Below are 288,358 nucleotides of genomic sequence, written 5' to 3' on the forward strand. Positions count from 1 at the left end.
ACGCTTTGTGGCGTACGTCGCAACCCATCGAGCTGTGAAAGATGCTTGGACCACCGTGTTCCGGGAGCAGCAGTCACAATGCGCTCTGGCCAGTCAGCACCCGGAGGGTTGCGAGCCAACACAAAGTCTCGGTTTATGGTGGCTGTAAAGCAATAATTTGGGAAGTCGAGGTGACGACAGTTTCGCGCTACCGATCTGTACCAGATAGATGGCCGGCGATAGATAGAACCCTGGTGATGTCAGCGCACAATGCGAACAAACGTCCCCGCAGTGGCGCAGGTACCCCGGCAAATTGCCGGCGCAGAAACGGGTGCACTTGGCGCGACACAGATTACCTTCTCAAAGGATGCTCTGCAGCCTCCGGACGATCAACTGCCTAATCGCCGCAACATAGATCCCAGAAAGACCTGTATCGCACGATCTCCTGGAATCTTGTTTGTTCAGGGTCGGCGGAACCGCCTCGATAATCTGACCGGTTGACGAGGGCCTTATCTGCTTCGAACTGCTGCGAGCAGCGGTGCCTTTTACCAAAAAGTTGGCTAAAATTCAATTTTCGAAGTGTGTACAGTCGGCGACAGAAATATACGTGCACTGAATATAGCACGCGCGACATCTTCATTAAAACGGTGTAATTTTCTTAAAACTGCACTAGATGACTTGCATTTTTTTTTAGGCAGAGAGACTAGTCCATTAGACAATTGGTAAAATGATGTTTTGACTTTGCTCGTTTTTTTAATTTTTATCGGAGCTTGTGACGAAAATTTTAGGAACGCATTTTGTCATACCAAGAAATAGCAAAATTATAAAAAAGTATTATAGTCATTGTGTGATAGGTTAGCTATCTGTCATCTAAACAAATTTCATGGCATTTAGGCCAGTTTTAAAAGAGTTATACCTTTTTAATATAACCATATAAAAGTGTTTATATATTTTTAAAACGTATTTTGTCTCCAACTGTACCAACTATTATAATGCAATTTCAGTGCATCAAACGACGTTTGAGATTTTCAAATATCGTTCCTAGATCGAGGTTGACAAATTTTTTCATATGTCGAAATAACTTAAAAATAGTAACATCATTAACGTTTTGACTGCCATGTCACACAAAATTTTAATCAAAATTACAGTATTTTATTTAACCTAATTAAAATTGAAAAGTTAGGTTGCATGACGTCAATTACTTTTTTAAATCAGGAAAATATGATAGATTAGCGTAAAACTTAATTTCAAATTTGAATAAATGTTTCCGTTACTCGGATATTCTGTGATAGGGTAGTTAAAGTGTTAATGTATCACACTAATGGTTATTCTTAAAAAGGACCATTCGCAGAACATTTTACTATTATAATATAAATTACAGAGATGAACTTTGCACGCAAATGATACAAAATATTTTTAGGTTATGTCAAAGTTATATATATTATATAACCCTGACATCATTATTATAATATATTATCTTCCCTCCTCAATATGTATGTCCTAAATCGTTGTTATACATATTATAATAATGTGTCAGTCATAGAAAGATCTGCCCTAATAATATTCATGACTTAAAGTAAGATATCAACTATGATATCCAATCGAAAATATTTGTCTGTTTTTGCCCATTTTTAAGGTATTCGAATTTAGATTGCTAAACAGTGTCCGCCATAATATTAACCCTTTGCACTCAGATATTCCTTCCCATTGGACATAATAAAACCGCTGATAATTATGGTACTTTCAAAATCAAGAATTTTTGATTAATAGAATCTGTATCAATACGATCTTTTATTATATATTAATTAAAGAGTCCACTTATTTCCAACGTTCCATCATCTTGTTGTCTTTAAAATGTTACTTGCTACTTAAATAATAAATAAATATGGTCGTGTTTTTACTTCTAACAACATTTATTTATTCGTTTTAAATCGATTTTGTTATATTTTGTTACATTTTATCATATACCGATTTTGTTTTAAATTGGGAAAATGAACATTGTTACCCCAATTTATTACAGAAATAGTTTGAGATTAAGATAGGATTTTATATTCTAATCATACAATTGCAGCCAGACATCAGAAAATCGTCGATATCACAAAAATGAAGTTAAAAGCGATGCGTATGTCAGTGATTTTCCACTAAAAATAATTTCTTATAACATACTCAAATTCAGCAATCCCAAGAACATAAGACCACCGAATTTCCATAGAAATCGTCCGAAGATATGAACTCCAACGAACGTTTTTCAGAAAAGGTTGTTCCACCGTGCTCCTTCACAGCCCTCCGATATCATACAAAACGCGATCTTCGAATCCACGACAATCGCACGAATTTTAAGGCAACCGAATCTCGATGCGTTGCAACATCTCGAACGCTCGGTTAAACGCTCCGGCGACGCGTCGTTCGCATACCGGACGCAGATAATCGAGTTCCGGAAAACATCATCCCGCGTCACGTGCGCGCATTGCAGATGCAAACCGTGAAGGAGAGAAGCGGAAAGGGAGGCGGGCAACGAGAGAAGGAGACGCTGCTCGGACCATCGATCTTCGGAAATATTTTCCGACGACCACAAGCGAACTCTCAGGGGGCTTGTCGTTGTTTGTCGAATTCATCGAAAGCACGGTGCCAGCCAGGAGAAGGAAAAGCATGGAAATTGGGCAGCGCTGGGTGACACATGTCCGAGCGAGTGTCTGCAGCGTTGCAGCAGCGATTCGTCGTTAATCTTGCGACGATGTCTCTCGCGGCGGAAGGGTGAAAGGTGAGAGCCCGCCCAGAGCAACCCTTCGCATTCCTCCCCTCGCCACTCGCTTTTCCTCTCCTCGAGCCAGCCATTGTCCCCTAATAAGCCGCTTAACGTCTCGGCCAGGGGTAAATTGCTCCGCTGGTAAACAGTACTCCCACGTGGCCGATCGATTCCCCCGAGAACGAGACATTTTTCCGGAAAACCGGCTACCGCTCCCGCTACAAAATGAAGCTGTGACTTACGAGACACCCGGGTTACTGGTGAGATACTCGGCAAAGCGATGAGCCCTCGGTTATCCGTGAACGTTTCGAGCGACGCACAGCACGACCGTCGATGGACAAAATTGTAAAAAAGAGTCTAAAAATCTATTCAAAACTATGTGTACTTTGTGTTAAAATGTCTGAATAAACGTACTTAGCTACAGAATGTTCCATAAAATGAGCAGCAGATTCATTTGTTTACACTGTCTTATGAACGAAAAATTGATTCGACTGTCACCTTACGAGGATTAAGAGAACTAATCGCGACGTCACGAAATTATGACAAATTTTAACTTTCCAGCTTCAGTTTAATTAATTTTACTTTGATTTTGTGGGAATTTTGTGGGTTGATTTTCGGCAGTCAACGTGTTGAAAGAATCAACTGCAGAAAATGTTCCCCTTTTGCGGAAGATTTGTTTCATGGATTTCTGATATATTCGGATCCTTATTTATCAATTCCGAGATTTTTATGGCCAAAAAATTGAAACAATATCCGAACGATGCCCTCCAATTTTTTAAAGAACCAAATGGTCGACGATGTAATAATTAATTGTATTTACATTTACTATCTCCATTATTATAATCAAATTAAATTAAATTAAATTAAATTGTATAACAAGCAAAGAGAATCTAATCTATTAAATCTATCTAAATTAATTAAATCAAATTAATTGGTTCAATTAAAAAATAATTTGTAGATATATCTTTAATTATTAAATAATAATGTTCGCATGTGAGATTGTTTTACTGTAAATATAGTTTGAATTTTAATGAGATGTGAAAGATATCTAATATATAATATAATAAATAATATATAAATATGTGAAAGAAATAAACAACAATAAAATTAACAGCGATGGCGACAAGATTGACATATTTCCAACCAAATTTACTAGATTTGAAACAAGGTTTTATAAACTGTTTATCTGACTCACCGATCCTCCGCCATTCGACATGAATTACGCTCTTGTTTTCGTCATCGTAAAAATCGCTGTTCACCCGAAGTATATCAATAAATTAAATAAATTAAGCAACTCCGATCGTCGTGAGAATCCCAGAGAACGAGAAGTCGATTCTTCCGTGGAAAAACCGATAGACCTGCGCCTCTGTCCGGTGTGTGTCCAATCGGTAAGCGGGGGTGTAAAGCGCGCTTTGTGCATCGGGGCCGATCGGTGCACGCTGCGAAAGCCGTGCACTTTTCAGGAGACATTCAGGAGCGGCGGACCGATGCAAATCGGACAGACGACGCAGGTAAGGCCCCTCTGTCCGCAAATAAGAAATTGGTCCCCGATCTGCTTGCGTTTCATCTCGATCTGCTTGCGAACGACGCCCTCGCCAAATTGAAATCCTGTTAGCGAGATTGAACGAAACTAATCGAAATGAAACGAAACGAAATGGAATGAAACAAAGCTAAACGAAACGTCGATGCGTTTTCGAGTCGGCGATCGCGAGGAGATCGGCGCGCGAGTCTCGAGCGACCGGCCAGCGGCGGTTATTTTATAGAAAGTGGCCGCGGGATGTCCCGTAACATATTTCTTTCGGGCTATAACAGTCTTTCGGCGCTCTTTTGTGGAGGGCCGTGGGTCCGTGCGCGCATAAACATGAGCTATCGCCCACGAGAACTAATATTCTCGAACAGGGAACGCTTTTCTAGAGTTTATCGTAACTCACCGGGTTTTATAGGTTGCTGGAAATCGATGCTCGCGGGTCGCCTTAAAATCGTCACGCTACCTCGACCATCTTGACGAACGGGGGAACCAGCCGCGTCCAGAACCGTCGTTTATTAACATTCGTAACGTCGAGGCTTACAAAACCGTCCGTTCACCGTTTCCTCCATTTTGTACGGTTCTCGGGCGAAGCGTCCGCACGCTGGACAGCGATGACTCGATGTCAGAAAATATCGCGCGCGGGGTGTAATGGCGGACCGTGCACCGAATGGGCCCGTTGTATTAACATTTAAATGACCGCGTATTATTTTAATTTAAATTGAAATTATTGTGGGAACGCCGAACAGTGTCCAGCAAGCTCGAGATGTATGCACGTACTAAATCCTGTAACGTGTGAATATATTCACACATATATTCGTTCGAATATTTTGTAGTGCTTAGTAAGTACTGTTTGAATAAATAATTTTCAAAGGTACGAGATAAGAATGAGAAGTCTCGTTGCCGATCTTTTACGTCTCAGCATTGAAACGCGAGAAATCTCGTCGTTAAGTGTTAAGGTTTCGAATCGGAACTCTTGTTGTCTTTATTTTTTATTTTGTTCTTTGTTGGACCACGCGAAGTGGAAGTATAATCGCGACGTATTTTGTCGCTAATTTGGGACTAATTATGTATACGTTGCAACTGCTGTTGCGTCAATAAGTCTACTTATATCTAGTAAAATATATCACATTATTAATCCTTCGTAGCCGAAGTCACATTAACTGTAAATACAAAATAGTTTTTCCGATGATTTGTACAATGTTTCGATTTTAAATGATTCAGTGCATTTTATGCATTTTTCATCAAACTGAATCTTGGGCATCGTACAGCAGGTGCAGATTTCACAGATTTTTAAATAGAAATAAATCTGGCAATGTTAACATGATTTTGGAACGTGATGTAACAATTTTTAGCGGTGTCTCAGAGTCGTTACTCGAGTGCAAAGGGTTAATGTAAAACTCTGTCGATCCATGGAACACATAATATTTTCTTTTATGTGCAAACAATTTTATTTGATTGAAAGAAAATCTCAAATGTCATTCAAATTCATATCCATAGCCTAAAACAATACATATAGGTCTATCAGTATCAGAGTTGGGTATTATGCGGACTGTTTCAAATAAGTATTTATCTAACAATAAGATAATTATCCGAATGAATTCCTTTTAGTGTTGAATATTTTATTTCAATAATTCATCATTCGTCATACATTATTCTATCTATTTAGTTGAATGATTTTTTATTCGAATAATTCGAAATATTCTTTACTCGAATAATTCGAAAACTTCTTTATTCGAATAACTCGAAAAAGTAAAATGGAAGAAATAAATCGATAAACTATGAAAAAAACGCTTCACATTCTATCAGATTAATTCATAGAATGATTTTTAATTTATTCAAATCAATTACTTTCGCTAATCAATTCCTGTACGAATAAATTATTATTTGAATTCAATCTTATTCCAATGAATTCTTATTCGAATAAAATTTGATTCGGTCACATTTTTATCTGGATCAATCTTGATTCGATCGAACATTTATTCGATGTTCTCGAATAAAATTTAATTCCTCGGCCTTTATCTTGTATCGGTCATCCGAATAAAAAGTTGCCCAGCTCTGCTCGGTGCAAGGTCCTCCGCAACACCTAACACGCGGTGTCTTCCAACAATCCTGACTCGAAGATATTTCCCTGATGACGGTCCTGGACGTCATTAAGGGTCGGGGGATCCTTTCTTGCCTGGCATACGGGTGAATTTAATACGCGATTTATCTGGTCGAGGGCGCATCATTCGGATCGGCAGGTCGCTAGACTTGACAGGTTTCTAACTTATGCTCGGATCTGGAAGAAAACGCAAGAGTGGAGACGTCGAAGAAAGGACGAAGGGAAGAGAGAAAAAAAGGCCGAGATCGTACGAAGGAGGCTGGGCGAGAAGGAGAGAGAAGAAGAAGAAGAGGAGGGGTGGGAGGGAGAGAAGCAGAGGGCCACGTTCCCCGACAATGGATCCGACAATGGGTCTAGTCTTCGGAGCTAATGGAGCGAGACTTTGCAGTTTTCACACGATGATCGGCGTAACGTGGCCGTTCCCGACTCCTCTGGAAAGAAAGAAGAGCCCGCTCGGGCCCGATCGAATCTACCGGCATGTACACCCCGCCACGGTACAAGATTAGTCGGATATATCTGTTCACTTAACTCCTCCGTAGCCACGGCTAATCGGGTTAGGATTACGCGAGAAACCCACACCGTTTGCACAAAGTTCGTTGACCATAAACAGAGACTGGTGTTAATGTTGGCGAGAGAGAACAATAATCTCTATACCTGTTCGACTAAATATTCGGAAGCTGTATTTGGAAGGTCGAAGCTACTGTTTGCATTGTACGTATAAGAGGTTACAATCTACCTATAATCTACCGTAATTTCTATTTTCCGACTAATTGCCATTTTCACGAACGGTTAATCCTCTATGGGCTCCGGTAACTACATGCAAATAAAACTCCTGGCAAAGAGTATCCTACCTAAGGTTATATACTAAGAGTACACAAAGAGTTCACAAAATTTACAAAGACTATTCCCCGTTCAGGGTTACAAAATGTTCTTTTATGCAGGCAAGATGAATGGAGAACGTAGTTATTTACGGAATAAAGTAAATAAACACAGAATAATGCAATTTTGCATTTATTGTCAAAATGAAAGCACGGAAAAAACAAAATGTTATATGGAAAAATGTTTTCGATCAGTACAAATGTTGGAGAAATGTTTCCGATCATGGTTCAAATATAACTAGCTCTATGAATGTTTCAAGCTGTCACCGCAGGAGATTAGTAGAAGACTATTTAGAGCAAAATTATATTAAAACATTGAAGTGTCCTGCGAACAGTTCGTAGAAAATTTATATTCTATAATAATATATATTATAAAATTAATATTTTAGAAGATTTTTTAATTCCAAGCATAGAGGAATGGTTCGTAGATTTTTAAGATATCATTTTTCAAGATGACTATCGCTAGCTGTCACCGCAGAAAATTAGTAAAAGACTATTTAGAGCAAAATTATATTAAAACATTGAAGTGTCCTGTGAACAGTTCTAATTTGAATACAATCGGGAACATGTGGGCAAAATTATAAAAATTTATTCACGAGAAAAAATCAAAAGCTAAAGAGAATCTTCGACATGCGATCAAATTGTCGTGGAAAGAAATTTCGCCTAGGGATTGCGAAAACTTAGCAAGATCAATGCCCCAACGCATTAAAAGTGTCGTATGAGCACGTGGTAATGTAACAAAATATTAATAACTCAAATATTAATCAACAGAAAGTTCTTTCTAACATTTGTACTGATCGGAAACATTTTTCCACACAACATTTTGTTCTCTCTGTGATTTCTCTTTGATAATAAATAAAAGATCGTGTTACATTGTGCTTATTTACTTTATTTAGATCCCACCTACGTTCTCCATTCGTCTTACCAGCATATAAGAACATTCTATAACTCCAAAATGCGAATATTATTTGTAAATTTTATATTAATGTATATGTACGGAAACTTTTTACCAGGGATTGTATATCGATATTTCACCATATAATTTTAGTCCTTTCACAAGATGGCGTATACGTTTTAATTATATAATGTCTCTGAGATCACCTATAACAATATTGATGACGGTTGGCAGCACCATCAACCTGAAATATCAAAAGTAAATACCTTGCAAATTGTTTGCAAATAACAACCAACGGTATCATCGTGTGCAATTAACATTATTCGTACTCCTGTCGGTGTTCACTAAACAAAACAAAAAGTATAAACAATAGCTCCGGTTTAGTATATCAATGACAACTTATTTGTTTGCGTTTCAATAATCATTTTGTCACTATTTATACTTGATATTCCTAACTTTCCTGACTTTCATGTCATAGTGGTCTATTATGGTAGATTTCAGTATACGGTATATTTAGGGTAATGCTTGTGCTTCTTTCTATTTTCAGATTGATATATCATATACTCAAAATATGAACACAAAATCACATAAAAATAGAGGAGGAATTAGAACCAGACGCGTTAGCGACAATAAATCCGAAGATTCTTTATCAGATTCCGAGTCCGATGATCATCCAGTACTATTTACCCGACGACGCATAAATATATATTATCGACGGCGACGATAAATTTCCTACAGAATCATCACCGAATGAGGAAAATTCAGAATCACCAAAGATGAAGTACCATATTGTTCAATTATTTCGGACAACGAAGAACACCGCGAGAACACGGCGCGTTATTTCCCAATAATTTTCCAATAACTTACAAATATAAAATATTCCAAATACGACGTACATCTATGTTTAACGCCGTGTGCAAACTGTTCTATGGAATTTCACGCTTAACCTTTTAGGTACGGCTGAATTCTGCGCGAGGCTATTTCTCTGGACAGCAGAGTCTGATATGTACTGTACAGAGTGTCTGTATATTCTGCCTGAATATTGTTAAGATACAGCTATATTGTTAACAGTTATATTGTTAAGATATGTCTGTATATTGTAAATCGATGTGAAGACAAAAGAAGTGTGAAACAATGCATATGAAGACGATTCTGTCTGTATATTCTGTCTGAATATTGTTAAGATACAGTTATATTGTTAACAGTTATATTGTTAAGATAAGTCTGTATATTGTAAATCGATGTGAAGACAAAAGAAGTGTGAAACAATGCATATGAAGACGATTATTTGATTCAAACGATGACCGAGTGAGCTACTGGAGTAAGCCACTATAGTGACGCGTCGTTCAGAGAGATGACATCCGCGAAAACCACTATAGTAGTGCGTCGTTCAGAGAGATGACATCCGCAAAAGCCACTATAGTGGCGCGTCGTGCCTAAAAGGTTAAAATTAATTCTGTTACGATTATTTACGTTGCCTGTAAATATTCAACAATTTTGAAAAAAAAAGGACGAAGCAAAGCTGATTCACCTTGTTTTTCTTCCAGCTTATCTTAACTGGTGACGCAGCATAATAAGACAGACGTCGATCGCGTTCGTTTATTGCCGAACCTCGACCCTTGCACTTATTTTCGCTCCCGTCTCGTGCAACGAAGCTTAGCTTCGCCGTACACTTCCTCATCACGTTTTCCCATAATTCGATACTAAAAGAACTTAACTTAAGCTTTTATGCGCAGAAGTGCAAAAAATGTAAGCCGTTGTTACTTCAAAGTTACAGAGCGAATTAATTATAACAGGATCATTTAAACTGATAAATTTCTTTTTAGTCTGCATACATAGATTCATAATTGTCTCGATTTTCCGTTGCATAAGTTCTTCTATATTTAAGAAAAAAATTCGGCCCGCAGAGGGTTAATGCCGGTAACAGCTTCCATTCGTAACCCGTGGCCCCCATATCGGTTCGTTCTTATTATACATATGTATAGCTCCAACGTCCCGATTAGCACAAGCGGGTTCCAGACCTGTTCGAGTTTAAACAAATGGACACGCCGCGGACCGCGCTTCGCCATTAATCATTCGTCGGCTCATCGGAAGAGAAAACGGTCTCTCTCTCTCTCTCTCTCACTCTCTCTCTTGTTCTTTCTCTCCCGGCTCTCTTTCTCCGTCTCTCTTCTTCACCCGTGGACGCGTACGATATTCATTTGTTAGACACCGTTCAGAAAAAACCGCCGCGCCGTTGATAATCGATAACGTCCGGTTACAATGATCTCTGTTGATTTAACGTTACCGGGCGTCTTGCGGCGGACGAATTAACGATCCCTAAGGTGCGAGAACAAGGGATCGGCAGCACAGTACCTGCTCCGGGACGTCCGACCCAAAATCCATAAATTTGTGCTCGGTCGTTCGGACGCGAAGTTCGGGGCCGAAGGGGTCCCGCCATTGCCGCCAATTCCATTCGGACAGAATGACACCCTCGTCACAATACGACCTGTTGCGTCCGAGTCCAAGAAAGAGGGGAGAAAAAGGAATGGAGGAAAGAATGAAACGAACGGCAGAGGGTACATCGTGAGAATATCTGTCGTTCAAAGGAAGCCGTCCGCAATGTGTTCGAGCAGTCGTCGCTGTTGCGTCGAAGCGACGCGACGTCGGAACGATTGCTAATAATGCCGGGTCCATATGCTGGAGAGAGCAGTTCGTGGACAGTTCGCTAGCTGATCGCCACCGGAAACATCAACGTGTTCACGTTGGAGCACGCGAATTGCTTGCAAACTGCTCGCGAACAGTTACAAGCTGGTTCGTTTTTTTGAGCTAATGGCAGTTATGAATGTGTTGAATTGGTAGGTATGTTGGCTACGTAAAATTGGGTTAAGGTATGTTAAATTGTTATTAAATTGCAAGGCATATTCTGAACTACTATGGCGACGCGACGCGAAGCCTTTGTCTGATCGTAGCACAGTGGTCGATTTGACCCGAAAAGGCGGGCGCGCTTAATCTTTGAACTCCCATAACTTTGTTAATATTCATCCTAATGAACGAATAATATTCGTCCCAATAATATGAAAGTTTGTACTTTCTACTTTTTAATCATTTATAACCATCTTTATCGCGATCGGTGTCTAAAGCGTAAAACCGGGGTATGAGGAAGTATGTTAATATGAAAGAATTTCTTGATATTAATTCACTACCACAAGCTATAAATATTTGTTTACGTATAAATAAGTTATATAGACTAAACTTCATTGATCATGTCAACTGACATTAATATAATGAATATTTGTTTAGTAATTAAAAAGATGTCTTTAATTTCGAACAATTGAATGGACTAACAAATACAAATAAATCAGTACACAAATAAAGAAACAAATAAATACATAAATGGATAGATAGATACACAAATAATAGACAATAAACCATAAACTTCAGTCTCAGTAAAATAAATAACATTGAAAACTGTAGTCTTCGAAATGTCGCGCGAAATCAGGCGACATTTCAACTTCAATTGGCTGTAACACTATTATCCGGACAAATCCGGGAAAAATTTTGATACCGTTGTAATCGCGAATCTTTCCCGAATACAAAGATATCAATAAAAGTGCTCGGACGAACTCCAAAGTACAACGAAATCGTTAATGAAGTTTGGAATTGCACGGGATATGAGTAAATTATTCTCTGCTCTCGAAATTTAATAATTACGCAAATATATATGTTAAAGAACCGACACCTGTACGAGATTGTAGTTTAGACCTATCTTAAAAGCTCCCCTAAGCAACAATCTGTAAAATGTTCTTAAAACGTTGAGAAATCGATAGTAAACGAAAGGTGCTTTCATGAGTGTCTCGAAACGAAAGCAGAGTCAGAAAATGTTTAAACTTTCAAGGCATGTCACTGCTGTCAGAGTTGTTCAATAAAGAAGATTGGTACATCGTTCCCATACATTTTACTTTCTAGGGATTTTTTAAATGCGAATTTTGCCGCCTTTTCGGGCCAACTTTCTCTAAGCGGCGCTGAGCCGCCTTGCGTATTTAATTTTCATACCTGCCCAGCACCGCCCCATTTCCCGGAAGTACCATTATTTTGAGACACCCTGTACATTCGCATCGTGAATACTATTCCGTTACGTGCTACATTCCCGTTAGATGCCGCCCAGGGTAACATTTTGACATTGTGTATTACCTTATATTACCCAGCGTGAACAGACACATTACTCAAGCCTCTTAAACTCTTAATTATTTATCTAATAATTACTGTCAGATTTAAATAAATTATTATAAATTCTCGTGACGTTTATATAACCAAAGGCTTAAGTCATTATCGCCGTAACAATGACGAGCAGAATACGAGCAACGCCGTAGCAATGACGCCCACTAACAGAATATTTCTTCGAAAATAGTAAAAGAAAATAATTATAATGAAAAAATTGGTAAAGGAAACTTAGTTGTCGTTATTGGCGAAATAATATGTCATTGATAAAGTATTTTCTCTAATATAGTGTAAAGTAAATACAAAAATCACGACAATATTTATGATCCCAGAGAATCAAACGGGATTTATATAAATCCCGTTTGGGAAAGAGGGACGATAGCGAATATGTGTTTGTGTTGAACTATTTGTTGAATGCTTTGTGGATGTTGAAAGCGACTTTTGACATTGTGGACGGAAACAAATTATGAATAGCGATGAAGGAAAGAGGGGCGGGTAAAGGATTAATGGTAAGAGTCGAGGAGGTATACACGACAACAGCAAAAGTGAGAATAGGAGAGGAGACAGGAGATAAATTTTGGCTGGGAAAAGGAGTAAGACAGGGGTGTACTTTAAGTGCACATCTGTTTATACTAACCCTTTGCAGTCGAAGCTATTTGAATTCGAAATCCAAAACATAATTTTTGATCTACAGTATTTGTATTTTATATAATTTATTGTAATTTATGCATATGAATTCGAGCCTGTTGGCAAGTACAATGCAATTTTAATAGCTTTTTTAAAAATATAAACGAGTCTAATATTCTCAGAATGATTTTGAAAAATAGTATACAAATTTTCAATGGCGCCACAGAGTCGTCATTCGAGTGCAAAGGGTTAATAACTGATATAAAAAAGACAATGAGTGAAAGAAGAATTCTGAGAAATTCTGCCAGGAATTCTGAAAATAAGTAGAAAGGAAGGGACTGAAAGTGAACAGGGAAAAGACTAAAGTTATTAGGTTGTCAAGGATGAAATTTGTAGTGTTGCCAACTTTAATAGCTCGTCATTTGATATTGGTTTCATATTTTACCGTTCTGTTCTTTTCTGTTGGAAAGCTACGCATCTCGCCTGTTTAAAGAGATCATGGTAAGCTCTGAAAAATATTAAAAACTTTTTTGAAGAATTAATTTCGTTGAAAATGAAACGGTCGGAAATTCGCACTATTAATGAAGTATATGAGCCGTTTATTTTGAAAGTGGCATGCATAAGTCACTTTGTTTTTAAATCGATATATTTAAGGGTTTGCGTTTTAACACGTTTAAAAATATGGATGCTAACTTTCGAGAAGATTTACTTGTATTTGTTATCTCAGGATACTGATATTTTTCTCAGTATAAATAATTTCGTATAAACATTAAAAAATCACCACTTTTCATTACGGTAAAGTGACTTATGCCACTTTCAAAATAAACGGCTCATATGTTCTTACGTGAGAGATATTTCAAAAACGATGTGAAGAGAAGGGTATGGTTATGCGATATGGGGGGCAGAAGTGTGGGGATGGGCAGAGAGAAAGAAAATAGAATCGATGCAGGAAAGGTATTTAAGATGGGTGATGGGGGTGGATTGGGTGACACCGGGGTATATGATAAGGGAAAAATTGGAAAGAGAGAAAATAAGGGAAAAAAGTGCAAGGTGAACTAACCTCAATATTTTAGGAAATTTTAAGAGAAGGGAAAGAGAGCGAAATAGCAAGAGAATGTTTGAAAGAGATTGAAGCAAGAGCGACAAAAGGAATGAGAATATCGAAATGGGAAGAAGAAATGAAGAAGTATATAGAAAGTAGAGGAAGCAGGATGATGTCAGAGGATAACAGAAAGGAAACGAGAGAAGAGGAGTGAGAAAGGATTGAGAAGGGGGCGGAAATGCGGGAGAATGAGAATGAGAATAGGGGTAAAACGATAGAAGCCAAATACAATAAATAGATTTTATCTATTTATTTTATTTATAAATAGATTTTATTAATTTGTAGAAATAAGAAGAGGAGAAATACCGAAGTAGGGTAATTTCTCCCCAATTGAGATTGCACACAAAAATGGACAATTTGGGAACAGAAAATACGAATAATTATTCGAGCCTTGCGACTCGTTTTTATAGCTGTTGACAATCGATAACTATAAAAACGAATAATCGTATTTCTTCTTCCCAAATTCTCCTTTCTTGTGCACAATCTGAGCGCGAATTAGGGAGAATTTACTGTACCTGAGGAAAGAATGGAAGGAAGAAAGAAGGAAAAGAATTGCAAGGTTCAAATTAGGAAACGAAACGAAGGGAGGAAGATAAAATAACATAATAAATAGCACAATAAACAGAAGAAAATGTCTTTACGTCTTTTCATGGAAATCTTTATCAAATGGTTAAGAAAATTCTAGCAGGAGATGGAAGCGTGGAGGGGTGGATTAAAAGTTCAGAGGAGAAAAGAAATAGTTGAAAGGAATGAGGGGCTGCAGAAGGGTGGAGAGGAAGGGAGGAGGAAGGAAGTGAATTATAAGCGAATGTGGAAAAGAAAACAGTAAGAAAAATAGTGAGATAATAATAAAAGAAAATATATAATATATAACAAAAATAATAAAAGAATCAAAGAGCAAACGGATTAGGAGGTCGGGAATGAATGAAAGAGTGTGAATGAGTGAAGAGGTGGTAAGGCAATAGAGAAAACGGCGCAATGGAGAGTGAATGGAAGTTAAGGAGACGAAGCAGGGTCGTAGAGAAGCAAGGGAAGGGGGATAAGAAGCAAAGATAGAGCGAGAGAAAGAGTGAACAGGTGTATTTAGCCGTTAGTTGTAAGAAGTAGGTAAGTGGTAATTTTAATTTTAATTTTAATTTTAAGCATTAATTGTAAGGATCATTAATAAATATAATACATAACAATATTTATTAATAAATTCACAAACTCTATTTTTAGATAACTATCTAATTAAGAAAGTGTCCATATATTTATGGACGGGGGTGTACATACAGGGTGCCCCAAAATTATGTTGCTTCCGGGAAATGAGGGGTTGCCACAATATTTGAAATAATTCGGTGAATGTGAACACATTAAACAAAAGAAAGTTAATGTAAAATCAAATATTGTGACAATCGATTCATGGCAATATGGAGTTAAAATCACCCAGTTCCATTTAAAACTATAACGGTGAGCTTGTTCTTTCATCGAAAATCAATTTGTTTTCAAATTTAAACAATTGCAATTTCTCGTCGGTTAAATACTAATCAACTTTGACAGGAAACTTGTTTTCGTCAAACCGTCGGAAGAGGCTAAAGAATCGTGGGAACTAATTTGTGACTCACTCTGTACATATGTATGTACATAACTATAAAAATTAGCACTAAAAATTGTAATTATTATGAATTATTCTAAAAAAGTATTTTCCGGCATGCTTGTGAAACGATTTTACCATTTCGATCGTCGAATGTGTTTTACGTATTCCATAAAATATATGAAATATAAATATAAAAAAAATATATTTAGAAAATAAAAGATAGTTTGCATAATCACGTTTAAACAATTTAACTTTTAAATCAGAAATAGCAATGAAAATTTATTGAAATTCGTTGTTCAACGAACGCAAGAAATATTTAATCATCGGTAGCTGAGAATCGTTATTCTTTTATTACGTTTAGTGAAAATTTCATCACAATATCCCTAATGGTTCGAAAATCGGTGAAGTTGTTCGGCTTCCCATTAGCCCGAAACGAAGGCCGAAACGGAGGAACGTGGCAGGTATACTTGCAAATGTCGAAACTAATCAAACTGGGATTAAGGGTCAACGGTACATAGTGTTATTCGTGAGTCAAGGCCAAATATTATGACCCTGCACATATTGGGTTGGCAACTAAGTAATTGCCTATTTGTTCAATGAAATAAAAAATTTTTTTTACTTGGAATGAAGCTTATAATCTGTAATGTATTTTCCATTTTGTTCGATGACCTTTTGCCATCTCTCTGACAACTTGAAAATTCCACGCTCGTAGAGAGTCTGATCCTTTTCGGCCAAAAACTGAGTTAAGTGAGATTTTACAGCGTCATCGTCATTAAAAATTTTACCACGAAGGGAGTTGTCCAGGGATCGAAATAAGTGGTAATCCGATGGCGCGAGATTAGGGCTATATGGTGGGTTGAACATCAATTCCCAACCAATATTGAAAATGACACCTTTACGATTGACCAATTCTGGTCGCTCTTCCTTGACCGCTGCATAATAAGAATAATTTTATAATATAACATTTACGGATACCATAAAAATGGGAGTGAGAGACATCTATAACTGACATCGGCAATTACTTGGTTTCCAACCTAATAGTTATACGACATGCAGCCGACCGGATGAATGGGAACGATCGATTGTGTTTTTAGCTCAAGAAACTAATAAAGTACTAAACCGAGCGGCAATGTACTTAACAACAATGTCTCGGCTCCTGCAAACCGACCGGCATAAATTTCGAAAGGCAACCGTCCCCGAAGAAAAGCGATTGAAACTCGAGGAAATGGAAAAAAAAATAGAAACTGGTTCGCCAGCGTTCCCGGCGGCCTTCGCCGGCCCATCTTTCACCGATAGATTTTAATTAGCCGGCAGCAGCCGAAGTCCTGGCTTCTCTCTATTGTCTCAATCGGTGCCGGCCGCTATTGCTGCGAGGGTGCGGGCTCGGCGACGGCGGCGCGGGGCCCCGGAATCATCTTGGCTAAAAAGGAGGAGCAAAAATTCTGGACCACGGCCGGCCGAATATATGATTTGTGTGGCAACCGGCCGAGAACGAATCAGAAGGAACCCAAACAACCGCGGACGGCCGGGACTGATCAAACAGTCCTGCGCATCCGTGTATATCCCATGTCAAGTCAACGAGGAATTAAAATGGATAATTGCTTCCTTCCAGAACTTCTCGTCCCGCTCTGCCTCTTCCAGGTACGCTCGTAAAAGGGTTTTTGATAGAAAATTAACGACTTCGCGAATATCCCCGCTAGGCGGTTTCCTCCCTCGATTCTTGCAAACGACGCACAAAATCATCCGCCGGTATTACCACCCGCTTTTTTCTTGCTCGTAATTCGACCGCGTCGCTGATGGAGCCACGACTTATGAGACGTCCGAGGTACCTGGATTAACCGGGAGATGAGCGCGCACGGGTAAACGAAAATTATTCGAGCAGACTCGGTTATTTATTAAAAGAATTACAACTGCAGAAAACGTTCTCGTTCGCATTACCTAGATGTCGTATTTCGAGGTGTTCGTATCTCGTTTCTGCTTTTCGAGATCTTTACAGACGAAATATGACGTTCTACAATTTTTTAATATTTTATTATTATAATTGAATGACATTTCATTGAACTGAATCTATTGTGTACGAATTGATTATATTTATTGATGGAACTATATTTTTTTATTATTATTAAATGAAATTAAATTAAACTGAATAACAAGAAAAACGAATTTAATCTATTAGGTACTATTATTTTTATTATTATAACAATTATTATTATTATAACAATATTATAATAGGTGCTATTATTTTTATTGTTATAACTCTATATCTTATTATTATAATTAAATGAAATTAAATTGATTTAAATAACAAGTAAAAAGAATCGAATCTATTGTACACAAATTGATTGTTTTTATTGTTATAACTATATTTTATTACTATAATTAAATGCAATTAAATTGAACTGAATAACAAGAAAAACGAATCTAATCTATTGTGCACAAATTGATTATTTTTATTGTGGTAACTATATTTTATTATTACAATTAAGTGAAATTAAATTGAACTGAATAACAGGTAAAAAGAATTTAATCTATCAAAAATTATGAGAAAAAATAATGTTTATATGGCTTGTGTTTGAGATTGTTATTTTGTGAAGATGGTTTGAATGCCAATCAGTGAACATGAAAAAATACATAGGAAGATTATGACATGAGACACGAAAAATTCAGGCGAATGAAAAGACATTGATGAAAAAAATAGACGAATGTGAATTATTGGTTTCTCATATTTCTGTTTGTCTCGAACGAGAGATGTGGCAATTAGTCTCGTTTGTTGTCGTTGAAGAACGTATTTCATTCGATCTCTTCTATCATAAATCCAACAGCTTGTGGCTACCTCGTCAATTAATATTATAATTTCCATAACAAAAATATTTTGGAAGCTTCGTGTTTTATACAGAAACACGAAGGTCCATGATCGCAAATAAAATGAAATGAATTGTAATAGTTCTTTCAGCCAATTGTAAGACCTTATTTCTAAGATACTCGGCCACTCATCTATCTCACGAGACACCCAGGTACTATTTCTGGTCCACCTGGGTGACTTATGGCACCTCGCACACCCGGCTGAGGGCACCAGCTCCAATCGTCGAGCCAGTTTCAAGAGAAAAATTAAACGATCCGCAGCGAGTTCGCTGGGACCCCATAATCGACACGATTATCCTCCCTTCTAGGGGACAAGCCGGCACGTTTTGTCGCCGGAAAAGTCAATGCCGCCCACGAGGCCGCGTCCACAGTTTTTCTCGGAAGGGAAATATTGTCGGATACAGTGCCCCGCGGTGCATTGTGTGGTTTTATCTTTCAACAGACTCGTTTGTTCAACCGGTATCCAGCAGCGCGGCCGATCCAGTGTCAAAGAACGCCGATATTCCGGCGGACAAGTGTCCCCGTCGAATTTCCGTTGTTTCAATTTACCCATCGGCGCCGCGATAGTTTTCATCCCGCGGAAAACGCTGCAACATCGAAAACAACGAGCTACGGCTCGCTCTATTCCGAAAAAGCCGGACCGATTACGCGCGCGAAACTGTAACGCGCTCGGCGGCTGTCCGTCCATTCGGACGCGAGATTGACATCGGCGCGGTCGAAGACCACCCCCCGCCGGGAGGACTAAAAATGTCGGCGGCTCGCAGGCACAAAGACCCCTGGAAACCTCAAAGTCATCCCGACCGGCACACCCGGCTGCTCCATTGCCGGAAACCACTGTCAACCTGGCGCGCTAACTCCGCATTGTTCATCGGATGCGTCGACATTCTTCCCTCGTGATCGAATCACGCGCGAGTCTACGTAACATCGCGAACGGCAAAAGTTGCACAACGGTTTGCGATCGATGACTAATTGATGTAAAGTAGCGGCGACAGGTCGATCCTGAGGATCCCGAGGAACCGCAGAGCGAACGTGGAATCGGATAAATTGGATTTTCTTGTAAATTACGGATAAGCTGCGGCTTACACAGCGCAACACTTTCTAGCGTCTCCGGTGACTCGCATGGCCATAAATTATTGTCGGTCTTCGTGCTTAGAGAGGCTCTGTACTCGTTCAATAGGGATTATATCGTCAAGAAGCCAAACCTCGTCCCGGTGTACCTGAACATTGAATATTCGGCCGGAAAATAGGAGGTCTCTTTGGAAAAGTCAAGGTCGTGCTGTTACGGAACAATACCGGTAGCTCCACCTTTATACTGACAATAATTCGCCCCCAAACGAAGATTACCGGTACATAATTGTTTTACTGCATTATTCCCAGGTAGAGGGGTTCGTTGTCGGTAACAGCTCAGCGGATTTCGCAGAACGAATGTTGATCGATTGTCAATGGGTTACAGATGAACCGAAAATATTTATTGAACTGCTGCTGTCCACGCGGTTTCCCTAGCGGTTTTCTGTCGAAATCGCTTTTATGACCAAGCAGCCTCCATTGAACCCTGTTGCGGTTTGTAAATCAACGTCGTCGACGCGTACCGTACTGCAAGAGGCAAACAGTTTTATGGTGGATCCAACTGCGCGCGATTTAAGAATATTCGTTCTGCGGATTAAAAAATTTTCCGTACCTTGGACAATTTCATCCTCTCGCTGTGCGACGAGATTAACGGTAAATTGTGGAACATTCGAGCCTGCAAGTCCGGACATTTGTGGGCGAAATCTTTTTTCTGTTTAGAAGCGTCTTTTTCTCTCTTCGGCGGAGACTCCGTTTCTTTTCTCGGCTTTCGATTTCCTTAGTGGTTTAATATTTGTGTTTTCACGTTAAAATATTCGCTGTGATATTGTGAAAATAGACCTTGTTTTGGTTAAGAGGTAAAATAGACTAGGAGGCCTATGGTCCACTTTATTTATTATTATTTTATTATTATATTATATTATATTATATTATATTATATTATATTATATTATATTATATTATATTATATTATATTATATTATATTATATTATATTATATTATATTATATTATATTATATTATATTATATTATATTATATTATATTATATTATATTATATTATATTATATTATATTATATTATATTGTATTGTATTGTATTATATTATATTATATTATTATATTATATTCCACTTATATTATTAGTTAACACGTTAAATATCTCAAAATATATGACAGATATTACTATACGGTTCAGATATACGCTGTGTTCCCGGGTTAAATCGCCAAACTTTATACATAAACTTAGGACTCTAAAACAAACAAATATACTCGCAAATGTTTCCTTCTAGAGACAGTTACTTCTAATGTTATCGAGAATTAGGGAAACGAATAACTGAAATAAATATCCGAGTTACCATGATCGAAATTAGAACATTGCTATAATTTAATATCGTAATCAAACTTTTAGATTGTCTCGCACGAATATTAGAGAAACTAATAAAAGAACCATAGATATAAAAGCATTCGAAGATAGCTACGAACTTTATAGTGCAAGTATATTTAATGAAAAATAGGTTCAATGTTGTGGCTGTAATGACTGAGCACCCAAAGATCGGGGACGGTTGTACCATTTTACTCCCTTTCCATATTTTATTAATTTATGAATAATCTCAGATAAGTAGGTAAGAGGTTGGTACAGTAATTGTTGTTGTAAATGCAATAGTTTATGTGTAATCGTGTTTTAAAATATGTAGATATAAAATGAATGAATGAATGAATAAATAAATAAATAAATATATATATATTATAAATAAATAAATACATATATATATATATATATCAATTATTTAATAAATAAATAAATATATAAGTATTTATTTATTTATAATTATATAATTATAAATAATAATTATATATTGAGAGAGAGAGATTAATTATATCATTTATACATTAATTGTAACATACTTTCATTAAAAAAAAGTAGATTTTTTATAGGCATCGAAACCGACCCGCCGTCTATCAGTGAACGTCGAACTAAAATTCATATATGCGGAAAATGCATAGGTTCGAGAATATGAAACACGATTTATTTACAGTGAAAAAAAATATTCTTAGGACACGTGAATATCCAATAGAATCACCTGCATCAACGTGATACAAAGAATTCTGACGAAAATTGCGTACTAATTAAATATATAAGAAAACATCGAGCAGGCTAAAGCGCCACTATGTTGAAAATACATGGGTTTAGAAAAACATAAACTACAGCATACATAGGGCAGAAAAGTATGTTCTAAGGGTGCAGGGATATCAAGTAGAGTCTTCTGCATCGAGTGGAAGCAAATAATTCCGATGAAAATCGCGCTGTAATTAAATAAATAAGAAAATAGCGAACATGACGTGTAAAAGTGAATGGTGGCGCCATCTAGCGGCGGAACCGAGAAGCTCGGAATTAGAAAAATTCAAGTATCTCGAAAACCAGTCGATCAAACCTGAATTTCTTGAGCTCAAAATACTCGCGGTGTTTCAGTGCATCAATTGTATATCTCGGATTTCTATAATTTTTCTTAATTGGAGATTCTCCAGAAATAGGCATCTAACACAGACAGTGGCGCAGTAGCCAACGTAGCGGCGGGCGCTGAACTATTGTAAAATCCCTATACAATGACTATGAATAATATTCCGACACCTTTTAAAATACAGTAATTTTTTTAAAACTTGATCGAGTTACTTGAATTTTTTGAAACGTTAGAGTACTAGGCAATGAGTAAACAAAAATATTTGCAAAAATAACAACATACAAAATAATAAAGGGATGTTTTTCCAACTATTTTATTTGACCCGATAACAAAAATTTAACATACTGTGTGTGTTTAAAAAATTTAACAAACTGATTTCGGTAACTTGAAAATTTTAACGAAATTGTTTGGCGTTGTTGTGAGCTATAAGTAAATAAAGATTGCAGAAATCACACACACAGTATAACTTTCGGGCAATACGTGTAAAAAAAAGTTTATAGTTTATAGTAAGTTACCGAGATCTATAAAGCGCATTATTTAAATTTTCTTCAGAGGCTCGCATAAAAAAGTTAAAAGCGCATAATTTTACAATTTTTTTTTCTTACACTAACTTACACTAATTGTTTAACATCTCAAAAGCAATTCAAGTAATTTCGTGCAATTTTTAAATAGTTGCGTTTTAAAAAGTATCCGAATATTATTGTTACTCAATCAAAATAGAGAATACACATAGGTTTGCAAGAAATGTCACTGATAAGTCTGGTTTCGACGAATTTTGGTGTTTCTGTCTTATTAATGAGATGCACTATCTGCAATATTCGTAAATATATTATATAAATATTATGCAAATTAAAATATCCGCGAACCTTGGGTGAAACTTTTCAATGCTGATATAGTCCACTTTATGTGATACATGGCTCTTTAGTAAACATTTTATGATTTATTTTATACAATTATTATTGTAACTCGACATCAGAGGTATCATTGTAGCGTCATTTATTAACGAAAACCAATTTTGTTTATTATTAATGTCATGACAATGGTATCATCACCGATCGATTGTAAATGGTTTCTCGATGAAAACAAGTCTAAACATGCCATAAATCAGATAATAACATAGCATAAATAACCGTAGAAAATTGACTCTGGAATCGATGAATCTAGAAAGTTTCGAGTTTAACGAATGGTGGTACGAATTTGCATTTGTATTTTACGAATTCTAACTTCTTAAGTCGATGACTCATAATAGTAGTATAGTATATATATAATATATAATAGTATATAGTGTATAATAGTATAATAATATATGACTAATAAAAACTCAAAATAACATAACTCGTCTCTGAATTCTAGTATGGTATCCTAATTATTTTCAAATTGAAAACGTCTTATATTAAAGATTAATAACAGATATTGGTAAATCATAAGGAGAAAGTATAGAAAAATAATGTTTTTGAAACCCGTTTGTGTAAGCATCAGTTCTGTTGCACAATTAATTGCTAAGATTATATTTCTAATATGCTATCGCAATTACTTTCAAATTACAATTAGAATACATTAATTTCTGTTTATCAAGTATACTTGTGTAGGGTGGAGTTAGAATAACTCTTTGATGAATAGTGCTGCAATCTGTGACAGAATGCTGAAACTTGTCATATGGCTACAAAGATGGATTACTTTACCATGGATGGATTATTTTAACTTGACTTTATATATCCATTCTTGGTAACACAGATTTATACACATTATATGCAATGCTTTTCTTTGCAATGTATAGCTTATAAAAAATTAACATTGTAAATACCCACCTACAAGAAAAAATGTGTAAAGTTATAGCTATGTGTGCACTATCACTAATTATGTAATTAATAGAAATATAAAAATAATTACATTTCGTATTGTATCTCTGTAGTACATATTTCATAATTATTACAAACCCTGGCAAAAAAGTTTCCACTAAATACACTAAATACACCAAATACACTAATATATTGTAAAATTTACAACTAATATTCACATATTGGAGTTATAAAATGTTCTTATATGCAGGTAAGAAGAATGTGGAACGTAGGTAATATCTAAATAAAGCAAATAAACAAAATGTAACACAATCTTCCATTTATTATCAAAAAGAAACCCCAGAGAAAACAAAATGTTGTGTGGAAAAAAGTGTCAGATCAGTACAAATGTTGGAAAGAAGTTTCCAATTATTCAGTTATTAATATTTTGTTACATTACCACGTGCTCGTATAACACTTTTAATGCGTTGAGGCATTGACCTTGGTAAGTTTTCATAATCCCTAAGTGAAATTTCTTCCCACGACAATTTGATTACATGTCAATGTTCTTCTTTAGTTTTTGATTTCTTGCCATGAATATATTTATTTAATTTTGCCCATATGTTCTTGATCTCATATTCCCAACAATTGCACGCAATTTTCTATCGTTCTTTCCTTTTCTATATAACATTTTGTTTTTTCTGTGGTTTCTTTTTGATAATAACTGAACAATTTATTCTTTTTTATTTTGTATTTATTTATTTTATTTAGATTCCACCTACGTTCTCCATTCGTCTTACCTGTATAAAAGAACATTTCATAACTCTGAAACACGAATACTCTTTGTCAATTTTGTACAAGGGTATATGATCGGTAACTTTCGCCAGGGATTGTACTAGAAATGAAATATACAGGATATTCGCTTCTTGCTAACTTGCCTACTTTTCGTGACCTATCGGTAACGCTGAGTGCGACACCCTAGAGCCTATAAGAATCTGTATGGATTCTAACTTTGTATTCCTAGTAAGAATCGAGTATTCTGTATACCTCATTTCTATTACTGCATGTTTTATTAAATTCGGAAATGTGTCAAAGATTATTCTCTGCACCTCGAATTCTATTAGTTATTTTTATTTAAATGTTAGATTGTGAAACAGGCGACAGAGTTCCAGATAGCATTGTTTATTAAACAGGTAGAAACAGTGAATTTGTCAATTGAATATTTCGGGGTAACGATTGATCTACATATTATTTACAATTAATAACAAATTAGATGGTAAAATAGTTTAGGGAGTGCTTAATAACATCGCTTGCAAAATAAATTATTATAAACATTAGGTACTAAAAAATGAATAAGTTATCAATGAAATCTATTCAACGTAACAATTTATTCAAGAGCATTCAGGTTTCAAAAGTTACTCGGTATTTTGAGTAATTATTTTTAATAATAATAATAATAATTAATAATAATAATAATAATTAATAATTATAATAATAATTTAATAATAATAAGTCGAGCAGCGAAATAGCCAAACCGCTTAAAATTATCGCCCCCGTGGGTGAGTACGGGTGATAGCGTCCCCAAGGCATATACAGGGTGTCCCATAATTGTGTTAACACCCGGAAGGGGTTGAAGTTAGTTTCTACTTAGCGAAAATGTAATCCACGGCTTTGTTTAAGAGTTATTAACAAAAAACACTGACTAATGAGAGGCAAGGAAAATGACCCACTTCAAATGACCTCAGGAATCACCTCTTCATGAACCAAAGACTTAAAGGTAAATTCATATTGAAATTAATGGTAAAATTTTGTTAAATAAGGGGAAAGTAAAATACATTTAGAATTAAATTAGGAAGAAAGCTAAAAGGAAACTAAAAGAAAACTAAAGTTCTCTTTCACGTTGGTAGTATGATTTACCTAGTTTTGTTATATATTAATTATTTTGAAAGGTTTCATATTCAAATAAAAAGAAAACACCAACTGTAGTATTAATAATATTATTTATATATATTTTTTTTAATATTACATCTTAAGTCTGTATATACAAGTCAGTTCTACTTTCCTGCATTGATCAGGAATTTCTTTTTTTACTTTCTATATAACTATTATTGCGTTAGCTATTTTTCATTCGAATAGTTTTAGTAATACAATTAATAATTTACAAGATTGTACACACTTACACAAGGGGCGGAACCCCGTTTCAGGTTACGGATCTCTATCATACGTTACATATACATCGTATAATGCAGAAATTTAATAAATAATTTGAGATTCCGTTTGTTGAAATTACTTTGCTTGTGATCAAAAGAAAGAAAAGTACAAATCGTCTGCCGATGTCGGCGACAAGTGAGATCTGTCGATAATAAACCCGCAAACGTGTCAAAATATATTTCGGTCGATCGGACCTGTTAATGTATTAAAAGATACGCCTAATCGATTACAATTTCGAATATTTCATTAGCACGTTTTACGATTTATCTTTGTATAATTCTCTTACATAAAAGCGGCTTATTTTTGTGCATTTTCCTTTCATTTTGCTATACTTCAGCTTTTCTCACCTTTATTGCTTTCTACTATCAATGGGCTATCATAAATAAATATTATTATTAAGTCAGAATTATACAGAGTGTCTTAAAACTTATATGTAGAAAAAGAGTTCGCATAAAGTTACTTTCTATTCGACATTGCTCTCTTACAGCTATTCCGAGTTTTAATAATTTCTAGCAATAACAACGTATATAAAACAGTAAGTGGTAACAACGTATAATGGTTAATAACTCTTCGGATGTTAAACATAGAAAAATATAAAAAGCTTGTACTTCGATGGAAAGCAGCCGTTTTACAAACTAAAATACAAAATATCCTGACACGAGAGAAACAAGGTCAAATAGAGCCTACGTCTATACGAACTTTTTTAAAATTATTTTCATGTTCCTCGTTTGATCTACACGTTATGGCACACCCTGTACATTTACGATATCGATAAAACTTTGAACTACTCTGCGATTATTCAGTGAAAATTGCACCTCCTCTCCGTGTCGCTTTCGAAACTTTCCAGACTTAATGATCATTTCTACAAGCTCTGCAGAGCTTCCATAAATCTTCAATCAACGAACTTTTCGTTACCAATAAAAGAAGACGATCTTCTTATCTACTCATGGCGAATACAAAAGACATGCTGGCAAACGTTCACTTTCTACCCTCGAGAGACGTTTATTAAACTGTGCGTGTTGGGTTCGTCGAGTTTGCTCGCTTTTATCGACGAATGGAAGGCTTAAGTAAATACATAGTGGCTTGCGAGTCACGAACTGGTTTGAAATTGTTGTAATTTTCTTAATTTGTTCTACTGGGTATCCGAAAAATCTCTTGAGACATAAAGTATGAAAGATTCATTCAACATCAAATCAAACATACCATTCTATTCTGAAAATTACAGTTCAATTGTTCTAACTCATCATTGTTAACTTTTTGACATCAGGGGTCATTCTTCAATGTAAATGATTTCCAGTTTGGTATTCAATCATTTCAAACACTGCAAAGCTAAAGGTGTGGAACATTAGAAGTGGCCAATACTTTATACTAAAATGCAAAAATAACTGGGCTGTGTTTAATCTGATTTTGTGCAATTTTGATAATAATACTTCTGACAAATTCTATTCCATCAAAGTCGCGAGTATTATTCTTGAAAGAATCATTTGAGCAAATATAAGTAATAATATTTTATAGAAAGTAAACACAAATATAATAGAAAAGTTAACGATACTTCGGGAAACGTTCTTTTACTAAATAGAAAACAATGGACTCATTATAGTTATCTTAGAATTATAAAACCCAAGAATATTACAAATTTGTCTCATTCTTTGCTTTCTAGAAAAATGAACATTAACTTTAAGACTTTCTTTATATATTTCTTGTTGATTACTTTTTGTCGATGATGTACACGTTCAAAAAAATTCATTGCACCTAAATGCATCTTTCAAATTTCAGTAATTGTAAATTAAACAACTACATTTTCCTAGTATTAAGACCAATACTTTTCATGGCCAATGTTCACACTCAATGCTTTGTAATGTAAAAAAAACAAAAATTGGAATATTCAATGAATGGAAGAGTTATGGCAATTTCAAAGGAGTAAGTGACTCGTGGGCCAGTATCAAAGATTTAAAAAACGAGAAAAAATAAAATAAAAATGAAAATGTCTCCTGACTAGAAACTTGCATGGTCGAACAGCAGGAGCTGGAAGGAGTATTCAGTGGCAGTAAAATATTCGCAGAATCGCTCCAGAACCTTTCTAATTCACTCTACCAGTTTCTGTAACGTTCTGGAGATAGAGGTAATCGCTATCGTTAGTAAACATTATTTTATACACGTGGCAGTGCTGTATTACAGCTCCGCGTGATCCAGCGAATGCATATTCCTGCTCCGTTGGCGGATTCGCAAGGATCAAGGCACTTCGTTCGATTGATCGATGTCGTTCGACGTTTATCGTGACACGAGAATTCTCACTGGTCTATCCTTGATTTATGCTTCAGTGATCGTCCCCGTGGAAGTGACCATTCCTATTCAGTGGTTGTCTCTCTGGCGCATCTGATGGCCTGTTCCTCTTGAAGAATCCACACTGTCGACAGAAATGAATGTCATTAACGTTTCTGATTTCGTTATGCTTGTCTCCCTGGGATTACAAATTGTCGGACGTTTCAGATTATCAGATCAATTTTCGTTTTTATTCATTTGTAAAAATGATGATGAAGAATTCACTTTATTTATTAAATATAAAATTTGGTATCATAAAGATAGAATGGAAATTTCACCAATGTTTGTTAACACTATGCCGTCCGGTGGCACCACGCTGGTGCCATAAAAACTATCTGTTGTATGCCGGTGGTATATATTATTATGGTATTTATTTTAAAAAACTGAAATAACATTTGAACTATATTTCTTGGCTGTTAAAAGGCAGCAAACTAATTATAGCACTGTGCTTATTTAACTAAGAATTAAGTACGAAAATTCTTGGATGACATATCATAATTTTAGGAATTCATATTTCCGCCATCTTCGACATTTTTTTTAGAATCTAAAATTTCCAAGCTATTATGCCGGCGTCAAACAAAAGAATCATATCTAAGATCTGCGGACGGCATAGTGTTAATATACATATTTCATTGTATTTAAAAGTTATGCAGATAATGTAAATCTATAAAGATCCACAGTCTAAATATTAAGATTGAATTTGATTAAAATTTAATTGCTGTTTCGATGGCTAAACAAATCAGCTTAACAAATGCCCTGCAAAAGTAACTTCCTAAATGCATATCTCGTTGCACGTAACATTTTGTATAAAATTCGCGCGAACAAACCTTGTGCAGCAGATAGATGAGCAACAACAGGATGATCGTTCCAGCGCAAGCAGAGAGAACAACGACCCAGAGAGGAATAGAATCCGGCACGGTTGGCATTGAGCTGGGTTCGACGTTCGTCTTGACTTCGCGGCTCTTTACCACCTGTTCGGCAGGTGTGCCGATAAATGGTTGCTTGGTGACACGCGCCACCAGCTTGGTCGAGACTCTGACCTTCTCCTGGATGGCCACCTTTTTCAAGGTCCTCGCGTCTACCCTGTACCTAGCTCCGATCCAGACCTCCTGATCCTTCTTCAGAGGGCCCACGACGCACCTCAACATGACACATTTTGCGGTGTCGCAAGGACTGACGGGCCCGTGGGTCCTAGGGTCGTTCTCGTAATCGGCCTTCTCGTCGAACTCGCTCTCCTCCGCCACAAGATCCTTCTCCAGGTCCCTGGGAACTCTGTGCAATCTCTCGAATTTCTTGAACTCCTTCACGTCCACCATGTCGCTCTCGCGTTTGAATCTGCTGGCAGCGTCGACGCTTTGGGTATTAGCCTCGTCGAAAGACTCGCGATTCTCTCTACCGTGGGTCCTGCTGGTGACTTTCCTGTCCTCCGTCCTCCTGTCCTCCGTCCTCCTCTCTTCGTGAGTGCTCGAGTATCTCGACTCGTAGTCAACGTCGCCGCCAACGTGGTGGCCGGAGTCCTCGCTCCAGGACCTGCTGTACCCGCTCGAACCTCTACCTTGGTAGCCTCCTCGCGGATCCAAGGTGTAAGAACGTTCCTCCGTGTAAGTGAACGAGCCCTGCAGAGGAAACCTGCGGCTGTCCTTCAGAACGATAAACCCTTTCCCGCGCGAATCGACTAGAAGCTCGCCCTCCACCCACTGAAATCGACTGTCCGGAGGCTCGGAATTTTCGGAGACGTAACTGACGTCGCCGTAGCGATCTTGAAGCGGGAACATGGACCCGTCCTGGAACTCTATGTACTCTCTCTTGTCCCCGGAAGTCCTCATCCTGCCCATGAACTGGACATAATGTCTGCCCTGTCTGTTGGACAGTTTGTACGTAGAAGACTTCGACAAGGAGCCAAACAGAGTCTCGAACTCCTGCGTGGAGCTGACGTTGCGCAGCTGGAAACCGAATTCGCCGGTTCCAACGGTCTCCTCGCGATCGCCGGTGATCAAGCCGCTCTCTGATCCAGCCGATATCCCAGGACGTCTTCCCTGCTGGAGCCTGTACTCCTCTTCGGCCACTCGCCTTCGCTCCTCCTCGAGTCTTCGGATCTCTTCCTGGCGCTCTTCCTGGACCCTGCGCGCGTTCTCCGCCTCCTGTCTTCGCCGCTCTTCTTCCTGTCTACGTCGATCCTCCTCTTCGTGCCTCTCCCGTTCCTCTTCGTCCTGTCTCTTCCGTTCCTCCTCGTCGTATCTCCTCCGTTCCTCTTCGGCTCTCCTCCTTTCCTCTTCCTGTCGTCCTTGGTATTGCAAGCGACGGAGCTCCTCCTGCTGTCTGAGCAGCTCCTGGTACTTCTTCTCGCTCTCGCTTTGCTCAGCGTCGAACGAACCGGAAACCGTGCGGCCTCCGGAGACGCTCGTCTCGCCCCAGCGACTCTCGAGCGTTTTCGTGTGATTTACACGAGTCCCGTAGTGCTCCTCCAGGCTGGGAATCCTCGGGCCCAGACCCGTGTCCTCGCTCGAGCGGAAACCGCCGCCCAAAGCGCCGGAGTCGCTGTGACCGCCGGTCTGCGTGTGAAACACGAGACCCTTGTTTCCGTTCGAGAGATTTCCGGTGTTGATGGAGCTCGTGCCAGAGTTGTTGTGGGTGTAGGTGGTCACGAGGACGTCCGGCTTGTCGCCTGTCGAGGACAACTGTATCCTCCTGGTTTCGCTGGCGACGACGTTAGAGGACGAGGAGGATGAGTGACGGGTCTTTTGGATGCTCGAACTGTCCCCGCTGTGGATCTCTGCCTCCTCTTTCTGGTTGATCTTGGCTTTGTCCGCTTCGAATCCTCTTTGCACGTTGATCGTCTTGCCGGATTGCGACTCGTCCAAGATTACGCCTGATGGCTCCGAGTGATGGTACAATATCTTTCTGCGTTGGTCCAACTAGAAGCAATTGAGAGAGTTAGTGTGGGAATAGGTTGATCGGTCATTGGTACTTTCGATGGGTAATACATCAGTTTTTAACAGTATCTTAATTGGGATTCTGAATTTATTTTTAAGTGTTGTTTCTTTTGTCGCAAAGTGCAAAAGTGTTATTTTCATGTATGGTGGTTAATATTGTATAATACAGTACGTCTATCCATTAATGTAACACTCCTTTATACTCTTTACCTGCGTCTGACCTGAGATATTATTTAAAATATTATTTGAAATAACATGATATTTTATTTTATAATTAGTTCCGTGACTGTGATCACTTAAAAAATAATATTATTTAAAATATTATTAGAAATAACGTGGTATTTGATTTCATAATTAGTTTCATGTCTCTGTGATCACTTTTAAGATAATATTATTTCAAATGAGATTGCATTTTATTTCATAATTAGTTCTATGTCTGTGAACTCTTTTAAAATAACGTTATTTGAAATGTTATGTTAAACAACATGTTATTCTATTTTATAATTAGTTCCATGCCTGTGATCTCATTTAAAATAATATTATTTTAAATATTATTACAAATGTGGTATTTGATTTCATAATTAGTTTCATGTCTGTGATCACTTTTAAAATAATATTATTTCAAATAAGATTGTATTTTATTTCATAATTAGTTCTATGCCTGTGAACTAATTTAAAATAACGTTATTTGAAATGTTATGTTAAACAATATGTTATTCTATTTTATAATTAGTTCCATGCCTGTGATCTCTTTTGAAATAACATTATTTGAAATATTATTTCAAACAACATTATATTTTATTTCATAACTAGTTCCATGCCTGTGATCTCTTTTGAAATAACATTATTTGAAATATTATTTCAAATAACATTCTATTTTATTTCATAATTAGTTCCATGCCTGTGATCTCTTTTGAAATAATATTATTTGAAATATTATTTCAAATAACATTGTATCTTATTTCATAATTCTATGTCTGTGATCTCCTTTAAAACAACGTTGTTTGAAATGTTATTCTGTTCACTACTTTCGTTCCCAAGCTGTTAATTAGAGAGAATTTACTCTATTTAGAAAATAAGAAATTTCGAACGTTGCCATTTGAAAATAAAAACGTTCCAAATAATATCAATTTATAATGCGAAGTTCATGAGGTCATTTGAAGTAATTTTCTCCTTAGCAAAAATGCAAGCTGAGAGACAATTGGGGAGAACTAACCGTATTTCTAGATATTTCTTATTTTCTTTTCAGATAAAATTCACCCAGGTCTTCACTCTCTCACCTTCAAGCTAAGATAATTCGCATTGGCGGTCTCGCAGGCGATAGGCCCGGAAGTCTCAGGCTGCTCCAGCAGATACAGCAGCTCGTTTCCGGCCAGGGTCTGCGCAGGCCAAATGAGAAAAACTTCCGCTTCAATAACATCGGAGGGTCCCAGATTTCGTATGGTGTAATTGTGCGTCATAGCGGGGCCGAACTCCATTTCAGTGGTCGCGTTAGTTTCGCTGGTGTAATTGTCAGGGTCGTAGTAGAGATCCTTCGGTTTGCTCTCGCCGTCCACGCGTAGATCGGTCTCGATCCAAATCGGCAGCTTCAAAGTGTACAAGTTGTCGCCGGCCGTCGACGGATTCTCCGGATTGGTGGTGTTCACGTCCATTTCGAATTCGTAGACAGGCTTCATCCCTTGCGAGGTGACAGGCTGCAGCAGGACCTTGAACTTCACCAAACCGTTCTTCTGCAGAGGATTGCCGATGTCGCAACGAAGGGTATTGTTGTTCGATTGCTTCGGCGCCGAGCATTGCACGGGCATTCCCATGGTCTCGATCTTCTCCACCTTGATGTAGTCGATGCCAGCCGGCAGCCTCAGGTTGTACGTCGACTCGAACGCGTCCTCGCCCATGTTCTGCACCAGCACGTCCAATTCCAACCGTTTCCCGGAGCCCAGAAGGTACCTGAGAACGTTCGACGTCACGTTCATTTGCAGATCCGGTATGCAGACGTTGTCGGGTCCACAGTTCTTTCTGATAGACAGAGAATCCCTTCTGGACGTTGTAGATCCCAGAACAGGTCGCAGTGGAAGTCTCGGATCTCGTGGTCTGTTGTCTTTATAACGCTCTTCGTCGAGACTCATGCGCATCTCGGCGTCCAGCGATGTCAGCTTGTCCCGAATGTTCGGTGCCACGTAAACCTGAAGATAATTCCGGACGAATTAGTGTGGAAGTCAGTTTTATTCGGGTAATTGAGGGGTAATATTGTTTCTGTTATTTAACCCTTCGCACTCGAAGCTATTCTAATTCGAAAAATCTGTAGTATTTTTATTTTACATGATTTATTGGAACTGACATAAATGAGGTTGGACAACGCGTACAATAACTGCATTTCTAACAGACTTTTTAATGTAAACAAATTCGATACTGTTGAAATCATTTTGGAACGTGGTACTGGAATTTTTATTGGTGCCTCGGAGTTGCCACTCGAATACAAAGGGTTAATACTTGAAACTTTTACGTGCCATGGTCTGTTTTTCTAAACTAATCTATGATATATTAACAAGTTCAGTGCCGCGTGAGTCATGGATAGGCGAGACTAATTTTTAACTAGGTTTTTGACATTCATATTTATTGTAATATATTGAACAAATTGAGTATTACTATTATCTGTAGAATACAAAATAGCTGAACCAATGTTTCCTATGGTAAATTTTCACTTTCTAGTTTAGATTTTATTAATTAAGTGACTTTAATATTGCGTGAATATTTTTCGAGTTGACATTCGGCACTTAACGTGTTAAACTTAGTTAGGACTTTCAGCCTTTGCAACATACTTATTTTGAAAGAATTAAAAACTATGTTTAGAGTATTGATTTATTAGATTATTGTATTTTTCAGAGCATTGCTTCGGATTTATATTGCTCGCAACAGTCGACACGTTTCTCAGCGATGTGAAAAAATACATGTCGTCGATATTTGGTCATTGTATACAATAAAGCTGTTTTAACAAATAATAATGTTAACACCAAATATTTTAAAAGTGCAGAATAATTCTTCAAATGATTATTTATGGATTATGCCACATTGATAGTCTGGTGTACATCGACAGCACTAAACTTCGTATATTTTCGCTTATTATTCATTATTATGAATAATAAACATTCTAATTCTTCGAACAATTATTTTTGAATTACACCACATTAATAGTCTGGTGTACATCGATTGCATTATACTTCTTCGTATATTTTCGCTTATTATTCATTATTATGAATAATAAGTAAATTAATTCTTCGTTCATAATAATGAATAATAAGTAGATTAATTCTTCGAACAATTATTTATGGATTATGCCACATTGATAGTCTGGTGTACATCGATTGCATTATTCTTCTTCATATATTTTCGCTTATTCTTCATTATTATGAATAATAAGCGATCTAATTCTTCGAACAATTATTTTTTAATTATGCCACATTGGTACTCTGGTGAACATAATAATGAATAATAAGCAAAAATATACGAAGAAGTTCAGTGCAATCGATGTACACCAGAGTATCAATGTTGCATAAACCAAAAATAATTGTTTCAAAAATTAGACTGCAGATTTTTTGCACTTATGACCAAAAAGGATATCTGTAATTTTAAAAAGAAGGGACAGTTCAATAATTAAAGAGTATGGATACATCGCTTTCGTCCTACTATAATTATTAATGCTAGGAAGAAGTTCCAAAGTGGCTTCAAATTATTGCAACAGATATAGACAATTTTAATTTTTCATAAATAATACAAAATAATTTTTTCCGCAGTCTAATAATTATTAGCAGATTTTACAATCTATACTGCCCAAATTATTACGTGAAAAATGATCTCCCAAGCCGACATAAAAATACAGTCATTTCTCCCTAATTCGCGCTCAGATTGCGCACAGAAATGGACAACTTGTGAAGAGCAGACACGATTATTCGACTCTTGCATCTCTTTTTTATAGTTGTTGACAATCGGTAACTATAAAAACGAGCCGCAAAGCTCGAATAATCGTACCTGCTCTTCCGAAATTGTCCATTTCTGTGCACAACTTGAGCGCGAATTAGAGAGAATTTACCGTAATTCATTACCCGAACAACAATTAACGAAAAACAATGAAAAAGCTGCGTTTACTAAAAGCATCGTTCTCTATGCATCGACCTCGCATCTTCTAGCCAAAACTATCTCCAGACAATGCTCGAACGAACCACCAGCACCGGCACTAACCTGAACAGTCCAACAGAACTGTCGATCCAGATCAACAGTGATCGTGCGGTTCATCGTGTTCTTGCCCTCCAGTTCCAAGAAGAACAGCCTGGGATTCTTCGTCTTCTTCACGTCCAGAACGTACTGAATGTTAAAAGTGTGGCTGGACGAGACGCCCTCGCCGCTGTACTTGAAGCAAGCCTTCAACGGGAAAGCGGTGACCCGGCTGCCATCCGACAGGGTACGATTCTTATCGTCCAGCGAGATCAGTTTCGACTCCTGATCGAACGTCACGTAGGAGTCCATTTTGATGACCGGCCGAGATCTGAAGAACACCGCTGTGCTGGACTCGTAGGCACCGACGACTAGGTCCGGATAGTGGTTCCCGTCAAGGTCGAGGCCACCGGCGACAGAGAATCCGAAGGTCTGCATGTCGACAGGCAGCCTCAGGTCTTCGGGGTAGATCGCCTGGGAGTATTTCTCGAGGACACCGGTGGCGGACCCGTGGTAGATGTAGACAGCGCCGCGGCCGTGGAGCCCGCCGTAAGGAGCACCCACCACGAAGTCCCCGTAACCGTCACGGTCAATATCTCCCAGTGAGCTCAGCGACAAGCCGAATCGCCCGCGGTTGCTCTCCCCGTCCCTGGATAACGATAAGAAATTATCAGGAGAGGTCAACGGTCTTGGTGAACGAAGGCTGCGCTACCCTTAACGCGATCAGCATCGCGCGGATTTGATGGAATTTCGGCATAAATTTGCGGAATGGTATCATAACGACGTTAAGGATTTTTTAACGCGTAGTCAAGATAATATTACCTGGAAGTAACCTTGAATAACGTTATGAAGATTTTAGTTAAGAGATGACAACGACTTCGGTGACCTCGTGTTATCCTTGACACGATTAATATTGAGTCTTTTTTACCGAAAAGTACCATCCTCTAACTCAACGTTTTTTTAACGAATTGTCAAGGTTATTGTCTTTTGAGTAGCACTGTGAAGATATTTCATTCGAATATATTAAATGTTGAATAAACTATGATACAAAATTGGGAAAGCTGCTTGAAGTTATTGGAACGAGTGTAATATTGAACGACGCGAATAATTGTATTAAAATCTGTATAATATCAACATTAAATTGAAGACGATTTATTGGTACTAATTTTGTAATCAAGTAATCGCAGCAGTCAACCAGCATTTTTATAGAAACAACTAGGTCGAAATCAATATCGAATTAAATGGAAAAAATGCCACATCAATATTAAAATAATGAAAGAATTTTGGGAATGAGTTGATCTCATTAAAAAACGTGAAATAAGAGTTTCTTAATATTACAAAAACGAGTCAGTTAAAATCGACTCAATGTTAACCGAATTATACAAGAAGCTTTATTACTTATTTATTTGCATTGCGTTTACTGAATTGAACAATAGGAAGGGTTTTTGGATATTAATATTTTCCTGGTATCTTTGTGAAATGTGCAACAATTGAGAACATAGTGATCCGCAGTGTAGTAAGTAAATAAAGAGGATGATCATTGATTTAACATGTCTCTTAGTAAAAAAAATGGGGTCACTCGAACAAATAGTAACTAAAATACCTGGAATCGACTCTGCGGAATTTTTCAGGTCCGGCGCCTTGATAGATCACGTACACCCTTCCGGTCTCGATGGTCATTTCCGGGTTATCAGGCACGGTGTACATAGGCGCGCCAACTATGAGATCGTCTAAGCCGTCGCCGTCGATATCGCCGGAAGCCACGGCATAACCGAAATAAGCTCCCATTTGTTCACCAGTAATATTCCGATGATTCGTCATATTCGAAGTGAAGAGAATAACCTGCGATCGGATATTTTTGTAAATTAATAATTCTTCGATATCTCGTTACTCAGCATTATTATTTGAAATAATCTCCCGATATCTCGTTATTTAATATTATTATTATTTGAATTAATAATTCTTCGATATCTCGTTATTTAATATTATTATTATTTGAATTAATAATTCTCTAATATCTCATTATTTAATATTGTTATTATTATTTGAATTAATATATAATTCTTCGATATCTCGTTATTTAATATTATTATTATTATTTGAATTAATAATTCTTCGATATCTCGTTATTTAATATTATTATTATTATTTGAATTAATAATTCTTCGAGATATCTTGTTATTTAATATTATTATTATTATTTGAATTAATAATATTCTTCGATATCTCATTATTTAACACATTGCTATTTGAATTAATAATTCTCTAATATCTCATTATTTAACACACTTGAATCAATAATTCTTCGATATTCTTCACATATACAAACTTTAAAGTGTTCCGATTAAATTAATTATTATTTTAATTATCTAACTTGTCCAGTAAGACAGTATTTGACTTGTATTCAACGTTATCCTCAACCTTCACCTACATGCACCTCGTAAAATAATATAGTCACAGGGATAATGTGATTTATTTTTTTATTTTAATTTAAACACGAGTCTTCACACATTAAACACACTGAAATAAATTCATACTAAATACATAATAATAATTAACCCCTAGCATTCGGAAAATTGTCTTAAATCACCTTGAATCTTTTTGACATGACAGATGTTCTATTAATAAAGTTTTCAGCATGTAAATAAATCACCGAGATCAACTAAACACATTCTTTAAATTCTCATTATCGGCTTAGATAAAAGAAACTTGAAAAAACATCGTATCTTAATTTTGTTAACATTTCAACCAATTACCATCTAAAAAAAGCTTTCGCATCCTCATTCTTTAAAAATCTAGACGTTCTAACGAAACAAAAAAAATTCAAGTCATTTGGAAAAAATGATAAAAATTTGGAAAAATTTATTCCGTTTGAAATGGCGTTAACATAGTTTAGGCGACTGTAAGCGAAGTTCATTTTTTTATTGTTAATCGATAGACCAAGAAAACAAAGATATTATTATCGCTATTATTGCTATTGTTACGTTGGAAATAATGCATCTAAATAAATAAAAATCGTTACCGATGAAATTGCCATAAATACCAACAGTTTTGTCCCCTGACGGGGGACATCCGAGTGCAAAGGGTTAGAGTTTCTAGAGGCACAGTGAAAAGTTGTGAAATAGTGACGAGATCTGTTTGCGAACGGTTCGCCCGATGCATCGGCGCGCGTGGTTAAAGGTTGCTATCAAGGGACCGACAGCGCCGAGTCGGTATCCTTTTCCCGGGAAAGCAATAAATTCGCCCGTGACGGGTTACTTTCACCGGCGGAATTAATTTCAATGGTTGTTTCTTTCGCCGTCGATTACGTGTTAATATTTCATGAGCATACTTTGCCGAGTAGTTCGGAGCCACGAGGCATGCCGACAGCCATGCCGCTGTCGCCGTTTCCAGTAAAGTCCCCGGCCGTGACGGAGTAACCCATGTAGCTATCGTCCTCTGTCGCCGGACCTTCCTTGGTGAACATTATTTTCGAGCCGCTGTTCAACGGCTGTGAAAATGCTTGGCCTGCAAACCAACGGACCATTCAGGAAATCGGCCGAGGGAGCGAGCGAGCGATCGCCGGCTTTCAACACATAGTTTTCCAAACACGTTTTCGTTATTGACTACGATCAGACGTATTTCAAAATCACAACTCGCTACTGCAACGCCAAACACAAACGCAATATGCCTGTACAGATTGTGTACAGGCTGTGCACAGGGCGATGCGAAAATCTACGCGATTTTTCAGGTACTTCTCGCAGCTGCAAGGAATAGTTAACCAATTTTCAGTCGACCACAAATTCCGATAATAACATTAGGTCGAGTGATAAATCACTTCCGTTTCATTGTCAGACATTTATTTTGCTTTTTTTTTATTGATTTATTTTATTTATTTTGCACCCTTATCTACTTAGTGAAAGCAAAAACTCGTTTGTCCTGGTGACTCATAATGGGTAGACAGAAACAATAGACTTAATAATTTGAAACAAAATTTTACTTGCACAATGAGGACATCTTCAGTTTTTAAATGACGCTGCGTATTCTTGATGGGCTAACATTGTTGGTGATGTGGAAGTTCGATGATTTAACGTGCTATGAATTGAAGATAACTTTGAACTTAGAAATTGTTAAGGATTTATTACTATAATATCTGATTTAGATTTATTAGTATTTATCTACAAATCTACTTGTGACAACAACATTCTTCATGTCATTCTAGAAGACATTGCAAAAAGTAGAAGCTAACTAGAGAGAGAAAGCCAAAGTAGAAGCCAATAGAGAGAAACATCTTGGTATTATTAATTTCATGTAATCTCTTTACCATTTTCAATTGCACAATTTCGCGACAAATGTATAAAATATGCGATCTAGATATTATTTTCATGAAGGGAACGAAATTGTTTTTAAACCAAATGGAAAGTCGATAAAAATGTCCAACTTCGAATGTACAAAAGTGTGTAACGTATGTAACCTATTATACTAATTATCAACTAGTTGTCAACAACGGTCAAGAATGCATAATGAAATTTACAAAAATTAAGGTGGTTTTGATTTTTCGTAGAAGTAAAATTTGTTTTGATATTCTTATTGTTACAAATTGCAGTGGACTGAAAACTGATGAGAAGTACCTGGAAAATCATGAGGACTAGTTTTTAGACCACCCTGTACATGTTACAGTAAAAATGTTAATTCGGTAATATTATTGTATTTCTCTATTATAAAACAGAGTCTACTAAATGAATTGTAATACATGAAACGTCCTTTTAAAGATTTGTTTCTTCTTTTTTTGTACGAAATTAATTCTTTCACGAAGATTACTGATGAAAATCGTTGATCTATGTTTTTAACGAGCGTTGTTTGTCTCACGATATAAACGTACCCAAATAATTGTTTGTTGAACAACAAATCAAAAGTTCGAAAGCACTAGTCATAAAGATAAGATGATAAATACTAGACAATTTTACGAAACCTCATCTTTATACAAAATAAACATGAAGAAAAATAAAAATCGACTGCAAGAGAGCAAGCACATTCATTTTTTCTCTTAATGACGATCATTTGTCGAAAATAAAATGATAATAATAACTTTAGTGATCGTCGGGATAACCTTTTGTTGCAGTGAGAAAGTAATAATGTTGCAAAAAAAGACTTATAACTAAATATTTTACTACAAAGCTGTAGAAAAAAAATACACGAAATTTAATTTTAAGCTGACAATGATCTTAAATTTTTCTGACACGTTTACTATCTTTCATTTCATCTATATAAATAGTTTATAAATAGTACACGTTACTACAATTTGTTAAAAAATACATTGTCAACCTTCCTAAATTCTTTCGATGTTTATTGCATATATATACCCCTTCTGATTAAAAATGCATAAAACTGCAGGTCGTTAAAAATACGTCAACGTTCTTAAATTCTTCTGTTTATCATTTTTCATTTCATCCGTACAAAAATATCAGTTCTCAGCATCGCCGTAGAATTAACTCCAGCGAAACGATAAAGTAGGACATCCCATGTGTTACAAACCATCGTTCGCAACTCATCGCGTAACGAGAATGGCAATCGCAGTCAGAAAACGCGTGGAAACGTCACGCTGGTAAATGGTAAGCCGTTTAACATTATTATTAATCTAGCATCTAAGCACAGTATTTATGGATGGCGACTGAGGTATTATTCTGTCTCGTTATCGTCAGGCATACTGTCAACTAAATAGCGGCGGTCAAATGAATTCTGGCGTCGATTAGACACGTTATTATTAAGTAGCTGCGCTCCGCGTTACTCTGGCTGCCGCGCGAAGCTGTGGAAAGCGGGCCTGCACCTGTTAAATATCGCCACCCTCGACTCACCTGCCAGTAATTAATAAGTACTAACGCACCACACGGTGCATTAATCTCCAATCGGATATTAATCACTGCGTATGCGTGTGTGGGGGGGAGGGGCAGAGATGTGTACGAGGCCTGAAACTGTCACGCTCGCAGGATTATATCATAGTATGCTGATTGCTATACCGAAACGGCGCGGAGCGTTCGTCTCGTTCCAGCGACATACTCATTTTGGGCGTGACAGTTTGCCGCGTGGGTTCGTACCGAGAATTATTAATCACAGGCATCGTGTTAATCGCGGTGAAACAGGTGGAAGAAGCCGGATGACCGAGTAATTAATGAAAATTAATTGGGGCCACTGCCAAGCATGTGTAAACGCTCGGAGGTTGCAATTACTGTGTTCCTTTGAACTAGTTTCGAACAGCGTCGACGTTCACCGTCCATCGATGTTCTGCGAGGAATTTGTTCGTCGTGGAGAACTGATTTTCTGTCAATACTTCGTATTCTACAGATATTTATTCGGATATTAAGTCAGATATTAATTCAGATATTAAAGAAGATATTGAATAATTTATAAATGATAGAATAATGATACGATGATACAACTTTTATTTTATTGTATTTTATTTAGCTATTTTTGGTATATTGACCAGTTAGCTGTCGCAATACTTTTAGGAAGTGTAAAAATTAGTATAATATGTTTGATTTTCTCTATATTTTGTTTAAAAATACATATAATTTAATGGAGAATATTAACATATGTAGCTTTCTAAATCAGTTAGCTGTTTCTGACGAGTATACTCGTCATGAAAACAACTACTACTGAGGACGTCTACTCCTCATGACAACGTTTGGTGTTACGACGAGTATACTCGTCATGACAACATTTAGTGTTACGACGAGTATACTCGTCATAGGAATATTTTGTATTATGACGAGTATACTCGTCATGACAACATTTTATGTTACGACAAGTATACTCGTCATGGCAACATTTTGTGTTATGACGAGTATACTCATGATAACAACATTTTGTGTTATGACGAGTAGACTCGTCATGGCAATATTTTGTGTTACGACGAGTAGACTCGTCATGGCAATATTTTGTGTTACGACGAGTATACTCATCAGAAACAGCTAACTGATTAAGAAACACTTGACTGACTAAGGTAAAATGTTTACGTTTCTCAATTTTTATGGACACAGTAAAAGAATGATTTCCGATGTTTCGAATAAATATAAATATAAAAATTAATGTTATATAAACATTTGGTAAATATGTAATTTCAAAGGATTTATTTAATCATCCATGATAGTTACAAGAACAATCATAAACCTGCGGATCTCCAGGCAATATAATTTGCATGATTTGTAAGAAATAGAAATCAAACATCAAAATCTTTTTCTTCATTGTTTCGATATTACGAGCCTTGTTTAGAGAATTTTAATAGATCCGAAATCATACATTAACATTCTCAAATTCTTTTAACCTTCTTACTACTTTAAATTTATGTCTACTTATTAATGAACACAATTTACTATCTTATTTATATTATTCCCACATTTATTTAAACTCTGTAGGCACAATCTCCATAAAAATGTGATTTATAAGACACACACACACACACATATATATATATATATATATATATATATATATATATTTATAGTATTATTATCAATTTTAAACAGATACTCTTCTTATTAAAATATTTAGTTCATATTTATATATATATATATATATAAATATTTTAATAAGAAGAGTATCTGTTTAAAATTGATAATAATACTACTACAGCCTTCTTCCTATAATAAAATAGCATAAAAGTTATTATTAAATTATTATTATTATATATTATAATTATTAATAAATTATTATAAAATTATTATATAAAAGTATAATAATAATAGTTCGCCTAAAATCACATTATTAGAAATTTTTGTGAAAATGTGAAATTGATTAAAAATGGTCATTTTTCCATAATCTTGTAATCGGGCATTTCCAATCAATATTAACATTCTCAATTACTTCGATTGAAATTTTCGAAATCAGTCTCCCCGAGAACACGTTCCACGAACGTCGACGAGAATCATGGTATTCCGAGCATCAAGCAAACAAATTTGTTAATGTGGTCCGCCGTTAAGATACTGAAAGTTGATTAGAGGTTTAAGGGGTCTGGTTTTGCACGACGACGTTGATTGGCGTCGTGCCGATTAGGATCGCCTGCAAATTCGCGGTACCTGATGCATCTGCTTCGGGTGTGAACAACATCGTCGCTACGAACTTCAACCTCATAGCGGTGCTGATCGAGTATATCTGACCTGTAATTGTTTAACGAACGTCTCCTCAAAAGTCGCTCTAATTAGATTCCACGGAGCACGGGTAGCCGCGTCGGACCGGAAGTCGTTCCCATAGACCCAGGCGTTATCAAAGCCCGAACTTCCGTGTCTTTATTAGTACCGAAGTGATTTTACGCCGTTTAATTAGCGCGGGGTGCATAGATTCGATGCGATTCGACCGAGACTTCGGAGCAAGCCGATTATTGCGGGCAGAATTTCGAAACCTCTTCTAATTGTAATTTTGATTATTGTGCGGAATTCTAATTAGCGTTATCCCCTGGTGCTTAAAGATCAGCGATAGTACCTCCAGATTTTGCTTGCCAGATTATTTTGTAATTATAAATTTTGTTTGGTCTTCATTCCGATTACCAAGTGAAAAATTTTACTGTCGCATGGTTTGTAAAAGTTTTCACTTTCGATGCTATAATATCGATAATTAATTGTACCGTCGTTTCTATGTACAGTTGAAACGTGTCACTTGAATTAACTGCTCGATTTTCAACGTTAACAAATCGTTCGGGCAGAATTTATTTCGTTCCATTACGTTGTTGCAAGTAGCAAACTGTTTCTTTTCGGTCTAAAAATGAATTTCTTGGAGTAATAAGAAAATTACTGAAAGAATAGTTTATTTTGTAAATTGTTTAAAAACCAGATTTAAGCGAACGAAACACATTCTGATGCGACGTATCATTTCTAGTGCATCTCATTAAATAAAATAAATTCTACCGTAATTATTAAGAAACCAATGAATTATTTCAAGTGAAACATTTAAGTAATGCTTCCATAATGCTTCTCATTTATTTTGATTGCAGTAAATAATCGATTCACATTGTTTAAAATGTGAACATTATTACGACAAAGTTGATTAAATTTTCACATAATTGCCAATCCTTTCGAGAAAAAAAATGAGAATATAATGAGAAGTATTATCCATTTCCTGAAAATTGTAATTGAATGTCTTGTATTATCTTATAATTAAGAGAAATATCTTGTAAAGTGAAACATATCAACGAATACTTCTCTATGCTAGAAATATTTAAAACAATATTTGCTAAAAAGAGTGAATTTATCAGTTAATAAAAGAATCAAGTCAACAAAAATATCGACGAATAACATCGTACTAATTTTAATTGCGAAACCTTGACATAAATGGAACTACGGAATCTGTGAATAGGGAAAGAACCTTACCTTGCCAGTAGCAATTTCCGGGCGCTCCGATGAAGAGCCTCTCACCGTTCTGAAACAAATAGAAAGGTGTGCTATTAAGGAAATTAGTCGATGTCAAATAACTAACGGCGTAAAGCACTTTAGATGGCTCTGTCTTTATCAGGGGAATTTATTTAACTTTCCCTGTGATACTCGGCGCAAGTAACACACCAATTCAGGACGAATGAAATTGTCTGCAATTTGATGAACACAAATAAAACTGTCTGGTATAATTACTTAGAATGTTAGCCAATCGCTTCATGATACAAAGTGAATGTTCCAATTTTAATTCGAAGAAATTATTCGGAGTTACTTCTTGCTTAATTAATTGATGGAAATGAACATTGATTTGTTTTATTAAAAGCATAATGACATAGTAGAGAATTGTTTAATTTTTCAACAGTTATAGTAACATTTAAAAATTCTTAGCTTGTTTTATGTGTGCTTTATTATTAAATAATAAAGCATTTTGTTATTGCACGCTTTTATTATTATGTTAATGTGTGCTGATAATTACAGATTTAAATTTAGGATTGTTGTAGAACCTAACAGCAGATTTAAGAGTAAATAATAGATGACGAAACAAGTAGGGTGATTTTTGAAAATTAAAATTATAATAAACGTTATTAAAATTCTAATAAATCACAGAAATTTATTTAGTTTTTCAGGAAATATTTGAAATCTCTTAAATTGAATTATTAAAAATAGATCAAAAACTGAATAAAATTATTAAATTTTGGAAGATCATTTCTAAATGATTCACAAGAGTCACTATGGTTCACAAATTATACACAACAATAGCTAACCTTACTTTAATTGCCAGTAAATATAAAATATAATATAAATATATACAAAAATTGAAATGTACATAAAAATCTGCAGCCTGCTAATATTACTAAATCATGAGCGCTTATTTAATTTCATGTTTAAATATTAAGATTTCTTGCAAAACTCATTGTGACTTTCAATCAGCACGAATAAAAGTAACTTATTTGACCATTTCCTACGAATGCACCTTCACATTCTCAACAACCATAAAACGAGGTATTCGAAAATAATAATTTCAACCTGTCTGACACATTTACTGTTAATTTACGATTCAACTAGGATCAGAATATAGAAAACAAGGAATCTCTACGCAAATAAACACAAAGTAAGAATTCTATCGATCTCTATTAAAACTTGTTGCTCATCGCGTTCCAACGGTTTGCGCCTGCCATAAACGCAGAAATTCCTCGGGCATCGCATAATTCGTAGTCCAGATTTCAATAACATTTTTCCCATACGTATGCGCCGGGCTTGTCGTAAGTAGTATAGGCTTGCACGCGCCGGACGCGTAAAACCTCGTGAAAGTTTCATGTTCCACGCATGGGAACAACCGATAGGAAGGTTCAACCGCGATAGGTATGTCGATGATTTTCGAGTGGCACTCGAGCAGCTCATGCACCGATTAAAGTACAGCCGAGCACATCGAACACCGTGTGCTCGAGTGCGTTGTTTTATCACCAGCCGCGACGTTACGACAACGTTGCTCGAGCTGATCCGCGGTACACGCTTCACATTTATTGGTTTTTAACTGCTCTCGTTCGCGGTATTCGCCGAACAAAGTTTTAACACTCGAACGACGGAACTTTTTTCAGAAGTATATAACTGGAATTGTACAGGGTGTCTCACATAACTCGGGCATCTAAAATGTCTCGCTTGTTTCTTGTGATAGAAAAAAATGTCAGAGGAGAACATTAGTTGATTCAGAGGGGCAAATATTATGGTAGGCAAAAAAGTTTGTTCGAGATTATATTTTGTTGAGGTTTCAAGGTCATCGAAGTTTTTTTAAATGGAATGATATATTTGTATTATCGCTATATGATAGCTGAGATCAAGACGAAATCAAAGACCTGTAATATTGTGACCTCCGCGTGACCTTGAGTATGAAAAATGCATGAAACTAGGGCACTCGATGTAAATGAGGAAATAACAATGATAGAATAAATATTGAAGGAAAATTTATTTTAGCTCGTGTTCTCGTACTCAAGGTCACGCGAAGGTCATAATATTGCTGGTCGTTGGATTTTTCTTGACCTCGGCTATCATACAGCGACAATAAAATTAGGTCATTCCATTTAAAAAGTCTTCGATGATCTTGAAATCTTAAAAAGAACATAACCTCGAAGAAATTTTTTTGTCTGTCATAATATTTGCTCCTCTGAAACAACTTATGTTCTCCTTTGACATTTTTTTCTATCATAAAAAACAAGCGAGATATTTTAGATCCTCGAGTTAAATGAGACACCCTGTATATAGCTTGGGATTATTTATCAATTTATTTATCAATTTTTGCGAGCATGTTTTTCAAGCTGCTCCTTCTAGAATTTAATTAATAGATTGAGGATTTTTTAAAGAGAGTGAAAATATTAAAAGAATTTCAACACATCTATTTATTATTTTCAAGTCACTGAAATTATTTAAGGATGAAAGAAAATTTGACTCATATTTGTTGCAATTAATGAAGATAGTTCTTATTTTGCATAAATATCCGCAATCTATTAACCAAACAGGTAAAAATTTCAATTTATTTTCAAACACTAGATAGCTAAATAAGATTTATAGTAGGGGTCCAAATAGACCCGAGCCTCGGCGTTCGTTAAATAACGCTTGCGTTTCACTTTTATTGAAGCGACACACTTCAAGAGTTTCTCTCAACTTTCAAACTTTTTCTAGCAACGTGTTCTTTGAATTGTTCGAAAGTTGGTGGAGATAAAGTGATTGACAGTTAAATAAATTTAATAAATAAATAAACGAACAGATATATTCTTTTGTTATTGTTAGCATGCGTTTGAGTTTTAATCATTTTCCATTCATTTAAGGCACTCACTATTTATAATATAATGTTTATATTATTTATATATACGTAGTAATATTTATTTATTATTCATCATACTTTGAAATTTTACTCACTCAATCATATAGTTATACGTTTGATTACGTTATCAATATTGTTATTCATTGATATTATTTATTGTTTATAGTAATTTTATACGAATATTATGTAATAAACTAAAAGAACAGCAAGAGAACTTAATAAACTAATATATTCAACAAAATATTTACACGAACACATACAGTGTAACAATCGAACAATATACATCATGTTTTTAACAACAATTGAACATTATACTTTACGTGATACTTAAAAGACAGAGATTAACATTATCCAACAAGCAAAGTACTTAGTCAAATTATTGTTTATCTATAGAATTCCCTCTCAAATATATTCAGTCTTATTATTATTACTATTATTTTTATTATTATTGTGTTGAATTTTTATTGTTATTGCATTGAATTTTTGTCGAGACAATTAAAAGTGCATCTGGCCCGTTGAAATAAATTAAGTACATCTTTATAATTTTAATAATCATAAATTAAACAATTTCTAACGTGTCAAAATGACGTTTCTCCGTAAACCCAGTTTAAAAAAGAATAATGCTGTTCCTATAATTTCACAATCCGTTAATTCTAGGAATAAACAGAGGTGATTTATTGAATCCGTAAGATGGAGATCTCCTAGATCGTATATGTTAGATTTCGATTGGCGATTTTTTCGCGAACTCCTCGAGATCGCATAGCACGCCTCTATCGCGAAAACGACCGCGAAACAAAGTTTAACACGCGTGGCGCAGTTGTGCACGATGCACTCTCGCACGAGCATAAATGTGCAGCCGACATGCATGCTCACCACTGATTTATCGTATCTCTGGTTTGTGCGCGAACCGTCCCCTTATCTTCGCCATTATCTAGCGAATTATAGAAAAACTTTCGTGGGTGGGTCCGTTTCCTCGCCGAGACGCCCGCGGCCACGAAAAATCCGCGCGCCATATCGAGTTCGCTGCTTTGATACATTGCATTATAAATAGACTGGGATTTTTATGCGTTCGCAGCATATGGTTATCTAAAAGTCAGCATCGTGAAAGATTTGCCACAGCTTAATTCTGCTTCGTTTCATTTTCATTGCCGTACACAGTGATCTATAAAAATCTAAATGCAAATGAGATTGCATAAAAATTCGCAATTTTATTGTAATAGATCTGATCGTAATATCTGATTATAGATCTGATTATAATAGAATTTTAGATTATATATAGATCTATAATCAGATATATAATTTATTTCTTTATAATACAAAATTCTATTATAATCAGATTTATAGTCAGATATATAATCTATTTCTTTATAATCTAAAATTCTATTATAATCAGATCTATAATCAGATATTTAATCTATTTCTTTATAATCTAAAATTCTATTATAATCAGATCTATAATCAGATATTTAATCTATGTCTTTATAATCTAAGATTCTATTATAGTCAGATTTATAATCAGATATATAATCTATTTCTTTATAATATCTAAAATTCTATTATAATCAGATCTATAATCAGATATTTAATCTATTTCTTTATAATCTAAGATTCTATTATAGTCAGATTTATAATCAGATATATAATCTATTTCTTTATAATATCTAAAATTCTATTATAATCAGATCTATAATCAGATATTTAATCTATTTCTTTATATAATCTAAGATTCTATTATAGTCAGATTTATTATCAGATATATAATCTATTTCATTATAATATATCTAAAATTCTATTACAATCAGATTTATAATCAGATATTATGATCACATCTGACATAATCAAATTGCGAACTTTTATGCAATCTGATTTGCATAATTTATTATGCAGAAATGAATTATAACAATCTTTAAGCAAGGGTTGTGACTTGGGGTGTTTATATTAAATTATTGACATGTTTGATATTCGTTTCTTTAATTGTAAATATTTTTAATAGCAAATATTTTTAAAAGTGGAGATATCCATGTCATTATTTAAATGAAAAATAGCTAGAAATCTTTCATTATGTTAACAATTCTTGAAGCTTTTCTCCAAGATCTCGCAGAAAAGGATCAGCGCAATCCATTTAAAAATGATTATTGAATTATGAATTGAATTAATACTCATCCCAATCGTAATACAGCTAACTGTCTTCTCTTTTTATAAAACGTGTCAAAAAAAAAACGAAATTACAAAAATGTAATATAGTAATACTTACAAATATAAATAGTAAATGTATTTTTATTTTCAAAACATATTTATCTATTTCCTATTTTAAAAAGATGCGTCTAAAAAATGTTGAGACACGTTGATATTACGTCGAACTACAGCGAAATCTCATTTCCATTAATTTATAAAAATGTATAAATGTGGAGCAATAAGACAATTAATTTTTGCTAATACACGCGTCATCTACTATTGAAAAATCTTGCGCGTGCCATAAGTGCATAAAAAGATCCATGATCATATTACTGAAACCATCATTAAAATACATTTAATATAATTAAGAAAAACACGTAGAGAAATGTCTATATCGTCGCATCTCGGCATTTAGCATTCTTCAACGCGCCAATCGACAACCTCTGCTCTCGCGTTTTCAGCTCGCAGCTTCGTTAACGTCAACCGATCCATCAAAACGGTAATTATCCTACGTTCCGTCGCGTGCATCATTAAATTGTTACTGTCGTTTATTGAAACTTAATATTCCATCGAGGGACTGGCGACGGAGGCGAGGCTCGTTAGCGGAGTATTTACCGAGGTTGAAAGCTTGTAAAGCCGACCGGCTAGCACGCGATGCGTTCACGTTTTACACGATGTAACGGTAAGACTCCCACAGTCTTATCTAACGGCGGTGCAACAGTAGTAAAGATTATGTCCCGCGTACATATTAATCAATGGTGAATTACGTGAATGATCGTAAGAAGCTGAATCCATTCGGGACAAGCGATGCGACGTATAATATCATGCAATATGAATGAGATCGGGAAACTAGAATCCACGGCGTAGAACGACAAGTTTTTTCGCAATTACAATTTCGAGATTCATTGCTTGATAATGGAACAGAAAACACGCTTTGTGGCGTGTTTTATTAACGACTTTTTGGCCGATGCTTTGTGCATTTACGGGTTCCAGTGTGAGAGTAAAATGCACTGAGACGTGCATTTTTCTCATTATTCTGGGTGATCAAATTATAAGGGTGCAATTAGATCCTTGTATTATAATTTAATTCTGAGATTTCGGATTTAAATTTACTACTCGAATTAATATTACGAGTTTTAAATAATACTATAATTATTTTAAATATACTATAATTGTTTCAAATATATTATAATTGTTTCAAGTATACTATAATTGTTTCAAGTATACTATAATTGTTTTAAATATACTATAATTATTTCAAATATGCTGTGGATATTTAAAATATCCAAATGATAGTAAAAATTATTTTTATTATTTATATATCTTAATACTACTATTACTACATACTTTTGTAATTACTACAGAAAATTATACAATTAATATTGCTTTGAAATGAAAAGTAAAAATTGGTCAAGTTTGAGACGTCATTTTAAGAATAAGAGATACAAATTGCATTAATAGTGACACCTTCTTTATACTGGTACAATATTTCAATTTGTTGTACTACTATTTTCAAAAATCACTTAAAGTCAACACAAACATTTTAATTTAAGAATCTTTTACATCAATGTGGTTTGACAGAGAACTGTCAAAACGTTCATCTTCGCGAGATTTTTGTTCGTGTCCATCTAATATTGTCGCGAAACAAAACAATTGTTTCATTGGCGTGGAAAATAGAAAAAGATTTTTTAGAAAAATATTTCTAATTCTCGGATAATCATCTAACATTGACAAATAACGTCGTTTTAGAAATGATCACAGGCATGGGAACAATTGTAAAACAAAATAATAAATTATTTGAAATATAGATGTTTGATTCGTCGGAATCGATTTGTTCTTAAACGATTTTCGATTTTTGGAATCGATCTTTTGATATCGCCGAACATCTGCAAAAATTGTTACATTTTAATTTTTGCTCGCTAAACAAATGGCTAATAAATGACCATTAAGATATTAATACAATTCTATTGAATTCTATCTTTTTCCACATTTCAGATATAAATTAAAAATATGCAAATTTAACGATTTCAAAGTTTATTCGAATTTACGCTGAAAACTACAAATTCGATTGTTTAAATCGATTCTTCGGTATTCAATGCTCTGATGAATTGATTTATCGAGATTCGATGCTTTGGTGAATCGATTTTTCGAGATTCGATACTTTGATGAATCGATTTTTCGAGATTCGTTGCTTCGATGAATCGATTTTTCAGGTTTCGATGTTTTGGTGAATCGATTTATCGAGATTCGATGCTGTGGTGAATCGATTTTTCAGGATTCGATGCTTTAGTGAATCGATTTTTCAGGATTCGATACTTTAGTGAATCGATTCTTTGGGATTCGATACTTTGGGATTCGATACTTTGGTGAATCGATTTTTCGGGATTCGTTGCTTTCATGAATCGATTTTTCAGGTTTCGATGCTTTGGTGAATCGATTTTTCAGGATTCAATGCTTTGGTGAATCGATTCTTTGGGATTCGATATTTTTGTGAATCGATTTTTCGGGATTCGTTGCTTTCATGAATCGATTTTTCAGGTTTCGATGCTTTGTGAATCGATTTTTCGAGATTCAATGCTTTGGTGAATCGATTCTTCGAGATTCTATGCTTTGTTGAATCGATTTTTCGGGATTCGTTGCTTCGATGAATCGATTTTTCAGGTTTCGATGCTTTGGTGAATCGATTTTTCGAGATTCAATGCTTTGGTGAATCGATTCTTCGAGATTCTATGCTTTGTTGAATCGATTTTTCGGGATTCGTTGCTTCGATGAATCGATTTTTCAGGTTTCGATGCTTTGGTGAATCGATTTTTCGAGATTCAATGCTTTGGTGAATCGATTCTTCGAGATTCTATGCTTTGGTGAATCGATTTTTCGGGATTCGTTGCTTCGATGAATCGATTTTTCAGGTTTCGATGCTTTGGTGAATCGATTCGAATCGATTCGGTTAAAAATTGATTTAAGTATCGACATTATCGCGAGAATCGAACACCCCTGATCCGAAATAATATTTCAAATAGTGTCATTCGAGAAGTGGCTCGCATTGAGCTTAGGTATGCTTCCGACTCGTACAGTGTTTTATGGAGGCACGCAGCGAAGAACAGGTTAGAGGCAAGGACTCCAAGGACTCGCCGGAAAAATCAGAACACGTGGCCAGGACATAGCAGCCCATACGTCTCGAGGATCCTCGCTGAAACACCAGACCCGCGCGCGAATATCTAGTTAGTCCCAGTATCTCCGTATAGAATCGGCCGCCCGCGACCCCTGTTGCTGGCAGCTGCGTTGACCCCTGCCGCAGGGGTCGCCACCACTCAAGGCCCCGCTTAAATATCACCGGGATCAAAGTGTTAATCGCCGGACAATGTCGGCGCGTTCCCTCTCGCGGGTTGCACCTACGCGCCGATGCAGGCCGACGCCCACGCGGCGTATAGAGAATACAACGCGGGGGAATTCCGCGGATCGAACAAGGAACGAGATGCACGGAAAACGCGACGGGCCTGATGGAGAAGAGATGCCGGGCCCGAGATGATTGGTGGTTCGATGTTGCAGGACCTTGTTCGGATGCAGCCATCTACGGAGCCAGGGGTCTGCGAAATTGTTTAATAACGATACTTCTGTTGTGTATACGAGATTACAGTGCTCGGAAAATACATGCCATTCGCGCTGGAATTGATAGTTACTTAGCAATTGATCCTGATCCCCGAGGCTATCTTCAAGTTGTTTGCTTTAGGGACGCGAAATTTCCGTTTCAACACGCTTGGTTTTTTTTTCGAGCGTTTCACTAAGTACGGGGAAGCGCGAAGAAAAGTTGGGAACTTTATTTTGTTCACGAATTTTTAGTTCGGTTTGAACGTATTCGTTATCGGTCAATTTTTTGGCACAGCGAATAATAATCGAATCGACGAACATACTTTGTAAAAGCAGATTGCAATGCTTGAGAAAATAGATGCCTCGATCTTCTTGAACTTGAAGACTGTCTTAGAGTCTTGTTTGGTCGAGAGAAATCAGTATTTTAACATGCTTGCTTGCGCACTTTTTCTACTAACTGCAATGAAGTTCATTTTGAATAAATGGATAAACGTTCATTTTACGGAACAATTTAACTAATAACGACAGTATCATCCAACATACTTCGTCAATGTACATTGGAGTGTTTGAAGAAAAAGAATAACTTGATCTTAATCCTCAAGGCTTTTTAAATTATTTTGTATCATTTTTTATTTATTTCAATTATTTTTCAATCATTTTCAACGAACGAATTGCGGCTTAATAAATAATCGCAATATCAACCAATAAACTTTGTAGAAGTAAATTATAATATTTGAGTAAGTTCGTAAAGTAACTTTAAAGTAGTTTGATTAAGAGAAATTAATATTTTAAAATGCTTGTTTTCGTATTTGTTCTACTAAATACACAATGAAGTCCACTTCGAATGGATCGATTAATGAACAATTTGTTACGCAGCAAACGGTAACAGAATCAACCGGCAGACTTTGTAAAAATAGATTTCAATGTTCCAGGAAAGAAAAGAAGTTCTCCTTGACGCTGAAGGCTTTCTTGAACTTGTTTGTTAACAGTTTCTATTTTAACACGTTTGTTTTCGTAGCTTCTCTACTGAACGATTTGAGATGATTGAATGAGATTAAACTAATTGAACAATGTGTGACTCAGCAAACGATAACAAAATCAACCAACAGACTTTCTAAAATTAAATTACAGAGTTTGCAAAAAGAGGAAAAATTGTCCTCGATCCTGAAGCACCAGTTTTTAAACCTTTATTTTCATAGTTACTTCCAAGAGATCCTTTCCAAGAAAAAATAAATTCTATTCACAATGTATCATAAGCTCTAAACGAAAGGATAACTTTTCCTTCGAACGATCCGACGTTTCGTGTCCCATATAAAAATGGGACATCGTAGGTTTAGCAATAAGAGATGCAAGAGAAGGGACCTTCTTCTCGAACTGGGACACAGAGGCGGGGGAGAGGGTAAGACGCGAAAATGTGACGGCACCGACCGGATTCCCTGGTTCGGTTCCGGCGAAAGGTTCGTGTCTAGTTTCGTTTTACTCTGCTTATCATGAGAAATGGCGGCCGTTTATAAAACAATGCGACCGCTAAGGGAGGAGGACCACCGGCGCGTAGGTGGCCTCCTCGCAACGCTGCCCGACGCTGAACACGGAACACGGTGACAGAACGAAATGTCCGTGCCTTAAATGGCCACCTGAGACTCTCCTGCTGTTGCTGTTCGCCGCTGCCGTGTCGCGAGTGCCCTTTTTCCCTCCCCCGGGACTATCTCTTTCTGCGCCGGGATTACGCGTATATACGCGTTACGAACATGAGTGCGACGTCGACGCGACAAAGGGCATCGCTGCCGCTCGAAACCAGGATTTCGCGAGCTGATAGTCGGACTGCGGTATACTCGATAAGTCGAGGCGGTAGTGGCACGCTATACATAGACTCGGTGATGGACTTACTTGTATTGTCATCTGTGAGAATGGTTCTGCTGAATGGTCACACGTGAGGACGAAGTTGAGTCAATTTTATTTCGTTGCTATTTTTGAGGAATGGTGACTTGCATTCGTTTATGATTTTTCCAATTAGAGTCGTTGTGGACTCAACAACTCTGTCATTAGCAAAAATGGTCCCACTATATGGTCACATACGAAAAAGACGTTCAGACAATTTTATTTTATTGGTCTTTTTGTGAAATTTTGACTCATAGCATCTGATTTCCCAATTAGACTACTAGTGAGTCAATTAATCTTATCATTTATAAAAATGGTCCCAGGGTTTGGTCACACGTGAGGACGAAGTTGAGTCAATTTTATTTCGTTGCTATTTTTGAGGAATGGTGACTTGCATTCGTTTATGATTTTTCCAATTAGAGTCGTTGAGGACTTAACAACTCTGTCATTAGCAAAAATGGTCCCACTATATGGTCACATATGAAGAAGACGTTCAGACAATTTTATTTTATTGGTCTTTTTGTGAAATTTTGACTCATAGCATCTGATTTCCCAATTAGACTACTAGTGAGTCAATTAATCTTATCATTTATAAAAATGGTCCCAGGGTTTGGTCACACGTGAGGACGAAGTTGAGTCAATTTTTTTTCGTTGCTATTTTTGAGGAATGGTGACTTGCATTCGTTTATGATTTTTCCAATTAGAGTCGTTGAGGACTTAACAACTCTGTCATTAGCAAAAATGGTCCCACTATATGGTCACATATGAAGAAGACGTTCAGTCAATTTTATTTTATTGGTCTTTTTGGGAAATTTTGACTCATAGCATCTGATTTCCCAATTAGACTACTAGTGAGTCAATCAATCTTATCATTTATAAAAATGGTCCCAGGGTTTATTCATTCAGGGTCACTCGTGACGATGAAGTTGAGTCAATTTTATTTCGTTGCACATTTTGGAATGTTTTGACATGCATTCGTTTCTCATTTTTTCAATTAGAATCGTTGTGGACTCAACAACTCTGTCATTAGCAAAAATGGTCCCATTACATGGTCACACACGAAGAAGACGTTTAGATAATTTTATTTTATTGCTCTGTTAGTGAAATTTTGACTTATAGTTGTTCCTCATTTCTCAGTTAGACTAGTGATGGGTTAACTAATTTTATCTTTTGTAAAAATGGTCCCATTGTTTAGTCACATATGAAAAAGAAGTAGACAAATTTTATTTTTTGAATAATTTTTAACTAATCTCGTGAAGATGGTCTCACTGAATGGTTACATGCGAGGCAAAAGTTTAATAAATTTTATTTCATTGCCCCTTTTGAAAAAATTTGACAATTATTTGTTCCCATTTTTCTCAATATGATGATCTAACAGCTTGACACTTGTAAAAATGGTTCTACAAAATCGTGATAGATGAGGATGGAGTTGTTATTTTAGTAAAAATTTTGGCACGTATGTTTCCTCGTTTTTTTCAACTAAGTTTAACCCTTGTTATTAAATTAATAAAATTAACACAATGGTAACTGATCGAAGGAGAAACAATTGTAAATATTTTATACCTTCCTTGAAAATGAGAGGATTGAAATGAGTTTACTCGCATTGTTCGCAAATAAGAAATTAATGTACAGTCTGTGCCATGTTCTCAAAAGCAATGAAAGATGCTGAATATAGAAAAGGGATGCTTATTAAATAAATTATCTAAAAAAAAGGAATTGTGACAACAACACGTGGTGTTCCCAGGCGGTCACCCATCCAAGTACTAACCACGCTCAACACTGTTTAACTTCGATGATCGGACGAGAATCGGTTTTTTGCAGTGTGATATGGTCGTTGTCGAAATCATACGAGCTTTATACAGTATTTAAAGAACTAATGCCACGTGTCGAGTTAATTACTACGTGAGTGCTTTTTAGGTCGAACGTCTTAATATCAATTGATGCTACTCTTGATGCTACTATCAATGATACAAGAAATATTTATGTACACGTCAAAATTATTTTGAGTTTTAAGAAAAATTTATTAAAAATTTAGTTTTTAATAAAAAATTAAAGATTTAGGTTTTTTTCCATCAACATCTATTTTTAACAGTATTTATATGTACACGTAGTATGTACGTTCTCACCATTATATTTTAATCTATTCACTGTTATATAAATTAACCAAAATATTTATACGTAAATATTTCAGTAGTAAAAATTATTTAATACAAAGTCATATAAATTAACTTTGGATTACATCGAACCAAACAATTTCGTTTTGAAAATTAACATTGTCTACTAATCCTGCGGGCAATATATAATAAATCCGCAAAATTTGTTATGTAAGTAATAATAATAATACACAAACGTGTTTCTAACTAGACAGGTTTTTTTTATTAATGAAAAATATGGCATTACATTTCATGTTACTTATTATAAATTAGACCAGTAATTATTAAATTTCGGATCTTATGCATTTATGACAAAAATAAGTAATTTAAAATTTTTTAAATTAATTTTAAATTTCTAATTTAAAATTAGGAAAATCTAAAGAATGGAAAAATACCAATGTATTAAAATTATTAAAGAAAGAACAATAGAAATAACTTGTTGGCTTTTGTGTATTGCAATAGACGCAACATACTTTAATTTTGCATAAAGATTCGCAGTCTAGAAACAAAAATATCTAGAAATGTCAAAAACTTGTGTACTTTTCAGTAATTTCCCTCTATAAAGTGAATAAACGTTATTCGCATAGTAACGTAAATAGCAACTGCAATGGAATCGGAGTAATTCATGAGAATAGAAATTTCACTCCTGCGCTTAGGAAATAAGAGCAATCACTAAAATGGCTTCAGCGTGTTTCGAGCATTTGCGTCGAGAATGTAACGTAGGGCCTAGGAAGAATAATAGGAATGCATTTTCACTGCACCGCGATAAGTAATCTTTGCTCCATTAGGACCAGTGCAGACGATACTTGTAAGCGCTGTCGTGTTACAAACGACACGCTTTGCCGTGTAATTCTACCGGATCTCGGACTTTATGCTGTTGAGTCACTGTATTTGCATTGGGTGCTTCCTTCTTGCAGTCTATGACTATTACAACGCAGATGTCTACTATTAGATCCGTTTCTGCACAACAAAGAAACGGAAATTGATATTTAACTGCGATAACAACGTGACTTTTTAATTCGTACAGTGATTCAAATTAATATTCGGACACCTTCTAAAACAATAATTTTTTTAAACATGTACCAAATTACTTTAATTTTTTTGTTTTTAGATGTTAGACTAGTTTTTATATGATAAATTTTTTTTAATGGCAATTGGTTGGAACGAAGAAGGGACTTTTCTTCATCTTAGACTATAATGAAAATTTAACACATGCCTTTCTCGATTAGTGCAGAATCGAACTACTGGCATTGAAAGATATCAAAACTCACAGTTTTTGGTTGAAATTCGTCTCGCTAACTTCAATTATTTGTAACTCTCATAACAACGTTACGCGATTCCGATAAATTTTTTTAAATGGAAAATAAAGAATAAAAAAATTAAACAAAAACTAAAAATTAAACAATTTTAAAAAGTAGAATTAATATTCTTGTTGACACAATACAAACTTTTATCCTATGTTAAGAAACAATACTTTGTGTATTCAATTATGTGTTAAATTATTAAGACACGCGATATTTTGTGTATTAAATGATATGTTAAATTATTAAGACACGATATTTTGTGTATTAAATTGTGTGTTTTATTATTAAGACACGATATTTTGCGTATTAAATTATATGTTACATTATTAAGACACGATATTTTGTGTATTAAATTGTGTGTTTTATTATTAAGACACAATATTTTGTGTATCAAATTATTTTTTAAATTATTAAGACACAATATCTTGTGTATCGAATTATGTGTTAAACTATTAAGACACGATATTTTGCGTATTAAATTGTGTGTTTTATTATTAAGACACGATATTTTGCGTATTAAATTATATGTTACATTATTAAGACACGATATTTTGTGTATTAAATTGTGTGTTTTATTATTAAGACACAATATTTTGTGTATCAAATTATGTGTTAAATTATTAAGACACAATATTTTGTGTATCGAATTATGTGTTAAACTATTAAGACGCAATATTTTGTGTACTAATATTTTATGTAGGTTCACTGCACCAAAGATCATGCATCTGTGTAACATGCTTCTGAACTTTCGTCGGTAAGTGTACATATAAATAGCAATATCAAAAGACTTCAAAAATATTCTAACGTGACATTCATCAAAGTCATAAATTCAACTAGACGATAAAAGTCGCGTTGCCAGCAATTGCTGCGGAAGCTGTTTGCACCGGAACGTTTTCATGAAATCCGTTGCAGCGAGATTTCCCGGAGCGCAGCATTTGCAGGTAAACACGTGCGGCCGTGTGCACGGCATCAAAGCGGAGCATGCATCCCCGTCCCGGTTCGCTATACACGAGGAAATAAAAAGTCCCGGTGAACATCGCGTTCTGCATATGTCAACATTGTTTCGCGGTAAACACGTGTGCAAGTCGCAGCGTGGCCCATTAATTTTCTGGCGGGGCAGACGGTCGAGTATCTATGACAGAAACTTACCGACGCTATCTGGGAAACATCTCGGTTACGTCAGCGCATCGAACGAGACAGAATGCAGTTCCGTGTATGCACCAATGCGGCGCGGCGCGGCGACGCGACGCAGAGCCGAGCGTGGCGCCAGTCCGGTGCATTTTAGGGGCCGCTTTTGTTTATGCCCCCGCAGAAAAGTTATTATTTGTAGGCCGGCCGACTCTGCGCCGATCCACGGGCCGATTCGCACGGCGAGCGAACAATGGATCCTGCTCGTCGGCCAACAATGTCAAACGTGCGACCGAGTCACGTGCACGCCCAATGGCCCGATGCGATGCACGGGTGCAATAACCGTGACTATCGTGTTCCGGCGCCATCCACCGAGGCCCCTCTCGGGCCCTGGAATCATCCTCGATGACTCGTTTTGTCCTGAACCTCGTCAAGCATTGCGGTTCTGCTGCATCGAAACCGGTAGCGATTTTATTGCATTTTTACATTTATTTGCCACTTTGTTTTTCACTCTCTGACGCGGCTGGTGCTTGCAGCGGAGATGCGCTATCGATGATGCAGACAATTACTTACGTACGGTGAGCAACTTTAATATTCGGACATCGGACAATTTTGATTTTGTTCCATTATAATTTTATTTGTAAATTAAGATTTTAAAAGGAAATTTAGAAAAAAAGATTTTATTCGTAAAAGCACTGTGTCTAGTTAGTAATAGTATATATTTTATTTATAGAACTTACAATATTCATTGAATGATATGATTTAAAGGAAATAATGTCTGATTCTGGCGTTACTTTAATATCCACTTCGAAGTGTAAATTAATATAACCTTACCTTTTATAATTAAGAAGTGATTTAATACACATTTTTATTATAATTCTACAATTCAGCAAAGTGTAATAATAATAATACTCATTTGTGTTACCATTCCATATCTACTGACAATCGTTCGAAAATCTAAGCTGCCATTTCTATCTTTCAGCTTAAAAATTAAAAACGATAAAGAGCGAGTTACAATTATTTAATTGCACAGGGGTGGAACTAAGAACGCCGACATTGTTGTGACTTCCGGATACGGCAAAAAGAAAGTAGAGAGAACGGTAAAAAAAGAATTAAAATTATTATTGTTATTATTATTATTATTATTATTATTATTGAAGGTAGAAGATCTTCCATCAATCATTCAAGTCGACGAATTGCTCATTAAACCCAATTATCTCGAAGCGTGTGCACGTATTCTATTATCTTTAAAAACATATAATATAGATATATAAATAATCCAAAATTTGAACACTCGATATAAATTCTATTGTTTAGTTTCGTGAATAACACGTTTGTTAAACTGTTAAAATATATATAGAGAACATTAAATAGAAGAGGCCTCATTTCCAAAGCAACTAAATTTTAAAAACATATAATATAGATATATAAATAATCAAAAATTTGAACACTCGATATAATTTCTATTGTTTAGTTTCGTGAATAACACGTTTGTTAAACTGTTAAAATATATACAGAGAACATTAAATTGAAGAGGCCCCATTTCCAAAGCAACTAAATTTTAAAAACATATAATATAGATATATAAATAATCAAAATTTTGAACACTCGATATAAATTCTATTGTTTAATTTCGTAAATAATACATTCGTTAAACTGTTAAAATATATACAGAGAACATTAAATTGAAGAGGCCCCATTTCCAAAGCAACTAAATTTTAAAAACATATAATATAGATATATAAATAATCAAAAATTTGAACACTCGATATAATTTCTATTGTTTAGTTTCGTGAATAACACGTTTGTTAAACTGTTAAAATATATACAGAGAACATTAAATTGAAGAGGCCCCATTTCCAAAGCAGCTAAATACAAATATACAGGCACAGAATTTTCTCCGCAGCCTGTAAAAGAAGCAACGGAGAGGCGACCGAGTATCCGAGCAATTTTGCAACCCCTCACCAACAGCTTCTACACGGGGGATATTAGCGAATCGGTAGCCAAGCAAATACGTGCATTTGTCGAGCGGACTCGTACAACACGGTCGGACACAGAAGCGGTCCTGGAACGTGCGCAACAGGAGGAACCGACACGATGTACCCCCTACGGGGTAGCGCTGCCTCGATGCTCCTACACGCGAAAAATTTGCAACCGAGACAATGGCGGCCGGGGCACCGGTCCGTCTACACACGAAACACGACCGGCATGAGTTGTATTCCGGCGCCGATCGCGAGGGGGAGGAAACGGCCATACGAGATTGAAATATAACCGGTTGCTCAAATATGTATGGGGGTATGCTGGAATTTATGCCATCGGCCGTTTCTGTATGCGCGTATTGGGGTGGCCAATAAGTTCTCCGATGACTTCAGTGGCTTCTGAAGAAGTCGAACGTGCACAATAAATAGCCGGGGAATGACGGCTATACCCGACGAATTAAAAAGTACGTATGGTAGTCTCGGGGGCTTCGCGGTTCCGTCCGTGGAAAGTATCAGTTTATAACCTGCAGATTCGACGGCATTCGTTCGGTGCTTGACTGTTAGATAGCGATCGTAAATCGTAATTGTAAAATTCTATCGGTAAGGTTAGAATAGATCACGTATAATTCGTCATGTATGATTTGCTTTGTATTATGATCGCGGTAATGCGTTTTGGTATATTCGTTCTTGCATGAACGACGCGCGCTTGTTGGAATTATATTGATCGCCGTACGATAAAGACATTTAAAATTACAGTTTATTGGCTCAGGGTTAAGTGAAAATCGTAAGTGAAAATTATAAGTAAAAGTCATAAGTAAAAATCGTAAGTAAAAGTCAAAAGTAAAAATCGTAAGTAAAAGTCAAAAGTAAAAATCGTAAGTAAAAGTCAAAAGTAAAAGTTATAATTAAAAGTCATAAGTAAAAATCACAAGTGAAAGTCATAAGTAAAAATCATAAGTAAAAGTAATAAGTAAAAATTATAAGTGAAAATAATAAAAGTAAAAATCATAAACAAAAATTATAACTAAAAATTATGAGTAAAAATTATAATTAAAAGTCATAAGTAAAAATTGTAAGTAAAAGTAATAAGTAAAAATCATAAGTAAAAATCATAAATAAAAATTATAAGTAAAAATCAAGAGTAAAAAACCCAGAAAATAAGTAAAAGTGAAATTGATCGCCATACGATGAAGACATATTTAAAGAACTCTGTCTGTGCTTAATTTTTTGTTTAAAATAACATTCATAATATTCGCAATATCTCTTGAAATTGTGTTAAAAGAACGATGAATTCACTATACAATTTGAAAAATGAATATGACAGTCTTATAAGTTATAATTTGAACCATAAGAGCATCAATCTTTGCATCACTATTAACTGCACACTGTACAATAACTCTTTAACATATAGTCATTAAGATCCAGTACCCTAACAATTCCACAATTTTCTTCGCCTAGAAAATCCTAGCAGTACATACGAATTCCCATAGCATTGCTATGTTATAAAATAATAAATACCTCAATTAGACAAAGATATTTTTATTAAAATAAAATATTATATAAATATAATTAATATTAATAAATATAATATAAAATAAATATTATAATATTAATAAAAATATATATATAATAAAATAGACGAATAAAATATAAATGCACTTTGAGGAAGTTTAACAAAAATAATGTTGTACAGAAATGGACCTGTTTCCATAACATAACCGGCATCCACGAGTCTTTGAAATCGTTCCCGATAATTTCACCGTTCCCGTGGCTGCGATTCATCGAAGAAAATCTCAGCCACCTTGCACGTATTCGGAACGATATGGCCCAAGTGAGAGCCCTTGTCGATGAAGTGCATACCGAACGCAGCTCAGCAGAGATTATACACGAATAGCAGACAAGAAACGGTTCCTGTTGACAGACAAGTAGCCAGCTGCTGGCCTCGTAAGAGGAAATCGAAAGTACCGTTCAGGAAGAAGTAGTTTTTCTGAATCGCAAAAGCGGTTGTAGTCCCTTTCAAGCATGATAACGTAAAAGTGGAGTGGTCGCTGCTGCGTTTTGGCTTTTATTGTTGTGTGAGTGCCTGCGGAGTGGCTTTGAGTGCTCGCAGCGTGAGAGAGGGTAGTTTTACCTCTGTTTCATCTAAAATTAACAGAAGCGTTTTAGCGAAGAACCCTAGGAGACAAATCCGGAAATCCTGGAGTTAAGAGACTCGTGTTTCATGATCTACAAAGCTTTTCCGGAGTTGAAATATTTTTAGATATTCATTGAAACGGTTTGTCAAAACGGTTCACTATTTTCTAAGTCAAATTCAAATTTTTTATGTTAATTAAGTGGTCATTCATCACAAAGGATACACAGTGAAAAATATTCACTGTGAGTAACACTGTGTATATTTTTATTATAAGTTTTCCTCATTTTTCTTTTTTGAGTAACATAGAGACTAAACAAAAAGTTTATAATTAAAATTCACTTGTAAAACATAATACATACAATGCAATCTATAATTACAAGAGTAAATTAAAAATGAGTTGAAATAATTGAATTAGAGGAATCTACGTTTTTAGCGATGTTAAAAAGTAGGTTAATGTTTAAACAGTTCAATGAATTAAATCGTCTGCATTTGTTTATTATTTTAGTGTGTTTAAAACATTACCGAGCTCAAATGGAGCAAGAATAAAATAAAAATCTGCTAAATTAATTGAATCAGAAAAAGCTATACTTTCCAGTGACATTACAAAAAAGTTAAATAGTCCATCGGTACATTTAGACAACATTTGTCTCAGGAGAGAAATTATAAACAAATTAAAAACAATAATTTCTGCATTTTTCTGACTTTTCTAATTTTTGTGTATCAATATTCACCGTCATATAAATTATATTAGATAAGATATAATAATAAGATATAATATATTATAATAATAATATATATTAATAGATATAATAGATATAATACATATATAAGATATAATATATTAGATAATAATTATATTAGATATTAGATTCTAAAACACCTAAAAAACAAGATTGTCAACTAAGTCATAAAATGCTAACAAGAAATAATTAACATTAGAAAACGTTCGTCTTACACGTCCGTCAAAGAAGCACCGGAACAATGATTAATCCGAAACACTGAAATTGTCTTCAACCGAAATTGGTTTCAGACCTCCGACATTACAGTAATCACGCGAATCATCAACGGCGATCCACAATTTCCTCGTTCAGAAACGTTGGAGCATCGAGCCCCGATGACAGATAAATCTCTATCGATCTCGATCTAAAACGCCGCGCGCCCTCGCGAAACTGGAATTCTGTTCGAGCATTAAGATTTCACGAGAGGACCTCCCCAGAGTTATTTTCGGCCCGAGAGCCGCACCGCTATACGCTTCCGTCGATCGAGGATCGATGCGCGGTCGAGTTGTATAGATCGGTATCGGTCGGATATCAATCGATCTTGACTAGATCCTTTGTAGATCGAAGGATAACGCGCGGTACCAGGCACAACAGAGGTAGATCCCGAGAGCGGCGGTTTAACGCGAAGATCGATGGTCGATTGCATACTCAATGGCGTCGGGGAGGCTCCTAAATCACTGACCTCGAGATTTAGTGCACGAGGGGAATCCTCTAGTAATTCAATCGGTGAACAGACTGTCTCGATCTGCTCCGCGGGAAAAAGACACGTAAACTGCAAGATATTTCGCGATAAGTAGCTAGAGAAATTTACCTAAGTCCTTTCGAATATCAATAATTGATCGTTTCGCGAGTTTAAACGATTAATATTATAACAGTATGATCTGCGCTCTTGCCAATTCTGTGTCGCACTCTTCGTTCACTTTTTCTTTAACTTTAAAGTTGCCTTCAAACGCTATTTTGACTGTTAAAGATAATTACAAATCTGAGCTCCATCTTTAAATATATTCGCATTCATTATTTTGGCTTACTTTCTCCTCTTTTTCTGCAATATCTTTTTCTTTTTTTTTCGTACTATACTATTTTGCCATCTCGTTGTATTGCCGTACTGCCATCACCAAATGCATCACGTTGTATAATAATATAATATATATATATATATATGGCAAAATAAAATACAAAGTAAATGTAGTATAGTACAAAAAAAAGAAAAAGATATTGCAGAAAAAGAGGAGAAAGTGAGCCAAAATAATATAATATAATATAATATAATATAATATGATATAATATAATATAATATAATATAATATAATATAATATAATATAATATAATATAATATAATATAATATAATATAATATAATATAATATAATATAATATAATATAATATCATATAATATAATATATATATTTATAATAATACTTGTAGTGGAAAATTTCTTTCCGTCAATGAAATAAATTAAAATTGAAATTAAACTATTGCTGCTGTTCATATTAATTTAATCCTTTGAACTAGATTCGCCCCTCTCAGGAAATATAACAAAGCCGCTGATGATTATGGCACTCTCAAAGTTAACAATTTTTGTTTCATGAAATCTGTAGAAACACTAGATTCTTTATCTCGAATTCGCAACAAATAGGATTCATTTTTAACATTTTTAATATATTAAAAATCATGTAACAGCATTGTTTTAATCTCCTGCATTTACTATTTTGTTATTATCCCTATAAATTTTTTTTATAATAAAAGAATAAATTCTTCTACAGTCTAGTCGATAAAATGGTTTGTCGAATTTGATTTAAACAGTCTGATTATTTTTTGTATTTCCTTTGATACGTTTGTTATTATTAAGTCATTATGTATTAAATGCATAGAAATAATATTTAATAGAAATAATATTTTAATAGTAAAATAATATTTCATACTTATTGGCCTAATAGTCCGCGAATAAATAGATTCGAGCTTTTAAAAACTGAAGAAATGTAGAATCGTTAATCTGAAAAAATAATATTCAAAATTATTCTATAACGATTGAAAATCAAGCACTTGATTATAGAGTTTAATGTTGTTTATTAAACTTTCAAAATGTTGATCTCGCAAACAGACTAACCTGATCTAAAAAACAATCTAGATAATAAATCGTTGGTTCGAAACATATAAACGTATAATAGGTTCATTTATGATATCCTCGTTGTATATCTCGCGATACTGTCCAACATATAGATAATTGTTAGTCCTCATATAAACCTATGAAAAGCTGTATTTGAGTCATTAGAGATATACGCCTGATGTTTATGTTGGAACTATTAAAGATATAATAGCATCCATCTGAACCGCGATAAAAGCTGCGATTTCTTTCTTTTGTTTATTTATAATGTAGCTGCGCTAATAGCGTAATTAAGTTATTTAAGGTCTTCATTTGCTTGAGGTAGTTTTGTTTCATAACTGTTCTCTTTTATTTTAAATGTCCCGTTCGATTTTGTTCGGTTCAAATTTGCCATCTAAAAACGAGATGGAGAAAATGTGATAAACAATATAGGTAATATAGGTAAATAATACAGAAAAGAAGTTCATTGACAAAATCGTTGCAAGATTTTGTGATATACCTTTACTATTTAATTACATAATAATTGAAGAATTCTTTTATTGTACCCTCCTGTTCCATGTATCAATTTTCTTTTCAATATCGTCAATTTTTGAAAAGATAAAATATACTGTTTAAAAAATCGAATGTATAATATATGTGTACATATTGTAGAGGCAAGTTAATGATATTACTGGACTGCGGATCTTTATGCATATTCTTATTTTCATGCGTCATTTTACAAAAATCAGAATCAGAGAAAAGTTGCCTTTGTTAATTAAAGGGTTATTCATTGCAAAAATAAAATAAAAATGATATTAAACCTTGTTTCTTGCATTTTGTACATGTCGCATAACAATATAATAAATAATAATAAAATGAAATAAATAATAACACGTCACAAATGCATAAAGATCCGCAAGTCCAGTAAACTATTGGGTTGGCAACTAAGTAATTGCCGATTTGTTCAATGAAATAAAAAATTTTTTTTTACTTGGAATGAAGTTTAATCTGTAATGTATTTTCCATTTTGTTCGATGACCTTTTGCCATCTCTCTGACAACTTGAAAATCCCACGCTCGTAGAAAGTCTGATCCTTTTCGGCCAAAAACTGAGTTAAGTGAGATTTTACAGCGTCATCATCGTTAAAAGTTTTACCACGAAGGAAGTTGTCCAGGGATCGAAATAAGTGGTAATCTGATGGCGCGAGATCAGGGCTATATGGTGGGTGTAACATCAATTCCCAACCAATATCCATCAATTTTTGCCGAGTGGACAAAGACGTGTGCGGCCTAGCATTGTCCTGCTGGAAAATGACACCTTTACGATTGACCAATTCTGGTCGCTTTTCCTTGACCGCTGCATTCAATTTGTCCAGTTGCTAACATTCACGGATAATAAAAAATAACATAATAATAATAATAATAATTTTATAATATAACATTTACGGATATCATAAAAATGGGAGTGAGAGACATCTATAACTGAAATCGCCAATTACTTAGTTGCCAACCCAATAGTTTCATTTTGCAAGCACGTCTAGTATCACTATTTCCCGCATCACGTCAGCCCACATGTTCCAAATCGAACAGTGAACAGTATCGAAAGAAAATTTCGCGCAGTTGACTCTGTCATCGAAACGACACGCAGTTTCGCTCTCCGGGGCCACCTAGCGGACCTCAATTCGCGGCGAGAGCCGCGTTATCGCGCGGCGGGACAGCTTCGATTGCCGGCAAAGAAATAGTGGGACAATTCCGCGGCCACTCAGCCGACTATCTTGCCACGGATGTATAATTCAGAATTGTCCGGCTATATGGCAGATGTTTAATGCATGCTCCGGACCGTGGCCGGTTCTAGCCCCGCGATCGGCATTCAATGTTAATACCCCACCCCCGCAGCCGAAACGGTCAATCGTGACTTCGGCCACGGCCTCACGAGTCCGTGAAACGACCCGGCCGCAATGATTTTAGGCAAATTCGATTCTTGCTCGCGCCCGACTTCGAGGCTTCGACCGTGCTCGTCTTTATCCGGCTTTTTCGGAGTCGCCGCGGCGTCCCGGGACCGGCGGAGCTGCGAATCGCTCGCGAATTTTAATCGCTTGTTTAACCCCCCGCCCCGCGCCCCTCAGGACGTGCGCGATTTTTCGTATGCCACAGCTTTTGCCGGATTGCCACCACCAACAGGGAAAACTGCTGGAGATTGTTCTTTTCTGCGACGGATCTTTCATTCCTGCGTCAAATTAAAAGCTATTACTTGATTGATTAATGTTTCAGTTTCGGATTAAGTTAGAGACTGCCACTTCTTACGAATGCGTCGTTTTCTGGGGGGGTTAAATTGGAGGCTGTTGCTCATTTGGTTCATTTTTGCAACGAATTTTGTATTTCACGTAACATAACATTAAATGAGTTTTGTGAATGTAATTGTTGAAAATTGTAACACATAGCAGGATATTTAGAGAATTTTTCGTTTCACTTTGACGATATTTTTATCATATTTTATAGGGTGCGATAAATACAATGAATATAACATATGCAAACGGACTGGGTCAGCGGTGACCCGACATTCGGAGGGTTAAACATCGTTTATAAACTCTGCATATGAGCAGTTAATGAGAGAAATCGTGTTAAGTAAAAAAGTTAATTTGTGGACAATAAAGGATGGATTGAAAGGTCTGTGAAATGCAATAACGTACAAAATTGTCACAACTCTTTCATGCACGTCGCTTTTAAACTTTAACGTAAAATAATTTTAAAAAATGAAATAATGTATCGTATTGAATATAATTTAAAAATATTAAGTCAATTTAGAAAAAAATTGACTTACACCATTTTTGCTTTAACCCTAAAACTACCAAGATTTAAACGCGACTAATGCATATAGTTTTATAACAATGTCAAGACTTGATTTATGTTTTTAAATATCGTATGATTTATGTTATAATCAGACAGCGGATATCATGCATTCATTACAAAAATAGATAAAAGAAAATATAAATAATAATAAAATAAAAAATAAAAAATATAAATATTGCAAAAATAGGTACAAAAATTTCAGAATATTGTTACACTACTTCCAATTGATTAAACATATTAAAAGAAGAAGTACATTTTTATTTAACTCACGTTCTATGAAATTGCAAAGCAAAATTCTTATTTTGCATAAACATTCTCAGTCTAGTTATAATATATGCTTCAATAAACAAATGTACCCAAAAATTTCTCCTAGAAATATTTTTATAATATCAGAAACTATAAAAGAAAACGTCATTTTGACGTGATACCAGTCATTTTGACTCTTAATCCTATATTCCAAAAATCATATCAAAATCGTTCGGTTCAATTTCAAGAAGCTGTTTTCTTTTAAAATCTGTACGAATACTTTTTACAGCGACTGCACAAGTTCGAACAAAGTGTCGTTTCGAATGCAGGATAACTATGTATTCCGAAGGGAAACAATTTAGCCGGTTCCCAGGAACAGCAAGCTCGCAATCATAAAATTGACTCGTCCCGGCGGCGGAAGAGCCCAGGGTCCAGGTACCCGAAACCCATTCCTCATACGTTCCACGTACACACCAGCCTTTCTTCCTGGCCGATCGTCGCGAGAATAAGAGGCTAACATACCAATTTCGAATTTGTACCTATTGGCCCTGATACTTATCGCGGTGTCTCGTCGCGCCGAGCAGGATCCCAGGCGAAGAAGGTATCAAACGGTAGATCGTGCAGGTGCAACAACCGTCGTACGGCCTTTAGGTGTGCGCAGGTCGAGAGATGCATCTCTGCCGGTGAAAATCGAGTAAAAAAGGGTGGCCGACGCCTACGGTTCTGGGGCCCGGGAGAGGAGCCGAGTGTCCCGGGGACTCGGCGATGCGGCGCGACGCGACGCGACGCGACGGCCAGAAAATCGAGCTTTCGACAAGACAATCGTATACGAGAGGGCCGCCGATTGCCTCTATGCCTCGCATGCACCACGAATACGAATGCCCGGTCGGAGGTGCGTAAGGTAGGAATTCACATTCCTGGCCATATTCGGCACTCGCCGACCCCTCGTATCGCCTCTTAACTCTTTCAGAACCCGGCACCCGCCAGGACACGTGGGGTTACCGTATTTATATCCGCCGGGTGTATAAACACAGTTAGACCGTACCGACGAAAGCTCGTATTTGGCCTCCTCTCGTTGACTTCAATAGTTCAAGACTGAATTTTAATCCCGCTCCCACCATTACGCCCCGCGTTTGTGTTCCACGAGCCGATCGCTCGCAAACGCGTTTCTGCGTACGTATTCCAAGTATTTTGGTCCTTCGGTTCTCGCGATTTAGAAATTTTATTTGCGTTGAACTGCTACGTTGGTCTACGGTAAGTGTGGGTATTACTGCGAAGGCGCCCAAATACTGCGGTATTTTATAAAAGAATTAAAATCTAAAGTTTTATAGTGTCTAATCTTCTAAAAATATAGATTATATATATATTTTTAGAAGATTATATATAATATTATAATATTTATTATAATATTTTAAATATAGATTATATAAATTTTCAGAAGATTACACACTATAAAACGTTAGATTTTTATTCTTTCTTCTTTCTTTTTATATACAATATATATATATACATATATACTACAAAACTACGATTGCTATTACTTCTATGTCATAAATTATTAATACTAAACATGTAAAAAATATAGATTATATTAATATAGAGATTATATTAAGATTATATTATAAAAGATTATGTCAAGGTATATATATATATATAATCTTTTATATCTCTATATTAATATAATCTATATTTTTTACATGTTTAGTATTAATAATTTATGACATAGAAGTAATAGCAATCGTAGTTTTAATTAATTTATGGATTTTTGATATTTGGAAACTTATGGTAACGTTGAGTCTTATGAAATACTCGCAATAGCAGCTGTGAACGCTGATTCGAAGGGCAACTATACTTTGATAATTAATAATAAACTATTCATTTCTCCGATATTTTTAGATAAAGTAATCATTACTTACAATAATTTCTCCCTAATTCGCGCTCAGATTGCGCACAAAAATGGACAATTTGGGAAGAGGAGATACGATTATTCGAGCCTTGCGTCTCGTTTTTATGGTTGTTGACAACCGGTAACTGTAAAGACTATAAAAATAATCGTATCTCCTTTTCCCAAATTGTCCATTTTTGCGTGCAATCTGAGCGCGAATAAGGGAGAAAAGTACTGTATTTAGAAGCGCGAGTGCATTCGGTTTTGAAACTTACCTTGGATATGGCGGCGCCCAATCCAGCTTGACAGGATCCCTGCCTGTGGTATCCCCAGTATTCTGAAACGGAAACACGCAATTATACCGTGTTGTCCTTCGCTGTTCGAAACAGAGACGTCATATCTCGGTCGTTACGTTTCAATGGACTCTTGACCACATACCGGGTGCCCGCGATAATTGAGTGGCTTCCGTGGCTCTTAATCTCGGTAGTTTTTCGGCTTATAATTTAATTATAAGGTAAATGGAGAATGATTGACACGAGATGAGATAAAGAGACAAGGAGATCAAGATTAATCATCGCGTTGCATCTTTAAATCTAAAAGTGCCGCGATCCGTATCGAATGTTTGCGTACGCGTATATCGATGTTAACAAATGTACGATTAGTTTCATTTCTTTCTGTAAATATCAAGTGAGCTTACAATTATCGAAAGAAATATATTATCGAAAGTAATATACGCGCGTAATCGTATTGAATATTAAAGCGATTATTATTATGATTCGTATTAAATTATTTCAGTCGGTCTATTTATTAAGTGCGATGTTACGGATATGCGATGACAACTGTTTAATTAGAATTGAATTAGCATGGATGCGAGGCGATGATTTAAGAGGAGAAATTACGCTGTCGTTAACAAACTCTCGTTCCCATGGTGAAACATTTCGCACGTTCGTATTTGTAAGACGTGTTCAACTTTACAATTAGCGATGGCTTTTCGTGGCATTCGAATACGTATGAACAAATGAAATATCTTGTACAAACTAAACTTATGTTTAGGACACGCACAAGTGGTAAAAGATAATTTGTTGGAAGTTTACTGCATGATAGAAATAATATATTTTTAGTGTTTAAGTAATTAGCGACATAAGATGTACATAATGTTTGCTGAAATGTTTAAATCACTTAAACCCATTTTTTATTGTCCTTCAATACATTTTAATAAGAAAATATATAACTATACTATTTTCATTTGTAGTTGATTCATTCCAATGACGAAGTTTCTATCGAAAATGAGATATAATAGGTCTAAAATATGTAAAAAGTGTGAATGTAGCGCTAAACTAATGACTATGAAGTATAGATCTAATCATTAAATTAAAATTATTATTCCTTACAATTTAATAAAAAGGAGAACGTGATTGGCAGCGATACAAATAAATCGAACAATGGTTTACTCGCGATGAAAAAATGAAAACGGTGTGATCCAATTTATAAAGTAGTGTCTCTTTTGAATTTTTTACTCGTATTAACGTAGGTAGCGTTGAGTGCTCATAAATATTTAATAAAATAGTTAATTATAGCATTAAAAGACAATTGAGGAATTAATATAAGGACTGAAACTAAAATTCCACTAAAATATAAAAAAATGTTCTGAATTAGGATTTAAACTAATTCCTGTAAAATCTCGAAAAATGATCGATGTCTTTTCGTGAAGAAATCGATCAAAGAACTATTTCTTTCTCAAAACTCGTTTCGCTTATTATTTCACGCTTAATACGTCAGTTAAATATTATTTAAAGTGATTCCATATTAAATATTATTTATAGTTTACTTTAATACTAGAAATATCGGATCCTAAAAGCGACTAATGTACATTGTTTTGCAACAATGACAAGATCTGATTTGCTCGAAATTCGAACGACTTCTACTATAATATATGCTTCAGTAAAGAAGTTTATCAACAAAATTCTCATAGAAACGTTTTTACAAGTTCAGTGATTGTAAAAGAAAAAATCAGAAACGAGCCATTTTGACTGGTTCAGTAATTCTAGTGTTGAAGTATATCATAGGATAACAATTATAATTTTTATTCTATCAAGTATTAAAGTATGTCATAAGATAACAATTTTAATTTTTATCCTATTAAGTATTAAAAAAAGTATATCATAGGAAAACAATTATAATTTTTATCCTATTAAGTATTAAAGTATATCATAGGACAACAATTATAAAATTTATCCTACTAAGTATTAAAGTATATTATCGGACAATAATTATAATTTTTATTCTATTAAGTATTAAAGTATATAGGAAAATCATTAAAAATCGCAATCACTCGAATTCAAACAAACCACTGAAAAAATATCATTACACTAGCCGTGTCAAACAAATGACAATACATGTTTCTTATTTTGGTATCCTAATCCTACGTTCCTTAGAAAATATAAAATTGAACGTCGATGTAAAACTCAATTGCAAAGAACAACCGTTATGTTCTCAATTTTTCCCCCAACGAACTAACACATTTTGAATCCAAATTGATAGCCTAACTGAATTTTCCTTAGAAAACACAAAGTTAAGCGTTTGATCTAAAATCGTTTCCAAAGAACAAGTCTTGTGTTCTCAATTTTTCCCTCAACAAACTAATACATTTTGAATCCAAATTGATAGCCTAACTGAATTTTCCTTAGAAAACACAAAGTTAAACGTTTGATCTAAAATCGTTTGCAAAGAACAAGCCTCGTGTTCTCAATTTTTCCCCCAACGAACTAACACATTTTGAATCCAAATTGATAGCCTAACTGAATTTTCCTTAGAAAACACAAAGTTAAGCGTTTGATCTAAAATCGTTTGCAAAGAATAAGCCTTGTGTTCTCAATTTTTCCCTCAACAAACTAACACATTTTGAATCCAAATTAGCCTAACTGAATTTTCCTGGGAAAACACAAAGTTAAACATTTCATCTAAAATCATTTGCAAAGAATAAGCCTTGTGTTCTCAATTTTTCCCAACAAACTTAAACACTTCGAGTCGCCGATTTGAACGTTCACGAGCGTCTCAAAGACCCTCCACTACTTCTATACGTACAGCGACACGAAGATCGTTTGTCGAGCTATCGACTAGGAAGTCGAGTAGGCATCGCTTTAAAGGCCCATTGCCACGCACTCTCGCACTGGCACAACACCGAGGGATACGTGCATGCATCATTAATCCCGGATCGATCTTCCACCGTGACGCCTTCGCAATACGTTTTCCTCGCGGGATCGAGAGAATCGATCTATCAGTTTCTCTTTCGAGCCTCTCGCGGAACTTTCGCGGAATTTCTTCTCGGCGCGGATCTCGATACAATTGGAATTTAAATTCGATTGCGACCCAATTACGGTTATAGTACTCTAAATTGGATGGAATTAGATGGTCGGAGGAGGTCAATATATATTTAATTATGCCATTCCGGCGATTCGGATGATTTCATCTCGGATTTTTGTTAGGTGTAACGTAGTTTTCATTGCCCTCTGTCGATATTCTTTTTCGTTACCACAGGAGAAAGTGTTAATTGCTTGCCATAAGTTCGAATATAATTCGGTTCTCAGGTTATTAATGTTTAAATACTAAATATTATAATTATAGGCGCACAATAAATATTTTTAAAAATTTTAAGAAATTAAATTAATTAATTATAATATAATTTAATATATTTATTAATATTATATATATATATATATATATATAATATTATTAAAAATATTATTAAAATATTATTAATGTTAATTATTATTATAATTGATTATTATATTAATATTTTATTATATACATTAATAATTATTATATTAACTAAATATTATAATATTATTAATATTATATATATAATATTATTAATATAATATTAATATAATATTATATAATAAAATATTAATATAATAATCAATTATAATAATAATTAACATTAATAATATTTTAAGAAATTATTATAATCGAGAAAGTTCTAATAATTGTAATTGTGAAGATAATGGTACGGCAAAGGGTTAAGAAGATATTGTAAATTTAAATTGCCTTGATAGTTTATCTGTAAAATGTTGCACATCATTTATGGATAGTCTTAACTCTTTGCTCTACCATTTTTTTCACAGCTACGTTAATTACTACTTTTTCGTACTTCGTCATTTCTTTAACGGAATGAGACAATTTTTGTCCGACTCATTTTTATAGTGCAAAGGGTAAATATAATATCAAATTATATCTAATTAGGTAAATCATCACGTTATTTAACACATTTTTCATTCGGGCAATTTGATGTACCAATGATTAATTATTAATCATTGTGTATATAAGAATTAAGCAGACTTATTTTCTTTGTACTGTGCTGCATTTTTTGTAATGTTTCACTTTTTTTCCATTCATTTCTATCAGAAACGCATAAAATCAGCGGACTACTTCATCGCCGGGCGTGAAGTTAACGCACCTAATTCCCAGAAAATAGACCAATAACGCCATAAAAATGAAACAAGAAGTGATCGACGGTCATTAGTTCGTAATTACGCAGTGCGAACACGAGGAACACGGAGAAATCAATTTCCCGTCGTCGATTTTTCCCGTTTTTGTGCGCGCGAAATCACGTTGTTGTTCCCTTCTGAAATTTCATCGGGATCCGGCCGTGGCTAAAAAAACGCGGGCATCTCTGCGATTTGAAAAGCGCATACCGGCAGGCGGATTCGCGAGACGGCAACGGGGAATCGCCAGAAGAACGGCTATAATAACCCCTTCCTTTTTCTCGATGACGGGTAATTGCCGCTTCAGCACGCGAAATAGGATCAGCCGCGGATAAAACGGTCTGTCAAACCTCGGTGCACGCGTGTGTCCAGCGGACTCCGTAGTTTCAACTGGTTTGAAACGGTCGTGAAAAACGGGAAATTATAGGAAACAACGGGCTACGAGGAAGCTATAAAAATCGTAATCGTGGGACACGGTGCCAGATGCGCCGGAGACGCGCCGCAGAAGTGGAAACTCCGGATGTGAAAAAAGTCGCTCGAGTTGAATGAATTATTTATTGAGACAGTTGAATACTACGATACGCTTCCGATCGTTTTCCGACCGTTCGGATCCCGATCAAATGTCGCGCGGGATTGTTTTGTTCCCATAAACCGTGTCTCTCTGGATCGCAGTGCTGTTTTTTGCCGGCGATGTTTCTTGTTGCGCAACTGAATTATCCTTGTAATATCGGACTGTCGAACATCGATTTTTAGAGACTGCGATCTCACGCTGCGTTTCGACTATTGGGGATCTTTATTTCAATTGACGCTGGAAGAGTCGAACTGTGAAGGTTAGTAGCGACAACTGTTGCTGTTGTGAATTTATATTATATAATTATATATATATATATATATATATATATATATATATATTATATTATATATATATTATATTATATTATATATTATATATATTATATTATATATATTATATTATATTATATATAATATATTTAAACGAAGATATTTATTTTATTTTATTGTAACGTTTTATTGTAATGTTTTAATATGTTAGTTTCATTTTAATTTTCTACTTTCTCATTAATTCTTTGTTCTTATCTCTTTGTAAATTTGTTGGTTTCTTCTATTTGTTGTTCTTATTATTCGTCGTATCCATAAATAAAACAATAGTGCAATGACTTATATAAAACAATGACTTATATGCTTCATTATAATATGTAATTTTAATTTAATAAGGCATATATTTGTTAAAACATCTAGTTTTACTAAAATGTTAACGATGTATACAGTTTATTAACGTTTATAGAATAATAGTGAGAAAAAATCAAAGGAAACTGAAAATGTTGATATTATTATTATTATTATTATTATTATTATTATTATTATTATTATTGATTTTATATTATTAATTATTCAAGAGAGCAACAATATTGCACTTGGCCCCTATGTTTTGCAATTGATGCATTTTATTTTATATAAAGATCCATAGTCTAATCATTACATTAAGCCGATTAAAAGCTCGATTAAATAGAAGAAAGTGTATTAAAAATGTTCTTTATATATATAAAAAAATATATATAATTATAGTATATAATATAATATAATATAATATAATATTATATTAATAATTATATTATAATATAATAAAATACATATAATATTATATTATATGTGGTTTATATATATGTATAAATAAGTTTATTATGTTGACAGTTTCACGTCACTGAACAAAATCGAACGCAAATCTAATAATTAAATAGTCCATTAAAAAAGGGCCCGGAGCATGCCGTGTCCCTTCTCGAACCCAACACGCACCGACCGTTCCTCGAAACGTTTCCGAAACGTCAAATACAATCATTAACTACAGGGAGGACCCGAAAGGGGTGCGTCACGCAGGCGTCGTCAGGCAGGAAGTAAAAGACGTCGCCGCGAGAGAAAGAAGCTTTAGTTTCGTTTCACGTGCCAGCCACTTTATCGTGTAGTCCCGAGCCGTGCGGAAGTTCTTTTACGCCCATCGCTGTAGATCAATGCGCACGATGAGAATGCAGAAATGCAGCCACGAGGTACCCGCACGTACCAATTTCTTTTTCTTCCTCGATTTTCTTTCTTCGCGCGTCCTCTTTAAAATCTCGGACATTGTGCCCAACGACGGAGCGGAACGGAAGATATCGGGGCGACTCCTTTTATTTCGCGTGTCGAATTAAATTCGCCACTTTACCCGATCGATTGTTACGTTCGCGTTGATAGAATCGCTAAGCAACGGACGAACTATTATTACGATTCAAGTTATTACCGTCTATGAAAACAACTGTAATTGCGTATTTGTAAAAACAACGAGTGGAAATTTTAATTAATATTATATCAGGCGGACGTTCATGGGATCGTGTAATACTATCGTTTGATGTATCTGTTCTTCTCGCAGAGCAAAATATCGCTTCGTTCCTCGATTCGGAGAAGTTCGCAAGAGAAACCCCATTGCTCGTGTAATTAAACATTTACGTATACCTTTTTCTATTTGTTGGTTTTGAACGTCGTTCGTTTAATAGCGGTTTCTATTTCGATTACAGTTTCCATTCTCGTTTTCCGTAATTTTTGAAATCAAGCAGATTTGGTCGTAGCGCAAAAGTTTAATGCGTTGCAAGCTGTGGGTTCAGTCAATTACAATTTTTAAATAACGATAAAGAATAGGTAGGTTATTATTCGTTTGATCTTTCCCTATTACGCTGAAAAATGCTATTAGAATTATTCGATTCGAATTCTTTCGATTTAATTTGTTCTCATTTGTGTCAAGCTGGAGTCAAACAACTGGTGTGTCAAACATTGCGAAGTTATAATAATTGTGTTTTCAATGTGCTTCGTACCTGTTTCATACCTGTGCATTCAGGTGTGACATTGGTTTTACTAGCATACAGTGTATTCCTCATAAGATCAAACATTCAAATGTCTTCTTTATAGTTTCATTTCTTTCTTTCAAATGTTTTTTAACTCACAAAAATATTTGTTAACATGCACCTACTTCTGTTTATTGTATTATTACAGTGCCTTTTAATGTGCGTGTAAATATCCTCAACTTGTCAGCGTGATCATGAAAAAGTAGTAAAAAAATATATATATTGTCAAACAGATATCGACAACCTGAATAGAATTTGGTAATTTTACGTAACGAAAAGTAATAAAACGATGTGACCTTAAGCTCTTACATAAAAAATACAAATTCCTTGTACATTCAGATATAACATTATCTTTGTTTCAATTAATTTTTACATGTACAAGAAAATAATAATCGAAACAAATAATTGGCTTTTTAAATTCTATCGTTACGAATATTAATCATATTAAATATTAATCAATATAACATATTTATCAATAATAAATCATATTAATATTGTTGCGAATTACTGCATTTCTCTCGCGTCGCGGCATTTTATTTACAATAAAGAATATTAAATATAACACAATTCGATACAAATACAATTCAGATCTTTCAGAAGTGGGATGTTAATCGTTCGACGGTCCGATCTCGACTCTTCGATTGTCCGTTGGTAACACTCCTCTGTGGCAACCCCTATCTTCTATTATTCTTTAAGGAGTTGTTCACAACAGGGCAGTTTCACATTACAGCGACTTGATTTGGACAAGTCGCCGTATAACAATATTAATCAGTATTATTCATCGAGTAATGAACGAATACACGAACAAGAAAGTGATAAAACGATGTATAAAATCGATGCACTTGGAAGACGAACAATTAAATTGCCGAATACTCTAGCAGCACATTAAGTGCTGCTTCTACAGTACACCTTCATCCTTTATCGCGCAGGATTTGAGAAAGGCGCGTCAAATGAACACAGATAACGGCAGGTTTCCCCCGAAAACCTATCTTCGCTGAAACGATAAACATGTATTTGAACAAAGATAGTGATCCCGGCGAATTCCCGTTGCAATATTATTATGCAACCGTCGTTTGCTCCGATTAAATAATGACACGACTGCGAGCAAACATCTCATTCCCGACGGGGGGATAAAAAAAGAAGAAACGTCGCGATCGTGACTCGGACGATTCCGGCGTGACACACATTTATGGGGAATCGAACTGTGCACGGTGATCTAGTATTTAATACACGTCAACTCGAAATTCCCGACGGTTGTACGGGGATCGGCTCGGAAAAAGCGCGAGGAGGAAACGGAATGGTACTTTCACATTCCCGCGGCACTCGCGAGTAAGATTGATCGCGCGAATGCGACCGCCGCCGGAAAGATTAATCTCGGCCTGACACTTGGCATTAGCGTCAATAAGCTGCGCGCACTCGTCAAAGCTGCGCCAACGCAAGCAATCGCGACGAGTCGGTGCCATTAACCGACAATCGGTCGCTATCAATCCTGAGAAGCAACAAAACCCTTCGTGGCCGTTCCAACGGCGGAGAGACCTCTCCTCTCGTGCTGCCTGTCAAGGTTACGTTCGCATCGATATAATTAGTTGTCGTCATTAACCATATATTGTGAATTATTGACCGGGGAGGTCGGATCAGGGCCACTGTGTCGCCTTCCCACCACCGTATCGGTGGTTTCCGAATGGTAACGGTTTGATTAACGAGATTTATGCGAATTCGTCAAGTGCGAAGGAAACCGGCCGGCATCCTCTTTCCGACTGCTAATCGTTGATTAACAATGAAGTTGTACTTCATTGTAATAACAATGAAGTATGTTAAAATATGTTACAGTTTTAATTTTCTATTTTAATTCTATTAAAAATTTATTATAATTTAAATTTTGTATTTAAATTCTACTAAAATTCTCTGGTGCAATTTCAAATTTTTTGTTTCAATTATATTAAAAATCTATTACAATTTCAATTTTCTATTTAAATTCTACTAAAAATATATTAAAATTTCAATTTTCGGTTAAAATTCTATTAAAAACCTATTACAATTTCAATTTTCTATTACAATTAAAATTTATTGTGTATCGATTCAGAGCAGAATTGGGCAAAATTTTATTCGGATGACGAATAAGAAATAAGGATTAACGAATTAAATTTGATTAGACATTTATATTTGAAATTATCGAATAAATATCCAATCGAATAAAAATTTATCGAAATAACAATTTATACGAATAAGATTGTATTCGAATAAAAATTCATTCGAGTAAGAATTTATTTGTTATTCGAATAAGGACCTATTTACACAGTAATGAAACCGAAAACTAATCGATTTCAATACAAATTATAGAATGCAGCGCTTTTCATGCCCTAAAAATTTGCATTATATGCAACAAAACAATTTAGTCAAACTTGTAAATGCAATAATATAGAAATAGACTAAAATACATGCTGAATAAATGAAACAAGAAACGAGGAAAATGAAACTGAATTAATTTCAGAACGTTGATCTTCCTCATCCCGTAACATTTTTATACACAATCGAACGTAATGCTAGTTGTAATATTAGATGCACAGTGTCACAATAAAAATCTAGAATGCAATCTTAACGTAAGAAGTAAATTGTGAATATATCTGCCTGGTCAGAATTATACTTAAATATTTAATGGTAGCATGTGAAATGTTTACATGCAAATTACTTCGCAAGCAGTTAAGAGCTTTACACGTGACTAAGATGACCTAGATCATGCATGCAAACTGCTTATAATCTCAAGACATGTGTTAAAGCGATCAGCCTTTTTTTTACCGCAGAGTAGTTTCCTAGTGGCCGGTTTTAGATGTTTACTTGGCGAACTCGAGGAAGGTGTGCATATAGTGTCGTTAGAATTAAGAAAAGAACTTTAAGTAATTATTATTTCCTGTACCGTTGATTTTATTGCACTTGCTGCACGTGCAAAGTGATAAACCCTTTATTATATTGCGGCTTAGTGGCTAAGATACGCAGTAAACGCATAAAGATCTACAGTCTAATGACAATAATAAAAAGAAACGGTATCCGTTTTATTTGATCTCGCGCTGGGTAAAATATTGTTTGTGATGGCAATAAATATTCTATTTTATCTGAAATCGCGTGCGTAATTTAAATAATAACATTCTATCGAAGGATATTATCAAAACTGGGAAGCCAGATTCTGGTAACAATTTTTTGAAATGCAGTTCGTTCCGTGCGGATAACACAGCACTTTAATTAAAGACAAAGATTTTAATATTGTCAGCCTTTTTTATGTCGTTTTCTTCATTTTACTTTGAATTATTGAACGATTCTCGTAATTCTTAATATTATTATTGAGAATATAGTATTATGTTTATCAATCTTAAAAATTTTTGTTTTACGTTACTAGCAATTAGTTGTTTGGTCAATTATTCTGTTTTGCAATTTAATTGTGTACATATGTGGACGAAAAATTAAATATTATCAGACATTTTAATAATGTCTTTGTCTTCACTTTACTTTAACCGATTAAACGATTTTTATAATTCTTAATATTATTATTAAGAGTTTATCACTGTCATTATTGTCATTAAAAATTATTATTTTATGTTAGAAGGAATCAATTGTATTGTTAAATATACTGTTTCGCAATTGCATTATGTACTTAGGTAGACGAAAAATTAAACATTATCAGACATGTTAATGTCTTTGTCTTCACTTTACTTTAACCGATTAAACGATTTTTATAATTCTTAATATTATTATTAAAAGTTTATGACTGTCATTATTGTCTTTAAAAATTATTGTTTTATGTTAGAACGAGTTAATTGTATTGTTAAATATTCTGTTTCGCAATTTAATTATGTGTACTTATGTAGACAAAAAATTAAACATTATCAGCCACTTCTATAATGTCTTTTTCTTCACTTTACTGTGATTGGACGATTTTCATAATTTCTAATACTATTATTAAGAGTTTATTACCTTCTTTATTGCTCTTAAAAGTTATCATCTTACGTTACTTACGTACAAGAACATGCGTTCGTATATCCGACATAATTACGCGATTATGAGTTCGTACCTATATCCGAGATAAAACATTAATTCGATCGTACAATCAAGGTGCGGATAAACGAGATTCTACTGCACAATGTAACAGCAAGCAATATAATCTGTCCGGAAGCCCTAGAATACTCTAACGCCACAAAAAATCCTGAAATTAAATATAACCAAAACTAGATATTTCTTCCATTACACTTTTCCAGTCTAATCAGCACCGAAATTAATTCTAATAATTCTCGAGCCCTATAATAGTTCGTAAGATATTTTTCTCGAAATTTTACGGGGCATTGCGTCTCGTAGACGCCACGCAACGCGCAGCGGCGTGCACGCAGTAAGAAAACGGAGCGTGTATGGGAGAATATCCGGTGGGATCCCCGCGCCATGGCTTCTCCTACATGGTCACGTATGCACATACGTTATAAACGGCGACGAAGGGGTCCTGACGGCCGATCGGTCGCTTTGGACGAGCTGCCAGTCACGCAATTACATCAATCGGTCGTCGACGACGACGACGACGATCCAGCCGTGCAGGGCACCGAAGAAAGGAGACGTAAAACGCATCTTTGATAGGCGCCGTGGCGAATGCGAATGTTGATCCACGATGCTGAAGGTGGACTTTGATTGAGCCTCGATGTTCCCCGTTGTATGCAGAATACATTCGATGAACTGTTCGCTGACGCGACACCGTGGATACCGATCGTGCTAAAATTGCAACGGTTTACGGATCTCTTCTGCGAAGATTGTGGAAACTGTTGAAATCCGATGCTAATCGCGTCTGCTAACTACCGTAGCGGCGACCGTAGTCGCTAAGATATTTGCCGTGTTTATGAAGGGTGTCCAATTTTTAGTGTCATCTTTAAATTTTTCGTAGTCGATCGCCGTATATTAATCGACATCTGACAAGTAGAAACATCGCGACGAACGCGAACGGATTCGATTCGCACTCGATTCGACGACGTCTGTTCATTATCAAAAATTATTACAAATTTTTGGTGAAAATTATGTAATAAAATATGCAAAAAAATATGTAGTAAAATTTCGTAGAGAATATGGAAGAGAAAACTGTCCGTCGAGCATGCGAATCGAAAGAATGATTCGGAAATTTGAAGAAAGTGGTTCGCTGAAATAATTAAAGTTACTGAACAAAAATTTGGAGTTTCGCAGTTTTTTGTTTAAGATTTTCGAATGTATCGTCAAAATCAGTTTAACCCGAGAAAGATAACCTACGTCGCAGAGGCGCCTGCGAAATAAACAACTGACTGCACCGTTTTCATAGAGGTCTAGTGATTTAAGTTTAAAATTACTTAAAATATAAAAAAATATAATATAAATGCATTTTATTTTTACAATAATGCCAAACCTTTAAAATGACTAGATTAACTTAAATAAATATCCATTGTTAGTATAAAATTGACGTCTTAGAAAAGCATGCGCCTCTGAAGCGTATGGTTATCTTTTACGTACGTTGTCATATGGTTATCTTTCTAGGGTTAAGATGGTAGTTAGGAAATTGATTTGCTTGTACGTAACACGTCCAGGCTACTGGAGCAGCGTGTCTGGATTAGATGCTGAAAGCCTGGATTAGGTTTCCAGCGTCGAAGGGGCAACCGTGTTTGCTATGGCGCTGGTAAGGTAGTCGTAATGTGTGAAGCGACAAAGGGCAGGTTCGATTGGGTGATATCGTCTCCGGTCGATCTATTTATAATCCTTCGTGTCTCGATGCTCTGCGAGGGTGCTATTCTTGTCGGTAAGAGAGTGCTTTGCACTCGAACTTGGACCCAGGACAAGTGCCGGAGAGATGTTTTCACGTATGAAATGCTGCTCGAAGCAGCGAGAGAACGATTACTGTTATCGGCGAGCTCTGGATCTTCGTGCGAAATAAAAATGTCTCGCATCGATTGCTAAATACAGGATACAAATACTAATTTTTGAATAACATTAGTAAATTGTAAGTAATAATATCGATGTCTCTAATAACTGTTAATAAATATGGAAATAATACACGTGCTTAATAACGTTCACAAATAGTAAAAATAATAGTACACTGGATAGTTTTTCTAATTTTTCTGCTGTTTTAAATTAAATTTTATCCACACAATTTTGGTCATATAAATGTGTAAAATCAGTATTCTTCATAAAAATACTTTTTCACAACTTTGTATACAATTCTAAATGTACTAACATACAATATAATTGTGTTCACGATTATTAAAAAACTACTTTGAAATATTTCACACTAGATAAACTTTTTGATATTTAAATATTTTGGCGAATTATTTTCAACAGCTGCTCGAGTCTATTAAAAATACCGATTTTAATATTTCGAAATATTAGCATAAATCAATGTCCCGAGTTTGTGTATGTGAAATCTGAAAAATTGCATCATTATAAGCTGTTATCCTTCCTTTTGATCGTATTAATCGATGGAGAAATAAAGGACGCCTTTAAACAAGGAAGGAGAAGAGTTTAATTTTCATGAAACGCGCGTTTTCGTAGAGGATCAATAGTTTCCCTTGAAAGGATTGACTCGATTTTTGAAGAGAAAATTAGAACGGTGTAGCGCAAGCGTTTGCACGGTACACGCGACCCTTAATGGACTAACAGGGAATGAATGGAGCTACTGTGATACTGATTCCATGTGAATGTGTGCGAGTGACGATGCACAATTAAGTTAGTTCGTATCTAACCGATCAGGTTTCCTGTAAAACCTACGAAAGTCGCAACAAAATTTTCAGTAATCAACGATGTTGCTAACAAACATGAAAACTACGACAAGATATGAAATACATCAGAATGTTCTACGTTGATTTTAAAAAATGCTTTTCTTTCATCAGATACCTGAACAATCGGACATCAGCAATTCGTCAACGTTCATTAAACATTTATTATTTTCGTTTCCAACAATGAACAATTGAACAATTATTCACTCGATTATGATATCGATTCACAGTTTTAGTTATAATTCGAACAATTTTTAAACAATTCAATTTAAATATTAACGATTGCAAGAAGAACATATTTAATCTTCGAACATTATCGAAGTATTTGAAGTGAAATTAAAAATTAGAGTGTAAAGTAAAAATGACATAATTCAAGAAAGAAATGATTAAAAAGATAGAAGCTTGTGTACTGAACAGCGTTACAAATTCTCTATAATATTAAATCATCTTTATAAGGGCCCAAATGATTCACTACCAATATCAGACACGTAACGCGACCACAATTTTATGTTCCATGTAAGGAAAGTCAAATCAATTTTGCGAATGTCGTTTCTTGACCTCTTTGATAAAAATAGTGTTAAATTACAATTTTTAAAGTTGTTCTATAACCTCTATGGTAAAAATGACGTCAGTATAAAATATTTAAAATTTACTTGATCTCTTCGATAAGAACAATGTAGAATTAATATTTGAAAAAGTATTTTTTGACCGCTTTGGTTAAATTACAATTTTTAAAGTTGCTTGTAACTTCTTCGGCAAAATGGTATTAATTTAAAATATTTAAAAGCTGACATTTCACCCCTTTGATAAGAATGATGTGAAATTAAAATTTGAAAGTTGTCTTTCGCTCGCTTTGGCAAAAATAGTGTTAAATTGCAATTTTAAAAGTTGACCTATAATCCCTTTGGAAAAATGGTATTAATTTCAAATATTTAAAAGCTTCGATAAGAATCATGTTGAATTAAAATTTGAAAGTTGTCTCTCTCTTTCGATCGCTCTGGTAAGAATAATGTTAAATTACAATTTTCAAAGTTGTCCTATAACCTCTTTAGTAAAATGATATTAATTTAAAATATTTAAAAGCTGTCTTTTGATCCCTTCGAAAACAATAACATTGAATTAAAATTGAGAAAGCTGTCTTTCGCCTGCTTTGATAAAAATACTGTTAAAATTACAATTTTAAAAGTTGTCCTATAATCACTTTGGCAAAATGGTATTAATTTCAAATATTTAAAAGCTCTCTTTTCGATAACAATAATATTGAATTAAAATTTAGAAAGCGATCTGTCGCCTGCTTTGGTAAAAATACTGTTAAAATTGCAATTTTAAAAGTTGTCCAATAATCACTTTGGCAAAATGGTATTAATTTCAAATATTCAAAAGCTCTCTTTTCGATAACAATAATATTGAATTAAAATTTAGAAAGCGATCTGTCGCCTGCTTTGGTAAAAATACTGTTAAAATTGCAATTTTAAAAGTTGTCTTATAATCACTTTGGCAAAATGGTATTAATTTAAAATATTTAAAAGCTCTCTTTTCGATAACAATAATATTGAATTAAAATTTAGAAAGCGATCTGTCGCCTGCTTTGGTAAAAATACTGTTAAAATTGCAATTTTAAAAGTTGTCTTATAATCACTTTGGCAAAATGGTATTAATTTCAAATATTTAAAAGCTCTCTTTTCGATAACAATAACATTGAATTCAAATTGAGAAAGCTGTCTTTCGCCTGCTTTGGTAAAAATACTGTTAAAATTACAATTTTAAAAGTTGTCCTATAATCACTTTGGCAAAATGCTATTAATTTAAAATATTTAAAAGCTCTCTTTTCGATAATAATAATATTGAATTAAAATTTAGAAAGCGATCTGTCGCCTGCTTTGGTAAAAATAGTGTCAAAAAGGCGATACAGCTTGGAAAGCAAAGTTGGTTTTCCCGGAGCAATTCCCTACAGCCCCTCCATCACAATAAAATCGAATGATTCTTATTGCAGGACGGCAATTCGAGATCTTGTCTCCAGCATTCCAGCCAGCAATACTTCGTCCCGGGACAAACTACTCGTAATTTTCATTGACCGCAGCGAATGATAGTCGTCGGCGGCCCGGCCACGATTCGTTTTAATGAATCCGCGGCAAGAAGAGATACTGCGGCAGCGCGAAGACGGCAGATCGGTAACACGATCGTAATTCAAGCAAGATCAAGTACTAATTGGCCTCGTTGGAACGGTGTTGAAGTCGGTGGCCGGAGGCAATGGCGCCTTCTAATTACGAATTTCGTCCCACCCCCTGCTCTGCCCCCGGCCGCTTTGACTCTGGTGGGCGGCTTTCGTCGAAGAATACCAGTTGCTGCAATTCATTGTCACTTTCACCCGGCGTTATTGTTACGCCGTCTTTCGAGCTGCTACCCGGACGCATTGTTCATTGTTTGACGTACGAGTGTCGACTGGATGTCACAGCGAATGTACAGTGGCGTCTGTGTCGAAAATTGTAGCAACGCAGCCGTGACGTTGCAAAACGTTTGTCACGAAAATTAACGTAATTGCAATGTTGCGGATTTGATGGAACTATGGAAAAAGTGAGCACAAAAATAACGTCGCGAATTTTATTCGTTTGTGACGAATATGTACGTGAACATCGTTGCTGCAGAGGTGCATTTACGATGTAAATGATCACAAATGTACGGCAACTACAAAATTACATCAATTGCTTAATAGTTCGATGTGAATTTTGAAGAGATTTTGAAAAAATGAAATGGAAGTTACTATATTTATACGTTTAATATGTGTTAATTTATCATGCGAAAATATCAAACGAAACTAATCTTTTTCGAAAGAAGTTTATTAATCAAACTTGTGGAAGTTTCTAGTTTTTTGTTCTTATGTAATTAAATAATGACAATCTTTTTAATAATGTCAAGTATCTTTTCGGTTACATTATTAACGAATCATTATATAATTTTAAACGTGAAATAGTGAATATAGAATTGTAAATGTTAAATTGTAAATATAAAATTGTAAATATAAAATTGGTAAACATAAAATATATTAAATATAAATATAAAATTATAAACATAAAATTCTGAATATAAAATTTAAAAAATGTAATTGTAAATATAAAATCGTAAATATAAAATTATAAATATAAAATTATAAATATAAAATTGTAACTAATACGAGCATTTTACTTTTAATTCTATTTAAATGTACGTACGTATAATCGTCGAGGAAAAAGTAAAATTGCAGGTATTTATCTTCTAAAAATAATTTGAGAAAGAAGTTTCCTGGTTGACGTAAAGGGAAACGTTCCCCGTCCGATACCAAATTTGGGCAAATACAAGACTGACAGCCGTTTAAAAGGAAGTACTAGAAACTGCAGGCCGTAATAACTGACTGATTTCTTCGAAATCGCGGTTTCAAGAAGCCTGGATGAGACTCGCTGTGCTTCCGTTCCCGTAATCACTGTCTTGGCCCATCGGAGGTAGTGGGCAGAGTGTGAATCATAAATCGTGTACAGTGTACACATTTCGAGACCTCCGAGGTGACACTAAAACCTCTTTTTAGTAACGACTAACACCGTGCTCCCTTTTTTCCTCTCCTTGCAGAACAGTTAACACTTTGCAGGCCATTAGGCCGGCCGATTTTTCGCAGTCTACATATGTCTATCGACAAGAAACAGTGTACTCTTTATCGACTGTATGTACAAAAAGGGGACACACGACGTATTTTCCACTATGAAGTAAATTTGTAAAACGTGAACACGAGTTGAATCAAATTGTAATAGAAAAATGAGCCGAGTAGATTTCAAAAAAGATTAATAAAAATATTGTTATGTTCAATTATACAAATAACAACTTCGATTCTAATAAGTAGAACCTGCGGATCTTTATGCAAAGTAAAAAGTTTCTGCATGAATTGCAAGAAATGAGTAGTTAAAAAATTCTTGATTATATAATTTCCGTAAGCTGATAATAATACACCAATGTTCTCAAATTCTCTCTCTCTCTCTCTCTCTCTCTCTCTCTCTCTCTCTCTCTCTCTCTCTTTTGATATATCACTTATATTCTTATTAAGGTTTTAATTAGGAAGAGCGAAATTTTACTTTTAATAATGCTTTTACTAACGAGAGCCCAACTACGCGTCAAAATATATACGTCAAATTCTACATATATGTTGAATTATTATATATTATATTAAATTATATTAAATATATTATTTACATTTAGGATTACTTCTTAACGATCCTAACTGTAGCCTTCTCATTTTAGCCATAAATACATAAAATCTGCAGTCTAATAATAAGAAATGGCAGATTAAATCAAATTTTAAAAAGAGATTGTAAACGAACAACTTTCACTACGATAATAATAAATTTCTTGAATTTTATGAATTTTTCATTCATTTGTAGCACATACCAATGTGCAAAATGTAGTTACATAAATACATGTTGCGCAATTATATTTAACAATAATTTGTCAAATAATTAGCGTATTAAAATATACATATTGCAGAACAATACTATGATAATCGTAATCATATTTTAAATAATGATCCAAAATAACTTCCACTTTTGTTTATATAATTATACACGCACACACTTTTATTTATAATTATTCGTGATTTAAAACAAATTAATTATTCATTCGACTATTTTTACCGCCATTATCTCTGGCATCAACATAATGATTTAATTAAGTAGTTCTTGACAATACTTTCTCACAATCATAATCGTCGTAATCATTCAATTTTCACGATCAACGTGCAACAATGCGTATCAACTACTTCCACCGCGATTCAAATACTGGTTTGCAAATCCCTATAATAAATACATTAGCACTTTGTTCGTTCACTTTGAATACATCTTAATTTTCATTAACGCCGACCGTAAATCCTATTAGCGCTGCGATCGCATCAAACTCTGCAGGTTACATCTGAAACGTATAGCGTTTAACGACTCCATAGCAATGGGCATATTTGAACAGGAAGTATGCCGAAGGAAAAAACAGCAATTGCACGTTTATGCTAATTTAGGCGACACTGTGTGCGTTTTTTAAGGAGCGGAGATATAACGTAAGTGTACAGAAATAAAAGTTACGTGGCTGCAGATGTTTCGCGCAGGTGAAACACGGACACCGATACGACACAATGTGGCAAAGAACGTGGCATGTTCTGCGAAATTGTAGCAAATTCTTATGACGTGTATTCCAATTTTAAATTACGATTTCTTTACACCTACTGGGGCTTGTTTATATGGTAAAACGATATAAAAAATAAATAAGACACATTTGATCCAAATATAATAATCAAGAATTTTTATTTGTATTTTATATTGTACTTTATTCTATTTTATCGAATTTTATTGTATTTTAATTCATAATATTGTATTTCATTGTATTTCATTGTATTTCAATTCATAATATTGTATTTTATTGTATTTCATTGTATTTCAATTCATAATATTGTATTAATTGAATTTTATGGTATTTTATGGTATTTTATTGTATTTTATTGTATTTCATTGTATTTTAATTCATAATATTGTATTAATTGTTTTTTATATATAATATTATATATATAATATATAATAATATAATAATAATAATAATATAATAATAATACTATAATATATATAATAATAATATTATATATAATATTATATCTTTAGTTATAATATTCTGTCAATTGTATTTTATTCAGAATTATATACCTTTGACAGTCACGTTATCGCTCTATTAAGAAAACATTTATGACAATATGAAAAGAAAAAAGAAAAATCGCGAATGAATTTTCGAAAATAGTACAAAAAATTCCAAAAGAACTCGATGTGCAGTTTCATCGATTTAGAAATGTTCATGTAAGGAGCGTGGGACAAACGGTATGTGCTCTCATAAATAATTCAAAATCGGCGAAGAGCGAGTCAATTAAAAATCAGACATTCCAGTACTGTGCAATTCGCGATATCGAAGGACATGGAACGGGAATGGAGTGGCTGACGAGTACGCAGCTGTGAAACCGAGCATGCACTCCGTTCCGTGAAGGAAATTATACTTATGACATTGTAAACGCCGACAAATGGATGCCAGTTACTCGAAGACAGATAAGCAGAGAGAAGAACGTGCACGGCAATTCTCTCCAGAAAAGGCAACAATGAGCAAGGCGATACTAAAGAGCAATCAAGCGAGGTTACGGCTATAGTTGGATTCAAATGGCTCGGCGCCATTTCTACTACAGTGGGTGACATCGATATCATGTTCGATGGCCACTGAATTTTGCAACGATCAGGCATGTTATTTAAACGTTCAAGAACATTGACGAATTATTAGAACATTTTTAATAATTATATTTTATGAACGCACGAGGTTTAGTTAAACCTAATTTATTTATTAAATTCTTTCGCATAACCGAGAGAAATTGTCGTCATTTTAAATGAATCCAAATACTTTCGATTTGGGAGACAAAACTGGAAATATTTATAATATTGTTGTTAACATATTTAATATTTAGCTATGCCTGGCGAAAACTATTTTGTCCAACTTCTGACGTATTGTATTTACAGAAATTAAATTCATATACAAGTTTATAGCAAAAATTAAGTTCATATACAAATTTATAATAAAAATTAATTTTGTATGATTAAAAGTAGACTGTGAATATTTATAAAAAAATATTACAAGAAACAGAGGTTAAATGAAGATTTGTTCTTCCTTTCAACAATTTTAGTTAGTCGAATATAATGAAACATTATTATTGGATTCTTTTAATATTTATCCAAACTAATTTAAAATTATTTAATATTATTTGATCTAGTTCGTCAATTTTCCCTGAATAAGGTAAAGTGAAATCTGTAATAAAAAATAAATATATGATTCTGATGCTATTGTATCTGTAATATTAGATAAAATTCTTTAATATTATTTCATTTTATTCGTAAATTTTCCCTGAATAAAACAAAGTGAAATCACTGTACTGCAAACAAGTATGATTTTGGTGTTACTGTTTTCGTATTATTAGACGTAATTCTTTAATGCCATTTCGTTTTCATCATTAATTTTCTTTGATAAAACAAAATGAACTCGCTTGATACAAACAATTTACGACACCTATATTATTATTCCATTATTGTTACATGAAAATAAATCTACTCTTGAAGACACGAAATATGCTTCAAAAGTAAGAACTCTCTTGCTTCTTTTCCAATGGAAATTCAATCAGTTAATTAATACAGAAGAGAACTTTCGCTGATAAATTGTGTAACAGTGACGACGTCACAAACGGAGCTAAAACCTCGTCGCGATTCTTGGGAAAAGCGACAGCAAACGTTCGTTCGTACAAATTGTTTAATTGCTGACTCTCATCGCAGAATTTCTGGACGATGAGCTCACACGTCGGCTGACCGAATCGTTTCCGTGAGGATATCACGATTTTATGACGGATTGTGATCATTGTAGCCTAGTAACTGTTGTGTCAACGCTAACCATCTTGACTGTGTATATAACGGGTGATCAAGTTAATATATATGCCTATGAAAAAATTACATATTTTATGTATTCAATGTTATCAAGATTTCATTGATAACTAGACTACGGATTTTATGCATTTATAACAAAAATTAATGAACACATTAGACGAATTTAAAGGTATTGTTACATTTTTCAAACTTATTATTATTATTCAAACAGGAAAGGCAATTTCAACTGACTTCTATTTCTTACAATTAATTTAGACAGTTTTTATTTTACATAATGATCAGCAGTCTAGTGATATCGAAGAATACACTTTCTTTTGTTCTTTACACGTAAATACACAATTTAACTGTTTTTTGTTTTGGTGAAAAGTATAGTATTATTTTAACTCGGTGTAGTGAAAATTCAAATATTATTTTAACTAGATTGTCGCGAAAATTCTAATGTCATTTTAGCTAGGTAAATATTATTTTAACTATGTTTTAGTGAAACTTCTACTATTATTTTAGTGAAAATTTTAGTATTATTTTTGACTACGTTAATAAACGAACATTGTGCTATATTTTCAGTTTAACATTCCGCGATAGTTATTTTCCTCGTTGTTAACGTCCGGACGGCGGGTCTCGGGTCCATTTCGACCCCGAGTAAAAATACTGTTATTTGACCAAGTTTCAGGCAATTAATTTAAATGTTCACGTGTTTTGTTAAGATTTGTAAAAGAACTAACGTGTCTGAAAGAGTCATTTTAAAAAATATATTGAAAAAAATTCATAAATAGAATTATACGATTTATCTTAAGTAAAGAAGTAAACCGAGTTATTTTGTCGCCGAAAAGGTCCACTGTTCGAATGGTAAAAGAGGAACTAAATTGTTGCGGTGTTTTGCTTATTTATTACTTGGGTTTCGGTTGGTAAATACGCTTTAAATGTCAACTCGGCATTCGCAAAGAAATGTGGAACCAACGCGTCGTCGCAGGAAGTGCATTAGCTTGGAATGCACTGCGCGAGCGGGCACACACAGGATTCGTCTTTTACCAAATGCTGGGAGTCATTCGTTGGGACACACTTTCGTTACAGGAAAAGGATGTTTTTGCGTGGCCTGTGAGTGAGCACCGGATGCAATGAGTGTTACGATTCGTATACCCTGCGATGAAAGATTTTCGAACGTTGCATGGCACACGGTCCTTTCTATGTTGAACAATAAACTATGACGATTCATTCCAAAACCAAGTGGAAAGTGTATGCACAATCGTAAATACTTTGCCATGAATATTTTAATAACAAAATTTCATACATTTACTAGAAAAAAATCTTTATGATTTAAACTTTAGTTGAAATTTGAAATGTTTACTATTCAATAATCTTTATGATCTTTACGATAAAAATGATCTGAATTTACTGCAAAAGACACGAGTTACTTTGAAGTTTCATTATTTCATTAACAATTTTAGTGGATTGCAAGTAATATATCGTCATTATTACATGCTTTTAAATATTATATTGTTACAAATTGCAAATAGTAATTTTTATAATAAATGCATAAAATTTGCAGCCTAGTTATAATATTATTTATATTATTTATTACTGTATTGTATTATATTATATTATATTATAACTAGGCTGCAGATTTTATTATATTATTTAATATTATTTGAGCAACGTTAAAGTATCTTCGATTCTTAAGCAATAAATAATAAGGAAAATATGCTGAATATAAAGGATTGATGAAAGTCAATAAGATCTGTATTAATAACAATCTGTGTTAATAACATATCATTAGTAACAATAGCCAAGTAATATATATTTTCAAATGCACCTAACGTTTTGCAGTTCCTGTATAGACAGGCACATATGTACAATATGAGAAAAATGTTAAATCTCTTTTGCTAAGAATGTTACTGAGTGGAAATAGTTTGATCGTGAGTCAGAAAAAGACGATTGATTTTTGTCGGAAAGCTTGATTGACCGGAAAGAATTCCAAACATACGAACGACGTGGGAGACACAAGATACCGCGTTACACATAAATAACTTCCGAAATCTGCGCTCTGTAAGTCTGTTCTACTGGTGATAAGTAGCAGATAACAGAAAAATGCACTCCGTTCTGAGCCAACTTATCTTCGGACGGCATTATCACGGAGAAGAAAAGGATGTAGTTTTAGTTCCACGTTTAGTCGCTAAGCAAAGGTTATTGTTACTTAGAAAATATTCGTGAGCACGATTTTCAAATAATTAAAAACTTTTTCAAGTAATACTAGACACCGATTATAGCAATTGCGAAATCGATGTTTAATTATTAATTTGATGTTTAATAATATTGAATTGTTGTATTGTGTGTGTGAGCCAATTATTAAAGTAAAATAATGATTAAGTATATTAGATACATTTAGTAACAGTAATATATTATGTTATTAATAATACATTAATACGTAATTAATACATTGTGTGTTATTAATATATTAATGCATAATCAATACAATCTGTTAGTAATAACAAATTAATGAGTAATTAATAGATTATGTTCGTGTAATTTATTTTTTTAAATACATCATTCAATTTAAATACATTATTAAATACATTGCTAGTTGTTTCATAAAATCCTCTCTATTCTAATTTCTTTTTGACAAAAATTAAACATCCTTTGACAGTTATACCACAAAGTGTAAAACATCGCCACATTTGCGTTAGTCACACACGTAGAATAAAGGCAATGGCGTAACCATTTCCGTGGAGAATTTATGAATGGACGTAGTGAGTCACAGTAGTGTGTAGTCATCGATTTTTTCGGCATTCTTTACTGACGTCTTCGCATACAAATATTTGTACGAAAGAACACAGGTGAGCATCAGACTATTATACTTGCACCTTGAGACTCCAAAAATATTTTACAAGATTAAAACATGTTTACGCTTTACATTTCTTTCAAAGCACACAAATTCGCGGAGAGCTTCTAAATATTTAATATGACTAAATTCTTTGTATTTATCTAAGACAAATAATTTATTAAAAAGGCAATCTATGGTATAAATAAAATGATTGTTCGAATAAAGTTTTACTCGACGCTATCGAATAAAAATCGAATAAAAACGTATGTAGATGAAAATATATCCGAGTAAAATTTTCTTCGAATATGAATTCATACGATTTAAATTAAGATAATAGAATATAAAGTGTTTATTTTTACTTCTTCGAATGATACGAATAAAGAATTAGTGGAACAAATAGATGGAATAATTTTTGACGTATAAAGAATTATTCGAATAAAGTACTCGACTGAAAGGAATTCATTCGTATAATTATCTCAGATAAATATATACTCGAAACAATTCGAATAATGCTCAACTCCGCCCAAAAATATCACGATGTTCCTCTCAACAACTCGTGGATTCCCGAGGACCGTAATCCAGGCCCAAACTACCGTAGAAACGAGCAGCATCAGAAAATCAGGAGCACGACTCGAGACCATAATCTCGGACATCGAGATCGCCTCCGTGCTCAAAAACAGAATCGAGATAGCGGAACAGGTGATCCGAGCCGAGCGGCACCCTAAATCATGGTGAAACAAGCACCCGTTCACAGGGCCGCCGAAAATCGACGTGTCTTTTGTCATTAAACGGCCGGACCTACATGGACGCCAGGAAATATCCTGTTACCGGGCGTATTTATGGCCGCCATACTTTGAGGACACGGCCACATGTCGCGGCGCGGCTCGCCGGATCCTCGTCGTCCTCGGAGGAAATTTGCCCTTCGGGATTCCTGAAGGGACGAGCGAGATTTACTTCTCTCTTCCTTTCTTTCTTTCTCTCTCTCTTTCTCTGTCTCTCCCGCTCTCTCTTTCTCTCTCTCTTTCTTTCTCTCTCTCTCTCTCTCTCTCTCTCCCTCGAGGGAACGATACTCGAAGAGAAGAGAGAAACGGCCGAGATCCCCGGTCAACTGTTTACAACTGTTTATAGCACTCGAGCGTAGCATGGTCGTCGTCGTCGTCGTCGTCGTCGGAGCCACAGAAATCTTTTCCCGATTTCTTTCTCCCTTTTTCCCGAAAACCGAGCTAATTTCGGAACGGGGACGGGACCGAGGTGTGTTCTATAAATTCTGGGGACCCGGTTTCGATCCGAGTGCCAAAACAACGGGCTGGGGACGCTTGAGGAGCGAGGATTTTGTTGCCGCCTTTGTGCAATCGTTAGAAATTAGCTGCGGCGATTTTTCAGAGAGCCGCGTTTAGCGAGCGACGAACCTTTGCGGCAGAAATGTAACCGAGCATGCTTATAAGTCATTTATAATTTTACTTAGCAATTCTCTCAACATATTTTTTAAGATGATCGTTCTAGTTAGCTTTTCTATATATCTTAATGATATACGCATTCAATTAAGACGTTTCCTGCGAAAATACAGAGTTCATCTTTAAATTGCCATTTAAAACCATATATCATATTCAGAGGTTCTTATATCGTGTTTAAATATAATGAAGAAAATATGTTATACTTTAATTTTAAGAATGTGAAGTAATTGATAATTAAATTTTACCGTAGACAAAAAATGTTAGTAGATATAAAGATTTTCAATTGAGCTCGCTTAATAAACGTTACTAAAACTTGCAGTTTCAAATTGTGTGTCAATTACTGTGCTACGCTCTGGTTACAGTGCCCTTGTAATAATTTTAATTATATTCGGAAACATTAATATATATATTAATAATAATAATATAAAATAATATATAATAAAAATATATATATTATAATATATTTATTATATATTATATTATTATATATATATATTATTATTATATTATTACTATTATATATAATAATATAAATATATAATATATGATAATAATATATATATTAAATTAAAGACAAAGATATTGAATTTTTTAATTTGATCTGTTATTTTCATTGCCCAATTGACACGCAGTAACTAGATCAATGTACAGAATTTAACACACAGTAACTAAATCAGTATACAGAAATTGACACACACAGTAACTAGATCAGTGCACAGAATTTGACACACAGTAACTAGAAAAAGGCTTAGTAACTAACGCACAGAAATTAACTTATCATCTGTTTAAGGCCACAGTAACTCGCTCGAAATTGTTTCTGTCCATTTTATTAAATATTTCGTGTTCTTTATATATTTCAATTGTGAATAAATTCGTACGTGTATAAAAGACAACAATGTATAATTTAAGAGTTTCAAGAAGTGCGATATGGATAAAAAACAGACTGTTTAATTTATCGATAGATTCGGACGTCACATTAATGAGCACAGTAATTGAAGCACTTGCCCTATTCATTTAAGGAAAAATGCTTCGCCTGAAATCTTTACATTTGCAGCCCGCATGAATAATTTGCAACTAATGCAGTATCGAAGCTAAATAAAAGGACGTTATTCGTCGATGCCAATCGAAATGATTGCAAACAAAATACATTTTACCCTTCCGTTCAACAAAGACAACGCTCTAACGCTACTTTTTATAGAAAAATGGAACTATAGAATCTTACACAGAGAACGAAAAATAATATCAGTCTCACTTTACGATTACACAGATAATTTTAAACTGTTAATAGTCTGGAACGCGCTGCGGCATAAATCATCCCCTTCCGACTGCCCTAATTCCGTCAGTGTTCCCGAGGACACGTGTCCCACGGCGTGACTCGAAAGAAGACAGAAGCAGAAAGCAGCGAGTAAAACTTACTTGTGCGGCAGGGCGAAAATTCCCGCGACTCCTTGAAGTTGTCGCTGACGACCCAACAGGTGCCGACAGGTTCCCGTTTATTTCCGGCGGTGGCTTCCTTGCTCGATTGGGCCACGGAGAACCAGATGTACCTGGGAGCGCAAGCCTGCGGACATATGAAACAGGGGAACCGTTTAAACGTCGCAGCAGATGAATTCGCATCGTTAATGATCGCGCCGTAGCAATTGGACGTAACGACCGCGGTTGCTCGGGCCGACTCGTTAGGAGCTCGTTCGATTCGATTTCCTCTGGGAACCGAACGCTTTAATCGCCGCACAGTGGAGTATATTTGGCCTCAAAAATTTGCCACGAGTCAGGCTAAATTCTTTTCACGGCTTTGTCTACGAATTTTCTCGGGACATATCCTTAGAGATGCATATAATTCGAATTCTAATAAAAATTGAACATACAAGATGCAATGAAGATACATTTATATTATATACATATTTTATATATATATATATAAAAATAATATTATAAGAATATATATATATATATATATAAAATTATATAAATTATATATATATACAGGGTGTCCCAGGTTTTAATGTTCAAACTTTGTCAGTATATTCTATGGCACAGAGTATGACAAAAATGTTATGTAAACATAGGTCATATAGAGCTTTATTAAGAAGTTATAACAAAAATTCAGAATATATACATAATTTATATAATTTTATATGTATATTTATTCTTATAATATTATTTTTTATATTTTGGTGATAAAGGAAAAGAGCAACAAATTGATTGTTGCCGCGTGTGTTCCTCTTTATATATATCAAACAACCATTGTTCGAAACATTTTTTGTGCAACATTTAGTGTAACATTATTTTTAGAGTGTAACATGTTTTATGCAACATAATCTGCTATTTGCTCTTATATATTCTTTTATTATATATATATACATATATATAATAAATATTTAAAGTGTAATATGTTTTATGTTACACTCTGAAAATAATGTTACACTAACTGTTGCACAAAAAAATGTTTTGAACAATGGTTGTTTGATATAAAGAGGAACACACGCGACAACGATTAATTTGTTGCTCTTCTCCTTTATCAACAAAATATAAAAAGGAAGATAAACAATATAACTTAGAAACGCGGTAAATTAATTTTGGAATAAATTTAAGAGATTATAACAATTTCCTATCGATTTTTCAAATTTATTTAATTTCCTGCAAATGCCCTGACACTTTTAGAGGGGGGGATGTAAATTATGCTCGAATATTTCATACCTCGAGTACAAGGAATCACAATTTATGAAGCGCAATGATTATACTTCGCGACGTCGTCGTCGTCGTTGTCGTCGCGAAAGCAGCCGGGTTCACGTTTAACCCTAACGAGATTGGCACGCCATGAGTCACGAATCTCGGCAACGAGACAGGATTAAGCGTCTCCGTGAAATTTCCGCGAATTCTATGATTAATTTAATTTATTGTACACCGAGCTCAGAGCCTATAATGAGATCGCACGTAACGAGTTTCGAGGAAATCCTACGACGAAGCTCCGCCGCTCGATATGAAACGCGAAGTGCGTCTTCTTACGCGCGTATACATATATTTGTGCGAACTATTATTAAGGTCATCAGCTGCTAGAGTGGCTGACTGGTCAAGTACAGTCGGTTGACGTAATATGCTGATCATTGTGTGTACGAGAACTTTGCGCCGGGATTGATTCCGCTTAATCGAAACACCTTTTTCATTTCTAAGGATCGCGGCCTTGCCGATCAATATCGTATAAATCCTTGGAGAGTGTCAAGAGCGCTTAGGCGATCATTAGCTCACTTTCCTGAATTATTTCTGTATACGGAATCGCTCCTCGTCATCCATCTTACTCATCCATACTCGCGCCGTTGCGATTTCACAGGGGCAGGTGTTCCGTTCAGCCAGAAATTACTTTCGGTTTAATTTCACAGATTTCCATTGAGCCTCGGGATCCAATAATTAGCGGTCATTTATCATGCGGTCCGAGTCATTTTTAGTGCAGCGTAAAATTTTGTATGAAATAATATTTGCTCGGCGTTATTTACGAACGTTCGAGTTTCCATTATTTTTATTACGGTTTTACGATACGGCAATTCCTTGGCAGCAACTACACTCGAAATAATGAAGCGATTATAAAAATAATTCGCAACAGAGATTTTACTGAAACTCTTAGAAGTTCAACATATTGTTTCTAACACTGGATGCGCTATCCAAGGAAAATGTTTATAAATCGTTTATGTGTATTAAAGCATGCATACTGCGCACAATTTATTGTTATAACTTAATATTATCGATCCTGTATGATCAATGAAATATGCGTTTTATTTTTAACACTACATCGCTGTGTGCATCGAACCTGATTAATTTGTATTATGTGTGCGTGCATGAAGTTTATTTAAAACATTTCCGCGATTTCATTAATTTTAAACCAAAAGTTACAACAGTTAAAAATAACCAGAACTACTACTAGTCAAAAAATTATAATTCTTTGTTTGACAATTGTTAAAGTTCTGAAGATGCTTCGTGAGAATATGTTCGATAATTTGACATGATCAGGTTCATCTTATACCAGATATTACTTTGTTAACCGAGCAATAAATGTTAACTTAACAATAATTAATTTTTCAAACTGTCAACAAAATTGGATTTAGTCTGAACCAAATTATTATGAATAAAATAATTAAGATATCTAAAATATCATGAATAAAATAATTAAATAATAATATAATATACAATAATTATGAATAAAACAGTTCGCACATAAAATACGAAGTTCAAAATACGAGATAAAATTTAGGAAGTGAGACCTGTAAATCCACATTGTTAAGCCTCTGCTTAGCAACATAAATATCAGAGTCATTTTAATTTCAAGGTTTCTTTTTCAAGGTTATCTTACCAGAAATTATACAAAGTTGAGGCTAATATAATCTTGTTATCGTTTCTCAAAATATTAGCAGACGGACGCTCGATAACACAGCACATGAACGACTAAAAAGTCAGATAAAACGTCAGATAAACAAATTAGAGACGATTCTACTTTTGATACACTCCCTAATAATCACCCCAGCAATCGCATTAACACTTCTGATGGAACACTTTCTGCCAGTTATCCAGCACGAAACCGCAGCTTCCGTTTCTACATCTGCAATTCTGCTTGAAGACTGCTTAATCAACGGCGCCGGTCGCTTTCGCGACTGAATTTTCAGCGAACGATCGCGCAGCATGCGACTCGCGTGGTAAAACGATGTAACGTTGTAACGCGCCTTAATTGGCTCGCAATTAATAATGCAATGTTGCGTGCCCCGGCAGCGGAGCACACGATCCGCGTGCATGCGGAATCAGCGTCCCGCTCGTTAGGGCTCGTTTACACGGAGCCAACCTTGAAAACCGATTAAAATGTTACCGGGCCCGCGTACGCGACGACGCGACGCGTTTTGTTCTATCCAGAATCTGCATATAAGCGCAATCTGCATTAAGCCAGCATCGGTCTGTTCGCGTTTGATTTATCGCGACCGTTCGAATTGGCCGCGGCAGAGCCTGTCCGAGCCGAAAGATTTCATTTGGGTGGCCGTGATCGGTGATCAACGATCATTTTTCTTCGATCAAGACGTTAAAATGAAATTCGGTAAATTACACGTTAAGGCACGATTCGTATGTATGTATGTATATTGTAATTAAAGTTTGCACATATTGCAAGTAACACTTTACACGACCGTGTAATTAATTTTATCGGACTATATGTAATTGCAGTTTTCTTAAATGATTTTTATCGACTGATTTTGTATTTATTCGTATTAATTTTGTTATATTTGTATTTAGTACAATCATTTTTAATTTAACTGGTACATATGTGGACGCAAATATAAATATAATTGCGCGTATCAAATGTTTATCAAATATTCAATATGAAATTAAAAATGCAAATGTATTTGGAATGTCTAATGTAAAATTACAAATGCAAATGTATATGCAATATTCAATATAAAATTAAATGTGAAAATGTATATGCAATATCTAATAAAATGAAAAGTGCAAATGTATTTGCAGTATTCAATATAAAATTAAAAATACAAATGTATATGCAATGTCAAATGTTAAATTAAAAGGGCAAATGCATATATAATATCTAATATAAAATTAAAGATGCAAATGTATATGCAATATCTAATGTAAAATTAAAAATGAAAATATACTTGCAATATCTACTAGAGAAAAGAGACAAATTTTATTGCTAATTTTTTACTATAAAGTTGAAATGGAAATGTTATTGATTCGACTTCATGAAGCCATCTTCTCGTATTTGATAAAAGTAAGATCTTTCGTTAGAGAGAGTATGAAAACTTTCCAGTGCATTCTTTCTAGAGGACGTGAAGAACAATCGACGAGGGATCTGCAAAAAAAGAAGATCGCCCGTCAGACTATGGCGCAATTTATCCATTAGGCTAGTTTAATTCAATGACTTAAGGATCTATAAAAGCCCTTTATTGCGTTCTCGAACGGAAGGGTGTTAGAATTAGTATTGACTCGAACAACGAGTTCGTTTGCTACCCAGAATTGAGTCGCTGTTACAGTCTTCTGTTTTCGAAGAATAAAACGACTTGATTTTTGCAAGGCTACTTTTTATTAGACTAGTTTTAAACATGTCGAGTTACTTAAAAAATTACTTAATAAAAATATATTTGTTTAATATGTACGTAAAATTGTTACATTATTTCTAGTCGAGATATGAGTGAGTACAAAATTGGATACTATAATTGCATACACGTTCACAAAATTTATTTTTAATTGTTGCAAATTATAGAATATACCTCATTCTCTTGTTTATTTTATAACGTTAGAAAACCTTTTAATAAAATCTATCGTGTCTACCGAATTTTCTATAAGAGCTCAATTTGTTTAAATAAAGTAAAAAGTTAAAACAAGTAAAATGAAACCTTGAGAATAAAATTACATAGCTCTGATATTTAACAATGTGGATTTACACGTGTCATTTCCTAAATTTTATCTCGTATTTTCAATTTCGTATTTTATGTGCAGATTATTTTATTTATAATTATGTTACATTATTATTTAATTATTTTATTCATAATAATTTGGTTCAGTATAAATCCAATTTTTTTGACAGTTTGACAAATTAATTATTGTTAAGTTAACATTTATTGCTCAGTTAACAAAGTAATATCTTATTTATAATATTTTTCTATACTCTTATAAGCACTAGTATTTTTGGGAAAACAAACAGATTTAATTACCTCAATTTTTATGATGCGAAACTTACACCGTTTAGCTTCCGAGCTTCTCATAGTGACCTGAATGTTACACGCTCTTGTTATACTTCTTATATAAACAATTCTCTTATCTGAACACTTGTCTCTCTCAATCGTTTTATATAACGGAGGTTCTACTGTATTTAATATGCTCGCTATCAACGTCATATATGTCTGACGACCGTGATTTAATATTTCACGTGCGGAAAATCAAATTACGTTTGTACACGTGCTTATCGAAGAGGATGCCCTACATTTTATAGAATATTCTTGATACGTAGGTTGTGACGGAAACGAACACTGGTATAGAATGTATTAAAAAATCGAATGCCAAGTCAATTTATTAATGGATCAAACACCAATAGAAAATGTACTCAAAAATCGACAGTAAAGTGAATAAAGGAGGTCAAAATGATAGTGTTCTTTACTACTAACATGTCCTTGTTTAGTGACCAAATGTATTGTTGAGGTAATTTAGAGTTAAGTTAATTCACAGTAACTTATTTAGAACTTATTTAGATTATTTCAATAACTGCAAAATAAAAGGACTGAAATTTGGCTGCTGTGTGTGTGTGTATCTTGCAACTGATGCAGGCGACTTTTATTTTGCATAGTTTGACATCCTTTACTAACACGTGTACTGTTTACTCAGCAAATTTATTATTACAATAGAATAATTCGGAGTTAAATTAATTTATTTCACTTCCTTTCTAACATTTTGACACGTACAGATTATATTTCGAGACATAAATCAAAATTTTCGAGGATGTGACTCACACCATCACGATTTCATCTGCCTCAATTATGAATAAAAAACACGCTGGTAATGAACGTATTAAAACATCGAATGCAAAGTTAATTGTGTTTGAAACACAGGATAATAGCAAACGTGTTGAAAAGTCGACTGCGAAGTGGATTACGAACGAAACGAAAGCTGGTATTAAATGCACTAAAAAAAAAATCCGATGCAGTCGATAATGAACATTTCGCATGGGGCGAATCGAAACCCGGAGATTCAGCAACGTATATTCGCGCAGATCGAAAACGAGCGAAATTGAATCGTGCGAAAACAGCTGCTAGAGGAGACGGGAAGAAGGGGATAAAAATATCCCCGAAACGAGACGCATAATAGCGTCGGATAGCGGCAAAGAAATGCAAGAATGAGTTTAGTTATCGGACGTTCCAAATAAAGCAGTCCTTAGTGAACCCTTTGAATGCGTCTCGTTGAGCCGGGCCGTGCTGGAGGGAGACGGCGAACATCGCAGAAGAAGTAAATGAAGAAGGAAGTCGGGATTATCACGGGTTCCAGCTGCTCGCGGATCGATCGTGACCGAGCCGGTTTAAGTAAATCGATCTTGTATCTTGACACGAGGCACCAGATGTATCTCGATCGCGATACGAAAGAATCGACGGATGATCGACGCGATGATGACGATGATTGCGCGCCGTAGAATGATGAAAAGAGCAAAGAGATGAACACCGAGGTTCGACAGATTTATCTCTTTCCCTTGCCGTCGTGGGACATGAACTGTAACGATCGTGATAGCAACAATCCTGATCGTCTTTTTCGATGATTGTTGATGCTCGTTTGAAGTAAAAAGACGTCTTGTCGCTGACGAGTTTGTAGGAGACGCAATTGAAATTTTGAATGTTTCTCAAAAGATGATTCTAAAATGACAATAACATGATTTTATAGATCGTTCAGATCTACGAAATTTATTCATTTTTTATTTTATTCATCATGGAATATCTAATATATAATTAAAAATACAAATATGTATAAAGCATCCAACACAAAATCAAAAATGCAAATGTATATGCAATGTTCAATGTGAAATTAAAAAACCAAATGTATATGCAATGTTCAATGTGAAATTAAAAAACCAAATGTATATGCAATGTTCAATGTGAAATTAAAAAATCAAATGTATATGCAATGTTCAATGTAAAATTAAAAAAGCAAATGTATATGCAATATCTAATGTAAAATTGAAAATGCAAATATATATGCAATAACTAATGTAAAATTAGAAATAAAAATGTATCTGCAATATCTAATAGAGAAAGGAGAAAAATTGTATTACTAATTTTTGACTGTAAACTTGAAATAGAAATGTTTGGTTGTCTTTTTCGATGATTGTTGATGCTCGTTTGAAATAAAAAGATGTTTCATCGTTGACGTGTTGAATTGAAATTTTGAATGATTCATAAGACGAATCTAAAGTGATTGAAAGACATTTCTCTCCGTTCCTCGTTCAGATCTACGAAATTTATTTATTTTTTATTTTGCCAAATTATGGTAAGATACAAACGAACGTGTTTAAAACCGTTTGTATACGATGTTAGAAATTAGTGTTATGTATGAGCGTATTTTGATCATTTGTATAGACTATTAAAAAATAATCACATTTTTTCAATCACATTTATACAATTTTGGGAATTAATACCATGTTCGACTGTGTTTGAATCATATTTATACAGTGTCTGGAGTTAATGTAACACGTATGAACGTGTTTGGATCATTTTTATACAGTGTTACGAATTACTGTTATGCATGAACATGTTTGAATTATCTTTAAACCGCGACAGAAATTATCTTTGATCGTATTAAAATTATTTTTATATTTTTATTACGTATTATATTACTGATATGATTTAATCCTCAAGGCATGCGACAATGTTTTTGTCTTCACCGACCGTTGTATTGTTTTATCACGTTGAATCATGACAATTAGCATAGTTATCTCATAATTAATGAAAGTATTAACTGAAAGATGAATAGCGTAAAATGAAATTACTATATTATTCCCATAACTAACTATAATTCCAATAGAAAGTACGGAAACGAAGTTGCTATTACCATTGCATGATTTCTCGACAAGTTCTCGTCTATAAATAATTCTGAACTCTCAAAGATTACGAAATTATTGCCAGCACAGTAATTTCTCCCTAATTTGCGCTCAGATTGCGCACAAAAATGGGCAAAAACCAGCCGCAAGGCTCGAATAATCGTATCTCCTTTTTCCCAAATTGTCCATTTTCGTGCGCAATCTGAGCGCGAGTTGGGGCGAAATTACTGCATATACCGTTCCGAAGTAAGAAACAGCTCGTTTTCCCGAAGACGCTGAATCGAAATTGTCTCCTGAAATTGCTAATCCTATTCAGCACTTAATCGAGACGCAGAGATTGCGCGGATCAATCGTTTAATCGTCGTTCGGCCGTTCAGGTTGCGTTTAACGGCCGATTTATGGGACCGTGCGCAATTTGCTCGTCGTCAGCCACCAGCCCGGAAGACTTTAAAACCAGATAATGACACGTTTGCGGGCGCGTTTTCTTCGCCCATCGGTGAGCGAATTGCGGCGTTTCAGCAGCGAAAAGCTCCTTTAATTGCGCGGCGAAAAGAAGAGCGAACGGACCGAAAGAAGTCGAATAATAATTCGCTCGAGCGACGACCGTATTCTTCGACGGTGATTGCGACCGACCGTATCTGCGTTCGCTCTTCATTAAAAGGACCACTCGAAAGAACTTAAACCTGACTAATGGTACAGTTCCTTTAATGTCTTCAGCCGGCCACTTCGCAGTGATTCGGCGCGAAGGGTACATCGCGCCAGAGGACGATACAAGTTTTTTAGGCCTGCCGCGTCGTCGCTCGGTCGGATTTCTTTTTGATTTTTCGACGCTGCTGCTGAATACAAACTGTGCCAATTACAAGCTGGCTTGGAAAGCCTTGTACGCCGTCGTCAGAAATTCTTCGCGCACTAAATTACCGATTCTCGACAAATTGACGATATTTGAATCGTTGAACGGCGCCACCCGAGATTTGTCGCAAATTAAATTACCGATTCTCGACGATATTTTAACTGCTATATAAATAAAGAACATAGAACGTTATTAATACAATTATATGAAAATACAAAAAGTTTATAAACAAATTTATAGGAGAGTTCAATTTGTTTATAAATTTATTGGTTGCGATCTGCGTTTAATGTACAATTAAATAAACACACTTAATTTAAAAAATAACCATTCTTGTAAGAAACGTGTTTTCCCTCATTTAATTAAATTTTTCGGTTGCAGTATCATATTTTAAACGATATAAAAATAGTTCTCCAATAAAAATTTCAATATTTGAACTTGCACATAGTTGAACATGTGGTATTCTATTTAAAAAACACATACACACATTTTCATAGCAATTGTTATTTTCGTCGATTATATTCTATATTGTTAACCAAAAAAATTATTTACATTTTCTATGACGGCAACATCAGGAAGTTCAACGAACTTCGTTGATTTGTTAAAATGTAGTAGCTTCGAATCTATTACACAAGTTGTATTTTTTAGAACTGTCAAGTATCTCGTATACTCACTTGTCGAAAAAAAAATGGAAACAATAAAATCTGTAACTGACAGTTGTGTCACTGTACCTTATTTTAGATAAGCTCGTTCGACTTCTTTCCTTTCTTTATGTCCGAAGCGATAAGTTTTATCTTGGCGAAGGCAACATATGATCCCAGTGATTTGTAGAACATTTAAACGGAAGCCACAGGGATTCTAAGTGCATAATATTATTGGTTTTTTTTCTCTAATTTGACCCTTAGTATTCAATTTTTTATCACATTACTTATCTGACGAAATACAGGAAAATATTGCCACAATTGCTAGAGTTATTTATGATTCGTAACGATTTGATTTTATCATTTTATATGTTATTAACATGTTGAAGTAATTTAGTTACTTAAATTGAAATTGGAGAGTTCAAATTGATAAGTAAGTAATTTATAATTATTATATAAATAATTCCTTCAATTCCTTTTTATTTTATGAATCCTAATCAAAAAGTCATTCAAATATGTCATGAAAATTGTTTAATTTCTTGGATACTGAATGATTTGTTACCTTAAAATTACCACATTCTAAAAAGCTTTTTTTTTACGCTCCATATGCCCCAAAAAACTCTGACTATGGATTTTATACACATGTGATAAAAATAAATAAGTAAAATTTGAGACAGTGTAAAGTGATTATTTCTTATAACTTGTTAAAATTATTAGCTCTAAAAGCAACGTACATTAAAAGCGATTGCATTTATTTAGATTTTATGCGGTTCTTCTACTTTATGCGGTACAACTTGTTTGAATTAAGAATAGAATCATTTCTGATCTTTATTATTTCAATAACTGTAAAATAAAAGGACTGAAATTTTTGGCTGCTGTATCTTGTAATTGATGCAGGCGATTTTTATTTTGCATAAAATTTGACAATCTACCTATGATCTCCTTTACTACCATATGTATTGTTTACACAGAAAATGTAGTATTAAAATAATTTGAAGTTAAATTAATTTGTTCCACTTGTCTTTTTAACATTTAGTATAAGATATATTTATATTATATTTTATATAAGATTATATCTTAAGACAAGTGAACATTTTCGAAAATGACTCGAATACATTCAATAATTAATTCTTCCAAAATCTATTTTCCTTTCTTTACCAGTGTAACAGCATGAAGAGCATATACTAGGGATCGCACGAGACTCAATTTGTGCTTCTGCGTCCCTTTGAAACGGTCGACTGGCTAATCGATTGTGTCCCTTAAAGAGGGTACTTGACCCTGGAACCGTAGATTTTCCGGTGCACTAAACAGATTCGTAACGCCCGCATCGATTTCCAGTGCTACCATACTCCCCGGGGCTAAATGACCGGGCTTTTCCGAGTCGTAACTGCGTTATTAGTAGACTGCGGATCTTCATGCAAAATGAAAATGTTCTGCGTCTGTTGCAGTAAAGCGGAGCCCCACTAGAAAATTTCTTTCCTTCTTTAATAATTAAACTGTAGATCTTTATGCAAAATAGAAAATATTGTAGACGATTGTAAGAAACCGAAATTAAATAAAAATAAATCCTTTCTTTTAATAATTTTAACAAGTCGAAAGCTGCGGAATAAAATTATTAAATTTTTTGTATCTCTACAATTTCCTATTTCAATCACGAATTTTTCCCACAAATGCATAAAATCCGCTGTCTATTAATAATCTCAATTATTCGAAAGTAATATATTTATGAATACTCTTCAATTCTGTCAATTTTCCAAACTGTTTCAAACTGCAGCTACTTTTTATTATAAATGCATATCACCCGTGGTCTAGTTATTAATTATTCTGACAAAGTTTTTAAATTCTGAGATAGTATTGTAGAATCACTTAAAACTATTTCTGAACTCCATATAGAATTATTCTTTGGTTTTGACTTGAAATCAGAAAAAATTGCATAATAATATAAGAATATAAAAGGTAATTGCTATTGTGTAACAATCTTACACCTTAAAAATTCTAACAAAGTTTGAAGCTCACTTAATAATAAGATTACAATAGGAATTAATTTTCAGGTTTCTTAACAAATTTGTGCCATACGACTGAAACGATGCTCAAATTGTTAATAGATTTCCCATAGATTTAATTGCGTTCAAGAATACGACAGGCTTGCTTCGTATTCTTTACTTAACACTGTGACTGCCAACTCAACAATTCCATAATGTCCATAAACTTAAAATGATTTATTCAATGAAATAAACATGGGACTGGACACTCTTTGAACCTTCTTGCACGCTACCCATTCTAATGTCCAAGGTTATTTCAAGGTCATTACGCAGGCATATCCAAATGTACTTTTTAGCCTACTGCAAGATGCAACGAACGCAACCAAACGTTCCCTTCGTAAAAAGTGATTACGACCTTGAGAAGTACTTAAAAAAAAGCATGAGTAAATAAAAATACATCCTTCTTCCATGATATTTCTCTGTGAGAATCATTTAAATTGTGCTGCAAATTTTTCATATAATACTACAATTTTTCATAACATTGGAGATAATGGAGATATATGCAACAATTAATTTCTCAATTTAAAGAAATGATTTCATCGCTCAATTCTACAGCTGCAAGAATGTAATAGTTATTCTGCTTTGAAAATATTGAAAAACTTACACAGTGGTTCATTATTTTGTCGAATTTTCTTTTCAACGTTAGTATACAATAAAATAAGTTGGACAAAAATCACGACACATGCTTATCCATCTATATTTATCTTGTTTCCAGTAACTTGAATAATACCAAATAAATTGAAAAATAGCATAAACTTTCTTCACTTTAAAATATCTGTATAGAAATAAATGTTCCCTCAGAATTCGTATCGAACAAATACAAACTGACTGTTAAAATTGAACTTTCATGACAGAATTAAAGCATTAACGTAAAAGTTAATTGAAAACAGAAAAAGAAATAATTCTGAAATTAAAAGTTATACAGTAAAACCTCGATTATCCGGGCTAAGCAGAATAAAATAAAATATAATAAATACAATATAAATATAATAAAATAATAAATAATAAAACAGTCAGTTAAAGTATCGATGTCATTTTTATTGATTTCTGTAATATATCATTTTATATACGATTCGCCTTTGAGCTGATTATAGTGGAAAAATATTCAAATAACAGATGATTCTGATATTGGGGTGCCAGATGTCGAGATTCTACCGTGTTTATAAGAATTTAAATTACAGTTAAATTACAGTATTCCGCTTGCAAGTGTCCCAACGCTCGCGCAGAACGGTCGCCGAAAAGGGTCCGCAGAAGCACCGCCGATTTTCAAGAGGACCACCGCGTTCCCCGAAAATAAACCGCCGGTTTTTCCCAAGAGAAAGGCAAGGTCCTCCTCTTGCGGAGGGTGCTGGGGGTCGTGTCTTTACGGTTCCGTCAAACTTTACGAGTGACCGAAGGAAACTGGCCTGGCCGCCGTTAAACCCTCCCCGCGTTTGACCTTTATTGTTCGGGAACGTGTAACGCACGTGTGCACGCAGGAAATTCCCGGGCTCAAAGAGTGCGCTGACAAGCGGCGCCATAACGGTTGGGACCGTATCTTTCCACGGCGGAACGGGGCACCGTAAATTAAAACAATATACCACTATTTTATCGATTGCAATATTCCCGGCGATGCCTAATGCATTTCCATTGTAGCCGAGCCGGGAGCTCGACGCGCGCGAGTTGCTCGGAACGCGCGACGGAAATATGGATTCCTTTATCGAGGGATTGCGTTTCAATGTCTTCGGCGCGCTTTACCGTTTCGCCACCGTGTCCCTCGGCCGTTGGCGTTCTTCAAACGGCCGATAAACTTTTTCCAAGGGCGAGAGAACGGTGCGCATCGTTCGACAGGAGAGAAAACCGACCGTCTCTCACCGTCGGTTATTCTGGAGCGAAAATTAGGTCGTTTCGGGTCGGCTGCACGCAGAGCGAACCAACGGGGATAGATCGGCCGTATATTTTAGGGAAACCGATATGAAATGACTTCTGGGGAACCGCCGGCGGTTTTCTGAGAAAGCCGGTTCCACGGTTCTGTGGGTGTTCGGGGGCTCGTGGGGAACCGTGGAACGTGACACTCGGAAATAGGAATCCAGAAGCGTTTCGAACTCTCCTTTGGTGTTCCGGCTTTATATTTCCACTTTGGAATCGAATCGGAATCAAATTTACTGAATTGTGCAAATCAATGTTTACTTGTATTTTAAGAGTAATTATTATTACATCCTTCGATGTAACGAGCTTAAAAATGACCAGATATGTGGACGTTCTGTTTAGACGGCTTTATGTGACCAGAACAATGTTAAAGTGGCGAGATTATTGGGGTGCAATTGGTAATAATTAGAGTGTGAATTTGATGTGTATACGACAAAAATGATTAATTCGAATTACAACCGGGGGAAACGTTTAAAGAATTTGAAGATATCATTTTATTATTCTTAAACTGCGGATTTTATGCTTTTCTGACAAAAATGAGTGGGTGTCCAATACAGAACAGTAGAAACAGAATTTAAAAGAATTTGAAAATACTATTGCATTATCTTCAACTTAACAAAGTGATTAAAATATTAAAGAAATGTCTTTGCAGATTCTCTGTGTCATGTCATCAATCCAAACAATGTTTATTTTGTATAAAAATCTGAAGTGCAGTAATAATACTTAGATTTTATATTAAACAAAATTATCAGGACCTTTATTTGATTAGCTTTATTTTATCGTTATTTTAGCAAATAAAATAGACTAATTATTTAATTTAGTTTATTCAATTATTTAATTTAATTATGTAAAATGAAGTTAAAATCGAGAATATAACGATCTTGAAATCAATTTCTTCTTTATTATAACTGGACTGCGGATTCTTATGCAAAATAAAAATCGCTTTCACTAATTGCAAGACACTGGAACTACATAGACATTCATTTCAATGAATTGGAAATAACGTAACAATATTTTTAATTTCCTTAATCATTTTTACTGTTTCACTATGGCATTTTCTTCCATTCTCAAAAACGAAGAAAATATTCCAAGCGATCAGATTATTCTGTTCACCCTGTATATTACAATCATACTGCGGATTTTTATACAAAATAAAAATCGTCTAAGTTAATTGCAAGGAACATAAGCCCGATGAAAATGTCTTTACTCTTTTAACTATTTTAAGAAATTTTAATAATAATAATAATAATAATAATAATAATAATAATAATAATAATAATAATAATATACAAATATTCTGAAATTCTTTTATGCCTTTGTATTTGACTTAGTCATTTTTTTTTTTTTTTTTGCTAGAAATGCACAAAATCCACAGTCCAATTATAATACATCTTTGATAATTCCTCGGTATTTACGTTTCTCGGGGTTGCCGATCAACGATCAGCAACGTATCGCTAGCCTAAACTTGTGAAATTACGCGGAAGAAGATTACAAAACGTAAAACCGAATTGCTTCCGAATACTGCGAGAACTGTTCCGTGAAAATGAAGTTCTGCGTTTCAAAGCCCGTCGCAGCGACGCGACAACACGTGTTGACGAGGGGTTTCACAGCGATCGAGGGTCCCAATTATCAAGCCTAATTGCGCGTTCATTGGCCACGCTTTAAACCCGCGTTAATTTTGCGGGACGCCTCTCGACACTTTTTGCCGCGGCCGATCTACCACAGTTTCGCCGGCGATGCCATCAATTCCGCGCACAATAAATAAAATATCCCGAGGTTTGTTACGCCGGATAAACGCGTGACGTTTTACGATCGGCCATTACCGGGTCGTTTTGTCCGGCTCCCGGTGTGCCATTTTGTTCTTGTCCTCCACGCGCCACTTTTTTCCTAATTCTTCGTGCGCCGTATTCCTTTCTTTTTTTTTTCGTTTAGACTTTCACGCGTGACGTTTCTTTTTTTTAGTTCCTCGCGTGCCGTTTCTTTCCTTTAATTCCTCACGTGCCATATTTTTCCCTTCGGTTCTCCACGCGCCGCTTTCCACGCGGACACAACGATTCGCGTTAATCCGCTCGTCCCTCGAGCTTCTCCGCGAGCGGACCGCACGCGGGCCGAGGATTATGCGTTAAATTGCGCGTTACGAGGAAGTATGACAAATCGGATTAAGATCCGGCGAGCACGGTCAGCTCATTTGTGGCTGTAATTTGCCGTAAAATCGACCCGTTATGGCACCGCGTCGCGTCGCGCGCTCCCCGGATTAATGGATCGCAGAGGGGAGTGGCGTTTTAATGCCACCGTAAACTTATTAAACTCGAAAAATATTGTTGCGACGTGCTAAATAGCTGGAATAACTCCGGGCCTCTCGGCGTTTACCGTACGACAATATAATCGCAAAATTACGCGCCCTGATTCACTCAATCGACGATAATAATGTTGAAATAAATAAGCAAGCTAGTGGATAAACGGAACATAACTCAATCCTATATGCATCAGAAACCTATATTTTGTATACTAAAGTCTGGCAGAAATTATTTTTATACGAAACTCTGGGTTTTTCTTTCGCACAGTTGATTTCGAAATTATAGTGATACTAAATTGCGTAATTTTTGCAGCGTTGCTTACGAAAAATATTATTGTACACCTGGATGTGTTATTTATTAGATTTTAATCTGTCGAAATTGCTTCAAATTTTTCAAGACGATATTTATTCAATTTTAGATTATAAATTTCCTATCGTTCTCATATTATTTAATGTGCACATACAATTATATACATATATGTATATGTATATTTATAATTGCATATCTATCTATAAATAATATTTTTAAATAAAGCGTTAATATTTTCAGCAAATCTTAAAATGGAATATCATTTTTAAGCCTGGAACGATCCCCCCTCTATTTTTTAGTACAAGCAACATCGTGGAGCTACAGACGATATAATATTTAAAATATTATTTACAATTTTCGAAATATAATAAAACAAATATTATATATTAGATATTATTCTTATTATTCTTATTATTAGATATTATATACTACAAGTTACAACATCGTGGAGTAGCAGACGACATAATATTAAAAATAATATTTATAATTTTCATAATATAATAAAACAAATATTATATACTAGATATTATTCTTATTATTCTTATTATTAGACATTATATACTACAGGTTACAACATTGTGGAGTTGCAGACGACATAATATTAAAAATAATATTTATAATTTTCATAATATAATAAAACAAATATTATATACTAGATATTATTCTTATTATTCTTATTATTAGATATTATATACTACAAGTTACAACATTGTGGAGTTGCAGACGACATAATATTAAAAATAATATTTATAATTTTCATAATATAATAAAACAAATATTATATACTAGATATTATTCTTATTATTCTTATTGCTCTTATTATTAGACATTATATACTACAGATTGTATAATATACAACCTCAACGTTTTAGTATTTATTTACACGTTTGCAGGCGAACTAACAAATTATGTGGGCTTGGCGGCAACCTCGAAGGGTCAACCTAGGACTAAATAGTTCAAAAAACTTTTATCGAGTAGATAAAATCGATTAAATAAAGTTGGTCATTTCCTATTGATTGTCCGGTATAATATTTCATCCAGCACTGATCATTCGATACGAAGGTAATCGGTAGCATTCGGCATTGTGTCTCCGAGACGTCCGGTGTGTCAGATAATTCTGGCAAATGGTGTAATGGCAAAGAAGTTCTGGGAGGTAGCACAGCGAAATGAATCGTAAAACTTTATGCATATATCGCTGGGTAATATAGTCTTTAGTAGTGATGGAAATATTCCTGCTGTTTCGTGCGTTATGGACGCAGTTATGTTGTAAACTCGTCCCGGGCGCAATAGCACGCGTACACCGGTGCACTGAAATTGTTGCAGTTTGATTACGGTATGTGTACGATAAAGTTTCCTGAGAGGAAGGGCAACCATAAAAGTGACGGGACCGTATGACCATGCTGAAGACCAGAAGTTTCACCCCGATCGATAAATTTGAACATCAAAGGAGATGAAAGGGGCCTCTGACGGGGTGTCGAGTGTCTGTTACTCGTACACGAATTAGTTTTATTTCTTATATACAATTTAATCCTCGCGTTTTTCTTATGTAACGTTCCATTTGTATCATTCTTGTAAAGCTGTCGTCAAATGAAAATAATGCTAATGCAACGAAATAAATTGTTACGTTGCAATACTGTATCAAAGGTGATTACATGAAACTTATTCGCTTGTGGGAAGTTTAATGCAGATTTCAAATCGAATTGATCTAATTCTGATCTAATTCTTTCAGACGAATTCTGTATCTTTCCAATAAAACTACATATAAATGCTATTTATTCGAAATTTATTTACAAATTATGGAATATAATTTTTCTAGAAGTTAAATACCGAATTCTAATTAATCTAATCGGTGCATCTCGTTCATCGTGTAAAAACAAATCAAATTAATATTGTGTTCATATTATAGTTCAAAATCGTAATATGCACGAACCACGTAAAATCATTCAAATAATTGTCGATTTGCTCAAAATGTAAGTGAACGTTTATAATCGTAAATAACTCATATACTGATTATAACTAATATAATAAATAATAATAAATATAACTAATATGATAAACAACAGCAAATATAACTAATATAATAAATAATAACTAATTATAAATAACTCATCATTATAAGATCAAATATATGTATGTATACAAAGTTAATAGAAATACGGATTAGTTTAAAGTGATACCCACTAGGTGTTCTGTTCGATTTTGTATAAAAAACAAAATTTGTTTCTAAAAATGATAAATATTATCTAAGTCGTTATTATAACATTTCAAATCTAATTGTCATCAGTCGAAACAGAATGAGATTTCCTGCAATACCCTGATATTAAATTTTTTAAAATAATCAACTTATTATCTAAACCATTATAATATTTCATATTTACAATCACAATATTCTTGTTTCTTTAAAATTATTGCAAATGTACAGTAGAAAGAGTATTCCATATCAGAACGACTCACCAAAAACGTAAAAGATTTCATGAAATTAATAAATATTACCTAAGCCTCCTAAATCACAATATCCATGTTTCAACAAAATTATTGTAAATACATAAAACCCATATACGGTAGAAAAAGTATTACAATATGAAAACAACTCGCCCTATTTAAGGAGTTCAGTCAGACACAAAACCGTAAAAGATTTAATGAAAGTAATAAACTTATTAGCTACACCATTAAGATATTTCATATTTACAATCACAATATTCATGTTCTTTTAAAATTTTTGCAAATAGATAAAATCCGTAATATCGAAACAACTCACTAGAAACGTAAACGATTCAATGAAAATAATCAACTTATTACCCGAGCCATTATATCATATTTAAAATCACAATATTCGTGTTCCTTTAAAATTATTACAAATACAAAAAAGCTGTAATATCGAACAACTCGCCAGAAATGTAAGCGATTCAATAAAAATAATCAACTTATTACCCGAGTTATTATATCACATTTAAAATCACAATATTCATGTTCCTTTAAAATTATTTCAAATATACATAAAACCTGTAATATCGAAACAACTCACCAGAAACGTAAACGATTCAATGAAAATAATCAACTTATTACCCGAGTCATTATATCATATTTAAAATCACAATATTCATGTTCCTTTAAAATTATTTCAAATACATAAAACCTGTATCGAACAACTCGCCAGAAACGTAAACGATTCAATGAAAATAACCAACTTATTACCTGACCAACTTATTACCATTACAATATTTCATATTTAAAATCACAATATTCGTGTCCCTACACAATTACTATAAATATGGGTTCCATCTATCTACCAAAAAGAAAAAGAGTATTCCATATCAGAATAACTCACCGTACCCAAAGTCGCCGACTAAAAAAACTAAAAGGACTCCACAGAGCCAGCCTACGGGGTCGCAAAAGCGAGTAAAAATTGTCAACGGCCTACCACCCACCAACAATCTCGCCGCCCATCGCGAATTCCCGTTTCGAGCAGAAAAGCGTTTCGGCCATGGTTCGCAATCCGCGCGCCGAAAAAAAGAGGGGGCGAGCAGAAAAACAGCGGCAGCTGCACACGCGAATGAAATATCCCCGCTAAATTTGTCCGTGGCCGCCGGCCATATTTTTCACCTGGCTTCACCCCCTTTCGCGGGACAAGGAGCCGCGACAGGATAACAGAGCGACGCCGGACGACGGATATTTACGTCACGGGGGACGAAGGTGGCCGCACGGAAGACGCGTCCGTCGTCTGCCTCAGTTTTCGTGGCCGGTTGACTCACCTCCTGCACACCTTCTGACTCACTGCCTTATTTATACATCGTGGGATGGTCTAGCTGGCCGCGAACGAGAAATCGCCGACCGAGCAACACCAAAATCCCCCGCCGAACGCGGCCGAGGATTTGTCAAGGGGGACAATGAGGAGCAGACCCCGGCCGACTTCCGCGACTGATTCCGCATACGGAAGCCATATCTCAGATTTCCGAGCAGAGAGCCCTGACTTATCGCGCACCCTTCTGTTCCTCTGTTAGGTATGATGGGAACGGGCCGGCTTGCTCTATGGGAAACCGTGTAAACGCCGCTGGACAGTGCTAACGACAAAATGGACCCTCCTGGCAGCGTTGGCTCGAGTTATCTTGTTTCCTCGATTAGGTCTTGTCGCGGGAATCCACGACAATCTGTCTTACCCTTCGCTGAACGAGCCGAGAGGGCTTCCACTAGTCTGTAGATTCTTTTTCAGTATGGCACAGCACTTTTTGCTTATTGCGATGTCGTTGATTTATTGCGGGTAATTAGACTGGGTCCTTGGTAGGTTATTCATGTGCAATATTGATATAAAAATTCCTGTTTTTATAAGAATTATAATATTTAGAATGTATTGTATATAATATAATAATATATATAATATATTCTAGATATTATAATTCTCATAAAAATAGGAATTTTTAATATATATCTAGAATATATTATATATATTATTATATTATATACAATACATTCTAAATATTATAATTCTTATAAAAATAGGAATTTTTATATCAATATTGCACATGAATAGCACGTTATTATGTATATTATTATATATATTATATATATAGTTATAATATCTAGAATATTATATATACTATATATTATTATATATAATATATTCTAGAGATATTATAATTCTTATAAAAAAATAGGAATTTTTAATACACATCTAGAATATATAATATATAATATTATTATATTATATATAATTTGTATAAATATTGCTCATGCGTAGTCCACTAAAGGTTAAGTCTAATTACATATATACATATATTATAATAATTGAGAATAAGGGAAACATGATTATTGATAGAAGATTCTTCGTGATGAAAATATTTTTATTCAAACATAAACAAAATAAAAGACTTAAATAATTTAATACGTCTTGTTCGATAAATATAAAGTTAATTATACCCGAAAAAATGTCTACGTTTTCAATCTTTTATAACTAGACTACGGATTTTATGCGTTTATGGACAGAATGTACAGCTGCAACATAAAACAGCGAATAAATTAAGGGAAAGTAAAAAAATGTTGCATTAATTACACCTTACTAAAATGATTTAAGGGAGAAAAAAAATAGGCGTTTGACTCCTACGTCCAGCAATTGACGCAGACCATTTTTATTTTGCAAAAAGATCCGCAGTCCGTTTCTAAGAAAGAACATATTTTACTATACACATCCCAATAATTGTGTACAAGTAAATTCAATTTCGAACAACAGAATTGAACTAAGTTATCTATATTCCCATACTCGGGATTTTAAACGAAATTCAACCGATCGCACGGGTACCGCAATTTTCAGAAGGATGCGAAGGGGTTAAAGTTCTCACGTTCGAACGAGAACACGTCCGTAGCAGTTCTGATACTTTTCAGCGGCAAATCCTATTCCGAAAATGGTAGGTAGCACGACACAGTGTCCCGTTGCAAGACGATTTTGATCCCGCCGCGACGTAACTAATCGTAATTAGGATCGGCCGAAACGGCTGGTTCATGCGAACGAACTCGAGGCCGCGGAAGACCGCCACGGGCATAAAGCGATCGTTTAACGGACGTTGCAATTTGTCCCGTCGACAAAACACACGACTGGAATGCGTATTGTCTGCCCGTTAGATTATCCTCCTACTTCGGCTCCTCCTCTCGAGCAGAATCTCGCCAGGAGCAACACGAAAGAATAGCGCACGGCTAGCAGATAAGGGTCACGAATATTTATTTCCACTTGTATCGTGTCCCATCGCGATTTCCTTCGCAATTTTCCTACCCGAACATCTCAGAAACTCGATTCCAAATCGGCTATCATTTTGTGCTTGACCTTTCAAACTAGTAATTATTTTTATCGTTGTATATTTATCTATCGAATAAACATTTTATTTTTCCATACCTCTCCGTGACTCACGAAATCGACTGTCTAATTTTCGTTTTAGTCTTAGATAAAATAGTTGAAGAACAACATTTTTTAATTAATTTTTCTCATTCCAATGAATTGCAGTTTTTTGTGAAAATTTGTTTAGGCATCGTATATAAAGATTCAAGTCGTCAATTTATAAAGATTTATTCAGTTCGGTAAGGTGACCGAATATTTTAGTAAATAACAGTCGCTTAAAATTTTTAGTTTGATTAAATAATTTATGAAAACGAGAAGAGGCATTGATCATCGAAAAATCGACCACTGAATTAATCGATTGGTGAATGTAATCTTCGATCGTCGATTGAATTAATCGATTAATGAAATTAATTGTCAATAATCCTCGATTGAATTAATCGATTGATGAAATTAATCGTGAACCGCGTCGATTGAAAGAGACAATTAATAATTGCTGATTTTTATAATGGAATTGGAAGAATATCTTGCTGTAATTTCGTTAACTATTATCTTCATCATGTTTATTACTTTCTTATATTTTTGTATGGGGATGTGGTTTTATTTAATCGTTAAACATCATTGTTTACGATTAATGATCAATTAATCTCAACTCTCTGTAGAAACAATATTCCAAAACAATTAAAAAATGTGACTTGACACTCGGGATCCACTTGATTCCACAGTATAAACATTGTTACATGTCGACTTAGTTTCTAACAATTCACTTAAATCTCCATATGTCTAATTCAAGTTTGTACAAAGACTAACGTGCCTAGGAGAAGCACATTAAAAAGAGTGCGTTGAATAAATTAATAAATGAAATTATTAGACCGCGGATTTTATGCACTTATGGTAAAAATCATGCAATGAAAAAATCAGCAATAAAAAGATTAAAAGAAACTAATAATGTGGATTTGATATTAATTTGAACATATTAAAAGTTTTAAATGAAGAGAAAAACTTGTGCGATCGGCTTCTATGTCTAGCAATTGATGCAGACAATCTTTATTTTGGCTAAAGATCCGCACTCCAGAAATTCTAAATCAACCAAAACATATTCCGTTGTATCTTTGTCGAAAAGGATTGCCATTCGAGTGTTAAACGTGCGCAAATAGTTGAACCGCAACCACGGGTCTCACGACGCTCCCGTTCCACTCGGCCGGAGCCATCCATCATAAATCGCCAGCAACATCTCCTTAATTCACCGGCAACAGGGCAGCGGTATGATCCTAAGCCAAACCTCGTCCAAAGAAATTCCTCCATTAAAAGGGAACAAGCGATCGCAGGAGTCGTCGGTCTGCGCCGTGAGGAGGCAGGACCGAAAAAAAATCCGCGCCCCCAGCCTGGGAGGAGACAGAATGATCAACCGCTTCTCGCAATATCTCTCGCGCGGCCACGGGGAATTTCTCAAACATTGTCCCGTCGATTCCCTCTGACAATGGTATTTCCATTCGGCCGGCCGACAAACGTTCGATCAGCCGTGGCCCCATCGATCCCGGCCCCCGAACAGTCCCTCCTTGGATCCCCAAAAAGGGCCATCGTACGCGGAGAAGGCGGACGCTGGAAACTGTTACACTGTCTTTGCGCTCGAAATTCATCCTTTTGCAAGACCATGCTCACCAATTTTCATAACAAATTCACCCTTTAGCAAATGAAATTCTACTTCTCGGTGTCTTGGGAGCCTTACGAATTATTTTCAAAGAAACGGATGGACAATTTGTGGGGACAATTTCATTTAGCGCAACTCTACGCGAGGAATTATGGCAAAATAATATTATCCTGTTTTTATTTAATGTACTTAGATAAATGTCGACACTGGTTAGTTTGTAATAGGACAGATTAACACGTTTGCTGAAAAATAATATCGCGACGACCACGATTTTATACTTGACGTGAATAACGTTAAATTATTTATTTAAAATTCATTTAAATTATTTAAAACTGTTTTTTCTCTTTGACGATATTTTTATCATATTTTATAATGTTAATAATGTAACGCGAATATTAAATAAAAACTGGAAGATATCCTTTTTAAAGTTACGATGAAGTTAAGAAAATCATTCTTAACATAATTGAATCTGTTGTAAACAAAATCTACGAACTATTTAAATTCCTTCTTAATATTGGTTGTTTTCTAACAATTAATTATAACGATAATGATTTTAGATAGAAAGAAAAACCAAGAGAATGTGTAAACAAGATATCACAATCTTTTTTTAACAGTTAAAAGAATCAAATTCCAGTTTGGCACAGTTTGGCACCCCTTATTAAGGGGTTAAATGTCAGACATGGTAAATCATGTTGGAGATTATTGCAGAAACTAAGTGGAACATAATTCGAAGGAAGCGTAGACGCAGAAGTATACAGGTTTTGCATTAAAAATTAATCCTTTTGTAGATCAAAATTAACCCTTTTGCAAATCAAATTCATTTTGCGGCTACGTCAAGAGTGATGTATAATCGAATTCATACATATTTTGTAAGATACTTCAGAGATTATTGCAGTAACTGACGATCGCAGACAATTTAGAAAAAGTATAGTTGGTTTTTTGCAATTAATGAAGACAATTTCAATTTCGCATAAAGGTCCGCAGTCTTAATATAAGTCAATCTAAGTATTTTGAATATAGAAGTAATATTTAACAATAACAATGGTGCGTGATAATTGTGGAATGACGATGATTTAACGATGACAGGTGACGATTGTAACAATAATAGTGATAACAATGATAGTAACAATAATAAGAATAAATCTAGTTAGATCTTCTAATATTCTCTTTGAATAATCTCTTCTAATAATCTCTTTGAATAATCTCTTCTAATAATCTCTTTGAATAATCTCTTCTAATAATCACTTTTAATAATCTCTTCTAATAATTGCCTCTGCGTTTTTTAGACATTGGCGTGGCCAGTCAACGTGATAACAGTTGCCTGTGATACGTTTTCAATCCGTGGGAGAAGCGACTGTCGTCGGACAAAGCGAAAGGGAAAGGTCGCGGTTGAAACAGAAAGCGAACGCGAATTTCGTACAAGACTCTGCTCTCAGGATAGGTCGCCGGGGTCGGCGATGTTCCTCGACCTGGTCCCCCGTGCTCCATCTTTTAATCGATGCGTTTTCGGCGAGGATCCAAGACCGTGCAACTTTATCGCGAACGGTCCATCGTATTTTATCGCTGTCGATTGTTCTTCCACCGAGGTCCGACTGTTCTTTTGCTGTTAACGTTTTCGGTTTTCTCGAGGACCTGGCTCGCGTTTCTGTATTCTCTTTGCATTGCCGTTGGTCGGAGCGATCCTGTTGGTTCGCCGAGGTGCCGTTTGCGGAACGTCGTGGATTGCCAGATGAATCGCGGAGACACAGGGTATTATTATAGGATCGCGGATAATAATTATTGCACTCGGACTGCTGGGCAAAGGTCATCGATTGTTCTCGCTTCGTTCAGAGTGAATTTCATTCTCCGTTTAATGGAATTATTTCTTATATTATTATAATCTTGATTTATTCAATGCTTGCATTCTTTATTTAATTTTTATATTCTAATCTAATAATTTAATTTTTTTTAAATTTTTAATAATCTTTATTTCATTCTTAAGTTGATTTTCAATTTTTACGATTAATTAGTACTGGTATTTATCACGTGGACAAATAAAAGACTGGTTTGAGACCTCAGAACTCGATGAACATTTATTTTTAAACAATATTTATGTAATTGTTATCGAAAATTTAATTGACTTTATTTAACTTTCGAACAATAATTCAAAATAATATCGAGATAGGAGATTTCGGTAATAGATAAAGACAATATTTTTTATGCAATAATCATAATTAGTTGATCACTAAATCCACGATTAGTATTGGCAATAATTGAATGGCACTTTTTACTATTTTATACGACAAATTGTTACCAAATATTACCAAAAAAATAGATAATAATAAAAGTACAAATATTACCAAAAAATTAATATATACCATTTCAAACAAATAAGAAATTGTTGCATCGGATGTGCGTCTGTTCTGAAAAGCAAGATCTTGAGAACGACGTAAGAAAGAAGGTAGTCAAGGTCAGGATGTAAATACTTTTCGCGAAAAATAAATATCGGTGTGTTCTAAATCTGCCGTTGATCTCTCTCGGCATTGTGCGTCTCGATCGGATAAGAAATCGTCCCGAAACCGGCAAAAACGCTCGATCCTCTTATTTGGAGAAAGGAGAAAAGAGAGAAAGGTCGGAAGCGAGAAACATCTGGCAGTAATCAAGGGGCTGTATCTCCAAAACGTCGGCGGATCGCGAAAGGGAACAGAAGTACGAAGAAGAAGAGGTGAAAAGAGGCGGAGGAAGAAGAGGTCGAAGAAACATCGCTGAATTGGATGACTGCAAAAAACCCAGCAGCGACAGTCCAATGGTGGATGAAAATATGAGACCAGTTTATTTATTTGGTGGTGGAAGAAAGTATGCGTGCGCGATACTTCGTTCAACTGATCCCCGCATTTAATTATCCTTTTACGAAATTAAAACAGCTGAATGTAATAGGACATGTTAATTACTTGTAGCTTCCGATCGCCGGATAATTTCTTCAATTACTGTGCGTACATGGTATTTAATTCAAACGGAATAACTTTAATACTTAATTATTCTTTTACGAAATTAAAATTCTTGAATATAGTAGATCACGTTAATTAATTATAGTTTTCTATCCCTGGGCAATTTTTAATATTCCTGCATGCACGAAACTCATTTCAACTTGATTATTCTTGTATTTAATTGTTCTTTTGTGAAATTAAAATTATTAAACGTTGTGGATCATGTTAATTAATTATAGTTTACTACCTTTGGACAATTTCTATTTTGGAAATTTTGTTTTGTTTTTGGACAATTTCGTGCATACACAAAACTCAATTCAACTCGGTTATTTTTATATTTTACTATCCTTTTACGGAATTAAAATAATTAAATATAACAGATTATATTTTTTACTTTTTAAAGATATTAATCACTTACGAATTCCTATCTTTATGATTGCAATAAATATTGAATTGAATCGAGGATAATATTTAAAGTTTATGAACGTGCTAACTGAAACTTTATGAAGCATGTTTGCACGTAGATATCGTCCTATTATTCCAATTTCATTATTTAATTCGACAATTTTCATTTGTATCATTTGATATCCACATATTATTCTATTTAGTATCTTCACATTATTTACTTCATTATTTACCGATATACTATTAATAGGATCCTTAGTGTCCTGCATGTACGTAAATAAAGCTCGATACTTATTTAAGTAAAAATTTTAGAAGAACAATTCCTAATAACAATCATAATAATCCCAATAATTTGTCGAATTATCGATGCGATTGCTATCGTCTTTTAACAATATTTTAAGAAAAATTCTCATCTGTTGATCTTCACTACAAAACCGACTGTTAGAAGTTTGTTTCATAGAACAATAACATAAATGTTGAAAATACATTTTTGTTCTTAATTTAACAACCACCATTTTATTAATCAAATTTAAGCATTTAATCAAAATTCGTATCATGGCCAAGTCGAATTTATTTTCATCTACTAATTCGTATAATTTCTCAGCAAATTTTATTAATGTTTCATTAATTAGTTCGATTAATCGGTTAAAAATTCACGTGAAACCATGATAATTCAATTAATTTTTATTGATCATCGTATTACGGAATACAACTTTCCACGGGATGAAACTCGACGAAACGATTCGATGTAATTGAATTCTATGGCAGACGCGAAATTCGAATTCCTAAGATCCCTGGGAAAGATCCTCGTGCAAACAGCCACCGACCGAAGAATATTCAGAGGTGGATTACATAATTCCGTTCGTGCAGGATCGACGATGGTATCGCCGGTTATTCCTGTCAAACAGAAGCGTGTATTCACGCGTGCATTAATACAGGCACGATGCGAGTTCTTGCGTGCCACTCGATGCAACTCGAGTAAATTGCTTCTGGTCAGAAAACGGACGTCCTGCAGCGACTCTCAGGCGTTTATGCTCCACGATTGACAGAGACAGGAAGAAATAATCCTCCGTATACTATGTTACACACGTTGATACTATTCCATTGATTATCGTTACGTGCCCGCCGCTTGTCGATGCTTTCAACGAAACACACGAAGAATGCAATTTGTCAGCGGTATTCTGCAAGAAGTATCGCAATTTGTCTTGGAGCTATGCTCGGAAACGTTTTACAACTTTGTTCGTTGCAATGCGCATCCAATTGTGCGGCCACCAATTATTAATTTAGCAAAAATGCGTGGCAACTGCTGCAAGCGTCCGTAGGATTTTATAGGGTTATTTACGAACCAGGAATTCCTTTCATTTGTTGAATTGTTGGATGCTGACAAGTCATTAGCGGAGCTTTCGTGCTCGCACGACTGCGGTCTAGTCTGACAGAAAATTTAATTATAATAGATTGTTAATGAAAATTTAAATTTTTAATAGAAATTAAAATTATAGTTGATTTTTAATGGAAAAAATTGTAAAGACATTGTATAAATTAATATAAAATGTTTCGTATAAAACACAAAAACAGTTTATATAAACGGTTTGCTAATCGGTAAATTAATCACGATGTTTAATTGAATTTACATTTAAGTATAGAGCAAAGAAACTCTACTATAAAGTACTTAAGAAAAATTAAAATTAGATTTTTAAGAAACTGAAATTAATATTTAATAATTAATCGCGTGGCTATTAAATGGTTGATTACTGATTTCACAATCATTGATTAAGATAAATGCTACTTAAATTTTGTTTACAAAATAACATTCTACTATAAACAGTGAAAGAAAATATTTTACTAATTACACAAAAAATCTGTTATTTCAATTTAACCAAAAATCATGGGAAAATAACGAAATATTTTCTAAATTCTTAATAATTCGTGCAGAAAACAATTGAGTTGTGTCAATGATTCTACTGTTGTCAATGTTATTCAATTTTTCTATGCACCTCGTATGAATACTTGATACAAATGCACGAAAATTCGCATTCTGATTATGACGTGCAACTACTTGACAATTAATTTTGTCGATAGAATCTTCACTTAACTATAAAAATAACAAGAATATTTTAGCGGACCCTTATCGAGGCTAGATTTGAATATATTTGTTTTTCTGTACTCAAAAATAGAATCGTAGGATCATCGATTAAATAGGAAAACTGATAATATCTCGTTTAATTGCACACTGGGGCGTGTACAGATTTTCCGAGATTGAACGTGTACACGCGTGTAGCTGCAACGATCGGAATTTCGAGAACGGTATTTATATAGAGATTCAAGTTTTTGTTAATTAATAGTGTGACTGAGTAGGAGCCCCGTCCTGTCTCCTTTTACGACCGGAGGTGGATACGTGAGGTTCATGCATAATCGCACCAAATGCTTCGACGCGTCGTCTATGGCGCTAAAACCAAACAGTCGGAAGAAGTTATTCCAGTCACGTATAACTGACGTCCACCTGCAAGTTTGATGAGTGCCGAAAACCAAAGATCAGCCCCCCCGGCTTCGGATAGTCTCGTTAATTAACTTGATTTATACGAATTCGCCTTGGTTCGACCCTTCTTTTCGTTGTTTACCAACCATACACAATATAAGCATTCCAATTGCTAATTGTTATTCCATCAATCGGACAACATAGTGCTCCTGAAAAATGCAGAAACCGTGTAATACCCGCCAAACGTGTAACAATATTTTATTTGCTAAATAACGAGTTTAAAGCATTACCGAATAAATAAGTAAATACGAAATCATTGAATTTAAATAAAGCATTTATGAATTACCCTACTTAAAACATTCATCGAAGTAGCAAGATTGTGTTTTTATTGATTGCTTATTATAGAATAACAAATATAGATAAAAATATTGAATAAACACTGTTAACTAATTTACTTGTTAATACTATTACTTAAAAATTCCCGAAATTATTTTTTGCTTCATTGCATTACCTTTCTGCTTTAATAGTTTTACTAATTATTATGTATTGATAAATTAAACAAAATTTATAATCCTATAATAGCTTTCTGTTAAAGGCACTCAAGATTTTATAATTTCACTATCGCACATTAAAATTATGGACATTTATTATGGACTATTAACTATGTGAAGATGCAATGCATTTAATAGATACACAAAGATTGATTAAAATTCGTATCACAGTTTATGTGAAAAATTAGATTTTGACCCGGTTTCATTTAGTAAACAGTTTAGAAATAATTTTGTAAGAGAGAGTACTTCAAAGATTATTTAAAGTCTGTAGTACAGAGAAACAGTTCATACAAAAAAAATAAATTTTCTAGCCAATTTAACATTAGAAATGTCAAACATCAAACGCAACTCATAAACATTACTTTATAATCACGGAAAGATTGATTTTATTCGGATTTCATACGATTTTCATTATAACATGTACTCGAGCACAAAAGTTTATTAATAAGTTTCGCATAATACCACTTCCAAAATTTTTACAAGTATGAAAGAAAAAATCCGACTTAAATCTGGAAGAATTTGATTCAAATAAATACAATTCATAGTTAACAATAATCTAACAATTCCAAGACTGTATTTCTTTAAACTTCGCATAATTTTTATTATAATATACACTTCAATAAAGAAATATATATACTTCAATAAATAAAATTTCTCCTAGCAATATTAATTATATATAATTATTATAAATATTAATCATAATATAATATTATTACAATATCTAACTGTATGATATTTAACTTTACAATATATTAGTAACTGTATAAGAAAAACTCAGAAATCAGTCATTTTGACTGGTCGGGTAGTTCCAGTGTTAATAAACAAAATCTGTACACCCATAAATCTGTGCCGGGGTAAAATTCCCGAGAGAGATATGTATCTGCAGCATCGACCGGGGTCCCTTCAGGATCGAAAGAAACACGACAAAAGAGTTAAAGCTCGCGTAAAATCGTCGAAGAGAAAATTCAGAGGTTCCCAGGGCGCGCTGTCACCGAGGAAATAGCTCTTCCCTTACCCGCGTCGCCGGTAATTACTTATCTTTAATTCGCGTATCACGCCGCGCCTGACCGCCGCCCGCTTGGAGAAAGCGAGAAAGACCGATCGTGGAAAAACCTGCATGGCATTTATCGTGGAACGTGCGCTCGCATTCTGGAGTAAGTAGATAATTCCCGCATAATTCCGCGGCCGGGAGGATGAGAATGCCGTGGCGACGTTTCGTTATGTGAAAATTACGCGAGCATGGGCACGATAATTGTCACTAATACGCCCCTCACATAGGAAACGGCCGCCTCTTATTTATAGGAGCCGATTTTGCTCGGCGATGACCCAACGCAACGCGCCGATTTCTCCGCGAGGAATTACATACGCTGCAACGAATGGCTGCAATTGAAGAAGATGTAGAACCGTGTAGATTCTGCGATTGTATCCAGTGGAACGTCGATTATCCGAAACAATGGAGAAACGCACTCGTTGCGATCCGCGATTTTTCGAATTATTCGTTCGGGGACGAGGAAGATTTGTGGAAACAACGTGAAATCAACGGGAAAGTAATTTGCGTATATGAATAATCAATTCTCCATGTATACATAGAATAACTTTCTATGTATTTTGTACTTCGTACTATGTACTATCTCATACACTTATCTTATCGTAATTATTTAATATTTAATACTGTAATATGACAACAGGAACGGTTAAATATTTTTTGAATATTTTTCTATTGAATTTATATATATATATAATAGAATATATTTTTATATTATATATATAATATATTTATATTATAATAGAATAGAATAGAATATATATAATATATATATTATCTATTCTATTCTATTCTTTATATTCTATTTTCATTTTTTTTATCAAGTCTGCTTTTGTGTACAAATTTTAATCATTTCCAGGGCTTTTATCAAATTAATTTGCAGTATCTACATTTTTAGAAAGATTTAAACGTTACGATTTTACAGAAAAACGCAAATTTTATTACGAGAACAAAATTTCTTACGTAATTTCGAAGATTTTGGTTCTCTTGTGAGAAGTATTACTGATAGAGAACATTCACTATGAATTCCATTAAAACGAATAGCTGCAGCTAAGTTTTTTTTTTATAATGGACGTGCCTTTCGTAGGAGGAACTTTAAGAATAGTATGGGGGAATTAGAGACCACATTCTACAAGTAGAAATCAAGACATGCCATAAGAAAGTTCAAATGTTACAACAGAGTACAAATATCAAATGATTTTTATTTATTAATGCTGACATATTGACATTTACTTCTACTTATTTTCTTCAGCATACTCGAATAAAGACGATTTATAACTCTTAGTATTTCGAATAATTACTAGACAATATTGTTATTATTTGTAATTTCTACCACGTCCATAATTAAATGTATCAACAAAGGAACCATCGGTTTTGAACAATTTAATCTTGAATTTATGACAAATTTAATATTCATATTACTTCAATAATATCAGTTTCGGATTGCAACTGCCTCCATTAATTTGTAAAAGAAAAATTACTTTAAATATGACATAATAATGCTCACAATATATATATTTAAAAAATTGATTTTTGGGAATATTTTCCAGAAAGAACAATAAAACTTCCTTAACAAAATATTTTGTCTTGCAATTTGTTAACTAACTCTTAACTTTGCAGTTAGCAAGGAAAAGCTCTCAGAAATAAATTTTATCAAGCTCCCGACGAAGTATTAATTTTACTCGCGCATGTTAGCGCACGATATTGATGAAGATATGCGACTCATTCGCAGACTCGCATTCCTACCTGCGCGTCCATAAAGATTTAGACATTCGACCGCAACGGAAAAATTCCTAATGCACGTTCAAGCAGTCCGGGAGAGCAACAAAGTAACCATAAAGGCGCATCCAATTATAAACCACTAAACAAACAGCGTGGAGCCGCCTGGGGAGGGCTGCGGTCGAAAAATCGCAGTCGGCTCCGAGTGACTTGCTCCTTTTTCTTTTCCCGTTCAATCTTCCATGGCGTACCGCAGCCGTGCGTGATCCGCATGCACATATGCGTGCGGAATAGATCTAGCCGTGCGTGTACGCGCGCGGTCAAGTGCAACGCACGTAAAGATAAGGGCGGCTATGGATCATAGAGGCCGGCTGCTTCCTAAGGGGGAGAGAACGGGCCCGGGCCCTCTAAGGCCCTCTAAGAAGGGCGGAGATCTTCGGGCCAGATTGGTATCGGGACCACACTTGAGACGTAAGATTGCTTGGGACGTGTCTAAGAGCGAAAACAGCCGAAACACGTGACATTCGGTTGCAAATGTCCGCGGCAGTGAATTTCTTTTTTCAATTAATTATTTGCATCTGTTTGATAGGAATTGAAGACCGCTTGTGGGATTACAATCTGTAGAGTTACACGTGGGTGTAATATAGGGTAAGTGTGGGTATTACTGCGGACGCCGCAAATACTGTGGTATTTTGTAAAAGTAATAAAGTAATTTTTATATATAATTATAAAGTAATTTTATAGTGTGTAATCTTCTTAAAATGAATCCAATAATTTTTTATACGTTTAATATTCATAATTTATGACATTCAAGTAACAGCAATCGCAGTTTTAATTTACTTATTGACTTTTGATATACGGAACATGACTTCGCGAAAATTTCAATTACAAAAATCGATCCAGCGCAATTTAAAAAAAAAATCTTTCAATATTTATATTATCGCCAAAATTTATTCTGTCCATATTAATGAAGTATGTCATAATTGCACCATAGAAAAAGTATATCATAATTACACTATTATCGCGTAAACATTTAAACATTTATTTTGACGCTAATAGATTACAATTGTTTAATGTTATTCAGATTCGCAGGAGGTAAGAATGTTGAAAAAATAATTAGGTCACATAATTTTGCTTTGCAATTTTAATTTAATCGAATAAAATACTTGAATTTTATGAAATTTTTAAGGTTTCTGACGCGAATTAAAGGGATTTTTTATTTGATTATATTGAGATTGTTAATTGAAATTATATAGTAGTTATTTTTATTAATTTGTATTATCGTTATTATTTATATTATTGTAGCAAAAGGTGAAAATTCTTACATTTATAAAAAATTGAGCCATTTAGAGCATCATTAGGAGAATGCAACTATTGTACAATTGCTGACTCCTTTATGTTATTATAGAAAAATCACGGATAGCTTTTAAAAATTAGGGAACTTAGTCTCACAAAATTAAAGATTCCTTTAAACTATTAAAACTCAAGGAAATCAATATGTTATTAATAGAGTGCTAATCATTATACAATTATACGTAAACATCCCTTCATTTTTATCCGAATATGAACAATTTCTTTAACCCTTTGCACCCGAAGCCATTTTAACTGCAAATCTAGATCAATTTTTCTAACTTATAGTATTTCCATTTTGTATGACAAAGTGCATTTTATGCATATGAAATTGAGTCTTGTGATGACTCGTAACAACAGTTATATTTTTAACAATTTTTTAAATCTAAACTTTGTTAATATAAAAATTATCTTGAAACGTGATGCAACTATTTCAATGGGGCTTCAGAGTCACCACTCGAGTGCAAAGGGTTAATCTTGTCTATATCCTAATTTTTTAAAATCTCAACGAAATGTAGACATATAATGTGAAAAAGTATCGACAAATATGTAATATGCGTACAGATTAAAAAAAACAGCAAATTGCGATGAAGATAAAATGTTACGTTAAATTCTACTCACAAAATGGAACAAAACTTGAACAATGCAAGTGGAAATATATAAATCGAAAGTTACGATATTATAAATATTTTAACGTCTGCTATCGTCGAGTTTCCGGCAGAATTTGAGAGCTTTTAAAAGTTACTTCAATTATCCAGCAAAGTAGTCAAAACGGTTGCCGAACGAAGCAACCGGAACATAGAACGTAACAGGAATTCGTTTGTTTTCAATTCCTGAAATAGAAGATGCGGTCTTCTGAGAACATATGCCTGTAATTTCTCACAAAACCCCTTCATCTATTCGTAACGACTGCTTTTGTACCTTTATAAATACCATTTGATGATGCAAAACAAGAAGCGGAGAAAGAATCGTACGGCATAAGACGACTTTATACTAATAGACAGCTCATGCGTCTTCATAAAACATTTTGGAGAATTGTTACATGGCCTTCTACTAATGGACAGCTCATGCATCTTCGTCAAACATTTTAGAAAATTATTATTTCTTCGGCTTTTCGGAAACTACATCGGTTTATTCCATTTTACACAGTGTAATATTTATTTTTTTACTCAACAGATTTGCAATCTATTCCTACAGTTTTGTATGTTTTTTTTAGAATGACGTCAACATTGATTGAATACGTTATTTTTACGTTTATAAAAAAATATATGCGTCGCTTTTAATGTGCTTAAAGCTGTAAACCTTAAAAGTTTCAGGGTCTTTTTCTATTCTTTGTGTGGAATTATTTTTATAAAAATAATATCGAAAATATAATCGAGTAACTGTGAGAATTATTAGAATCGATGTATTGAATGATCGAATGATGAATGAGAAACGATTCTTATATACATATATGTGTGTTGAAATACTGCGTATGAAGTGCGAATTTGTGTTGTATTTTTAATACTATATTTAATAAATTAATGAAATATTATTAGCAACTACCTCTTGGTATCACTTAAGCTTTTGCTTCATGGTCAACATACAACTATTCCACGAATATCAACTAATTATTATTGACGAATTTAAATATTATATCATTATTATTAATACACTGACTTACCAAAATAGGACCTCCATCTATCAACGAAGCTGAAACCGTTGCACCGAACCACTGAAGCGTTTTATTGTCGATCTGACTTAAACCGCCCGCCACGCTTGGGTTTCTAACGTAGTTGTTTCCTGCAATTAGAAAACCATTATGTAAATCCATTCATTAAAGCCAACACAACTGTGCCATGAAAATAGAAAATGTATTATATTTCTCAGCCAGCTGCCAGTAAACATTATTCCACGTATCTTTATTTTCTGATTTTTTTATAAAAAAAAATAAGTAAAATATAAAATAAATCAAGACGGTATAATTAAATTAGAAAATTGAAGAATATTAAAATGTACTACAATATGTAAGAAAAATAGCATAATACTCGTTTGCTATTATTAGTAACATAGTATTTTGTTAAAAATTTCATTGCAACTTCTAACTAATTTTAGCTAGACATAGGATATTTTATATAGTAAAATTTTGATTTCTTCTTTGGTTTATACTTCTAAAAATAGGATAATACTCGTTTACTATTGTTTATAACATAATATTTCGTTAAAAATTTCAGTACAACTTAAAAACTGCAATTTAAGCTAGACATAGGAAACTTTATATTGTAAAATTTTTACTTCTTTTTTGGTTTATACTTCTAATAAGATAATACTAACTAATAATAATAATAATGATAATAATAACTAATAATAAGTAATAATCTAATAGGATAATACTCGTTTACTATTATTTATAACATAATATTTCGTTAAAAATTTCGGTACAACTTAAAAACTGCAATTTAAGCTAAACATAGGATACTTTATATATATATATATATATATAATAAAATTTTTACTTCTTTTTATACTTCTTTTAAGAGCGCCATTTTCTGTTCAACTTTCGTTTAAAAAATATATATACATATATTAATTTTCATAAACATAGATAATCTTCAAAAGACACAGATTCTGTTCACACATTGCGATGGTTTTATCGAATAGTAAATTGTAGTAAATTGTACAATCGTTATACAACGTGGTGATATCAGAACAATTTCCAGTAAATGACGGTTGCTATGCGTCATCCAGGAATCGCTTTAAAAAGCAAGCGTGGAGCAGGTGCCGCAGCGGAGGATTCCCAGCGAGCGCACCCTGCGGGTTTCTTCGTCGATTTTCCGAACGGAATGAACCCGTTAGCCGTATCGGTCAAGCCTAGCCCTTAAAGGGAAGTTGTCCTTCGCATCCCACCCCTAATACGCGAGTGCTGTTAAAGGTAACGCTCCGGCGAGTCTCTCATTCACGACAGTGCTATGACGAACGATGAAAGCTTCTCAAGATTATTTGCGAAACATTCTGAACGTACAGGTGTACAAACTTAAACGATAAATAATAAAACACAAAAACAAATTATTTTCAAAGAAATCCGCTTTGATTCGAATATATTAATACGGTGAAAAAATGCTATTCAATGTTACCAACGAAACAGTTTGAATGTTAAGATATACGAGCTCGGCCAATAAATAATAAAAAATAAATTATTTCTTCACGTCCTTCTTTTTATGATCGTTAACAAGATCACGAACATGATCAGTAAAACACAAAACTATTTTTAAATGTACTTCTTTGATTAAAATATTTCTTTATGTTACAAAAATTCAATTAATTTTCATTTACCAATTCAGCAGGAATGATTGATAAATATATTAGTTAAAATGGTACATTGTTGAGATCCATTTCGAAGGATTAATGAGAGTAATACTGCAACCAAGTATCAGATAGGACAAAAAAAATGGAATAAAAAATTACACTAGAAAAATATATTTCTATGTATATTGAATTAAACTGAATTGTACGATTAAAAAAGTTTAGATCTATTTATAGATGCAAAAAATTAAATGGAAAATATCAAGTTAGTATTGAATGCTATATAAGATATATCTAATATAATTTATAATTATTTACACCTAGTAAAAATTAAGATTTTACTAAAACAACAATGAATAAAAATGATTAAAAATAAAGGAGCTATTAAGAAAAATGAAGAAGCTATCTTTTAAACAGAAAAATGATTTATAACTACTTACAACTGATGATACTTGAGAATCTAGTGAAACAATAATAAATACAAATTATTAAAAATAAAGAAGCTATCCATCTTTTAAATAGAAAAATTATTTAGAATTATTTATAGCTAGTGAGAATTGAGAATCGAGTAAGATAAATGCAATTTATTAAAAACAAACAAGTTGTTCATCTTTTAACTGATAAAATGATGCATGACCCACCCTGATCAACGTGAAGAATCAATTTCCCCACATATCCAATGAAATTGAACAGGCAACAAAATATGTACCAAAATACTCAAAAACTGTACCAGTTCATCACCGTTTAAAAAATCACCGTGAAAAAAAAATAGACCACCCAGAACGATCGCAGGACAACATTGCGCAACAAAATTCGTCTCCATCCGAAGAAAGTACAAGCGACCACTACCGGAAATTGAGAATCGATTCGTCCAATTACATATCCCGACGCATTGAAATCTCCTCGTCGATATCCATTAGCCGGACAAGCCGACGAGGCGGTTCTCGATTACGAATCGCGGCTCGCGCGCGGTCAAAAGTCACCGGGATTAATCCCAAGCCCAATTATTTCGCCGATTAGCCGGCCTCATTAAGGGGATGTCAATTAACCGCTCGGGATCGAACGAGACCGCGTCTGACCTTCCCCGAAGATATCCCTCAGGTGGCATTCTGCAAGAAATGCCGAACGTTCGACGGGGCAGGGCCGTCGGTACGAACGACCTTACGGTTTTCTGTATTAGGTAGAGCCGGCTTCTTGCTTGGAACACGGTTCCCGGTATCTCGAGACGGCCCACCGCGCCACTCTGACACTCTCCATGGGGTGTACATGAAGGAGTTCCTCAAGACGTCTCTTCGGTCGAGCACCCGAAGAAGTGAGTGACCTCCGAGAGACCCGTACGAGATCCGAGTTCTCTTCCTCGTACGCAAACGGAATCGGCGATCGAAGGAATGGTCTGTGGCTTCGCTTGGCAGCTGAACGCATTGCTGGATCTATCGATCGGGGGCTCGGAATTCGCTCGATCGTGGTACGACTGCCTCCGAAGGCCCATTCCAGTACAGAAGTTCCGACTAATCGAAGTTTTTTCTCGCCGCGTTTTCCGAGACTTTGCTGTGTCCGGTGGGGTACAGCAGCATTTTTATTGTTATTAATACTTGAGGCTTTGTACTCGAGATGGCTTCCGGTCCACGTGCTCCGCTTTCCTTTCGGATCTTATAGTCGTCGTTCGGATTTCGCACTCGAAATTCTGTGAATTTACAGTCGAAATTTTACAAATTTTGCACTAGAAATTTTTCAAAATCTGCACTCGAAATACTGTACATTTGCATTCGAAATTTTCCAAATTTTGCACTCGAAGTTTTACAAATTTTTTAAAGAGAAATTCTGCAAACTTTGCACTCGAATTTGTACAAATTTTGCACTCGAAATTCTGCAAATTTTGCACTCGAAATTCTGCACATTCTGCACTCGAAATTCTGCACATTCTGCACACGAAATTCTGCAAATTCTGTACTGGAAATTCTGCACATTCTGTACTAGAAATTTTGCAAATTTTGCAAGAGAATTTCTACAAATTTTACACTCACAATTCTGTAAACTTTGCACTCGAAATTCTACAAATTCAGCAACTTTTGCACTCGAAATTTTGCAAATTATATTGATTCTATATTGCATTGCATTTGCATATGATAAATAATAAATTAATTACTTGTGGAATTATTTAAAAAGATTTTTAATGCAATCAAAAATTTAATTATTACTTGCAAAAAAACTATTAATTTCATTTACAATTTGTTGTTTATTATTTAAAATAAAATCTTCCCAACTTGAAATATTTATTTAATAATGAATTATTTCATAAAAGCCAAGATGAGAAACAAACTCAATTTACTAAGTGGAAAATTGCTTATATCAATGATACAGCAGAAATGTTTTTAATATATGTCGTCACGCATGTAGTTTTATAATTACTTATTGTGCAAGTGCCATGACTGCATAAATATCCACAGAGCTATGACCATAATTACTGTATTAATACTATCATAATAACTAGACTGTGGATTTTCATGCGAAATAAAAATTGTCCAAGTTAACTGAAAACAAAAGTGAGTCAAATAAAAATGTGATTCCACTTTGAAGAATTTCAACAAGTTGTACTCGAGTTTACAGTTATTCTTACAATTAAAATTTTATAATTGACATAACTGAATAATCGAACGAGAAATGCCAAATGAGTGGCGATTGTAATTCTCATTAGTGTGTGTCAAAACAAGGTGCGTGTAATTTGTGTCAATGTTTTAATTTTTCACTCAATATTATTAACAAAATACTATCAATATAAATACTACTATAAATTTATATTAATAAATACTATACAGTAATAAAATACCACGAGTTCTTGATCCATTAGTAACAACGAATATTTTTGGCGAATTTCATTAATTTCGATCAAAAGACAAAAGAATCGTTTTCTTGACGAAAATCGGCTGAAAATATGGTGTCAGGCGTGCGCGCGCGAGCCGCGAACATAACGAATGGCTGGGACTATCAAATGCGACCGTAATTGGATGAGATCGAGACAAGATCGAGCATTCGAGCAGGCTAATTATCGATCAAAGCGAAGTGTCGGGGCGAGCAGCGTCGACTAAGGAAGAGAGCCGACTAATTGGACGGAGCGTGGGGCATGATCTTGTATACATATGTGTGCAGTCGGTGAAAACGTTTCTCTATCAAGCGTGCCTGCGTTAATAGGCACGGGGGAAGAAGAGCACCCTTCGGATTAACGCAGCAAGGACCATAGTATTCTTCGGGCATGACTGACAAGTCGGTGCTAGACGCTTTGTGATCTCGGACGGGTAATTAAACTAGCCGAGCTTTTGCTGGTAATTGATGAGACTTTCGCGGGGAAATCATTCGAATTTGCACACTGTACGCAACCAACTAGCCATGACTCGCGAGAAATTCTCTCCGAGATTATTCAGCAGCTCGTAACGGATATAAGCGCTAATCTGCTAACAAGTTCTATATGGAAATTGAAACACAGAAGACATTAGTGTCCCGGTGAACTGAAGATTGATTTACCTGACGTTTTACGAAGCGTTGGGATTTTTTCGAAACAGAGTGGCACTATTTCTTCATAACTTTTGCATTAACGCGTTTGGCACACGTCACGTCGTCATGGCAAAAAAGATAGCTGATGCTCCGTCCACTTGCGTTTATGCAATAATTAATGTAACTGTGTGCAGTATAATGTATTTTTGATATGGATCTCTTGAGTAGAATTCTTACTTTGGCTAACACTCGTTCTAACGAGATTAATTTTTTCTTCATTGATGATTTTAATCAGTTGAAAGGCCATTTTTATGATGTTAACAGAAGCTTTATGATGTTTAAGTTCGTGATTTATATTGTAATATAATATTATTTGGAAGGCATATTACATGGAAGGCCTCTAGGTTCGGATCTTAATACCTTTTTACGAGTGAATATAACTATGTATTGTTTTCATTTTATTGTTACCATTATTACAACTATTATTATTCTTTTAATATTATTACTGTTACTATTATTATTAATATTTTATCTATCATTACTATTACTTATTATTCCATTGAGCATTATTTTTGATTATTTTTAAATTCCATTTATTATTATTTTTTATTATTACTATTATTATATCCAATTGTTGTAGAGAAATTAAAAGGGCAATTGACCCGTCGATACCAAATAGATAAATAAATAAAATCGACGTGTATCAGTCACGTCGTCATGGCAAAAAAGATAACTGATGCTCGTCCACTTGCGTTTATGCAATAATTAGTGTAACTGTGTGCAGTATAATGTATTTTTGATATGGATCTCTTGAGTAGAATTCTTACTTTAGCTAACACTCGTTCTAACGAGATTAATTTTTTCTTCATTGATGATTTTAATCAGTTGAAAGGCCATTTTTATGATGTTAACAGAAGCTTTATAATGTTTAAGTTCGTGATTTATATTGTAATATAATATTATTTGGAAGGCATATTACATGGAAGGCCTCTTGGTTCGGATCTTAATATCTTTGTACGAGTGAATATAACTACTATGTATTGTTTTCATTTTATTGTTACTATTATTACAACTATTATTATTCTTTTAATATTATTACTGTTACTGTTATTGTCAATATTTTATCATTACTATTACTTATTATTCCATTGAGCATTATTTTTGATTATTTTTAAATTCCATTTATTATTATTTTTTTTCTTCAATTTAAATATATTTAAATTCATTTAAATTAAATATATTAAATATATATATTAAATATTATATTTATATATTATATATTATATTTATATTATATATTATATTTATATTAAATATATTTTTCAATTCAAATATATTTTTTTTTTTTCAATTGTTGTAGAGAAATTAAAAGGGCAATTGACCCGTCGATGCCAAATAGATAAATAAATAAAATCGACGTGTATCAGTCACCAGTTATAAAATAGAAATACAGTCTCTTACCCGAACATTTATCTTTACACAATATTCTGTTATCTAAACGTTCTATTATCCAATCATTGTACTATTTAGAGATGCATTATCGCCTAGCATATAGAACTCGAGCGAAATTTTTAGATAATAGAATGTTTCAGTATCAGGATATTGCAAAAATAAATAAGAGAGTCTCTACTGCACCCCGTAAATCAGAAAAAAACCCAGTTTCAATTTAATGTTAAAATGTCTTCGTGTGCAAGAGCTTAATTTGTACGTCCTACCGCACATGAAAAGTGCATAAAGATCCGCAGTTCGTACGCAATACAGTAATTGATCCCAATTTCTCTCAACATAATCAAGCACGGAAAAAAGAAGGGATAAAGAATAACGAATCTCGTTGGCATCTTAATCAACACTTTATCTCGATCTGACAGTTCCGATCGATCCCGGCACGGCCGCGGCCGAGATAACGTGAAATCGGGCCCGGCGATTTCCTGCCGATTGGCTTTCGAGCGGTCGATTACTTTCTCGCGGGCAAATTACGGGTCCAGAATCGTGCCCGATCGTTCAAAGATACAGCCGTTACGAGGTGTGTAAGCACGTCTAATTCGTGCCGGCACGATTCCGCTAATTTGCATCGGCTCTAGCGGAGGCCTCGACGCGCTTACCGAGCGGAAGATCGTATCGCGCGCGTGATTATTAATTTGAATGGCTGTCTGCGCGGATATTCATGCGCGCTCGTGACTTCGTCGGCTCGGCTCGCTTTATCGCCCCGTTCCCTCGAAATGAAGTCATTACGGTTCCTTTTCGAGAGCGTGCCCCTCTTTCGATTCAATATTTTAAGAAGATCAAAGCAGCCGAGATCAAAATGTTTTGTTGTTCCCAAACGAAAGAATAATCGCTAAATCGCGTTATCTTCGTTCCGGGCCGGGCCAATTTTCTTTTATCATTTTTACGCGTTTCAACGGCTATATAGCTTGATTGTGCGTAATAATGCACAATAACGTAATATAATGCCTTTTGTAATAATGCAGAATTTTCATTTCGTATAAAAATCCGCAGTTTACTCTGTATATTAATATCGTGCAATACTGCTAGACATTTACGTACAAAAAAGGGGTTGACTGTTATTAAATGCAGAGAAGGAGCCAGAAAATATTAAGCATTAAATACCATTGGTTGATTTATTGCTGTATACAATTTTTAGTTTTACGTGCTAGATTTTTGTCACACTATATTTCCATAACAAACTCCTTTCATTAAATAAAGTCTTCTTTTAAATTTATTTATTTAATCTCAAATTCGATCAACAGCAATTGGCAACCACTTGTGGGACTATAATTGTGGGATTACATGTGGATGTAATTATATACAATAGTTTCAACATTAGATTGTCTGTATTAAGTTAGTATAAATTATAATTTCGCTAAGCAATTTGATTTCTTCTAAATACGACCAAATTTTTGCTGTATGTTTATTGTTTTTCGAACATTCTTCGTTGAAATTGGGCATTTTTACTTGTTTTCCTGATATTGTATTCTATTAAAAGATTATGTCAAGGTTATTTTAACAAGTATAAGTTCAATGTTACGATTGTTACAAAATAGTTTATCAAATAAAATAGTTTCTCAGAGTATATGCAGTGGTGAGTTATTTTAGTATTGTGGTCGAATTTTATTTGTAATGAAGTGTAATGTAATAATTTATTGCGAACCATTATTATTCAATGCTGTTATTTCGCAATAAAAATGATATCGATTCATTTAAAATGACAGCAATTTCAAATAGCGAATTTTTTTCGTTGTTTGTTTCACGTGTGATAACAAAAATTATCCTCGAAGTAATAAAAGATTTAATAAAAGATTTTACTTGAAGAAACCTTTACATCAATTTGTAAAAATACTAATATAAAATACTAATGTAAATAATTGAAATACGTTAATCATGTATTACCATGTAATTGAATTAAAATGACAATTTTTTTTTAATTTTTTGGTCAGCATCTTTTTTTTGAAACAAAGGTTTGTACTCAAAGATTTGTACACATATACGAATAAAATTATTATTATTATTATTGTTACTATTAATATTATTAAATATATTGCTAAAAGTGTAGATAATTTAGGCGCGAACGGAAAATCGTGTCACCCAGATCGAGCAGATGTGGAGCAATCGACGCGTTAAAAGGTTAATAATCGCGGAAGGGAAAGTATTTGAAATCGATATCCGTTCGGCGGAGATGCAGAGCCTTGGGGCATGGAAGGGACATCATCGGCAAGGTGGGTGGAGAGGCGCCGAGAATAGAACGTTCTATAACCAGTCAGTAGTCGGTTACTCCGCAGTTCCTGAGATTACGAAGCTCTTCAGGGGCTCCGACGACGACGGGTGGAAAACCAGAATGTAGGTCAGCGACTGCGAGCAGCCCGAGGAACACGAGATACGAGCCCTCGTTAGCAAACACTATGTTGAGGTACCTTTCAAAGCCCGTGGCAAGTGCGACGGTGCACAAGTGGAAGAAAGAACCGGGAAACAGAGATATCGGATTGAGATCGGGGCGACTCTAGGGTAGCTAATCTCTTTATGTTTACGGAATATCGTACGAATATCTCTCATTGAATTAACGAGGCCCATCGATTTGATAAGATTTTCCAGAAATTGGCGGTATTTAATTTGCAAATCGAAGACTTTTTTGAGAGGATATTTTTCTCTGGCTGATTTTGCTAGAATAGAGTTGGATAATAGTCGATTATTTTTATTAAATTTAATGCAAAATAAAAGTTATCTTCATCGATTGTAACAATGATATGTCGAATAATAATTTCCTACTTTATTTAATAATTTCAGTGATTTGTGAAAATAATATGTAAATGTCCTTAGATTCTTTTAATACTTTCGTTGTTTGAAATTCCAACGCAGTCTTTATGCGAATCTTTATGCAAAATAAAAATTTGCTGTATCAATTGCAAGAAACTGAAAATAGACAGCAGTGCATTTATTCTTTTAATAGAAAAATTTGTTATGTATTGAATTTACATTCTTCATTCGTTTTAATTCTTTTATACGAATTCATTTATGAGCATACTAATCAGAATCATTAATCAGTTAATCGTTGCTTGAATAAATCATAATTATATTCGGTAATCACAATTTAAAAAATTAGTAATTTCATAATTAGTGATTACTTGCATGAATTACATGATCATATATTCTCCGATTATCTAAGTTATTCACTAATCATGAATATGATTTCACATTAATTATAATCAGTAATCATTAATTTTGCCCAACTCAATGTGAGAGAGGTTTTCTGTATTACTTAAACGACAACAAATTTTAAACAAATATTAAAAATTATAAAATTATAAAGAGAGATAAAACCTCGGGTCACAAAGGGTTCAGGCGATTCTCAAACTATTTCTAGGATCCTCACCCTTGGAGTCGAAGCGGATCGCGTAACACGTGTCATCGGTAGCGATGTCGCATTTGTAAACCTTCCCGCCTCTTTTGACGCCATCTTGCTCGGTTTCGGCCGTCGGTGCACCCACGATCGCCCTGAAAAAGAAAACGCGTCGATTAAGCACATTGTATGAAAAAATATATATTATATATAATTTAATATTGTATATACAAATATATATAATATTAAATATTATATTAATTAATATAAGATAATAATATAATTGATAATAATATAACTAAGAAAGAGAGATAGAGAGAAAGAGAAAGCCGAAATTTGTTTATTATTTAAGTCCTAATTTATTTAACCACAAGCTGTGGCGAAATTCTTTCAAAAATAACCACATGATTTTAAAAGTTTCGATTTTTAACTGTTTTGGTTGCAAATAAAAAATTTACCGAAAAAATTCAACAATATAACCAGCAAAATAAAGTTTCCATCATCGATAATCGTTATCCGCGATGAAATTGATTTTTCTCCCACGTTCATTTCTTTTTTTATTACTTTTAATCGATTGCAAATAATGCGATGATATTTTCGAAATTCTCTAAATTGTTTCTACCGTTTTGTGATTGATCTACTCATTTTTGTCATAACTGCATAAAATCCGCAGTCTATTCATAATCATTATTTGTGACAAAAAACAATTTAGTCGAATAAATAACTGTTAATTCACGAGCATTTCTCGTTTCTGTTGCAACGGAGTCTCTGGTTCTTATAATCGAAAAATCGAGGATAAGAAAATGAGAGATAAATCCAAAAGCGAAAGATAAATCCGGCATGGAAAATCGGCGAAAGAAACTCTGCGATAGTTGCATCACCGATCTGCTTTTACCAGGTCATCGTCCGATATTCATTATCGGATCGTTAAGGAAAGACGATGATGCGAACGTAATTTCCGAGATCGAGGTCAGTGGTCACGAGCTATTTTGAACAGTGGCGCAAGAGTCTGTAACCGATCCGATCAGCCGACGAGTTATTAAACCAGGTAACACAGTTGCAACCGCAACTTTTTACGCGCCCAATGATCCACAGATCGCGGGGATATCGAATTGGTGATGTTTCGTTGTAAATTACACTGCCGTGCGTTTTTTCCGCTAAAAGTAATCGGTAGAATGCGGATTTTATGCATTTATGACAAAAATGAATAGATGACATTCGAATTAGTGGAAACGTTTAAACAGTTTAAAGATGCCATTGCGTTGCGTTCAACGCGTGAAACTTATGAAAGGAAATAAATGTTCGTTAACACGTTCCGTGCCACGTGTACCATCGATGGTACACGCTTGCATGTTTACTTAGTGAACTGAACAAATTGTTTACAAAAAATTTAGAACCGAAGAATCAATTTCCACCGCAAGAATGGGCGTTGATAAGTTTTTGTTACGTTGTTATGTGTACGAGAATTAATAATTGCACGTAATACATCAAGTTTTAGTAAAATATCAAAGTGTGAAGATTCGAGTAAAAAAAGCTCGGCACGGAACGTGTTAAGTTCCTGCATCTTGCTGTCAATGCGGACAATTTTTATTTTGCATGAAGAGTCGCAGTCTATTAATCAGGCACGAAGTATTAACATTTGAATTGCCTATCTTTTTGACGAAAATCAAACTTAGGAAGCATGCTTAGGATCATTTATAATTTCATGTGTCAATTATTCTTCTCAATACTTTTTTTAAGGTACTCCATCTATTAAGAATTATTATTTATATGTAATCGATATAAAATTGTATTCGAAAAATATTTCGAATAAATTCTATTATTAGAGTAATTATTCGAGTAATATTTCGAATTAATTCTTCGAATCAAATGTTATTCGAGTAATATTTCGAATGAATTCTTCGAATCAAATGTTATTCGAGTAATATTTCGAATAAATTCTTGGAATAAGATTTAATTCGAGAAATATTTCGAATAAAATTCGGGGAATTAAATTCGAATAATGCCCAACTCTGCTCATACAATGCCTATAATGGCCTACAACAAGTATTATCGACATGGTTGACCCAGATATTACCGATTTACAGCTGCTATTATTAGGCAGTGGATTTGTGTAACAATTAGACAGCGGTGTAATTATTAGACAATTTTCGTAAGATCATAAGACGAAATACGTGAAATTGTTATTAAACAGAGAAAATAGAAATTCATATTAAAAAGAAAAAGTCATGTAACAAAGGTTCCTTCTTTAATTGCTCTCTCTGCGAATCAATCTTTTAAGAAAGCTTAATATTTATTATAATAAGAAGCACTTCACTATAAAATAAAAAATTGACAATAATATTTTTGTAGTTCTAATCTGTTTCATAACAGATTAGAATACATCTATAAAAATTTAACGTGAACATTCGTTATCTACTCATTTATCTAATAGAGTTATAATATAATTATATCAACGATGTTTTATAGATACTATCAGGAAGTGTAAATATGAAAATTGAAGTATGCACTATGTCTGTCGGTATGTAGTTGCTAAACCGTATCCGTAATTATGTTATCTACATCGTTAGTTAGGCCACCGCTTAATTAAGAATCTAAATATACCGGTAGCGTAATGAAAGCTTAACACGCTCAATTATTTTAACGACCACCGTCTTGGATATTGTCCATTGTGTTTACTGATTAATGATTTATTATTTGCTCTCCTTCTTAAACGATAGCGTTGCTGCAGAATTATAATCAATTCTCTAAAATCCTTTAGCAAATACTTCATTCGAATTAATTATTATGGAAAGAAACGAAAATAAAACAGTTTCTTAATTTCCAGATTTTAAACTGGATTCTGCAAAGTATTATTTATAAACAAATACAAAATATTATATGGTATGACTTTTCTTCAGATGCATTGTTTTTATAAATAATTAATGAAACTTATGGAAGCAGATTTTTCTGATTAATACTTTTGTTTTGGTACGTAACAATTAACGTTATATTATTACACAGAGTGATTAAAAACATACCTTTGTAATACTAATAATAATAAATATTAAGATTAATTTTGTAATTCTTTTTCTTAGCGAAAACTAGATTTTATAATTTAAATTTAGACTTCAAATAAATTTCTCTATTTTTCTAAATGTTATATTTTTGTTATATGCTACTTTAACTTATAAATGTAGAATTTTTATAGTGATTGATTTGTCTAAAATTTTTCGTCAATGGTTATTATTTTCGTAAAAATATTCTGATGAAAAATTTGTACGAGTTTGCGATAAAAATTAAGATACATGTTACAAGAAAATTTGTGCTGTTAAAATTGGATAGCGTTAAAACGTATACGTTTGCGTCCAAGGGCGCCGCGACGACTTCCCAATAAATTAAAATCAGCCCCTTAATCGCGAAATCGATTCGCGTAGGTGTGTTCAGACCATAACAGAATTGCTAGGTGAGGTAATCGATCATATAATCATCTCACAAGAGTGAGCTCCACTGGTTGCACCTTGAAATCGTTCTAAGCCTACGGCGTGATTATTTCATACTGCCTACATTCAAATTAGATGTACACATCGTGACAAAAAGAAGGACACCGGAAACCGTGCGGTTTTATTTTTCATAGATGATTAGATCTATTAACTAACCGATATGTAAACGACCCAACGAGTATCACAACACCATGGGATCTCTAAGCCTCGACCTTGCGCATACATGCCGGTTCACCTTGAACTTTTCTGAATGAAAGTTCTATCCTGAACGAATACTTGAATGACAATTGAACCCGTACAATGGCACTCGTATTCATCATATTTGAATCAGAGTGGAGAAATCGGAGAATGTTCGAAGGCTATATGGTTAGACTGCGGATCTTTATGTAAAATAAAAGTTTTTTTAGTTAATTGTAAGAAACATAAGTTAGATGGAAATGTCTTTCCTTCTCTACTAATTGTAATAAGTTGAAAATAATTGTAATAAGTTGAAAATAATTGTAATAAATTGAAAATAATTGTAATAAGTTGAAAATAATTGTAATAAGTTGAAAATAATTGTAATAAATTGAAAATAATTGTAATAAGTTGAAAATAATTGTAATAAGTTGAAAATAATTGTAATAAATTGAAAATAATTGTAAGAAGTTGAAAATAATTGTAATAAGTTGAAAATAATAGTAATAAATTGAAAATAATTGTAAGAAGTTGAAAATAATTGTAATAAGTTGAAAATAATTGTAAGAAGTTGAAAATAATTGTAATAAGGCGAAAATAATGTATCATTATCCATAAATTCTTCTAATTACCTTTACAACATTGTATTTAGCTTATTCATTTTTATTATAAATGCATAAAATCCGCAGTCTAGTTACAAATAGCGCTTATGAATGTATGGAATTGCTACAGTTGATGAACAATTGAATTTGTACAACATTTAGGTATCAAAAATAATAAACAGTAATTATATGAATCACATTTGGAAGGATTAATTACAGTCAAATGACAATTAAATCGGTGCAACATTTAAATATGAAAAAAATATAGATTTATTACACAGATTATAACTGTATAGATTAATTGTAGTTGAAATAATAAAGAGTGATTATAAATTGACCAAAAATTGAACGTATCGAATTTACATTGTATCGTCTTATTTAAAACGAAATTATTGAACACGTTTTGGGGTCACTGATCTCGCAAAAAGAACACTATAAAGAAGTGAATATTTTCTGAATCGTATTTAATAAACATAGTTAATGATAATTATATAATTAATGATAATTAATGACACTAATTTTTTACCAATTTTGAAAATTCATTCTCATTGTATTATATTCAAAATATTATATCTTATCATTCTAGTTTCAGTGGTCGATTGTCGGCACTGAACGTGCTAATACTATTTGAAAAATGGCTACCATATGTTGTCTCCGCTATATGTATTATAGCAGGATATGACGGATCTTGAGACTCATATAGACAATAGGCTATTCTTCGCTTCGGTAGAAACAGTAGACAATTAAATCAATTGACTCGGAACAATGGCGATAATTTTTGTTCGAACGAAAATAATACCTTGTGTACATGTCCTTTTCAAGAAATGAAAACTCAACGTTCGAGTAGTCATCTTGAATACACAATAGATACATCGGAAGCATAGAGAGATATGTATTTAATTTAACAAGCTTATACTCGATACTGAACTTTAAATATTGTTATTATTATTTTGTTATAATAATTCTCTTTAAATAAAAAAAGTTTTAGTTGTTATAATATTAAACTATGTATACACAAAATGATAAAGAAGTATATATAACTATATCTATAAAGAACTATAAAGAACTATGTACAACTATATATAACTGTAAAGAATTATATTCAACTATATATACATAACTATATAGAACTATAAAAAAACTATATTCAACTACGTAAACATAACTACAAAAATCTATAGAGAATTACATTTTACATAGTCTCCTTACCGTTAAGCATACAAGATATATGCTTAAAGAACTGCAATAATAATAAATAAACAATAGTAATATATAAATTGATTGATTAATTATTATATAAAATTATTTCCGTTGCGTCTGCCACACTGAAAATGTAATTCGAAGATTCTACGTACATCAAAATTCAATGCTATTTGATTGAAATTACATCGAAAAAATGCACAAAATCTTCACCCGATTTGATCAATATTTTCAAGACTATTGCCGCTATTACGTGACTCGCTAGAAACGTCGCAAGCAAACGCATTGTCCGCCATTGGCGTTGCACGATGACAGCAGCGAGACGCAAGATGAACTTGAACGAGCTTGACGAGGACTGAGAATCCTTTGTGACAATCTTAATTCGTTGAAATGTAAAAATGGCATCGTTCACGCAGCAACCTTGGCATACTCTAGCTTCTAGGCTGTAGCTACCGAGTCACGTGTGTAGGTAAAAGTCGCATACGCGCGTGTTTAGGACAATGCGTAAATCGCCCCTGGAAGACCGTCAGAGTCAACGATTATGCGAGTTATGTAAGCGATCCGCAAGTCTGCACGACGAGTCGCTGGAATCGCGAGTAGTCGCTTTAATAACAATAAATGAGACCAGTAAATTGTACGGATGAGTTAACTAACGAGGAGAGAGAGAGAGAGACTGTAATCTCAGTTCTTGAAGATGTCGAGTTTCTAGCAAATGCAGTGTACAGATAATCAACGGTTTCTAGACCATAATATATGTTCTTATAAATGGAACTCATTTGAACAAACAAATGAGACGCAGCTGCAAATGTAACACTTTCTTTTTATTGCTACGAAGTATGGACGTACACTTACGGACAAAAGCTGAGAAACGTGTTACACAGATGCATATTCTTGGATGTAACAAACGTTCTTAACATAGGATAAAAATTTGTATTGTTTCTTCATAATTTTGCAATTTTTATTCAATTTTTAAATTTGTGTTTTTTAAAATCTATATTCTGTTCAAAATCTGTCGTATACACTAAATAAAACAATAATTTTATTTTTCATTTTTTTTTTAATTAAAAGAATTCTTTCTAATTTTTATTTATATGTATTATTTTTGTTTGTTTGTCATACGCACTAAATAAAATAATATTGCAATATTATTTAATTCAAACAACATACATGTTAATAATGTTATAACAAATACGAGGATATGCGTTATGCATTATTATTACTACTATCATTGTTTAAAGCAGGTTGTGAAAACGACATTTAACATTAAAAAAATCCAACTGAACATGGTATTGGATAAATCATAATTTTATGGGAATATTACCCCCATATTTTACGCTTATTCTGCAACACTTCAGCTTTAACATAGAAAAAAATCACCGCTTGATCTCATTTCCGTCAAAAGTTCCCAGTCCCTCCAACGTCTCAAGAAACTATAAATCGCTTGGCTCGATTAGAAATAAATAATTCCGTTTTAAAATCGTTCGACCGCTCTCGCGGCTAACTGTACGGAATCGTTCGAATCGATAAATCCTAGAAAATAAGATTGATACCTCGTAGAATGCACTAAAATCGGCCATAAAGGAAACAGTTTTCCATTCGGCGTGGACGCACGTTTCGCGTTCAGTAACCGGGAATTGCACAAGCTTCCGCGGTCTAGCGATCAGCCCGCGGAATAATAACAAGCAACAGCGATCGGTGCAGCACGATCCCGGTTATTTTCGAGCCAACGAACGCGAACGCCGGGAATCGACAATGGGGAACGGGACGAGATACATTTTCGCCGTCGAGGCGCTACACGAGGCTGTTCGTCGCCGAAATTCGATACATTTACGGGCGCGAGTTGTTACGGCGCGGATTCGCGGACGCGCCGCGTTAATGGCAAACGTGGGTCGCGCCTGACGAGGACTTAAGCTTCGCCCACTTTATTTTTCTTTTCTTTTCCTTCTTCTTTTTTTTTCGCAATCCCGACGAACTACAGTCACCGATATGTGACGCATGCACCAGAACGGGAGTGCAGGGGCGAACCGGTCCCGCAGGATACCGCGAATACACGGACACCTAGAAGAAATCCTTCTCTTTTCCGTCGGCATCTCCGCCACCCTCTTTCTCCCTCTTTACCAGGCCTCTTTCGAAATTCGGTTTTCGCTATCCACGCCCAAGCGGTTTTCATCTTTTTTCGCTTGTTGTCTTGTCTACATTCTTCGCGTCGACTTCAAGTTAGGCACCGCGGATCGAAGGCCGCACGAATTGGTCTCGATCTTAATTTCTACGCGGCGCAGCGTGTTCTGTATTGTGCAGCATTTTTAGACTCGTTTGGGATCATTTATCTGGGCTGCTGGAATAATGATCGTGGGAAATTATTATTTTTATGGATCGGGAATTATTGTTTCTCTTTAAAGTGTCTCCCCTCGATTTAGGGGAATGGAGCCGGTTACTGTGAGCTGACCAATTGTTGTCGCGTCTTTGGTTTGTTTACTGGTATAATAAACTTTATATTTATTAAATAAGACATATTAAATATTTCGATGAAAGAAAAGACAAAATAAAAAAAATAGAAAAGCATTCTGCGCGTAAAATTGGATTTCTTAAATTTGTATAATGGATTATTCTTTCGTGAATTATTTAATTGTTCCATTTTTGATAATTATTAATTGATCCAATTTATAACATTATTTTGTAGACGTATAATAATTATCTAAAGTAATCACTGACGAATTATAGATCCTGATTGAATGTTATGTAACATGATTTAACTGTACTCATTTCTTTCAGATATTTTCATTATTTCAATATCGAACGTTGTCTCGTGAACAAATCAGAATTAGCTAACGTAATCACTGACAAATTAATTGTTACAACAAGCAGAAAATACGTTACACAACTTTTATATTTTTTACGAGTGATTGAATGTTGTATAACAAGATTTTCTATTTTTCTGTTTGACACGAAGTTGATTATAATTATTACTAAAGTTGATTAAGATTATTGCCGAAGTTGATTAAAATTATTGCCGAAGTTGATTAAAATTATTACCGAAGTTGATTAAAATTATTACCGAAGTTGATTAAAATTATTACCGAAGTTGATTAAAATTATTACCGAAGTTGATTAAAATTATTACCGAAGTTGATTAAAATTATTACCGAAGTTGATTAAAATTATTACCGGAGTTGATTAAAATTATTACTTGACAAATAAAAATCCGCAGTCCGGTAATCACTGACAAATTAGTACTGCAGCAAGTGGAAAAGATGAACTGTCGCGCGAGACAGGTTACGCGAAGACAGGCAACCCGGTGCCGAGGGAAAGTTGGAACTCGTTGATTTACAATGCCGGTCCAGTTTGAAGAACAATTTAGTTTCCCTTTTTATTTGATTGCGACTGGATCCGGACGGCTGACAATAAAAATGACAGGTTTGAAAGCAACTACTCTTTAAGACGTTCGATCCGAGTCCCATGTCGGTGTTGCCCGTTGCCGGTTATGGCAATTGGTGTTGCGTTAACAGCAGCCGCAGTACAATCGGATAGAAAACCGAAGTAACTCTTTTTTTTTTATTCTGCGGGTAGAAACGTTGCGGAATTCTTCGAATGCCTCGTATATATAAATAATCTAAATAATTTATCAGTTATCTTCTAGAATCGCATGAATTCGTCGAATAACTTTTCGGTATAACTTTGGTGTAAATTAACATTAAATTTTGTTATTTGCATTCGAGAAGACGCAACGCTTGGTAACACTAATTGGATTTTCGTACAACTGAAATACTTTTATGCAAAAACACTGACATTCGTGTGCGAGATAATTAACAACTGAATTTATAAGTAATGGAAACCAAGTAGACTGTGAATTTTGTTATTACTATTGCTTATTATATACGGTCGATGTAATCCATTAATCATGTCCAAGATAAAAAATACATAAAATGAAGATTTTCATGTAAATATACTATTATTAATTAATAAAATTATTATTAAATAATAATAATAAAAATATACTATTACTAGTATACTATTACTACATACTATTACTAGTATATAATAAAAATATACTATTAGTAATGAATAAAACTATTATTAAATAATAATGTACTATTATTATTAGCATTTTTCCGTATAATGACCACTTTCAAACAACGCTTTTGCTGTGAAATCATTGAACGTCACATACACTTACGGACAAAAGCTAAGAAAAGTGTTATCCAAATGCATACTGTTGGGTGTAACAAATCTGCTTAACGTAGGATAAAGATTTGTATTTCTTTATAATTTCCAAATTTGTATATCATTTTTCCACTTTATATTTCTTTAAATTTTTATTACCTTTTTATTCGTAAGCACTAAATGAAACAATATCACGATACAAGTAATGTGCTAGATGCTTCACTATAACAAGTACTTTTAATTGAATTAAGACGTATACTTGTTAAAATATGAAATTTTACTCAAATGTTAACGAAATGCAAAGTTTCGTAACTTTTTGGCCGTAAGCGTATAGTTCAAACAATCAACGAGCAAAAACATTCCGAGGTCGATAAAAATGTAGAAAAACACGTTTGTCACCGTCGGAATAAAATCGCAAAAACTTTCACCGATACAATGCACATAAATAAACCGCGGCGCTGCAATCGATGACCAAAGTTACGAATAAAATTGGCAACGCAATTATCGCGCCGGGATTACACGAAAAAGAATTGAATGTATTTCCCCTCGTTACGAATGTATCGAGGCAACGGACTGCATACTGGCATTCCTTAAATAATGGAAATATGCATGACGTCCGCAGAAAGTGATATCGGTTACAACATAGCCGCGTCGTTCAGACGGACACCTATCAAGCCGCGGGAACACTCGAGGATTTGCTCGGCGGCTAGCGTATTCCCAGCGAAATTGTAAAAAAAGAAAAGAAAAAGAAACAGTGTTTCATCAAATCAGTGTTTCACAGTACAGGGGCAGTCCGTACACGGCAGCTTGTCAGTTATGTTCGACTGTTTTGGATTTATCGGATGCTACGACCTTCCTGCGTGCTAATGAAAGGCTTGCAGCTGCATCAACCGGAGCGCGCAGGTGCTGCGATTTAGCGTCTTCTAAATTAGCTCGCGAGCACGGCCGACTCGCGAAATTTAATGGAGAACTCGAGACGCCTATTCGAGTCGAGTGCGACCATTAGACTCTGAACTAATTCGGTGCATTCTAAATAACAGTCGTACCTCGGTACGCTTTCTGTCGGTACACTCCATCGCATCGTCGAGATTCTCGAGTGCAAATTATGAATGCTGCGCATTGATTCGAGCAGAATTCACGAACTCGAACAGATCCGTTCGCGAATTAAGGAAATAGAAGAAACGGAACCTGGGATTAGCATGTCAATTATTGAAGTGAAGGATATCGTTCGATCAGAAAAGATCGCGTTTTCATATTTATTTGATAAGTTTTTAATGTTTGGATCGTAATAGTGTGTCTTCAAATAAGATTTTATTTATTAGGTAAGAACAGCTTCTGGAAAAATCATGATATTTTTGTCTTTGATATTGCTTTTTCTATAGACCATTCAATTTTTCGTAATGTTCATAAAATTGTGCAAAATTTTCCAAATTATTCAAAAATCTTCCTTAAGGTGTCTTATTTATTAATTTTCTGTGGAATTTGATGATCGATTGCACACTTTCAGTAACATTCTTAATTTTATTAATTTTCTGTGGAATTTGATGACCAATTGCACACTTTCAGTAACATTTTTAAATGAATAGTACAATTAATATGCAATGATAGGATTCAATGGTACTATGAAACAATGAACTAATGAACATTGATCTTTCACCAAATGCGAAATACTATCCATATTTGTATAAAAATTATAGAAACATTTTCGAGAAAATATAGAGTATTCAAACGCTTTTTTGTGAACAGCGATTTCAAAAAGAGATAACTCCAACCCTTGGAAATAATTGAGTCTGTTCTTAAATCGAGGATTTCTTTCATCGTGTTTTCCTCCTTCCAATTTCATAAAATAAACTACGAAAATTTACATAAAAATCTAACATATGAAACGTCTCATTCGATGTTCAATTAACGTTGTAATTGATGCAGCAATGCAAAAAAATATGACCCACGGTTAATTGGGTTTTCTTAAAGGAAGGTTTACCGATAACTCCGCGAGCTCGATTGACTTGTACCGATAGTTAGCGTCCTATTGAACAAGATGTTATGATAACTGTCATTCTTTTTTTATCTTCGCGAGACGAACCGGTTCGTATTCCGGTGATTTCAATGCTTCGTGGAACACGTCAAACGACGTTTGCTGTTTATTTGATTTGTTTCCTGGACGTGTAACTAGGATTATTTTCCTTCTTTCATCTATTATGATTCTTGTTCTATTATGCACAGTTTTTCCAGGTGCAACATAAAGACAGATACAACATAGTAATCTTAGCCTAAGTTCGACAATTATTATGGCACATATTTACATTAAAATAGTAAATTAAAAAAAAAAAGGAATCTTCAGTGATCGATTCGTGAAATATTTCTGTTTAAAAAGTTTTTAAGTCACTCCGGTCTAAAATTTTTATTTTGTTGTCAGGATTTAAGGATTTCTCAGGATTATTTCCTTAAAAGTATTATTTTTAAAAATGTATAGCTCGTTGCTACATTGTTTACTGGATTGTGAATTTTACGTATTTATGACATTAAAGGAAACTAAGTGTGTTGGTAATGCTAATTTCATTACTTATTAAAATTATTACTCAAGCAAACCAAATTATACTTGACTCATTTATCTTGCAATTGATACAGAAAATATTATATATATTTATTTATTATTTAGATGGATTACATTATATTATATTTACATATATATATATATATAGATTTATTTTGCATAAAAATCCACAGTCTACTGATTGCCGTTAAAATTATACTTTTCATCCTGTAAGAACGGTCAACATTTATTTGACTGTTTAAATATTAACCTTCGGATTGCGGCTACTGGGTCATTTTGACCCCGTGTTCTGTTAATGATCACCTAATTACTCAAACTACAAAAATTAAATTAAGCAAATTACTGCTACACTAGGAACAACAAATAGAATTATAATTCTAGAACAAGAATCTTCAAAAATGTTTCGAAAAATTAACGAATAAATCTGAGAAAAAATGGTCCGTCTTGCGAGGATTAATAACAAGAAAACAGAATCTCGTTCCGACTTTAGAAGAACGAACTTTAACTAATATTTATAGTTTTTAACTAATATTGATACGTAACATGTCATTATTAATCAGTTAACTGTGTTTGACGAGTATACTCGTCATGGAGAAGTGACAGTATTTTGTATCATGACGAGTACAGTTGTCGTGCGTAAAAAAGTAGTGACCATTGGCTATTTAAATTGTGATTTTAGTGAAAACGTATTCCCAAATTTCAAGATGTTAAGAATATCTTGAGGCCAATCCTACACGAAGATGTTTACATTGTTATCAAAATAAGATTAAAAAAGAATCACGATATTGATGTTTGACGTGCAAAGTGCCATTATGTATCGTGTATACTTTTATAAGTATTTGATTTTTCCTGCGTTTTTCGTATATTACGTATGTAATACATGTTAATGTTAAGCGAATAAGTAAATATTTTAGTAATAAAATTGTTAATTTTATCAAATAAAACCGTCTTCTTGATCCAATATTTTAATAGTGACACTTCTCTGTGCTTGACGAGTATACTCATCATCGCTTGATTCTCGCGACACATATACAGGGTGTCCCGAAAATGTCTCGCAATCCGGAAATGGGAGGTTCCAGAGGTCATTTGAAGCAACTTCTTCCTTCGCGAAAATTTTCTCCGCAGATTCGTTTACGAGTTATTAACGAAAAACACTGACCAATAAGAGTCGAGCTCGGCTGGCGCGCGGCGGCCCAGCCAACGAGTGCACGGAGCCCAGTTCCGCTCATCGGTTCGGCCGTCTCGCGCCAAATGATCTCGCCTCTGATTGGTCACTGTTTTTCGTCAATAACTCGTAAACAAAGCTGCGGATTGCATTTTCGCTAAGGAAAAAGTTGCTTCAAATGACCTCAGGAATCCTCTACTTTCGAATTGCGAGACATTTTTGGAACACCCCGTAGATGCACACTCCGAAAAGAAGGCGCCGCAGCGAACTGGTTAAGAATCTCCATCGCGAGTCAATCTCGTCGAAGTACGGCAAGGTGTGAACAGAGAATATTACAGGAAAACGTGCTACGGAGCCTGGCGTTTCCGGCTGGCATCCGATTGTAGGACAGGCGAAATGGTTCTTCCGTGATCGCAAGGGGCGAGATACATTTTCGCGATCGTGCGTTTAGCGTACACGAACCAGGAATTCAGTGCCGAGCGACGCTTCCCACGCATCAAGGGACACTCCGCGTATAAATTTGTCGCGTACGTGCGCGCACGGATCCGGCGCGTTTTCAGAGATCAAAGCTCGAGATTCCAGGTGGAAACGGGACGGACGGGGAGGCCCCCGTTGCATTGAGCAACAAGCCGCGAATGGAGCCGTCCGATTTTGCCAAATACGGGGCTGCGAATGCGCGCGTCTGTCGAGGCGTCGCGTCGCGATATAAGTCAATACGACGGCACGGCCTCGCGTGCCGCGAATAAAAGGACGCCGATATTCCGCCGGGGCCGTCGCCGATGAAACTTGAATTACGCGCGGCGACAAGCTCTCTAATTCATGCGGGGACGGATTAACAGCGTGCGATTTTTCCGAGCGATACGCGACAACAACTCTTACGAGCAACGGAACCGCCGCGCCGCGCCGAGCCGCGCGTCGCAAAAGGGCAGGGCTCCCTGTATGCAGTCGGCGGCGCGTCTTCGCAGACCGATCACCGATTTCTGTGATAGTCAGCCGGATTTATTTATTGGCCCATTCAGGCGTTTCGCGATGCTGATTAATGGACTGCCGATTTCAGGCGTTTATGATAACATGGATTAGGGGGGACAGGAAACGCCGACTAGGTTGGAGGAATTTATTAGCATTTCTCTCTTTTTCGTTTTATTAGTTTATAGCCGTATCAACGTTACAAGCTGTTAGCAGACCGTCGATTTTTATGGAGCAGACTGCGGAGCCATTTTGGAATGTCTTGGGCTTTTTAACCGTCGGACGACGGAACGTTTTAACGACTGTACAATTGACGATAATTCTAATCTTTTATTCATTCATTTTGCGAAACGTTTTTGAAGATTCTTCTGGTAGATCCATTATTATTTCTGTTGTTTCTATTTACTTAATTTAATTTTTGTAAATTGAATAATTAGGTGACAATTAAAAGTATCCTGGATTAAGTCCGGGATACTACGTCCGGGTTTTTTCGGACCCAGAGCTTGAGGCTTGCTTTGTGCAACAACAACAAATACAAGAACAAATGTAACAAATGTAATTACCATGTAGAAAAAAATAATAATAATAATAGTAGTAATAATAATAGTAATAATATTAATAATAGTAGTAATAATAATAGCAATAATAATATTAATAATAGTAGTAATAATAATAGCAATAATAATATTAATAATAGTAGTAATAATAATAGCAATAATAATAGTAATAATGATAATGATGATAATAAGAACAAAATTTTAGTTCAAAATATTTGTTTACATAAGGTCATGGGTCCGTCTAGACCCAAAGAATAAAAGGAAGAATACGTTTCACTGACGTTAAAGTCACTGTAATATTTTCTAATCAGCCTAACTATCCGTAATTTACAAAAAACTAATATCACTTGCCATTTCTTCAGTCTTTGATCCAAGTCTTTACAGTTGAATGAACTCCGAAACGTGATAACGATGAACCTTTTAAGATGAAAGTTACGTGTGAACGTGCCATAACTACGACTAAACATTAGGGGTGTGTTCAGGGTCAGACAGTGGCCGATCTAACTTAGCACCCTATACTTACAGGCGATACTCGTTCAAAGGCATACGCATAGATACTCAGGGTTCAAATCGATTTTATAATAGTAAAACCATACTAAAAGTTAAAGTAACATTGTCTATGGTTTATTGTATGGTTTCAATTTATATGAACAAATTCTATTGAACGAACGGAAATCGTGTTTATTAGTACTAATTTAATTCAATACTAAGAATATAATTGCTAAAGTGCAGATTTTTATGTGAAACAACAATTGTCTGCATCATTTGCAGGGAACAAGAATCGAATGAAAATTCATTTCGTCCGTAATTAATTTTATTAAATCGTCGCCATTTCAATTCTTCTAATGTTTCTAACCGTATCAAAATTTCACACACTCAATTTCCTCATGAATGCATAAGATACGCAATCCAGTAATTATTTTCTGAAAATCTAATTTGTAAAAACATATATTTACATATACTTATCGACAAAAGTTAAGAAATTTTAACATTTGACTAAAATTTTATATTTTAATAAATATGTTTTATTAAATTTTGAGTACATATTATAAAAAAGCATAAACGCATTGTTTATATTGCAATATTGTTATATTTAGTGCATAGAACAAACAAGGAAAATAATAAAAATTAAAAATTTAGAAATTATAGAAAAATAAAATTAATGTTTTCGTTGACACAATTTTATCCAATTTTAAGTAGGTTTATTATACCCAAGAATATGCATTTGTGTAACACGTTTCTTAGCGGTTTCTTGTCGGTAACTGTAAGTAACATTAAAAATTCTCGTGTGCCAGAAATAGCTAATCTGACCTTGAAAAATGAACGAACTCGTACCGTTTCACCTACGGCTTTGCAAACGTCAGCCACCTTGCCCGTTTAGCGTACAGAACAATAGAGAATACTGTTTGAATCTTCGGTCAATCATGATCTACAGGTTGCTTGAAGTTCTCAACGCTAAACGTAGGCGTTCCATGAAACAATGGGATTAGAAACCCTAGGAGCGTTAATCAAATAGAACCAGAGACATGGCACGATCCGCGTAGGTAGATGACACAGCTGTTGGTTTAGCCGAACGGCCTTGAGACTTCCAGACGAAATGAAGCGAAACGAAAATAAATCGATAAGGAAATTGTACACAGCCAAATATCTTATCACGTTCTTGCGAAAGCATGCACAGAATTTTTATTGTGTCGAGTAGTCTCTAAAAGTATCGCATATTCTATGGAAACAAAATCCAAAGAGTAACTGAATAATTATTATTATTATCTATCATTGTGTAATATAAATTGTGGAAAAAGTGGAACAGAAAGAAGCATTCCCAGTCACAAATCATCGTATTTGTATGTCCGGAGATTTAGGACAAAACTTGATTGAACTCTCAAAATTTCCAAAAACGATTAATAGAATTAGAAAATAATGTTTTACGTCAATTCTTTATTATTTATTACATCTTCATATAAATTTCTAGTTTTCCACATTATTCTATAAAAATTGTGACGAGGTAAACATCTTTTTGATCACAGAGAAGGTTTCCTGTAGACAAAATGGAACAAAAATATTATTAATTTTTGTCGTCACTTGTAACCCAATTCTTTTCTAACCTAAACGAAAAATATACAACCTGGAACGGATTCGAAAAATACATTTTTTAATTTTTAATTCGACGCAAACATTTTTAATTCGATAAAGAAGACAACTGCAGTTATAAATGCTGCAAAATTGCAACAAACAAAATAGATTGAAAATAGATCGCTAAAAAACGAACACTCGTGAAATATTAAATCAGGCTTTAATAATACAAATAATAAGAGTGTAATTATAAAATTATAAAGTGCACTGCGAATGCACAAAAATCCACAATAAAAAGATCAACTATTATACACTTAAACATATTTTCATTAATAAATTCGATGAACATAGAATCAACTGTTTGAATTAATCACAATTAGTTACCAACTAATTTCGTTGTCAATGTTTATTTAAACATTACTGATGCTCAATTCGTAACTGCATTCGTCCGAATTAATTGCAGAAAACATTGCATATTTATGAGCTTGGTATCGCGTTTCAGAAATCATTCAAAAAGACAGACGCAATGCAGGCAGATTAAGATTCATCCTCTTGGATAGAATCGTGTAGGGTTGTTCTACCGCTGTGGAGCTCTACCACAATTAATATTTTGCTTTAGGATGGCCAGGTGTCCGGTAACTTACGGCCGAGGGGGGTGGCATGTGACTAAAGAATCACGATTGTAATGCAGCCGCGGTATTTCAAGCCGGAAATCACGTAATACTTTAAGACCCTGCAGAGGGAAGTATGTACCCAGTATACATTCACGGAAAGTATTACACAGAACCCGACAAGTCACGTAAAATCACACGCGTTCCCGCTTCCATCGAATCTCATCCACGTCCGTGCAATTCATTTTAATACTCGTTGTACTAAAAATCAAGCTGACAATGAGTTTTCCATTCGTGTCAGATCGCGGAACGCGATACGCACAATTGTTGTCTACATCGAATCATGCAACCCTGCAATGTGATTCGAGCGGCATCAGGAATAAGTTGACTGACCTCGAAATGACGATCACCTTTTATTATCGCGAGTCTGCGAACCTACATGCAGCAAATGTGTATGCAGATTTGTGAAACACAAGAAAACGTGTAATATAATAAGTAATATAATTAATATAATATAATATATATAATATATATATATATAATATAATATATAATAATATATATATATATATATAATATATATATATATATATATATATATATATATACTAATATAATATAATATAATATAATATAATATAATATATAATATATAATAATAATAATATATTTAATATAATATAATTAATTATTATAATTATCAGTATTTTTCTATCGTTATTTTACAATGCGCGATCTTTTCTTTCCCTTAATCCGTTTTTTTTTTTATAAAATGATCTATCAAAATGGGAATTTGCATAAATATCAGCAATTCAATTATAACTGGATTGCAGGTTTTAAGAGTTAAATTAATGTAATATAATATATTAAGAACAGTTATAAGTTATAAGTTAAATCATGTCAGATTTTTAAGTAAAAATTCGTTTCTGCTGTTTTTGAAGCAAAAGACGAATAGCAGCTTATAAAATAGCTTACACGTATAACCTAAAAAGATGACATTTCAATGTTGAACAGAAGTTCATTATTGCATTTGGTTGAAATTTTTCATATCTACATCGATTTCATGGTGAACAACAAGATTTTGTGGGCAATTACGGTCTCTTTATCTTCGCAGAAATAGAAATGTAGTGCAAACTTATCAAGACTGATAACGAACAGATCTACAACCTAATTCACAATAATCGACGTTATATAATATGAGAGATTTAGTTGCAAATAATCCGCGTCACATCATATAAGAGACATGCATTTCTTAATGAAAATTGTGTCGTCACTTTTTGGCCAAATCAATTATCTTATAAAAATCAGAGAAAGGCAATTGATTTCACAAAATGCCCGATGCAAAAACTACGTGAATTTCTTTACTTGCACTATCGACACTTAATAGTGAATTTCTTACACAACTTAGTTTTGTTCATAAACCAGTAAATTTTTTTTTATTTGAGACACGAAACCCGTATTGCGATTATTTCCAGTAACGTAATCTAGTAAGTTCCTTCGTGATTATTATTTTGAAAAGAATTATGATTTCTTCTTTTGAGTATAAAAAATCCCCATTAGACTGCGAGTCTGCATGCAAAATCAAAATTCATGTATTGCAAGAAAGAGAAGCCACGTAGAAATCACCTTTAATAAGTTGAATAAGATGAATATGAATTACCTGGATAATCTCAAATTCTCTCAATCCTTTCACTGCTTCACACCTATACTTTTTCATCATAAATGCATAAAATCTGTGGTCTAGTCATTGTGAAATCTAGCAGCGGGCTTCCGGTACAGGAAATTGTGAAAGACAAATTAGAAAATTTCCGAACACAGTGTACATGGTTGCTAAGGTCATCTACTCTGTCACAAGCAGTTCCGAACTCCAGGTGTTTCAATATTTATCGATGGAAAGATCAAACGTGGAAGGAAACGAGCTTCCAAGAGATTTTTGGAGTGAAATCTCCGATTAAGGTATAGAGTTCAGCGAACTCGAGATCTTCTCCGGGAACGTGCATATGGTAATGAGCCTCTGCGTGCTAGGAAATTTAAAACCAGGTAGAATATGCCTTCCACACGATATGCACATGCAAGTCGGATATATTATCGCTGTGTAACAAAATTCCGCTAACCCAACGGCGCCGAATTATTTCGAAATTTCGTTTCCTCCGGTATCAATGTTCTATTCAACGAAACCAATTAATTCTACGGAATTAAATGAATCCCGTGGTAGAGCTTCTAAGAAAGAAGACATCGTGTGTATATAGTTTTCAGATTGTCGAAAAGACAATAATTATACACAAAAAGACAATGATTAGACATTAATCATAATCATAAAAGCGCATGAAAATTACTATAGTTTCACAAATATGTTGAATTTCTTTACATGCTTATTTAGTGATCATTTAGTGATCTATACAGAAAATGGTTTTTGGCAGAGACCATAACTTTTATTACTAAAATGAAAAAAAATTTAAGTATAGCCATTGAAATTTTGCTTAAAATGATTTCTGTTACTAATTAATGATTATAAATGATTAAAATTGGCTTGGGTAGCAGTAACCATTATAAATGATAGAAATAGTTTTTAGTTAGAAATAACCGTTATAAAGAAAACTTGAATAAAATTTCGATCGTCGATAATGGTTAGAATATTCGGGTCATCAGTAATGGTTATTCATAACTAAAACCTGTTTCCGTGAATTACAATATTTATCTGTAACGAATTAACATTCTCGTTATCGATAATTGTTACTTGTAAGAAGAAACAATTATCGTCGTCTATAATGGTTATCTGTAACCAACAACTAGTTCTGTCATTTATAACGATTATCGGTAACTAAATAGATTCTAGTCATTTATAACCATTAACTGCAACACCGCAACACGTAAAAAAGTTAATTTTTTCTGTTAATTGCATTTTTCAAAATTTAATTATGGCTACCCTTCACGTTAAACAAATTAATTTTCTATCAATGATTTTTGTCCTGTCTTTGACATAATTGTTATGTTTTATCTCTGGAGTGAATTAAAGATCTATTCTCCGTGCATCGCGTCGGCTAATGGAATGGAAGATTAGAAAATAAAGTAGTTGACCTTTTTTTTTTTATTTCTTTATACGTTGTGGAATATTCAATAGTAATCGTGGGTAATATTTTTAGACCATGAACGAACGGATTGTTCGCAACGAAGATAAGTAGCAAATTATTGTTCAGTATCGTTACGTTTCAAATGTTTCACGATCGTGTTCTTTTATATTGATTTATTCACGGCTGGAAATGTCGCAGGAATGCATTAAAGATACTGTTTTATCTCGTGTTTATACTGTACGAAGCTGTAATAAATGTACGGTCAGATAAATCTTGTTTCTCCTTATGCACGAAGCTGGAGAAAAAATTCTTCTTCGTATCCACGCACTTTCTACATCGACGTGATGAAAAATCAGGTGGTTCGAAGTTTCCAATTAGGAAATCAATGACCGGTAGATTCTCGCATGAATTACGGGCCGCGAGCTTCGTTCGATTTTCGTCAATTACGTTCGTAGAATCTTATACATAGCTTGAAAATAAATTATAGCTTATCTTGACAGTTTTCTGTAAGAGAAATTGTTGAGCACAGAAACAACATTTTTTTTGTGATTCTTAATGCAACTATCGATATGAAATTATGGAAAATTTTAATTTAAAAATTGATGATTTAAATTTGTGGTTAACATATATTTATCGAAAAAATTTGAAATAAATATGCGTCGGGAAATATATTTAAACGATGGTACCGACGTTTGTAAGCGTGTAATTATTGTACCGATTCTATATTTTTTTACCGTAAAATATTATAGATTTTTGACTGCGTACATTTATGCAAAATTATAATTGGCAGCATCAATTGCAAGGAAAAGAAACTAAGTAGAAAGTTCTTTCTTTCTTTCTTTGCATAGTAAAGGAATGTAGCAAACTCTTGTGTCTTCACGATTTTATATGTCAACTACTCTTTCTACCACAAATGCATGAAATCCGCAGTTCAATCATGACACTTGCCCCTTCAGAACGAACAACGTTCGTCATTTTTCAAATTATTCGAATCGAGTAAAATATTCGAAATGGTCAAGTCATTGTGCATGACATTAATTTCATTTGTTAAAGTTAAAGTATCCGAATGTGAATTATTTTTATTAGTTAAGTTTTTATTATACGATTATCGTAAATAAAATTCGATAAAAAAGAGGGTTGAGAGAGTGTGAGGTTATTTTAATTAAGATGATAAAATTCAATAATCAAACGATGCGAGAAGCGATTGGAATCATTACCAGCATATCAATATATTTATTATTCAGTGAAATAAATTATTTATAAGTAAATTATTTACAATTCTGTGAAAAAAGTATAGAAAGTTACTGTTTCAACATGAAATTTGATAAACTGATAAAACATTACTACTAAAAGTTATTTTGTTCATTAAATACAAAAATATCTGAAAAATTAAGAATCGTAAAAATAATGAAACAGTGCAATTGAAAGTAGCAAGAGGCTTAACCCTTTAACCGCGGGCGAGTTTTTGATTTTTCGGTATGAAATCGAGGGCTAGTTTTTTATTTGTTACGCAGATACGCCCTAAGAACTAGATTAAAAAGGACATAAAAAGAGACACAAGAAAAAAATAAAGAACATTTTTTAACTTAAAATAAAAAATCTTTTCAATTTAGTTCTCTCTTGCTAAATTTTACAAAATATTTGGAACACGAATTCCACGTTGCCCGGGGTTGGAGGCTTAAACGCGCTTTCGAAACGCGAGACCATACTTGAAATTTTTGAGAAGCCGCACGCTGCGCCGTTCGATCTTATCAACGCTCATTCGCGGTTTACACAATTCTGCTCACCTTGAGAGGAATCCAGCGAGAGATCTCGTGGCACAGAAATTCAAGGGTCACGCAACGCGTTGCGCGGCGCGTAGCGTCTCGACGCGCGATCTGTCGATGACGCAAGGCCCACGGAGGTGTATCGACATCGGGCTCCGCTACTTTATAAGGAGCACCTCCTCACCAACACACCGATCGGCTTTCACTGTGGGCAAAGCTCCGATCGCTCCGAGCGAAACCGTGTGTACGGGAGTACCTGACACGCAGGCAGCATAATTTACGATCGACAGAGGAAAATACCGTTTCAGCTGATCCGAGGGTAGTTTCCCACCGTTCACCGTTCATATCCGTGACACGTCTTATAGACCAAACCTTTTCTACGATTCTTATTGATGTCACTGATCGTCGCTTCGACTGGAATTTACTGCGAGAGGCCAGTTGTTCGATCGATCGGCGACGATTTAAATGGACGAGGGAGGCTCATGACGCCTCATCCTTCAGTTTAATATGTAGACTGCGGAACTTTGAGCAAAAGAAAAATCCTAAAGCACGATTGCAACGAACAGGAGTCGAATAAAAATGTATTTGCACTTTTAATATTTTTGTTAGGTGGGAAATTATATAACAGCATTGTTATTCCCTGTATTTATTGTTTGCCACTAGCTTACATTTGTCATAAATCCTCTGCCACGATTGCAACAAGCAAGTGTTAAATGAAAATGTTTTTTTTATTCTTAACATTTTTAATAAATTGAAAATAATCGAATAGTATTGTTAAATTTATTTCCTGCATTTATTATATTGTATTTCACTTGCATGCTTTTGTCATAAATCCTCTGCCACAATTGCAACAAGCAAGTGTTAAATAAAAATGTTTTTCCGTTCTTTACATTTTTAATAAGTTGAAAATAATTTCATACATTGTTAAATTTCTTTCCTGCCTATTCTGTATTCCATTTGCTTACTTTTGTCATAATTCAGATAAAGTTTAAACCACCCGACTTTTGCAAAGACATTTATTTAGTTAATAATGCATTGGCTGTTATCAGCAACAATTTGTGGCCGTTTAGTTGCAAATGTTCTGTTTAAATTAATTTATAAAATTCAACTTGATTCCTTAAAAGTCTACAAAAATAGAAGTTTGCATGAAAATCTGCAGTTTATTTATTGTCATCAATTACAATCCAACAGAGAATTATAACATACAAACGTCGCCTGTTTATCGATGTTCTCAGATGTAAATGCAATCAATCACATTATTTCGCCGTCATTACAGTTAACAATGCTCGGAGCTAATTAAGCAACCTTGTCATGATTATAGGTAATTAAAGCGTGGTGATTTCATTGATGGAAACCTTGTGGCACTCAGTATGAAATATACATATTACTGTGAATAAGTTTTTCAATGATATTCACCCATACAAACTGCTGAAACTGTTGCGCGCGTAATCAGTTAATTAATTTCAATCATTTACTTTTACAATCTTTCAATGTGTGTGGAATCTGTAAATGATAATCAGTGAATAATTTTAATGAAAAAATTGTCGAGTATTTAAGCAAATACTAATATTCGAAGCCGGCCAAATTGAAGATAAATTTCATTAAACGGCCCAGCCATTAGCACACCCATCGGAATTGTGAAAGCAATACTAATATAATCGCGGTGCATCGATACGCGCGGATTGTATTCTAATTAGCTGCCGACAAAGGAACGATTTCCGGGTGCGGGATAATTTTTTGATCATATCGACAGGAAATATCTCCGAGCCGAACTGAATCTTAATATTTTCTTCGACGGAGAACAAGGGAATATCCTCGAAATTAATGCATAATGATTTTATGCTACTAGCCTTACATGAAATTAATTTTATGCTATTTAAATTATAAATGTAAATACTATACATTTAACCTTCTGCTAAAGTTTAATTAATTACTGCATTAAAATCTCATGTTCTTCAAACGAGTCCTAATAATTTCAACTTAACATTTTAATTTTTAAATAGAATTTTAAATATGTCCATCAGCACTTTCAAATAAAATAATTGATCAGGTCAAGCGTATTATAATTTAATAATATATATATAGATAAGATAATTTTTTGATCATATCGACAGGAAATATCTTCGAGCCGAACTGAATCTTAATATTGTCTTCGACGGAGAACAAGGGAATATCCTCGAAATTAATGCATAATGATTTTATGCTACTAGCCTTACATGAAATTAATTTTATGCTATTTAAATTATAAATGTAAATACTATACATTTAACCTTCTGCTAAAGTTTAATTAATTACTGCATTAAAATCTCATGTTCTTCAAACGAGTCCTAATAATTTCAAGTTAACATTTTAATTTTTAAATAGAATTTTAAATATGTCCATCAGCACCTTCAAATAAAATAATTGATCAGGTCAAGCGTATTATAATTTAATAATATATATATATAGATAAGATAATTTTTTGATCATATCGACAGGAAATATCTTCGAGCCGAACTGAATCTTAATATTTTCTTCGACGGAGAACAAGGGAATATCCTCGAAATTAATGCATAATGATTTTATGCTACTAGCCTTACATGAAATTAATTTTATGCTATTTAAATTATAAATGTAAATGCTATACATTTAACCTTCTGCTAAAGTTTAATTAATTACTGCATTAAAATCTCATGTTCTTCAAACGAATCCTAATAATTTTAACTTAACATTTTAATTTTTAAATAGAATTTTAAATATGTCCATCAGCACCTTCAAATAAAATAATTGATCAGGTAAAGCGTATATAATTTTTTAATAGTCTCACAAGTCTCATCTTTACTCTTCTGTTGACTGTTTAAACATATTTTTTAACTTGGAAACTGTTTCATCCATTGCAATTCTAAATTTTTGTTGTTCAGCTTACTTTTTAAACGATCTTCGTTTCTTCAATTGTACATACATGGAAACTTAATGAAAATACTTTTTAATGTACATCCCAGTGTCATTGAAAAAATGTTTACACAACCCATAACTGAACAACCATTAATTTCGTCACGTTACTATCCCAGCGCCATTTTCAATCTCGTCCTTCGCAATCATTTAGTTCAATAACTATAAATTCATCAAACGCGACATTTTACGGCTCCTACGAGCGCAATATTTCTTTCTAGACAAACATATCGATTGAACGATAATCAGCGTCGAATTCGGTCTGTTAACTTTCAACTTTACACCTTTCTGATTTTACGATCAGCGAAACTGTCTCGCCATTTTTGCGACTCCTAAAGCACGATGGCTGTAAATGTGCGATGCGTTAAAAACGAGAAACAGCTTCCCTTTCCAGGATCGTAAAGTCTTCGAGAATATCTCGGTCACGAACAATTACAGACTCAATTGAATATTCTTCCAGCATAATTTGCATCTGGCAGCAACCTAAGGTCGAATCTAACTCATGTGTATATACATCAACGAGCACAACTGTTTTATTGCAATACTAAAATGTAATTTTAGACTGCGCAAGACCCAATACAGAATCTGTAACTTGTCTCTGCTCGTTTGATACAGTATTTTATGAAACAACTTCTGATCAAATTATAAACTTATATCGCACCTTAAGATCCTCTGTTTAATCATTAACCCTTTGCACTCGAGCGGTGACTCTGAGACATCATTAAAATTGTTACATCAAGTTTCATATTATAAAAGTTTATATTATATTATAAATTTATATTATATATTTTTTTATAAAAGTTTATTTTTATATTATAAAAGTTTATTTTTATATTATAAAAGTTTATTTTTATATTATAAAAGTTTAGATGTAAACTTTTAAAAGTTTACTTAAACTGTTAAAAGTCTAATTGTTGTATCAGTCACAAGACTAAATTTCATTTGCATAAAATGCACTTTGTCATATAAAATGGAAATATCATAAGTCAGAAAAATTAATTTGGATTTACAGCTAAAATGGCTTCGAGTGCAAAGGGTTAACTTGTCTTTTCATTTCGTGCAATATCTCCGAAGTAGTTAAACGAATGCACTTTCGGGTTTTCAAATCACATCTTGAACTTGCAAATCGTGACATTTAATATTCAATATTCAACTTGTTTTTTTAACTCCGTGCAGTATTTTATGATGCAGTAACATGCGTCCTCAATTTTTCAGATCAAACCTTGAACTTGTATTGCATATTAAAAACTACCTAATATTTAATGCAATATTTCTTGATGCCAGTCATATCATAGAAATGCGTTCTCAATTTTCTCAAATCAAATCTTAAACCTGCATTGCATCTTAAGCCAATATATTTAATCATGATCTCGTCTTTTCATTCAATCCAATATTTTTTGATGCAGTCGTAGAAATGCATTCTCAATTTTCTTAGATCAAAACTTAAATATGTATTGCATCTTAAGACCAAATATTTAATCATGAACTTCTCTTTTCATTCAATTCATTCAATATATAATATTTTGTAATGCAATCATAGAAATGCATTCTCAACTCTCCCAGATCAAACCTGAAATCTGCTTTGCATCTTAAGATATTTTATTAATATTGATGGATTATCATGGACTTCTCTTTTCATTTAACGTAATATTTCTTGATGCAGTCATAGAAATGCATTCTTAGCTAAACCTAAGATTTTAACAAACCTTCAACCTCAACCTTGCTCTATAAAATCTAATATTCAATCTCCAACTAGTCTTTGCATTTGATGCAATATTTTTTGATGTAGTCATAGAAATGCAGTTTCTCAGATGCACTAATCAAAAGAGGTTTTACTATGTTGTACTATGAACCACGCACAGACAATAGATCCGAAAGTCTAGGAATGTCAAGAAAAATAAGAAGAATGGTATTTATTAATAAATCAGACGTGGAACTTTGCAATTCAAATTACTGTCATTAACCCGTGGACCACGGCGCCCAGTTGCATTTTGATTCACTTTTTCAAAGTCTCCGTCCAACTTTTTAGCTTCCGACTGCTAACTTCAGTTGCAAACACGCGCCTAAGCATCCGAGGCGGTGCGTAAGAGCATCTGAATCAATTCAAGGCCGTTGAGCGGTTTCGATTAGCAATCAAGAATCACTGTGGCTTGTTCTTGTACGAACTTATAATTCACCGGTATGCTCGCGCAAGCGAAAACAGGGAGTATCGGACTGTGAAATTAGCTTTCGTTGACTCATTTCGACGACGAGTGCCGTTTGCCATGAAATTATTCACTCTGTTGACAGAGTCTGCACGAATAACCGACGTTATACTTTATCAAAGACTTTAACTGTGTTTCGAACTGTCTAATAAATATTTAGAAATGTACGACAAATCTTTTCCAATAAGAAAAAACAATCTGATTTGTATGCAATATTTCGCAAAAGTAAGAGATCGCTGTACTATTGTATAGAAAAAATGATTTTGTGAGTCTCGTAATTTCCTGTCAAAAAATCTGTCAACATTCAGTTTGTGCTTATTTTAATAATAATAACTTTATTTCTCAACGGGATAAATACTTTGGAAAACCCTTTATTTTAAAGGGTGAACGTCTCTACTTTCACACATCGGAACTTCACTTTTTTCGAAACTTTTTATTCTCTTATAAAATAGAGTAAACTATTGTAAAACCGTGAAAAAAATTCGTAAATCAACTTTTACGAAGTCATTACAAAAGGGAAGCTTTCTTTACTATTATCACATTGAACCAAATTTTGAAAGTTCTGTTTTTAACAAAGCTATGGGCTTCAATAATGTTTGGATTGCAATCTAATGTTCCTTTAATTTTATAATTTTTTACTTATTTTTTATTTTTTATTCTTTTTATTTTACATAATAAATATATTCTCCTTGAGACTCTGAGTTATCAAGATTTTTTTAATTGTTTAAATTTTCGTTATAAACTCAGATAAAAAAGTTGATAAAGCATCATCTTTTAATTTTTGTATCATGCTAGCCTAAAAAGACTCCGAATATGTTCGAGACCGACTAGATATATGTATTTGTTTTTAACATTATCTCTAGTAGAATGAGACATTTTTTATTTCTTATGTGTCTACGTTTACTTTCATATCTAGAGTCTGATAACAGAGGAATTCAATGTTGCTTCGATTCAGAGGAAACGTATAAAATTCGTATGTATTCATACACTGAAATCGTCGTCAGAAGTCTGACTCATTGTTATAGTGCAAAGGTTTAATGATAAATTGAACAAGATTTTTGTTTGTTCACCATATTACGTCTACACGCTTACGAAAAGTGTTAGCCGGGAACACGACGAATACGATTGCCATTCTAATTTATTCGAAACAGAGAAACCCGTTGCTGTGTTCTCCATTTTTCAAAAGGCACGTACCGTGCATGAAAAATTGCTTTCTCGAGGGATATCTCTTAGCGGCCAGCATCAAACTTTGAAATTCAAGGAAAAACACGTGGGCGCGAAACGACTTTCGCTCGCAACCGTCGCGTCGCGTACACACGAACGAAATGACTTTTCTAGATAGACCGAAACGAATCGCCGAAAATGGTCAGAGGAGCGTCCATGTGGGCGCCAGACTCTCCGTGTAACTTGTAAAACAAACGGTCTTTGCGTTGGTCGTCCTCGAAAACGCGCGAATTCGTTCGTTCATTCCTCATCGCGGCGTCCTTATCACACAGCTGCGTTTACATGTTTACGTCAGCATCATTGTTAATAAAAGATATCTTCGTGTCGAAGACTTTGCCGCTTCATCGGGCAGGCTTAAGAATAGACCGAAGTCTGCGAATCTCGTTACGAGATTGTGAACGAACCGTCATTAACAACCGCCGGTGGACCTTTTTGATTGACAAGGGACAGTTAAGTTCACCACTCATAATTTAATTTAAAACTGGATTTTAAATTAAATTAAATTTAAGATAAAATTTAAAATTATATTAAATTAAAAATTTCATTTAAAATTAACTTTAAAATTTTTTTAATTATATTAAATTAAAAATTTCATTTAAAATTAACTTTAAAACTTTTTTAATTATATTAAATTAAAAATTTCATTTCAAATTAACTTTAAAATTGTTTAAATTATATTAAATTAAAGATTAAATTACATTAACAATTTTTTAAATTATATTGAATTTAAAATTAAATTTTAAATTCTTTAAATTAAATTTTAAATTAAGGTTAAAATTAAATTAAATTAGGAAGAAAAATTTTGTTAAAATTATTACATAGGAAAAGCTATTTGGCTTCTCTTTCTTGCGATTGATGCAGAACATTTTTAATTGTATAAGATTTAAGACATTTATTTTATCATAGAACTGGAGTAGCTGACAAAAATTAAATATCATTGTTTATCTTTTGCCTCCTATCAAGGAGGCTTTGAATCATCAAAGTACAATAAAAAAGTAAGAAATTCTAAATTACATGTAATTTAATCAACTCTTCATTATTTACAGTCCGATGTTAATATTACAGAAAATAACATGTCTACTATGTAACTGTATTAATCACAAAATAAACTATTACGAAATTTGAATTTGTTTGACGAGCAACTGTTTTGCCGACTGTTTCTGAATCGTATAAATTATATCTACGTAAAAATGTGTAATAATACCTAGAAAGCTATATCGAAACGTTTGAAAATTAATTAAAAAAGTTATTTAGTTAGTTTCTCCACAAATATGTAATACCAGCATGAAATATCAGACAATAAACAATAGTTGGAAGTACGAGCAATTTAGAATTAATTGATCTTCATTATTCTAGACAAGCTGAACAGTAGCCTGTTATTTTTGTCTACCACTGTACTCCATTAACGACGCAATGAAGAGACCGTTTGGTAAAACAAAATAAGTCGCGAGACTGCGTCGCCGATTAGTCGTTCAATAAATAAATGACCGTAATATGCACGAGCATGAAACTGGACTGCAGTCGTATGCAGCGAGATCAATCACGGAAGGAACTGGGTCTCGACAAGCAACTTAATTGGCTGATTTTAATCGCATTAATGAAAGAGCAAATTAATCAACATCGTTCCATCTGGGGTCACGATGAAACGACGACCCATTTCCATTCGCGGTATACGGACAATGCAATTGCAGTTGCTCCTGTATGACATCTTTTATGGTCTCATTTATCTAGCTTATCGGCTGCTCGGCCAATTAAACAAATAAACCCACTATCGTTTTATTATTGATTTCGCAGAAACGTTTGCAAATATCACGTCGCGGCGAGAGCCGTATCTTTCTGAATGAGTTTCATAAACAGAAAGTTATGAACGAATATGGACATTCTCGTCTTTAGAGATGAAAACTGAATTAGATGACTTTTTGGTTATGAAATTGAGTAACAAAAAATTGTAGTTAACGCGAATACAGTATAGTTTATAACAGTGTTAACACTTTGATGTAATGAAATAAAGGTATTAATCATCGAATATATTTACAGAGTGATTCATTGATAAGTAACTCTTGAATATTATCTATTGATTAATTCTTTAATTTCATTTAATGACTAATTCAATGAATAATTCTTGAATTTTTGAATTTATTGAATTAGTCGTTGAATAAAATTAAAGAATTAGTCAATAGATAATATTCAAGAGTTAATCAGAACATAAAATTAAAGAATTATTTATTTATTAAAATGAAAGAATCATTCATAGAAAAAAATGAAAAAATCATTAATAAAATAAAATTAAAGAATGTCTCGTTGAATTACGATAAAAGAATTAATCGTTAAATAAAATTAAAAAATTTCGAGCATCTTTTTGCATAATTTTATACAATATAGAAATGTTTATTTACTGTTACTCATTTATTAGCTTCATTATTACCGATCTTTCGTTGTGCCTACTTTTACCAAATGAATTTTATAATCATTACAGGGAAAGTTGAAAAGTTAATCGAGGAAAAGTGAATAAGTTTATATAGAAAATAATTTTAAAATAAAATTTTAAAAGGTGTCCTTTCACCCTTCTGCTAAAAATAGCGTTAAATTAAAATGTCAAGTGATGTTTATTGACTCCTTTGGTGAAAATATTGTCAAATTGTCGAACGAATATTATGCGATGCCATTCTGACAGTTTCCTTTCTCTTTTCTTTTTCCGATTTCTCTCTGCGAAAAAACGACAATACTTCCGAAGCCACGGTAGACGTAAACGGAGTATCGAAATCAATTGAACAGACGCAAGCATAACTTCGTCGACCGGTCTGGTGATCGATGCAACAAGAAAGCGAGTTCAGGAGGAACTATAAATCTCACCGCGTACGTCCATAAAACGCTTTTCCCGACCTTCGGGTCACGTTCCTCTCATTTGCGGCACTTAGCCTGCAGCCACGGGGGAAAGACCCTAGTTGGTCGCGTAGAATTATCATGTACATTCGCGGAACGATGGCACATCAACCCTTAACTTTGTATGTAAAATATTAAGCCGTAAATTAAGCATTTCCCCTTAATACAAATACAGAGAACATTTTCTAATCGAGGTCTAATACATATAGTCGATCAGAACTGTTATCTAATTAACCATTCCAATAGACAAAAAAGTCATCATTAAACTGCGGATATTTAAGCGAAACAAAAATACTCTGCAATTGTTGTAAAACAAAATAGCCAATTAGAAACATCTTCCTTTATTTACCAGTTTTATTAAAAGGAATATAATATACATATTAATAATCTGTAATTCTTGTAATCTTTTTAATTATTCAAATTGTGCCTAATTGTTTTTGTTATAAATGCATGATGCAATCTAATGATATGCTTAGTAGTCATATGCAAGTCATCACTAAACTGCGGATATTTAAGCAAAACAAAAATGCTCTGCAATTTTTGCAATTTTTGTAAAACACAATAGCCAATTAGAAACATCTTCCTTTATTTGCCAATTTTTTTAAAAGGAAAATAATATACATATTAATAATCTGTAATTCTCGTAATCTTTTTAATTATTCAAATTGTACCCAATTATTTTTGTTATAAATGCATAAAGCAATCTAATGATATGCTTAATTGCTCGATTATTTCAAAGAAACAAATAAGCAAAATTACGCGATGTCAGTAAAATTTGTGTCCTCATTTATGTTCACAGTTTATGCATTTTTAATGTTAATTATTAAACTGTGGCAAAGAAAATATAAGACTATAAAAACATTAAAAAAATTTAAGAACGTTTCTACGTCACTCTCAATTTGTTAGAATTATTAACAAACGAAATTGAATATTATTTGATTATTAAATTAAATATAAATATAATTATTAAATATACAATAATTGTACAACAATAATGTACAATAATTAAATTCATCTTATGTTTTAACAATTTTATATTTCAGCCATGATTGCATCAAATACATGATCTAATTATGACTTTAAAATGCAACACGCAATCCAAACAATTTATGTATTTTCTCGTAAACCATGAGATCATGGACGTCACATGTTAGATCAGAAAACGTAGACTTGTTAAAAACCAGTGGCACGATCTTCCGGATCCCATGCAATTTTCTTTGAGGCATTTCTTAGGACACTGCCACAGATGTTTGCAGTACCGTCATCCCGGGAAAGTGAAACATAATCAAAGCCGACGATTCGGGATCCTTCCTTTGACAGGAGAAACATGTGTCGAAGTCTCAGGGGCAACAACGCAATTTCCTCGGGCGTCACATCGCGTAGGTGAACGTTGCCATATGGTGGACAGAACAACTGACTTTCAGAGAATCCGTAGAACAGTTGGATGGCCGGAAGTCGAGAGATGGACACGGAAATTCCCAGAGCAACTGACCTGGGACCAAATGGTCTTTCGGAAACACGCGGAACCGAAGTTTCCACAGATGTTGCGTCCGAGGAAATTGAAAAAGAAAATTGTGCTTTACCATCGTGCTATTCCATCCTGTTTCGAAAATTCGAAGCTACCGACTGGACTACAGTGGTGTGAATAATTATAGATGCAAAGTAACTTTTACATTTTTAGTAATATTTAGGCAAAAACTTAACAAGACACCATATTTGTATATTTTTATATCAGAAATAATAGAAGGTAGAAATATACAATATAGTTTTTTGTTTAACGATCAGTAAAAATGTACAATAATTATTTAAAGCACTATGGGTGATCTCCTTCAGCTGGGACACTCTGTATATTTAAAAAAAAGACAATTTAACAAAACGTCATATTGTATATTCGTATATTAGAAATAATAGAAAATAGAAATATACAAATATGATACCACTGAATGTATACAATTTTGTGGTTATTTATAATATCTAATGTTTGCATGTTCATTTTTATTACAGTAATTAGTAAAATGTGGATTTTATGCATGTGTAGTTGATAAATAAAATCGTGAAGACATAAAAACAATTCGATAATATTGCTACATTATTTTCGACTCATCAAGATTATTAAAAGACACAATTCTTTTTTATTTATCGAGTCTAATAATTAGATAACAAGGTTTTAAGATTAGGCAGTGTAGTTTTTATATAAATGAAGCTAATATAACACGAAACAATTGTTACAATTATTTTTGAGAAACACTTTTGAAGCCAATTTTTGTCAACGTCGAATAAAAATATTCGCTCTGTATATGTCATATAAATGTGACAGTTTTGTGTGCTAAATTGTGTAAATTGAAATTCCATTCAATCGTCGCATCGTTAAAACATCTTTTAGAGCAAAAATCTAGATCACAGCTTCTCGCTGGAAATAAAACTTTGAAAGAGACAGAATGAAAATTGAGGACGAACTAATAAAATTCTTGTCTTCTAGGCTCGTTAGAACTTTAACAGAACAATTCCACCAAAAGAATTAATTCTAATTACCCTCCTAACATTTGTAACAAGACTGTTCCCTAGAAACTGTCGTAACAGGCGCCATTAGTCCTGTTAAAACTTCCATCACGCTCTCCGAGGTATAAAAACCCCATTAAGTTTCATCAAGCATTTTATATACCGAGTTTCAGGAAACGCATGGGTGCCGTAAACGCATAAAATTTACGGTGCAATTATAATAACCATCCGACCGATAATAATAATTATCACTGACTTTCTATTAGAACCGTCGTAAACAGCGTCGCTGTGCCGAACGTGCAAAGAGAACCAAGAACCTCGAACCAATCCACCGAACAGACCCCGACCACACGATCTTGAACCATTTATAATCCTTAATACGAGTCTTCTCACCTATACCACCTCGTTTGCTAAACTGCTTCGTTAACTATCGCCATTCGTTAAACCTGGAAAACAGCCGGACTCGGCCGATTCCTATAATTAATCGACGTCGACGGACAGTCTGTAATAATTATTCTTCGGGACGCGCTCCCTGTTAAAACGTGACTAAACAAACGATCGGCCGATGTGTGTGTGTGTGTGTGTACACCGGGATTTTTGCGTCACGTGTCGCGGCGCAGCTCGTTTCCTAGTGACGTGGAGCGACGTAATAGCTCGTACGTGAAAGTCATTAAGCATTGACAACGTGGGACCGCGATTTACGCGGCTGTTCCAGCTGATTTATTTGGAAGCGCGGCGTCCCGGCCACCTTAGAACCAGCCGCAATTAATGGTAATCAATTTGTCCGGAACAAAACGACCGGCGATTAAGCCGATTCCACCGATTCTGGAATTATTAGCCGTCAGGCCTTCGGACGGGGCCACTCGATCACCGGGACATCCAATTATCTCGTACCCTCGGTGTTTGGAGAATGGCCGATTGTGTTTACGTTTGCGATTATGGTTGGACAGAGGCGGTTCAATTCGGGAAGCCTCCGTTGCCTACTTAATCCGAGCCCGATTCTCGGATCTGCTTTAACGATTTTTAATCCTCTTTTTTCGAGTCACACTGAAATTCCCGTACACCAGGGGTGACAAACTCGCGGCCCGAAATGGACATTTTTGATGTCAAGTATCAGGACGTAAACAATAATTTAACTTTATATATGTTTATTACAATGTACTAGTCAAAATAAAAATATTTGTTTCTTTGAACATTGATTTTTTTTTTACGGCCCACCTGAAGTTAAGCATTGTTTATTTATTATTATGGCCCAAGTTAGCTTTTGAGTTTGACACCCCTGCTGTACACTTTCGCGGTTTTCGACAAATTGTTGACATTTGAACTACGCTCGACAGCGAAATTAAAGCATCGCTAATTTTTCGTTGAAAAACTTTTAATCTTTGAATAGCTGTAAAAGTATTACTTCCGTTTAAATTAAAGCTTGAAATGTCTAGTTTACGATACCATATTTTAATTTTTAATGTCATGCATAACCATAATTGCATCTTAAATCTGAGAACATGTTCGTGATACCGGAAAAGTGCAAATTTTAACGCCCTCTATGGACTTGGAACAATTTTTTTAAGTATGTCGTTCATAATATTGTAAAGCTTGGACTTTTCTCTTTAATTTGAGGGCCGAATTAAGGCGCTAAGATTTTTTCTCGCAAAGTTACAGCATTTTGAATAATAAATGAGCCGCGTTAGAATAACCCAAGGTACGCCACGAAGAGGTTGCACGGTCCGACTTGTACCTCATGTACGTTTATAGTATGATTATAATGTATTTATAGTGTATTTATAGTCTATTTATAGTGTGTGTTCAGCCTAAATTAACCGTAAAGTGAGTATACATATACTCCAAATGCATTTTGTCTAAATGCGTTGAGTTCATTAGTTTCATCAAATCAAAAGTAAATAACGAGACAAATTTCTGCTCGACAAAAATTGCTAAAAAGTTCGGATGTTCGATCAGTAAATAAACGATAAAAAGAATAGAAATTTTCTAGACAAACGAAGCATCCCCCCGAAATAACTGCGTATCCGGGAGTCTATAAATGTAGGAGTTCAAACAGCTTCGAGTAGAAAATCGTCCATAAAACTCCGAATTCACCGAAGCCTTTGTAAGTCCGGAGAACAGCTGCGAGACAATAATATAATTCGTCGTGCACAGCAACGAATTTCGAAGTGTACGCTGCGAGGCCTGGCGGAGGAGGCGTAAAAGGTCTGCGGAGACAGTAGCGAGGCAGTAACTCATTTGCGAAAGTTCTGTTTTTATTTGAGCACCGAACCTTCATCACCTGGCCCCGCAGCCGCGCGCGGACAGGCGTGTTGCGCACGTGTGGAGGAGCATTTGCACACGTGTTTGCATGGGGCCAGGTAAAGGTAATAGGCCTCGGGCTGTCGGCTCTCCTCTGGATAATGACACAGCCGGAGCTTCGGGCACGTGCCTCACGCGATCCCCATTATCTCGATCCTCCGCCTCCTTCTCTCTCCTCTTATTCCCTTTTCCTGGGGAAGTTTACACTCGCGCTCGCCTTCCTCCTTCGCCTCCCCCTTTTATTTCGTTGGCTTCCGATGATCGTTACGGAAACCGAAAAGCTCGTTCCTCGATCATTCAGCCGTTCGCGTGTCGATTAACGAGGCTTCGAAACATATTGCAGTTATTCTGTGAAGCAGAAGGCTGCTAGCTTATCACATTTGAAATCTTTCTTAACGCTGCGCTTCACACCGTGAAATAATGATATAATAATAAATGTTCTTTTGGCTGTGGAATTATTATTATTATTAATAATAATATTTAGTAATGTACATGTGTATTAGACAATTTATTGTTGTACATTTACAAATATTAGGCAGTTTGTTGTTATACATCTGCATATATATTCGACAATTTATTGTTACATATATACGTTAGAGAATCTTTTATTATACCTGTATATTAGACAATATATTATTACACATGTATATTGTACAATTTATTATTATATATGTATATTAGAACATCTATTATTAAACAAATATATTAGACAATATATAATTACATACATTAGACAATCTATTATTATATCTGTATATTAGACAATCTATTGTTATACATGTATATTAAAGAATTTATTATATTATATTTGTTATTATATCTATTATTAGCTATTATTATAGCTATTATTATATCTGTATATTAGACAATCTATTGTTATACATGTATATTAAAGAATTTATTATATTATATTTGTTATTATATCTATTATTAGCTATTATTATAGCTATTATTATATCTGTATATTAGACAATCTATTGTTATACATGTATATTAAAGAATTTATTATATTATATTTGTTATTATATCTATTATTAACTATTATTATAGCTATTATTATATCTGCATATTAGACAATCTATTGTTATACATGTATATTAAAGAATTTATTATTATTCCTGTATATTAGGCAATCTATTGTTATACATGTACATTAGAGAAACTATTGTAATACCTGTATATTAGACAATATTCAGACAAAAATTATAGTCATACAAAATTATTTTAGATTTAGAGTCAAAATGATGTCGAGTGCAAAAGATATAAAAACTAATAGATATTTTAGCTAAATATTTCTTCGAAATTCGGCCTACAGCCGGATCGGCAACATAACCTAAATTGAAGAGTTGAACTGTAAGAGCTAAATCCACACAATGAACTCCGCATGATGACAGGATTGTAACAAATTCTCTCCAATTGTCCCTCAGTTTCTAGACAAAAAAAGGTCAATTTCGAAAGAGGAGATACGATTATTAGAACTTTGCGGCTCGTTTTTATAATTACCGATGATCAACAATTATAAAAACGAGCCGCAAAGTTCGAATAATCGTATCTCCTCTTCCCAAATTGACCATTTTTGTGCGCGATCTAAGCACGAATTAGGGAAAAATTACTGTACTTCGATTCTCCGGTGGAATCAGTGAAGTCGAGAGCGGAAGGTGTTCGTGTCTCATCTCAATTTCTCGAAGAAATTTATTCCGGTGTGAAGCATAAGGCCCTCCGCGGTCGGGGCGCAGTAAAACCATGATATACGGTGATCGCTTGGGCAACTGGTGCCTAAAGAGCAGTGCAAACGAAGATTTAAACGGTAGCCGCGAATGATCGTCAACGTCGTGATCCTTCAGCCGAGTTAAGGACGAGATAGTCCTCCCAACTTGTAAGACAGCGCGTTATTCATCGGTTTTTACCCGTCCCCTCGCCCTTTCCCGGCTCGTTTCGCCGCCCACCTCCGCATACCTGGCGCACCTTCCGATCGATTATCGATTCGCGTCGAGCCGGCATTGATACTGATGGATCCTGACGATGCAGATCGCTCTCCTTATTTTGTTCCTCTTTGCCGGTTTCCACGCTAACGATCCCACGGGCCGTGTGCCCCGTTGACGCGGCTCTAATTAGGTTGAGAGTCGCCGAATGGGATTGCGGGCCCGTCCCCCTCCTGATTCAGAACGATATCGAGAAATTGATGAACTGTCAGCGGTCATGCCCGGTGCCGCGCAGAACCGTGCTCTGCACGTTTGTTCAAGAGATTTATCGTAACGGTGCAGAGTTTGCGACCTGTTGGATGCGTCGTGAATATTTCTCATGGACGGACGACGGCGCTCGACGATTTTGTCCGGCGTTTTTTGGTTCACGCTTTCTTGCGTCTTTCGTTCGTTTCTTCTACGGGTTTCGCACTCGAAATTTATTTCACGGGTCGTACCTTCGTTTGAGAGTTGGGCGAGATTTTATTCGGATAATAAGGATTTAATGAATATATTTGGAATTATCGAATAAATATCCAATCGAATGAACATTTGTCTAGGTAACAATATTTATCCATAATAATATATTAATATTATATATACATAAATATATATATATATATAATAATTATACTATAATAATATTATATATATATATTATTATATAAACATATATAATAATAATTATATTATAATAATATAATATATATAATATAATTAATAATAATTCATAATAATTATGAATAAGATTTTTTATTGGAATAAAAATTCAGTTGGACAAGAAGTTATTTGTTATCCGAATAACATTTTATTCGAATACAAGTTCAGTTGAACGAGAAGTTATTTGTTATCCGAATAACATTTTATTCGAATAAAAATTCATTTGAATAAGAAGATATGTATTTACTGGAATAATAAGAATTTATTTTTACTAAAATTAATTCAGAAAGGACAAAATTTCTTTTTTTTCTTGACGAAGTATAAATTCAATATAATAGAAACATTAATGGACTGAAGATTTTATGCAATTATGGCAAAATGTGTGACTGTAATTTAGAACGGCGAAGAGATTCAAAGTATCTAAGAACATTGATGTACCAATTTCATCGTATTTAAAACTATTAGAAGAAAAAATCAAATTATACTTGGCTCTCATATTTTACTTAATTTTACGAAATTGATATTTTATTTAATTGATGCAGATAACGCTTATCTTTTTCACAAAGATCTGAAATCCAGTTATTAATTTCTATTCTCATTTAAAAATCTTATCCACAACGTACTTCTAAAATAACATAACTGCACTCGTCGTAAAATTGTTTATCGAACATGCAGCATCGCTATCGAGACTTTTGTTAACACTAGATTTACAGAGCACAAAAAACAGCTGCTTTGTATTAATTCATAAAAGTAACAACAAGACATTTGTTCTGATTTTTAACAAGTGTTATTGTAACATTTGCCGTGAGTAACATATAAATTGAATGAATAAGTCATAAATGTATCTTCACGATATGAATAATCGTAAATTAAAAAATTAGTGACCCGTCATTTTAACGGGTTTCGTAAATCTAATGTTAATGAAGCAACGCTCGCACGTAATAATAAGAAACTATTTTTGTACACAATGTCGCTATGAATATTGCAGGAGGTATACGCATAGCGAACAAGGGAAGATAAAAAAGCTAATGGCATGTGTGTTTAGCACATAAATTACTTAAAAGCGGAAAGTGAACGCAACAGATAGGCAACAATCCACCCTCGGTTTTGTTTCGTTTCGCCAACCGGAAACAAGGAAATTGAATCCTCGCTTCCTCTTCGAGCGACACGCTCCGTAAGCACCTGTTTTCAACGAACACGAAACAACGAAGGCTACACTTACAGCAGGAGAGATTTTTACGAAGGACATGACCGTGGGAATATCCGAATCAATGCTATTCGATTATCGAAGCAGGCGCATTGTCTAATTTCCTATAGTTTACGTTTCGTTCGATACAATTCGCGAAAAATCACTTGTAATCGACGGATAATATTTTAATAATAATTCCTTCTTCTAACGACATAATCATTATAACTTTTTAATTACCACTTTATGCAATTTTCCATTTTCATGTGTCAGGGTTAGGTTGTAATTATTAAAGCGCGGACTTGTATGCAAAATAAAAATTGTCCAAGTTAATTGCAAGAAACATAAAATCCGCAGTCTAGTAATTATGTAAACATTTAATCGACAGAAAAATACTTTTGCTGATTGAGAAACACAAAAACAAGAATGTTATTATTTTTTAATAACATAAACGCCTTGTTCTGTTCCATAAATCTGCACGTGTAATGAGCGCATGATGAATCGCATTACGCTAATTGCTCGACTGGAGATTTTTATGCAAATTTTCATGTTCATACGTTATTTTACAAAAATTAGTCGTTGATTAAATTATGTCGTTAATTAACAGATTATTCGTCGCCGAAAAAAAATGAAAACGCAGTTAAACCTATGATAATTTGTACGTTTTATTGCATTTTAAAAATCTGCGTATATCATAAGTGCATAGATATTATTTATATTGTTATTTTACATATTCTCAGATAGAAGAAATGAATTGTAATCTCAAATGGCATTCCAAAAATAAATTCATACTTAAACAGCATTCTACAAATGAGTTCTTGGTATACTTTTTCGTCCCACTTAACAAAGAACGTTCGGAAAATAGGTTAACTTTGAAATATAACACCGGTTGTAAAGGTATCAAATGACAGTCATTAAATGACTCCATTGAGAAACGGATAATCCTACGAAAATAGAACGAATAAAAACATACAGGTAATATCATTTTTCAGGTAACATTTAACAGAAACTACAGTGGTGTATAAATTATAGACTCAAAGTAACTTTTACATTTTACTGATATTTAAACAAAAACCAAAAATATCTATATTTGTATATCTTTGTTTTCTATTATTTCTGATGTAGAAATATGCGAAGTAATATAATAATATAATATAATATATATATAATACAATATAATATAATATAATATAATATAATATAATATAATATAATATAATATAATATAATATAATATAATATAATATAATATAATATAATATAATATAATATAATATATAATATAATATAATATAATATAATATAATATAATATAATATAATATAATATAATATAATATAATATAATATAATATATAATTAATATGCTTTAATAAGTTTTTGTTCAAACATCCCTAAAAATATAAAAGTTACTTCGAGTCTATAATTATTCACATCAACCATGATGCGATATAAATAGGAATACGCTGACGTGCCGATTAGATCATTCTAGTGCACTAAACATCAGGGATTTCTGGCAGCATGGTCTGTTTGCTCAATTGTGACAATCCATCTCCAATTCATTGGGTTTATTTACCGATTCGAACGCATAGACCAAGACCATAGTTGTTCGAATAGAATTACTTCCTTCCTGGATTTAATGCTCTTTAATTCAAGCTTTATTACTTTAATTCGAACGTAAAACTGTGCAATTAAATTGTAGATGCGCTACTGCTACAGTTCTATTTGTTAAGCCGTCGTTCATGTTTGCTGTAATTGTTTTGTACCTTTTCATTTTCTTTTCAATTTAGTTAATTTAATATTTGCATTGGAATAAATTATATTAGATCTACTAACTATAACTAACTATAGATCTATAATAACTATATTAGATCTTTTATATAATTTTATATTGTGCCATGGTTAGACTGCGATTTATTTTACTTGCTTTATTCTAAATTTATCTTCGCAAGATCCGTTTGGTCACCCTCATTTTTAATTTATCGTTTCAAGATCCATTTGGTCACCTTTATTTTAAAATCGTTTTGTAATCCAGTTTTCCCAACTTCATTCTGAATTTATCGTTTCAAGATCCATTTGGTCAGCTTCATCTCTTAAAATCCTTTTGAAATCCATTTTAATACCCTCATTTTGAATTTATCGTTTCGAAATCCGTCTGGTTGCCTTTATCTCGAATTTATCGTCTTAAAATTTATCTCACTTCCTTTATTTTTAATTCACCATTCTAATAATTCAATTCATTCCTACCATTTTGAATTGATCATTTTTAAAAGGACTTTGTTACTTTCGTTTTAACTTCACCTTTTTCAAATCCGTTATGTTACTCTCATTTTGATTTTGTCTTTTTCAAATCCGATTTCTTTATTTCACTTTCAATTTCGCAAACGGAGATCATTTATCAACTGGATAATATTTTGCAACAATGACAACATGAAATTTCCACAAATTTCGTACGATTTCTGTTGCAAATTACAATTTATAACATATGCTTGGATAAAGAAGTATGTTAAAAGATTTCCCGCAGAAACAACGTATTAATTTCAGTGTAACTATAAAAGGAAAAATCGGGAACATTTTCACCTGATTGGTAATTCTAGTGTTCCACACGCAAGCACAATACTTGAATTAATTCGGCACAGAGCGCCATGCTGCTCGTTTAGTAATTCTACAGCGGAAAAAAAAACAGTCCGCCGAAATTTTGCTCTGGCTCCGAAATAATACCGGACAATAATACTTGGCGAAAAGATACGACAACAGAATCTCAATCTCGAAAGTAACGGCGCAGGCCGTGGACCAACAAAAGGTAATTTTAAACGTGACAAACAGGTTGTTCTCTCGCGTACATTTTTCAGCGTGGCGCTCGCGCAAGAGGGATCTTGCTAACCGAATTATGAGCCAGCCGATCTCGTTTCGAGTCTTTTAACACTAAACGTACCATCGCCGATCGGACGACCACAGTTTCTAATTATACTAACTATAAAGATCCTTTTATGTGAAAATGATCGTCTATTTTTTATTTAAGCATATATTATAATAAGAATTAAACAAAGTTTAAATGAACCCATTTATTTTCACTATAAATGAATACAATTCTATTTATAAAAGTTTACTTATTATAAATAGTTTAACTAATTTATACCAATATAAAAATAATATTATACTCTAGATACTTATAATATAGTTACAATAACTGTATTTTTATTAGACACATTTGGTTAGAGATATAAATTGGCATATCTGACAAGAAACACAAGAAAACATTTGTATTACTAAAAATCACTGCAGGTTTGTGCATTCAAAATTAATCTATTCGTACATTATATTCACCTTTTTACAGTCCTAATTAATCCTATGGCTTGTCTTATTTGCCATTTTACGTATCAAATTCAACATTTTGCAAATCAAATTCAATCCAATAGTTATTTATACAATTTAATTCAATTTTCCAATTTAATACGAATTTATACGTTTACTTACAAAATAATACAAATTTCATTAAACCTAATTAGTCTGCAATAATCATTTATCATTCAATTATTACATTTAACATGAATTTTATTAGAAATATTTGATTGAAAATAAGTAAATTTGATTTGCAAAAAGGCATATTAGATCTACGATAATGTTAATTATGACTTGACAACAAGGTGAATAGGTATGATTTACAAAAGGATTAATTTGGAGTGAAAAACTAGTATCGTTTTTAATTTGGTTCCGCCAGAAGGAATCTCTTCTAATCGACGAAGTAAACAATGTAGTCGCAATTGAATGTTTCAAAACGAAGCACTGAAAACGGGTATATTCCGTAAAGATCCGCAGCCAAATGATAACTATAATAGCATCAGTCTGATTACTTTGTGGACACACCTTTCATGACGCGGTTCGCTGCAGCCGCAGGATGACTCGTTCCTTTTCCCAGATTCGATTACTCGCGCCGAAACCGGTGAGTCGAACCTCGCCGCTAAATATAAAAATTGCTTCACGACCGAGCGAAGACGAAGACGGCCGCGCCGGCCGGAATGATAGAATCCGTAATGAGCTTCGAAACGACCGTCGAAGATGAGATAACCGCGTCCCGCTTCTCCCGCCTCCTTTTCTCCGACTCGCGGATCGAATTAATTACTATCTCAGATAAAGTACCACGCCGACAGACGGCGACTTCGCGGAGGATAAACTAGTTTCCCTTTGTCTGCTAAATTTCTATTATGACGGAAACTTTTCACTCGGAATTCCGGGAAGCTCGATGCTCCTTATCGCAGCCTGCCTCCATGTGATAAGACCTTGTCACGCCTTGCAAATTACACATTGTTGAATGCTCTACGACCAGCACGAAACACCATGGAACTAGAGAGCTGCGATGCCGGTGTTTTCTTAATTCGCTCCTCTCTTTCTATATGTCTACTTGCGAGCGTGACTTTTTATCGAGTTCCACCTTTGACACTTCGATTGCCGATCCAGTAAATATCGAAACGTTGCGTACAGTGACTCACGTTTGTTTATTTCTTTTCAATTTTTTTAACGAATTTAGACATTGTCTGATGAACTAATCCCCTTAATATCTCAACAAAATTTACATTTAATAAAATTACTCAAAAGTATTATTAAAGTATGACATTATTATATTATTATATTATTATGTTATTATATATTATTATATTACTATATTATTATGTTATTATATTATTATATTATTATATTATTACATTATTATATTATTATATTACTATATTATTATATTATTATATTATTATGTTATTATGTTATTATATTATTATATTATTATATTACTATATTACTATATTATTATGTTATTATATTATTATATTATTATATTATTATATTATTATATTATTATATTATTATATTATTATATTATTATATTATTATATTATTATATTATTATATTATTATATTATTATATTATTATATTATTATATTATTATATTATTATATTATTATATTATTATATTATTATATTATTATATTATTATATTATTATATTATTATATTATTATATTATTATATTATTATATTATTGTATTATTATATTAATATATTATTATGTTATTTTTCATATTATTTTTGTACTGGTCTGATATCAAAGCGATTGATATATTTAATTCCAGGACCGAACAACAGAATTTTTATAGCAAAATGAATTTATCATATCATCGCGCAAACAGTACAACATTAGAACTCACCGCTATATTAAAATTATTATAACAACTGACAATGAACATTTATCTTTATTCTCCTTCCTTTTATCATTTTTTAACATCGTCTCTCGTCTCATCGTAACAGTTTGTCTCTGCTTTATTATGATTTGTAAATTCTTGAACACGTACAATATTAGTATAATATACATCACACACTTTGCGCGGATTGTTCTCTACAATTTTCATCACACACACACACACACAGCAGTTTATTTAATGAAATAATAAACAATTGAAATGCTGAGATAAGCTAACGGACGTGTGATGTTGAACACTGGCTTGTTAAACTGTTTGTGTATATTACTGTCTGCAACCTTGAAAACGATTTTTAGCTTAAGTTAAACAATTTCAAATTTATATTCGAACTCTGTTCGCAGCTTCTGAAATGTTTTGTCGAACGGAAGTGTCTGTGCTTTCGTTTCATCATCGGAAAACGTTTTTCTATGAAATCGTGTCGATGAAACGACGGTCAACGAGTTGCTCGTTCACGCACGTGTAACTGGACCGGTGCGGTGTTGCGTTAGGTCCGGAATACTTGGACCGAGACACCCTGATTTCGACCACCTTAGACGTCCTCTTCGACGTGCGCCTTATGCATCTATGAATAGCAAGCGATTTCGAGCGTTGGGAGAGGTCGTATCTCTTTTTTGGTCACGGAAACGGGGCTGGAAAAAAATTGAGTGGCTCCACTGTGACTCTTTTCCGGTTGGCCATTATAATCCTCACCGTGAATGGAACCATATGTTGCCCTTTTTTCTTATCTTGGTGTCAATTGGATCGATCGCTTCGAGTCGGTAAGTCAGGGGATTCTTGTCAGTAGACTGTGGGGCTTTGTGCACTTTGTGCTCGCTGCGAAGGGTCTTTTTGGTGACGCGCATATTTTTTTTTCTCTTATTTAATGTTTTGTAGAATGATTCATGAAGATCGGGGTTTGCACGACGATGTGCGATCTAGTTGTCTATTTACGAAAACAGAGTTGTTTGTTGTTGTTGTTAAATAGAAAATTCTGTTGTAAGTGGCGTTTAAACAAAACATCTTGATCATTGTTTAATAAGTGTACTTATTATTATATGTACACTTGTTTCCGAGGAAAAATATCAATTATTTTCGAGGGAAGGAGACCACTTCGTTCAATTATTTTCGAGTAGAAAGTTAATTCGTTCAATTATTTTCGAGAAAAATAAACCAATTCATTCAGTTATTTTCGAGTAGAAAGTTAATTCGTTCGATTACTTTCGAGTAAAAAGTCAATTCGTTCGATTATTTACCATTTAAAACATCAAATTTTTCACAATAGTAAAATGGCAGGTTTAGTATTAAATATAACACCTTCTAGGAAAAATCGATAATCAAATTTCAAAATGTAACAATTTTTTAAATTTGTTTTTGTTTTAGTATCTGCTATAGCCAAGCTCGTTCTAATTAGGATTCTTAAACGGTTTTTCGTTTCAGATCAACAATATAACCGTAATCATGATCATTTTAAAATTTCGATTTAAAATTTTAACACGTTGACCGCCAACCACGAGATAAATCAACTAGTAATTTTCAACAGTAATTTTCCATATAAAATTTTGAATATATACATTTCGATAGCATTTTTCATGCTCCTAATAAAACGGCGTCACAAAAAAATAATTTATTATTCATTTATTTTTGCCAAATGGCATCTGGCACAAATTTCTTCAAAATAGGCGTGGCAGTCAACGTGTCAACCCAAAAATTTGCAAACGTTACTGGAAAACAAGCATAAATAATCCTTGTATATGTGACTGCCAAAAGTGATACAATTTCTTCGTAGAAGAATCTCAAAGAAGATTAAACAAAAACGCACTGTACACAAGAATACCGTCTTAAAAATCATCGGCGAAGTTCGGTGTCGTCGGAATCGCGTCGATGAACAGATCGTCAAAATGATCGTCGCTGAAGTGAGGTTAACGTTTCAGTTTGGCCCAGATACGCTGAGGATTACGCGTCGCGGACCAATTTGGCCATCGGGCTAGATCGCATCTTCGCGGGGACAGGGTTGCAGAGCCGTATACATAAGATGACGACGGGAGGTCGGAATCCCGATTCCGTATTCCACGAAGGGCCGTCCTGATCGGCGGAGGGCAAGGTGGTTCATTGAGGAAGACCGATGCAGCAGGAATGGTGAAATGGTAGATCGAAGCCGGAGATTAGCGGAGTATTAATCAGAGCGAGCCGAGCCGAGCCGAGCCGAGAGTTCGCTGCCGTGCCGCCCACGTAACGGAGCGACGATGACCTAACATCCTGCATCATGGTAAACCTCGTGCTGCTCTGGATCTGTCGAACGGTTTTGCACAGACTCGTTTATCGATGGAAAAACGAACACCAGCCGACGAAAGCGAGAGTGAAGACTCTATCCGAGGGGCTCTAGGCGAGATTGTTTCACAACGCGTTGCCTGTGCGACGAAAAAACCGACTCTCCCGATGATGCCAATGAACTTCCCGGGGAAGTTTGCCAATGATTGAAATGTACGAAACGGAAATTTCTTGTGCCAAAACCTAAAATCTCCGAACATCATCAAACTGCAAAACACTGGGTTAATCCTTTGCACTTGAAGAATTTTCACAGATCATTTAATAGGACAAACGTATAGTCCTCGCACGACAAGAAGGCACAGTTGCGTTTACATTCCCCCTCTTATTAGCTGCGGCAGTGGGGCAGCTAGTAAGAGGGGGAATGTAAACGCAACGGTGCCTTCTTGTCGCGTGAGAACTATATCTATTACTGCGAGTGTACGCTTTACTGCGATATTTTGTCCAATAAGATTCAAATACGTAAAAATTAATTTTTTGGCCTGAGTAAATTTGTGCGATTTAAAGAGAATATGTTCTCGTTGAAGCAAAAAAGATTGTCAATCATTCACATATTTTTAAGGACTTGAGAAAACATTTTTCATAAAAAGTAAAAATGAGACTATTTTTCTTTTCTCTCAATCACAAGAAAAACTGCTATTCGAATCACATTCTTTACAATGCTTTAAATGGATTAGGGGAAAGTTTTATTATTTAGATATGTGCCTGCTTTGTTGCAATAAAAATATGGGAAAAGAAACGTATCTTGAATAAAATATTTGAATAAAAATGTTAAGCTCTCAGCATTACGTACAATAAAACATAACACAAATATCGCTAACCTTGACAAAACTTGTAAATAAAACTAGTGCAGAAAAATGTACGTGTAATCAACCTAGATATTACTAAAACTATTACTATTACTAACACTGGATATTACTAATAGCAACAACGTGACATTTATCCTGATTTTTAACGAGTGTTATTGTAATATTTGCGGCAAGTAACAAATATATTCAATAAATATCCCATAAATGTATCTTCACAATCTGAATAATCGTAAATTAAAAAATTAATGACCGTTATTATGATAGGTTTGGTAAACCTAATGTTCAATACAAATCGTTAAATCAATAGGGCGTCTTTTTGTGCCCGACTGTACAATTTTGGCCATGAGTCACTGTATATTGGAGAGCTTCGACATTGACGCCTCCGACTTGACAAAAGAAAAACTGCTCTGGCGCCAATACAAACACGGTGAAAAGGATGAAGAACCGGCAACCAGTGAATATTAAATCACTACGTGGGTGTATTTCTTTTTTAAAAGCCATAAGATACGGGATTAAGGAAGTCTGCGGCGAAGGAAACGCCGTATCCAATGACGGCGGCTAAATCGCGGGGATTCATCCCTAGGTACGATTCGTCGATTCTATGTATACGTATATCGTTATAGGACGCTATTTCGAGAATTAATGGGAGAAAAGGACGGCTAGACCGTGATGGCGATCGGATGCGTTCGCCCCGCGTTAGATTAACGAGGACGTGCGCTCGTAAAGCTTCTACAGGCTGGCCTAAATATAAGCGCCTACGAAGTTTCTCGTAACGAGCGATGTAATCCGGACTTCCTGCGGCTTTGGATATCCCGAACACGAGCACGTTTCATTCTTTATTTGCCTCTTCAGCGAGCGCGGCCATTGTCTTTACGGAAACAATGTACGAAGAATCGACGTTAAGTAGCTGAAACGAGGGAACAAAGTTGAGAAAACCATTCACGATTTTTCCGTTCGTTGAACAGTAGCTTGGAAATCGTTCCGTTTCCACGGACGAGAGTTATGGTGTTTTTCGCAATTGATCGAGTGTGTCTTCCTTTGGTCTGTGTTATCCTTTCGGATTTATTATCAGCTGTCCGCGGATCTTTGTGCAAATTATCATTTTTGGAGGTCGCTTTACAGAAATCAAAGAAAAGTCTTCTTTGCCAACTAAGAGGTTATTCGTTGTAAAAGGATGATAAAGTTTCTATTAGATTGTATTAACGTATAAGTATGGTTGCAATTAACAAATTTGCACATCTGTCTGATTATCAGATTGTAGTCGTTTGTATGAATTTAGATTTTCATGGTGATTCTTTCAATTTTCATTTAGATTTAGGAAAACTGGATTTTAATCAAACTGTATTCTCCTGATGAATGATTTCAATAAATAAAAATTCAGTTGCTTATTACCCGTCAGGAAAACATTAAGCTTGTCAAATGAAAAGTAAGTTCTACTGTAATTAATATTTCTTCTTACTAAAATATGAGCTTGTTAATTAGAAATGATTTTTTATTAGGAAGACTGCAAATTGTTACTGGTGATAAGTATCAATAAGTAGATAGTAAAAACATTAAAAATTAAAATAGTAAACACGTTTGAAGAATTTTTGAGAATTATTACACTATTGTCAACTTGCTAAACCTGTTAACGAAAATAATTTTTATTTCGCACATAATTCTGCGAATTCATTTATGCTACTGATTTATTTTATCCGGTTATAATATTTTTAATTAGTATGTATGTTTTAACTGTATGTGAATCGATAAATATTACAGTCTGTCTTGATAAAAATTTCTTTTTGCACAGACTATACACCCGATTGTTCCACGACAGCCAAACAATGTTGGTAATACTGTATTCGACTGACATTATCGTTGCAACCCTTGATGATATGCCATTTTAATTAGTGTTTTCGCGTTACTATACGCCTCTTATATCTTCTGCAATAATTGTCTAACTTTCAATGTATTAAATCAAATGAATATTTCACCCTGCAAAATCACATGCACCCTAAAACAAAATTTTCAAAAGAGATTGTAATAAATTTTCGATAAATAATAATCAATAAAATTTAATGAAATAATAATCAATAAATTTTTATTAAATAATATAATAGAGACTGTCATAAATGATTAGGGCAATGTGCTCAAAAATCTACTTTGTTCACCTGTTATCGCAGCATTTAACCGACAGCAAATCCTTCACTGGTCATTTCGAACGAAATAATGCAATTAATTCGTAAACCGAATTATTCCGAATTATTATTTAATTATTATTCCGAATTAATTCCGAATTATTCTTTATTCAAGTAAGAGTGAAGCAATATTAGCCAATTTGTAACTCATTTATCTAATAGAGGATGATCCTCCCTGTTTACCTTCTTGGGGATGCTAAACAGAGCGTGCCGGGGGAAGGACAACGGAGCCATAAAATCGCCAAAATCTGTACTCACGGCGAGGGTCAGGTCTATAAACTTGTGAGAAATGACCTGACAGCTTGGAACATTGTCTGCAGACGTTTGACCACGTCCGGTAAACAGATGCCACAAAATGGAAATGGCCTTGCGTATCAAGTATGCGCACCAGATGGGATTTGGAAATTCTGGTGAACCAAATTTCGTGACGACCTGCTCTCCTCTCTTGTAAGCGTTTTATTATTATACAGTAAATTCTCCCTATAATTGACGGTCGGTTTGTGCACAAAAGTGGACAATTTGGGAACAGGAGATACGAATATTCGAGCTTTGTCGCACGTTTTTATAGCTGTTGACAATCGGTAACCATAAAAACGAGCCGCAAGACTGCGGCTCCATTTTTGTGCACAGTCTGAGCGTCAATTAGGGAGAATTTATTGTACATTGAAAAGTAGGCCTATCCACAAACCATAAATATCGATAATTGGATTATTTAGTTTTTATCCCTTTGGATGTCTCCAAAATGGAGACAATTTTCAGTATCTCCATTTGGTACGATTGTTTTTATTTGATACATATGAAAATGAACGAATATGCTTATCGTAAAAGGCTTCTATTATTTGACGATTTATCGAATACAAACAAATTTAATAATGTAAAAATTCTTTTGAAAATAGTGTAGCAATTTTTAGCGTCGCCTCAGAGTGCAAAGGGTTAACAGTTAATTGAGCTTTTTTCCACGTTTCATTGAAATCTACAGAAAAAAGTAACGTGTCTAGGAAGAGTACTTTAAAAAATATGACTCAAAAACTTAATAAATAAAATGATAAATGATTCTAAACATACTCAATTATATTTTTATGAACAAAAAAATTATATATTATATATATATATATATATATATCTTATTAGAGGAAGACACACGGTGGAGTGTTAATACTTTTTATAATAATATAATAATTATAATATATATATATATATATTATAATTATTATTATATATATATTATAATTATTATATTTTTATAAAAAGTATTAACACTCCACCGCGTGTCTTCCTCCAATAAGAATAACAATACTGAATTAATTCACATCTTTCGCCATCGTTATCATATCATCTTGGATTAAAAAATCTACTAAATCATTTTCTATGAAGAGTCTGTATAACTTCAGCAATTCTAAAATAAGAAACATAAAAGCGTTCACTTCGATCGTTAACGGTACGCTTTTAGCGCGAAGGAAATCTAGGTGAGAAACTTGTAAGTCAGCGAACATCGGGACACCCAGTATTTCTTGTCAGATGGCATATCGATCACGGCGTCGTCCCTTCGAACAGATCGATCCCCGTATCGGCAGATCGCGGAACGAAAAATCGCGCGGCTCAGTCAAGCCGCTCGTGCCGGCGTTCAGCCTTCGTTGTCTCGAATAAATTACTCAGCCGGACCCCGTCGACCTTTCGCGCAGACTTTTCCGCGGACGAGCCGACGTAACCGATGCCATTACCCGTGTTTCCTCGTTCTGTCGGCATTATTTATATCCGTCGTCGCCGGAGGAGCTGGAGCAGAAACGTTTATTCGTGGCCCGCGTGACTCACGAGACGATCTCGCAAAAGGGAAACGAAACACCTCCCTCTTGTCCCCTGTCCTCCCGATGGCGCCAAACCCTGGCTTTGATTTTGTAAAAAAGGGTGACTATAGCGCGAGTGCGCGGGTACCCGAAATTTAGAGGCAGGGGGATACAGTCGCATCGGGGGTCGGTTCCGAATCATGGAGCTGTTGCATGTCAGATTCGGAATTTTTTATATTTTCATTAAAATTTGCTTTCAAGTTTTGTTACGATTCGAGACGCGGGTGCTTTTTGGAGACCAAAGGACACGCATACCGACACTCTTTAGCCCAAGAATCTTTTTACTGTTTCCGGCTCGTAACAACGTTAACCGATTTCTTAAATTTAACGTCTAAACGCGTTTCTTAAATTTTCGTTCTAAGCTCGGATGAAACCGTTGGGAAAACATCATTTTACAATTTTGTATCGTCCCTACCAAGTGCAATTTTTGTAAACAATCTTTTAACCGTTGTCTAGTAAAATAATTCCTGTAACATCTCCCAAAGGATTGAATCGCTTGGTCCAATTATACAAAAGTTATCCGGTTTTGATCACTTAACAGCGACGATTTATTTTTAAGTTCAATTTTGTATGCGTTTTTATCGATCGCGCTGGATGCAGTTTCTTTCGTCAAATTGTTCTAGAATTATTCTAAAATGTGCGAAATTTATGAACACGTCTCTTAAGCATTTTAACCTAAATCGTAAAAGTATTTTTGTTGTAAGATGTAAAATTGCAATCTCCTTGTGACGTGTATATATACACGTCGTCCACAGCTGAGAGGTCAACACGTGTATGAAAAATCTTGTTGATTCACTATATATTTTTTTGCAAACGGGTCGAGCAGGGAAATTTTATCAATATCGGGTTGGGATTTAGAAAATGTGCAATAATTCCGTTACCCAAAATTGCAGTCTGAAGTAATCCGGTCTAAGACTCTCCAAATGTTGTAATCTCTATTGGCGTACGAGAATGTGAAAATCTGGGATGCCCGATACTGGGTCCAGGTTGGGACACGTCCGTATTTTTTAGTACGAAAATATCGGGATTCCCGAGAGCCTTGGGATTTTCCAGAATTCCGAGGAGTCGAGTAAAACATTTTTGGGCTACGAACGTCCATGAAGGTCCCCAAATTCTCCGCAAAATTCTCTAGTAGCCGAGTGACGAGTATGATTATCCTCCTCGTTTTTTAAATCTGATTTTATGTTCTTCAAAATTTTAGGATCCTCCACACCCCTAATGACCATGGGTTCACTGAGAAGGGAGAAGAAATGCCGCACAAAATAGGGTGAAGTGACGAAGTTGTGTCAAAGTCGAAGAACTTTTAATAGAAATATGGTAAAGCGATGATCTATTTTTTACGTTAAAGCTGAAATGTTGCAGGATGAGCGAAAAATAAGGGGAATGTGGTAAGAACGCTTTTTAACCGCGAAAATTTATGTTAAATTTAAAATATTCCAAATTGTGATTTATACAAAATTTTAGGATCCTCCACACCCCTAATGACCATGGGTTCACTGAGAAGGGAGAAGAAATGCCGCACAAAATAGGGTGAAGTGACGAAGTTGTGTCAAAGTCGAAGAACTTTTAATAGAAATGTGGTAAAGCGATGATCTATTTTCAACGTTAAAGCTGAAATGTTGAAGGATGAGCGAAAAATAAGGAGAATGTGGTAAGAACGCTTTTTAACCGCGAAAATTTATGTTAAATTTGAAATATTCCAAATTGTGATTTATACAATCTATAATTTACAGTTGGATTTTTTTAATGACATTTTATATATCAGTTCTCGTCGATTTTGACACGCTGATTTCAAGTCCGGGCGACAAATTCATCCACCGCTTCAGGATTTTGAAAGAAAATCGATTTAAGTGAAAAAGCTAACGAGACCGTGATTTTTTCGTTGAAATGATTTGATAAACCGCTGATTCTTTTCTGAATCCTGAAGTGGTAGATCAGTTTTGCAGGTTTTTATGGTAGATCAAACTTGAAACCAGCATATCAAAACCTACAATAAATGATATATAACAGGTCATTAAAAAAATCGAACTGTACATGGCATTGAATAAATCACAATTTTGTGGGCATATTTCACGTTTAACATAAATTCTCGAGGTTAAAAAATGTTCATACTACATTCTCGCGATTTCTCGCTTATTTTACAACATTTCAGCTTTAGTTTAAAGAAAATCATTATTATATACGTACAGGGTGTCCCAAAATTATGTTACTTCCAGGAATTGAAGGGTTCCTGAGGTGATTTGAAATAACTTTTTCCTCAGCGAAAATGCAATCCGCGGCTTTGTTTACGAGTTATTAATGAAAAACAGTGACCAATGAGAGATGAGCTCGCCTGGTACTAGGCGGTCGAGCCAATCGCTGGAACTGAGCGGCAGCCGAGCTCGCCTCTCATTGGTCAGTGTTTTTTTGTCAATAACTCGTGAACGATTCCTCGGAGAAAATTTTTGTAAAGGAAAAAGTTACTTCGAATGGCCTCAGGAACCTCTTATTTCCTGGAAGTACCATAATTTTGGTACTATTGTATAGATATTTGTAAATCATTATTATATAGATATGATATAACTATCAAAATTTCTTCGATTTTGACGTCACTTCACCCCGCTGTGCGGCGCCGCGGCGCTTGATCACGCTCATCGCCCGCAAATGAAAGTTTATCGTCGCCGAGTGGTTAGGAGAGCGCAATGAAACCGGAGAACCCGCTTGGTCCCTGAGGAGACATTAATGGAGAACGGACCAAAGCTTGTCCAGGCACCTGTTATTTCACCTACTGTTCGTCCCGAGCTACTGTCATCGAACGTCCGAAGGGATATCCGACTGGGATATCCTTTGTTTCGAGAACAGCTCTTGTCACTGAGGAGGATTGTACACGATAGCATTGTTGTAAACGCGTTTAAAAAAATGAGCGACTGGTTGATTCAGAAGATCGACCCATTTATTGGAATCTTCTCGAAACTCTTACTATGTTTTCGGTTAGATCTCATTACATGTGAATTATTGGAGCAACGCAAATTGTCCAGGTAATTACAAATCGATAGGAATTGATAAAAATGTTCATACTAAACCGAAAATTAAAGATGATAGTTTTTATAACAATAAAAGTTTTTATGACAATAAAAGGTTTAACGCAAGTTCCAGTTTAACGAAACTCGACGAAATTACTGCGATTGATTTCAAAATTCAATGACTACACGCCATGTTGCACACCACGTAATAGAACTGAAAGGGATCATTGTTTGATAATGATTTCTAAATTAACTTTATTTTCCAAACATTTTTTGAACACTCAGTTGAAGTTATTTAAAACCACAGACAACGATATTTTGCTGGATTTAATAATTTAATTAAAAGCTATCGGTTACCGTTAAATTATTAATGTAACTAAATTTTTTAATTAAATTTTCTTCTTCGAAGACCGTTAATTGCAAATATGAGTATTTATTATAGCTTATTACTTTCATGGGAACGTGTTCCTCTCTCTCTCTCCATATTTGTAAAATGTGGCTAAATAAGCCGTTGTGGATTTGACATGCTTAAATAAAAAAAAGAGGACGTACAAACTGTTAGATGCTTGAAGAATGAGTAAACCTCCGAGAGGAAACGGGTGTTTTATCGATGCCAGATCTCCCAGTGGGATGATAAACACATCGTGGATCAATTTGAAGTCCGGTAGGAGCGTAATTGCACAGATCGGACCTAATATCTCAATACCGGCACGCGTTTGCGAAAGAAGAAATTGCGGTGTTTCGCAGTCGTCGCGATGAAATGAAAGCCGATATTTCATTACCGAAGTTCCAACCAACACGTCGGAATGGTGGAAGCTACTTGCCGCGAGTTTCTGGGACGAGGACTTAAAAGGAGAGCGTGGTCGTCCTAAACTCGTAGGAGTACTACTGTCGTTTATGTTTCAATAAACTTTGCGAATCCCGGTTCTGGATTTTCGTGGTACCGTTCTCCGTCGCACGCCATTTCTACAATGCGATTTACATGCGCTACCGTCGCGTAACGTGTCGATAAATTGCAACATAGAATTCGCGAATTGCGACACGGAATTTTCAACACGCCATTTTATCATTTCCTCTCGTTGGGAACGAAGTGAATTTATTTTGGAGAAAGCTCTGTACAAAATCCTACGCGAATACCTAGACCGCGAATCTTCATGGAAATTCTTATCTTCACACGTTATTTTACAAAAATCAGAATAGAAGGAACATTTTCTTTGTCGATTAAAAGAATTACTTATTGCAAGAACGAAATAAAAATGCTATTGGATCTTGTTGATTTATAAATTTTCTTGCATTTCAAATATCCACAGATGCCATAACTGCATAAAGATCGATACTTATTTGAATACTATCTATAAATACACAATCTTCTAATATATTAAATTCTAATGGATTTTATGTTTGAAACATTTTGCGGAAAAGGACTCTCGATAAAAATTGCGTATACTAAAATTACTGGTTTAAACGTTTTACACAAGTTTCAAGCATTAATGTTCCATATAATCAGTATAAATATTCTCATGCGTGATATTTATTGTTTCATGAAACGTTTCTCAAACCTGTTAACAGACAGAAACATTTATTTATGTTTCCTCGCAAAAATCTGTCAACATGAAAATCCTGAAGCGACTTTGGGCGAACATCGATACAAGCTACTGTTCCAAACGGAATTGAATCGGAGTTCAATGAAATTTATCTAGTCTAGATCACGCGATGCAACGATACTAATTTCTCCAAAACACAGCCAATCAATTTCTAAATTAACATTTCCACGAATTGAGACAAACATAATAATTGAAGGCTAATAACGACCGAGATTCTACAATCATACTTCAAAATTCTAACATCGGTAAATCAGCAGTCGTTTCCAAAAAATTTCGCTGGTTCCGACACATTATTACTTTCTCTGAAAAGAAGCATCTGTCACCAGCCTATGATTTCATAAATCTAGATCAAATTGATGATCTCGGTCTATAAAGATCGTTAAAAGACGATTTAATAGATCTTATTAGATGAAGATCTTCAATACATCTTTCAGAGTTCCGGATTAGGTAAAACGAATATTTTTGAAAATCTGCTCCTAGTTTACTTCTTTTAAACTTGTGCAAAGGTGACAACAATGCCATCGACGATCAATACAATGTGTGAGTCAAGTAGTCTCTCGATCATTATAGTCAATACCGAGCTCGCGGGGAGACGCTCCGTACACAACTCACAGTAAAGTCACATTTCGAAACAGTTTGCTAAATTTATACTCAATAATAGTCTAGTTCTATTCCACATCTTCCCTGCCAACAAACACTTGTATCAACCCACGATCTATAAAGTTGAGTTTTGTATCATTTGTGCACTAAAAAGCTTGCAAACACGAACGTCTATCGGCAGTTTATTCTCCAATAAACCTAAGTCAAACCGACGTCTGATCCATAGTTCTGTGTTCTACGCGCGATATGCTTCATCTATGAAAATTTGATTAGTAACGGACATCTATATCACCGGTTCATTGTTCTACAAACCTAGGTCAAACTGATAACCCATCTGTGACGTTCGAGCTTTAACCCTTACACGCTTCTCCGGATAAAATTTTGTATATGTCGTACAATTTTGAATTTATGTGCCGTAATTTGATACACTTTCGAAAAATATGAGATCGTGAATTGAACATAATCGGTCGACTACGTTTCACGATTATTGTTTTATAAATTTAACCGATAACTATTGTATAAATATTGTATAAAAGTCCACAAAATGGAGTGGTAAAATTATATAAATATATAGTGTAGTGTTAAAATTATAGAAATATTAATATTTTATTAAAAATATTATATTAATATTTTATATTTATATAATATGTATTTATATAATATTAATATTTTATTAAAAATATTAATACATATTAAAATTTTATACAATTTCAACACTAAACTATATATTTATACAATTTTACCACTAAATTTTGTAGAGTTTTCATTATAAAATTTGAGGGAGCCTCTAAGAACCTAATCGTAGTAGGTTTAATGTTAGGAACTATAAAATATATTTCTGTGCCGCAATTTGGCGCACTGTTCAAAAAATGAGACCGTGAATCGAACGCAGCCAGTCGAACTAAACTATAAATCGAAACCGAACGTATCAAAACCGAAAATCTCTCGCGCAGCTATAATAGTTGATGATGTACCTAAAACCAACCCCGAAGAATCGCACAAAATCTAACCAAATTGTCTAATGAAATTTAGACTAGAATATTAAAATTCATCATAGCGGCCGGCGTTTTAACACTTGCGCGTCCTAAACATGCTTGCAAAATTCAGTTGTTTCGAACATTTTGCAATGAGAACGAATTTCGCGAACTAGTCACAAATTAGTGTCACCTACCGTCGCGCACTGAACGCGTTAAAAGACACGAGCTACAAGTAATTAATAAAAAAAAAACAACAAAGTACTCACCATCCTCGACTCTGTCTATCCCTGTACACCGACACAGCGAACCCGAACATATAGGTGGTGTCGTACCGGTAAACCGTGGTGTGTTTGGTCTCCACGTTGAAGGCATCCGTGGTCCCCGGTGGTGATCCGACAAAAGTCAGGCAGACGAGGCCTGCGAGGACGTTGGTCAACCACATTATTCTCACGTTTTGTCACTGATCGCACGGTCAGTCACTTTGTTGCGCGGATGAAGATCGGTACAGAACTGTCAGAAACACGGCTGCTCGGGGAAACCGGAAACGGGTATACGGTGACACCAGTCGCGATCCACGCCGGATGATCAACTGCGATCGATGATGGTCAGGATGCCGGTAACCGATGCACCGCGGACGACATGTGGCTTCTGCGAGAGAGCTCGAGGACACGGCGCCAAAGACGTCTGCTTGACGGACGGTCGCGGACAGACTGAGTCCGTTCTTTCAGTTACTCTTAACTCTGTTCCACTGGCCGCGCGGCTCCCACCCACTCGGTTCCGAAGTTGCGCTCCGCAGCACCGGGTCTCTGTGCTTGCGTGCCGCACAACTCCTACCCGACTGTGCGCTGCCGACCCTGTTTTTACTCGGTTTCTTCGCGTCTATCTACCCGCAACCAGCAGCAGTTCCTGCCGGAGGAATGCTGGCGAAGTGTTAGCGCGGCAGCCGGTCGAACTGCGAACACTCCAACCCCTATCAACCCTCAATCGAGGGCAGATCTGGGACAAAAGATAAGAAATGACATATTCAATGTTGTTATCTGGAAATAAAGAATAATAGTAAGTTCATATACATATATATATATATATATATATATATATATATATATATATATATATATAGCAAATTCATATACGACAAACTAAAAGTAGAATCGTTGACTCAACTTCTTCCTCGACGCTACAATTTTTTATAAATTTACTCGTACGTCCGATGTACAAAATTTAAGTCTAGTAAATTAAATTTATAGTCTGCGTATTTGCACGTTCCTATATTCTATTGTTTCGTATTACCTTATTTTGTGGGGAATCATTGTGTTCGGTAATAATTGTGCTGTACATTTAGTAATAATATACGGTAATTTATAGATCAATGTCAATCAATGTATACTATAACGAATGAATGCTATCGCGAAAGTCAATTAAATGACCTGAATTTTTTTTAGATCGTAGAGGGACTAGTCTACTAAACGATGACTAAAATGCTATTTTTTAATTTTGCTATTACTTCGGATGACAAAAGAGAAATAAAATACTCTCGTTTTTTAACTTTTTTTATCCGAGCCTATAACACAAATTTAAAGGATGCATCTCGTAGATCTCAGTAACTTATATGCGTGCTGAAAATTTGATCGAAATCGGTTAATCCAGATTCGAGCTACAGGCGTTGAAAGATTTAAAAAATTGCAAATTTCTTCTAATTTTTTATCAAAATCGTGATAAATCTGCGACTTTTGCTATCTTTAATTTGTTGTAATTCATTTAATCTTCAACTGACTTTTTTAAATTTCCGTTATAGGTACAGATGAAAATGTTGAAAAACGAGAGTATTTATTTTTTGTTGTTATCCCAAGTAATAGCAAAATTTAATAAAAGCGTTTTGGTCATCGTTTAGTAGACTAGTTCCACTATCATCTAAAAAAAAATTCGGGTCACTTAGCCCAGTTTTAAAAAAGTTATTGCATTTTAAATGGTATATGCACACTTTTGTGGGCCACTGTATATATAGTTCGTTATAGTATACTCCATTTTAATGAATCATTTCGTTCTTTTATATTTCAAATATGTCAAAATATCCTTAAAACGATATGAAACAAAAGTTTAATCTGATTTGGAAAAAGTTATATCGATTTAAAAGGTGTAGGCAGACTTTTTTTATTCAAAGTACATATGTATACCTTATCATTTACTGGACAAAACGTATAAAAATTTACTAGAATATGCAAGGGATGTGACACACCCCTACGACTTTAAACGGTTGTTTAAATTAACGGAATTAATGAACAATTAAATTATTTATTATTTTAGGTCGTAAAAATTACCGCATGACTTTCGGACATTCTAAAATAAGGATACGTAGCGGTTTTGCTCAAAAATGTAACTTACACATCGTAAAAAAAAGAGGTAAAGGCAAGAGGTCGTGAAAAATGATTACGGTTTAGAGCAAAATTCCGTCGGGGTGTCATATATCCTAAATATATTACACGGGATTCGATGAAATTTTTAGCATGCATATAAGTTACCGTGATCTACAAAATGCATTTTTGTTATGAGCTCAGATAAAAAAGTTTAAAAAAATATCATTTTTTAATTTTGTTATCATTCCAATCAATCGTAATCTAAAAAACTTTTTGTATACTCATTTCAAAGAAAAGTAGTCGGTCTAACATCTCGAAAATATTCAAGTCCTTTGAACCAATTTTGAAAAAGTTATTCTGTTTGAAAAGGCGTTAACGTATTTACCAAGCGACTACAAGACCCTTGTGCATACATTGCAATTTTTAAAGAAACACATACTCGACTCTAGATCACAAGATTGTGATTCTCCTTTCTGAAAAGAAATACAGTAATGTCTCCCTTACTGACGCTCAGATTGTGCGCAAAAATGGACAATTTGGGAAGAGGAGATACGATTATTCGAGCCTTGCAACTCGTTTTTATAGTTGTTGACAATCGATAGCCATAAAAAACGAGTCACAAGGCTCGAGCAATCGTATCTCCTTTTCCAAAATTATCCATTTTAGTGGACAATCTGAGCGTCAGTAAGAGAGACATTACTGTAAAAGACTTAATATTTCTTCGCCGAATATTTGATTATTTAATATAAAAATATTTTTAATTCCACATACTAATTACCTATTTTATTATGTATGTTCCTATTGGGATCGGTAAAATGCAAGATGGTTAAAAAAAAGTAAAGGATATCTCAAGTCTTAACTTTCTAATTTCAATTTCGTTGCATACTTTAGTATCATGAAATGTTTTAGACTGTTGGGTTAGTAATAAAACTGTTAACTGTAAACCTGTTATTAAATGATTTGTTCAAGAAAGTCTCTTGCCGGTGATCTATTCGCGACCAGAAAGGTGTTAACGCGATGGTCGCGCGAGTCGGGAACGCTCATCCCTTAACCTTTCCCGGATCAAAGTGCTTTTTCCTGATAGAAATTGCAGAAAATAATCGGCGCAATGTATATAATGATAACCTGTTCAAGGTTTTAAATAAACAAGGGTGATAAAGAACGATGATAATATATTTACAATATAGAAAAATAAATTTCTTGAAACACCGTGCTCTTTAATTTCAGTTTCTCGGACAAAATAAGTGCCGTCTCTGTCGTTTTTGGCTGTAAACGAAAGAAACAATAATACGAATGTTACGAGACATCGTTAAAATAATTAACCCTCGACAATTATTTAGAAATTCCTATTCAGTACACGACGATGTGGACGATACCTTATAAGCAACGTTCTTGTTACTGTTTCTTATGTTCCCAACCAAAATCGAGAATCTGTGCCTGAGAAATCTACATAGATCGAAGGGCACGATGTTTGAAATAAATTATTCTACTGTATTATAGATATATTTCGAAATATATATAATAAAATATTTCGAATCGCTTGTCCAAATCCTATAAAATATTTTAGGTCGCTGTAGATGAGTGACTATAACAATCTCGTCTTATCATTTTTATGAATTAGTCAATTTTTTTCAACTTGTTAACTCGGAACAACAACGATATTATTATTAATATGTTAATATTATCGAGACGACAATAATAATGTTAATATTATCGAGACGACAATAATATTAACATATTAATAATAATATCGTTGTTGTTCCGAATTAACAAGTTGAAAAAAATTGACTAATTCATAAAAATGATAAGACGACGAGTAAGACGATGTAGCCAAATAGCAGAAAATAAGAGATTGTTATAGTCACTCATCTACAGCGACCTAAAATATTTTATAGGATTTGGACAAGCGATTCGAAATATTTTATAAAAGTGAAAGAAGTAGCTCGAATTATTTTATAGGAATTAATGAAGCAACTTAGAATGTTTTATAGGAATTGGAGAAGTGGTCCAAAATGTGTTGTAGTATCTCGAGCAGTGCAGTAGCTCAACGTAATTTATAGGAATTAAAGAAGCAGCTCAAGTATAATAGTTCGCCTCTTGAATATAATTCTGTAAAAATTTCTTAAATGTTTTATCAACTTCTACATTTTTGACTGTCTTTAAAATCTTTACTATTTGTGACCACAAGAAAAGAACTTATTCCAATTCGTTATTCTCCTCGAGAATTGACATTCTTTTCTTGTTTCTTTTTATTAACATATTCATCATTAACAAATACACTTTTCTGATGCTAACAAATTGTTATCTACATTGCGATTTATTGCAGAAATCGCTGATGAAATTCGTGCTTCTCCAATTTTTAGTCGCTTTATTTAATGCTGCAAGTATTATGATATCTCTGATCTTATCTTGTTTATTTACGCTATGTGCGATCATATAACAAACCAGATCCGCTGATTCACTGCAGTTCTCGTTCATATATTTATGTAATAAGAGCTCAGCGCCAAGTTCATATACTTGGAATTCATTGCAAACTGGAATTCTACTGTGTATTGTTAATTCGAAGCATTTGTAAAAAAAATTATATGAATATTTTCTCGTAATGTACTTTACATTTTAAATTACAGTAAAAATGCTCTTGAATTCGAAAAATAATTTTAAGCTTGATTCATACAATTGATTCAAGATATTGATTAACAAATAGAACTGTTAGAGCAAAGAACTGTTATTTACAACTACATATTAAGGATTTCTATTAGGCTAGATAATTGTTGTTAATGTTTATACATTTATGATGAGGTAAAAAATTTGACTACATATTTAAGCTTATTCGTTTTTTATTCATAATAGTGTACACGCGTATGCATTGCGTCAAATTGTAAGGATGAACTACTCTTTTACTCAATCTGTCACAATATCTTAAAAAATAAATACGATACGTAGAACAATATTTGTAACGTTCAGCACTTAAGTATAGTAAAGTATGAAAACCTTTACAAAATATTGTTATAAATCAAGAGTAGTCTCCATTAATTTGAATTCTCAAAAACTTAATGATTTGACGAAAAATATCAACGGACTTCTAAATAGAAAAATAGAAACTTCTTTCTGTTAGGAAAATGCACATTCAAAAATATTTTGCAGTTAACCATTTATGGAAAACCTACTTTAAAAATGGAAAACATACTTCTAAAAGTATGCAAAAATAGGAATACAGTATATAAAATATATAGGAATCAAGATTTAGGATAATACCAGGAATATTCATCTTGAAATAGAAAAAAGTAATTACGCAAAAAAATTTTTATTAAAATAAATTCGAACAGTATGAAATAACTTCTTGAATTTTGAAATTATTAATAATGTAATATAATATGACCTGTAATAATGCTGTACTATGATCCGAATATACTAAAATAAAGAATTCTTTCAGACTCGTAAGTAAAAAAAAGTAAATACATGATATAATGTGTGTAATAATGTCATAATATGATCGGAACACTTAAAAAATAAAAAAGCATCATCCCGTCATATATTATAAGATCAATATTTAAAAGTTTTGTACTGTGTTTTGATGGCATAAATAAACAGATTTAATTAAATACATGCTATAATTAGAAAATTTAATTACTATGCAGAAGTGACTCTATTCCTGCTTAGCGATCTTCTGGTGGATTTAGGAGCTGAAATAAAATCATATTAATAACTAATTATCTTCGTTCATTAGAATTATCAATAGAAAGCAATTAACTGTACCTGGTGAACCAATTGACATAGGATTTTCAGAAGTTGTTCTTCTCTTCTTCTTATTGTTAGATTGAGTTTTACTCCTGACGTGGGGAGTTGTAGGGAACACTTCTTTTTCTGTGTAAATATTACTTTTTTCTTCTGAAATAAGATGCATTTGTAAAAAAATATTATTCACGAAAAAATATCATTCAAAAAAAATTTAAAAAAAGATAACTAGCAGGCTGCTAAAATCACCTTTACCAGAAAATTTAATGCTCCTCTTAAACTTTTTCGTCTTGCTATTTGCATTTAACCTGATAGTGGAAATATCATCAGATAAACCATCTTTCGAATCAATGTTCTCTTTAAATTCTAATTGTTTGTTTGTAGACATTTTCCTAGATCTCCTCCTTGGTGTTAATGTGTTTGTCGCGGTAATACTTCTATTCCTTAGGACTTTTACAGTTTCATTATGTTCATGTGTTTCCTCTTCAGTATCCAAGCTACGTATTAGATTTAAATCTACATAACCAACCGTTTCATTGAACGGTGTAGAAGATACAACGGTTAAGGTTGTATCTCCCGCACTTTCATCTATAGCTAGTTGTCTTCTTAAAGTTCTCCGTGGCCATGAATCAATAGAGTTATTAAGTAGCATGTGTGATTCTAATGTTTCTGCAGATTCTACTTTTGCTAATGGCATGTTTATACTTTCATTGGTTGATTTCTCTTTCTCAGAATGCATACTCGTGTCAGACACATCTTTACATTCTTCAGAGCTACTATCATCAAAGGTAAGTCTCAAATTTGCATGTACCGGCACATCATCTTCGATGCTATCATTAAAATTAAGATCATCTATTCTTGATAATGCTGCAGCTAAATCCATTTTTGTTTGTATTTCTTCGGAAATAGGAATTTCATTTAAAGCTACAGAGTCATCAAAATTAACTTTATGTACCGACTTGGAACCAGATGCTATCTCATTTGACTTCCTTGGTTGTTTCAATATACTCTTTTTCGGAGTTTGGTCAGAATTTATGTAGAATATTGTATTGTCCAACGTTACTTGTGGCGTTTTGTAAATTTGACTTATTTTCATTCTGGCTAAAGAACTTCGTTGTTTTTTCGCGGCTAACAACTGTACTTCGTGCAACAAACTTGACTTTGTCTTACTGACCTTGTGCTTAACAGAGGAAGGTTTACTATCATTACAACCAGTTGACCTTTCGGTTTTGTTTTCGTTGTGTATGATTTGAACTTCCATATCATTAGTGTTTACTGCTCCTTCCACTCTTTCTTTTCTTCTTCTTACTATGAAATTTCTGAATGAGCTTGCCTTTTTAGGTACTACTTTCTTTTTTACTGCAGTTTTATTTCTTTTTGGAAGCTTGCTAACAACATATAACTCTTTCTCTTTCCAGCCTTGTGAACGTAATTGTTCCAACGTATCAAACCTTGAATCACAATTTTTTATTTCCATATACATCATATCCCAAAAACCCTGCAAATCTTTACATGTAACCAACATTGTTCCTTTCCCTGTTTCACAATCGGCAACTAAACCACGAAATCTTTCGAACTTCTTACTTATCAACAAAGTCGTTTGCCCAATAGCTTGTTGAATATGATATTGACCATCTTCTGTAATACCTGATTCTTCTTTTATTGCAGTCCATTTATCACACAATTCATTTAGCCTATCTATTTCTTTATTTAAAAGAAAGTGAAAATACTGTGCAGTTCGTTCTTCCTCCTCAACCGAGATATTAAGGTTCTTGATGATAGTATCCTTTGTAGGAATATTGTCCTTTAATGAACAGTTAAGACTTAAACCACGTTTCATTTGCTCTTCATTTCTAGCATTCCTTTTTCCACGACTGGATACTATATATGGTGAAAAGAAAGCTGGCTCATTAGATGAATCATTATGTTCTGACTTGCATGAAATATCATTATTATGAGTCTCTACAATACTATTATTACTATTCTTCTGAGAACAGTCATCAAATGTTATGTGTGTTTTCCCAAATAATAGTTCTTGATCAGGCTCTTTTAAAGACTTGAAATTATTGTTAGTATTATTACCCGTTTCTGTTGCAACTTTTTTGTCATTTTTTGTTGCAACTTTTTTGTCATTTTTTGTTGCAACTTTTTTGTCATTTTTTGTTGCAACTTTTTTGTCATTTTTTGATGTTTCACTTTGCTGTTTACGTAATAATCTCTTTTCTGTTGCTTTCGTGATCCTCTTTGGTGGTGATATCTTGCGGGCACATGGCTGTTTTTCAGCGATATTGTCTGCAGGTAAAGAAAATATGTTTTTACTGACTCCACGCACTACAAATTCTTTCTTTCTGTTCATCTGTTCTATTCTTCTTTGTTTATCGCGTTTTGCTTTCCATTCCAATAGCTTATTCATGCGATCTTCTTCAACAGGTAGTTCTCCTACTTCTGAAATGGAAATGACATTATACAAGACTAGTATCATCTATATATATATATATATATATATATATATATATATGTATTAAGATATGTGATATAAAGTATTGAATTTACTATCATTTACAACTTGTTGGATCAAGTGAAACCTTTTAATGTAAATTCAGGAGTAACTTGGACAGATTGTAAACCATGTCACTTGCAGATTTCATGTTTTATTTATTGATAGCCTATTTATCTGGAAGATCTTTTCAGTAACAAACCAGAAAAAAAACAGTTGCATTTTTTGCTGAGGGTTATTTCTCAGTTTACAAATCAAATTAATATTGACACTGAAAAATTAACTTAAACATATCTTTAATTGCAACAGATAAATTTTTTAAATTTATTAAGAAATTTAAACTCATAAGAAATGCATTAAAAAAAACTTGATCATATGAATATACAATCATATGAAGTTTTTACAACAATGACAGACATTCCAATGGTGAAAAAATTGTATAAACTCTAAGATAACAATTCTTGAACTTTGATCCATGGTTTCCAGAGAGTAGTTGAGCTTATAATCGGAGGTCCACAAGTGAAACTAAATACTATTTTTTTCATTTCATTACGAAAAACATAATAACAAAGTTTGACACGCACGTTTTTAAAAGGATACACGTTACAAACATTGAATCAGAATACTGTACTTCTAGTGGCAAAGAAATAGTATCATTTACTTTCCATATAAAAATATAATTAGGCTGTAACAGCGTAACCTTTTTTTTTGTTATTACCGAAGCCGGTTCTTGCAAACTTTGTGAACTAGACTTGTTTGACAACAATAAATAACGAATCATTTTACAAATCATTGTTAAATGCTGAATTACCTGAAGCATTCGGTACGTTTCTGTTTCTAGTGAAAGTCGCAGCCCTATCACTTTTACGTGTCGTTTGCTGCTTTTGAGCGCGAATAACTCGAGCCGCAGCTGGATCCCCGAAATTTGCAGCCGGTGTTTTATATTTCTTTTGAAAATTGGACATTGTAACACGTGACATTAATAAATATGTAGAAACGAATTAAAGCTACGTGGTGCAACTAACGAACAGCTACCACAGTTTCAAAACAGGATAGCCTAAACCAATTGCAGGAAAAACATGTCCACTTATGGGTGCCAAACCAATAACGTTGTACACCCAGATTGGAACGAATGTAACCCATGTAGATAGAAGTAGAGGGGAGAAATAATAGTGACTTGTCCGTGGGCTAGATGTCACCACGCCACTGTGGCGTGCATTCCTTACGAGCTTAAATTTCTTCATAAATTTAAAAAATTTATGTGTTGTAATTAAATATATTTGACTTATAAACTAACAAATCACCCTCAGCAAAATAATGCAACAGTTTTTTCCTGGTTTCTTATTAAAAAGATCTTCCAGATAAATAGGCTATCAGTAGATAAAACATGAAATCTGCAAATGATATAGGTTGCGCTCTGCTCAAGTCACTTCTGAATTCGCCTAAAAGGATTTCACTTAATCCAACAAGTTGTAAATGATAGTAAATTCAATGTTTTATACTACATATTTTAATACATTTATATATGTATATAGACAATATTAGTCTTGTATAATGACATTTCCGTCTCAGAACTAGAACCACCTGTGAAAGAAGATCGCATGACTAGGCTATTGAAATGAAAAGCAAAACGTGATAAACAAAGAAAGATAGTACAGATGCACAAAAAATGATTTTGTGGTGCGTGGGGTCAGTAAAAACATATTTCCTTTACCTACAATCAGTATTGTTGAAAAACAGCAATCTACACCCAAGATATTCCTAGGAGGATCACAAAAGCAACAGAAAAGGGACTGTTGCGTAAACAATAAATAGAAATGTCAAAAAATGACAAAAAAAAGTGGCTACAAAAAATAATATATAATAGTACTAATAATAATTTCAAGTCTTTAAAAGAGCTAGGTCAAGAACTATTATTTAGGAAAACTTACACAATAGTTGTTAACAGGAAAAGGAGTAGTGTTAGTTACATGTATTCGGTACGTTTCTGTTTCTAGTGAAATTCGCAGCTCTATCACTTTTACGTGCCTTCTACAGTTTTTTTAGCGCGAATAACTTGAGCCGACGTTGAATATGATCGCGTCGCGCTAGCAGTACCGTGGCGCCACCTTCCCACGAAGAAATAACTATCATTACTCCCCGTCGGTTCTGAGCGTTGTAATTTGGGTCTACCACGTTATTGGCTCGGCGCCTAGAAGTGAACATGTTTTCTGTACGCGATTGGTTTTGGCAACTCTGATTTGAAACAGTCTGTTCGTTAGTAGCACCACGGAACTTTAATCTGTCTCTATATATTTATTAACGTCACGTGTTACAATGTCCAATTTCCAAAAGAAATATAAAACGCCGGCAGCAAGTTTTGGGGATCCAGCTGCAGCTCGAGTCATACGCGTTGAAAAGCAGCAAACGGCACGTAAAAGTGATATAGGACTGCGACTTTGACTAGAAACAAAAACGTGACGATTATTTCAGGTAATTCAACATTTAACAATGATTTGTAAAATGATTCATTATTTATTGCTGTTAATCTTATAAGTTTAGTTCACAAAGACCGGCTTCGTTAATAACAAAAATGGGTTACGCTGTTATAACATAATTACATTTTTATGGAAAGTAAAATAATATATTTATTACCTTTTGCCGTGAAAAAGATGACACTATTTCTTTGATCACTAGAAGTATAATATCCGATTCAATGTTTGTAATGTGTATAGGTTTAAAAGCGTGCGTGTCAAACTTTGTTATTAGGTTCTTCATAATGAAATAAAAAAGGTAGTGTTTAGTTTCACTTATGAATTTTCGACTACAAGCTCCATTACTTCCTGGAAACCATGGATCAAAGTTTAAGAATTGTTACCTTAAAGTTTATAGAATTTCTTCACCATTGAATATGTCATTTCTGCAAAAACTTCATATGACTGTATAAATTTTAAAAAATTATGTGTTGCAATTAAAGATGTGTTTAAGTTAATGTTTCAGTGATAACAGTAATTTGACTTATACACTAACAAATCACCCTCAGCGAAATAATGCAGCTGTTTTTTTCATGTTTTGTTATTGAAAAGATCTTCCAGATAAATAGGCTTCCAGTATATAAAATATTAAATCTGCAAGTGACACAGGTTGCAATCTGCTCGATTCACTGCTGAATTCATGTACAAAAATTGCACTTCATCCAGCAAGTTGTAAATGATAGTAAATTCAATATTTTATACATGTATATATATATATATGTGTGTGTATAGACAATATTATTCTTATATAATGCCATTTCCATTTCAGAAGTAGTTTAATACCTGTGGAAGAAGATCATATGAGTAGGCTATTTAAATAGAAAGCAAGATGTGATAAAGGAGAAAAGATAGAACAGATGAACCAAAAGAAATGATTTTGTGGTGCATGGAGTTAGTGAACACATATTTCCTTTACCAATCAATATTGTTGGAAAATAGCCATTTGTGCAGAAGATATTCTCATTAAACAGGCTCACAAAAGCAACAGAAAAGAGACTGTTGCATAAACAACAAATAGAAATGTTCAAAAATGACAAAAAATTGCTTGAGAACATATATAATAATAGTACTAATAATAACTTCAAGTCTTTAAAAGAGCCAAGTCAAGAACTACTATTTAGAAAAACTGACACAACATTTGATGACTTTTCTCAGAAGAATAGTAATAGTAGTATTGTAGAAACTCATAATAATGATACTTTACTCAAGTCACTACATGATGATTTATCTAATGAGCTAGCTTTCTTTCCAGGATATGTAGTATTTAGTCGTGGAAAAAGGAATGCTAGAAATGAAGAGCAAATGAAACGTAGTTTCAATCTTAACATCATCAAGAATCTTAATATCTGTGCAGTATTTCACTTTCTTCTAAGTAGAGAAATAGATAGGCTAAATGAATTGTGTGACAAATGCACAGCAATAAAAGAAGAAATAGATATTACAGAAGATGGACAATATCATATTCATCAAGCTATTGGACAAACGACTTTGTTGATAAGTAAAAAGTACGAAAGATTTCGTGGTTTAGTTGCCGATTGTGAAACAGAGAAAGTAGCAATGTTGGTTACATGTATTAGGTATGTTTCTGTTCTGAGTGAAAGACGCAGCTCTACCACTTTTACGTGCCTTCCGCTGCTTTTAAGCGCGAATAACTCGAACCGTTGCTGGATCCCCGAAACCTGCAGCCGACGTTTTATATTTCTTTTGAAAATTGGACATTGTAACACGTGATGTTAATAAATATGTAGTAACAGATTGAAGCTACGTGGTATTATTAATGAACTGAGTACACTAATCACTCCCCAAATGCCGAAATTTTGTTATACCACGAATGACGCAGTGCTATTGCTAGAGCCCTATAATTTATCGATTTTAAAAACGATGACTTAACTTTTTTATTTTTAATGTTTTATACATGAAAATTTTTTTAATATATATTGGTCAGGTTCTTCCAATTAAAATGTGATCAAACACGACATGCTTTAGACTAAATTTATTCATTATACGTAGCAAGTAACTGATTTTATTTCATTTCACAAATTGTAATTATAACAAAAAAAGCATTAGAAAAATATTAAAGGCAACGTCAAAAAAGGTATATATGTCATTCAAAAGAAAATATCAGTGGATTTATGCTATTCGGGCCTCTATCCGATTGCGATTCCTGGGAGCAGGCAACGATTCGACTGCGATTCCGGAGAGCAGGCAACGATTCGATTGCGATTCCGGGGAGCTAGTGGCTATTCAACTGCAATTCCGGAGAGTCAACGATGATTCGACTGCGATTCTGGGGAGCCAGTGACGACTCGGCTACAATTCCATGCCATAATTCGAGGGAGATTCGGTGGAACTAGTCTATGTGTTTGGCGGAGAGTGTGAAGGAGAACTGTTTACTATATATTTTCCATCAACCCTGAAATTTTAAGAGGTCTTGGAGTTGGGGTGGTCGAACGTCGAGGAAGAACGAAACACTTTAAATACGAGGTCCTCGAAATTGGATGGATGGGTTGCAGATGTGGCATTGAAGGACAAGGGCTCGAATCGAAGCCATGTTTTTTTACGAGCAAGAGTCGACTCGTCACTCTTGTTCGAATTGTTTTTATGGTGTAACAATGGCAATATTCATAAAGCAATGAAACCAAAGTAAAAGTCAATTTGCCTCGATGGCTATATACAGCAAAATTTCACGAAAACAAAAGACAATAGCCTATAGAAAACAGATAAAAAATAGGTAGAGTCGCACATGGCCATTTGCGGTTCGTCGACATGACGCTCGGGCGAACCCCCGGGAAAACCCAGGACTCTGTCATTTTACCATAGCGAAAAATGCTGATTGATACGCACTTCGGCCATCAAATCAATATAAAAGGCGACTCACAAAAGAAATGTACAAATTTATCCATGAACGGTCGTTGCCTCCTACATTTGTAGTTCCGCGGCTTTACAGATCGGATTCACACCGAAACAGATCATTTTGTGTTATTGTAATTTATTACCAGTATTATTAACTTTTAGTGTCAAGTGTTATTATTGGTGATATTAATAATTAGTGATATATAAATTGTGTCAATTAATATTGTTATTAGTAATCGTTCTTTTTAATTGTTTTACACTGTAAATACATACACAGATCTTTACTACTAATATTATGGCACCAAGAAAAAAATATGTTATTAAACATGCAACAAAACAATTTAATGTAGAATATAAATTTGCACTTATCTAATTATGCACAATGTCAACGCAGCCTTTTAATGTACAGTTATTATTAATATATATAACAATGTATTTTACTATATAATCACTATTCAATCACTATATAATCACAGCAATAATAAAATCAAATGAATTGTACATTAAGAATTAAGTAAATAAATTAATCGAAACTATATCAAAAATATTTGTATAAACTATATCGTGTTTGGTCTCATCTTAATCGGAAAACTATTAACAATTTGTTAACAAAAAATCACTTTTAAAACGTTAAAATTAAAAAACATCATTATATCATTGTATTATGCGTTGTCTTCCGGGAATTCGAGTCAAAGGAACCCGCGGAGCATGCCGCAGCGCACATGGTCACCGTCACCGTTGAACTTTAGCATTGGCGTAACGAGAAAATCGATAAATTACAGGGCCGTAACAATATCACAGCGCGAACCTGAGAATACTGCAGTTGCGCGAATCCGGGAGAAATTACTGTATTCTCAAATCTGTCGATTTCAATCCCGATTCTGCGTCTTTTAGGGACAGATTACTGTATCTCGAAGATGACACATTGCGGACTTTACAATTCCGTTCAGGGATCCTAAAATCAGAACTTAGAAGAATCACATTAGAAATTGGGTCATAAATATTAATAGTCTTTAATAATTTAATAGGACCTTAGAAAAATACCTTCATTAATATTTATGCGTCACTACTACATGTATTACCATGGCTTAATTGTAGTACTGTAATTTGTGACAGTAAGTCTTGGATAATCTCTATTTGACTTTGTAATTCGTCTTGGAGTTTAGAGTTCTCTTCAGAAAGTATCATTTTTTGTCCATGTTCCAACTTAAAATCTTTTTCATACGTTGTTATCTGTTCTTGCAGAATGTTAACACTTTCCTCCTGCATTAAGAATAAAAAAATATGGTTAACATCTACTTATAGAAATACCGAAACAGATTAAAAAAATAATGGAGTTTTGAAAATACAATAGCGACTTTTTCAATCTTTTAAATCATTTACAGTCTAAGATATACAGGGTGTCCCATAAATGTTGTAAGCCCTTGAAAGCTCCGAGGTCATTTGAAGAAACTTTGGTGAAATTGTTGAAAGCATACACCATCACCGATTTCAATGGCCTTGAAATATGTTATAAAGGGTGATATTCTCAACAACTTTTTCCTTTTCAGTTAGCGTCATTAACTGTTGTTACTACCACATTGAATTCTATCTATACGTGGATAATGCGATACCGTGTGTGTAAGCCGTCAACCACTGCTCATCCACTGTTTTCTTTCTGCAAGTAGTACATATGCATAATGGGTAAACTTTTTAGCTCGGATCAAATGTAGGGGGTCTAACCGTGTTAATTATTAATTAATTTTCCCCACAGAAATAGGTTTGGATTAGATGGCGAAGGGAATTATTAACCCTCCTCCCACCTAATCCGGATCTAACTCAGATCTAACAATGGCATAGTGTTGTTAGACTACGAACCTTCTTGTGGTGCACATTGATTAATACTAATATTGACGGTATTTTATATTAATTCCGAAGACATTTTTTGCGAGGCTACCTATCTCAAACCTCTGATTACGTTCTACATTTGATCAAAATTAAAAAGTTATGTTATATACATATACTCCTTGCAGGTGCATAATCGTATTTGAAAGAAGTCTGTCGGAGTACGCACACGGTACCGTGTTATGCACGTCTAGACAGAATACAATGCGATAGTAGCAACAGTTTTTGCAAATATCTCCGAAATTAGAGCCGAGCGGCGTTAAATAGAAAAGGAAAAAGTAGTTCAGAATATCGCCACACTGACCAAGTGGAGAGCAAGTAGAGCTGACGTTCTCCGGTATGAATCAGCATATGTAAGACTTTCTGTATTTTTTTACTACGTGTAAATGACAATTTTAAGAATAAACGAATCTTTTTATGCAAATTCCCATTTCTATACGTCACTTTACAAAAATTATAATTAAAGAAAAGCTTCCTTCGTCAACTAAAAGATTACTTATTGTATAAAAAATACTGAAAATGCGATTAGACCTTGTTAATGTATACGTTTTCTTGCACTTGAAAAATCTGCACATGCCAAGAAAATGTTAAAGATCCACAGTCTAATAATAAGTAACCCCATCATAGCACATAAAAGATATTTTTCTTTAAATAATTGAGTATCCAAACAGAATTCATTGAATGATGAAAGATATTTTCTTTTAAATGATGCAAAGAATATCATGAATAGAAAACTCACATGGTTTCTCAGTTTTGTTTGATATTTATCTATTTCTGACTCTTGCTTTTGTATAGTTTCATGTAGAGTACCAACTTCAGTGACCAATTGATTAATTGTTTCTTCACATTTCTTTTTCTCTGCACTTAACTTCATAAACTCCATTTCAAGATTTTCCCTTCGACACTCTATCTTTTGTTTTTCTTCTTCAATGTTTTTAGTCTTTTTGATAAGGTCGCTGAGTTGTTCTTGTAAATGTTTATCTCCAACATTTTTCTCTATCGATTCTGTTACATCTATAAGAGATTCAGTAAGCACATCTGCTTTTTTTATGTCTTCTTCTATTTCTTCTTTCGGCACTACACCTATTTCATATAGCTTTGAAATACACTGCTTCAAAGATTGATGCAAACGATGAAAATAATTTTCTAATTCCTGAGTTTCTAAATTTCCATGATTGGAGGGTGAACTAGATTCCAAGCTTTGACTTTTTTGACAATTGTCCAATGATTTACGAGGTTGTGGATCTTCTGTATGTAGTTCTGAGGTATGTTTTGTCATGCTACAAGCTTTGATTTCCTTTGAAATCCATTGCTGAATTTGTTGGATCGTTGGTTGGCTGTGTTTATTGAAACTTATTGGACTTTCTACATGTACTGGTGCAGTGGTCTAAAATATTTATACTATTAAGTAACTTAGAGATAAAAAATCATTTACATATGTTCACACACTTACATGTTGCAATCTATGTTCAAGTATAAAATCAACTTCTTTTAAGGAGTTTTTAAGGACTTTTAAGGACTGTTCACAACTTGCACATTTATCCACGGCTTTGGCATGTTCAGGAGTATTATGAGCAATGGACTGTTCCAAATCATTTGAATTATATGATTTTGACATTGCATGTTGTGCCTTTAATTCCTTTATAGCAAGACTTTGTTCTTGTATTGTAGAAATGGCTTGCTTTAATTGAGAACTCATTAAATTTGACATACTAACTAATTTTTCAGCAGCAAAGGATGGCATTTTATACTTTAATTGAGAATTGTCTCCCAACGAAGACTCTTGAAATTCCACTTCAGAAATCGAAGACTTTTTTTCCTTGCTACTTTGCATTTCATTAATGGAAGGCATCTATTTAGCAAATGCATAATATTTATAAATTAAACAAAATGTGTAATATGGTATAACGGTAGGATAATATAGCATGACATACCTCATATGCTGATTCTAAGCTGTCATTTCCACCAGTAATTTTTGATTTCAATTCGGCATTTTCTTTTTTTAGACATTCCATTAATTCTCTAGTTTCAGCAAACTTCTTCTTATGATTTTGATGTATTTTCATGATTTCTTCTTGCCAGCTGGCTACACTGTTAAACTGTTGTTTCATAGCCATATTATTTTGTTTTAATGTTTCTTTTAGCTTCTCATTTTCTCGTATTAATTCATTCAATTTATCATGTACTTCATTTGAATTCCATGAAGCTATTACAGAATTGCAGTCCTGCATTGAAAACAAAACTTCTGAGATGTGTTTGTTTTAATTTTGTAATTTAGGAGTTTAAAGGGTCTTCCCACTCTTTTACTTTTATTCTCATATTATATTTCCCTTTAATCTTTATACATTTCACAATTTACCTATTTTCTGTGTTATAAAATATACTTTTTTATGTTCAATTATTTTCTAGTGCAATACAGTACTCAAATTCATCAGAATAGACTTAATTCCATTGCAGTATTTAAGTAGGAAGAGACTCCCTAACTATAAACTAATTAATTGATACGTACAATAGACATGCTCTTTTGTTCAATATCAACATATGATGCAAGACATGATGGTTGAATGACATCCATTGAACTTTTACCCAATACTACAAAGGATCTGCTGGAAGGGTCAGTAATACTGGAATTTTCTGATGCATCATTTAAATGTATATATGAGTCATCTAATACAAATGAAGCTTTTCCATTGTTTGTAGTTAAGTCCTTTTTTGATTGCTGATTAAGACTTTGTATATGATTTTCTGATTCTAAAGATGATGTTGACTGTCCTGCATCTTGCATAAATACAAAAGAGTTTTCTAGACTAGATTCCATATTGAAAGTTTAATCCAGATAACCGTTAGCTTAGTCTCAGTGTTCTTTGATACCAAGACTAAATATACCTATAATTTCAATATATTTATTTTAACAATTACTGCTATTAATAAAGTATATTGAAAATACACAACCCCCCAAATTCTTAGAATTAATTTTTGGTCTTCAATGAATCAGGTTTAAGAATAAATTTTAATCGCTACAATTTGTAATGTCAAAACAATTATGGTATCAGTATCATATTGATGTATTACATTATGCTCAAAAAATACACTGCTGTAAGCAATAAATAAAAATATCACACCGATATTACGTTCTATTTCAGTAAATTGCGCGTGATGTTGCAACGACATATATATATATATATATATACACTTTCTGAATATTACAAAAATTAATACAATCTTATTATAATTAATATAATCCATGACAAATAAATTGTTAATACGTTTCAGAGACCGATGTTAAATTCTCAATGATATTTGTACTTACCAAAAATCAATTTTTGATAACCATCCACAAATGTCAATAATCACATGTCACTTCTTAATGTACTCATAACTTTATGAGCCCATAATAAGCTCTGGAACAATTATATAATTACATATTTTCATTTATACGACGAAACGAATTCGGATATCGATAATAAATACAACTTTTGATAGTTTGCACTTTCTATTGTTTTGATGCTGTTATTCTTTTGATCACTTTATCTTGTCGATAATTTTTTAGATGACTATGGCGGATAATAGCGTAATCAATGCAATGGTCAATCTATGAACCTCTGCACGCTGCACCAATGTTATGTTATGACTAGTTATGATGTTATGACCATATATCTGATAATTGCATTCTAGACTGCGAAGTGCATGATCTGCACTGTTGTATCGTTTGTATTTGCTCACGTTCCTTGTTTCAGGAATTTTCCTCTAGATGACACGGACAGTTCAATTCGTAATAACTTCGCGGCAATGGTACTTAAAAACACCTCAAAATACTGAAGTATTAAAATTCCGAGCACGTTAAAATAATCACAACAATCCGGTATATGCAGAATTATGTTAGTAGGGGACGTTTATGGAAAGACAAGCAGGAAATTGTTTATGGTGATTAATTCCAATTGTATTTCAGAGTGAAATTCTATGAAGATCAATCTATAAATTATATCTAGCTGCTCCTCGTTGATTTCTCTAGCAAAGGACTTTTTCTTTGGAATCTAATTTACGATCTTGAGAAATTCCTAAAGCTACCTTTCTCTTCGCAGTATGCAGCTTGGTTTTAATAACCAGCAATGAAGAGTTTCCATTCTTTCCTTCTCGTAACAGGCATTTTTTTCTATTATTTTCTCTGCTCGAGTAACCATCTACTCTACTCGAAAAATGTTGCTAACTGCGTATTCATACAGTAATTACAGTCATACGGGATCCTATGTTAGTTTGACATTCAAATGTCGCGCCATCATGATCCCAAGGATTTATAAAATGGCGACGATTCGGGCGACATCGCAATAGCACACTAGCATTTAGGGATTTTTGCTGTCAGTTTGTCGCATTGTTCCACGCTAGTATATTCTAGGGATATGTAAATGTTACTATTACCTAACCCCGTCAAAATAGATACGATAGTGCTATAGTTTCAGCTATCACGAACATAGAAGTAGGCGCTGAATTATCTTAAATATAAAATGTAGCATTTATTTTTAATCCTTAAAGATTCTTGTTCTTGCTTTTCAAATTTATGTCGACACAAATTGTTTAATAACTAATATTCTTTGAGTTCGCATCCCTAATTCCAACACTGTCCAACAAATTTCAATCTCTTTGCGATTTTGGTTGTGAGCGCAAATCCGAAAGTCAATTGTCTCCATTGGTTTCAATTTTTAAGAAAATTAATTTTCAGGATAAGGTGAAATTTTCAAATTTAAGAGTATTTTCTGCTTGAATCGTCAAAGCTACGCGAATAATTTTTATGTACAGCGGTTCTGTAGATCTTTTTAAATATAATAACAGCGTATTTATTGATAATTAATTATGAATTTTGAACATTTAAAAACATACGAACAATGTTTAAAGAAAGCTTGATAAATTTAATGTATTAATCGTCGTTAATCAATTTCGATGAAATTTACATCGTGTGTACAAGCCACTGAGATCTACAACGCATTGTTTAATATTTTGTTATAGGCTGAGACAAAAATGTTGAGAAAAGATACCATCTTTTTATTCTTTCGTCGTTCCAATCAATTCGCAATTTTCGGAAATCTTCGTTCAGACATTGTCTAGTAAACTAGTTGCTCTAACATGTAAAAAAAAGATCGAGTCAGTACCAATTTAAAAAAGGTTATTGCGTTTTAAAAGTTGCCCGAATAATATTATTATTATATATAATATATAATAATATATTACTATATATTACTATATATTTAATAATTATTATATAATAATTATATATATAATTTATATAATTTATATATATTTAATAATTTAATAATTACATATATTATATGCATTACTATGTATTACTATATATTATAATATATATAATATAATATATAATATTATTATTATTATATAAATATATTATTATATATAATAATATTATTACTCGTATCTAGATATTTGTGTGTTAACATTCCGACTGCCATGACACGACATACGCGAATGACGGAATTATCAGCTCAAATTTGAAAATTAACATGTACGTTAATCTACTTTATCTTCCCAATTTCATCAGGATCCGCAAAACGTAAGAATGCTGAAAATGTATTATAGTTGATGTCGTACAAACGTAACTTCTCAAACTTTAATTCGATTAAACAGGACATTTTAATGTCATGTAATTTTTGAGATGGTTGACATGGAAGTCAAAGGTTGTTACGGGTTAAGAAATGGTCAAGCAAGCGAGTATTACCGTTGCGAGTTCGCCAATCTGAGACGAGATTTACGATTCTTGTCTCGAACAACACTGTCGCCGGTTATTATCGTCTGTCTATGGACTAGTTTATTAATAGACATTGCGCAAGGAATATCCATTTTGTCGCGGCAAGGTGTTGCGTAAAGCTCGTCATGCCACTTACGTGCACTTCGGGTTTATCGTTTCAGGGATTACCTATGCACACCGGTTGTTTCTCTCAACCCTGAGGTAAACAGGAGTCGGACTGGCTCCGATACGAAGGCCGATTTGCGGCATTACTTCTCGAGTTACGTTCACGATCCTTTGTCTGCGACAATTTCTGCGCTAGTTAGGGACGGCGTTTTTATTAAATCGCTCGGCTCCTGCGAACGGAACGAAAGAAAACCTTTCAAACAATTCCGTCGGGACCCGTTTGTCTCGCGCTTTATTGCCGGATTAAGGGTTACTACGGAAATCGAAGTTCTCATGTTTGTTCAGTACTTACTGTTTCGAACTTCCGTTCCTGTTTTAATGTCCGACCGACACGGAGTTTCGACATGTTGTACAAGGCGGAAACGAAGTCACTATTTCACTTTTCAATTGCACGCCGTTCATATTTAGTAGGCATAATATTCGTGTTTGGTTAACTTTGTTTCGAATTCCCGTTGCGAGTCTAATTTGCGACGAATTCTGATATCGGCGATTCGAATAATCGAGGTTCTACTAATTTCTGTCCAGCAAATATGATTAATATAATATAATTTATAGATTATATATTTCTCTGTTAAATATATATAGATTACATATTTCTCTGTTTTATTCACTGTTTTTTATTATATATATATAATATAATTTTGGATGAAACAGTGAATAAAACAGAGAAATACAAAATCGTCACGAACACATGCAACGGATCACGAAGTTGTACTTTGCTTGATTTTTTTAGGATGTTAGTGGGATCAGTTTAGTGTCTAAAAACATTTTTGCAAAGATCACTCATTAGTTGGAGTGACAGAAAAATTGAACACACGCGTTGTCAATATTAACTGGGAACATTTGAGAACGTATAAACAATGTTTAAAGAAAACGCGACGAATTTAACGGAGGTTCGTTGACTAATTTTGATGAAATTTTTTAGTGTTCAGTATATTGTTAGTTATCGGGGCCTACTAAGTGCATTGAGCTTTTAAGTACCTGAGCTTTTTTATTTATTTGTCATTTCTACAACGTGTAATGCAATAATTGCACATAATAGCTTTGCTGTCGCGAAATTGATCCAACTTGGCATGAAAGAAAATTATACAGAAGACGTTCGTTCTTGTTAGAATTGGGAAATGAACTGATACAGCCATTGACCGAAAGTAGGACAACATTTCCAAGGAACAATGGAAGCGATACAACTAGTAGAATCGTGAAAACGACAACTATCCGATGCAATGTATTCTGTTACCTTAGAAACCTGACCAAAAGAGCAAGATGCAAATACATATTGTCCATCAACCGAAGACAATAAAACAGATTGTGATGTGCGCAAAATACAAATAAAACGCATTTGTAAAAGCCCACATATTATTGTTGTAGTAATTGTACAAATTCTGATATTTCATGTTTGATAACTTTCCAATTTACTATTTCTGTTCCCTACTTTCTTTATTTCTCTTAGTCATTGTGGAAATTCTGCGAATAAATTTTTACTTTCCTCTGTGTTTTCATATTTATTATAGCGAGTATCACCTTCGCTGCTTGTAAACAAATGTTATTGAAATCAAGTAACAATCATTGCAATAGTAATAATAAATTTACAGTAATGATTGTCGCTTGATCTCAACAACATTTTTTTACAGGCAGCGAACGTAATATTGGGTTGGCAACTAAGTAATTGCCGATTTGTTCAATGAAATAAAAATTTTTTTTTACTTGGAATAAAGTTTAATCCGTAATGTATTTTCCATTTTGTTCGATGACCTTTTGCCATCTCTCTGACAACTTGAAAATTCCACGCTCGTAGAAAGTCTGATCCTTTTCGGCCAAAAACTGAGTTAAGCGAGATTTTACAGCGTCATCGTCGTTAAAAGTTTTACCACGAAAGGAGTTGTCCAGGGATCGAAATAAGTGGTAATCCGATGGCGCGAAATCAGGGCTATATGGTGGGTGTAACATCAATTCCCAACCAATATCCATGAATTTTTGCCGAGTGGACAAAGACGTGTGCGGCCTAGCATTGTCCTGCTGGAAAATGACACCTTTACGATTGACCAATTCTGGTCGCTTTTCCTTGACTGCTGTATTCAATTTGTCCAGTTGCTAACATTCATGGATAATAAAAAATAACATAATAATAGTAATAATAATTTTATAATATAACATTTACGGATATCATAAAAATGGGAGTGAGAGACATCTATAACTGAAATCGGTAATTACTTAGTTGCCATTATGGGACTCGCTATAATAAATATGAAAGCACAGGAAAAAGTAAAAATTTATTCGCAGAATTTTCAAACTGAGTAAGAGAGATAAAGAAGGTAGGAGACACAGGAATTGTAATCTGGAAAGTTATCAAACATGCAATATCAGAATTTTTACAATTACTACAATAATAGTATATAGTATTTTCACAAATGCGTTTTATTCCTATATAATTTATTAATTGTTTACTGCGAATGGACACACGTAAAACGTTCAATTAAAAAAAAGATTGAGTAATCAATAAAGAGAATATATCTAAATAAACATTATTATTACTACTATTATTACTATTATATTATTACTATTATTACTACTTGTTGATTTCGACAGCTTTTTTTTTTAAACAATGAGGGTGCGAATACTTACAGGCACGACTGTATAAACTTTCATATAATAATTCAAAAAATATTACATCATAGTGCGATTCCAAAAGATATGCTCGTATTTCTTTTATCGAGTGTACAAGTGTTTGTATAACTGGTGTAAGTTTTTGTAAACACTGTGGAAGGGTTAAATACGCTCGTAGCCGCGAAATTGCAAGAAACGCCTGGACTCCGTGATTAAAGTATCTTCGAGTGCAAAGGGTTAATAATTCGGAATGCTCGCATGGCGAGAAGTGACGTGCATTCGGCTGTTGCCGATGGTTATTTGTTCGCTGAAACATTGAACGGGGCGAAAGCGTTTCCAGCATTAACGAAGCAGGCGGCTGCTGAACGTTTGCGTAGGTGGAGCCCGGGATACGCACCGCCGTAATTTTTCTTCCGGCGTAGCGGCGAACAATTTGGGGGCTTCTCATTCCGTTTGCATAAAATGGAACGGAAAGGATTTAGCGGTCGGATAGCAACTTTTCCAATTAATCTCGGCCCGGCCGAAAACCGCAATAAAGAGTAGCAACGGATACCATAACTTGTCCAATACCGAACTGCACACGGAAAACACGATAGCCGCGCGCCGTTCTTATCGCGAATAATATACCTCGAATGTACGATAGGTTGGTAGATGTGTTAACAGTTTAAATTCGATGCCAGCAACAGTATCCGCCGGATGGTTTAGTGGCGAAACTTTCGGTAATAACTAACTTGCAGCGTTATCAACTATCGACCCGAAACTTTCAACAATGCCGCCCCCCCAAAACGCAGTTTCGGTTACAGGGTTGTAAAGTTCATAATCTTTTACGGCTGCGATGCTGTTTCGCGGGCAAGCACCTTTACCCTGGATATATAGTTGTTGATATGTTTCGTGCAACATTGCTAAGATACATCGACCCTGCAATTGCTAGCTGTATCGTCGGACCGCTGAGAAATATGTAATTCCGTTTCTCTGGTTCTACGCGAAAATACAGCGGAATCTCGATTGGCCGATTTAATCGTAGAAACACGGGTATTAGTATACCAGAATTAACCCTTTGCACTCGAATGGTGACTCAGAGGCACCTCTAAAGTTTGTTATATCACGTTTTAAGATAATTTTTATATTAACAAAGTTTAGATTTAGAGAATTGTTAAGAGCGTAACTGTTGTGCGAGTCCCAAAAATTAATTTCATGTGCATAAAATGCATTTTATCATGTAAAATAAAAAATACTATAAGTGAGAAAAATGATTTTATATTCATACAGTTAAAATAGCTTCGAGTGCAAAGGGTTAAAGTGCTGGATCAAATGTTTTTCGATTCGTATTAAATCGAATTGTATTTAGATCGCATTAGAACGAATTACAGCAATTTCTCCCTAATTCGCGCTCAGATTGCGCACAAAAATGGACAATTTGAGAAGAGGAGATAAGATTATTCGAGTCCTGCGTCTCGTTTTTAAATTGTTGACAATCGGTTCCTATAAAAACGTGCCGCAAGGTTACGTACGAATAATCGTATCTCCTCTTCCCAAATTGTCCATTTTTGTGTGCAATCTGTGCGCGAATTAGGGAGAAATGACTGTATTTAGAATATATAATGTATTTGGATAACAAAGAATTCAGATATTGGAAGTTCGGATAATCGACGCTTTGCCGTATCTTGTCAAGTGAAACGATGGATTTCTTATCAATCACAAATTGATCGTTCAAGTGATTTGTTTAACCCTTAAATGCATGAATTTTTGTTTTGAATTTAAAAAAATTGTCTTTTATAGGAATGTAGTCACATATATAGGTTACGTAAAAAATAAATAAAAAAATCTAGGTAATAATATTGAGTATTTATTTTGAAAAAAGTTGTATGCAGACTTTTGGCAACAATATGCGTTTATTACTAAAATTATTGTAGACGTAAACAAATGGTCATGTATTTGTATTATCTATTAGTATAGGAATTTTCACATGATTTATAAATGAAATGCAGCGAAACAATTGCGATTTTTGTTGTGACACAAAGCAACCTTGCATTTGATGCACTCTCAGTCCGTGAAACTCGAAAAAAGAAAATATCTCTCCAAGTAACACATTGAAGGTTATCACCCGCCACATTCAAATGTCAAAAAACATATAACTTACTCGCCAAAAGTAATGTCAAGTCTTTTATTTCACACATTGTCTATTGTCTATTGTTATCGACGTGTGTTCGGAAACGCACATGCTCAGGTTTTCGAATAAAATTAAGTGGAACTGGAATGTGGACAATTGGCAACAATATGCATTTAAGGGTTAAAAGCTGTATTTATTTATCTGTCGGCAGCACGTTAGAAAAACTGTGTACAACCAAATAACGCGTATTTGATCAATTAAATGTTCGATTGAATTTAAAATGCAATTGTTGCTTTCTACTGAACGATCTGACAATGTGGAATAGCAAAATTATTTAAACTATATGAAAATATGGTCGTATTACTCTCTAATTATTAAATTTATTAAAGAAAAATAAATGTCTAATCCAAACCTTTCTCAAAATTAAAAATTTAAACGCGTATAAACCAACCGAAAGTTTTACGTAGAAATCGCTACGTCTCGTTTAAAGTCCATTATTTATACGAGCTTAGCACATTTCTTTGAGCTATTTTCTCAAAAAGATTTCCTTTTTGTAAAGATGAAGTGATAAACAAATGATAAGCAAATACGAGAATGTGTATTTTATGTACAACATTTGTCTTGTATTCAATTATATTTATTCAAGTATAAATCAGAAATTATTTGTCTTTTATAAATAAACAGCAATAAACAAATCTAACAAACGCCAGAATATGTATATATATATAACATTCGTATTCTATCAGCTACTCAGCTGCACGCAAGAAGCCATTTTATTTTGAAAATAAAAATTAGTAAATAAATATTTGATAGTAAAACGGTAAATAAATATCTCATTTTCATTTAAATAAAAAATTCGTGCTGCTTTCTAAAAGCGGAATCTCTCTTGAACGTAAGCGTTGATCGTATGTATTTGAATTTTTGAAGAACTTCGCTCTTGAGCGCGAGTCTCTCATGAATTTCGGCGTTGACCATAATTGAGAGCAAGAAACTCATGAATTCCGTTATTGACCGTAACCGTGGACGAGAATCTCTCATGAATTTCGGTTCAGATAGATTGCCACCTACTATTTCACTCGTAATTTTAACCGATCGTTATTTTGCCGTTACGGTGAAAATAATCGTTGCGGTCGCTGTTCCGTTTTATTCGCAATTCCGCTCGAAGTCTCGTTTTATTAATCAGAAAGACGTTGGGAAAACCAACTGTTTCCTGCTTATTCTTTCAATTTTTTTTCATCCTGTCTCGGCTAGCAACGTTGAAGCAGCCATCTAATCCGGATTTCCCGGCGCATCCGGGAGAAGTATCCGCCGGATTTTAAACTTTATGTATGAAACCATAGGATCATCTCAGCGCATTGTTACGATATTTTCATCTTTAATTTGTAACATATGCGTGTAACTAAGTTATACACAGTTGCATTATTTAACACACGAACGTCGGACATTTTTGATAAAAACAGCTAAATATGCCCAGAGTTATTTGCAATTTTATTAGACTATTCTTTTCAGTACGGTTTTTAAAGTGTCCCGTCTAGATACTAATGCTTGTGGAATGCGGATTTTATACGTTCACGTGAAAAATTAACAGGTCAAATAGGAAACTGTAGACATTAGAAAAATTTGAGGCTATTGTTACGTTATTTTTAACATATTACCAGTATTAACGCCTTGATTACCACAGCAAAAGGTCACTAAATTTCATAAAACTAAAATATTTGATTTAGGCAAAAAAAAACATTTGAAAGTCAAATTGTATGACGTCAATGATCTTTTCTTCAACATTCTTACGTTTTGCGAAACCTAACAAAATTATTGAGATATTATATATTGGTGTAAAAATTAATTTTCATATCTGAGTAAAAATTAATTCAAGTGCAATTTCAGTGTAAAAATGAATTTTCAAATCTGAGCAAATAATTCCATCACCCATATGCGGGTGACGAGACAGCAAAAGTGTTAAAAAACGAAATACACTGTCGTCTAACTTACGATTCTTATAATTAACTTTGACAATTTTTATTTTGCATAAAGTTCCGCGGTCTACCAATGTCATAGATCTTAACGAAACATGTAACGATTTCAATCAACAAGAAATATATATAAATTGTTTGAAGATAAATATTAATAACGTAACATTAACATTAATAAATAACATCAACATAAATATAAATATAATGTGTAAAATTATGTTATATAAATATAATATTCATATTCTGGGTCTAAATGGACCCGAGCCTTGCAGTACGGGTGCTAATGTACTCGTTTTTCTCTGAATTCAATAACACATTTAATGCATCGTTAGTTCGTCACTTTCCATCTTGTTGAATGAATTTAATAGACTCGATAAATGGAAAATAAAAAGGGAGCCTATGGATTGATACTCTCGCGTAATTAAATTAATTTTTTACCACTATATTTATTGTCGTTTAATCTGATATATTACAAAATTTGTTTCTACGTGTACAACAAAGATTGGCGAAGTTACAAGTTAATATAAGTAAATCATCTAGAATTTCGCTGCTTCTCTCGGTGCATGTACATATATCTATATATTGATTCTTAAGTATAAAGTTACATTCTCTCAATTACACTGGCTTTAACGACTCTGTTATCGATTTATACATGTACGAGGAAGCCTGTCGCTGACGGAAACCAGATCCTAACGCTCGACTTGATTTATTAGTCTCTCGAAGACCTGTTTAACTTTACCACCAATCATGGACGAGTTTTCGAACGCTTCTTTTCCGGTCGAACGAATTTTTCCATACCCAGATTCTATCTGACACGTCGAATATGAATATTAACTCGGCGCGCGTGACGTGTCGGATTTTAACGAGAATTGTGGTACGAAAACTTTTGTTTATGCTGCATATAATGAAGTTGCACGAACAATGGTTCAATCCATATTTACCGAACATTATTTAAGAAGCTGTAACAAGCTGAACGCTTTTTTTTTTTATTTATCGAATGCCTATTAACCCTTTGCCGTATTTTGACGAGTCCGACTCGGCATGAAAATTTCTGATAATAATTAATTGAGTATAGATGTTATTCTGTCCTTTGAAATTGGAATAAAATTCTAATCTCTTGTCATCAATATTTAAGCATTCGAGTAAACTTAGGCACACACACAATAAGCATCAATCTTCTTTCCCTTCTAAGAAATTATTGCAATTGAAAAATTTCTAATTACAGTAACTGCGAAGAAGACGGTATGTCAAGGGGTTAATAGAACGTCAATGACTGAACTGTGTCTAAGAAGAGATCGATCATTTTCTTCTAAATAATAATCTCAAAATTACTTGTTATGTTACATTAATCTAAATACAGTAAATTTTTCCTAATTTACCCTCAGCTTGGAAACAAAATTGACAATTTGAGAAGAGACGATACGATTATTTGAGCCTCGCGGGTCGTTTTTGTAGTTGACAATCGGCGACTAAAGAAACGAGGCTCGAATAATCGTACATCCTTCTTTCAAATTGTTCAATTTTGTTTACGAGCTAAGGGATAATTGGAGAGAATTTACTATTACTAAATTTAATAATCTTTTTTTATATAAATTCGTAACTTGTTGACCTTCGACTTGGAAAGAACTATTAGAAAACTATTGATAGATGAAGTGTTAACCACTAATGTTACTTTCGTAATAGACTATTCAGACTATTCGAGGGGTTGTGCGAGAAATAAAAGGATAACGCTTGCGCAAAATGTAGAAGAAAGCAGCAACTGCAAACTAAATGGGTAGACTGCGGATTTTATGCATCCGTGGCAAACATGAGTAGTTTCGATTCAAAATAGGGAGGAGATTAAAAGAATTTAAAAGTGTCATTGCATTATTTTCAATCTAATAAAATCATTGAAACAATATACGGGTTTTTTGTCTAGTTTCTATTTCTTGCAATTAATGTACAAGATTTTTATTTTTCATAAAAATCCGCAGTCTACTGATGGACGGTTTCAATGCAGGCCATGAAAACTGGATCTGTCGATATACGAACAAAAGCGGGGAAAGATGGGAAAAAGCTGCAGAAACGTATGATTTATTTTTACACAACAATTCGAACACACACGTCGATATCTATCGAAATACAAAATCCAACCTTGATCCAATTCTTTCTACAACTAGCATTTCAGACGAACTACATATCGAGGTACGCGATGTTATTTCTATAACGCGATTTCATGAACGGATTTGCTAATCGGTTAATTGTCGTAACGAACGGATTTGCTAATCGGTTAATTGTCATAATGGACGGATTTGTTAATCAGTTAATTATCATAACGAACATATTACAGCGGATATTCATATGTATATTGTGTATCTACATATTTCTACCCTTTTTGCAATTCGTATTCGTTCTGCGTGCCGTGAAACGCGACAAACAAACGATAGCAGCAAATCTGTTATTATAAATGTCAATGAAAAGTTAAGTTCACCATTTGCATACGGGGATTAACAATAGTTATTTTCTTATTCTTCTATTTGCACGCCAACAATTTTTCTCTTCTTCCATCGCTTCGACGATTTTCATCTCCTCCGCTCCTCGGATTCTTCTTTTATTCAACACCTTACTGCGGAACTCCTCGCGATTCGGACTTACTTGTTGAATCCAACGCACTCACACACCTGAAACTTTGCTCACCTTTATTTTCTCAAAGTAAGAGAGTACGGGGTCCAGGTAAAAAGCAAATTTCAGGCGTAAGAGTACTGTCGAGTCTGCTTCGTCGCTGCTCCTGAGTATTTATCTTTCACTTCTCCCAGACAATGCTGCAGAAACGTGTTAATTCACGTATACCGCTTCCAATATTTCAACGATCTCACGATGAGTTTCTTAATGTTTTGAGATTCGTGTTTGTTAAAGACCAACGAGCCTTTCGAAACTGCAACCCGTTAATGCAAACCGAACCGAAATATCTGTCTACGTATGTAAATACAATAATATACATGACATAAATTAACAGCCTATTTACCGACAGTTTCCGAATAGACATTTTAAAGTCTGAGATCGACAGTTGTGAATATCTTAAAGAATTCTCCACAGTTCGTCCATGATCCAACAAATTATTTGAATCGACATAATGTTACAACTTCTAAAATTATTATTTGCAAGAGTTACAATGTTTAAATGTACCTACACACAGCGTGGCTTAATAATTAGAACTAATTTAATATACGTTTCACACGAAACATGTTATTGATCCAATTTAATTGCTTACATGAAGCAATTAAATTATTACTTTTTATTATATTACTATTAGTATTAGATCTACCGGAAAGTTCTGTTCGTTTTTGAATTGAAATACAACACAATTTTCATACATTTAATAATATTTATTATAGAATATACTTTCCATCGTTACTTATGACTTCTTGCCAGCAACTTGTAAATGCCATTTTTAAAAAATGATTTATTTTTAAAGGCGAAGAACCTAGTGCTTGGTTGACATCAGCTTCAGTTTTGAATTTTTTTCCTGTAAAAAGTTTTGCAAAGAGAGAAACAAGTGATAATCGGAGGGTGCTAGGTCTGGGGACTAGGGTGGATGCGACAGAATTTCCCAGCCTAGCTCTGCGATTTTCTGACGAGTCGCCAAAGCAGCTTGTGGTCTGGCATTATCATCGGTAGCCATGTTTTCACGATCGCGTCTCACTTAATAATGACATGAGACATCTTTGTTTCAGTTTATTTAGGAGAGTACATGCGTGTAAATGCAACGATAAAGAGAGATAGTCATATATGTCTCAAATCAACGTGTGCATATGGATTGATACTTGAAGTAACACTATCGGACAGAACTTTTCGGTAGACCTAATACTTACTATTTTATTTATATTATTATTGAATTACAATGTGAGTGAATTATAATATAATTGAATTACTTTGTAACGATAATTCCTTGAGTAATTCAATTGTAATTCTGCACAACTCTGCCTCGTCTAACTCGAGGCATTTCGGTGCGGAAAGAGTTGTAAATTGAACCGTACGGATTTCGTATAAATTTAACCGTACGAGTTCCGTGTAAATTTAACCGTACGAGTTTCGTATAAATTTAACAATACGAGTTTCGTACGAGTTTCGTGTAAATTTAACCGTACGAGTTTCGTATAAATTTAACAATACGAGTTTCGTACGAGTTTCGTGTAAATTTAACCGTACGAGTTTCGTGTAAATTTAACCGCACGAGTTCCGTGTAAATTTAACCGTACGAGTTTCGTATAAATTTAACAATACAAGTTTCGTGTAAATTTAACCGTACGAGTTTCGTGGAAATTGAATCGAACGGGTTTCGTGGAAATTTAACCGTACTGGTGTCGCGTAAATTGAACCGTGCACGCGTGAAAAAGCTTCAAGCGTCCGTGGCTGTCCGTCAACACCCCTAGCCGTCCTCCGAAGTGAAATTGTTGATATCGGACCCTCCGTGAGAACCGAAGAAGCTGGCAAGTTCTGGGGTGTCTCTTGAAGACACCGCCGTTGAAGCGATCCCTGGTGCACGGATGATGATTCAGGCTCGAAGTAATCGTTGACGGTCGACTGGCACGGACACACCTGAAACTTTGCTCACCCAGAGGCAAAGGTACGGGTAGAGCAAAGAGTCAGGCCCGCCCGTAACGTTCGAGTTTTATGCGGCCGGTGTCCTTCAACGTCGGGCTCCGCCGCCGCTTCCCGGTTTATGCAATCGCGTTCTCCCCCGCCTCGCCGACGTCGTGAGGACACTGGAAAATAGAAGTGCAGATTCTTCATTGAGAATGGATCCGTGGAAACGGGTTACCGATAAGACAGGGACCCTCGAGAGCCATTAGAAGCTGCAGGAAAATAGGGTGTCGGGCCGAAGATCGAAGGAAGAAAGAAGCGAAGAGAGCGCAGAGAAGCTCCGGAGCTCCGCACTCAGCGATGCCAACCAAGGAATCAAGACTGTTCACGGTTCATCCTACTTTGGACTCTTTCGTTCCTTTCTCTCGAGACGACACTCGAGCTTCATTGTTCATGGCCCGCCTGAAACAGAATTGAAAAGGCGCGTGATATTTACTGGTAGATTCCCCTCGGACTGCAAATATTAGATAACCAAAAAAAGGCGGACGCGCGGTTTCTAAAATACGAAACTAGTGGCACCGAAAATGTTCGGTTTTGGGTGTCTTTTGTTCGCCGAATTATCGGCCACGCCGTGTCGAATAAAGCGTTTTCCTCTTGCAATACGATGAAGATCAAAAAGCGGGGGTACCTTCGTGTCAGCTTTGTGATTCGAAACGCTCGAAACTGAGGTACAGTCGGTGTTCAAAGTATTCGTACGCGTTTTAAAACAGAGTGGCTTTTTTTTAGCCAAGTGATCTAATCTTTTCTTGACATGTTAGGGGGATCAGTTTACTAAACAATGGCTAAAACATCGTTCTCATAAATTACAATTAATTGTGATGACAAGCGAAATAAAAATTTCTCAAGTTTTTTTATCCGAGTCCATAGTGAAAATTAAAAAAATGCATCCTGCAGATCTCGTTAATTTAAATACGTGCTGAAAATCTCATTGAAAGCTACAGCCATTGAAAGATGAAAAAATTACCTGTTTTTCATTGAAATCTGTAAAATTGTTTGTCAACTAGTAACAACGTCAAACGATGTCAATGAAATGTCAAGTTTGGATATAAGTTACTCAGATCTAAACATAAAATGTATTTTTCGAATTTTTGTTATGAGCTCAGATAAAAAAGTTGAAAAACGTGAATATTTTATTTTGTTTCTCCATTCGAAATAATTGGAGTTTTTTAAAAAAATATGTTGTAGACGTTGTCCAGTAAACAAATCCCTCTAGCATTTCAATAAAATTTAGACCTCTTGCCCGAATTACAAAAATGTTGTTCCATTTTAAATGATATAAGAACACTTTTTACGCCGACTGTAAATAATAATTTGTACAAACAATTTGTAATGTGATAATATGAATTTATTTTATTTTATAAGTAATAATCCAATTGAGTTTGTATTTCGACTTTAGACACACACACACACACATTTTAATATTGGTGAAAAAAATTGAATTATAACTGAATTTAATTTTCATCTAATTATGTTCAACGAATAATTGGATTCTGTAAAGAATTTGTCAAGATTTTAATTCCCAACGAAATAGATACTCCTTTGAAAAAAAAACACGCAAAAAATATAAGCATTTCGGGTTTCGAGAGTTTCGAGTTTCGAGACCACACGAAGTTTCGGATTCGAGTTTCACGAATCTAAAAATCAGGTTTCGACCCATCTCTGGTTATAATCAATGCGACAAAGGTCATTGCAGCGCAATCATTGTTTTAACTCAAATGTTTTTAGTTGTAAATAATACATAGATGTGATCATAATTTTTTTTTTATTAATTCTATTAATTACTGATGACGAATTTGAGTCAATTGTAAGTTATTGAGGAAAGGTTTTATCATCGTCAAATATTGTGGAAATTTTTGGATGATTTCTATTGTCATCTTCATTGTTCAAAGTATTTGGAACTATTGTTGGAAATTGGTCTTGCGCTTTGTACAATGAAAATGATGCTATTTTGATATGTTCATGCAAATGCAGACTTTGTATAGTTTATAAATATTGTTATATAATTTTATATTCATCTCAGCGTATTGAGATAATAATAAATAATAACTATACTAACATTTCGTTATCTATATTGTTTAATAACTATTACACAACGATATATGGAGTTGTGTTTATGGAAATGGTAGAATTGAATGATCGAATGTTGCGAGAGAAATGAGAGTCGATGTATTGAATGATTGAGTAATGAATAAAACGTACGAAACGATTTAAAAATGTAAAATATGTGTTGAAATATTGTGTGCGAAATTAATATAGAAATTTGTGCTCATATTTGGAAAATTGTGTTCTATAAATTCATAAAATATTATTATCAACACGATAATTATTTTATATTCTATATTATTATTTTATATTTGGTAAAACGTCGAGAGTATTTGTTGTTTTATTAACCATTAATTCGATTAAAATTCTATCTCTAGAACAGAAATAGAAAAATCAATATTAATTATTCACTATCATTTGTACGAAACACGATTTTTGAGAAAGCGAGCTGTTTATTAACATTATTTAACCCTTTGCGGTCGAAGCTATTCGAATTCGAAATCCAAAACATGATTTCTGATCTACAGTAGTTCTATTTTATATAATTTATTGCGACTTATGCACATGAAATTGAGCCTGTTGACAAGTACAATGCAATTTTAATAGTTTCTTTTCAAGTAGAAACGAGTCCGATGCTCTTAGAATGATTTTGAAAAATAGTACACCAATTTCTAGTGGCGCCTCAGAGTCGCCATTCGAGTGCAAAGGATTAAATTCTATAAATTTTGCAACAGGCGAGGAGATCGTCTGCACAATTATCTTTGAATGAATTACAGACCGCGTGATACGTTGCCGATAGCTTCTGCAGAACACTTGGTGTAATTACGATGAGATAGTAGTCGATTACGGCATGGAATGGAGACTACTTACATATTCGCATGAATATTAGAACATAAGCGCCAACTTAGGCGAACTTTATAATATCACCGACGAAAGGACGTACGCGTGCTCCCTTTGAGGATATTAAATAAAAAATCGTCCGCGTGTGTGTTGCGAGCGTCGTGTGTCGGAACCGTGCGTAATCTCGTCGTTAGATGCACTTTGCTAAATACCTGGTTGTCCGTGAGCGGGGGCCACTAAACCGATTACCACAGTTTATGCTACACGGAACCAACAGCCATCCTATAAGTGCATCTAACAGCGACTTAAACGTATCCGGGAGAAGGTCGTTAAATATCAATCAATTCGAAATTAATAGATGTATCTAAATGTTACGTACGTCGACCTGGTGATACTCGTCTCCAGACAGTAAACGAGAGAGAAGCGGTCATTTTTTGATACGACAATAACTCCACTTAATTTTTATCTTATTGCTCTTGAATATTAAAGAGCTTCGTCGATCGTTCGCGGTGCAAAGTGTCTTCTCCGTTTTACTTCAGGATTTGCCATGACGTTCTATAATTCGATCTTACTTACATTGAAAACAATTTATATTTAAAACAATTGTGATATCATTCGTGAGTACGATATGAATCAAGAAAATTGATAAACGATTGAAAATTCTTATTGAATTTCATTTAAAACATGATATTACTACCAAGGTATTTCATTAAAACCAGAAAAAATATATTTCTCTTTTTTTTTAAATAATTAAATTTTCGAAAATTGTCGTCACATTGAACCTTTTCTATAAATAAAATCGTTACAACATTAACAAAGGAGTCACGATTTCCTAACAACATTAAAATTAAAATATCTCCTAAACTAATGATCTTTTAACATAAACTCGTCTCGAGATACTCTTTTGTAAAGAATATTGAGACGCAGCAACTGATGCGATAAAAAATATATGATTCCATTTAAAAAAGCGTTAATGACCTCCATGTGCCCTCTACACGTCCCCCTATCAGAAAACTGGTATCATCAGAACGTGCCCCTCTCGTTTTTCGCTACGCGTTATAATAATGACGTAAATCTAGATGACAATATATGGTGACCCACGCTGTATAGTTTACCCTATGATTTATTAATAAGTAACTTAATCTATAACTTTATCACCTGAGCTTATCGGCTATGTAGAACCAAGCTACAAGCGTTGGAAGGTCTAAAAAGTTGCAGACTTGTTACGGTTATTTACGTGCGAAAAACCATGGAAGGATTGCGATCTTCGCGATCTTTAATTGTTCACAGCTCATATCAAGGTCATCCGATCTCATCGGAATCTTCGCTACACACACGAGTCACCTAGATCAGGTGACAAAAATACAAAAAGCATTTCTCGAATTTTCGTATAAATAGGCTCCGACGAAAAAGTTAGAAAACGAGAGATTTCTATCTTTTTGTTATTCTAATATTAATTAGAATATTGAATATATGAAAATATTCGAATATTTGCAAAATTAACAAAAAAAGTACTCAGTCACTGTCTAGCAGACTAGTCCCTCTGTCGCCTAAAAAAGAACATTCAAGTCACTCGATCTAGTTTCGAAAAAGTTATTGCGCTTCAAACGATGTCTAAATACATTTGTCCGTTTACTGAACACGGCCGCCACTGTACGCCGTGTGTACACGTTGAAAATCGTGATCTCTAGTCGGAACGATTCGGTCCACCCACGAGTGGGTGCCGCGTTTTTCTCGTCCCTGGTAGATACAGATACACATCTTCTCCAATTTGGGTACCGCAAGCCGGCAAGAGGGCAGAGGCGCGCGTTCACCGTATCGTGAAAGAGAGTCCGGCGATCTGCAGACGCAGGCTGTCAGAGGGCAAAGCCGGTGTCCAGGCGAGGAGAATATAGCGTTACGGCTGGATGTCAGTGACCGGAGTATAACCCCAAGATAGTTTCACCATTACCACCGTCTTGGTTCGCCTTGCTCCTTTCCGCCGACCCGTGCATCCGTGTAGCACTCCGCTCGGGCCGCTCGTCCGCAGCACCTGAGTGTCTCCGATTGCATATGTCCACGTCAACGAGCTGGTTCCCTGCACCGCGGATCTCCTCGATCAAACCGACGATTCGTTTCACTGGATCCGTATTTCTCGCGACGCATCGCCGCCGCCGTCTGCTCGGCATCGATCCCGTCTCGTTCCTATTTCGCCAATCTTCTGATCGAAGTCCTGCGAAGCGGATCGACCGCTTCATCCTGCTCCGATTTTTCCATTTGTTTCGGCTCGGCCGAACCTCCGCTCTGCCGCTCGCTTTATTTATTGTCCCTTCCCCGGGCCCCCTCCGTCTTTCTGCTCTCTTCCCTCTTCCCTCCCGTTTTTTTCCCTTCCAGGGAAATCTCGATACCTTGCCGATCGATTCTCGCCGTCGTTGCTCAAGCTTCGGGGATTGATTAATCGTCTCGCTCGCCTGGATTTGCTTGATCTCTATGATTGCTGGCGAACGACGCCCACCATCTTTGTTTTAATTTCACGGAGCAGGCCTTCTTCTCCCCGACTTTATCAGTCCCGCCGGCATTTTCGCGGAATAACTTTTGGCTCGTTGCTGCGGGAACAATTGCGGTTTCGAGGCCGCGATTTTAGGATTGGTTTTTGCGCGCCGGTTTTGTGGCCTCGGAATTGAACGGGAATATTATTTAACGGTTGCGAACTATAAGCTATGATGGAGTGACGGTTTTAATTTTTTGATTTTATTGATAGCATTTGCCGTGAAGAAATGACAACGTTTTGTGCTACGACGACATCACTCGTCGAAAACAGCTAACTGCTTAAGTTAAGTCAATGAATAAATGTTAGTAAACAATGAAATTAAGGAATGAAACAGTTTTGTCGTTGCAACTTAACTCTTCATTATAAAAGTCACACATATGAGCCGTTTATTTTGAAAGTGGCATAAGTTACTTTACCGTATAATGAAAAGTGGTGATTTTTTAATGTTTATGCGAAATTATTTATACTGAGAAAAATATCAGTATCCTGAGATAACGAATACAAGTAAATCTTCTCGAAAGTTAGCATCCATATTTTTAAACGTGTTAAAACGCAAACCCTTAAATATATCGACTTCAAAACAAAGTGACTTATGCCACTTTCAAAATAAACGGCTCATATAATTTTCAAAGAGATTGCAACAGCTAAGTGGTTAAATAATTTGAGAATGCTGAAACGACTCATACGAAATCTTTACACAATTCTCGATAAACAACTGTTAGTAATAAAATTTCATAATTAAATTTTAATTTACTTTCTCTCTCTCTCTCTCTCTCTCTCTCTCTAATATAGATTCAAATACATTTTATGTGTACAAATCAAAGTTATCGCATTTACAGGATACTGAAGATGAGAAATGGAATGTAACCTTGATATTAAATTTTCGGGGGTCGCCTTAGTGTGTGTGTGTTTTTGGCGAATAAAATGTGTTTACACAATTTTTGCTTAAAATATTTTTGTTTTAGGATTTTTTTCGTGGTTTCCTATCCCAGTTCGACCGCATTCAATAAAAGCATTCGAACCTGTATCTTTACATCTGTTGTTCAGCAGTGTCAAATGGACGTGACGAAACAATGGAAACAAAAACCATCTGCACAAATCAATAGAGCGGATTGTGCGCTTTGCGATGGAAAAACACACGAGTATTCAAGTTCGAATAATAATTCGAATAACGATTTAACAATAAGACGTAACAAACGTTAAAGCGACGGAAATTATCATTATTTTTACAGCAACGTAATTATAATAACCACTGTGCTCCGGAAACAATTAACAGTCCATTAATAACATATTTTGAAATTATTACATTTTGTAGTAGCTTCGATATTATCAGTTTAAATGCAAATTTTAGATATTTAGTTTCAGCAGAAACTAAAAATCTACGATATAACTTATTCGAAAGAAAGTGACTATACTTCAAATAACAGCATAATAACAATTCCTCTATTAATGTATTCGAAATCGAAGAAAATTATGTCCTTTGATTTATTTGTTTTGTGTAACATATATTAGTACTTACGATTTTAATAATATTGATTGCTAAAGTGTTGACTTAATAAATATTGTACGAGTGTATTGCACAATGAAAAAATATATTTAAAAAAATATGTCCTCTGAATTTTTCGTTTTAAATAACATAAATTCATTTGGATGACATAGTACCTATAATTTTAATAATGGCGACTGCCATAGAGTTCGTTTAAACAAATATTACGCGAACAAGTTGCACAGTAAAAATGAATTTAACTACTATTGGAACATCACGTAAAAACAGAAATATCATCGGAATATTTTTTAGAGGTAAAACTAAAAGATTTTCCTCCAAATGTTGCTATATTTTGTTGTATTTGATACGATATCATTTGATATTATTATTCGTGTACAATGATTCTCAATTAATGGTAATCTAAAACCTACGATTAGGAAAAAAGCGCAAAGTCAAACGAAAGTTATATCGAATAAAAATAATTGCATGTAATAACAAGCATAATCGGATGTAACCGGATCAAGTTATGTAATTTATGACGTAAAAACTTCAGCCTGGCCTGCTTCATGTTACAACTTGGTAGGAGATTTGATCCAGTCGTACCTCACATAATTGGCACACTTTATATCACGTTACTCGCATTCTATATGCAATACCTACTCGTCTATGTATACTAATAACGATGGTGTAAACTCGTGTATTATTTAAATTGTGTAATTTCAACTCATTATTCCCTGCGATACTTTACAATTACATTCGAATCTGCAATTACAATTACGTTTAATTCCCTTTCATACTATAATTAAATTGGTCCGAAATAAAGACGACTTATTACTATCATTTATATTATTAGGAGTATCCGATTTGTTAGTTGTTCAACTGCATAGAAATAAAGTTCATTTATGTTGTAATTACATAGCTGAACGATACAGAGAATCGACCATTAATATGATTGCATCGCATTCATCGCGTCGTAATTCATCTTTTTGCTCTGAAATGTTTCTTGAATTTTAACATATTGGTTACCAAGGATATACGTTTTCGACAAACATGATTTTGGGTTTTACAAAAAAAGAAAAAAAAATTGATATTCTGAACAGTATTCAAAATTATTATACGTAACTGATATATGAGGAAAGCTTCTAATTTTTTGGTGACAATATTTTTGTTCACACTTTAAGGAGATGATACGTCGCATTTGGTAAAATGTTGCAACTAGTCTGCAGATTTTTATGCAAAATCAGGATTGTCTGCGTCGATATAGAAATATTATAAAAAGAAATAAATTAAATAGCAAGTTCTTTCTTTCTTCGATGACTTGAATAGATTAAGAATAATATATTGACATTTCTCAATTCTCTTCCAATATTTTAAATTGCAGCTATTCAGTTTTATCATAAGCGCATAAAAACCGCAATCTGGTTATAACTTTGAAGAATGTTGTTAAAATTAACGCAATTTACTTCATAATGAAGTTAAACAAATTGTTCCTCTCTAATCTCTGCTTTTAAGCTCAAGGTTCTTCAATACTTGCCGCGTTGGCTACATATGAATGACACTACCTTTTTAACTAGATTATATATATTAATTATAAATATATTATATTATTAACTAGATTATACATATAATCTGGTTAAAAGGTAGTGTCATTCATATGTAACCAATGCGGCAAGTATTGAAGAATCTTGAGCTTAAAGGTGTCATTATATATAATATGTCATAATATATATATTATTAGAATATTATTATTGTATATTATATATGTGTATATATATAATATTATATATATTAATATTAAAACAAAAATGAATTGAACAAATTGAATATTACTAGGCTTTTTAGAATACAAAAGAGATTTTCGTTTTTGTATAGTCTCTTTGTAATTCCGCTTTGAATTACTGAAACTCGCTGTTTCAAATGGAGGACACTGAAACAGGATATTCCAGAAAATCAACAAATAAATAATGTTAATAATAATACTTTAAATAATGTTTCATATCTTGTAAAAATATGGGGTTTATAGTAATTATTGAGTATTGAACAGCGTGTTACTCGAAAACTTTACGTGAAAGAAAACAGATTACATACTAAAATTCGTAAAATAATACTGTTTTACGTAAAATAATACTATTTTACAGCGTGAAATAATACTGTTGAGATCACCCATTATATAAACCTTGTGTAACAAAAACCGAGTCAAATTTCGTACACCGGTATATTCATTATAGCAAATTTCTTCTTTCCAGTGTCATTCATTCAGTGACTTTGATATCGTGGGAATTTTTGTGCTTGATATTTATCGCTCAAAGGCGTGATTCCACCGAGACAACGCTATGCGATCCGTATCTTCGTAGGCATGCCGCATGTTGTTCGACAACATTTTGCGATCTGCAGAGCATGCTACCTGTCGTTCAGCGCCATCTTATCGAACCGCAATCTTGATGTCGCACGAAAAAAATTGCCATCCAATGTCACGCGCACTGTCATCGATAGTTTGTGCGCGGCTGACGATGAGACGAAACCGATTCTGCTGATGCAGTACGTGCGTGATGTTTTTTCTTTTAAACCATAGCAGCAGCTGCATATTTGTTAATGCTGCCTCGAGTGATCGAAGGAAACGAAGAAAAAAAAACCAAGATCGCGGGGAAGACAATTATTCGTTGGAGACGAAGCATCTCAGAAAGAACTTTCCCGACGGCCGATCGCGGACGATATTTTATTTAGAAACCTGAAAAATTAAAGAAAAAGATCGCGTGTCGAACGCCCGCAGACCGCAGTTTAGGGATCGCCGATACGGAAGACCGCGGAATCCGCAAGAGGTGGCAGAAAACGCACCGCGTAACCGTCGATCGGGCAACGCAAGAAACCGAGGACCCGGGGAATCAGGGGGCGATCGGCGTCGAGCAAAATCGACCAATAAACCAGCTGACCGTTGGATCCCGGAAACCGGGAATCGAGACAACGGCCGGCCGCTACAAAAGCGCCGCCAGTCAATTGTCATTATTTTTATGCTATCCAGGGTCGCCGGAAATCCCGGGGCACCGATCGGTTTAATGAGCGCATCATCGGATTGGTCTTAACTTTAACGACGCCCCGGCGAAAATCGTGCCCGGTGCCGGATCAATAGACACCGTGGATCGCCGATTCTGTGCATCATAAAGGGTAACGACCGCAGGCAGTTTGGCAGCATTCGTGAAAGCCGCCTTTCTTCGGAGTAATGCAGCCGGGATCATGCGATGACGAGACCGATTATGAGCGTGCCAGCCAGAACGGAGGAAGATAGTGTGGGCTTTCATTTGGTATGCGTGGATGCGTGCTTGCGTGAACGAACGACAGTGACGTAGAGTTGGCTCGGCGGGGGAGATTGGAGGGTGGCGGAGGGGGAGGGGGGGGTGGAGCAGGACGAGGAGGAGAGGTTGCAGAGAAAAAGAAGAGAAAAGAGGAAGAAAAGAAGAGGCTCTGCAGAATGGAGCGGTGAAAGAATACCGGGCAGAAGAACGAGGCTAGAACGCGCGGGGAGCGGAAAAAGAGAGGGAAAAGAAAGGGGGGGGGGCAAAGATGAACGGCGGAGGAGGACCGGGAAACGATGTGTGGGATGCGCGGAAGAAGGAAATGTGAAAAATATCAGGTCATTCTGTCATAAGTAATGTCGTCTCGCATTATGCGCAACGGGGACCCTCGAATGGCGGCAACCCTTCATAAGTCACGACTAGACGCGCGGGATTTTTATGCAAAACGAAAGTTATCTGCAGGAGTCTCGAGATACCGGAGCTCTGCCCAAGCGCTCGTTTCATGACTTAATCACTTTAATTAGCTGGAAACGATGCGACAGTATTCCTGGAGTCTTCGAACGTGCCACTGGCTGCGAAAACATCGTAACTCGAATTATCTTGTTTTGCGGAATCCATTATAATCGTGTTCTTCGATCATCTGTGTAATCGATCATGTGTTAGAGGTGGAGGACAGTACTAACGACTGCTATTGTTTTTCTTACTATCGATAGATCCGATCAGAGCAACCGATATATTCGAAGGTAATTTAAATGAACTTTTCGATATTTCTATCGCTCTTTGATGATATATTTATTCATGATTATTTATTCTACCATTTATACTCGGGTGGAAATGAAATTAAACACTTTGTTGGAGTTATGAAAACAATATTTTTGCATATTAGTATCTTTGATAGACTGCGAAAGAGTATTCGGCAAAGCATATGTTGATATGCTCACTTTTAAAAATAAAAATCGGTGCTTGTTGTTGTCATAACTTCTAAACTCTATTACAGTTATTTTTATTTTATTATTATTACAGTTATTTTATTCTTTTTTCATTATTATTACAGTTATTTTATTTTATTTTATAACGTATTTTTATTTTATTATATTTTATTATTGTATTTTTATTATATTGTATTGTATTGCATTCTACTATTGTGTTTTTATTCTATTGTATTTTACTATTGTATTTCTATTATGTTGCAAAAGGAATATAATATTATAAAAAGAATGGAACTTTTCCTGCTTTTGAAACCCTTTCGTATCTTCGAATTTTTGGGTCTCTGAAACTATATACATATTACACAAATTTCTTCTGGTATTTCTAAAGACCGAGAACTACGAAATTACTATACATAGTCATCGATAATTGGTACAAGTAAGATGAAAGTTCGCGAGTACAGTAAATTCTCCCTAATTTTCCTTCATCTTGCAAACAAAAATGGACAATTTGAGAAGAAGAAATACGATTGCCTTGGCACCACCACTCGTTTTTACAATTGTCGACAGTCTTCAACTATAAAAATGTGCCGCGAGGCGCCAATAATCGTATCTTCTCTTCCCAAAATGTCCTTGGTTTAGAAGTTGAAGGAGAATTAGTGCGAATTTACTGTAGTTCTCGAGTTCAAATGAAATTTCTGACGTAATTCGCACTCGGGCATATAAATAATAAGAAAAACTATTACTAACAATAGTAACTATTAGAAAAATTAGTCAGAAAATATCATAAATAGCTCCAACTAATCTGGTTTGACCCCGAAACCCCGTGACGGCCATTGTTCGTCGTATGATGCGAAAGGGTTAAATAAACCGCTAAAGTATTGTACGACTTTAAGGAGCCCTGTCTCGACCGTCAACGCGTTAATAAAATCTGAACTTCGATTGTTTCGCACCTTCCTCCTAATTAGCTCAATTCCTCGCTTACGAAGGCGCGAGCTAATTTTCGGAATACGGTGACACAAATTCCGAAGCAGCCTGCTCGAGACAGCGAGCGTGACACCGGGCCGGACGTACATAGGGGTCGCGGCCGAGCTCTCTCGTTTTAAACGGGCGTCGTGAAAATTGGTTCGGAATGACCGCGAGCGAGACTCATCGTCGACTCTTTATCCAAGCGCTTCCTCTGTCCATAATCAGACACCGCGAGGTGCTCGCCCGGATAAAAAGGTGACCCGAGCCGGGAAACCAAAGACAAAGAGAATAGCCCGAGCGAGGAGGGTTAAAAGGGCGGGGCGGCGAGAGCGAGCAGATAGGGATGAAGGGTTTCGGCAAACATTCGTAATTACACGATCATTTAATATGGCCGGGATTTCTGGGGACGTTGAACGCGTGCCTCCGAAAACGGGAGCTTGAATGCGCCGTTAACAAAGGACGAACTGTGGCCGACAGCAATTTCGGAACTTCGGGAACGACTACAGAGAAAGAAAGTGGATTTAAAACCGACGCGGCATTAACCGGACGCCGTCGCCGTCGCGGATCCAGCGAATGCAAATTTCGCTATTGTGCGGCCCGTGATTCGCCGAAAATTCGTCACAGAGAGACACTCAGAAATTCGAGCGATTCTGTAAGTGATTTTCTAAGCAATTTCGTTCGCGCGTGTCACTTTAATCGCCCGGTGACGGGCGAATTATTCTGTAATTTGGAAAATTGCGTTGCAATGCTCATTTGGAAATGAGTTAGACTCGCGGAAAAACGATTATTCGCGTGAAGTATGTCATTCGGTTTTATCGGCATGCTGTTCACGAATTTCGTTGCGGTCTTCTTTTATTTTATTTTTTCTTTGGTTTTTCTTTGCTATGTATGATACGACTCATGGTGGCTAGAAAAATAGGCAAGATTCCAAACCGAAGGAGTGGGGGAAGGTAACGTGACGCGGCCGTCCATGTTGGTTCGCACCGTGCTGCGGAGTGGGGTAACGGGTCTTCATATACGGCCGTCGCGTCACGTTACCTACCCCCACTCCTTCGGCTTGAAATCTAGCTTATTTTTCTGGCTACCATGGACGTGACACTGTGAAGTATAGTGTGACCTTGTATTTTGAAAAAAAGTTAAATATTTTTCTTTATTCTTCATTATTGAAATCGCAACTTAAATATAAGTTAACTATTCCTTTAATGCATCTTTTATTTTTAGCAACTTCACTTTGCCATTTTGTAAATTGATGTATCAAAATTGATGGTGCAGGAATGTATTTATAATCTAGTTTTTGGAAAATAATGTTTGACTAAAAATTGATTGCATACAAAATAATCACAGTTTATGGAGAAAATGACCAATTAATTAACAATTTTCTATCGAATGTTTCAGTTGAATGGAAATGTTTAATACGAAAGGGAGTCGTATGGAATGTTAAATGCTCTACTTTTGAGTTCAGGTGATTTTTATGAGACGCATAGTATTACAAAGGATAACACATGATCTACTGATGCATATTTAATAGTTCTTAAAAATCTGCGATTCAAAATTAATGATTTCGAATTCTTATTTTAGTATGTAATTTTACAAAAGCTACAATGAAAGAACTTACATGAAGTAAAAGATTACTCGCCCCCTTTGCAAAAATCAAATGAAAATGCCATCAGACCCGGTCAATTTAACACGTTTTCTTGCATTTTAAAACATTGCTCGTGCCATAGATACATAAAGCTTCGCGGTATACTAATAATAGTGCTACCTGCGGCGGAAATACGAGAACATGTTCCAAATTATAATCCTAAAAGTGGTAACCGAATTACCCTACTCGAAACAACTTGACACTTTACGAACGAGCTTGCTGTCGCTATTGAATAATCCATTAAAAAGTCCACGGCGATCTATCTCGAACGTCAAAGAATTTGTAGAAAACGACTGGCGGCTAAAGTATCAATAGAGTTCCAGCAGTTAAAGCGTAAAGTTTCAGCGCGGAAATTCGTACAATCGAGTCGATATACTCGCGCGCCTGTTCGCCGAGCGAAAGAGTAATTCAGCGGGGCCTCTAAAAAGTAAGTTAAAAAGTGATAGAGATTACTTGAAAGTGAGAGCCGTGCGAGCACTCTTCCTTTGACGGCGCATCGTTATTCCATCGAGCCGCGGAAGGGTTAACAGCGTTTCAAAATATTAAAAACGCTTCGCAGCTCGGCGCCGGCCTGAAATCCATCGTTACATGCAAAATGGCACGAATGATGCCGGGCAGAAAAGGTGAAAGAACGGGAGGAGACAAATGGAGATTTGCTTGGAAAGGTTCAATGAGAATAAACGAAACTGTGCGCCCTTTCATTCGGTCGCGTGAGCATTCGTTCCATTCGTGTGCGTGTACAAGGATGCGAGAGAAAAGAGGAGGCACCCGGAACGGTAAGACAAAGGGAAACGGCGTACGAATAAGAAGCACTAAATCTAATTGCCCGGCGACGTCGTGGAAAACGCACGACGAGACGCTCTTGTTCCCAGTCCTCTTTTCTTCTTTCCGACCGTATTGTTTCGATAATTCATCGAACACTTTAGAACTCAAATTATTCGCCTTCTCTCTTGCCCGGCTGGGATTAAACTTCGGGCTCGTTCTGGATCGTTCGTCATTCTGTCGGACTTCGGAATTCGCGCAGAACGATTTCAAAATTTTTCAGTTTATAGTTTTAACATTTCGCGTTCTCGATTAACTTACTAATTAAAATTGGGCAGTAGTTTGAAAAATATGGGCTTTATTAAATAGGTTCGCCGATCATGTTCTAATGCTTAGATAGACCAAATCAATTTAGAAATTGCAAACAGAGGGTGCTGCACATTTTACATTTCATGTCCTCGATTAACTTATTCATTAAGATTAAGCAGATTTTGAAGTGGTTAAGAGTAAATATTCTATTTATATTTAAAGATATGGTTTTTATTAAATAGATTCGTCAATCATGTTCTAATGTTTAGATATACCAAATAAATTTAGAAATTGTAAATGGAGGGTGTTGCAGATTTTACATTTCATGTCCTCGATTAACTTATTAATTAAAATTGGGTACATTTTGAAGTGGTTAAGAGTAATTATTTTATTTATATTTAGAAATATAGGTTTTATTAAATAGGTTAGTCAATCATGTTCTAATGCTTAGATAGAACAAATGAATTTAGAAATTGTAAATGAAGATGGTTTGCAAATTTTACATTTCATGTTCTCGATCAACTTATTAATTAAACTTGGTCAGATTTTAAAGTGGTTAAGAGTAATTATTTTATTTATATTTAAAAATATAGGTTTTATTAAATAGGTTAGTCAATCATGTTCTAATGCTTAGATAGACCAAATAAATTTAGAAATTGTAAATGAAGATTGTTTGCAAATTTTACGTTTCATATTCTCGATCAACTTGCGAATTAAACTTGGGCAGATTTTTAAGTGGTTAAGAGTAATTATTCTATTTATATTTAAAAATATATGGATTTTAATAAATAATAAATAAATAATGCTTAGATAGACTAAAAAAATTTAGAAATTGCAAACGAAGGGTGCTGCATATTTTACATTTCTCGATTAACTTACTAATTAAGTCTCAACAAATTTTGAAATAATTACAATGATTCTTTTATTTACTGATCTTCAAAACCATGAATTCTAATAAATAAGTTTGCTAATATCCACATATCCACGGTTACATAAGTCTTTTGTAGTAAATTTTTCGAGGTCGCATTTCGTTTTCAGAACTTGTTTCATTTTACGCCCGAAATGAGGGAATATTCGTGAAATGCGCGGAGTTTCTACTTTTTTTCACGAACTTCTGTGATCGATTATATCCATTCGTCAATTGTGATTTTTTTCGAAAATACGATTTAACACGGCAGAATATTGCACAAAGAGAACGCGGTCGTTATTCAGTTGTCTGCTTGATTTTAATGTTGTCTTCGCGATCAACCGAACAGGAAAGTTGGGAACTTAAAATATGAGTTATGAAATATTTTTGTAACGCAGGAATTGAGCGACAATAATCGTGGGAACATGTTAGTTGACTAATTCCTGCCGCGAGTAATAGTGACTGGGACTATGTAATAACCTTTGATTGACATTTATTTAAGGCAGGAAAATGGAAGCTGTTCTTGACTCGATTACATATTACATCATCGTCTGTGCCTCACTGATTTGCATTGAAGGCTAGAATTTCATTTTAAGTACTTCACGAAAGGACAGATGCCCAGATAAACATGACGTAAACTTGTCAATAAAAAACATTCAATAAAAATTGAATATTACTTCATGTTATCTCGACAATAAAACGCGCGGCACTTCAGAATTTTAGATGCATAATATTTCTCATATTTCTTCACTAGTAAATTCATACATTATGTAACTTGTGTGAGAAACGCTGTATTCGCAAGTATTTCGAAATAATATTAAATCACAACGTCAAAGATACGTGTCATTTTTAATTGTTTATGTTTTAGCGTTTATTGCACACATCTTTATTCATTTCGTGTACAGAGTCATTAAGAAAACGTTTGTCCGACAACTATGACGAGTATTTTCCTATTTTCCATACGGAACAAACAGATTTAATGAAAACAAGCATGAGCAATGGAGAAATAATTTTTCAAAAAATACTTCAATCTTCGAATCAGTGTTACTTGTTCTTCAAGATGTATTCGTAAAGGATTACTATACGCAGACTGTGTTGCTTGTATATTTACACGAGTTCTCAGTTCCTTCAGTATTAAATTAATGATTTAAAAGGTTTCCAAGCGAATTGCGTGACTCTCGAATTGAATACAGCAAAACGTTGCAACACTTAAATCAAATTAAGAGCGCCGAGACGCGCGTGCTTCAAAGACACAAATTAGCTTTGCTTAGCGTGCATATAATTTGTAAAAGGGGCTCAAAGAGTAACACGCCTTTTAAAGTTGAGATATGTGGCGCCTTTGACAAGCTTCCAGTAAACCTCTGTATTTTTTGAGTTGTATTCACTCGCACCCTTGAATGTGCTTAACGAGTTTATGATCCACGGAATCTTTTTTCAAACATTTTCATCTTTTCGAAATGTAACAAAATTTTCGACTGACAAATTCCATACCGAACTCGGTCTACAAGTATCTGGGAGGCTATAATTAGCGTCAACTTAAACTAGAAGCGCGTACACTGCATTTTCACTTGACAAGTAACATTTAATTATCATTATTATTATTATATTTTATTTTCGGTAATGTTTAAACGAACGTTAAGAAAACGTTAAGAGGACGTTACAAAGTGACATTTTATTTAAAGTGTTGCATTACTTTTAAATGGTATTACAGTAGAGCTTCAATCATCTGAATTCAAAATTGATAGTTAATTTCTTTTCATTTTCGATGAATTATTAATAAAATAGCATAAGATGATAGATCGAGATTTAATCGAGATTCTTTTAGTGTTTCATAATAGAATATGTGTACATATATCTACATCTAAATAATAATTATCTAAATAATAAAGATCGAGGAAAATTCGGTTCGATTAATCGAGGTTCTACTGTATAATAAAACGTACGAAACAGAGATAGTTTTAAACTTCTTGGAATGGTGTAATTGTAACAAAATTGATGTATTGTAAACGAACAACTCTTATACCATAAAGATATAAGTGATTTTATGCGCAAGAATTGTCGGCGCGAATTGCAAAACACATGAGCTATGTATACACATATTTATTTTGTAAATAATTTTAATAAGTAGAACGCAATATGATAGCAGTCGCAAAGACATATAAAAAGTTGAAAAAATCGACTATTTCGTTAGCGATTTCATGTGCAGTGTATAAATCATTTAGCAATCGTTTAACATTTTAAAGAATCACAACTAGTTTTCAACCAGTATTACGATAACTATTTCGTTTCCATAGTGATACTAAGATTTTCCTCGAATGATAGCATATTGCCCAGGGATTGGTCTTCTATTGCAAGAAAAATGGCTTCTGTAAGTTTGGGTTAGGTCTAGATTAACTAGTCTAGGTTAATAGTCTCAAAAAATTAATTTCGTTCCAATAGAAGTGTCAAGACCACTTCAACTATCACAAGGATTCATCCTCTATTGCAAGAAAAATGTTCTTCCCAAGTGTTCATTAGATTTTTGGTTGGCTTCGAGTCCAACATCGCAAAGAAATTCAACTAATTTGAATCAATCTCAAATAATAAATTCCGTTTTAAAATAAATACCAAGACTACCTCAACTAACAGTAGTACATTATTTCCAGGGTTCGTCTTCTATTGCAAGAGGAACGTTTTCCTTAGGGCTCTGTTACTTCTAAGTAATGTCCAGGTTAATTTTGAACAAACCATTTCAAAGAAACTCAGCTGCTTCGGATCAATCCCAAAGTATCAATTCCGTTTTAACACAAAACCTAAACGTAACTAGCCTGTATCGTTTCACAACGACGAAAAAACTGTAATAAAATATAACCTTTCACTATTTCTATTAAAACGTCTGATTTTATGAAGAAATGTCTTCAACGTTGTTCCATGAAAAGACTCTTTATTGTTTCAGCAATACTAAAACAAAAGAAAAAAAATGTAAGATCGGTAATTTTCATCGTTGAAACTAATAGCAAGGCTTCTCCAACTAACAGTGCATTATCTCTCCTGACTCGTTCTCCATCGCGAGGGAAAACTGTTCTCCCCAGGTGTCGATTAGATCTAGTTAGCTTCGAGTTCAACATCTCCGTGAGGCTGAACTAGTTCGCGAACCAATTTGAAAAAATCAATTCCGCTTGAAATAGCAAGATCTCTTCAACCGACGGTGTATTATCCCCCCCGGGTTCGTCCCCTGTCGCAAGAAAAATGTTTTCCCTAGGTCGGGAGACAGGAGAGGCTCCCGGTTCGGATCGATCTCTCAGAAATTCCATTTAGATTCGCGCGGCGACTCGAGCCGGATAAAAAAGAACGGAGTCGTTCGATCAATTAACTCTCCGAGTGTAATCGGTTGCATAAGATGTCAAGGGGTAGCGCGCGAGGCGGCGCGAGGAAGGGGCCGCGCGCGGCGGCGGGGTGCGCGCGAGGGCCATTTAAAAGATTGAGACTCTTCGAGTGCGACGAGTGGCGGAGGCGTCCTCGGACAAGCAGGAAAATTAAATACGGACGGGACTCGAAAGAGCGAGAAACACGGGGCCGTGTGTACACGGGGGGAATCACGCAGCAGGCACGCGTGACTTCTGTTGGCAGCCCGCTAAGGCAACCAATAGGAACAAGTTTTAATTCCCTGCGTCCGGGGCTCATGACCCCGGGGAACCGGCGGAGACTTTTTTCTTTGTGGTCACGATCGAAGTAGGTCAAGCCCACTTCCGCCTACTAGCGACTCTCGCTCGTACACTGCCATCGTCGTTTGCATCTTTGTCACGATCAACGTTCCCCGTCATCGGAGCCCTCCGTGCTCCTCCTTCCTCCGTCCTCCTCCGCGTGTCACCGACGGGGCATGGGGACCGCTCGGATTGCTAACCACGTCATGGTCCATCATCTGGTACCGATTAAATCTAGGTTTCTATTGTTGGACTCTCGGGTTTTAACGGTTCTTTTAAACCCACCGAGGCGGTCGCTTGTGACGGTTCCGCGGCGGCCGGATAGATCCTTTGTGTTCTTACGGTCTGGCTTCTTTCGCTTTCGAGGTCGGCGATCGATCCTCTCTTGTTGGAACTAATAAATAGCTAATGATCCGAGCCGCCTGTTAGGACATTTGAATTTGGATAGAACGTTCACACCTACCGGCGCATATTCTTTGTTAAACAGATTCTTTTGAACCTGAGTTTTCGTTGATCTTCTTGTTAGAGACCTAATAGAAACAGGCATGACTCCTGATGCGGCTGCTATGAAATTTGAATAAGAGGTTTGCAACGCTTTTCGAACGCTTCTGTAAATGGTTTCTCGAGGTCGGCGCTGATCTTCTCTTGTTAGACCCAACAGAGATATTTGATATTCAAGGTACAGGCATTTTGATAGATTCTCTGGATCTGGTTTTTCGATGTCATCGTTAATCTTCTTGTTAGACTTAATGTTAAGTAGCTATTATTTAATGTGACTACTTCAAAAATTTTAATTAGAAGTTTCTAATTCCGGGAGTATTCTTTCTGGGACATTACTGTAAATGGTGTTTCCGTTGCCGATCTTCTATAGTCTTAGATCTGATATAAGTAGCAACGATTTGAACTGTCTGCTAGATTTGACAGAACGTTTGTAGCTCTGCTAACTTTCTAGCTCTCTCTCTCTCTCTCTCTCTGTGTGTGTGTGTGTGTGTGTGTGTGTGTGTGTGTGTGTGTGTGACTGAATTATTTTTTAAATAGACTCTTTTGAGATCAATTTTGCCGATCTTCTTGTTGGGTCTGATAGAGACAGCTATGATTTGATCTGGCTACCAGAAAACTTCGAGGCAACGTTTATAGCTGTAGGTCTTTAATCCTTTCGAGGTCAACGTTGATCTTCTTGCTGAATCTAATACAGACAGTTACAAGTTAAGATGATGGATATACAATTTTTATAGCACGCTTGTAGCTCAGTGTCTTTAGCTCTGGATACATTCTTTTTTAGTCGCTTTTAAACTTGTTTCTTTTTCTTTTAATTCGATGACGACCTTCTTGTTGGATTTATTACGAATAGTTACGATTTAAACTGGCTGCTAGAAAATTTGTATTTATGGAGGACGCTCGTAGCTTTGTGATCTCTCGGATTAACCTTTTGTGTCTTATTTTTAAAAATATTGCACATGGACAACTGCATAAAAACTTGCACAATAATTGTAACAAATATTGAATAGTATTCGATCAATTGTAATATAGCAACGTTACGTAATGATTACAGTTAAATTGATATTTCGAACATGTTGACTCGATTGCAGTATTAGCGTAGATACTTCACAAGTTGAAACTGCTTTAAGAAAGAAATTCTTTTAGTAATTATTCCACAAAATAACTTATCTGTTTTACGAGAACACTGTTAAAAGTGTTAATGAACTAATAAAATTAGATTAGTAAGTAAGAGATAATAGTATATAATAGTAGTATAATATAATATGATATAATACTATAATAAATACTATAATATAGTATAATAAAATAGTAATACAAAATAACAATAGTAGTATAATAGTATAACAGTAGTAATAAGTAGTAAATAGATAAGTAAACTAGATTACACTAAAATACTTTTAAAAATGCCAATAAACTAATAAAAAGTCCGTAGGAGCAGATATTATGCCTAAAAGCAACGAACGAGTTTGAACAAAAATTTCGTGGATACGAAAAGCAACCCTTTATTAGCATCTCTGATTTTAATGTCTTCATTACATTTGCTGGCGAACATATGTATAATAGATTGTCTTCAAATTTCTTGCAATTTTCTCCAAAAATATTGCGTTCATTTCAAATGTTCGACGTGGTTATGTTTTTACATTTCGCATTATTTATGGGATGACCCAATGAACATTATTTCGTACTGACAAGCTCTAAAGCAGCGATTGCGTAGTTGTTTTCGGTTGACTGTTCAAGCGTGTTAAGTAACGATAGTTTTCGTTTCTTCCAAATTATAGATCGCGAGCCAAGCACCGGAGTTTACGACTGCAATTTATCGATTCTAAAAACGCCTGTCCTCTCCGCAGAGGAAATATTACCCTGGCAGAGAGATTACAATAATAATTGGTCATTACTGCGTCCTCATTATTAAAGTTATTGCGGAGGAAAACAAACAAACAGAGATCGAGAGAATGGTGTGAATAACATTATACTAGCGCGAGTATCATCGTTGTAAGATAACGAGAATAATAATGATGAGAATGAGCTACGTTCGACGTGATTTAACAACGGTGATATCAAATTTAATCATTTGACGGGAAATGATACTTGAGATTATATAATTAATTAGGAAATGCTTTGTGCATTTCTTTTTTTGCAACGGAAAGCGTAGTCTTGCTCTGTTTCGAACACAAAGGCTTATTGTATCTTTCTTTTCGGTTGGTTTACATCCATTGGTTTACATTCATTTGCGCTGGCACTGATTTTTGCGGTCTGCTTCAAATTGTTTAGACATCTCATTCACCGTGTTTCTTAATGTAGAATTTGCCAGGAACAAATTGTGCAAAAAACGATTAAGAAAGTGAAATGAAAATTTTCAGACAAATTCTCCCGTTTCGAATCCTTAGGAAATGGAAAGCTGAGAACTTAGGCTCGTTCAAATTTTTATTTATAAATGTTTCCAAAATTTTCTTCATTATTTCTTCTTCCAACAAATTGCATTGCTTTGTCGAATTTAACAGAACTAACTTATATCAATCGACAAATGTTTGGTTATAAGGCAGATGATTTTTTAAAAGCGGTTTGCAAGTTTATTATTAAGAGAAGAATGTTTACGTCAATCATATTGTGCACTGTTTATCGAAAATTTAGTATGCTGCATATTTTATAATCACGATTTTAGTTTTTCGAAAATTCCGTCACAGTGCGTTAATATCTTTTTAACATATGCTTGTTAATTTTTCTAACACAGAAAGTACGTGTGTCAATTACGTATGTTCGTTTAGTTTCCACTGAAAAAATTCTTCATTCTTTACTGTTAAAAGCTATCTTCCGTTAGAGCCTTTCAGAGGCGAACACGTACCAAAGCATTATTATACTCCAACTTAGCTTTCACCGACCACTTAGAATGTCCAAAAGAACTCTTTTTTAACCCTTTACATCCTGTGTCACGTCACTTTCATTTTTTGTCATTTGCTCTTTGAATACTAATTTGCGGACTATTCGAACACGCGCAAATCTTTTTTGTTGAAGCGATTGTCAAATTGGCACTATTTTTATCAAAGGGATCATGAGACACTTTTAAGACGTTTAATTTAACACTATTTTTACCGAAAGGATCAAAAGACACCTTTTAAAATTTTCATTTAACGCTACTTTGATCAAAGGAGTCGACACTTTTTAAACTTTTAATCGAATACAACTTTTACCAAAGGGGTGACAAGATACCTTACAAAATATTAGTTTTAAATTATTTCCTAAAAATATTCCACCATTCTTGAATTGACTTTTCAACGTATCCTACTATATTTATAAAATTAATTTGTTTCTTAAATATTATTATGTATACTTTTAAAAGATCGCTGAAAATAGTATTAAAACATATTTGCATAATCGTTGTTAATTGATTTCAACAATTATCATATTGCAAGCCTATAAATGATTTCCTTTGATTTCTATCAGGATAATTTCCTTTTGTGTCCAAGAGAGTGAATATACAGGGTGTGCCTTGATTAATGGCTCGTCCAGGAAGGGTGTGATTCTACACGCGAATAAATAAGCGCTGAGTCATCGAGGACTCACAATAAAACAGGATACTAAAGCACGACGAATTTTATTAGTCTATAAATCGTTGAAAATGACTGCGGCGTTCAATGGCGTCAACGTTAGACATTTAAAAACGCTTTTTTCTAACAATAAAATCTTATACGAAAAGAATTGTCGTATATATTATCCTATCCGTTTTTGTCGTACAAAATGATTTCTTTCCATTGTTCTAACATTTACAGAATATAAAATAGCTGCATTATTTATATTCATTTCGTAAAAAGTTTCAATTTAATTGCACGCATGTGTAATTACGGTTGACGAAACGCGTGGTTGGAATCAAAATCGCGCTTGCGCGAACACAGCGCTATGCATAATATCGAATTCAAGACCGAAACCATGCGTAACATAATCTTGCTGTTATCATGAGCTACCGTAAACTTTGGTGGGCGCAGTTCGATCAATGTTATTGGTCCGATCATATCGTAACACAGTGATTTCGAATTTAATTGTGCGTTTGATTTGATTAGCGTCCAAGATATTTTCTACTAATGAAACACAGCAGCACTGGTATCAATTTTATTAGCTCCAATTACCGTTGCCCAGCCAATTGCGTTGATGAACATGCTACGAATAATTAATTTGGATTGTTTTCCGACTGACGGGGTAAATATTTAGTGTCTTGAAATTTTACATTGACTGAAATTAACATTCATATTGTCTGTCTTCATTTAACGCTAGATTCATAAAAAGTAGTCGAAATAGACGATTACCGAATTTTTCTTTCACAGTTCCAGACACTATAAAAATGTTTCTGTGATATAAATTTTTAAACGCGAATTTATAATGAAACTGAAATTCATATATAAAACAATAAAACTGAAATATTCATATATAAATTTATAATAAAACGTAATTTCATACATAAATAATTTATAATGAAATATCAATTCATATATAAAATAATAAAATTTAAATATTCATATTATAAATTTATAATAAAATTTTAATTCACATATAAATAATTTATAATGAAACTTCAATTCACATACAAAAGTTACGAATCTAGTACGAATTGGAATTAATATTTTTGCAATATATTTTATTGATAAATTTACATTTTTGTCGACTATTTAATCATTACACATATGTGTATATTACTCTAAAATTTTAAGTATTTGTTCAATATTCAGAAATATTTTATTCATTTCAGGTTATATTCTGCTTTAATTATTTTTTCTACATGGTAGTAACTACCACGTTGATTTTTAATCACTATAAATTCATGTCAAATAAATTTTAACTATGTATATAGATTGAAATTATTACTCTATATGTATACATTTTCCTATGTTTCATGCCTTATTACCCTTAAATGCATATTGTTGCCAATTGTCTACATTCCAGTTCCACTTAATTTTATTCAAAAACCTGAGCATGTGCGTTTCCGAACACATGTTGATAACAATAGTAAGTTATATGTTTTTTGACATTTGAATGTGGTGGGTGATAACCTTCAATGTGTTACTTGGAGAGATATTTTCTTTCTTCGAGTTTAAAAATTGCTTCGTGTCACAACAAACATCGCAATTGCTTTGCTGCATTTCATTTATAAATAATGCGAAAATTCCTATACTAATGGATAATATAAATACATGACCATTTGTTTACGTCTACAATAATTTTAGTAATAAACGCATATTGTTGCCAAAAGTCCACATACAACTTTTTTTCAAAATAAATACTCAATATTATTACCTAGATTTTTTTATTTATTTTTTACGTAACCTATGACTACATTCCTATAAAAAACAATCTTTTTTAATTCAAAACAAAAAATCATGCATTTAAGGGTTAATTATGTTTCAGTTTCACGAATAATCTGTGTATCAGTACAAAAGTTTGTCTACGAAACAGTTACGAAAGATTGGACGCATTCTTGCAGAAACATACAGGAACGGTAGTGGCTTCTTTTTTATTTTTATTCCGTTCATGTTCTCATCTCCCAAAAGCATGTTAACCTTGTTATCAATAGTCCGCGGCCACCACGGCGCCGTAAATAAAGCTGGCAAATAGAACAAGCGAGTCCCTTCTGAAAAGAAAACTTATTATCGCCCCGCGAATGGGAGATCGTTCAATTACGTTGTTCCTCTTTCCTCTCCACTTTTATAGCGCCTTCACAATGCCGCGTACACGTCTTGTCCCTTTTGTAGGATCGTGAATGTCTCGGGAAATACATTCCCGATAAGACTAAATGAAACTATCAGTCGGTACTCGATCTCCGGGAAAAATAACGTTACTTTCGTTCGCCGTGAACCAGTTTCGTCGGGGTCTAGCGAAAATTTTCTCTGTTAGTTGCCGAAGATTTATTTCCACTTACTCGAATTGGAATCCGAGTCTATCGCACGGCTACAAAATTATTTACAGACGTTCCTGATAAGATTTCGACGGGGGACAAAACTACCATCGCATATATTAAACTTGTTCGTTTCTAGTTCTCCGATATCGGGTCTGCATACCAGACTCACTCGATTCACCGAACTTTTTGGTGCTCTTCGGTATATATTCCGTGTACATTTGGTTTAACTACTTATGTTTAAATTCCTTTAACTATTGTTTCGGCTTATTTGCAATATATCGAATTTCATTCTAATAATACAGTTATCAAAAATTATGTATATTATATATTGTATATTGATGAATATACTGGATATATATTGAACTTTTTGGTGCTTCGGTATATATTCCGTGTACATTTGGTTTAACTACTTATGTTTAAATTCCTTTAACTATTGTTTCGGCTTATTTGCAATATATCGAATTTCATTCTAATAGTACAGTTATCAAAAATTATGTGTATTATATATTGTATATTGATGAATATACTGAATATATATTGAACTTTTTGGTGCTTCGGTATATATTCCGTGTACATTTGGTTTAACTGTTTATGTTTAAACTCCTTTAACTATTGTTTCGGCTTATTTGCAATATATCGAATTTCATTCTATAATACAGTTATCAAAAATTATGTATATTATATGTTGTATATTGATTTATATTGGATCTTGAGGGTATATTTTATATTGATTGTATATAGCATATTGAATGTACAAAGTGTCCCAAAATTATAATTTTTCCGGGAAATGAGGGATTCCTAAGGCCATTTGAAGCAACTTTTTCTTCAGCGAAAATGCAATACGCGGCTTCGTTTGCGAGTTATTAACGGAAAACAATGACCAATGAGAAGCGAGCTTGGTTGGCGCAAAGCAGTCGAGCCAATAAGCGGACGAAGCCACAGTTCCGTTCATTGACTCGGTCGCCTCGCGTCAGCTGATCTCGCCTCTCATTGGTCACTGTTTTTCGTTAATGACTCGTAAACAAAGCCGCGGATTGGATTTTCGCTAAGAAAAAAGTTGCTTCAAATGACCTCAGGAACCTCTCATTTCCTGGAAGTACCATAATTTTGGAACTTTTTGTATATTGTATTATATTTCTATTGCAAAACTTCTTCGAATGTTTATTGTTAAAATGTTGTTAAAGAGTCGTACAGTGAATGAATGAATTTAACTTAATTTCTAATTTCTAATTATACTACGAGTTTTGAATAATTAGTTACCTGGATTGCATTGCAAGAATTTTCGTCGGTTCTTTGTCTCGGTGGATTGATTGTTTTATTTATCTCCAGGCACTGCAACAAAAACGAGAAATATTAATTAGCGGATTTAATAATAAGGTGAATTGTCTTCTGAAAAGATGTTACTTGAGGAACGTGGATAATTTGTTTTCAACAACTGGATAAAAATTTTCGGTTAATTTGCATCAAACTTGCATCAAACAGTTTGATGTTCTTATAATTATATTATAACAATTATATTCACCCCTTATTTATTCTTAACAATTATATTCACAAGATTTTGTGAATATAACTATTCAAAATTGTAACACATAACATGATGTTTAGAGAATTTATAGCTTTCGTTTGACGACATTTATGTCATATTTTATAAGCGGATACGATGTATTTAACACATGATGTTAAAAATACGATGTTAAAACATGATGTTAACATACATAATGTTAAAAATATTAGGTTGTTCGGAAAACTCGTTCCAAATCTTCCATATAAATTCGACAAAACGAACCGAATGAAACACGGAACGAACTCTCCAAAAAATCCATACACAGTTCGACCGAAACTAATAATTTAGCCAAAGACATGAAACGGCACACACACCCCGTACATTAAACCGTATTATCGACTAGATTAAAACAAACGTTCGGCACGGACCGGGCCGGTAAAAAGTCGTCTTGCCAGATCGTATCGAGACGGAATACTTATCGTATCAGCCAGAAGAGCAAAATGTCTCGTTCCGCCGTTGGCGGTTGCCATAAATCACCGGCGTAACACGAAGTTGAACGTTCGCCGCGGACACAATGCTCGGCGAAGAAAACGGCTCCCGATTTTTGAGCCGTCGTTTCGTGTTCTTGCATACCGGGGCCATCCGTTATCCGGAATCGCGGTGAGACGACGCAACAACACGCGTTACGCTCGCGGCCGCGGTACGCAAGAAACGCGTCCATTATTTTCCGTTCAGATGCGCGGCCCGGAACAGATAAGAAGACAGCGGGACAAAACGAAAACGGAGGGCGACGTGTAAATTTTAAGCACTTCCCACCCCAAAGTGGATTCAAACTTATCTGCCGACGTTTCTGCGCCGCCCCTCGACAAGGCCTGCCCGTCCCGCGTTTCCTTCCGTTTCCACTGAATTTCCATTTTCGTTTCTGCGTCCGAGCGGGGAATATCAAGGGAAAGTTCCGCGGTAGAGTGCTCGTTCCGATGGTACGGAAACGTCGTCTTTAAAAATGCGAATCTCGACGTCGTAACGCAGCGTTTTCTTATTTCTGTCGCTGTCACGGCGCGCGACGCGCGATGCATAAAACTCGGACACTTGAAACGTTTAACCCTTTGCACTCGAAGCCATTTTAACTGTGAATCTAAATTAATTTTTCTGACTTATGATATCTCCATTTTATGGAGACAAAGTGCATTTTATGCATATGAAATTTAGTCTTGTGACCCGTACAACAATTAGACTTTTAACAATTTTCTACATCTAAACTTTTATTATATAAATATTATCTTGAAACGTGATGTAACAATTTTAATGGTGCCTCAGAGTCACCAATCGAGTGCAAAGGGTTAATCCGCGATGTCTTGTACCGTGAAGTGTTAACAAAGAAACGTGGATTTTAACGTCGCACGCAATTTTTGCTAAATTTACTTTTTTTTTTAAACCATTAGGTAAAATGAAACAATTAGATACAGGAACGCAACTTCTAAAAGCTTTTTTTTTTAATCTTTTTCTAAAATTTACCTCTTTGAAAATATTAAGTTCGTTTTTAGCTTATATCTAAATATAAAATTTTTTTAAAATTTAATAAAAACTTATATTTAGATATAAATTAAAAACGAACTTAACATTTTTAAAGAGGTAAATTTACTCCGACATAAAGAATTAATAATTGCAACGCAATAAGCTCTTTAATTATAAAATGCGAACAACAGAACAAGATAAGACATTATGACTAAAAAAATGAAGCGGAGATAAAAAACATTGATAAATAAAAAAAGTATGTGACTAGTTTTCCGAAGAAAATATTCTTAGCCCTTTGAAAAATCCTCGTCCGAAAAGGGTTAACACCGCAGCAACCGAGCACAAAAAGTGACTAAATTTGCTTTTGTATTTCGAGCTATTTTAATCCTCATTGAGATTATTTTGCACAGTTAGATCACACGATCTTTAGACACAAGGTGTTCCTGCTAACTTGATTAGCGGGTGTCTAAGAAAACAACAAGGTCGTGTTTACCGTGATATCGCAAGATATTTATTTGAAAATGCATCGGAATAAATTGATGTAACCGGTAATCGCCCGCAAAAGTATCGTCGCAATCTCAGTAATCGCGAAATACAGAATCAAGAATTCCTGTTGTTAACTGTTACAAGAGTCGAAGGAAGAATCGTGGAACGACGAGCAGCGAGAAAAATTCAAGATACAACTGTTACATGGAAAATTACGGGAAATGTCCGCTATACCGGTTCTACTACATGTCTATAGTGAAGGATCAAGTAATTTAGCATTGAACTTGATTCGTTTCTCTATCAACGCTCGTCTACGAATGTCATTTATCAGGATTAGTCTACAGAATTGTTTTGTGGAACACGAAACTGTTGAGGTTTAATGTTAGCCGTACACGCTGATACAAGAATTTAATACGAAAAGATTTTGTGGAACACGAAACTGTTGAAGCTTAATTTTAGTGGTAAAATGATACGGAAATTGAATATGAAAAGATTTTGTGGAACAGGAAACTGTTGAATTTTAGTGGTAAAACGATATGAAAATTTAATACGATGGAAAGATTTCGTGGAATACGAAACTGTTGGTAGAAATATTGATAAAAGATTGTATTCGAACAACAAAAATTTTAAACAAAAATTCCCTTCACAGTGCTTCGTCTATTAAATACTTAAAAATGTAGTTTTCCAAGAAAAGCCATGCACAACAAAAGGGAACACCAAAAACACGTTGCTGCAACATGTGCGAGAACAAATCCTGACGTAATAAAACCTGTACGTGATTCAGCTAATGCAACCGTGCAAGGTTGCAGCCCTGTACAGATGTATGTAAGTATTGATCACTTCTTCTCTAATAGAAGAAAATTGATTTTACTGCCGCGCTTAATCTTGAATAACCTTTAATCGCAACTTGCTAAAAGTTCAACAACGCTTTACATTAACACCAGGAAAGGGGGATTTGAAGTAACTTTTTCCTTAGCGAAAATGCAATCCGCGGCTTTGTTTACGAGTTATTAACGAAAAACATTGACCAATGAGAGGCGAGTTCTGCTAGCGCGTGGCGGCCCAACCAATGCGCGCACGAAGCCTAGTTCCGCTCATTGGCTCGACAGTCTCGCGCCAGCTGATCTCGCCTCTCATTGGTCACACTGTTTTTCGTTAATAACTCGTAAACAAAGCCGCGGATTGCATTTTCGCTAAGGAAAAAGTTACTTCAAATGATCTCAGGTACACCTCATTTCCGGCTGTTAACATAATTATGGAACACCCTGTAGTTGTAGAAGATCTTTGTACCATTAAAAATTAAAAATTAAAATTGAACCATTTAGTTATTAAATATTAACGATGTTAATCTTCCAACCTTTGCGACATTGACACGTTATGTATTGCGTTCATTTTAAAGCTACCAATGTTTGTCTGGCAACATTGTTTTTGATACTTACAACTAGACTGCGGATTTTATGCATTTATTTAACGAAAAAATTTTTAAGGCTTCGAACATCTATTACAATATTTTCAACTTATTCACTTGATTAAGAGCAGAAATATATTTACAATTACCTTCTGTTCTTTGTTGTAAACGCAATCAATGTTTATTTTGCATGAGATCATTGTGCAGAGCTTGATACAGATTTGAAGAGTGTAGCCTTCCTTTTACAACAAACTCTTATACTTTGTTGCACGTTTTTCTTTCAGTCGTGCTATTCAACTTTGAATGAGAAATGTACTGTCTAGTTCACAGTAACACAAGGCGCACGAAGTCTTTGCATTACCGAACTTGTTTGGCTCGTGTTTGTTTCGTAAAACGACAAAAGGAGATCGTACACCGAGTTTTGAAGGATTATTACAACGAGGCAGCACCAATCTTCAAATCTACTATAGAATTCGCTGCTGAAACAATTTCTCGATGTTCCCGAAGACGTTTTAATTTGTACGATTTACGGACAAGCATGGCCTTCGTAAAAGCATGTTCGAGAAAAAACGAACTGTTAAATAAAAATTGTTAAAATTGCATGTAAGAAACATAAGTAAAATGAAGATGTCTTTCATCTTCTAATAATTGTAAAAAGTTGCACATAACGTATCAACATCTTTTAATTCTTGTAACCCCTTTACAGTTCTGTGAAGTTCTTTGAAGTTCAACAAAATTGGAATTGAGTCGCAACTGTTTTGCATAATTACCCACTTCTATACTAATAATAGGAAAAATTAAAATACCTCTCGACGTAAACAGATTAATACATTTTTATTCCGAATTCCATTCTATTCTAATTATAATAATTTAAATTTCTATTTCATTCAAAATTATATGATTCCATTGCAATAAAATAACGTTGCTCTTTGAGAGCATACACTTGCAAAATAACGGTACTAGATCCCCCCCCCCCTCCCCCGCACGAAATAGAAAAAGCTTCGTGTGAAACATTCACCGAAATAACTTTCTGAAGATTTTTGAAATTATTTTCTGAGGATAGTAATTAATGGTATAAATTATACCGCTTCACTTTATACATTTTACCGAATAGACGGAGCATAATTGATCGCAGCAATGCTTTAGTATCCTCCTTACGCTCGGTTTTCGCGAAACAATAACGGAATACAAATGTCGACGATTTGCCAAAAATCGGACTGGCCGGAGCCGCCGCACGCGAACGCGTTAAAACAAGCGGTATTAAGAACCCGCGGAAACGTTGCAGGAAGATTTTGCAGGCGGGGTTCAACGTCGGAACGAGCGCATAGGAGATCGGAGGCCACGGTTTAGTCTGCCCCGACGACTCTCCTGGAACAGCATTTTATTACCCGTGCGCCGGTCGGCCCCCTCGGGCAGTTACTCGCGAATGTTACCTCCTCCCAAGGCGCTCGGAAATTTTGCAATGACAAACGAGGCGTTAGAGAAGCATACGGATTTAAATTGCGCCGGCACTTCGTCACTGTTGCGTTACGAAAATTTTTCCGGGGGTGTTAGCCGCCGGAATATTGTCGGCCGCGCGGAACGAGGGGGGTGGGTGCGGCGAGAGGGCGAGCCGGCGGGGTCGGAGAAGTTTTTCGCATAACTTAATTCTAATTTAAAGGAGAACCGGCTTAAGAGAAAATAATTCACCGGATATTTTCGAATAAATTTCCCGCACGCAATGGGAACCCGCCGCCGCGCCGGGGTGGCGGAAAAACCCCGGCGGCGTTAAGCAGCGCGCCCGGTTTTCCGCGGGGTGTAAATTACGCTCTTCTTACAGGCCGCTACGCGCCAGTTTTCACTCTATTCGAACCCGGCCGGGCCGGGTATTTATGTTACGAGTTATTAAGAGAAAGTTTCAGGTTTTATGCCGAGGAACGTCGTCCCACGCGACGCGTCCCTGACTTCGCTTCGCACGCGCGCGCGACCGGACGAGAGCGGAGCGGCGCAACGGCGGGCTGGAAACTCGTTTTGTCTGGCCAAAATGATTTTAGGGTTACGCTCAAGGTTTAGGGTTATCGTATGGTAGGTCGTTGAGTTCGTCTCGACGACAACTACGATACCATCGAGTCGGGACGCGGGAAAATTCTGTTCAAAATGAAAGTGAGACGTGACAAGTTGTTGAAAGAACTCATTGCGAACGATTATTGTAAATGTTGTTATTTGGAAATGAAAGTAATATCGATCGATTTCGAATAATAGCAATTTCGAGTAATTGGTTATTTCGTTATTCTTTGATTTCTCATATGGCAACGAAATTATCCTCAATATGAGACGCGACAGCAAGATTTTATTATTTGTTTTATTTATTATGGCTTAAAACTGCATTAAATACTCGAAGTGGATCTCAGCCAACATGTACAAAATATTATAATATCATAATCTGTTTTCTGATGTTCTATAATTGGTATGCAAAACGTTTAATTTAATTTTGAATTTCATGATTTCGCCTTTAGAACGCTGTGTCTCATCACGAAAGCGCGGAAGTTTATGCAAAGTAAAAATTGTCTACATTAATTACAAAATTGATTCTTAATAATTTGAACCGTCGATAGTCAAAATTTTTCATGCGAGTATAAAATTGTTTGTGTAACTCAAAGTCAGCGAATACCAATCTCTATTATTATTAATTAACAACGAATTAACAAATTTAAAACGATTGAATTTTATCTGATGTGTAAATAATGATTAAAAATCAGGATGCATAATTTCTTCGGTTATGAAAGAGAAACGGTAGGACGAGATATTTTTGAAACAATTGAAATTAACGTAAAAACTAGAAACCATGGTGAATCGATATGTGTGAATTGAAAATAATACAACAACGCTTTTTAATTCGTTAAATATTTTTACTCTTTTGCATTCGATTATATCATTTCTACCATAAATGTGTGAATCATTTAAAATTTAAAATATTTATTAAAATAAATATATATTATATATATATTATATTATATTACATTATATTATATTATATATTAATATTTAAAGTATTTTAAAATATTTTATCGTGGCAAAAGAATCCGTTTCAATATATTGAACTTGGAAAATTAACTTTTGGCCACAAAAAGTCGGCTTCCAGACCAACGCACATCGGCCTGTGTCGCTTCGCACCGTGTCTCGACGTTTTGAACGATGTTAGAGCTGGCCAGGAGCCGTGGAAAATTTTATTTCCGCGATAGAGAATGCATAAGGACACGGCGGAACGACTTGTTCGTGATCCATAAATTTCGTTTTAATGGAAATTTATTTTGTCTGCGCTCCGTATTTCGCCGGCGGAAAAATTGGAAAACGGTTTACAAACGTGCGCCACGGATATTTCGAATTTATACGTCGTTATTAAAACGGTATCACCAATCAGCGTAGCCGTTCATGCAAATTTTCACGCAGGCGGCACTTGGATAACGCGGTTAATACGTTCCGAGAATTACTTAGGATTCAATCGTGTCCACGCTATAGAATTTTAGACAAACGGTAGAAATCATTTTTCTTAATAGGAATTACAAAACCGTGAATTAATACACTTGACTTAATATTAATATTAATAAGTCAATATTAATATTAATAAATCAATATTAATATTAATAAGTCAATATTAATATTAATAAATCAATATTAATATTAATAAGTCAATATTAATATAATATTAATTACTATTAATATTAATATAAAATAATTTAATAGTTTATTTGTAAAGTGACTGCAACATGAACATCACGAATCTCTAAACGTATTCTTCAGTAATAAAAAGAATGTTTGAGATTATTCTCAATCTTATAAAAAAATGAACGCCTGTACTTTTAACTAGCATGCTTTGAATAAAAAAGAGAATGATAAATTTTTATAATATCATAAATTATAGTTAGATTAGGGATCTTTATGCAAAATAAAAATTGTCTGTGCATTCATTGTAGAGCACAGGAATTAAATAAAAATCTATTCCTCTTGTTACTAATTACAGAGTGTTATCTTCAAAATAACAGTGACCTTAAAATTTTCTGACACATTTCCACTAGTCTGTGCCTCATCTATTCATTTCTATCATAAGTGTCTGTAATTGTTTCATTGTAAACACGGTTTTACAAAATACAATTTTTAAATTTTCGTTACAGACAAAAACAGTTAAGACACGAGAGTTTTTCTATTTCTTTTTTTTGTCATTCCAACTAATTGCAATTTTTGAAAACAAGCTTTTAACCATTGTCCAGTGAACTAAACGCTTCTAACATCTCAAAAAATTTTAGATCGTTTGGTCCAATTATAAAACAATTATTCCATTTTGCAAGGCATTCGAATACTTTCGTGTTTCACTGTAGTAAATTCTCCCCAATTGTCCCTCAGCTTCTAAATAAAAATGGACAATGTGGGAGAATTTACTGCAGTGAGACACGAAAGTATTCGGATGCCTTTTAAAATGGAATAACTGTTTTATAATTGGGCCAAGCGATCTAAAATTTTTTGAGATTTTATAGTCGCAATTGTCAACAAATATAAAACCGTGTCGCGAGGCACTAATAACCGTATCCACTCTTCCCAAATTGCCCATCCTCGTTCACAAGCTGAGTGACAATTGGGGAGAATTTACTGTACTTACGAATTCAAACAAGTCCCGTTGCAGACGTACTTTCAACGGCATATGCTTCAAGAAAACGCGATGATAAAATCGATTTCTTAAAAGTTTATTTCAAATAAAAATTCAAAAATCTAAATTAAAAAAGAGGGGACAGAAATTTGACACCAGAACTACCGAGCCCTAAACGCGACTAATACATACTGTTTTATAACAATGACAAGACTGAATTTATTTATACTTCCTACGATTTTTCTTACAATATGTGCTTCAACGAAGAAGTACATATAAAAATGTCTAACAAAAACATTTGTATAGCATCAGGAACTGTAAAAGAAAGAAATCTGAAACCAATGGCAGTTCTAGTGTCAAATAAAAATTTGTCGACACCAATAGTACAGGTCGCGCCATAAAGTTACGAAATCCCAACGAAAGCTCGAGTATTCGCTGCGCCGAAAGATTTTACGGTGGACTTGGTTTAAAGTGCTGTCACGACTGGTGGCAATTATTTCCGCGGTTCCTCGCCGCGGGCGTATTTCCGAAAGATGCAAACCCGGTGCGACCTTCCGCAAACACGAAATCCAGGAACGCTTTCTGAAGGAGGCGGGGTGACAGAAGAAACTGATGCACTCATCCCAGACGACGCTGCATTAGTTCCAGCAGAGGTTCGAAGGACACGGTACTTTTCCGCGGCGCGGCGGTTCCGCAGAGGCAAAAACAAACGCCCTAATTGTGCCTCGGGGACACGAGTCGCCGGTGAAATGGAAACACTTATCTTCGACCAGGTATACGAGAGAGGGCCGAAATAGTGGAGAGCCGAAGGAAAAAAATGATGGTGACATCGTTTCCCGCCGGGGCGCCGTTAAAACGGAAATAAAAGACAAAGGAAGGGGTTGACGGCGATAACAACCACGACGGCGGTGGTAAGAACGCGGACGCAACGAACCATCCTAACCACAGGTTCGTGCGATTTGATAGCTGTAAACCTTCCGGAAATATTCTGGAGCCGGATGTTGGCCACACTTCCTCGCAAACTGCAACTTCACCGTATTACCTTCCAAATAATTGTTTACCTTGCTTGAATTACGATTGTGCCTGTGCACGCTCTTCCACGGAAATTTGGTGTGTTTGATCAAAATCGAAGCTTCAAATTTTTATTCTTGTTTTGTTATCAATCATTTGCGCGCAAATTACGATTCTGAGGCGCCATTTAATATATATTAAATAAATAATTAAATTTACTTTAATATGTATTAAATAAATAATTAAATTTAATTTAATATATATCAAATAAATAATTTAATTTAATTTAATATATATTAATTAAATAATTAAATTTAATTTAATATATATTAAATAATATATTTATTTTTACTTAATAAACTAAAGTATATCAATTCGATGTTTGCCACATTAATTTCTGTCATGAATCTATCATTTTATCACTTCGCTACCACAACTATTGCAATACGTTTTTATTAACTAGTACATATGGAAATTCTGAAGATCAAATGTAAAATATTTTTATAAATAATGAGCATTAATGAGAACGACAAAATATGGGAGAGATCGCTCCTGCTGTAGGGTCTTCAGGAAAAATGTTATCAAAATCGATGACCCAATCGCTGCAATCTGTTTTTGCCAGTTCAAATATTTTCATAAAAAACACTAATTTACGATTGTTATTTCGCGTAGAACTTTATTCCGGAATCGTCGAATCATGTCTATATTCGATTCTTTGCACTGCCTCATAGTTGACAGCCATAAGTTCAAATTAGAATGATCGTGACTTCATAGAGAAGGAGTTTATTGGTCGGCAAGATTAACAGGGGTTACTTTTCAGTTTCATTAATTTCGCGTCTACTTGTTGTCTTTTGGCTCGGACACGTCTTCTCTCAATTTTAGAAAATTAATCGATGTCACAGAACGCAACTTTTCAATCTCGATTTGATTAAGTAACGTCGCTTCAATTTTACGAAATTTCTGCGGTTGTTGACGCGGCAGTCAAAGCGTTGAGCGGTGAACCGCCGATACGGTCGATCACGGGTACACGTTCAGTTAAGTGAGGTCCTTCCATTCCCAAGTTTCCGCCCCTCGTGTTTCGTTTGCACACAGGGCTTCTCGCGTATCGCTCCATCATTGTTATCGGCGTCGAAGGCGCAAAAGAATCCGCAGCCCGGACGCCGACGCGTTCGCGGTATTCCTTTACGATCGTTCCACCCTTTAATCCTATCAGCCGAGACATCGATCGTTTTTGGCAACAACGGGGAGATCGGGAGAGCTGAGTCACTCGAAGACACTCGGGTATCGGTTTCACAGGGATGACGGGATGATTCTGGTACGAGGTTTTTGAAGCGGCCGCGGCCGCCTCGATGAACTCCGCCCTTTAGTATGAATTTTCTTGCGTTTATCTTTCCCGTCCTACTTTCTTTGCCCACCGCTGGGCCCTATCGAAATTCAAAGCAATTCAACGACTTCCATCCGATCCGCGATCAAACTTTTTACGAGGAATCGCTATTTCCTTGGCAAACCATTCCCATGGTAATCTACAGGGTGGCACGAAATCCAGAACACAGGAGACGAGGGATTCCTGAGATGATTTGAAGTCACTTTTTCCCCCCAGCGAGAATGTCGGTCGCGGCTTCGTTAACGAGTTATCTACGAAAAACGCGGACCAATCGGAGGTACGAGTATGGCTGGCGCCACGCCCTCGCGCCCAATGCCGTGTCGAACTCGCCATGGCGCCGCTACATGACTATTGTACACGCTGTCTGATTGGTCCGAGTTTTTCGTTGATAACTCGTTAACGAAACCGCAATCAACGTTTTCGCTAAGGAAAAAGTTACTTCAATTTGCCACAGGACTCAGATCTTGCAGGGTGTAACAGGAGTTCCGGGACACTCAATATATTAGACTGCGGATCTTTTGCAAAATAAAAATGGTCTGCATTTGTTACAAGTCATGAGAATCACTTTAGGATTTCTTCCCCTTTTTTTTTTTAGTAATTTTAGATCTGCATGACACTTTTCTATTCTTTCAATTTTGTAGTGTTTTAAATCATAGCTGTTCATTGTTTTGTAAACAATATGTATACTGCTCATTCGTTTTTTATTTAGACCTTTTTAAGTATGAATCTTATTCGTTTCTTTTAAGTTCGAATAAATATCTATTCTCTTATTAGCAGTATTTAAGTGTTCAAATAAATGTAGGCGCGCAATAAATATAACGTTTCTTCTCTTTATTAGAAATTATTGCAATCAAAAAATGTTCCAATTATTGTAACTTGGAGATAATGCTTCGGCAAGAGTTTTAATCATACCCAAATCATTAAGGACATTTTATATAGCTGCATATAATGTTTTAATTGCTACACACATTTACAATAAAATTGTAAAGATGAAATTTTGACTTTTATGTCAAATACAAAACTGTGAAGGCGCTAGAAGAATTTAAAGATGTCGTTACATTATTTATAATTTATTAGAATTATTAAAATACTGACTTATGTTTTTTTACAATTAACTTAGATGATTTTTATGCATTTTTATGCGTGAAAATCCGCAGTCCACTTCCAAAAAAATCTTGACTAATATTTTGTGATGCTCGAGTAGTTTGCAATAGCATTTCCTTTGCTTTTTGCATTTTTCTACCATGGGAAATGAGGTCACCTTATAAGACGCAAAGAATAAGAAAGAATTTCCGTTATTAGAACGTGTGCGTTATAACTTGCGCGACCTTGAAAACGTAATGAACGATGAAATCTCTACATTTCGAATAGCAGCGCTTTATCGAATTTCGAAAGCAATCTCTGGACCACCCCGATCGAGGAAATAAGATTTCCGTAAAGCAAACGAATTCTGAGCGCGCTAAACGCCACGTACGGGTTTGTAAACGTATTTTCTGGATTTAATCTAGTCTGCTGTTTCCGATCGAATTCACTGGATTACTGCCGAGGAGTTTTATCGAAGATCCTTAGAACGTGATGCGTTTCTGTAGCGGAAATAGGAAGGCAACCGGAAAATAACCGTGTTACCATCAGAAGTACTCTATTTTCTAAGTATACACTGAAGGGGAAACGATTTTAGGGAATCCTGATACGTTTTCACCACGTGCAACCCTCAAGTAATAGGAGGTATAGACATAAAAAAAATCTATGTTGTATCACACTCAGATTTTTCTAAAAAGTCTACAGATTATAACATATTTAAGTATATAATTTAGGACTACAAGATCTAAATTATTATAAATAATCGAAGTGGTTCCAACCCCTTCCACCCTTCGTTTCCCATTTCTACAGTTTGATCTGTCCTTTGATATCAAACTGACACAGTGATTCACAAAAATTAATAACATGGAACGATAAATATTTAATAATAATAATATTAATAATAATAATGATAAACTTAAGATAATGTGAGATAAGTTTTAATAAAAATTATTCGCGCTGTTGAGAACTAATAAAAAAAAGCAATTTATAAATAGGACATATTATTTCTTCAGTATCTGTCGGGTCTATCTCGACCCTGGGTATGAATATTGTTATTCGACCATTTAATTTCTGCCAATCAATTTAGATTTTCTTAAATATATTTCATTTAGATTCACAGAAAATAGTAACATGTACGGAAGGAGTACATTAAAGAATATATTGACGGAATTTCTAAATGAAATTATAAATGTACCATACTCGTTTATGACAGAATAAAACAAATATAATTCTGGAAGCTATTAACGCTGTCAGCGCATATTTTAACCTTGAGACAGAGACAACGGCCGGAATCATGGCAACCATAAGGAGTATAAGGACATCATTCACCATCAACTTTGACTATGTGCTCTAAAAATTTTGTACATATTCTTGAAAAAGTAACAAATATACATGAAAAACGCCGATTCTTTTTAAAAAATACCAAGGAAAGTACTTCTAAACTAGAATATTCCTTTAACACTAAATTTACGGAGCATAGAAAAAACAGCTGTTTTATATTAGTTTACAGAAGTAACAATAAGACATTTATTCTGATTTTTAACAAGTGTTATTGCAACATTTGCAGTAAGTAACATATAAATTGAATAAATAACTCATAAATGCATCTTTACGATATGAATAATCGTAAATTAAACAATTAGTGATCCGTTATTTTGACTGGTTCCGTAAATCTAGTGTTAATAGTTTTCTGATAAATTAACTGATAAGCGAGCCACCCTACATGTCGCGGAAACATCGAAGCAGAAATTCAGTAAATTCTCCCCAATTGTCCCTCAGCTTCTAAACAAAAATAGACAATTTCGGGAGAGGAGATACGATCAGCCTCGCGGCTCGTTTTCATAGTTGAGCCGTTTATTTTGAAAGTGGCATTCGATTATTCAATTATAGTAATTATATCATATTAGTAAGAATATCCCCTTACTCACCCCCTTGGATTTAATTGAATTTTATTTATAAGAATCACATAAATTTAACTGATCAAAGAGTAATTGATGCTCAAACACTTTAACTAATGAAAATGATCTCAGACTCCTGATGATTTAACAAAGAATTACTATGTACGAATGTTATTCAATTTTTAGTTATTAATATACTACGGATCTACATGGAACGTAACGAAAAGTGGTGATTTTTTAATGTTTATACGAAATTATTTATACTGAGAAAGATATCAGTATCCTGAGATAACAAATACAAGTAAATCATCTCGAAAGTTAGCATCCATATTTTTAAACGTGTTAAAACGCAAACCCTTAAATATATCGACTTGAAAACAAAGTGACTTATGCCACTTTCAAAATAAACGGCTCAGTTGTTGACAATCGACGACTCTACAAACGAGCCGCGAGACTCGAATAATCGTATCCCTTCTTCCGAAATTGTCCATTTTTGTTTGCAAGCTAAGGGACAATCTGAAAGGACTTACTGTTATTCCAGTCACCTGGATCCGTTGATGTTCGGTGTTCAGGACTTTGCATCGGCAGTGGGCCACCGCTCTGGTTTCATTAGCATCCGAGAAGTCGAGTGACCAAGATTGTCGAAAAAGATGAAAGGGAGCCTGTTCCCGGGCATAAAGGAAAGAACCCGGTGATCGTCGTTTGTCATGCCGGTCATGATAACCCCGGTTTTCCCTTGCCGAGGCGTAGTCATGGTACGACTACCCGAAATCAGCCGTGGCATCGTTTGCTTCCTCTAGGTTCAACGTTCCCGGCCGTTCTATCTGGCCATCTTTCTTTTGTACGGTGAGGCTGCTCGACGATATTTCGTACGGCGGTTGCATTTTAATTAAGAACTGATGCCATCTCCAGTGTGTTTCGGGTTTTCAGCGGGGTGGGGGGTGGGGAGAGAAAAAAACAGTCAAGTTAACAAAGCCGAGACCGCCAGGAAAGAAAGTTTCCTCGCGTTCTGTGAACAAGTTACGGCCCCCCGTCTAAGTCATACGCAGACACTTGAATTTCGTTCCGCCGGGAAATTGTTCGGCAACCCGTGAACCGCGGAAATTTTTTCTCGGGCCAATCCCATTGTCGCAGCTTGGCCGACGAATCTGTCAACGATTTTCCTTCGTCTAATTAACTCTTTACTTGACCGCGTCTCTTTCTTCCTATTTTATTGGCTGATGTTTTGATGATGTTTTATTGATAATCTATTGAATGTAAAGTTAAAACATTCAGTGCAAATCGCTGGCAGAATATTTTGACACGCGTTAATAACGATCTCAATCGTGTCTCGCTTCACTCCCATCATTCGACTATTCAATTGTATCATATTAGTAAGAACATCCCCGTACTCACCCCCTCGGATTTAATTGAATTTTATTTATAAGAATCACATAAACTTAACTGATCAAAATAATTGATGCTCGAACACTTTAACTAATGAAAATGATCTCAGACTCCTGATGATTTAACAAAGAATTACTATGTACGAATGTTATTCAATTTTTAGTTATTAACAGACTACGGATCTACATGGAAACTCTAATTTTCGTAGATCGTTTCTTAAAGGTCAGAATAAGTTCAATTTATCAACTAGAAAATTTCTTATGGTAAAGATAAAATAGCAACGTCATTACTATTCGTTAATATGCATCAATTTTAACAGCTTAAAAATATGCAAATGCCATGAATGTATAAAGATTCGAAGTATAGTAATTAATAAACTGCGGACTTTTATGCAAAATAGAACCATGTAAACGTTCGTTTTCTTTTTTAACCTTTTAGCTGTGAATAACGAATATACTCGTCACTTCTCAGTGACAACTTCTGTTTCACAAACAATATATTAATATTTTTAGTGCTGATTTATGGCGTTCTACATGCTTTCACTGTTTAGCTTACATATTACACGTGAATATTACGTAATCACGGTTCTCCAACAGTCGCATAAAATATCCTGAATAAAATATCCTGAAGGATTTATACATTTATGATATATGGCAATATAAATATAATATTCTATAGGATTTTTACACTTATATTATATGGCAATATAAATGTAATAGTCTGTAAGTTTTATCCATTTATAACATATGACAATATAAATATAATATTCCGAGAGTTTTACACATTTACGATGTTTATAACAAAGTAAACAATTTTACGGAAATTTAAAACAACCGCTATATTGCCGTTGAAATACCGAAATCCATAATAATAGAGAACGGTGTGCATTTAGGACCAATATACGCGTAAAACAAGTTATAAAAGTTTGTATTTACACACAACTCGGCAGTCGAGTAGCGAGATAAAATTCTAATGTACGTCTAATGTATATCTCATATTTGAGAAGATGTTAAAAGCGCAAATTCACTGTGCGGAGCCAGCATTTGCCTCGTCTCGGGAAAACCACACGTTTTTCCAGAATTAAGGCGGAACACGTTGGTATTCCGCTTTATAAAAACAAATTCCTTCATGTGTTAATCCACTGCATCTTCATGACACCGTATATGAATATATATATATATATAAAGTGTTTCTAACTCTCTCTCTCTCTCTCTCTCTCTCTATATATATATATATATTTTTTTTTAGGAGAGAGAGAGAGAGAGAGAGTTAGAAACACTTTCTTATCATTTTCAAAAGTAGTTTCGCCAATTTTTTAAAAGCTACGACTTTTACCACTTTCGTATCTTTTATGCTTCAAGAGAGTCACAACTGAAACTTTAGATTTCGAGCGTAAAATCATTCTTGCAACCGAAATAAATTTACGAAGACAACATAAGTGATGACTAGAGCGTTGATTTTATGCGTTTATGATAAAAATTGCTAGTTAGAATAATACAGTGTAAATACATTAAAAAATTTAAGAACATTACTATCTTTTGCTCAGTTTATTAAAATTATTGAAAGAAAAAAATATACTTTTACTCTATTTCGGTTTCTTAGAATGATAAAAAATTTTTTGTCAGATATGAAGACAATATTTGCTCCATTAAAGAGCCTGCATCAATTATAGATCCGAGAGTATTTTTTATGAAAAGGGTAATTGTGATGCAAATAAGGAAATCACTAAAAATTCAGTGATTCTACAAATGTTACAAAAATTTGTCTAAAAAGTAAAACAATTCAATCTGATCTTGAGAGTATCTTCAAAGTAGCTTTCCACTTAATAATACTCATAGTCAGATTTATTATTAATTGACTACAATTTAAAAACATCATAATTAATACATCGATTACTTAACAATATCTCAAAAAATTTGCAAAATCAGGTTCACAATAGCCTGAACCCATTTTCATGAAATTTTCAGCATTTTCAGCTACCGAGGTCTACAAAACGAATCATTTGTATTTCCATTATAGTTTCAGATCAAAAATAGGATAAACATCATTTCTTAATTTTTTGAAGTTTTAAATTTTGATATTCTTTTATTCCGTTCATTTTTGAATAAGGAAATTATTAGGTCTACCGGAAAGTTCTGTCCGATAATGTCATTGCAAATTTCGATAGGTATGCACATGTTCATTTGAGACATATATTTTTGATAAATGTTACTCACAAATTGCCATCACGCTGGCAAAATTATATTGTACGATATAAATATTACTAAATTTATGAAAAATCTATTATTTCCTTTCATTTCTTAAACGGACAGAACTTTCCGGTAGACCTAATAGATTTGCCATATTCGATAAATGAAGAGTTAGTTAATCACGCCCGATAGCAAGCCAAGGGCACAGCAATTGGTCACCGCACAGTATCCGGCTCCGCTGCATCACCGCGCGGAACACGTTAACGAATTCGAAGAAGCCGAGGCAACGGGACGTAAAATTTCATGGAAACCTATCGTAAATGGAAGAATTTGGTCTGGCTGGTCGGTCGCGAATGCTGCTGAAGTTACCCGGCAAGATCAGCCGAACGCGATTGAAAGCGTCCTTCACACGAGGAATCACGGAGCAGCGTTGAATCGAACGTAGACGAGGCTTCGCTCGCTGCGCCTCGTTACCGAGTCGCAATTAAAAGAATCGCTTCTATCCCTTCTTTAAAAGTCAATAGCAGAGCAAATCCGGAGCCGGCGTAAAGAAACCTTTCGGTTCGAGAAGCCTCTTTGCGACGGCCGGTTGATCTTCCACGTTATTCCCGTGCCACCGGTGCTTTCATAAACGACAAATTTCCTTGAAGCCCTGTGTAAAGGCTTTTTTTCACCCTTCTACGCCTTCTATTTCTCTCTCTCTCTCTCTCTCTCTCTTTATCTCTATCTTTATCTTCTATGCTGCTCTCTCTCTCTTTCACTCCGCGTGTGTGTCTTTCCCTTTCTTTCTCTCTCTTTCGCCTCTTGTCATTATCAAAGTCTGCGTCGTTTACGGGGGATAAAAGAAGCTCTTCGAAGGCAAACTCGAAAAGCGATTCCGACGTGGAAAGACAGGGGCAACTAGTGCACGCTGACAAAAGTAAACGAGCCGCGGAGCGGAAAGGAAAATCCTCGGCTCGAAAATGTCGCTGTTCCTCCTCCTTTTCCATCTCCTCCAGCTAGCTCGGTTGCTCGTTCGACCGAGTGCCACTCGACGTTCAATTTCACGTGAACGAACGGCACGCGGTGGTTTTTCCACCGATAAACAGATTCCCAGGTATCGTAATCGTACTTGAGAAAGTGCGGTGGAGTGGCGGGCGTCGTCCGGAGCCTGTGCAGCGCACCGAGAGCCAGCGGAACCCGGAGCCGGTCCGGATGAAACCGAGTCGAGACGAGTCACGCCTGTTCAGATTTTTCCTGCGGAGGAGTTAGTCAGTTTCGAACTGAAACTAATACCGATGACGACGGTAGTTGCGGAGAAAAGGGACGCGGCGCGACACCCGAGACCGAGGGAGACGGAACAACGGATCTAAAGTGGCGGTCGTGAAGGAGAAAGAGGAAGGCTACCACCCGACATGTATACGGGGTGTCCCGAATGGAGGCGATCGCCTCGGCTCGTCGGAATCGGTCGAAACTCGGTTACAGCGAAACTCGATGCTTTTTCGTTCATTCGACGTTACGGATTTTACTTATACTCAAGTTTTACTCATACTTTAGTCACCGTTTAAACGGTATCGATATCAGCAGTTACAAGAAACAAGCTATTTTTGTATGACCACGTTGATGAAAAGACCACATATTTACAATCTTGCAATTTTACAATTTGTATTTGATGAATATTTTTAATTAAAAATAATGCGAGATGCTACTCGAATAAAATCGTTTTACATATTGAATTATCTTGTGCATAAAACAGAATTTTGCAAAAGAAATTTCTCAACAATCATATTCATGTATAATCATATTCAACCAGTCAGCTGTTTTTGACGAGTATACTGGTCACGAAGAAATAGTTAAATTTGTTGTTATGACGAGAACAGTTGTCAGAAACAGCTAACTCGTTGAACTGGTAGCCTATTTGTTTTAGAGAACCTTTTTGGAATTTAGGTCACAGTATAACTTGTTCCCTTTTTATTCACTCGGGGTTAACAATTTAGTATTTTTCTTAAAATTGGTTAAATTAGTATCTAATACTAAGACACTAATATCTAACATTAAGTCAGTAATATCTAATATTAAGTCAGTAATATCTTATATTATGTCAGTAAAATATTATCAACTTAAATAAGGTTATTTTTGGATAAGATTATTTGGGTAAATTTTTGATTACCTCTCTTGAATAATTATTAAGTTCAATTTTCTGTACATGTGACGATTCGAAAGGAATAGAAGAATCTAGATAAATAGAATTGATCCAACTTGCAAGTAAACAACATCGATTTTAATTTGATTTATTTTAGTAATGTATTTCCTTTTTATAGTATGTGCACATGAAGACAATACAATGCAGTTCCGTATACACCGCATAAGGAAAATGTAATGTACTTCTTCAATTGATCCAAATTAATCGAACGTTTAAATAAATGGAACTTATTTGAGTGTTTCTTTAACCCGAGAAAGATAACCTACGTCGCAGAGGCGCCTGCGAAGACTGTTGATTTTTGTTAATTTTTCATAGAGGTCTAGTGATTTAAGTTTAAAATTACTTAAAATATAAAAAAATATAATATAAATGCATTTTATTTTTACAATAATGCCAAACCTTTAAAATGACTAGATTAACTTAAATAAATATCCATTGTTAGTATAAAATTGACGCCTTAGAAAAGCATGCGCCTCTGAAGCGTATGGTTATCTTTTACGTACGTTGTCATATGGTTATCTTTCTAGGGTTAATTAAATAATAATATAATTTTAATTGCACATTTCTTTCTGAGACCGATGGTGCACACTCTTGAGAAAGTACAAATCTTTAACTACCCATAAATTGTGACAAATAACCTATTAAACTGTAACATTATATTAATTGTCAAATCACCTAATTTCTTAGTTCTTGGGAAAGTCCTGCTCAATTAAAAAATTGCAATTATAGAGACAGTCACTGGTGTATTATGATATTCATGACCTGAATTTATTTATCTTACCTTCCATTCGAAGCATATGTATAAAAATGTGTTATATATGTTCTGATATATGTGTGTATTTTTTTATATATATGTTTCGTCGGTACAATACGTGTTTTATATGTTTCAAACATTGTGATACGAATTCTGCAAAATGAACGAAGAAAGGAACGTACCATGATTACGTAATTAAAAAAGTAGTCGACACACTTTTGCGCAACTGTGTCAAAATCTCACTTCTGGGCTCCACTAATTGTAAGTTTAACACGTAAAGCGCCAAGTCTGTTTTGTCTTCCTTTCTGCGTACAGTCCGCGTCACAACATTCTATGAAACCCGAAAATACCGCGTTCCAACCTCCTGACATACAAATGAAACGGAATTTGATGCGTCCGACAGATACTATTTAATTTGTCTCGACTGAACAGTTATGTGCAAACTAAAAAAGAGAATGTTTCATTTTGAAATATGGATTACTGATTTGTGGATGCAATTTTGTCATTGAACAGTTGAACATTTTAAACAAACCAGAATCGAGTGAAGTTAGTCTCGTCAAAGTCTACAGTACGTCACGAGATTAATAACACTCGTTAAAATTATTATTAGCAAGAAGTAATATTTACACAATCCTGCACAAGCCTTACGCATCCCCCAAACTACTTTCCCCCGATCCGCAACAAAAAAAGAAAGAAAACAAAAATCGAAAACGAAGTCCCGCAAGTTCATCAGCTACGTCGAGTTCACGGCAAAGGGCGGGGAGGAGAGGGGACCGAGTCCGAAAGCTCGGCAGGATCAAACGAAGTGTCCCATTCAGTCTAAAAACAATGTACCCGGGAAACTAGCCGCTGTCCTTCCACAGATTCCGCGGATCAAGCACCGGAAAACGCGGCGGCAGCAGACACGCGCAGCGTGTGCATCGGACGCGGTCAAACAAATCGAAACAAACCGAAGCAACCGGAACGGGAGAAACGGGAACAATGCGAAACGAAAAATCCACGAGGAATCATGGAGGGCCGTTGCGGTGGGAAACAGTGTGCACGGGATACTCCGCGTGCACGGACAAAGAAAGAACCGCGGAAGAAACGGGTCGAGGGGTACACGGGCCTCGAAAAAACATTTTCGAAAACTCGAGAATTGGATAAGGGTCGTTAGATAGGACACCCTGTATACCCACGTAATACCGCAGAAAGTCTGTATCGTGTATAAAGCCAGCCCGGGAGAAAGAGGAAGAGGAGAGATGAAAAGAGACCCGGCGAAGAGGGGCGCACGGGGTGGGAAGAGAAAGAGGTGAGAAAAAGGGAGAGAGAGTCGGCGGTTGCTGGTGGTGGTGGGGCTATTGCTAGGTCGGTAGGGGAGTAGGTGGATCAGGGGAACAGAGGGTGAGTGGGAGGATGGGAGGAAGAAGGGGGAAGAGGTGGAGGATGAGGCAAAAGGAGGAAAAGGGGGAGAGAGAACGATAGAGAGGCAGAGGGAGATAGAGAAAGAGGGAAAGAGGAAGGGAGAGAGAGAGAGGGAGAGGGAGAGAGGGGGAGAGAGAGCAGACTATGCCCGATAAAAAGCCCTGATTCCCACGAGCGTGGATAGCCTACGATGAAAACCTCTCAGCTCGCCGACCACGGCACGGCATTAGAACGTCCACGAAGTACCATGTCGGATTTTTCGTCCGCAGACACTATACCTAGGCTGAGCCGGGGAGACGAGCCAGCAGGCATGCACGTAACGATTCGTTCTCATTGTACGTGTTTACTAGGCTATGATTATGTAATCACCGGCAGCTCCTACGATTCGAGGCATTGTACCGGGGAGCCCATTGTCTTCGTCGCCGGAAAGTTCTACGCCCGAAAACGTTCTCCCTTTTTCCCCTGTGACGCCTCCACTGCAAGCCCGATCCCCCTACCCCGCCCCCTTCTCCTACGCGCCTCTCTCGAATTGGCTTCTCGCGGAATTGATCACGGACAAACGATCGGTGAACCGTGGTTATGGCTCGGCGACGGCACATCGACTGCGAGTTTTCGTGCTGAGGTTTGCTCGCGTCACACAATGCTACCACCTATTCCCAAAATCTTAGTCGAAATGCGATCGTCGAGGAATATAAGCGCGAAAATCTGCCGCAAGCACGTGCGTTGAATACAGCGGCGGACAAACGATTAAGACGGAAAGGGAGAAATTGGTAGAATGCAACTGTGCTTGGAAATCTCCTTCGGAACGACGTCTCGCGTGTCGCAATCCACCAGAAGAGATACGATTGGACGAGAATAATACTCGTCCGGGAATAATATATTTTGCAATCGTGGCTTGTATAATGTTCGCGAACCTTGCCGAGTCTCATTTTTCGAGTTTTGGTACTCGGTGTTGGCTTTTTTATGTTGTCTTCGGGTGCTCTGTATTGAAAATGTTCCAACTGTCTTTTAACTGTTTGTCATTGTGTACATTTATTCAAAAGCAATTGCAGGACGAAAACGATCCATTGCGCGCAAATGATGACTGCGATGATCCATTTTGATTGTAAATTACTTTTGGACTCCAGTCTTCCGGACTTCATTCTTTGGACTTCAGTTTTTTGGACTTCGAGCATTCGGCTTCAGTGTTTTGTACGCAGAGTTTTTGGACATCAGTCATCTGGACTTCAATCCTTGGGCTCCAAGTCATTAGTCGCGATCTTCTTCCTTCAGTCTTTTGGATGTCAGACTTTGGATATTAGTCTTTTGGACTCCAGTCTTTAGGACCTCAATCTTTGCACTTCAATTTTTTGGTCATAAGATCTTAGGCCATAGTCTTTTGGACACGAAATTTTCTGATTACAGCCTTTTGGACACGAACTTTTCGGATTACAGCTTTTTGGACATCACTCATCTGGACTTCAATCTTTAGACACCAGTCATTGGTCTTTCGTCTTCGCTTTAGTCTTTTTGCTTCAGTCTTTCGGTTGTCAGATATCGGATGTTAGTCTTTTGGACTCCAGTCTTTAGGATCTCAATCTTTGGACTTCAGTTTTTTGGCCATAAGATCTTAGGCCATAGGACCTCAGCCTTTTGGACACGAAATTTTCTGATTACAGCCTTTTGGACACGAACTTTTCGGATTACAGCCTTTTGGACATTATAAGTTTTTGCACTTCAATCTTTTGAACACCACTCATCTGGATTTCAATCTTTGGTCACCAGTCATTGGTCTTCCGTCTTCGCTTTAGTCTTTTTGCTTCAGTCTTTCGGGTGTCAGATATCGGATGTCAGTCTTTTGGACTCCAGTCTTTCGGATCTCAATCTTTGGACTTTATTCTTTTGGTCACAAAATCTTGGTCAGACCTCAGTCTTCCGGATATAAAGTCTTTAAAACTTCGATCTTTCATAAGTCTTTGCCCTGAGTCTTGCAATATCAACTTCTGTGAACCAGTCTTTTTAACTGTAACATGTGAACTGAGATTCCGATTATGTTCTAATCAACATATCCCAATTTGATTGAGACTTGCCCTTTCACCTAAGCCATATATTCGTTGTACCTATTAATACGAATGAGGGAAAATTAGGTTTTTCTACACACGGTCAACGTGTGGTGTGTGAGACGATCATTTTAGGGTGTGCCGAAACTTCTCGAGGTGACGCAGACAGTAGCCATTAACACGTTCCCTGCCGTGTATAACCTAATTGGTAGTTGGATAAGGAACTTCGTCTGCGAAATAGCCTAGTTAATTTTGGCGTCCAGAGTAAACTACTGCTAATGAACTTATTCAAACAATTATATCGTATTGAGCAGAACTATTGCAAATGACGGCTCCGGCGTTTAATGGACCGTTATAGCGTCAATTATTCGCGAACAAAAATCAAGCGTCTTTCTGGGTTCCGATTAACGTTAATATTTGAGCCGTTTATTTTGAAAGTGGCACAAGTCACTTTGTTTTTAAGTCGATATATTTAAGGGTTTGCGTTTTAACACGTTTAAAAATATGGATGCTAACTTTCGAGAAGATTTACTTGTATTTGTTATCTCAGGATACTGATATTTTTCTCAGTATAAATAATTTCGTGTAAACATTAAAAAATCACCACTTTTCATTACGGTAAAGCGACTTATGCCACTTTCAAAATAAACGGCTCATTTGAGTTCGATTTTCTCCATTCTAGTTTATCGAGCGTTCGATGCCGGGTCATCTAAGAAAAATTCTCGTTTGCGAAGAGTGATGACCGCGGTATTGGCTTGCGATAACTAAGACTGTCTGTAAATAGTCGTATATTCTTTTATCGGATCCGAGAATTTCCACGATGATCGGAAACACTTGGTCCTTGAAGAGTATTCGTCATTGTTTTATTATATCTCCCGGCATTTTTATAAAGCAGAAATACGAGACGGTTTATTGCACACGAG

At 34.7% G+C, this 288,358-nt stretch overlaps 4 protein-coding genes and 1 non-coding gene across 14 annotated transcripts; 1 reads left to right on the forward strand and 4 right to left on the reverse strand.

Moving 5' to 3' along the window:
- Positions 1-25,781: 25,781 nt before the first annotated feature.
- if (integrin subunit alpha inflated) lies at positions 25,782-204,571 on the reverse strand. Of its 2 annotated transcripts, XM_033475447.2 has the most exons (13): positions 204,003-204,571; positions 144,971-145,092; positions 134,999-135,117; positions 99,162-99,306; positions 72,147-72,208; positions 44,812-44,860; positions 43,525-43,605; positions 38,805-38,980; positions 37,077-37,315; positions 35,501-36,122; positions 32,545-33,447; positions 29,159-31,246; positions 25,782-28,416 (listed from the first exon to the last, which is right to left on the reverse strand). In XM_033475447.2, exons 1-13 carry the CDS (start codon positions 204,176-204,178, stop codon positions 28,327-28,329), a joined length of 4,872 nt encoding a protein of 1,623 aa, XP_033331338.2. In that variant the 5' UTR covers positions 204,179-204,571; the 3' UTR covers positions 25,782-28,326. The 2 variants fall into 2 exon arrangements, with proteins under 2 accessions (XP_033331338.2, XP_033331347.2); XM_033475456.2 differs by lacking the exon at positions 43,525-43,605.
- On the reverse strand, positions 57,050-57,169 carry LOC117223424 (5S ribosomal RNA). The gene has a single exon (XR_004490919.1). It is a non-coding gene; the product is annotated as a 5S ribosomal RNA (ribosomal RNA).
- Positions 204,572-209,378: 4,807 nt separating the features above from the next.
- LOC117223210 (uncharacterized) lies at positions 209,379-213,456 on the reverse strand. 2 transcript variants are annotated; one of them, XM_076521323.1, is made up of 4 exons: positions 213,134-213,456; positions 210,081-212,270; positions 209,847-209,978; positions 209,379-209,773 (listed from the first exon to the last, which is right to left on the reverse strand). In XM_076521323.1, the coding sequence occupies exons 1-4, from the start codon at positions 213,300-213,302 to the stop codon at positions 209,721-209,723; spliced, it is 2,544 nt and encodes an 847-aa protein (XP_076377438.1). In that variant the 5' UTR covers positions 213,303-213,456; the 3' UTR covers positions 209,379-209,720. The 2 variants fall into 2 exon arrangements, with proteins under 2 accessions (XP_076377438.1, XP_033331288.2); XM_033475397.2 differs by having other exon boundaries at positions 210,075-212,270.
- A 565-nt stretch (positions 213,457-214,021) lies between these two features.
- Positions 214,022-218,235, forward strand: LOC117223216 (uncharacterized). 6 transcript variants are annotated; one of them, XR_013033225.1, is made up of 4 exons: positions 214,198-214,794; positions 215,388-215,517; positions 215,605-217,263; positions 217,320-218,235. XR_013033225.1 is itself a non-coding variant. In XM_076521324.1 (4 exons), the coding sequence occupies exons 3-4, from the start codon at positions 215,856-215,858 to the stop codon at positions 216,564-216,566; spliced, it is 639 nt and encodes a 212-aa protein (XP_076377439.1). In that variant the 5' UTR covers positions 214,384-214,794; positions 215,388-215,517; positions 215,605-215,855; the 3' UTR covers positions 216,567-216,595. The 6 variants fall into 6 exon arrangements, 1 of the variants encoding a protein (XP_076377439.1); XM_076521324.1 differs by lacking the exon at positions 217,320-218,235 and having other exon boundaries at positions 214,384-214,794; positions 215,605-216,340; positions 216,413-216,595; XR_013033229.1 differs by lacking the exon at positions 217,320-218,235 and having other exon boundaries at positions 214,404-214,794; positions 215,605-216,003; positions 216,088-216,595.
- On the reverse strand, positions 217,893-223,208 carry LOC117223225 (uncharacterized). Of its 3 annotated transcripts, XM_033475417.2 has the most exons (8): positions 223,047-223,206; positions 222,883-222,973; positions 222,082-222,458; positions 221,507-221,797; positions 221,026-221,424; positions 220,312-220,959; positions 218,733-218,951; positions 217,893-218,643 (listed from the first exon to the last, which is right to left on the reverse strand). In XM_033475417.2, exons 3-7 carry the CDS (start codon positions 222,388-222,390, stop codon positions 218,745-218,747), a joined length of 1,854 nt encoding a protein of 617 aa, XP_033331308.2. In that variant the 5' UTR covers positions 222,391-222,458; positions 222,883-222,973; positions 223,047-223,206; the 3' UTR covers positions 217,893-218,643; positions 218,733-218,744. The 3 variants fall into 3 exon arrangements, with proteins under 3 accessions (XP_033331308.2, XP_033331300.2, XP_033331317.2); XM_033475409.2 differs by having other exon boundaries at positions 222,883-223,208; XM_033475426.2 differs by having other exon boundaries at positions 217,893-218,655; positions 222,883-223,208.
- Between the last annotated feature and the right edge of the window lie 65,150 nt (positions 223,209-288,358).

The sequence above is a fragment of the Megalopta genalis genome, chromosome 4 (genome assembly GCF_051020955.1).
Source record: "Megalopta genalis isolate 19385.01 chromosome 4, iyMegGena1_principal, whole genome shotgun sequence".
Taxonomy (NCBI): Eukaryota; Metazoa; Arthropoda; class Insecta; order Hymenoptera; family Halictidae; genus Megalopta; species Megalopta genalis.

What these genes read in the sequence shown, in the direction of transcription:
- if (XM_033475447.2), bottom strand. Translation starts at nt 204,178, where the DNA reads ATGTGGTTGACCAACGTCCTCGCAGGCCTCGTCTGCCTGACTTTTGTC. An exon ending in TTCCGCAGAGTCGATTCCAG is followed by an intron (nt 36,123 to 37,076) that starts GTATTTTAGTTA and finishes ATCGTTATCCAG; the next exon opens with GGACGGGGAGAGCAACCGCG. An exon ending in TCATCTATCTGCTGCACAAG is followed by an intron (nt 28,417 to 29,158) that starts GTTTGTTCGCGC and finishes TTCTGTCGACAG; the next exon opens with TGTGGATTCTTCAAGAGGAA.
- LOC117223210 (XM_033475397.2), bottom strand. Translation starts at nt 213,302, where the DNA reads ATGTCACGTGTTACAATGTCCAATTTTCAAAAGAAATATAAAACACCG. An exon ending in AAACGTACCGAATGCTTCAG is followed by an intron (nt 212,271 to 213,133) that starts GTAATTCAGCAT and finishes TTTCCATTTCAG; the next exon opens with AAGTAGGAGAACTACCTGTT. An exon ending in CATTAAATTTTCTGGTAAAG is followed by an intron (nt 209,979 to 210,074) that starts GTGATTTTAGCA and finishes ATCTTATTTCAG; the next exon opens with AAGAAAAAAGTAATATTTAC.
- LOC117223216 (XM_076521324.1), top strand. Translation starts at nt 215,856, where the DNA reads ATGTTCAAAAATGACAAAAAATTGCTTGAGAACATATATAATAATAGT. An exon ending in ACTTTGTTGATAAGTAAAAA is followed by an intron (nt 216,341 to 216,412) that starts GTACGAAAGATT and finishes TACATGTATTAG; the next exon opens with GTATGTTTCTGTTCTGAGTG.
- LOC117223225 (XM_033475409.2), bottom strand. Translation starts at nt 222,390, where the DNA reads ATGGAATCTAGTCTAGAAAACTCTTTTGTATTTATGCAAGATGCAGGA. An exon ending in TTGAACATAGATTGCAACAT is followed by an intron (nt 220,960 to 221,025) that starts GTAAGTGTGTGA and finishes TAAATATTTTAG; the next exon opens with ACCACTGCACCAGTACATGT. An exon ending in AAACAAAACTGAGAAACCAT is followed by an intron (nt 218,952 to 220,311) that starts GTGAGTTTTCTA and finishes TTCTTAATGCAG; the next exon opens with GAGGAAAGTGTTAACATTCT.